This window comes from Manis javanica, chromosome 2, assembly GCF_040802235.1.
Source record: "Manis javanica isolate MJ-LG chromosome 2, MJ_LKY, whole genome shotgun sequence".
Taxonomy (NCBI): domain Eukaryota; kingdom Metazoa; phylum Chordata; class Mammalia; order Pholidota; family Manidae; genus Manis; species Manis javanica.
The window spans coordinates 130,161,570-130,449,927 of NC_133157.1; the positions used below are offsets into that span (position 1 = coordinate 130,161,570).

The following is a 288,358-nucleotide window of genomic DNA, read 5'->3' on the forward strand; positions in this document are numbered from 1 at the left end:
AAATTAAAATAAAAATTATCTTTTATATCTACCTCTTACTATGTATGAAATTCTTCATTTTTTTCTAAAGCTCCAAGTTTCCATGTGGCATAACTCACTTTCAGTCTGAAGAAATTCCTAGAGCATTTTGCAGTGGAAGTTATCTGGGAATAAATTCTCTTTGTTTCTTTTATCAGAAAATGTCATTACTTCACCTTTGTTCTTCTTTTCTTAATAAGCTCTTTCGATATATACCATTTTATTTTATCCTTACAACATCCCCGTTTATCATCATCACCTCATGTTGTTGCTTTCCTTGGGCAAGATAGAAAAACATGTGATTTAAAATTGTCTTGACTGCAGATGCAAAAACTTGCCTTCTGATTCTAAGTTATTTTCTTTAAGCTATCCAATCCAGTAAGCTAAGATTGTGGGGGTTTTATTTTTCAAAAGTGGTTTTATTGATATATAGTTCAAATACCATATAATTCACCCATATAAATCAATGGCTTTTAATATATTCACAGAATAGTGCAACCACTGCCACAATCAATTTTAAGACATTTTCATCATTCCCCCAACAAACCTCATACCCATTAGCAGTCACTTCCCCTGCCTCCTCCACAATTCCCTTCCAGCCCTAGGCTACCACTAATCTTATTTTCTTTCTCTATTTGTCTAGTTGGACATTTCATACCAATGGAATAATATAATATCTGTCCTTAGTGATTGACTTCTTTCACTTAGCACAATGTTTTCAAGGCTCATCTGTGTTGTGGCATTATCAGTACTTCATTTCTTTTTATCACAACTATCCTTCCATTGTATAAATATACTACATCTTCTCTACCTATTCATCACTGATAAATATTGGACTGCTTTCCCTTTTTGGCTACAATGAATAATGCTGTTAGGAATATTTTCATACAGGCATGTGGACATGTTTTCATATTTTCTCTTGGGTTGTATATCTAGAAGTGAAATAGATGTCTTATAGTAACTCTATGTGTAACCTTTTGAGGAACTGCCAGACTGTCTTCCAAAGGAGCTGCACCATTTTGCATTCCCACCAGCTTCCAGTTTCTCCACAATCTTGTTGACATTTGTTTTATCTGTCTTTTTGATCACAGCTGTCCTAGTGAGTGGGAAGTGATATTTCACCATGGCTTTTATTTGAGTTCTCTTACTGGCTAATGATGTTGGGTATCTTTTCATTTGTATATCTTCTTTGAAGAAATGTCCATTGCCCATGTTTTTCACTATGTTGTCTTTTTATTATTGCATTGTAGACTTTCACTCTTAAATTATTTTTTCACTGGATATAAGATTCTGGGTCAAAAGGGCTTTTTAAAATAGCACTTAAAGGTACTATTCTAGAAAATCACCATTAGGAAAATATTACAATAAAAAGTGTCACAGACAAGATCCACAGACAAATATTAGTGAAAGTTTGAGGAGAAATAGGGCACTTGCATAATCTCAAAGCATTTCCCACAAGACATGTATAATTACAAAGGGGAATACAGTAATTTCCAGTGAAAAAAACAGGACCTACATCAGGTCAGCAAAGTTAACATCACCAGGAATGAGACATCATGAGATATCATGAATTCTCTGATATGATGCACTGAAAGGAATGTACCACCTTTGTATTATTTTTGCCAAAAATTCATAACCTCATCCTAGTCAGCAGAAAGCATCAGGCAAACCCAAACTAAGAGACATACCACAGAATAACTGGCCAGTACCCTGCAAAAGTATTAATGTAATGAAAGACGAGAAGAGACTAAGAGACTGACTGACACAGATGTTGGAAATGAAAATAACAACTAAATACAATGTGGGATCCTGAACTGGATCCTGCAACAGGAAAAGGGTATTAGTGGAAAAATTGGTGATATGCTAATAAGATCTGTAGCCTAATTAATAGTATTGCACCAATGCTAATTTCTTGGCTTAGCTAATTAACAATGCTTACATACACCATTAACATTAGGGAAGCTGGATGAAAGGTAAATAGAAACTCTGAACTATTTTTGTGACTGTGGAGAAAGGGAAGGCTACTGTGGCCAGGATTCTCACCTGGCCCTGGTCAGCTTGCTCCCTACCCATGTGTGGGCAATACATTGTTATTGACTCTGTATAAAGAGCTCTGCCCAGTGCTTTTTATATAGAGCAAGCACAGAGGACAGAGGCTGAGACAGCTGTCGGGGCAGAGAGGCCCAGAGGCAGAGAGTAGCTTGCTGCAGGCCGACTTGCTCTGAGTGGACGGGATTCTAGTGAACGACCTGCCACCATGGGAATAAATTGGGTATAAACCCTTTCACCCCAAGAACATTCCATTGTCATTTTTTTCAGTCTCATTGAATCCACAGTGAACTTGTCCAGAGCTGAAACCCATAGGCAAGACCGTGACTTTTCTATATGTCTAAAATATTTCAAAATAAGTTTTCTTTTTTTAAACATATTCTACTAGCTACTGGCCTCTTATCATTTCTGATGAAAGGTGAATATATTCCCAATTATTTTCTGATGTACTGTCATTTTTCTCTGGCTGTTTTCGATATTTTCTCTTTACCTTTGCTGTTAGCAATTTGCCTTTGATGGACCTAGGAATATATTTTTGTATTTATTCTGCATGTGTTTTGCTGAGATTCTTGAATCCCTAAATTTGTATCTTTCAATAAATTTGGGGAATTTTCAGGCATTCTATCTTTAAATATTTTTTCTGTCACAGTTTCAACCTTCTCTGTCTTGGATTCCATTTATATCGATGTTACAGTTTTGTTGTTGTTCTTTAGGTGTCTGAGACTATGTTTATTTTTTTAAAATCTTTTCTCTCTCTCTCTTTCACATTTTCACATTAATTGACTCTTTTCTCTATCATTTCCATTTTTTCAGGTAAGCTCATCCAGTGAATTTTAAATTTCAAATAAAACCTTTTTAATTCTAGAAATCGCATGTTTTTTAAATCAATTTCTCTGGGAAAGTTTTTTTTTTTATCATATTTCTCTCTTTAATTTATTGCCATCACATTTTCTGTCCATTTAAAAATCTTTGTGTGCTAATTCTAAGGCTTGATCCTAATTTTTCTCAGGGTTGATCTCAATTTACCATCCTTTCTCTTAAGACTGGGGAACATTTTATTAGCTCTTCATATGTCAAGTAATTTTGAATGAATTGGTCTTGTCAATTCTATGTTGTAGAGACACAGGATTCATTTATATTCATTCAAAGAATGTTGTTTTTAATAGTTAATTTGATTTGACTCTGTCTCTTGGGCAACAGCTCAAATCTCCTGTCTGATCTTGGCTTTCTCTGCGGTACTGAAGTGTGCCCCAGGCATGCATGGTTCAGCAGTCGGCCAGAAACTTGGACAGAGTTTATATACAGACATTGGGGTTCTAATGCTTTAGGATTCTAATCTCACTTTCTAGTTACTCTGGTGTTCCTGATGTCTGTTCTCTGATTCTTTGGGACAGAAACAGAGAAGGACAGGTCCTCTATCTGAGTTTTAGTTACCTCTTCAGGTATTCACTTTGGTCTGCCATCATAAAAATGGGTACCTCCTCCTTATTGTTTTTTTTCCTGCAGGTTTAATCTCCACATCAGATTTTGCCCCTTCCCCTAAGAGACTGTAGTTCTTATCTGTGGGATGATAGGCTACAGTACTAGCCTATTCAGTCATACCCTTAGCTGATGTTCTCAGATCTGCCTCTCTCTGGGCCAGTGCCACTTACTACTTGGCAAATGCATCAAAGAGACGCACCTCAGACTGTTAGGCTGATTTCTCTGCACTTCCTTCTACAACATCTTCAAATCCCAACTTACTGAGTAGCCTCGAACTCCAATTGTCATCTTCCAAGCAGTATTAATACTGCCAAAAACTGTTTAGCTTCTCCCCTTCCTAGAAGGTGTCTTTTTCAAGATGTCGTATGAATTGGCAAATGTCTTAGTTGGAAACTGCACAGGTTGTCAGGCTTACCTCCATGAATTTCCCTTCTCTCCAGAATTTTGGCTCTCCTGTCCTGGCTGCTTTAGTAGATCCCCATAATTTTGTTTTACTTTCATCCATGTTTTCTAGTTATTCACAACAGATGATTTTTAGTCTGTTGCAAGTTAGTTTGCCATTACTGGAAGTGAAACACTATCATCCAAGTTTTTTAAATTAATGTCCATGGTTCACATAAGCATTTAGCAGCAAGAAGGCAATTTTGATAAAAATATTTATATGATAAAAAATAAGTTATAAAAATCAGAGTGTTTGAGGTTTAATTCAAGTCAGTGCACTCCATGTGTCATAATGGATAATAGCATTTGTTTTGGAGTAGCCAGGGCAAAACTCAAAATCTATCTGCTGCCTCTGAGACAAATAACTTTAGGCAAATTTCTTAAGTTCAGTGTTCTCACCTATAGAAGGAAGATAATTATACCCACCTCCTAAAATTATTATGAGTGAACTAAATGAATTTTTTGTAAAGTCCTTAGTATAGATGTCCCTAAGGTAATAAGGGGTATATGAGAAGAAGGGATATCCTTAAGGTAATAAGGGGTATATGAGAAGAAGGGAAACGAGAAGGGAAGGGAAGGGAATACATATATACAGCAGAACCTAAAAATTGTTATGGAGAAAGCAGAAGAGAATGCAAATTCCACAGTGTGTTATATATGTATTTGTTTCCTATTGCTGCTATAAAAAGTTACCATAAACTCAGTGGCTTAAAAGAACACAAATCTATTATCTTACAGTTCAGCAAGTCAGAAGTCCAAAGTGGGTCAACGGGTCTGTGTTCCTCCCGGAGCCTCAAAGAGAAGGTCGCTTTCCTTGCCTTCTCCAGCTTCTAGAGGCTGCCTGAATTCCTTGGCCCAGGGCTACCACATCACTCTGGCCTCTGCTTCTATTGTTGCATCTCCTTCTCTGGATTCTGACATGCTTGTCTCCCTCTTACAAGGACCCTTGTGATTACACTGGGCTCACCTGGATAATCCAGGATAATTTTCTCAAGATCCTTAATTAAATGACATCTGCAAAATCCCTGCTGTCATGTAAGGAAATATGTTCACATGTTTCTGGTATTAGCCATTGGGCACTTTGGGGGAGCCATTATTCTAACACAATATAATATCACTTTGAATTTACTGCTGTCTTCTTTACAACTGAGCTAAAAGTAGCCAAATACGTTGGTTTTTAGATGAATTTGAGCATCTACTCAGATTTTATCCTTATCATTGTTAACATCATCCAAACTCCCAAAAAGTGGCTTTTTAAAACACATCATTTTGTGACACATCAGATTCTGAATTGCAAGACAGCAGGTGATTGTGTCTTAGAGCCTTCATTTCAGATAACATTCTTACCAGTTACCTAGGCTTCACTGACTGTTTTTCAAAATAATTTCTGCTCCCCTAGAAGTGTTAGAAAGATGATGAAATAAGGATCATTCGCCCATTACCTCCCTACTTTTTCTGAAAGTGCTGGATAGCCCATTTTTTTTCAGTAATTTTTTTTTTTAGACAGGCAATCAACTACTCTGATAATTATGCTATTGTCTGTTCCATGCTGGCCTATCCCTGACTTTCTGTACTACCTTCTTCCTTTTATACATGTATTCCCCTCTCTGTGGGCCCCCTTTAGCCCACTGCCCACTTGAAGCACCATTATAATGACTATCTGCCTTCACCACCATTATCTTAAGGCTTCTTCCTTTATAAAACAAATATATTGAGCAGGGTAACCTAACTACAGTAACCACCTATCTCAAAATTAGAGTGGATTAACCCAGCAAATGCTAGTTCTTCCTCATATCACAGTCCAATGCCACTGGCAGGATGCATGGGGGAGCCCTGTGTTTCACAGTCGTTCAGGGCCTAGGCTCCTTCCATCCTGAGGCTCCATACTCCTCTGGTTCTCTGGAGTTCTCTCTATTCAGACAATAGCTGCAGAGAGAGGTTCACACATGGGAGAGTTTCATGGACCAGTTCTAGAAGTGGCATATGTCAATTTTGCCCACATCTAATTAGCCAGTCTCCAGTCACTTGGTCACATCTAATTAATTACATGGGGGTCCGGGAAAAGAGTCCCCAGAAAGAAAAGAAAAATATTTGGTGAACAAGCAGTAGTTTACATAGCAACAAATATTATAATAAATAAGAGAGGGTTACGTATGATACTGATGATATAAAAATTGTACATCATTCATACTCTTGGCTAGATTTGGAGATCTTTTAGGACAACGATTTAATATCACTTTTTCTAGAGCAGTGTCTAACACAGTGGATACCCAATAAATGTTTGATGAATGAATCATAGTATACTGAACCTAAGAGAGTCCTTGGAGATTTTCTAATAAAAGTCCTTCATTTTAAAAGTGAAGAATCCAAAATCTAAAGATGCTAAGCACTTTGCCCATGTTTACTGGCAGGGTTGGTACCTATTTATCTCATGTCCCAGATCAAATGAGACAATCTTTTAAAGCAACTTATCTTGTTTGCTAGACCAAAGAAGACCCTCTTTTTAACCAACTTATCAGAACTCGTACATCTAAACAAGTATTATTTGCCCCAAAGAAGTCTTGAGAGTTTCTATACTATTCAAATACTACTTCCATTTAAAAAATGCATGGAACTTCATTTTAGGAATTGCTTCATAGCCTATGGCATTTTCTTTAGAATTTCATTATAGTGGCTGATAAATATTCATCCATTGAGGATGGATTTTATTTTGAGAAACAGAACTTTTTTGGAGCCCATTTTGATAGATAAAGGTGAGTGGAGGGGATATAGCCATACAATATTGGAAAAATAAAATACCGGTTTTGATTAAAAAAAAAAGGTGAGACTGTGCATCACTTTGTGACAGGCGCTCCCATTGGATTTGCCAGCCAGCATGGGGGACAACTCCAGAAGGGGAGAAGTGTGGGCATTTTGAGCAATGGCAACACTGTTGGAATAAATTCATGGGTTGCAAGGTGACAGGTTTGATGAGAACCAGCAGTGGTCTGAAATGGAGACGGTCCAGTTTGCATAGCCCCCGCGTCAGAAAAGCCTTGCTGCCAAATACCCATGTTAATTTCTAGTGCCTTAAGATTCTACAAAGAAACTTAGATGATTTTCAGGCCCATACTGAGTCCTTATTCAGAGACTTGCCACAAGATGGGAGAAGGAAATGTTATTAGAAAAATGGGAGAAAGATTTCTGGATAAAATAGCAGGAAGTTGTTAATTGGATCCACCTTTTTCTTGGTAAATACTTAGGAAAACACAAGAACAAAAGAATACAGAATGCTAAGAAGTTGACTGTACACCTCAATGCACCCTCCAGTCCAGGAGCTGAGCAGATTCTAAAAGCAACCCCATGCCCAGTGAGGATCAGAGAAGAAAACTTCTGCTCTTTCCTTCAACAAGCCTCAGATCAAGACAGACCTTTCCTCCTTGGAGATGACAAACAGATAAACAAGAAGCAACAGGGATGCTTAATGAGAGTTTGCAACACCAAAGAGAGAGAGCGCTGTTCTAGGAAAATGCGCCCAGAGTTCTGCTTTACATGTCCTGAGTTAAGCTGGGGAGAGGGAAGTCAGAGTTCAGAATCATTGCTTTTGTTTTGTACACTATATAAAAATTTAAACATCAGTCTCATTACTTTATACCCACACCTGGGCTGTTTTGAGATGCTCCAAGGCATTTCCCTGACAATCCAATTTAAAGATTTTTCAATTGCATAATTACACGCTTGGTAAATTAGCATCTTGAGCAAGGACCCATGTGGACAGAAAAGGACTACTGGTGATGTGCTTCCTGGGAAAGGGCTGTTAGACTGTCGTAGGGATCTTTGTGAGGTAGACGTTAATTCTGGGAAGCAGAAACATGTGACCATGTGGTCACAAAATAATTATCCAAGGATTCTACAAAAACCTCAGCATAGAAAGCATTTAGCTGGCCTCCTCTGTCTATGCCATCACATGTAACAAGAAACCACCATGGTTCCGCCTCAGCAAAGCTACCTCTTTCTCAGGCTGACTCTTGAAAGTGCCACTTCCAAAAAGTGGAGGATACGTAAATCCAATGGTTGTCTTGCCAATGGGTTTCAGCTCCGGCAAGTTCACAATGGATTCGGTGTGACTAAAGAAATGACAGTAGAATGTTCTTGGGGTGGAAGGGTTATACCCAACTTTATTTCCACGGTGGCAGGTCAATCACTAAAATTCTGTTCACTCAGAGTGAGTCTGCAGGCAGCAAGCCGGTATCTGCCTCTGGGCCTTTCTGACCGCACAGTCATCCTCTGGGCCTCTATCCTTGGTGCTGCCACCACTCCAGCCTCTGCTCTGCTCTACTGCAGCCTTGCAGCCATGGCACCGTGTCACCCAGAGCACTGGGCGGAGCTCTTTAGGTAGAGTCAATAGCAAGAGCAATGTATTGCCCACACGTGTGTAGTGAGTTGGCCCACCAGGGCCAGGTGAGAATCCTGGCCACAGGAACTCTCATTTTATCCACACTCCACCCCTCCAGGATTCTTTGCTCTCAATCTATATGCCCTCAATCCTCTGCAATGGTCCCTGTGCAAGAAAGCTGGAGCACTGTAACCAAATTCTGTAATAACATAATACAACATACAAATAAGAAAAATTATGACAAATTATAATAACCCTCAAGCCTGAGGACATCCACTGCCACCAAGTGGTCATCCTGGCTGTATTCAAAGCAGTTCTACTCAAACGAGTTAACCAAAAGGACCAAGGGTGGGCATTATAATACCCACCTTCTCCAGCCTCTCCAGCAAAAAGCCTTGCAGACACACAGGCCAGTCTTGTTGCTCTGTCTCCGACCTTTGCCTCATTGTTCTTAATGGACGGAACTCCTGCTTCCATCTCAGTTGTTGCCACAGCTCCACTCATCCAATTTTTTTCTGTCTGCTCCTGTCTTTTCAAACCAACCCATGTCTGGGTCCTCGGGACCTTCACAGGGCCCTTTAAATTCTTCCGTCAAGAAGCAGACCGTATTTCCTTCTGTACTGAGCCTGAGGGCAGAAGCAGAGCATGGAGTGCTCCGCAACCTGAGGAGGGGCTGCACGTCTCTGGAAAGAGCCCGCGGTTGCCAAGTCCTTCTGGCTTTCCACCAGCTTTCCACCAGGCAGGGTCTCAACAGGGGAGGGGCCGATGCCTCCAGCATCTGTTCTTCAAACCTCCGCTCCTCCAGTTCTGGGGCTGACAGCTCCACTACATTTTTCTCTTGCCGCACGGCACCTGGCAGCCTGGCGCTGCTGCTTCTCATGCCGCTCCTTCTTGGGCCACTGCTCCTTCTCATGCTGCTTCCTCTCAGACCACAGCACTTCGTCGTGACACCATTTCAGTCAGCTTTCTCTTGGGGTGGGCCCCAATCCTCCACCCCTTCACAGCACCACATGTCCCCAGGGGACACTCAAGCATCTCCCTGTCCATAGGGGCAGCCTGCTGAACACTCCTTCCATGAGGGCAGCCTGTTCTTAACTTTGGTCACCAATGAACCCTGCTGACTGTCACCAATTGTCTTGCCAATTGATTTCAGCCCTGGGCAAGTTCACTATGGATTCAGTGTGACCAAAGAAATGACAGTAGAATGTTCTTGGGGTGAAAGGGTTAAAGCTAACTTTATTTCCACAGTGGCAGGTCAATCACTAAAATCCCATTCACTCAGAGCAAGTCTGCATGCAGCAAGTTGGCCTCTGCCTCTGGGCCTCTGTCCTCTGCTCTCCTGTAGCCTTGCAGCCCGTGCCACCATGTCACCTGAGCACTGGGTGGAGCTCTTTATATAGAGGCAATAGCAATGCACTGCCCACACATGTGTAGTGAGCTAGTCAACCAGGGCCAGGTGAGAATCCTGGCTACAGGAACTTTCATTTTATCCACAGTGCAATTTCCAAAATGTAGAGGGGATGTAAATCCATTGTTGAATGAAATGACCTGTCCTATCTGCCTCATCCCAACAGCTGAGCTTCTTAAAACTTTTTTCCCCTTAGCTTTTCAGACCACACTTAACTGGGGAAGTGCTGAACCCTGATGTGTACTTCTGAAAGGGCAGTTATTCACAGACACAAAATCAAGGCATTTCAAATTTAATCTCCCTGCAGCCACCAGATTAAATTGTCCTCAGCTAACAGTCAAAAACTAACTCCTCTGTCTGTTGGTACTTCAAACCCCACCTGGCATGAGGGACCCAGCTGTGCTCTTTTCTGCCTCTTACATCTTCAAAAGTAGTAAAGCCTCAACAGTTGGAATTTAGCTGTCAATTTTGCTGATGAGGTAGCAGGAAAATTAGAAACCATTTCCCAGCCTATAGCTGTGTTGGACCCCACAAACGCTAACTGGAGCAAAAAGTTGTAGCTGCACATGTAAGTCAGCAGCCAGGACCAAGGCCTGAGGAACCTTCATATTGACTGAGAAAGGGACATTTTAAAATAGGCATTTTGCTGCCCATAACTCTTACTTTAAGGGAGGTTTCTCTGACCATTGAGGGTTGTTTAAAATCTGATCTCCTCCGCTAAAAGCAAAACAAACAACTTAGAAATGCATCAAGCAGATTCCTTAGAGAACAATATAACCCAGGAAATGTAATAATGCACAGCCGTGGCAACTGAGTTTTTATTTGTGCCTAGCTTCAGATAGCCAAACCCTGAAGGGGTCTGAACCCAAGGTTTATTTATTCTTAATAAGCTCAGTTCCAGAGACATTGTCAGCCCCAGCTGATGACACCACCACCAGCAGCTGGGGCAGCTGGATTCCAAAGAACAGGGAGGATCTAATTGAGATAAGAAATATAAGGGTTGGCTCATGTCCTTGCTAATGTCCAGAGCCCACATCTTATGGTTTTAACAGCTCATTCAGCAAGGATTCTCCAGCTCCCTAAGAGAAAGCATGTCTTAGGTGCTAATCAAGGTGGCACTGGAGACAGAGGCAGTAACAGGCCCCTTCCCTCCCCCATCCACAGACTTAGTACCATAGCTACTCAGATAAGCTGGTCCTGGCTCACAAAATACAGAGGGGTCCTGCCAATGTCACACCCCAAATGGGCTGTCTCCTGGTCATGAGAGTCTTTCAACCCAGATACTAAGTCATGAATTCACATTTCACTCCCTTCCCCAGGGATCTGAGTGTTTCCTCCCTGAGGAATCTATGCCTGCTAGAATCCGTGAGACGTCAAGGACCTGGGACAGCAATTTAACTGCAGCTCTGGTCTCCTTGGTCTTGTAAAGTAGCCATCCTAACACAGGCCTCACTCAAATCACCTTCCCTGGGCTTGAGAGTAATTCCAGTGATTTTCCCTCTACTCTTGGTCAGCCTCCTCTGTAACAAAAGCAAAGTACTTCCAAAATAGTGTTAGCAAAGGAGTAGAATCAAATTAACTGGCCCACAAGGGCTTGGTTCTTGCTCTAGATAGGCCTGGGTTGTGTTTCCCTAACAGAACACAAAGAGGGGTTTCCTAGCTGAGGATACATCAAAGGCAGAAAGATAGACATTTAGAGGAGAAATAGCAGGGTAGAAACACTAAGTCTAGGAGGCCTGTCTGATCTCTGGTTCCCACTCGCCTTCAGTCTAGCCCAAGGACAGGGCCTTATGCTCTAGGAAGACCTGGGGTTTTGCTTTCACAGAACTCAGGATTCTGTAGGCTGACTCACAGAATCAAATCTCCACCTCAGACTTCTCCTTGGGTCTGGCTCTGCAGAACCACTCTTTTCTCAACATCTCTACTTAAAACATTTCAAATGATTATTGAATTCAACCCAGCCAAAATTAAATTTCTGATATTCTTTCCAAACCTGGTTCTCTTTCTTGAAATCATGGATATCCCCACCTCCATCCCAGTCACCTTCGCCAGAACCTAGGACTCAACTTTGAAATATTCCTCTTGTTCACCCTCCATATCCAGTGGGTCATGGAGTCCTTCACATTCTCTCTCCCAAGTGTCTTTCAAATATACCTCTGTCTCTGTCTCTCCAGCCACTCTCTTTCTAGTCCAACTACCATTTCTCTCTCAGCCCACTACCACTGACTCCTCTTTGGGGTCCCTCCTTTCATCCTTGCTCTCCTTGGCATTCAACTCTCCACACAGTGTCCAGAGTGACCTCTTTGTAATACAGATCTGGTATGTCACTCCAGATGGATTACACTGTCCAATCGCTTCCCATGACTCTCAGGACGAAAGCCAAATGCTTAGCTTGCCTTATAAGACTCTCCATAGACTGGCTCCCACCTGCTGCGACAGCTCCCCTTGCTGCTCTCCAGACACGCCAACTTTACCTCATTTCCTCAGAGGTGCCACACTGACCTCCTACCACAGGAGTTGAACAAATTGTACACTTACAGCTCATGTTCCCTGAAGTGCTCTTTTCCTGCTTCACAGTCACTTCTTCAGAAAGTCCTCTCTGACCCCCTGACCACACCAGTTCTCCCGTTACCTAGTCTAAGAAGCATTACGTTCTGTCCTGTCAAAGCCCTTGCCACAGTTGTTTGGTTGTTGTTTGTATGATTTGTTGATTAGTGTCTCTCTCTTCCGATTTGCTGTAAGCTCCATGAATTCTTTTTTGCTCATTAAGTAGTACACCCTGTACAACGATGCATAGTTGACACTCAAAAATTGCTGAAGAAATGTATTGAATTAAGTGCCAGAAGACATAAAATAACATGTACAGAATGTTGAAGAAAAATGTTATGACCCAGGAGATTGTGTTAGGTTTTAATTTTACTTGGAATGCTCCACACCCTCCTTGCTTTAAGAAATTAAAATCCTGTAGTTAACATTAACAGAGTCTTTACCCACTCCAAAACCACACACACACACACACACACACACTCAAAATACCTATTTCTTACTTATCAGAAATAATGACTGCTGAAAATTTCACATGTATCCTTTCAGAATTTTCTCTGTATCTCTATGCTTCTATACATACATACACAAATACCCAGAAAAATACTTTATACTACTGTGTGAGAATGAGGGCATATGGCCTTCAAGAAATTTCAACTTGGATAAGCTGTGTTTTTCTTGGGAATATAACAAAAAGACCGTCCCAGATACACAGGCACTGAAAAGATACACCCCTATATATCCCTGAAAAAAAGCTTTTGAAAAATCATTTCATCCAAGGAAAGAAAACATTGTGATAACAAAGGACTCATGTGTCATCTTACACAGATTAGATTCCAGAGATGTGTGGTATGTTTTCAGATGAGGTCTGTAGTCAGAGGAAAGCTTTTTTTTATGTTTTACATATTTTTCCCTTTTTTGTCACGTCTTCCCATGTGCTGCAAAACTGGGCCTGGAGCCATATTCTCATCTCATTTTCCTCCCCCATGAATGCTCATTTTTTAAATAACATCAAAAAAAATAATAATAATGCTATTCTAGTTCTTGTTAATAATGATCACACTCCATGTGTAAGATGCTGTCTTGGAAGAATTGCTAGAAAAACCTCTTTTCTTTTCTCCACAAAAGCATACCTACAGGAAAAACATATTGTTCATTTTATTGCCAAGGAAATTGAGGTAAGATGAGCTGCTTTAAAACTAGTTTTTTTTTTTAAATGGTAAAGAATAACAAGCCAGATGCTGTCTGTTACTTCATTTTTTATTTTTTTATCTAGTATCTATGAAGACATCTGTGTTATTGGTGCATAAAAAAATCAATATACCAATGAACTATGTTTTAAAAATAAACACACCAAAATGTTAACAATTGCTATATATGAATTTAATTATTAATTTCAACAAATATTTATTAAGACCCTGCTATATGACTGGTATAAGGAATGAAGCAATAGACAAGATAGACAAGAAAGGATAGAATTTGGCTTATCTCTACTGTATACTTTATGAAAATTAATACTTTCTACAAATATGAACATTTCTCACAATTTTGGATTCATTGCCATTAAGCAACCATAATATTCCTTCATAATGTTCTTACACTTGTCTGCATCAGTTTTGTCCTGTTTCATTTGTAATAGTATTTCTTTGTGGCTTCTGCCTTTTCTCTTAAGGAATTCTGCCAGAGATTTGTCAATTTCTTTAAGTTTTTTGAAGAAATGCTTTTAGTTTTGTTGATTCCTCAACTGTATCTTTTTTTCCTAGATCATTCAATTCTGTCCTCTGTTGATTAGTTTCTTTTTTGTGTGTTTTCTATGTTCTATGTTGTTCTATTCTTTTTAACTTCATAATTTGGATGCTAAGCTTATTTATTTCCAGCCTTCTTTTCTAATACAAGTGTGATAGGCTATAAATTTACCTCCAAGTACCACATACATTAAAGACTATAAATTTCTCTCTGAGTACCACTAACTACCATGCAATTTAATATGTAGTAATTCTGTGTTGTTCAGTTCTAAATGCAAAACAATCCTGTAAGTAATACGTACAATCTGTATATTACAAGCAGTTTACAATAACTGCAATCTGTCACAGTCTATATCTGATGTAAATTTTCCAATAATTTCCAAATAAGAAGCCATGGAGTGCTAATTAGCATTAATAGTATTGTGAATAAGTACTAATCTGAGCATGAACTCTGTTTTTAAGATCTGAATACAAACAGGGGCCAAGTAGGCTAAGAGCACATAACATTCATCCCCTGTGAAGTTGCCAATCCATTCACGTGGTAAACAACCTAATCTTACTGTCATCTTGAATAAAACTTCTTTTGCAAATATCCTTGCAATGTCATTTTACTGTATCTCATGTGTACATCTATACATCTGTTTATGTATACAAGTCCTTAATAATAGTTTGGCTAGTGTTCAATGAGGTTACTGCTTTTGGCTTTAACAATGTATTTTTTGATACCCATTATTTCTGACAGATGGATTACTTAGAAGTAGTAAGTGTTAAAGTTTACAAATGTGAGTTTTCTTAACTTTTTCATTTTTAATTTCTAATTTGTTAGCATTGCAGTCATTGAATATGATCTGAATAATACCAAATCTTTAAAATGTGTAAAGACTTGCTTAATTATTTAGAATCAATTTTTGTAAATGTTCCTTGAAAAGTCACAAATATATATTCTCCATTTGTTGGGTGAAGTACTCTACATGACCATTACAACAGGATTGCTGTTTGTATTCTCACTGATTTATTTTTTATCTGCTTGATCTGTCAATTATGAGAGATTTATTTATGTATTAAAAATCTCCCACTTTAATTGTAACTTTGTCTATTTCTCTCTCGAGTTTTATCAATTAAAAATTGTGCAATAAGGTGCATCCAAGATTAAAATTGTTAGATCTTCCTGATGAATTAAAAAATTAATATTTAGACTCCTCTTCATCTCTAGTAAAGCCTTTTGCTTTCATGCCTATTTTATCTGACAAAAAGACACAGAGCTATGCCAGGGTTCTTTTGGTGACTAATTGCCTGCATATTTGTTTTTCATGCCACAGGCAAACTCTGGAGCATGAATTATGCCTGAGTTTGTCCTAACCCAAACGAGGGAGCTGGTCTTTCATACTCCACACCTGTTAGTCACTGGCTAAGAGCTGTCCCAGGGAACTAAACTCCCGGGCCCTGGCAAGGCTGCATGTGGGTGGAGAGGAACTCCCGTGGCTGGGAGCAGTCTTCAGAGAAGAGTTGCAGGGATAGGCTGATGGAGGAAAATGTGCCCCAAAGCTGGGAGAGAAGTGATAGTTACAACAAAAAAGAGTCAAGAGTAGACCTGAGCCTGGGAAGTAGTAGGACCTGGATCTGAATCTGCCAGTGAGAAAAAGTATGTAGTCTGTTTTAAGATGGAAGTTTCCATGCAGCTAAATGTCCAGAAGCCTGAAGTATTTTCTAAACTACTGGCCTTGCCCAAATGCTGTGTGTTCAATACCCTAGAGAGAGTCTCGAGCAGCTTCTTAGGATATGATCAATATTTTCTTCCTCATTGCTAGTCAGGTTGCACATGAGAAATCAAGACAATGTTGACATTAAAATAATGAACAGGAAGCAATTCAGGGAAACTGAACTCAATTTTTCTTGACCCTTTGGAGATTTCTGGAAGAAGTTGGAAAGGGGTCAGGAGATGGTTCCCCGCTTGCTAATAGCCAAATCCCCAGAGTTGGTTCTTGGGACAAATCTCACCAATCCCCAGTAAGGGTATCTCTGATCACTCACCCTGAGCCCTAGCCACTTCAATCACCACCTACAAGGGGCCGCTGGGCAGCACCCCCTCCACCAGACATCTCACTCATTATATTGTCAGTGGCTTTGTGTAGGACATTTAACCTTTAAGGGACAGGAGGGTCAAATTCCAGAACTGAGAGAATGTTAGATGTAACTTCTGATTTCATCAGTCTCTGAAATCAGGATGCCCCTATACCCCCAAATCCTGGCACTTTATCTCCCATGAGGAACAAATCTGGGGACTTCCTGATGAAAATTTGGCTCCCACTGTGTGAACAGAGATTCTCCAAGCACATTGGTTGTTCCTTTTTCCAGGTGGAAAGATGGCAATGCCAAAAATATTCAGTCTTCCCAGGGCAGAACAAAGACTGAGACAGAACTCTGAGCTCCACTTACAGCCCCACGCTTTCATCCCAATTAACAGGTATTTCCTGAGCTGCCATGGAGGCTGGACTCCCTGCCCCGTGCCTGGGGGGAGACCAAGATGAGTGAGGTGGCCCTGCATTCACGCACTCTTCTACCTCTGCTCTGCCCCGGGAGAGAGCGCTGGAAGCAAAGATGAGCATTTTAAGGAGAAGGGTGGCTGTAAGGGACGAGTCCCAGGGCTGAGGAGGAGAGGGGCAAATGGAGAAAGTCAGGGGGATTCTGCCTAGGGGTAGAAGCCAGCAGGCGAGATTGAGTGGATCATAGTGAAGAAGCAGAAGCCGCAGCAAAGATTGCTTATGGCAACATGATTTCTCTCAGCATCCTTACCTCGAGCCTCTTCCTCAGCATGCTTAGCAGAAAAATATCTGCTTCGGGAGCATTGGAGGCAACAGCTTCTGCCCTTCATTCCCTCCTCTCACACACTCCTTCCTGAGGCAGGTGAAAAGTCTTACCTATGGGGAAAACTGCACCCCAAACTCCTAAAGATTATCACACAGATGGCTCACAATAAATGTGGATGATGGATAGGATCTCTAAGCAGATGAAAAAGGAGAGATCAAAGAAGCAACTGAAACAAGAGCTATTTCATATCAAGAATCAAGGTTTAAAGTTGGAGGGGGCCAGCTAAAATGGTGATGACTGTGTGTCCAATATTTCTCAGGACAGTCCTGGTTTTGCCTCATGTACTGGCTGCATTATTAATAATACCCCCTTTTCCTCTCAATCATGTCTCAGTTTGGACAATAAATTAAATGGTCACTGAAGGGTCCCCACCAGTAAGATGGCAAACTTCCGGCTTCTTTTCGGGGTCCTCGGTTCCCGCCGGCGCCACCTGAAGCCCCAATCACCTCTCGCCCCCCTCCCAATCCCAGCACCTAGCCAACAGCCACCAGCCCCGTAGAAGTGACACCCTCAATCAATTCATGCCCCTTCCTAGTGAATTGCTGCTGTGTGTCGCTCCTTTCCTTTCATTGGTGCCGAAACCCGGGAGACGGGACACCCCAACTGGGCCCCGTCTTCCCCCCGACACCAGCAGCAGCTTGCCCTCGTCCTCTTTTTCCAGCGCTGGCTCATCACACTCACCACTCCTCTCTGGCCTGTAGGTAAGTTTTCCCCCCGGGGTGGGCCACTCTTCCCTGAGCTATCGCAGTGCCATTGACCGTGATCATCCGGCAAGGCCCTGACGCTTGGGAACGAGGAGGGAATGCTCCCCGCCTCAGGCCTTCACGGCTGCGGTGGACCTTCAGGCCCCTCCTCCAAAAGCCATAAACCCCCGCCTCAGCTGAAACTTTTTAAGCAAAATTTCCCCGGGGTGGGCCACTCTTCTCCGAGCTATCGCAGTGCCATTGACCGTGATCGTCTGGTAAGGCCCTGACGCTCGGGGGACGAGGAGGGAACGCTCCCCGCCTCAGGCCTTCACGGCTGCGGCAGACCCTCAGGCCCCTCCCCCGACAGCCATAAATCCCCGCCTCAGGCCTTCACGGGCTGCAGCGGACCATCAGGCCCCTCCTCCAAAAAACCATAAACCCCTGCCTCAGGCCTTCACAGCTGCAGCCGACTCTCAGGCCACCCCCCCTCCAACAGCCATAAACGAGGTGACTCCTTTGCGGATGAGAACCCTCCCTTTCCCGCCCCCTCCTCCATCTGTTCCGTCCGCCGAAACCTGTTCGGTCTGGCGAAAATGCCTAGCGCTAGGTACCCTCGTGACTCCAGCACTCTGCCTTCTTAGGGAAGTCTGGGTGACGACCCACACTTCCCAAGAAATTCTGACTCATATACGAGTTTCCGCAGACCACCAAGGATCATCAGGGACGCCCTTTGTCTCCTTGTGGTCTGCCTCCAGTCCGAGGATCTCCGTTTGTCTTCCCCTGTTTGTCTCCTTCTCTGTCCTTTAGCCATGGGAGCCTCCTCATCCCTCCCTGAAAGTTCACCTCTTGAATGCCTGCTTAAGCATCTGGCTACCCCTCTCCCTGATGCCTGATATAAAACCAAAACTTCTCCATAAATATTGCTCCCAAGATTGGCCGACATACCCCCTAGACAAAAACAACCAATGGCCTGCAGGGGGAACTCTTGATCCTAACATCACTCACAATCTCTTTAACTACTGCCAGTGCCTGAAAAAATGGAAGGAGATTCCCTATATCGAAGCTTTTCATCTCCTAGCTCAAAATCCCAGCCTCTGCACCACTGCTCCCCGCCATAAGTTCTCCTAGCCTGCAAGCCATCTCCCTCCCCTCCACACACTCCCAGTCCCTCTTCAATTACCATTGACCCTGCCGACGAGCCTCTGCCATACAGACTTCCCCCTTCAGCCCCTCCCCCTCCTACACAACCCCTCCACCCTCCGCCGCCACCGCTGCCCTCTTTCCCCGCAGCAGAAGCCTCCTGTCCTCTCCCTTCCCCTTCTTCTCCTACAACAGCCCCTACCCCTTCCTCTACCGCCACCACCGCTGCCTCTTTTCCCCGCGGCAGAAGCTTCCCATCCTCTCCCCCTTCTTCTCCTACAACAGCCTCCCACTTCCTCTACCGCCACCACCACTGCCTCTTTCCCCCGCGGCAGAAGCCTACCATCCTCTCCCTTCCCCTTCTTCTCCTACAACAGCCCCTCCCCCTTCCTCTATCGCCGCCGCCGCCGCCTCCACCCCCGCAGAAGCCTCCCATCCTCTCCCTTCCCCCTCCTCCACCATCTCTTCCGGCACCTCACCCCCTCCTCCTCCGTCCCCCTCACCTTCCCCCCTCCCGCAAATTGAGCCTGAGCCTTTCAGCCCCCCTCTAACTAAGTTCCAAGAGCCTCGTCCGTCTTTGCCCCCTCAGATTCGGTCCCGAGGGCCTCCCAAAATTATTGCGGCTTTGCCCCCATCACCTGTTTCCCCTGCACAGACTGAGCCAGAACCCTTCAGTCCCCCTCAGACTCAGTCCCGAGGGCTTCCCAAAATTATCACTCCGCTCCGGGAAGTAGCAGGATCCGAAGGCATCGTGCGTGTTCACGTCCCTTTCTCCTTAGGAGACTTAGCCCAACTAGAGAAACGCCTAGGTTCCTTTTCCACTGATCCCACAACATACATCAGGGAGTTTCAATGGACCCTCCAGTCTTACAGCCTCACGCATCATGACATTTTCACGCTCCTGGCCAATACTCTCCTCCCTGAAGAGCATAGACGAGTTTGGGACTTTGCCCAAACGCACGCTACCAAAACCCACAGGACTGACCCCACCTATCCCCCTAGCCCCACTGCGGTCCCCGAACAAGACCCACACTGGGATTATAACACCGCCATGGGTCTCCACTCTCGAGATATTTTTGCCTCCTGCTTAATAGCAGGTCTAAAAAAGGCAGCTCGTAAAGTAGTCAATTTTCAAAAGCTCCAAGACATAATTCAAAAGAGAGACAAAACCCCCTCCGAGTTCTTAGACAGACTCACTCAAGCACTATTACAGTATACCAGCCTAGACCCAGAAACACCTGAAGGAAGACAGGTCCTTATGACATACTTCCTAGCTCAAAGCTACCCCGACATTAAAGCTAAACTCAAAAAGTTAGAACAGGGCCCCGCTACCCCACAGACTGAGATCCTAACAGTGGCCTTTAAAGTCTTCCATAACCGGGAGGAGGAGAAAGAACACCATAAACAAAAAGCTGATCAGGCCAATTTCCAGATGTTGGCCCAGCTGATAAAACCACAACCTGGGCGCCCCTCTACAGACAAGCCCCCCCCAGGAACTTGTTTCAAGTGTGGAAAAGAGGGACATTGGTCAAGGGCGTGCCCCTCCCCCAGATCTCCTACCACCCCATAACCCCCAGATGCCACAAAAAGGGCCACTGGGGGTCTGATTGCCCAACCACCCGAAGGGGAGGCTGGATGAACAACCCCCATCCCTAAGCCCGCCGTAGTGGGGACTAGCAGAAGAAGATTGATGGGGCCCGGGGGCTTCTCGCTCGAACCATTTCCATCACCAAACAGGAGCCCAGGGTTACTTTAACAGTAGACGGTCGCCCCATCTCCTTCCTCCTAGATACAGGAGCCACCTTCTCAGTCTTGTGAGAATACTGGGGGCCCTACCACGCCAGCCATTACTCCTATAGTTGGGGAAGGAGGTAAACAGATTTTCCCATTAAACCCCCCCCCTTTTATGCACAATCCTAGACAGTCCCATACCTTTCTCCCACTCCTTCCTAGTTATGCCCCAGTGTCCCATCCCTTTATTAGGATGGGACATCCTTTCCCTCCTCCACGTTTCCAAAACTATATCCAATCCCACAGCCCCCAGTACTCCCTTTCTGATGGCCCTCATAGACGACAACCCCCCTCTACCCAATGAAAGCTCCGGTTCCGCCCTTATACACCCTGTAAATCCCAAAGTTTGGGACATTACAAGACCCTCCATGGCCCTATGTCCCCCTGCCTCTATCAAATTATGTGACCCCTCTCAGTATATCTGTCAGGCCCAATACCCCCTAACAACTTCAGCCCTCATAGGCCTCCAACCCATCATTCAAGATCTCTTAAACAAAAACTACCTCAGACCCACTCACTCCCCATTTAATACACCCATTTTAGCTGTTAAAAATAACAACGGATCTTTCCGCCTTGTCCAAGACCTTCGCCTCATCAACATAGCCGTTGTCCATATCCATCCCTTAGTTCCAAATCCATACACCCTTTTATTGCAGATCCCTGCTTCCGCATCCCACTTCTCAGTCCTAGATCTCAAGGACGCATTTTTTTCTATCCCTCTAGACCCCTCCTCCCAAGATTTTTTTGCCTTCACCTGGACGGACCCATACACCAGACATTCTGTACAACTTACTTGGACAGTTTTACCACAAGGCTTCCGAGATAGTCCCCATATTTTGGGACAAGTCCTAGCTCAAGACCTCAAACAGTTACACCATGATCACCCCGAGTTCACTTTATTACAATATGTAGATGATCTTCTGCTCTGCAGTCCCTCGTAGGAACAGTCTCAACTTGACACTGCGTCTCTACTTAACCTTCTAGCTTCCAGAGGTTACCGAGTATCCCCCGTCAAAGCTCAAATCTCTTCCCCTTCTGTCACTTACCTTGGATTCCTTCTGTCTCAACAAAGAAAGTCCATTACCTTAGACAGAAAACGACTCCTCTCTGACCTGCCCGTTCCCAAAACCAAGACAGAAATCCTTTCCTTTCTAGGCCTGGCTGGGTATTTTAGAGCGTGGATCCCTAACTTCTCCCTGTTGGCAAGACCCCTATACGACCTCAGCAAGGGCCCCCCTGAAGAACCATTATCATCCTCACCCCGACACTCCTTCATTAAGCTCCGCCAAGCCCTTGTAGAAGCTCCAGCTCTCCATCTCCCTGATTTGTCAAAACCCTTCTCATTATACATTCATGAGAGGTCCAGTCAAGCTCTAGGAGTCCTAGGCCAATATTATGGCCCATCCTTTGCCCCAGTAGCTTATCTCTCCAAGCAATTAGACCCCACAGTTCGGGGATGGGCCCCCTGCCTACGGGCATTAGCCGCTGGACAGCTCTTGCAGAAAGAAGCTCATAAACTAACATTTGGAGCGCCCCTTACCATTCTGTCCCCACATCACCTAAAAGATCTCTTAACCTACAAAAGTTTACAGACTCTCCCTCCCTCCAGACTCCTGACCTTACTGTCCTCTTTCCTCCAAAATCCAAACATTTCTTTCCTCCCCTGCCCGCCCCTGAATCTGGCCACTCTTCTTCCTCTGCCCTACTCTCCTCATACTCCCTCACATGATTGCCTGGAAGCCCTTCACAACTTCCTTCCGTGCCACTCCACCATCTCTGAAGGAGCCCTCTCACACTCCGACCTCATCTGGTTTACTGATGGGTACTACTTTAGACATGAGGGCACCCACTACTCAGGATATGCAGTAGTCTCCCTCGAAGATGTCATTGAGGCACGAGCCCTACCCCCTGGTACAACCAATCAGCAGGCTGAACTCATTGCAGCCACCAGAGCTTGCACTCTGGCCTGGGACACGTCTCTCACATTGTACACTGACTCCAAGTACATATTCCACATTCTCTTGTCCCACGCGGCAGTATGGAAAGAACGAGGCCTCCTCACCACAAAAGGGAATTCCATAACTAATTCAGCCTTAATTACTAAACTTCTAGAGGCTTCACAACTCCCACACCGACTAGGCATAGTCCACTGCAAATCACATCAAAAAGATGACTCCCCCATTGCAAGAGGTAACAACAAAGCCGACAGAGTAGCCCGGTCAGTTGCCCTATCAGAAAACGCACCAGACAACAATTCGTCTGCCCTTGCGGTTTTAGCCTTATCAGAAGACGCCCTCTGCTCTCAGGACAAAGAGTCTCTCTTCCGCCTCTTACATGACCTGTTCCATCCCAGCCCCCAATCCTTGATCCATTTTTTACAATCTTTTTTTCCTCTCTCTCCTGAAGACAAAACCGTACTTAACCAAATCACCTGCAAGTGCACCATCTGCCAACGCACTAACCCTAATACCCCCCTCAAAGCCCGACCCTTCCCGGCTCATCAAGCAAGGGGTAATGTCCCTGCTGCAGATTGGCAAATAGACTTCACTAACATGCCCCCTGTATGACATACCAGATACCTACTCGTGCTAGTAGATACATTTTCAGGATGGGTTGAAGCTTTCCCCACCACTAACAAACGAGCGTCTGTAGTTGCCTCTATCCTCCTCACCCAGATCTTTCCTAGGTTCGGGATGCCCACTTCCCTCCAATCAGATAACGGCCCTGAGTTCACTGCCCAAATTATCCAGAACCTCTCCAAGTCGCTCTCGCTCCCCTGGCATTTACATTGTCCTTATCGACCACAAGCTTCAGGAAAAGTAGAAAGAGCCAATAGGACTCTAAAAGACATCCTGACCAAACTATCTCTAGAACTACACCTTAACTGGGTTCGCTTACTTCCCTTAGCTCTACTCTGCATTCGAGCCCTCCCAAAGAAACCTTCCTTCTTGTCGCCCTTTGAGATCATGTGTGGCCGCCCGATTCTACCCCCGGGGCTCCCTTCCCACAAAGGACCAATTCCTCCCAATATAGCCCTTCCACTACTCTCTCTCCTCCGCACTGAATTGTGGAAATATCAGGATTGGCTCCTTCCTGATCCATCCGCCTCCCAAAATCCTCCTGTCTTACAGCCCGGCCAACTAGTGTTTTATAAGCCACCAGAGGATCAGCCCTCTCTCACCCCGAAATGGGAAGGTCCACACCCAGTTATTCTCTGCACCCCCTCGGCCGCCAAGCTCTCACTGCCTGATAACTCTGTCACCCCTTGGATTCATATCTCCAGGTTGAAACCAAATACCCAAGACCCACCTTCTCTGGACACCCAAGACCCATCAGTCACAATCCAGAGTCCTTCGGATACAGCCCAAGACGCTGTCTACTCTACCACGCCTCATCCCTCTGATCCCTTGAAGCTCCGCATCTCCCGTGCACCCCCTTTGCCATCCATACCCGAATCATGACCTTTTCCTCCTTTACTGCTCTCTCGCTTTTTTCCCTCATTCCTATTGTCTTCCCCGCCGCCCCACCCTCCTTTGTATGGTGATTCAAAGTCAAGCAGACTTACACACAGCATCAAACAAAAGTTACTGCCCTCATTGCCACATCAGAATGCCCTCTGAAAGGCTGCTCTGAGCCTTTGTACCTCCACTTTCCTCCCTCCACCGAAGTATTCATTTACAGCTACCTTTATTCTCCCTACCTCTGCTTCCTCTATGACCAAAGACAAGCCTATTGCAGGCGATGCCAAGACACCTACGGGGGATGCCCCTACTAGTCTTGCACCATTCACTACATGGGTGACTTCCAGTACGCACAGTATTACTCCTCCAACCGTTTCATGAAATATCCCAACGGCTCATTCTCCTTATCAATCCCAGATCCCTGGGACTCTCGATGGGCTGCTGGAGTAACAGCCTCAGTTTACTACAAGGGATCCTCGACCCCCCATGGTACCCTTCATATCTCTCGAGAGTATGTTCCCTCTTGCTCCCAGATCTCTCAAGTTGCATCAGATATCAGACATTCCGAGAAAGTCATTATCCAAACTCTTGATGGCACCTCTTCATCTTCTTATTCCTCCTACTCTTGGTTACAGCTCATTCAAGACACCACCATCTTTCTCAACCACACCCTCAACACCACCAATTGTTTCTTGTGCGCATCACTACAGCGCCCACTGCTGGCTGCCGTGCCCCTTAATATTTCCAACTACTCTTTCCATGCACAAGGACAACCCCTCCGTCCCCTGGCAGACATACCCCTATGGGAATCAGAATACGCAGATAATCTCACCATCCACCACTGTGTAGGCCCAACTCCACCCCCCTCCAGTGCACTTCACTGCCTCTCTATCTACACCCCTACCTCCGGCTCTAAGACTTTTACACAACCGGGACACTTCTTTTGGTGTAATGGCAGTCTTTTCAACTCACTGCCTCTCAACTCCGATACACCCTGCATTCTCGTCACCCTAATCCCACAGCTTACACTTTACAGCATGGCAGAATTCCTTGAGCTCCAACCTCCCTTGCACTCACGCACAAAAAGGGCTGCTTTCCTTCCCATCATGGTCGGTATCTCTTTAATCACCTCAGCCATTGGGGTGGGGTTTTCGGGAGGAGCCTTGGGTCACTCTCTATGGGCAGTTAGAGATCTCGACGCCAAACTTGAGGGAGCCCTGACATCCACTGCCGATTCCCTAGACTCTCTCCAAAGACAGGTCACTTCGCTAGCTAAAGTCACCCTTCATAACCGGCGGGCCCTAGATCTGCTTACAGCTGAGAAGGGCGGCACCTGCGTCTTCCTCCAGGGAGAGTGCTGCTATTACATCAACGAATCCGGCACTGTAGAAACTGACATCACCAAACTCACCGACCTTGCCTCCAGCCTCCACTCTACCTCCAATTCCAACCCATTCTCTTCAATACTAACAAACCCCCTCCTCACCTGGCTTTGGCCCATTGCAGGCCCCATAATAGTCATTCTTCTCGTCTGTCTCTTCTTACCCTGTATAATAAAGTTCATCAAATCCCAAGTCGGAAAAATCTCTAATCAAGCTTTCAACCAGCTTTTACTCAGGAACTACCAGCTTCTGGCCACAGAAGATCCCTCACCCTCACGTGACCTCCTCACCACATGCTGAGATGGACCCCTCTCTCCGCTGGAAACTGCTCCTGGAAACAATGGCCACAGACGCCTGGCTCCTGACACCCATATCCTCTTGGCACCATTGGAATCAACAGGTCCTCAACCTATGGTTACAGGGAACCTTCATTGATTTCAAACCTGAAGAAGTCCACATCTACTCATCCTTACTGTGGAGAGTCTTATCAACCCTTTTCTCCCAATCCTCAAACCCTCACTCCCTTCTCCACCCCTGTTCAGCAAGAAGCAGTCAGAGAGAAAGCAACGTCCACAAACCCGTAGAGGAGAAAGGGGGGAATGAAGGGTCCCCACCAGTAAGATGGCAAACTTCCGGCTTCTTTTCGGGGTCCTCAGTTCCCGCCGGTGCCACCTGAAGCCCAATCACCTCTCGCCCCCCTCCCAATCCCAGCACCTAACCAACAGCCAACAGCCCCGTAGAAGTAACACCACAATCACCCTATGCCCCTTCCTATATAACCCAGCACCTTTCCCTAATAAAGCGGAACTCTCCGGTGAATTGCTGCTGTGTGTCGCTCCTTTCCTTTCAGTCACAATAAAGGAAATGGGATCTAGTATGTGGGAGGGAGAGTAATTAGCCTTCCCAGGAGAACATCTACTCAGGCAAGCAAAGAGGAAAAGATGGAGATTTATGAGCAGTCAATACAAGTGATCAAAAGAGCAAATTGTTACCTACCAACCAAAGAAACTGAGGTTATTTCTAAGGCCTCCTCTAGCTCTCAGAATCCTGATTCTGTGGGTTTTCCCAATAATAAGGGAAGAGGGGAGTGCTGGGAAATGTAATGGGTTGGTTGCTTGGCAAAGAGTTACCAAGAGATGATAATCTGACTTTCTCTAACTAGTAACTCAACTGCAGGCCTCTCACTCCTGCTCACCCTCTAAGAAACCCTAACTGGAGGCATTTTAATCTCTAAGAAATGACTTAGAACCTAATTAATTGTACAGAAAGTTGTGTGAAAATAGAAAGAGAGGAAGTGGACAAGTCAAAAAATAGTAATTTGCTGGTATAGTCTTAGCACTGCCCAAGGATAATGTGTCCTTTTTATGGGCTTATACTTAACAAACAAATTTTTAAATTATAACTTGTGCATCTGCCTAAAGAGAGAGAAGGGATCAACCAGCCAATTCAATATTTGCACATACACAAATATACACATACCTCTGCTCTACCCCAATAATTATGTATTCTCATTATAAATAAGTAACAGGGATTGTCCACTTACATATCAAGCTCACATGACTTTAGTGAGTGTGAGTCAGTTCCCTTAGCCCGGCCTTCTCAGAACAAATGCACAAACTCATGTTTCTGAAACCATAAAGCTAAAAAGCTGACGCCCAGCTGGGTAAGGTCCCAGGAGGTCCTGACTGAGCTGTCAGACCACTTCTTTTATTGGTAACTCTATATTTTTCTTCAACATTAATACCTAGGATCTCTGAACAGCTCTGGAGCCTCTGCGCCTCCTCTGCTGTGGGTAAAGCTGAGCAACTCAGGGATTATCTGTGGTGGGACTGGAGTGCTGATTCTTCCTCTCTGCATCCTCTGAGGACCCCTGGGCCCATCATCCTGGACTGCCCATCTGGGCAATCTAATTCTCCTCTTAATTCCCTTCTGTCTGGGGCCAGCTTCCCAGAGTGTATGGCCTGATAACTCTTGCCCTTCCAGATACTTTCTGTTTTTGAGGAGCCCCCTCAGGCAAATAGAAAATGTCATTAAAACATTATGAATTTCTTTCTTAATTTTCTGTCTTTGCCAACCCACCTGATTTAGCAAATGTTGTTTCCTGCTACTCTCCAGCCCCAGCCATGTAGATAAAGCCAACCCCACGTTCTCACCAGTGCTCAGGCCCCTCTCCTACAGTATTCTCTTCTTGTCTCCCTCCCTTCCTTCCTGAGCTTCCAGGCCCAGCCTAAGCATCCCTGACTCTACCCAGGCAGCCCTCTTTGTGGACTGGCTCACTTTCCTAACCTCCAAGAGTTCTCACTGTCTGTCAAGCCAACGTCTTGCACTTGCTCACACCCCAGCAGCAAGAGAGAAGCTAGAATCAGGAAGGTAAGCAGGGCCAGGGAAGCCTGGAGTCCAGGGTGTAATCTAATGGGAGCTGTGCCTCTTCAGGTCACCTGCCAGGCAATGGCCATTTTAGATTTTTAGGCATGCTAAAGGTAATTTTTTATGAAATAATACACTGGCATAAGAAGCTGTTAGTGCAAAGTGAGCAGGAAATACCTAGTCGTTAGAATGCCTCTGCATGGCTGCATCTTTCAAGCTTGATTAATACTTAATGTGATTGTCTTTAAAATCTGTCACTACTTGGCAGTGATCAGAGAGTGCTGGTGATAGAAGCACAAATATTTGTCCTAGAGCTATGCTGTCTGCTAGGGTTATATGATTAATAAATTTTGCCTGGTCACCCACAGAGATTTTGTCTTCTAATTTATCCAGTGGTAATGTTCATCAAAAATGCTGGAACCAGTATGAAAAAGAGAGGAAGGGCAGGTTGTTAGTAGCTCTGGGGGTTTTCCTTTAATTATTGAAAGAGTAGCCCATTGCTTAAAGGGACTGACTGACGAATTTAAAAGTCCTCGAAATCCTGCTGGAACTAGAGCAGATACTCTTGAAACCTGAATTTCATAAAGGCAGACACAGTCTGAAGAGAGGAGAATGTGCCAAAGAAATGTTTTAAAATTAAAAAGAAGAGAGGATGGGTACAGAGAGTGACAGTTTTTGCTTCAGGGAGAACCGTAAAACCTTTTCTTTTTTTCCCTCTGTTTCAGAGAAAATGCACACAAAATACCAGATACTGTACCTTCAACAATTCAAATAGTGCAACACTAAATATATCCAAGCAAGAAAGAGCATTCTGGAAGGAGACAAAAGAGAGAGTGTCCAGGCTGCCCTTACCCTGTGACCAGCTGTGAAGTGAATAGAGGCTTTGCCTGCTCCAGCCAAATCCTAAGGTCTGCCCCTAACTCCTCAATGGTCACAAGGTGGTCCATGCAGCACCATCTTCTAGTTTTTCTGGTTTAAGGTGGGAAGAAAGGCCTACAGGTCTCTCAGAGCTTCCTGACTATATGATCAAGCTAACTGTTCAGAATTGCTGTGTCCTGAGGGGTGAGATTGAGGGCTTAAAGCATCGGCTTTAGTCCTTCAGACCTGAGTCTGTCCTAGCTCTGCCACTTGCTAAGTGTGTGATCTTGAACAAGTTACTTTACCTTTCTGGGATCTAGTTTTCTCATCTATACAAGGAGGTCAATACTTTACTTGTGGGGGTGGAAGTTGAAGTTTAAATGACCTGTAAAGTATACAACAGTAGTCATTATTCCAGGAAATTCTTACCTTCAAAATCTCTCATTCCTACCTTCATCCCCTTTCTCTCTCTCTCTTCCTCCCTCCTATCTTCTCAGGAAGCATTAAGTTCCAGCCGTTCTACCAATATCAGCCCCTCAGGTCTGCTGGCTTACCTGGATATTCATTTTCATGACACACACAGGCATCTCTCAAGTCCTAGAACAAAGACATGGATCCAAAGGAAGACAGCAGTCCCCATGGGATGTGCTTCTATCAGAAGGTGTCTAGTTCAATCGTCACTATATTATTACCATCATCATCATTATTAATTAGGTGTCTGCTGTGTGCTAGTTTTATAAAAGATGACTAGACACCTGTATACTGTAAGACTAAATTGCCAGCCAGGCCAAATTAGTTTGTGCCAAAGGCAAATACTGTGCAGGGTAGTGTGGGTGTGCAAAGGAGAAACTGACAGAGAAGAGGGATTTGGGCTCAATGTCCAACTCTGAACGCTGACAACTGCATGAAAGGAGGCTGACGGGAATATGGGGCTAAGTCTACAGGCTGCCCTTCCCCCCAGCTTTATGGAGATATAATTGACCTATAACAGTGTGTAAGTTTAAGGTGTGCTACGTGGTGCATTTGATACATGTATATTTTATGAAATGATCACCACAATAAGACTGTTAATGCATCCTTCTCACATTTTTATCTTTTTCCTTTTTTGGTGTGGTTTGAATTAAGATCTCCTCTCAGCAAATTTCAGGTATACAATACAGTACTATTAAACATAATCACCATGCTGTACCTTAGATCCCCAGAGCTTATCCACCTTATAACTGGAAGTTTGTACCCTTGAGCCACCTCCATTCCTCACCACCCCAACTCCTGGCAACCCCAACCTTCTCTCTGTGTTTATGAGTTTGCTTCTTTTGAGATCCATATATGTGAGATCACCCAGTATGCTGCTGTCTGACATTTTGCTTAGCATAATGCTCTCAAGGTTCATCCACATTGTCACAAATGGCAGGATTTCCTTCCTTTTTCATGGAAAAAGATAGAAATATACCACATTTTATTTATCCACTCATCCATCAACAGACAGGTTGTTGCCATGTCTTAAGTATTATAACTAATGCTATACTGAACATGAAGGGGCAGCTGAATCTTAGAGATGGTGACTTCATTTCCTATGGATCTATGCCCAAAAGTGGGATCACTGGATCGTCCTGCAGCTGTGAAATAGCCAATGACATACCCACAAAGGAACCACACTCACAACCTACTATGCTCAAAATACAAATTTTGAACATGAAGCTCCAACATATATAAATGCAAATATAATTACTCATATACATAAATACATATATATACATATAACCATACCAATAAATGCATCTATTATAAAACATACTCAAAAGTAGTAATTTAAATGAAGGGATAAATAGTAGCTATGTCCTTAAACTGAAGTTGAATATTTCTCTTCTCCCTCATGTATCATCCTGTGCAGCTTCTGAGACATGTGTGACTTACGTTGGAGATGGTTGTTCTAACTAACCATCTGAGCCTTCAGCCCCTTCAATAAGGAGTATCTGTTTTCAGTTAGTTCTGCTATGTTGAGCAAATCCTGAGTATGAGCACTTTCTATGAGCACTGCTCATTGTACTAGAAATTCAAAGATGAACAAGTCAGACCCAGTCCTGGCCCTCAAGGTGCTCATAGCCTAGTGAGACAGAACCACAGGAAACATGTCACTAGAATGTTGGGAATTTGCCCATAGGTACTTAGCTCAGCCTGGGAGGAGAAGTGAGCAATGCTTCCAGGAACATACCTGAACTTAGTCATGGAGCATGAGTAGGAGTCAGGAGTTGAAGATTGGTGGTCAGTTGATGGACTAAAAATGTGTGTTTCCATGTAGGTTTCCAAAATATGCATCTGTGAAAAGGAGAGCACCAGCTAGTTGAATCACAGAAATTGAGGATTAAAGCCCAAAAAGAATGTAAGAAGGTATTGTAACATGTCCTGGCCTCTGAATAACTAACTTGTCTATACTAGACTTACACTAAGTCTAAAAGCCAAAACCTGGGCATCCCATTCCTAGCCTGGCAGCCAAATCCCTGAGAAACTTGGAGCAAAGCATTTAGAACTGCTTGAATTCTATGACCTTATCTATAAAGTGAGGTATCAACAGATCTCTGTAGGAAATACATTAACCACTAAACATGCAGAAATCCCTTGTAAATATAAAAACACACTATCTTGAAGCTCCCAAATTGAAACTAAGCCCTTGTCTAAGAGCTTCACTATTGCGATGAAATAGGACCAATTTTCAAGAGAAGAAACTGAGTCACAAGGGTGGCAATAGCCTATCTCCACTGGCACTGCAGAAACTCAGGCTCATTATCAAGTCCTCTACCCATCCATACACCCAGTGTCCCTGTAAGTTCTGCCTTAAGCCTTCTTCTCCCCTCTGCCTTCCTCCATACCCATAAAAGCACTGAGAGCTCCCACATCTCTACCTGTAGCCTTGACCTCTTTTATGAGCTCCCTGCCCATTCACCTATCTCTTGACCATTACTCCATTGGATATCTCAACTGAAATGTCCAAACTGAAGTAATTATTTTCCCCTAATAAACCTAACCCTCTTCCTGGGTTTCTTAGTTTGGGGGACTGGTAGCCCCATCTACCAGATTCCCCAAGCCAGAATTACAGAGTTATTCAGCCCCCAGGTCTCAACCATAAATCACCCAGGACAATGGACTTTATGTCTTAACTCTCAAACCTCACATCTCCCATACCTCTCCACCCCTACAGCCACTTCCCCACTGAACTCTGCTGAAATGGTCTTCTTCCCTTCCAATCCATTTTAAAATGTAAATCTTACCATGCCATTCTCTTGCTTAAAACTCTTCATGGTTTTCCACTGCCCTCAGTAAAAATGCCTTAACATGGCTTATAGGCCCTTCACGACCTGGCCCTGTCTACATCTCCAGCTTCATTTTTCACCTCTTTCCTTCTCAAATTATATGTCCTAGCCATATTTGTCCTGTTCCACTAATTCACTGTACTCTCTTCTACTACTGGCTTTCTTGTATATAGTTCTTCTGCTTGGATTACTCCTCCCTCCTCATTTGGTTAATTCCTACTTATTTTTCAAACCATCTTCCTCTACAAACTTTCCCCTCATCCACTAAATTAACTTGTTAGGCCTGCAATGTATTCTCAGTTCCATCTATACTAGTCAAGAAAGTGTGGGCTATGCTGTGGCAATAATAAATCCCAACACTTAGTGACTTAATAACATTTTCTTTTTTAACATTTAATTTGGAAATAATTTCAAACTTACAAAAAGTTGCAAAACTGAAAATTGTACAAGGAATATCCATATACCCTTTTTCTAGATTTGCCTGTTCATTTACCCCCACTTGTGTCAGTATATGAGGGTAAATTACACAAATTATGGCCCTTTACCCCAAATACTTCAGTGTGTATTTCATAAAAATAGAGAAGCTGCTTACATAACCATAGCACAATTGTCATTTTGACAGGTTTACATGAACATAATACTTCTAAAAATCTAATCTAATATTTGTATTCTAATTTTGTCATCTGATATGATTGTGTCCTTTGTAACATTTTTCTCCTTCCAGTACATAATCCGTTCTAGGGACAGATATTGCATTTAGTTACCTCCTTTAATCTGGAATATTGTCATAGTCCATCTTTGTCTTTTATGACATTGACATTACAAGTCTATTTCTCATTCACATCATAGTCTGAAGCAGACTAGGCTGCCCTCTTCCATCTTGTAGCTACGCTCTCTGGAATGTATGGTCTCCAAAGTCATCAAGGCAAGGTAAGAGCATGGAGGAGGTATGCCCTGATGGAAATGACACATCACTTCCACTCACATGCCTTTGGTGAAAATTAATCACACCACCTTACCAAATGCAAGGGGCTGAGAAGTGTACAAAAGCAGATAAATAAGTGAGTGCTAACAGTTTCTGCCATGCTTCCTACACTTCTATCATGAAACTTATCCTGACCTGTTATAAATGCACAGGGAACTAGTTATCACACAGGTAGACTTTTGACTGTCATGGTGGATTTACCTTGGTCACTGCCACCACCACCACTCCCAGCTCAGCATCTAGTATAGTGCCTGGAACATAGTCATGACTCATTAAATATTTGTTGAACAAATAAATGACCAACTTAGCTCAGTTTACCTATCATATCAAATACCATGCACCCTCAAGAACCCTAACAAACTTCACTCAACCTCAAGAACCATAACAACATTAAAAATCTCAGAATAGAGTTTACACATTGAGTTTGGGCAAAGAATTTTCCCTAAACTCCCAGTCGGATGATCAATTCTAGAAAGAAGATGCAAGCTTCACTAATGTCTGTAAATAAACCCAGGAAATAGTTAATAATCACCTAATTGTAGTTTACAAATTGTCTGTGGAATAGCCACAGATTTCAAGATCCTCACCAACTGCTTGGTAGGATATGCAAATTAAGGGATGCAAAAGCTCAGTTTAAGTCATATAAATATTGGTCCCATCTCTAAAGAGTCTCTCTGGAGCCTTTAATAATTTGTTAGAGAAGATTCTCCATCTCTTTCTTCAAGCTTTTGGATGAAACTTAGCACATTTGTGGAGGTTACTGAGAATAATATGCATGACCTTGAAAACCTACCGCCCAGAGATGTGGAGACTTGCCCAATACCACAAAACTGGCAAATGACAATGCTAACATCACAAATGGGATTTCTGATTCTGTCTCTCATGGTAATCTTCCCTTTTACCTGGAAACCTGGGCAAGTCCCAGCTCAGGTGAGCTGATACCACCTCTGTTTAGCTATTTCTATCTCACCATCCAAATTCATCAGTCAATAGTGTGTCCCCATAGTGCTCTAAATGTATTTGGGATTGGCCACTGCCCTGTCTGTTTCTCACCTATAGCTCTGGGAGATGGGTTTCTGTTTTCTTCACTTATATTTTCCCCTAGTTGGCATGTTAACTGCCCAGAGTTGTTACAGATCTGATAACATAATCTCCAAGCCCCTTCCTAGGCAGAAACCTCAGCTTTGAACTCCCCCTGAAACTGAAGCTGGGACATCTAAGCTGGGACATCATATGGCAGGCAAAGGCTATGGAAACATAGGCATCATCCTGGCTCCTGTGATAGTGGCTTTCATCCTGTTTCTTCCCTGTAACAGAGCCCAGTTAGCTCGTCTGTAAAGGCTCTACCTTGAACATCTCTTACTAATTAAGCCCATTCCTTCTTGGCAGTCTCTTTGTACTGCAAATGGGACTCAGCACTGGCTGCTGTGTGATCTGCAGCCACATGAGTTACAAAGGTGCAGGGTGGCCAGGGAGCACTTTGAGAGGAGTGTGAGAGGAGGAGAGGGCACAAAGGAGTGATGAATGGTGTGTTTGTTCTAAGAAGAAATGACATCTCCCCTCCTGGACTTTTAACTAAGCACTGAATTGTTTTATTACCAAGCCCTAAGAAAAGAAAAGCCATAAAATGAGTATTAGACATGTCCAAAAACCTACTTTAGAGGATTCGCTCATTTGGCCAATAATGTGAAACTGCTTTTTTGCAGCTTCGCGTTTTCACAGTAGCCAACATACACACAGTGATTGCGCCAGGCACTTTTTAAGTACTTAATGTATACTAATTCTTTAAATCTTGGTATCAGCTTATGAAATAGATGCCATTATTATGTTATGGATGGGGAAACTGAGGTACAGGGAGCTTGAGGATAGCTCAGTCTTGTAATACTGCATGGCCAGCTATGGCTGGAAATTGGCAGTTTGACTTAAGAGTTGAGGTCTCAACCACTATACCAAACCTCCACAGAAAAAAGAAAATGGCACTGAATTTCCTCACCTAGTAAGTGTTTTACCTGTGCAAATTGTTAATCTCATCCTCTGTCTCCTCACTGGGACAAGGCTAGTAGTGTCCACCCTGTTGGTTGAATAGAAGGATTGGTGGCAATGTCTGTAAAGTGCCTCCTTTGGGAACCCACAGCACGTACACCATACATTTTTATTATTATTATCTTTGTCCTTCTTTACATATCAAGGGGGACTCCACAGCAGGTTGTCATGTTAACAGAATCACCATGCAAGATGTAATCATTTAAATCTAAGACCAGAGGCACTGAATAAGTATTAATATTGACAGTTTCAGTATTGAAATTTACCCTCAAGTTGACAAATGTCATGGATCCAAACACCAAGGAGAAATTTCCTGAAATCTTCCCCTCTCTCTCCCTGTGGTCCATCAGGGTTTGGCCAGTTCCCAGGGCCAGGCTCACCCTGGTGGGTCCTTGGGCAGCCAGGTGGAGGGAGGCCCTTTGGGCCCCTTGAGATGGGCTTGAGCGTGGTTCAGGGTCTCCCCAGGGTATACCTTATTCCAGAGTTCAGACCTAGAAGACTCCTGCCTCCCAAGAGCTCTCCAGATTGGGTGAGGCCTGGGTTAACCGCTGGAGCAGGTCCAGACTGAAAGGGCTCCCCTGGGAAGGAGAAGGACCAGAAGGGTGAGGAAGGGAAACATTCCATGGCTCAGAGATTCCTGGGCCCAAGTTAAGCCTTACACCCAGCAGAAGACTGGTTGAGCTCAAAAGTGCCATTCAGTCCTTGTGCAAACTTCTTTCATGGAAGAAAAAAGCCATAAAACACACAGCTTCCAGTCAGGGCCTGGTGACCACAGCAGGCTTCTAGCCTGAAAATGCAAGCCCAGAGAAACCCAGGCAGGGAAGGGAGATCAACCGCAGTGGATCCCTCTTGGAGACTCGACTGCGTGGAGGTTATCCCGGAACAGCAGAGGAGGGTCAGGCAAGGGGGTCAGTCCTGCCTCAGGTGCCCTGAGACAGAGGGAGCCTCAGGGGTTTAGGAGGACCTCATCCTCTCAACACGGAGGATCCATGAGGGGCACTGAGGCTGGTGCTCTGAGAATGAAGTTGAAAAGGGTAATCCTGATGTGTGGTTTTGTCAGCATAAGATAAAAACTGTCACTAGAAAAAGAAAATTGCTCATGAAAGGCAAAAGCCTTTCTTGTCTACTCAGAAGAGTCCAAGAAAATGCATCTGCTCAGCTGCTGAACTTTGCTTGAAAAGCAAAGGAAAATCTATGAACCAGGAGAACTAACAATACCTCTGCTCAGGGCGAGGATTCCTGGTCAAATTAAAACTTCCATTTGAAGAAATCGCTGTTAAAATCCTTAGGCATGAAGTTAATATAATTAGGTAATAGCTCTGAACTTAGATCTCTCAGCAAGCTGACAGGGTAGGAATGGTGGCTAGACTGGGCCTCCTTAAAACTAAACGAATAAACACCAAGCTTCTGAAAGAATGCCGAGGGTGTTGGGGTGTGGGGGATCCAATGAGTGTGAGATCAGGAAGGGGCAGAAGCAGAGCAATGGAGCAGGAAAAGCTCTAAATTGGATGTCAGGAAACTTGAGTTTGTGTCTGGCTGGCAGCTGCATGGCCTCAGACAAATTGTTCAAGCTAGTGCTTCTTAAGCCAAAGCATGAATCAGAATCCTCTGGAGGACTGCTTAAAATGCAGATTGCTGGGCACTACCCCTCGAGTTTCAGATTCCCTATGTGCAGGGTGGGGCCTGAGAATTCATACTGCCAAACACTAACCAGGAGAGGCTGATGCTGCTGGTCCCAGGATCAAACTTTGGAACCCACCAGGCCTGCCTGGGCCTGTTTCCAAATCAATGAAGTGAAAAAGGAAAGCAGGTAATCTCAGCTCTCCTCCTGTTCTAAAATTCTCTGAGATGAGCAAGCCAGGAAAAAAACAAGCCATCCCTACAGTAGCAAGAGAATTACCCCATGACAGTGGGCGCAGCAATTTCAGGAAGCCACAGCTGAACCTGCTGTCAGGGACGAGCACACTAGTGGTTCAGCGGCCCCTCCAAAGCCCGACATCTAGACAGACAGTGAGCCTGAACTCTAGGCAGTTACAGCGCAGGCCAGAAATGAGTGGTTCCAACCACCTGCTAAAAAACGAAAATGAGAAAAGCGCAAGAAATACAAGAGTATTATCAGTCAAAATGATGTCAATTTAGTAAGAGTCGCAGGCAGTTTGTGAGGAAGGCACATGCATAAGGGACTGAGGTGTGAAACTATTTGAAACAATAGAACTGTTTGAAATGATATGTTATTCTATTTTAAATGCAAAGCTGATTGTTCATTTTTGTCACCCTTGACAATTTGATATGCTTCTCCATGAACATATTGGCTATGCTTGGGATTTGGGTAGGAAAGATTTATTTATTTATTTATTTATTTATTTATTTATTTAGGCATCATTAATCTACAATTACATAAAAACGTTATGTTTACTAGGCACCCCCCTTCACCAAGTCCCTCCCACATACCTCTTCACAGTCACTGTCCATCTGTGTAGTAAGATGCTGTAAAATCACTACTTGTCTTCTCTGTGTTGCACAGCCCTCCCTGTGCCCCCCATGCACTATACATGCTAATCGTAATGCCCTCTTTCTTTTTCCCCCCCTTATCCCTCCCTTTCCACCCATTCTCCCCAGTCCCTTTCCATTTGGTAACTATTAGTCCATTCTTGGGTTCTGTGATTCTGCTGCTGTTTTGTTCCTTCAGTTTTCCTTTGTTCTTGTGCTCCACAGATGAGTGAAATCATTTGGTACTTATCTTTCTCCACCTGGTTTATTTCACTGAGCACAATACCCTCTAGCTCCATCCATGTCGTTGCGAATGCTAGGATCTGTTTTTTTCTTATGGCTGAGTAATATTCCATTGTGTATATGTACCACATCTTCTTTATCCATTAATCTACTGATGGACACTTAGGTTGCTTCCATATCTTGGCTATTGTAAATAGTGCAGTGATAAACATAGGGGTGCATCTGTCTTTTTCAAACTGGAGTGCTGCATTCTTAGGGTAAATTCCTAAAAGTGGAATTCCTGGTTCAAATGGTATTTCTATTTTGAGCATTCTGAGGAACCTCCATACTGCTTTCCACAATGGTTGAACTAATTTACATCCCCACCAGCAGTGTAGGAGGGTTCCCCTTTCTCCACAGCCTCGCCAACATTTGTTGTTGTTTGTCTTTTCGATGATGGCGATCCTTACTGGTGTGAGGTGATATCTCATTGTGGTTTTAATTTGCATTTCTCTGATGATTAGCAATGTGGAGCATCTTTTCATGTGCCTGTTGGCCATCTGGATTTCTTCTTTAGAGAACTGTCTATTCAGGTCCTCTGCCCATTTCTTGATTGGATTATTTGTTTTTTCTTTGTTGAGCATGTGAGCTCTTTATATATTTTGGATGTCAAGCCTTTATTGGATCTGTCATTTATGAATATGTTCTCCCATACTGTAGGATACCTTCTTGTTCTATTGATGGTGTCCTTTGCTGTACAGAAGCTTTTTAGCTTGATATAGTCCCATTTGTTCATTTTTGCCTTTGTTTCCCTTGCCCTTGGAGATATGTTCATGAAGAAGTCACTCATGTTTATGTCCATGAGATTTTTGCCTATGTTTTTTTCTAAGAGTTTTATGGTTTCATGACTTAGATTCAGGTCTTTGATCCATTTGGAGTTTACTTTTGTGTATGGGGTTAGACAGTGATCCAGTTTCATTCTCTTACATGTACCTGTCCAGTTTTGTGAGCACCATCTGCTGAAGAGACTGTCATTTCCCCATTGTATGTCCATGGCTCCCTTATTGTATATTAATTGGCCATATATGTTTGGGTTAATGTCTGGAGACTCTAATCTGTTCCACTGGTCTGTGGCTCTGTTCTTGTGCCAGTACCAAATTGTCTTGCTTACTGTGGCTTTGTAGTAGAGCTTGAAGTTGGGGAACAAGATCCCCCCCACTTTATTCTTATTTCTCCAGATTGCTTTGGCTATTTGGGGTCTTTGGCGGTTCCATATGAATTTTTGAACTATTTCTTCTAGTTCATTGAAGAATGCTGTTGGTAATTTGATAGGGATTGCATCAAATCTGTATATTGCTTTGGGCAGGATGGCCATTTTGACAATATTAATTCTTCCTAGCCAGGAGCATGGGATGAGTTTCCATTTGTTAGTGATCTCTTTGATTTCTCTTAAGAGTGTCTTGTAGTTTTCAGGGTATAGGTCTTTCACTTCCTTGGTTAGGTTTATTCCTAGGTATTTTATTCTTTTTGATGCAATTGTGAATGGAACTGTTTTCCTGATTTCTCTTTCTATTAGTTCATTGTTAGTGTATAGGAAAGCTACAGGTTTCTGTGTGTTAATTTTGTATTCTGCAACTTTGCTGAATTCCGATATTAGTTCTAGTAGTTTTGCAGTGGAGTTTTTAGGGTTTTTTATGTACAATATCATGTCATTTGCAAATAGTGACAGTTTAACTTCTTCTTCACCAATCTGGATTCCTTGTATTTCTTTGTTTTGTCTAATTGCCGTGGCTAGGACCTCCAGTACTATGTTAAATAACAGTGGGGATAGTGGGCATCCCTGTCCTGTTTCCGATCGCAGAGGAAAAGCTTTCAGCTTCTCGCTGTTCAGTATGATGTTGGCTGTGGGTTTATCATATATGGGCTTTATTATGTTGAGGTACCTGCCCTCTATACCCATTTTGTTGAGAGTTTTTATCATGAATGGATGATGAATTTTATCGAATGCTTTTTCAGCATCTATGGAGATGATCATGTGGTTTTTGTCCTTCTTTTTGTTGATGTGGTGGATGATGTTGATGGATTTTCGAATGTTGTACCATTCTTGCATCCCTGGGATGAATCCCACTTGGTCATGCTGTATGATCCTCTTGATGTAGTTTTGAATTCGGTTTGCTAATATTTCGTTGAGTATTTTTGCATCTATGTTCATCAGGGATATTGGTCTGTAGTTTTCTTTTTTGGTGGGATCTTTGCCTGGTTTTGGTATTAGGATGATGCTGGCTTCATAGAATGAGTTTGGGAGTATTCTCTCCTCTTCTATTTTTTGGAAAACTTTAAGGAGAATGGTTGTTATGTCTTCACTGTATGTCTGATAAAATTCCGAGGTAAATCCATCTGGCCTGGGGGTTTTGTTCTTGGGTAGATTTTTGATTAGTGATTCAATTTTGTTGCTGGTGATTGGTCTGTTTAGATTTTCTGTTTCTTTCTGGGTCAACCTTGTAAGGTTGTATTTTTCTAGGAAGTTGTCCATTTCTCCTAGGTTTTCCAGCTTGTTAGCATATAGGTTTTCATAGTAGTCTCTAATAATTCTTTGTATTTCTGTGGGATCCGTCATGATTTTTCCTTTCTCGTTTCTGATTCTGTTGATGTGTGTTGACTCTCTTTTTCTCTTAATAAGTCTTGATAGAGGCTTATCTATTTTGTTTATTTCCTCAAAGAACCAGCTCTTGGTTTTATTGATTTTTGTTATTGTTTTATTCTTCTCAATTTTATTTATTTTATCTCTGATCTTTATTACGTCTCTCCATCTGCTGACCTTAGGCCTCATTTGTTCTTCTTTTTCCAATTTCGATAATTGTGACATTAGACTATTCATTTGGGATTGTTCTTCCTTCTTTAAATATGCCTGGATTGCTATATACTTGCCTCTTAAGACTGCTTTTGCTGCATCCCACAGAAGTTGGGGCTCGGTGTTGTTGTTGTCATTTGTTTCCATACATTGCTGGATCTTCATTTTAATTTGGTTGCTGATCCATTAATTATTTAGGAGCATGTTGTTAAGCCTCCATGTGTTTGTGAGCCTTTTGCTTTCTTTGTACAATTTATTTCTAGTTTTATACCTTTGTGGTCTGAAAAGTTGGTTGGTAGGATTTCAATCTTTTGGAATTTACTGAGGCTCTTTTTGTGGCCTAGTATGTGGTCTATTCTGGAGAATGTTCCATGTGCACTTGAGAAGAATGTATATCCTGTTGCTTTTGGATGTAGAGTTCTATAGATGTCTATTAGGTCCATCTGTTCTAGTGTATTGTTCAGTGCGTCTGTATCCTTACTTATTTTCTGTCTGGTGGATCTGTCCTTTGGAGTGAGTGGTGTGTTAAAGTTTCCCAAAATGAATGCATTGCATTCTATTTCCTCCTTTAATTCTGTTAGGATTTGTTTCTCACATATTGGTGCTCCTGTATTGGGTGCATATATGTTTATAATGGTTATATCCTCTTGTTGGACTGAGTCCTTTATCATTCTGTAATGTCCTTCTTTATCTCTTACTTTCTTTGTTTTGAATTCTATTTTGTCTGATACTAGTATTGCAACACCTGCTTTTTTCTCCCTGTTGTTTGCATGAAATATCTTTTTCTATCCCTTGACTTTTAATCTGTGCATGTCTTTGGGTTTGAGGTGAGTCTCTTGTAAGCAGTGTATAGATGGGTCTTGCTTTTTTTATCCATTCTATTACTTTGGGTCTTTTGATTGGTGCATTCAGTCCATTTACGTTTAGGGTGATTATTGAAAGATATGTACTTATTGCCATTGCAGGCTTTAGATTAGTGGTTACCAAAGGTTCAAGGTTAGCTTGTTTACTACCTTACTGTCTGACTTAACTCGCTTGTTGTGCTGTTATAAACACAGCCTGATGATTATGTCTTTCCCTCTTTTTCCTCCTCCTCCATTCTTTACATGTTGGGTGTTTTGTTCTGTGGTCTTTTTAGGAGTGCTCCCATCTAGAGAAGTCCCTCTAAGATACCCTGTAGAGGTGGTTTGTGGGAGGCAAATTCCCTCAACTTTTGCTTGTCTGGGAATGGTTTAATCCCTCCTTCATATTTAAATGATAATCGTGCTGGATACAGTATCCTTGGTTCAAGGCCCTTCTGTTTCATTGCATTAAACATATCATGCCATTCTCTTCTGGCCTGTAGGGTTTCTGTTGAGAAGTCTGATGATAGCTTGATGGGTTTTCCTTTGTAGGTGACCTTTTTTCTCTCTCTGGTTGCCTTTAATACTCTGTCCCTGTCCTTGATCTTTGCCATTTTAATTATTATGTGTCTTGGTGTTGTCCTCTTTGGGTTTCATCTCTCGGGAGTTCTGTGTGCCTCCATAGTCTGAGAACTATTTCCTCCCCCAGTTTGGGGAAGTTCTCAGCAATTATTTCTTTAAAGACACTTTCTATCCCTGTTTCTCTCTCTTCTTCTTCTGGTACCCCTATAATGCGGATATTGTTCCTTTTGGATTGGTCACACAGTTCTCTTAATATTGTTTCATTCCTGGAGATCCTTTTATCTCTCTGCGTCAGCTTCTATGTGTTCCTGTTCTCTGGTTTCTATTCCATCAATTGCCTCTTGCATCTTATCTATTCTGCTTATAAATCCTTCCAGAGTTTGTTTCACTTCTGTAATCTCCCTAAAGCCTTCATCCCTCAGCTCTTGCATATTTCTCTGCAGCTCTGTCAGCATGTTTATGATTTTTATTTTGAGTTCTTTTTCAGGGCGACTGGTTAGGTCTGTCTCTGCAGCTCCTCTCTAAGGTGTTGTCTGCACTATCTTGGTCTGGAGTAAATTTTTTTGCCTTTTCATGGTGATAGCGGTGGCTGTAGGCAGGTTGCGGGTGTGTCAGCTGGGAGAAGAATGTCCTTTCCTGCTTGCTTGATGCCTTGCCCTTCTCTGCTGCCTGTGTCCGTTACCTGCACTCCTGGAGCAGCCACCAGGTTAGTCCCCTAAGCTGCTGTGGGCGGGGTCTCTGTCAGAGCAGTGCGGAGCCTTGCAGGGAGTGGCAGGCACGCCAGGGGGGCTCCTCCATGATAGCGGCGCCCCTGCCGGGCAGCTGTGTGCCAGCAGCAGCCTTTGGATCTGCCCTGGGCGGCTGTGTGTATGGCTGGTATTCTGGTCGGCTGCTGGGAGCATGCCTGCTCCCTCTGGCTCTGCTGCAGGTGTACGTGGGGCTCTCCTGCACGGGCCTCTACTGGGCTCCTCTGGCTCCACTGCTGCCAGTGTGCGTGAGCCATACCCAGGCTGTTCAGTTGCCACCACTGTGGGCTCGCATAAGTCTCTCTTGGTCTCCTCTGGCGCTGTTGATGCACACGATCTGATCCTGGTCCCTTCCGGCACAGCCGTCCCCGGCATGCGCTACCACTCTCCCGCTACTGGGCCGGTGTGTCAGGGTCTGCGCCAGTTGGAGGAATGACTGGCAGGCTCCTTAGTGCCATGAGGGCCTTTAGAGCTGTGCTGCCTCCCTGGGGTTTAGGACACCTAAGGTTCCCTGGGATTCCCAGCTGCTGGCTATGTGTGCAGGGATGACTTCATCCAGTTATGGGGTCCCTGTCTCTTTAAGACTTGCAGAAAGCACTCACTTTTCTTTTGTGTCCGGGGTGCCAGTTGTGGGGACCTGCCATGGGTTTTGCTTTTTCATTTCCCAAATATCCAGCACCCCGTGCAAGTTGAATCTGCGCTCCGGGTGCGGATTTCTAGAGCTGGTTGTTTAGCAGTCCTGGGCTTTCACTCCCTCCCCATTCTGACTCCTTTCTTCCCACCAGGTTCTGGGGTGGGGGAGTGTTTGGGTCCCGCCTGGCCGCAGCTTGTGTCTTATCCCCTTCATGTGATGTTGAGTTCTCACAGATGTAGATGTATCCTGGCTGTTGTACTGCATCCACTGGTGTCTCTTTTAGGAATAGTTGTATTTATTGTATTTTCATAAATGTATATGTTTTGAGGAGATTTCCTCTGAACTACTCATGCTGCCATCTTCCCGTGATCCCTATTTGGTATGAATTTTATATTTGGTATCAATTATGGTTACTAGACTCCCCCCATTATCAAGTCCCCCCCACATACCCCATTACAGTCACTGTTCATTAGCGTAGTAAGACGTTATAGAATCACTACTTGTCTTCTCTGTGGTATACTGCCTTCCCCGTGCCCCCCAACCTCCACTTTATATGTGCTAATCATCATGCCCCTTTTTACCCCTTACCTCCCTTCCCACCCATTCTCCCCAGTCCCTTTCCCATTGGTAACTATTAGTCCATTCTTGGGTTCTGTGAGTCTGCTGCTGTTTAGTTCCTTAAGTTTGTCTTTGTTCTTATACTCCACAGATGAGTGAAATCATTTGATACTCGTCTTTCTCCACCTGGCTTATTTCACTGAGCATAATACCCTCTAGTGGAGCCCAACTCTTAAGCACTGTGCCATTCAAGGGCAAACAGCATAGCTTGGTCACATGGGCGAAAGTCTCATATAATCAGAACTGCCCTTAGGATATTTTAGGTGATATGTTGGAGAGGCTTGCATGTGGCCTCTCTAAGCAAGTTCAACTAAGCTACTTCTCCTTTTACTTCTATTGAGCCTCTGATGAAACAGTTACTAAGACCACATAAAGGAAGAGCAGGTTCATATCATGTCTCAGGTTCACCCATTGACACATGCTCACTGAGTGGAATGATTGGTGGAATTACCCGGGAAAAGAGGGTTCTCTTTTCTTCTTTGCCCAGCTGTGTATGCAGTTTAATTGATAAGTTGTGTTTTAATGAGATGGCTTCTTTGTACTGTCCTTCAAATTCAGGCTTATTGTGTGTGGCTCTCAAAACTTAGGAACTTGACAAGCTACATAAAGTTATCCCACAAATTCCAGAAGAAATGAGTCTTATCTGTGAGTCATGAGCCAAAAAGAGTAAATGATCCAAAATGTTTTGTAACTGCTCCTTTCCTGGTACCCATGAGTTGATCACTGAAGCCCTTTTAGAAAACTATCCCTCATGCCATGTTAATATTTGCAGAAAGGATTGAAAATGGTTAGGATTTCCCTGTCATACCTGTATTTCATCCACATATCAGGAGCCTCTCAAGTGACATAGTCAAAATGCCAGCACTGGGTGATGGAAGCAGGACACTTTGACGCCTAAAAATAGAATGTAGTTCTGGAAATCCTCTTGTTCTTCCTGTTTACTTCCATATTTAAGCCTCCCTAGCTCCTGAGTCTCTTTTAACTTCCTCCCAAGCATCACTTCAGTAAAATATGTGCTGGTTCCTAGAATTGGGCACTATCATGTGTGGAGATTATTAAAATTGCAGAGGCTAGGCCTCTACTCTAGACCTACCCAAACTCTGTGGCATCTGATTTTTAACACACTTTATGGTGATTCAAGGTTCCTAGGCCAACATTTTAGAACCATTAAAATGGTGGTTAAGGATATGGTGTTGGAATCAGGCCTACATGCACCTCAGTTATCTCATCTGTAAAATGAGAGTCAAATGCCTTGTAGATCAAAGAGCAATTATAAGGGTGAAAGAGAGCACACAGAAAGGTCGTAGCCCTGAACCTGACACAGAAGAAGTGCTCGTTAATTTTATTGGTTGTTATCCTTGCCGCCCACACTCCTGAGTCCAGAGGAATCACAGGCTGCTGACAAGACCTGGGAGGAAGGAGGAAACAGCTTTGTCATCACAATCTCAAACGTTAGGTAGAGCTCGAGGATTCAGAGCTCCTTTCTTATCAAAATGGAAATGACACAAGGCTCTGGTTATTTAAAGAAATCTAAAGGAAGGCCCCTCGGAGAGACAGCTGGGCTCCAACATCCTCTGGCCTGACAGTCGAATGTAGCTGCTGCATCATGGATTATAGGGTGAGACCCTGGGCCCTGTTTGCCTTTTCACTATCTAGGAAAAGTGAAGTTCTGAAATCTCTGCAATCCCCTGAGTTTTGGGGGAAGGATTATGAGCCTGTGTAGCAGCTGATGTTACTCTGAGGGCTTACTACATGCCAAGCACTGTGCTAGCCTTGACCGTGGGTGATTCCACCTGAGCTCACAGCAGCTGCGTCAGATGTGCCACTGTCGGGTTGGCCTGGAGGCTGGTGACTCCCCCGGGCTCCACACTAGCAAGCCTTGGAGCCCGGCCATCACCCTGGACCCGGACCGGTGTCCACACCGGAATGCCCCCCCCCTGCCTCCCAGGGAATTGGGGCTGGCTGGGTAGACCCTGACTGCCGTGGGAACCAGGCAGGAAGCTGCTCTGTGACGTTGCCCAGGGGACAGCAAACAGCGCCCGAGACGTCACCCGCTTTTCATGATGAACTCCTGCTCACTACTCTGTGGACCGCTGCTCCTCCTTTCTGCCTCTGACCTCCCCCCACTTTGCCTTGACTGTGGCATTTGGCTTTCCCCCCCTTGCTCATCACCCTTTGTCCCCATCCCATTGTTACTGACATTAAGAGGATTCAGAGGGAAAGTAACTGCTAATCTCTAAGCAAGGTTGTTCCCTTCCCAGAAGCGTTCATTATTTTATAGGTATTTATGTTTGGGAGGTCAGTGATGTTATACAAAACTCAGAAGTCAGTAAGTTAATGGAACCATTCTAGTCTTAGGTAGTCTGAAGAGTAAACTGAAATAAAATGGAAGCTTTCCATTTGAAAATGTGTTCTGCGGTATTGTGCAATAACTTTTCTTACCTTTCTCTTTCTAGATATACATAACAACAAAGCGCTTACCCTATTTCCCAGTTGTCAACTTTCTGTTTTTGATCTCCCAGTTGCCAAAACTTCAGTACAACAAAAACCTAGGTACTTTTATTCTTTTGTTCTTTGCTTTTATTCTTTGCTGTATTGAATTTATTCTATCCAGTAAGTAATAATAGGTTGATATCTAACCAAACAACTCTTTGTATAGAGTGCTATTCACATGAGATCTTTGTATAGAATGCTATTCACATATGCATTTAGTTAAATGCATGTTTATAAAATCCATGTCTTTGGGCCACTGAAACATGTATCCCTTCATGAAATGTAGATAGTGGATTTAATAGCAACGAAGTATAATCCACCTTTAATTTCCAACAGATTAATTATCCAAGTTGTAAAATGTGTGGGAACTTTGCTTCTCTCCTTCCTTTAATAAAATCTCCTTAACGGCTGATTTTATAAAAAAGAAACTTCTTTTGGTTAATATCTTATTCACTTAACAAGTGTCATGTGCCTACAGTGAATATGGAACTGTGGTGTGAAAAGTAACAATACGGTAACAATACAGGAGTGAACACTAAGCCAGGAATATCTAGGACTTTAAGATATGTCTGATTACATGTGAAAATATTACAAACAGCAGATAACAAGACTTACAGTATATTCTGTCCAGGAATATAACCCTAATTGTTTTGTCATTAATCAGTTTATCTTGAACTCTTTTATAATCACTTTTCTAATAGATTCCCAAGTACTTGCCCATCTCCAAACTTTGTATCTGAGTTTAAAAACCCACTGTAGAGTTTAATTTACCTTAAAAGCATTATGAGCTTTCCTGTAAATGTAACCATGTTAATTTTTTTTGAAGTATAGTTGACATAATAGTTTCAGATGTCCAACACAGTAATCCCAAATTTATTACATTACAAAATGTTCGCCACTGTCAGGGTAGTTACCTAACACCCATCTGTCACCATACCAAGTCATTACAGTATTACTGATTCCCCGTGCTGTGCCTTCATCCCCGTGATTTACTTATTCTATAACTGGAAGTTATAAAAGGTACACTTTTGATCCCTTCATCTTCACCCTCCTGGCAACCACCAGTTTGTCCTCTGCATTTATCTGGGTTTTTGTTTGTTTGTTTTGTTGTATCCATGTTATTTTTTTTATCAGGAATTTCAAAGTGTATTTCTTCCTTGAAGTATTTCCCTTCTGTTTCATAAACATTTTTAGGATAAAGATGTAGACTCTCTGTAAGGTTCTTACTCTCTCATATGAAAATGTTTCTTGAAAAAAATAGCTCTCATAGCAACCCCTGTTGGTGCTACAGAATGCAAAGCCCAGGACTTGCTGTAGGAGGGAGGGAACAAATGTATGTTTGGATTCTGGATTCACCACTTAATCACCTATGTGACTTTGGCCAAGTTCTCAGGCTGGTCAGATTTTTTAAATGCCTGATACAGTACCTGGTACAGAGCAAGTGCTCAATTAATGCTAAGTCCTTTTCTGTATATTGGTCAAAATCAATGTAAAGAACCATCCCAAGGTGAATTTAAGGGTTCATCTCAAGATTCAGAGACCCATGCTTCCCCTCTGCGGTTCCTGTGTTATTACTACATAAGAATATATGATCCTTTATAATGATGGCTTGTCAGTGCATAAACATACCTTGTTTTTCATTAAAGGCTAGTCATTCACTGGTGTCATTCTTAGGTAATATATCTTTCATTGTACATATGGTTAAGCTCAGGCATGTCACAGGAAGTATGTCACTATTCCATGGAATTTCCCGATCTTTAAATAAAACAAAGCTTTTAAATGTCCTAGAAATGTATCTGTACCTGACTATAGTTCTTTTCATGAATTAGTCTGCTGCGGTAAAGTGAGAATCAAATTAACAGTAGAACTGAGGAAGAAACATCAGCATGTTTGTATACCCTGAAAACATGTATTCAACCTTGCAAGCATTATTCTCAAGAATTGCATGCCTGTCTTGGTCTGTCTTAGAAAGAATCTGCGGTGCTTCCTTCATAGAAGTTTTTGTTGTAAACGTAACTATTGCTCTCCACCTGGGAAGGATTATTCCTCAGTGTTCTGAGTACTGGCAATGTCTTACACAGTGGGCATTAAATAATTCAGAATTTCCAAAACCTATGTTGGGTAAATCAGGATAACTTGTTTTGGCATCCTGATCTAAGTAGAGATCTCCCAGTCATCACAAGAACCCAAATTTGGGATATGGGGGATCTGTCTGACCAGTTTAACTTTAGAATAAGCTGCCAATCCCTTTTCCAAAGTCGTTGTACCATATTACACACCCATCGGCATTTGTCAATGTCCACCTTTTAATATTTAACCATTCTAATGGGTATACATGGCATCTCATAGTTAATTTGCCTTCCTTGATGTTGAGTACTTTTTCATGTGCTTTTTGGCGTTTATATCTTTCTGAGTTAAGTGTCTGTTCAAGTCTTCCACTTGTTTTAAAATTAGGTTGATTGTTTTTCTCTCACAGTGTCATAGGAATTATATATTATGGATATAAATCCTTTCTTAAATTTATGTATTGTGTATTTTTTCTCAAGAACTGTGACTTACCTCTTCATTTTCTTACTGATGACTTTAATGAGCAAAAGTTTTTAATGCTGATGATGTACAATGTATCCATTTTTTCCTTCACAATTAGTCCTTTTTCCTACTCCAAATGAGGCCAATTTAATAAACAAAAGTCAGACAAAATACATTTATTTAATAAACAAAATACATTGGTGAGGGGATACAGGTGTGTTTCCATAACAACTTGTTTTAGCATATGCTGCCTGCTGTGAGTGGCTCATAAGAACCTGGGGTATACAGAGAAAGGCTTTAGATCTTTTCACAAATTTCTTAGGACAGAGTTGTCCAAAAGTGATGACTCAAGCCACATGGCTGAATTGTTTTTGCAGTTTTCAGAAAATACCCATCTAGTTTCTTTTTACCACGTGCACTGTATGTGTGCGTGTGTGTGTATTTGATAAACACACATACACACCAATTCCTCTTCACATAAAATTTCCCCAAAAGTTAAAAACAAAACAAAACACAAAACCTGACAGCTAAATACTATGACATCCCAATTAGTAAACAGAAAACAGAACGCTTTACAAAAATGAATAAAATATACCATATGTACTCAGCTTCCACATGGTAGTACCCAAGTGAGGAGGCTGCTTGTGATGATGTCTATAGGGAGTTTCTTTTGGTGGACTGTTCCAGCAGAATTGCCATTCTCAATTATTTTGATTTGGTTGTTGATCCATTGATTATTTAGGAGCATGTTGTTAAGTCTCCATGTGTTTGTGAGCCTTTTTGCTTTCTTTGTGCAATTTATTCCTAGTTTCATGCCTTTATGTTTGAAAATTTCCATAATACAAAGTTTTCAAAAAATAGGAAATAAAGAGTATTTGTAAAGAAGTATTAAAATAGGTTTCAAGATATTTGAGGACTTAAGCCAATAGTCATTGTTCTCTACACAGAAATCTAGCTCAACAAATGTGCTTAATTTTTATGTATCTTTTTTTTTTTACTAAGTTATCATGATATATAATCTTATGAAGGTTTCACATGAGCAACATTGTGGTTACAGCATTCACCCATATTATCAAGTTCCCTCTTATGTATCGTTTCTTAAAGTGCCCTTTTAAAAACACACAATTTAGCATGGAAACACATGCAAATAAAAAACTGCCACATAATATGATAAGATGTAATAACAGATTTATAAGGTAAAGCAGAATTATAAAGGGATGGAGTACTTCACTCTATAGGGGAAGAGGAGTAGGGCAAAGAAGTCTTCTCAGAGAAGGTGACAGAAACTGGATTCGGAAGGAAAAGCACAAGTTTACCAGAAGACAAGGGAAGGGGAAGATATTTTCAGCAGAGGGAACATGGGCAAAGGCATGCAAAATGATAAAATGTGTGTGGGGAATTACAAATAGGCCAGCATGAACTTTGGTAGGGTGAGTTTGAAAATTATTAAACTCTAAGTACTGAAGTGTTACAAAGGTTTAGAGAGGGCACTTCCTAATGAAGGTTGAAAGAGAACCTAGATTAGACACAATGCTTCTAAGGGAAAGATAACAAATTGTTAACTGGTGATTTCTGAGTGGTGAGATTAAAGACATTTTAATTTCTATTTGTTTCTCTATAATTGTCAAGTTTTAAAAAAGATGTATTTCTAAAATAACTTTTCCACTCTTTTAATATCTACATATAAAATACCCAATTCATATAGAATTAAATTTATATATCTGTAAGGATTCAAATAACTTCAAATTTTTCTTTTAAATATTTTCTATTTTAAAATTTCAAAAATCCATTTATTAAGAACATTTAATTCAAAGGACCTAATAAAGGATAGGCTTGTACTGAGTATTTAACTAATTTGAATGCCCTGTATATTATTTGAAGGAAACTCATGATAAAAATATTAAACACATTAATGCTTATCCACTTTTATCCAGTAAGCACAGCTTCAATTTTGTTTGAATTAGTTTTGTCACTTAAGAAACTCAGAATATTTTTCAATAAAAATTAAAACTAAGATTTGTGATAGGTTATATTAACCACCATTTCTTTGAAAATATCTTATTTATTACTGTAAATAAGAAAGGTGGTTTCACTGTATATAAGACTTCTGAGACTTCTCTCCTAACCTATCTTCTCTGAAATCAAATGTGTGAATATTTTCAGTTTGGAAGGTCCTGTAAGATATTCCAACTGTCAATTCTTATTTAAAAACTACCAACCATCTTGTTGATATTAAGTGAAATATTCAGGGAAAATTCAAGGAAATGTTAAGACAAAGAAAAGCCCATTTATACTTCGGAAATATTGCCACTTTTTATGCATGTATGAAATGCACATAGTTATGTTGTCATTTTGCTGAAACTTTAATGTAATGAAGCACAAGGAAAGTTGCAGTAAGACCTCATGTGAGCTTCAACTGAGGCGTCCTCTGTTGGTGTCTTGACCTGGAGGACAATTCTTGGTTCATTTGGAGGCTGAAAGCAATCTTCAAACAGAATTATTATTCATCTAGAAACAACTAACATTCTCTCTGGTTCCACCTCTATTTTCAGATGACTGTTTCTTATCTGTACAACCAGTAGGCACAGAGTACAGAAAATACGGATGTTACGATGTTTTCAAATCATACCATGGGTATATCACTGCCTTGGTAGTTGCCAACTGACTGACCCCAAACTGCTTTATAGTCATGCACTTCACTTGAAATATAAACATGAGCCTTAAAAATCAAGTAGCAACTCAAAGGACTGTAGATTTATTCCACTATTTCTTTTATTATTTTTAATACTAAATTATCTTATGCATGTCTATTATCAAATACAAACCACCACAACCAATCTACCATATTATTATAGCCATTATAAGTATTAGTTCAACTCACTTTAAGTGTGATTTGTCTTTATTTTATTCAACACCTCATAAACATTTTTCCACATTAATACTATCTTTATAGCCATTATTTAAATGGTTGAGTAAGATTTTATTAGGTGGCTTGGTCATAAGCACTTAATTATTTTAGATGGTTAAGTGTTTTAAACCATTATAAACTCTGCCATAATTAACATATTTATGCGTATTGCTTTTCCTGTATTGAGGATTTCTTTTCTCTAAATTCTCTAAATTCTTTGCTTAACATTTTCAAAGATCAATATATACTTCCAAAATGTATTAACAATGTATGAGAGTGACACTGCACTTCTGGCAATGGTATCAGCCCTATGCCAACATTTTACCTGGTTTTGTAGAACATAAAGGCCTTAGTTCATATATTGAAATCAGATTACACCTAAGACACTAATTAGCACTCTTTAACTCAGAGCCACTAGGTGGAGCTAAAAATACAAATAGAACAGTACCAATATTTCTCTCATAACACTGTTACTGAAATACTATAGGTTTCTCTTTTAGTGATAATTTTGAAGCATTAAGAGATGGAACTTTAGATTACATTTTAAATATGCAAGTCAAAATCAGGCATATTTATGAATTCTGTACATGGGACAACTACATTTTTCTAAAAATTTATATCTGTTTCTGTCTTCCCATCTTGAATGAGACACAATTGAGATAATTTTTAGAGGCAAGTAACTCTTAAAGGAGCCAGTAATAAAGACAGCTGTGCCAGAGAAATAGCAACACCTTATTTAGGTGGAGTTTTTAAGAACATATTTTTTAATAGAAATGAGGTATTCTATTTTTATCACAAGAACTGTAGAAAGTAGAGGAAAATCTATGGGCCAATTAATGGTCCAGAAGCAATGACAATTTTTAACAGACAAAACCATTAGGCACGTGTTAATTTACAATGGACCTAAGACCATGCCAGCTGCTGGGAACTTATGGCTCAGGAATTCTGGAACATAGCATTCAATCCTGGATACAAGTGATATTCCACTACTACTCAGAACAAATGCCTTTCCTCTCTTTCTCAAAAGCTTCTACCCATTGTTCTTTTTCCAACACACACACACACACACACACACACACATACAGCCTCAGAACCTTAAAGGACACAAGTGAATTTAGGGATTCTAGTTATAATATATATGACAAAGAATAAGTAAAATAAATAAAGCTACATCTAGAAATAATATTTTCAGCCTGACTCTTCATCTGTGTAAAACTGGTTTTACCTTCTCTTTTCTAGTAATGCATCAATCTGTACAGTTTCAGACCAAGGATGAATGAATAAAGTATATTCCTGATCCCTTTTCCTTGTCTCTCTCAAGCAATTACTAAAGTTTCTTCCTTCACTATCCAAGTTTCTCTCCAATTTCTTTAGGTACAACTAGGTACACAAAAGAAGTGAGGAAGACGGAGCCAGAGCTATCCTTTTACAATTCAACTGTCTTCACATAACTCCACATCATTCCTCTAGCAATTACTACTTAGGTATATTCCTTTAATATATCACACTCGTTAATTTTAAGGTTCATTACTGAATCAGTAATTTTAAAGAAAAAGGAAACACTACTAAAACTAGAATTAAGGAAATATGGTATTGTGAAAACAATGTAATGCCACCTCTGTCATCACGAAAATATATTTATGAAATGATTTTGATGAAAGCAAATACTGGCACAATTACTTTTTTCTATTATGTATACCTGTTATTTTAAGAGTGCCTTGTGGAGGGAGACCCTCTGTTCAAGCTCCCGAAGCTCTTGAGCATGTTGTGCCTCAGCCTGCATTTTGATCTTGCTCTGAAATTCAGTCAACAGCTCCAGTTCCTGCTGCCGCTGCATTTTCAAAGCCTGGCACTCTGCCTCCTGTGCTTCATCCAAATGCGGCTGAAAGAGAGAAAGAAAACAGATATATCCTCCTGTGAGCTATCTTTTCATGACCTATGGAAAGGAGGAGGTGTAAGTTAAGACAGACTACTCTTCTATAGGGCACAACTGTTCTCTTTTACATCTTCGAATAAACATCTCTGGAAAAGGAAAACACAGCAACCAATGACGGCATTATAAGAATAAAGCTATCATAAGCTATTTGGATGATGCCTAAATAATCATTAGTTTTTAAAGAAAAACATAGAATTTGATTGATATAAGACTGTGAATCTCTTCTCTCCAATGGAAATAACTACAGAACAAGGACAAGCATGCTACAGCTTATGGGCCAAATCTGAACAGCTACCTGATGTTTTGTTTTTGTTTTTCAATACTCCACTAATTAGGAATGGTTTTTTACATTCTGAAATGGTCACATTTTAAATGGCTGTGCAAATACCCACGTAATAATCTCAATTTTTCCTCCTAAAATATTTACTATCTGGCCCATTAAGAAAAAGTCTGCAAACTTACATAGCAAATATTTTGTACCTGCACTCAAATGTGACCATCTGGATTCCCGATCAAGTACTACTTTTTGAACATTGCTTAACAAAGTTGCTTCTCCAATCTTGATACACTGTTGGTATATGTACTAAACCTCTACAAGGCACCAGCAGAGAGTCTATGTGGAACCTCATGTCCAAATGTATCAAAGAGAATTACATATGCATCATGCATATTTCCAAGCAATGCTGAGAACAAGAAGAATATGGACCACCATGACTATTTCCCAAGGTGCAGCAGAGTTTTCATTTCCAACTTAATATTTGTTGTTGGGATTTTATTCAGGCGGTGGAAGGAAACGGGCACTAAATTTGTTTTGCCTAAGTAAAATAAACTTACAGCTCGAGTGGAGAGCATTTCATTAACGTTGTGGTCATACTGCTCAGTTAAGATGGCTAAGTTTTGGGTCTGCTTCTCCTTAGGGTTTACTCTTTAGCACCACGAGCAAAAACCTGAAAGTCAGCTAACTAATCTTTCAAAGGTCAAAGAAAAGTTATGAGGCAAGGGAAGGGACAACCCTTCTTGTGGTAATGATAACAGACATGAACTACATAAACATTTTTGAGATAAAGTGATTTGAGTCCAGAAACAGAATAACTCTGGCTTTAAATCACAGGTTAATTATTCTATGAACTCAAGTTTCAACAAAACTTAGTAAGATGAGATATATTTTATAAGGTATACCCATCAAGCCTACAAGTAACAACACTCATTTGCTACACAAAGGCAGAACCTATAGTTGAAATTATTTACCTCAATATATACACTGCCAGATATTGAATGGTTGACTAAGTGTGCAAATGCATGTATGACCAAACACTCTTGTCAAGGAACTAGTTCACACTCTTTGCTCCCATACTACAAAATCAAATATATATCCTTTTCTGCATTTTACACACCAATTGAGGTACTAAGTCACAGTCATGTACCTTTATTCTGTGAAGGGTCAAGAAATGTCTAGCTAGAAAGACAAACTCTTGGTTTAGTTACGCTTAGCACTGCTCTTAAATACTGCCCTTGGTTAATAAAATTCCTCCAAGTTAGCCAGAAATGGAACAATGAAATTTAGAATTCTCTTCTGACTTTGTGTAACAGCCTCCATTCTTTAAAAAACTTTTAAATATTCAAATATATTGCCAAGAAAACTACAGTCACGCCATATCACTAGCTAATGACAAAAAGGAATGCCCTGAAAAATTTTTTCAACAAGATTTATACTTATACCAAGAACAAACTATATTCCTCAATGTTTCACTCAAGGAAAGCAGGATAAACATGTTCCAGTTGTTTCTTAATCACTTATACTGACAAAACGTCACCTAATGGCAGATGAAGAAATGGCAGATAAACAATAGGTGTTTACCCAAGTCATTCCTCAGAAATGGTGCCCCAATGTCTACAAATACTGTCAGCTTACCTAAGTGTGCAAACTGAAGTCCTCCTATCCCCCTTAAAGTCTTGGAGAAAGTTGGAATAGTTGCAACTATTGAAGTTGAACTACTACTTAGCAAGTACAAATTTACCTAAAAAAGTTGCAACTCTTACTTATGTAAGTGAAATGACATGATGTTAAAATAGAGTCTGTTTTCTCCAAGAAGGGACTAGGGTTACCAAAGGGAAGGGGTTGGGGAGTGTGGGTGGGGAGGGACGGAGAAGGGGATTAAGGGCACTATTATTAGCACTCACAATATAGTGGGGTCACGGGGAACGCAGCACAGCAAGGAGAAGACAGTAATGACTCTATAGTGTCTTACTACACTGATGGACAGTGACTGCAGTGGGTTGGGGGGGACTGGATAGTATGAATGAATGTTGAAACCACAATGTTGCTCATGTGAAACCTTCTTAAGATTGTTTATCATTGATACCTTAATTTTAAAAAAAGAGTCTGTTTTGTTCAAATTGTGAAAGTAGATAGATATATACAACTAAGAGGAACATGGTGATTTTCTTTCCCACTAAAGTAACAGAACAATTTCTTTTACAGAAAATCTTGAGCTTACGTATCGTGAGACACGTAACTTTCTATCTGAAGTCTAACTACGACTGTGAGACATTATTTTTCCCCCTTTTTTTTTAACAGTATCTGTGAAAATCAGACTAGTGTCTACAAGCATTCAAACTGAGAAGGCTGCCACAACGGAACAAAAAGGAAGGGCTAAACAGCAAACAACTAACCGCTCCGAAGCCCCAGGGAAATGAAGTCATATCAGAGTTATGGTCTGACCAAAGACACTAAACAAGCTTTCAGTTTGGTTTACTTCTGGGTGCTGCTCACTTTAAAACTGTAATTCATTTTATAGACATGCTTTAAATATCTTTTGGTGGGAAACCCTACTATGTAACCACTACAAAGACAAAATAAATCTGGAAAATCATTATGAATTCTGATTGTGATAAGCATTAACTAATGACGGTTCTGAGGGTAGTCAACGTACGAGCCACTCTGTAAACGATGTTCATTAGCTGTTTTGAAGATACAGCAAAGTATAAAATTTTACTTAGATTCACAAGGAAAGGGTGAATCTTAGCTTTGCTTCTGTGTTTTCTTCAGGACAACTTGTACGAATGGAGTTGAATAGGAATCAGAGATACCACTAGGTGTGGTTTAGCCTCTGGTTTGGACACAGATTACTTCTGTGAGTGAATTTCACTTCACTTCAGGAGAGTTATTCAGGTAAGTGTTGTTACCTGATGGTTTTATAGTTAAATTGCCAAAGAGTTTGAAAAAGGGGATAAAGAAGATAGTGTGGAACCGGGGCCTTATTGGATGTAAATACAAGTTTACAATGTGCAGACATGTACAGATTAACTGAGGTACTACTGTGGGTGACAACATATATAGTGGATCGTTTTGGGTTTTTTTTTAATTAAGATTCATGTGATTATACTTCACATATTCATTACAAGTTACAAAATTTGAAAATTCCTTGGAATTGTTAACTCTGGTTGATTTTGGTAGAGGGGGCTGGACCAGGTGGCCTAAAGAACAAGGAGAGGGAATCCTTTAACTTTATAATAAATACACTTTGGCATCTTTTGAATTTTGTATCATATAAATAAATTTCTCTATCAAAGCAAATACAAAATTTAAAGTCCTTTGATATTATATATCACCAACACTTGTCTTTCCTTATTTGTCTACAAGAGAGCACATAATACCTTGCTTCACTCTGATGTACTAATTTAAAAAATATACTCCAACTACACATGCCGTGGTCTTTCCTATGTTACCAAACACAGAAAGAATGGGAGTGTGATAATTCCACTAATCCTCTAAAGATGAGTATTGACAATGAAGGGAGAGGGGGTAAAAAGGCATTTTTCATTCACTGGTTTCTGTACTAATTAAGAACTTACTGCCTCTTTTGGATACAAATCACATTCAGAGGAAATAAGATTCCAAAACTATAAAACTTGGAACAACAGAGAGAAGCCAGCAGGTTAGTATGTGATATGTAGATTGTAGTATCAACACTGGACATTTGGGTACACTTAAAATGAGAATTTTGAATCTTATTGATGACACTTTCCACAGTTAAAAAGTTCTGGCCATTTTTTGGTACTCTGCTGAGAAATACACAAGCAGAAGTCTGTAGCCATAGACCCTCTACACCAACACTAACCAAACATGCTGAAAATGAAAAGAAAAAAAGCTTATTCAATTTCTTTATGACAGACATCTGGCTTAGACTTTCACTGTTTACATGATGCCTTTTATCTGTTCTCCTTTGTCAAGAAGCTTAGGCTAAAGGTACCTTCAGACTCTTAGGCTGCTGTCGAACCTGCATGACATGCTTCCGCCTTAGTTCTCGCTCTCTCCGTTTATTACGCTCCAGCTGGTCAGTGAGCTTGGCTTGATGCTGCAGTCTCATCAACTCACAGCGCATCTTCTGCACTGTGCTGAGGTGGCGGAACTCCAGTTCTTGCGTGGATTCATGCTGTCGCAGTAGCATTGCATGCTCTAAGTCCTTTTGAGCCTTTCTTTTATTTAATTCCTAATCCATAAAAAAAAGACAAAGGTATAATTTGCTGATGTACAATGCCAGGAGAAAAAAAATCCTAAGAAACTGAATAACCAGGATATATAGATGTAATCCTCTGATTTAATAATGGCTGCACAGTGAATATTAGACTTTTATTACTGGAACTGTAGAAAATGGGCAATTAGTAGTACAATTGCCTTATCTGTTCATTTACTATTTATACTACTTTTAGCAACAAGCTTAAGACATATCAAATCTGTCCCAAGAGATTTAATGTCCTTTCTACTCTGTTTCCGTCATTTATGTTTCCTAATTTTGTATTGAACAGGATTTCTAAGTCATCCTTTGAATTTCTTCAGAGTATACATTCAATTCTATTACATGCAGTATATATACCCAGTATAGTGCAGTGGTTAAGAACACAAGACTCTAGGGCTAGGCTGCCTGCTTTCTAAATCCTGGCTCTGCTACTGACAAGCAGTGAGTCCTTAGGTTAATTACTTAAACTCTCTGTGCTTCCATTTCATTACTTCTCAAATGGAGACCATAACATAGCTGTTTCATAAAATTAATGTGAGGGTGAAATGAGTTCATAAGTGGAAAGCTGTCAGAATACCTACCTCATGATCAATAATGTTACTACAATTTTTTTCAGTTTAAAAGATCAAATGTACAACACACACATATACACTCACACACTCTCCCTCTCTTTTTATGTAGAAGGAAATCAGACGTGCCCCCTTTGCCTCTGCTGCCCCTTCTCCAGGGGCCAACATTTGGTGCATATGTTTCCCACCCTTCCCCATGCTTATCGTGACACAACCATTACACAAAAACATACAGTTTTAAAATTGAATAACAATATATATTATAGGCATATAATATGCTTTCTTTACCTAAAAATATAATGGACAAATACAGAGTTTAAAAAATTTTTATAGGAAGCTTGTGCTTTCTGATGCCATAGTTTTTCTGTTTTTTGTTTTATGACAAATTTTCAATAAACATCTACACATGATACACCACATAATTATGTTACTATTTCTTTAGGATAGAATTCTAGAAGTGTATTCAATGGGTAGAAGATACACGCAAATTACATTGTTAAAGCTGATGAATTATGCTCCAAAATGGCAGTGTCAATTTATTTTCTTACCAACATTGACCACTTTCCCATGCCACTACTAGGACTTACCAATTTTTTAGACCGATCTTATCTAATTGATGCAATTGTTTTCATTTGAATTTCTTTAATTATTAGTGAATTTGAATAATTATGTTATACTTGAAGTTTATTTTAAGCCACTCTTGGAAATAAATTGATCTATGCTCATAGGTATACCTGATAATGAGAACCGTTGTTTTCATTGGCATAAGTTTCTACATATTCCCAATGAATAATTTCATGATTATAAAACTATGTTAAATGGTAGTATATACCTTCATGGCACCCATTTCAGATGAAAAGGCATAAGTTATCCAATTAATTTTCTCATATTTAAAAAGTAACAGTTCTTTCATTCATGGAATTAATATTTATTATATATTTACTTAATACATATTTATTGAATACCTATTATGGGCCAGCCACTAGCTACAAGGTCTGGATATACCTAGCCACTGGATATAAAAGCTCTGAACAGAACCTGGGACTTCATCTAATTTCCATTCTACTTGGGGAGAGAGAGATCCCCATAAAAAGTGTGTGCACGTACGTGTGTGTGTGTGTGTGTGTGTGTGAGAGAGAGAGAGAGAGAGAGAGAGAGAGAGAGAGGAGTGCAAGAATATTTAAAGAAGGGAGGATGATTTGGAGATCAGAATTCAGGAGACATGAAGTGAGGGAGAAGGTGAACTGTGTGGGTTGGGTTTCCAGGGAAGAAGGACTTAGGCAAAGGCAAGCAGAGGTGCTCTAAGGCCCTGAGGGTGGGATGTGACTGACATATTTTCAGGAAGATTCTGATTTCACACCATTTACACATACCTCCCTGACAAGGTCCTGTTCCAAGTTATGGCACCCAAGTAACAACTTTCTTTTCAAGCGACGGCATTGCAGCTCTAGGTACCGTCTCAGATGCTGAAGAAGATTGGTCTTTCCTCTTCTTGGAAATGCTGTATGTTCTCTTTCTGCTTTGAAAGCCATTCCTCTTTTTCTTTTCTTGGGGTGCTCTTGTTTTCATTCAGCTCCTGGCAAGATAAAAAACAACTGAGTTCAAAATACATAAAAATTAACTACATGAATATACTATTTGGTAGCTGGTAATCTTCAGTAAAAGTACTTAATTTGTGCCCTCTCTCATGGGCAGGCAGGGCAATGACCTTAAAGGAAGTAGGTATTATTTTTCTGTTTCTGGAGTTATCCATGAAGTAGGACAAGAAAAGAGAAAATATACACTAGAAAACATGCATACTTTTAAGCTTTGCACAGCTATATTTAGGATGCCTTGTAGCTTTGAAAGCACGCAATGATTGGTGAATGAAGTAAAACATCTTTCTTTAAAGTCCTCCCAAAAAGGGGAAGAAGACAGTGCTTTCATGTAAAAATTACACATGAATTAAAATTAAGGTTAAAATATAGTTATGTCTCACTTCTTGGTTTCAACAATAGAAATACTAAGTTTTTGGCAAAGTTAAGGATGGGTTCAGTATAAAAGACCGGAAATTAAATGGAAAATCAACAAAACCAAAGGAAAATAGAGACCTTTTAGAATAGATTTAATATTCAGCACTATAACCATTGAACAAGGCAAGACCAATGTTTTTCTACAGCATTTTAAATATCATCTCACAAACTACCTAAAAAAACGTATTTATACTGGACAAGATGAAAATATTGACAATACATTCAATGATGCAAACCCGAGGATGCTAATTAATACGAGTATATTTCAACCTAAAATGCATCAACTTTGCAGAGAATATAAATCAGCCATCTTTCCTAGGTCTAAGATGATTTTTTAGAGACTGTTAACCTATGGTTCTTCATCTGTTGTTCAAGAAAGAAACAATTATTCATTACTTTCATTGATAAGATATTCAAACACATAAAAATAAAAAACACTTAAGTTTGTAGTTCTCAACTTAAGGATGTCAATGAGAAGACAGGGATAATACAGGCATATACAGAATCACTTGGCTATGTTTTTCAAAATCTTTTGCCAAGGAAATTTCCCACCCACAAAGACTATAGTATGTCCCTTCCTCTATACTGATAATAATCATTCTAAATGAACACACACACACACACACAGACATATACAGACACAAAACTACCTTCTAAAAGAAAATGAACTTATTAGACTATGAATTATATGCTTAAAGGATTATCTAAAACAACATATTCATTTATAAAACTAAAACCTGATTTCACTAGGAAACAATAGAACGGCATTTTGTTGGATATTTATTTACAGTTGGGAATCCTATTTACCATCTTTTCAAATCCCATGTTCTAGTATTGAGTTTAGCTTTTAGATTACAGTAATGGGAATACATAGGTTATATTCTTTAAAGTTGGAAAAATCTTATCAATGAACCTCACTCGGCAGGGTATATATAGCAAGGCTTTGTGCCACCAATGTCCTTAATAAGACTTATATGTCTAATTATAGGTCAAATTCCTACACACAAAAAAGCAATATACCAAAGAGATTATGGTTATTTTATCAAGATTAATTTATCTGTGTGCTAATAATTAATTACATGGACTAAAAATTTCAGTCCATCAGTCTGTAAAAGAGGGTGTAAAGTGGGGAAGTCTTGGTGGGTGGGGAATTTCCTTGGCAAAAGATTTTGAAAAACATAGTCAAATGATTCTTTGTGTATATGCCTGTATTCTCTGTCTTCTCATTGACATCCTTCAGTTGAGAACTACAAGTTTATGTGCTTTTTATATTTATGTGTTTGAGTATCTTATCCACAAAAGTAATAAAGAATTGGTTTCTTTCTTGAATAACAGGTGAAGAATCATAAGGTCAATAGTCTCTGAAAAATCATCTTATACCAACAAAAGATGGCTGATTTATATTCTCTGCAATATAATAAATATGTTATAGTTGACACATACCATTTTCCTGTCCTGACCACTATCTTGAATAATAATCCCCTTTCAGAAATTCCTTAGGACAACATGGCTTTCCTCACAGTTAGACTAGATTTGCGATAAAAATAAGTTCAAGAAAGCAGCACATAAAGGGCAAACACACATGAAATCCTGTAGCCATAAAGACATAATTAGCATGCTTTCCTATGAAAGAAAATGGGATGAGAAGAAATGCCTCTTATCCTTCTTCTGTGTTAAAATCAGAATAAGAACAAATTATTGTAATCTGAGCCCAAAGTAAGAAGGTATGATTTACTTTTAAAGGAAGAGATGTATGGCTCTTCTTCACAGATAAAATATTTTTATTTCTAGTGACTCAATTACTTAAGAAGTGCTTAGGAAAGCTACTAAATAATAGCTTTATAAAATAATTCACATTTTCAAGAGATCACTCTTTTTAGATCCCACTCAACTGAGGATCTCAGCCATTGAAAAGTAATAGGTCATAATCAATGTCCTCACTTAAACTGATATATTGTTAGTGGCCACAAACAAAAGAAAAATTTATCTTAATGGTTCTGTGAGTAGATCAATATTGGATATAACCAGTTAGCAGGTAAGTGGCTTGAAAATTTTTATAAAGTAAATACCTCCTTAAGCTGTTCCTTTTGAAGTTTGTATTCTCTCTTCTGGGTCTTCAAAAGGCTATTCAGTTCTTTCTTCTGCTCAGCCTGACTACGTTGCTCAAATTTTTCCACCTCGTTGGACATCACTTTAGCCTATAGGAAAATTTTTAAATGGATCAAATCAGCTAAGTAGGTAAGCTTCAAAGCAGCAGTTTAATACACATTAGCAAGGATATTTCCTCCCACCTAAGAATATAAAATCAGTATAATCATTACCAAAACAAGAATATCCAATAAATTATTAACAAGTATTACTCAGCATCCTTATGATTTGAATTTCAGAGAACCAGTAAAATGGAACTCATCCTTAAAATGCTGATCTTTTACAGGGTCAGTGTTTCTACCTTTTTCCCCCCATTTAAGTGGAGTATGCTGCCCGACACCCCCCACTAATAAAACAAAACAAATGTAATTAAGTTATGACCTTTTATCTAGCTTGACTTGTGTATTAAACAATGTAATACATTCATCTTCAAATTAAACCCTGACTTTTAATTTGTATTTTAAATAATATGAAAATGTTAAATATTATTATTTTATTTCTGATGATACATGCAATAGTTGACCCTTAAACAACGTGGGATCAACAGAGTAAAAAAATCCTCCTAGAACTTTTCATTCCCCAAAAACTTAACTACTAAAAGCATACTGCTGACTGGCAGCCTTACTAACAACATGAACAGATATTCACACATATTCTGTATGTTGTATAAATTCTATACTGTATTCTTACAATAAAGCTAGAAAAAAGAAATTGATCTTTTAAACTGTCTCCCAAAACCTTTTCCAAGACCTTTATTGAAAAAAAAAGTGTATAAATGGGCCTGTGCAGTTCAAACCTATGTTATTTGAGGGTGAACTATACATATCCATTGTAGAACATTTAGGAAATACAGAAAAACACAAAGAAGAAAAATCTTGCATGATTTTACCACCCAGAGATAACCAATATAAACATTTTGGTGCATACCCTTCCTAATTTTTTCTAGGCATGTATAGATATTGATATAAATATATAAAACAAATCTAAAATCATATTGTACATCCTGTTTCATGAATTCCTTTCCTAAAAATGTTAGTATCTACCTGTTTACAAAGTATTCAAGAAAGTACAACACCAAACAGGATTCCAAATATTTCTACATTCTTTCACCAAATTATTTCAAAATCAAATATTCATTTACACCAGAAATTATTTTGCTAAATTCTCTGTTCCTGTGAGAGAGTGATTCTTCTTTTTATTGCAGGGAAGGGTGAACAGGGTAGCTATAAATGCCCCAGGGCAGACTAGCCAGACATATTTGAAGATATGGTGTAAATTTATTGAGAAGTTTACATTTTACTTGACAACTGTGATTATCAAAATAAATTGAAACTAATGGGACACCAAGGAAATTAGAAACCAGTTTCCACAAAAGACTCCTAAAAAATGCACCTTTATCATACAGAAGAATGATACTTATTTGTAGTAAACAAATGGGCTAAATCTGAATCTGAAACCCTCTTAATTCCTCTTAATTTAACATTCTCTGTATATTACAGTACTCTTCAATTCTTCTGATATAAAAATGCTACTATAAATTTAAGGTTTCCAAAAAGTACACAGAGAACGATGAATGTTTTTTTGACACCTAAATCACCTACTAACTGATTTATCAAACTTCTCAGATAACCAAAGTACCCAAGGCCTAGAACAGAATACTTAATGACTTTTTTTTCATTAAGGTATCATTGATATACACTCTTATGACTGTTTCACATGAAAAATAATGTGGTTACTACATTCACCCACATATATCGAGTTCCCCCCATATCCCATTGCAGTCACTGCCCATTGGTGTTGTAAGACGCCACACATCGCTCCATGTCTTTTCTGTGCTACACTGTCTTCCCCATGATCCACCCCACACCATGTCTACTGATCGTAATAGCCCTCAATGCCCTTCTCCCTCCCTCCTCAACCGCCCTCCTGCACCCCTCCCCTTTGGTAACCGCTAGTTCCTTCTTGGAGTTTGTGAGTGTGCTGCTTTGTTCCTTCAGTTTTGCTTCATTGTTATACTCCACAAATAATATTCGGTACTTGTCTTTCTCTCCCTAACTTATTTCACTGAGCAGAATACCGTCTAGCTACATCCATGTTGCTGCAAATGGTAGGATTTGTTTCTTTCTTATGGATGAATAGTATTCCATTGGGCATATGTACCACTTCTTCTTTATCCATCCATCTACTGATGGACACTTAGGTAGCTTCCATGTCTTGGCTGTAGTAAATAGTGCTGTGATAAACATAGGGGTGCATATGTCTTCTTGAATCTGACAACTTTTTTTCTCTGGGTAAATTCCTAGGAGTGGACTTCATGGGTCAAATGGAATTCCTATTTTTAGTTTTTTGAGGAACCTCCATATTGCTATCCACAATGGTTGAACTAGTTTACATTCCCACTGGCAGTGCAGGAGCGATCCCCTTCCTCTGCATTCTAGCCACCATTTGTTGTTCCTAGTCTTTTTGATGTTGGCCATTCTAAACGGTATAAGGTGATATCTCATTGTGCTTTTAATTTGCATTTCCCTGATAATTAGTGATATGGAACATCTTTTCAAGTGCCTCTTGGCCATCTGAATTTCTTCTTTGAAGAAGCGTCTGTTCATATCCTGTGACCATTTTTTAATTGGGTTATTTGCTTTTTGGGTGTTGAGGCATATGAATGTGCTTTACATATTTTGGATGTTAATCACTTGTTGGATATGTTGTTTACAAATATATTCTCCCATACTGTAGGATGCCTTTTTGTTCTGCCAATGGTGTCTTTTGCTGTACAGAAGCTTGATGTAGTCCCATTTGTTCATTTTTGCTTTTGTTTCCCTTGCCCAAGGAGATGAATCCAGGAAAAAGTTGCTCATGTTTATATTCAAGAGATTTTGCATATGTTGTCTTCTAAGAGTTTTATGGTTTCATGACTTACATTCAGGTCTTTGATCCATTTTGAATTGACTTTTGTGTATGGGGCTAGACAATAATCCAGTTTCATTCTCTTGCACGTAGCTGTCCAGTTTTGCCAACACCAGTTGTTGAAGATGCTGTCATTTCCCCATTGTATGTCCATGGCTCCATTATGGTATATTAATCAACCACATTTGCTTGGGTTTATATCTGGGATCCCTACCCTGTTCTATTGGTCTTTGGGTCTTTTCTTGTGCCAGTACCAAATTGCCTTTGTAGTAGAGGTTGAAGTTGGGGAGCATAATCCGCCCCCTGCTTTATTCTTCCTTCTCATGATTGCTTTGGCTATTTAGGGTCTTCTGTGGTTCCATATGAATTTTAGAACTATTTGATCTTGTTCACTGAAAAATGCTGTTGGCATTTTGATAGGGATTGCACTGAATCGGTAGACTGCTTCAGGCAGGATGGCCATTTTGACAATATTAATTCTTCCTATCCATGAGCAAGGGATGTTATTTCCATTTATTAGTATCTTCTTTTTCTTAAATGTCTTGTAGTATTCAGTGTATAGGTCTTTCACTTCCTTTGTTAGGTTTATCCCTAGGCATTTTATTCTTTTTCATGCAGTTGGGAATGGAATTGTTTTCCTGATTTCTCTTTCTGCTAGTTCATCATTAGTGTATAGGAATGCAAGAGATTTCTGTGTATTAATTTTGTATCCTGCCACTTGGCTGAATTCAGTTCTTAGTACTAGTAGTTTAGGGGTGGATTCTTTAAGATTTTTTATGTATAATATCATGTCATCTGCAAACAGTGACAGTTTAACTTCTTCTTTACCAATCTGGATGCCTTTTATTTCTTTGTGTTGTCTGATTGCTGTGGCCAGGACCACTAGCACTATGTTGAATAAAAGTGGAAAGAGTGGGCATCTTTCTCTTGTTTCCGACTTAGAGGAAAAGCTTTCAGATTCTCACTGTTAAGTATGATGTTGGCTGTGGGTTTGTCATATATAGCCTTTACTATGTTGAGGTACTTGCCCTCTATACTCATTTTGTTGATATTTTTTACCATGAATGGATGTTGAATTTTGTCAAGTGCTTTTTCTGCTTCTATGGAGATGATCATGTGCTTTTTGTCCTTATTTTAGTTAATGTGGTGGATGATGCTGATGGATTTTCAAATGTTGTACCATCCTTTCACGCCTCGAATAAATTGTACTTGATCATGATAGACGATCTGTTTGATATATTTTTTACTATGATTTTGTTGAGTGTTTTTGCATCTATGTTCACCAGAGATATTGGTCTATAATTTTCTTTTTTTGTGGTGTATTTGCCTAATTTTGGAATTAGAGTGATGCTGGCCTCATAGAATGAGGGTGGAAGTACTCCCTCCTTCTCTACTTTTTGGAAAGCTTGAAGGAGGATGGGTATTAGGTCTTCACTAAATGTCTGATAAAATTCAGCAGTGAAGCCATCTGGTCCAAGAGTTTTATTTTTAGGTAGATTTTTATTACCAATTCAGTTTTGCTGCAGGTAATTGATCTGTTCAGATTTTCTGTTCCTTTCTGGGTCTGCCAAGGAAGGTTGTACTTTTCTTGAAAGTTGTTCATTCCTTCTGGGTTACCAAGTTTCTCAGCATACAATTTTTCACCATATTCTCTAATAATTCTTTGTATTTCTGTAGTGCCCATACTTTGTATTTCTGTAGTGATTTTTCCTCTCATTTCTAGACACTCTTTTTCTTGATAAGCCTGGCTAGGGGTTTTTCAATTTTGCTTATTTCCTCAAAGAACCAGCTCCTGCTTTCATTGATTCTATTGTTTTATTTGTCTCGATTTTATTTCAGCCTGCTCTAATCTTTATTATGTCCCTCTTCTACTGACTTTGGGCCTCATTTGTTCTGCTTTTTCGAGTTTTGTTAATTGTGAGTTTAGACTGTTCATATCGGATTTTTCTTCTTTCCGGAGGCAGGCCTGTATTGCAATATACTTCCCTCTTAGCACAGCCCTAGCTGCATCCCACAGATTTTGCATTGCTTGATCTATTTTTATTTGGTCATTGATCCATTGATTATTTAGGAGCATGTTGTTAAGCCTCCATGGGTTTGTGGGTCTTTTCATTTTCTTTAAGTAATTTATTTCTAGCTTCATACCTTTGTGGTCTGAGAAGCTGGTTGGTTCAATTTCAATATTTTTCTATTTACTGACGTTCTTTTTTGTAGTCTAGTATATAATCTATTCTTGAAAATGTTCCATGTGCACCTGAGAAGAATGTGTATCCTGCAGCTTTTGGGTGGAGCACTCTGTAGATATCTGTTAGGTCCATCTGTTCTAATGTGTTGTTCAGTGCCTCTGTTTCCTTACTTATTTTCTGTCTGGTTGATGTGTACTTTGGAGTGAGTGGTGTGTTGAAGTCTCCTAAAATGAATGCATTGCATTCTATTTCCTCTTTTAATTCTGTTAGTATTTGTTTCACATATGTAGGTGCTCCTGTGTTAGGTGCATAGATACTTATAATAGTTATTTCCTCTTGTTGGACTGACCCCTTTATCATTATGTAATGTCCTCCTTTGCTCTTGTGGCTTTCTTTGTTTTGAAGTCTACTTTGTCTGATACAAGTACTGTAACTCCTGCTTTTTTCTCCCTATTTTTTTCATGAAATATCTTTTTCCATGCCTTCACTTTTAGTCTGTGTATGTCTTTGGGTTTGAGGTGAGTCTCTTTTAAGTAGCATATAGATGGGTCTTGCTGTTTTATCCATTCTATTGCCCTGTGTCTTTTGATTGGTGCATTCAGTCCATTTACATTTAGGGTGATTATCAATAGGTATGTACTTATTGCCATTGCAGGCTTTAGATTTGTGGTTACCAAAGGTTCAAGGGAAACTTCCTTACTATCTAAGAGTCTAAGCTCACTTAGTGTGCTATTACAAACACAATCTAAAGGTTCCTTTTTTTTCTCCTCCTTTTTCTTCCTCCTCCATTGTTTATATATTAAGTATCATATTCTGTACTCTTTGTCTATCCCTTAAGCTACTTTGGGATAGTTTATTTAATTTTGCATTTGCTTAGTAATTAATTCCTCTGCTTTCTTTAATGTGGTTTTATTACCTCTGGTGACAGCTATTTAGCCTTAGGAACACTTCCATCTATAGCAGTCCATCCAAGATACACTGCAGAGACAGTTTGTGGGAGGTAAATACTCTCAGCTTTTGCTTATCTGGAAATTGTTTGATCCCTCCTTCAATGTTAAATGATAATCTTGCCAGGTAGAGTATTCTTCTTTCTGCTTCATTGCATTAAATATATTCTGCCACTCCTTTCTGGCCTGTAAGTTTTCTGCTGAGAAGTCTGATGATAGCCTGATGGGTTTTCCTCTGTATGTGATATTTTCTCTCTCTCTGGCTTCTTTTAATATTTTGTCCTTATCCTTGATCTTTGCCATTTTAATTATTATATGTTTTGGTGTTGTCTTCCTTGGGTCCCTTGTGTTCAGAGATCTGTGTACCTCCATAGCCTGAGAAACTACCTCCTTCCCCAGATTGGGGAAGTTTTCAGCAATTACCTCCTCAAAGACACTTTCCCTTTTCCTCTCTCTTCTTCTTCTGATACCCCCATAATACAAATATTGTTCCGGTTGGATTGGTCACATAGTTCTCTCAATATTCTTTCATTCCTAGAGATCTTTTTTTCTGTGCCTCAGCTTCTTTGCATTCCTCTTCTTTAATTTTTTTTCATTTATCGTCTCCTCCACCATATCTAATCTGCTTTTAAATCCCCACACTGTATTCCATAATGAATGGATCTCTGTTCTGGATTTGTTCCTGCATTCTTGAGTAGTTTTCTGTACATACATGGATGTGTTTATGATTTTTTAAAAATCTCTTTTAGGAAGATTGATGAGTTCATTTTCACTTAACCTCTTTTCTGGTGTTTTGGGGATTTTGGTTTGAACCAGGTTCCTTTGGCACTTCATATTTGTATGTGGCACCCTCTAGGACCCTGAAGGCATACTCCCTGGAGTTACTTAGCCCATGGAGTGCTGTCAGGGTCTCAGCAGAGTGACACTGGTGACTGGGGGTTGGGAAGAGCTATTTACTGCTTCCCGGCTACTGTGAATCTCTCCACAGCCAGACTAGTCAGCCGAACACACAGGTGTAACCCTCTATGCCTTGCATTTGTAGCTGCTGTAGGCAGGACCTCCCTCTGGATGGACTGACGCCGGGGCAGGGGCAGCTGGTTTGTAAGCCAGTGCCAGCCTGCTGGAAGGTGCAGCAGGCTGCATATCATGGTGGAAGGCTTCAGAGCTGTGTACCCAGCCAGGGGGATGGAGCGCCTGAAGTTCCTGAAAATTTCCCAACCTGCTGGGCAGAGTGCATCTGGACAATTTTGTCTACCTGTCCTTTCTCCTGAGCAGCAAGCCCTGTGCAATCCTTGCCCATTTAGTAGCCCGCTCACTGTTAGGAAGTCTCTCATACTGCCTGCCTTTCTTTTGTCCCAGAGCAGCTGGATGTGAATCCCTGTTTTCCACAACAGCTGGAATCTCAGTTTGTCCAACTATTCCTCCTGTCTTAGCTTTCCAACACCACTAATCTTGAGCACCATGCAATATAGGTTCTTGTTCCCACAGCAGATCTCCAGGGCTGGGTGTTCAGCAGTCCTAGGCCTCCACCCCGTCTCCACTCCATTTCTCTTCCTTCTGCCAGTGAGCTGGGGTGGGAGAAGTGCATAGGTCCCCCCAGATCACAGCTTTGGTATGTTACCCTTTTTGAGGTCTGTTCTTTTCTCCAGGTGTAAGCAGTCTGGTGCTGCCTTCTTTCCTGTTGATCTTTTAGGGTTAGTTGTATTAACTATATTTTTGTATTATATGTGGTTTTGGGAGGAGGCCTCTGTCTCACCTCTCACATCGTCATGTTTAATCTGATCTACTTGACTTAACCACTGTTACATGATAAAAGTATCAAGTTATCAGGACGTAATTCCATATCTACTGGTTCCCGACTCAGCACCTGATATTTTACCTATTATATAAATATTTCTCCCTTTCCCCAATTGACTTGCTAGTTATGGGGAACAGATACCCTAACATCAAAATGCCATCTTGGTTAATTTTGAAATAGTCACAAGGGAGAATAAACACATTAGTAATACTGGTCAGCTACCTCTTTTTCCACTGCCGCCTAATGTTTCTTGAGAAGTTTCTTCATTTTTGCAGCAAAGGTGTTATGCTGAGTTTCAAGATCTTTCTCTAATCTGAGGCGATGCTCATCCATCTTAGCCTTTAACTTTTTTTCCAGATTCACCAGCTGTTTCTGATGTTGCTGTGTCATTCTCTTACAGCCAGACAGTTGTTCTCTGAGCTGAGATTCCTGCTCATGTTCTGGCATTTCCCTTGTAACCTACAACAATGGAGAGGAAAGAATGAAGTAAAGCAAAACTTTTTTCTTTCAAAACTGTCTTAGACCAGTCTACTATCAACTAAGTAGGTAATTCATGTAGGAGATCCCAGTCAATAGCTTCTAATAAAATTTCATCTGAAAAAGCAGACAAGCTAGCTGGTTCTAAAATTTAAGTAGGACTGTAAAGGACCTAGAATAGCCAAAGTTTTGAGGGGGTATGAAAAGTTGGTAGATGTAAACTTCAGTAATCAAAACGGTGTGGTATTGGTATAAGGACAGGCTGAATAGAGCAAAGGAACACAGTAAAATCTGGAGACAAACCCACATATATTCAGTCAATTGATTTGCTACCAAAATGTCAAGTTAATTCAAAGAGGAAAGGAAAGTGTTTTTAACAAATCCTGCCGTAACAGCTGGTTCTCTGTATTCAAAATAAATAAATGCTTAATCATGCTATGCACAGAAATTAATTTGAAAAGAGTCACTTGACCTAAACCTAAAATCCAGAATCATGGAGCAGAGGAAAACACAGAATATTGTCATGACCTTGGGGTCAGCAAACATTTCTTGGGTACAACACAAAAAACACTGATTATAATGAAAAAAATGTACAAACTGGATTCTCGAATAGAGGCAAAATTCAGATAATGTAAGATTAATCATTTAAAGTGAACAATTCAGTAGCATTTAGTATATTCATGACATTCTGAAACCACTGCCCCATTGTAAAGAAAAAAACGTACAAACTGGATTCTTAGAGACAAAATTCACATAATGTATGACTAATGATTTAAAGTAGACAATTCAGTAGTATTTAGTATATTTGTGATGTTCTGCAAGACTGCCCATATCTGGTTACAAAACATACATAATACTTCATAATAAAACCCTGTATCTTTTAAGCAGTTGCTCCCTAATCTCCCCTTCTGGTAACCACCAATCTATTTTCTGTCTATGGATTTACCTATTTTGGATGTTTCATATAACATGTGACCTGTTGTGTCTGGCTTCTTTCACCTAGCATGTTTCCAAGGTTCATCCCTATTGTATTGGATGTAACAGTACTTCGTTTCTTTTTATAACTGAATGATATTCCACTGTAAGCACATACCCTCATTTGTTTATCTATTTACTTGTCGCTGGACCTCTGTGTTGTTTCCACCTTTTGGCTATTGTGAATACTGCTTTTATGAACATTTGTGCATATGCGTTTGTTTAAGTACCTGCTTTCAATTGTTTTGGGTATATATATATAGGAGTAGAATTGCTGAGTCATGGGGAAACGCTATGTTTAACTTTTTGAGAAATCAACTGTTTACCACAGCAGCTGACATTTTACATTCTTACCAGCAATATACAGCAGGAGTTCCAATTTCTCCACATGCTCCCTAGTTGTTATTTTCCATCTTTGTTTTTGTTTTTCTCTTTTAATAGCTAGCCATCTAACAAAACAGCAGCAGATTCACAGAGTCCAAGAAGGGACTAGCAGTTACCAAAGGGAAAGGGGTGGGAAGGGTGGGTGGGAAGGGAGGGAGAAGAGGATTAAGGGGCATTATGATTAGTACACATAGTGTAGAGGGGGGAGATGGGAAAGGCAGTAATAGCACAGAGAAGACAAGCAGTGACTCTATAGCATCTTACTACACTGATGGACAGTGACTTCAATGGGGTGTTAGGTGAGAACTCAATAGAATGGGTAAATGTAGTAACCAGTGTTGCTCATGTGAAACCTTCATAAGATTGTATATCAATGATACCTTACCAACAACAACAAAAAAATAGCTGGCCATCCTAGTGGCTGTAAGGTGGTACTCACTGTAGTTTTGATTTGCGTTTCCCTAATGACTAATTATATTGAGTATTTTTTCATGTGCTGTTGGCCATTTGTATATATTCTCTGGATAAGTGTCTACTCAAGTCTTTAACACACTTTTTAAAATTGAGGTATAGTTTATAATTTGAATAGTTTTTTGGTGGAGTCTTTAGGGCTTTTTTTATGTAGTATCAAGTCATCTCCAAACAATGACAATTTCACTTCTTCCTTACCAGTGTGGGTGCCTTTATTTCTTTTTCTTGCCTGATAATGTAGCTAGGACTTCCAATACTCTGTTGAATAAAAGTGTTGTGAGTAGGCATCCTTGTCTTATTCCTGATTTTAGAGGAAAAGTTTTTAGCTTTTTCATGGCCTTTACTCATTTTTAGTGGGTTGTTTGAATTGGATTTTAAAACTAAAAATTTTAATTTATCACAGATGGAGAAAAAATATTTGCAGGACATATCTGAGATAAAATACCTGTATGTTTCTTATGAAAGTCAAACATACATATGCCCTATGACTCAGCCATTTTATCCTATGTATTTGTCACAGAAATTAAAACATCATGTTCAAAGACATATACATGTTTGTAGCATCTTAGTATGCTGATGGACAGTGACTGTACTGGGGACTTGGTAATAGGGGGAGTCTAGTAACCATAGTGTTGCTCATGTAATTGTACATTAATGACACCAAAATGATAAAATAATAAATAAAAGTATTTATTTCATCTTCCACTTGCCCCTTAGCAACCTCTAATCTACTTTCTATGAATTTGCCTATTTTAGATATTTCGTATAAGTGGAATTCTAATAATATTTTTCCTTTTGTGTCTGGCTTATATCATTTAGCATTTTTTCAAGGTTCACTCACATTGTAGCATATATTAGAACACTGTTCCTTTTCACAGCTGAATAATATACCATTGTGTGTGTATATATAGATCATATATATCATATATATTATATATATATGATATATATAATATACACTATGGTTTGTTTATCCATTCATGTGTTGATGAACACTTGGGTTGTTTCCATCTTTTAGCTATAGTGCCTAGTAACTTTTGGTAATACTGAAAGCAGTGAAGTTAAAAAGGAAGCATTCCTATCAATTGTGAAAAGGAGTTACCTGACCTTCCAATGTTTTCAAGAAAATTTAAAATCTTACACGTGAAAGTGTAACAAACATCCACATTTCCCAAACTGAGAAGTTGTAATTTTCTACAATTACACCCAGTTTTATTTTTAAAATGTAAACATTATGGAAAACGCAAAAATCACTTTTCATTATTACCCACCTTAAACCTTTCTCCACATCCCAAAGGCAACCATTATCATTAATATCATGTTGTATACTTACTATTTTTAAATACCTTTGTTTTCATCTAAGTAACTTCAAATAATACATTATATGGTATTTATTTATTTATTCTAAGATTTTAAAAATATTCTTTTTGCATTCTCAAAACATGTTTCCTAAATGCAGACATTAAACTGGGAATTAAAAAGCCTTTTGCCATTTTAAAATAAGTTGCCTAAATTATGTTCCAAACTTCTGATACATGAAAGGAAAAAAAACTCCAAACTCTTAAACTAACCAGACTAGGAAAATTAGTTACCAAAGTTGAAATTTTTTTCACTGAAATCCAAATACTCACAGGTCTTGAACGGATGGCAGAATTATTAGACATAATTGTTTCGATTCCCTCCATCACGTGTAGCTCATCCTTGTTATCCGAGGCATCCTGAAGAATGTTAACCCTACCGCTTTGACTCCTGGTCCTGTTGGACATACGGGGAACAGACTGATGACTTCCAATATTGTGCACTGCTCCTGTCTGTCCAAAACCGTGATCTTGGTCCTGAGGGAAAAGAGTATTAGATTCAAATATCTTTATCTCCTGAATTCTTGATTATTAGCACCTAGCACACTGCTTGGCACACACAGTCTTCAGAATGTTAGTGGTCTATTTTGAGAAATTCTTTGTATTTGCCAAGACCAGAAAGTTTATCAGTTGTTAGTTGACAGATTAAAAATGTGACCAATGAGTAAATACCAAAAAGTCAAACCAACTCTGTGAAAAAGTTAATCAGAGTTATTTCCAAAGCCTTTTCTCTAAAATTTTTGACATTACTTTGAAATCCATTTCTCCTACACGTTTCATGGGGTATACACAGAGATGCTGCTAATTTCTCAATGATTCCAATGGTGAAAACAAACCCCCTTTTTTTTAATCCTATAAACATCCCTTTTAGTTATTTTTTATTGAAGCCTTTTATATTTTTTTCTTCTGAGAATATAGTCTTTAGCCTAAACTACTTCCTCTAAGTAATTTAATATTAATTCCTATCTATTTTTATGTAAAATTAAAAACTGTATATATATTTAATCATAATTGGAAGACTGTTCTTCCCAATAAACGTGGCAAGCTTTGGTATCTGGGCACCAATATTATAGTCTTACCATATCAAACCTCTTTAAGATATGCAGAATAATACATACAGACCCATAGTATATGGAGGATCTTTTCTTACATCCACAGCCTTAAAAAGTTGCTGTTATTCTAATGTTTAATGACATTAGAATTTTATTAATTTCACTTTATTAAAGCATTTCACATACCTAAAATAGCCCCAATTTTCTAGTGACTACTGTTAGAACTAAATAACAATATCAAAAATACCAAAACTGTATGTAAGAAAGTCTTCTATTTTATAGTTCATTAATTATGTAGTGTTATTAAAAAGAAAAGTAACTACTACTCCTGTTTTCAGAATGCAGGGATCTTTCTCAATAGAAAGCAATAAAAAAGAATCAAAGCTTTGGCATTGGGACATGAGCAAAGAAGAAAACAGAAAATACTTAGACTAAAAAATATAGCTGCACAAATCATAAGCTTTATATTTTCCTTTGAGGAAGTTCTGAAACATTTCTACTGCAAATTTGGAAACATGGCAACATGGAAACAACTTGGTCTCAAGAGTAATATATGAATCCGAACCCATATGCTTCTACAGTAAGTTAGTTAACCACTCTGAGCATTACTTTCCTCACCTATAAAATGAGTATTTTAGAACCATGTAGAGGAATGAATCCCTATACACAACTGAAAAGAATGAAGTGTTCTTAGTAACAGAATAAGAATGCTTTGTAATTTTTTTCCCCAGGATAAATTTAGCTAAGTCATATGTTTATTTTATTTATTTATTTACTTATTTTTAAAAAAGCAAGAAATTTCCAATTTAATAAACATTTATCAAACATTACACAAAAGGCACTGGGGGAAAGGTTTATACAATAAACAAGATAAGGAGAATGGTTGGTAATTCTAATGACTTCTCTGTGAGCACCGTCAACTTTGGAAGCCTGTAATTTCAAATACTTCCAAAAGCGTGTCCCATGCCATCAGACAATCAGGCAAAAAAGTGTTCAGTAGACCAGAATTTTGAGAGGGACTAGATTAAATAAAAGTTGAACAGGTTTCTCTAATAAAAGACTTCACAGAGCTTTACTACGCTAATGTACACTACCAAGAGGTTGGTTTAAAGAATTCAAAACCTTTTTCTCCACGTGGGACCTTAGAGAATCACTGTGAAGACACAATCTGGAAACCACTGATATAAAAGATTCCTGGCAAGAAAAGTTCCATAAGGAAAGAAGCCAATAAAGAGACCGTAGTACTTGAGCCATTTCTAAGTTATTACCTTTTCTTCCGGTGCTTCTGCTACTGGCCCTTTATGTGCCTCCTGGGAAAGGACTTTCTTCGTCTTTTGATTGCGCAGCTTGTCCAGCACTCTTTTTTTTTTCTTCCTTTGCCCTTTGAAGGAGATCTGTTACCACTGTTGTAGGGCGCTCCCGAAGAAGAAACGGGTGCTGGTTAGAAGTAGCAGGCAAAAGTCAGGTTGAGACCTATATATTTTTTCATTCAGAACAAATGAATCCCTTCTTGGACACTAGAGTTACTATCCTAAATAATTATAGATAATGCATGTAATCTATAGTTATCTAATTCTGCTATGGTTTTTACTTCTTATATTTATAAAATTTAATTTACATGTACACACTCTGTGCCTACATAACTTCCCCTGTACTTTTTTGAAAACTTTGAACATGACACCTTTGTTGGCCAAATGAAAAGGCAGAGTTGAAATAATCAGTGTCTAAGTAAACATTAAGAATTAAGTCCAAATAGAGCCCTAAGTAAACGCTTACAAATTCTTAGAACTAGTTTCATAGAGGAGACACTATCAGTTCTGAATTACATTAGATTTCAACAGGAATGTATTTACTGATGGTGAATTACATAACATACTACGTGGGTATAATGGGTTCTTTATGTTGCTTAAATGAAACTTCATAAAACACTAGCAGTTGATTAAAAGACGTTATGTATTAGTGATTTTTACCATTAATATTTAATAAAGCTTAACATTATCCAATATAGAAAAGTAGAAAGAACAATTGAACTATAAGATTATCATTGTTACATTTGGTATTTTTTGGATATTTATTTCTTCTCAGAAATTTTCCATGTATAGATTTTGTTTTGTAGTTAGCACACAGATTGCAGAAAGATGACTTGTGCACTGGAGTTCATGAGATGATCATGAATTCTTTTAAGACTTTTACCTCCTTTATTAGCTCAAATTTATTTCTTCTCTGAAGAGCTGTAACTATATATTATTCTCTTTTTATTGCTGTAAGTATTATGTTATTTCAACTCATAATGCCTACAGATTATTTCATCAAATGTTCATGCCAAAATTACATAACCATTATTCTAATTCTGGATAATTATTTTCAATTTTTCATTCTGAGATAAATAGCTTCATACAGTAAGTCACTTTTTTCCATTTTATTTTTTTTCCTTATGACAGACTGCAACAGAAATGTGATTAGGCCAAAGGGAAGGATGCACTTGACAGATTCTTCCTATCACTTCCTATAATGTCAATATACAAAATGGACCAGGTACATGAATACATATGCAGGTTTGGGAATCACCCAAGGTCAAGTATCCATTCCTGGTGGGTTGGGTTATTACCAAAAGAGCTTCTTTGCTTTCATTAGGCAAATGTCAGAAGCCAGTCACATTCTTCCTTTTCCTGAGCCTTAGTTTGGTATGTACCACAATTTATAATATTCGGTCTTTTTTATCCGAAAATAATATATCTTGTAATTCTAAGTTATTTAATAGTTTTCTACAAATGGATCCTGCTTGTTTTTCACTTACATAATTCATAGCTATACTAAACCTTTTGTTGCTATTGTGAATACCTAGTTTTTGGGCTTTCATTTGAGACTGTAAGTGTGCTTAGGGCCTAGAATTCCCTAAGTGTTACTGAAACTTTATACTGCTCTTCTGCATACTGTAGTTGCAAATAATCCTACTGAATATGTACATGATCCTTTCAATATCCTTGCATATTGAACTGCGTGTTGGTGAGAATAAACTGAACTTCTTTGAAATTCTAAAACATTCATGCTGAAAGTCTAATTTTCTGGTGAAAAATCCACAAAATTCCTTAGGGTCACAAAAAGATAGTCAACTGCTACTCACTAATGCCTTATCTAGATGTTTTAAGAACTATATTAAATTGAACAATACTATTATTGCTATTAATAAGATGTCAACCTCTAAATGAAAACATTTTTGAGAACAGAAAGCATATACTAATAATTGATTTAAATTAGATAACCAAACCTATTGAAAAATGAATAGAATTCACATTACTTTTAAAATATTTTCATTGCTAAGTTAGAAAAACATATTTCTCAAAAGGAAATAAAAATGTGATATCCATTTTTAACAGTTCTTCTGAAATCTCTTTTCTCCCAAGGTATTTATGTAAATATATTACACATCATTTCTCTTCCTTTCATATTACTTTATATAGGACAGATTGATATATAAAGTATGGTAGATACAAAAATTAAATCCAAAGTTAAACTATGCTTTGTAACCTCTGAAATGACATTGTTTCACATGAGTTAAAATTTGTAGTTGTAACTCATGAATATATTCTTGCATGTATAAAAATTAAGTCATTTAGTACTACTATATTGAATATTTAACTATATATTCTATTCAGACATGGTAAAAGCAGTTAATTTTGAAAAACAAATGAAAAACTTAGCAACTAAGAAAATTTCCAAGAAAGAATGGTATTATGAAATTAGTATTTTAGCAAAACCCAGCACAGCGTACTTAACACTGATGCAGAATCAAAGAAGAATAAAACACTTTCTTTAAAATAGTTTCTTAGGTGTACATAACAGAGTATAACTGACCTTTAAAAGTGTCTTTGATGTAGGGCGATCTTTAGGGTTTTTCTGGAGGCAAGACTCTACAAAGTTGTGAAAAAAACTGGACCTATTGAAAAGGAAAGTATTAAGTGAACATATTGCTATTTCCTTTAAAAACACATCCACAAATCAAGGCATGTCCCTATGGGCAGGAGGGAGAATAGAAATAATAAAAAAAAAGCAGACACAATACACTATATATTTCATCATGTAAGTCTATAAAAAGCTATGCAAAGCAACTAATGAATCTTTACCATTTTTGAAAGATTTGCACACATTATTTTAAAATCCTGCTCTCACATACTTATGTATCACAACTCATTCTACGCTGTGGTAAATTAGGGAAGTCAATCATTTTCCTTTTTGCATTCAAATCTAAGATAATATTCTTCTTAGTATTTTTTTTTCTTTTCTCTAGCCACGTCTCTTTCTTGCTTGACCCTTGGATCATCTTCCATATAGCATGTCTCAGAACATCACGCTATTTGTTTTGGAAATAACAATTTTTATACCTAAGTATTTAGTGTCCTTGAGCAAATGGACAAAAGTTCCAGAAAACAGTAAAATTTTTTTAAAAAGTAGAATTCTGTAACATACTATTATATAGTGTTACTGATGAGAGTTCAGTAAGGCCGTAAGTAAAAAATATTCCATCAATGTTGGTCATCAATATTCAAATAAGATTTAATTCTTTTATACAAGAATTCTTTTTTGAATCCCCAAAGTATCAACCAGTGTAGACAGCCTGTGTTTCATGTATTTATTATTCAGATGTACAATAAACTGAGCCAAGATTTCTTCAAAACATCTCTACAGAAGCAGCAAAGACCTGTGAACTTGCCTTAATAATGTAATGATAAAAAATAAATTATTGCTAATTTATGCATCTTACTTGTGAATTTTAAAGTATTTGTTAAGTACGGTAGGTAGGCCCCTAGAATTTTTCAAATGCTAGATATACCTGAAGACTTTCCCATTAAAATTTTCTATCACTGATAAAAATCCTTCTTTCCTAAAATTGTCCATCTGTTCTCAATAAACTTCTTTACATGAATAACAGTATTATCAAAGAAGCACTAGGAGATGCAACATCAAAGCACATTCGGAATAATAAATAACAATTAGAATCATCCAAAAATTATGAATTATCTGGTAATTCTGATAAATTATCAAATCATTTTTACGTATGTTTTATATCATATCAATTATAAACCATTCCCCAATTAAATATCTGTACAGGTTGTGGCAATCTAAATACTGCAGTTTTAAAATACGAATGTTTAAATCATGCTATTTATTATATAATCAGGGTTGTATGTGTCACTAAGGTACAAAAAATATATTACTTTTTACACAAAAGCCATACTTTTTGCTCCCATGTAGCATCATCTATCTTTTATTTCTGAACTGAGTTACATACATGCTATGAAAAGTAGAGATAATAAAGGATAAACATGATGTAAGGATAAAATAAAGCTATTTTAATATTTCTTCAGGTTATATACACTTCACCTAATTGAAATGAAATCATTTTGATAACATTATGAAAAAGTATTTAAATTTTATCATGTTGAACAATATATCTCTCAGCCATACTCACCATTCATTAGACTGTAGTGCAGGGGGGTTATTTCTGGTAATGTGATATAAGGCACGCTTTGCATTCATAGCAAATAAAGGAGGCTCCCTTTCCGCTATAAAAGAAAGAAAACTTCCTGTTAAATATGTGCCTGTTATATAGGAGCATGGAAGCACTGTTAGTTTTTTTTTTAAATAAACCCCAACTTAGGAAAAAAGTTGCAAGTAGAGTTCAGAGAACTTAGTTAAATGAGTCAATAGAGAGGAAATTGCAGCCCTGATGCACAACATCTCTAAATAGTGTATTTTTCCAATAAACAAGAACATTCTAAGAGAACCTAATACAGTCATTAAATCAGACCACTAATATGAATACATGACTATTATCTAATCCTCAAGCTCCACTGTAGTTTCAATCAAATGTCCCAATAATGTCCTTTGTAGCAAAAATGACCTTCGATCATCTGCATCCTTAAAGGAAATTGTCCATTTTTTCTAAGTTTTAAACTTACATAAAATTGTTCATAAAATATCCCTATAATCCTTTCAATATGTGTAAAATCTGGAGTCATGTCTCCTGTCATTCCTGATATTGGTTGTGTCTTCTTTCTGTTTGATCTAGCCAGGTTTATTAATTTCATTAATTTTCCCAAAGAACTAATTTGTGATCTCACTGATTTTCTCTATTGTTTTCATTTTCTATTTAATTGCTTTCTGCTTTGATCTTTTCTGGGTCTCTTTGTTCTGTTTACTGTGGATTGAATTTGCCCTTCTTTTTCTAGTCTTAAGGTGACAGTTGAAGTCATGACCTTGACAATTGACAAGTATAAAATTTTGACTCTCAAATATCCCTCAGTTTGGCTTTGTGCTGTTATTAAATTTAGTTTCCACATCTCTGGCAGGAATATCACAGAAGCAAGTGTCACGTTTTTCTCAGTGTATTCTATGATGATCCTATAGAACAGGTCCATGGTTTCAGATCGTCTTGTCATTGATGGTGTTCACTTTGATCACTTACGGCCATTCCACAAGGTTTCATGGTGAAGTTTCACTTTTTTCCTTTGTAATTATTAAGTATTTGTGAAAAGGTACTTGAGTCTATATAAATATTCTGTTTTGCATAAAGATCATTTTATTCTCTTATTGTATAGATTTAGATTCTTCATTTAATAATTTATAACCTGCTACTATCATTTATTTTGATGTTGAAAGTGTTTCATTTTTGAGCAGTTGAGAATCTTTTGAAGCCGACTTCTGCCTTTCTGGCATGGCTCCATCATTCCCTGCTCAGTTCCTTGCTCTCTGGCCCACTAAGATGTTCCAGGATCATCTTATGCTTTCCCTACTGTAGACACATGCCAAGGAGCTGTGGCACGCAGTGTGCTCACTGCTACTGTCCGTGTCACTTCTCTTAGATCCTGTCAGTGGATAAAGGGAACACACACGTCCCTCACACATTTGTATTCATACTTGCACATTAAATATCTTTAGTTGTTTATTGAAAACAACTGAGTTCACTACAATATCTCAAATCCAATGCTGTAGTACTATTTATTCGAGCCTTCTCTTCCCACTATTTGCAGCACCCTTACCCTTCTCGGACAGTAAGAAACCTCACTCTCATTATCCTTAATATATTTGATGACTCGCCGCTGTACACAGGCAGTCTCCCATCTTGGCCACCACCCTTTCCCCTTTTCCCCATCAAGTTTTCAAACCCCATTCCAAGCCTGTCTACAGTGTGAATGTCCACTTCATCCACTCAGTTTCTGACACCCCATCTAAACTGGATCACTTTCTGCAGTGAGGCCCTCCTCATCATCCCTCAGGAGGGAAGCCCCCTTCCTTTCAATCAGCAAGAGAGCTTCCTCCATACCGGCCGGGCAAGATAGAGAGACTCAGTCTACACGCAATTACCCAACACAAGCCACTAGGGGTCGCAGTTGTCCCAGTAAAGAGGCCAGGAGCAAGTGGAAAGCCTCAGCTCTCCCACCTGACAGAAAGCCAATAGCTCACCACTGCACCTATCAACATGAAAAGGCAAAAAAATTTGATCCAGACAAGACTAACCCAGACAGTTTTGACATCTGCTACATCTTCCCCTGAAAAGGAACCCGGGGAGATAGATTTAACCAGTCTTCCTGAAAAAGAATTCAAAACAAAAGTCATAACCATGCTGATGGACTTGCAGAGAAATATGCAAGAACTGAGGAGGGAGAATACAGAAATAAAACAAGTTCTGGAAGGACTTCAAAACAGAATGGACAAGATGCAAGAGACCATTAATGGACTAGAAAACAGAGAACAGGAATGCAGAGAAGCTGAAGCAGAGAGAGATAAAAGGATCCCAGGAATTAAAGAATTTTAAGAGAACTGAGTGACCAACTGAAACAGAACAATATCCACATTATAGGGGTACCAGAAGAAGAAGAGAGAGAAAAAGGGATAGAAAGTGTCTTTGACAAAATAATTGCTGAAAACTTCCCCAAACTAGGGGAGAAAGTGGCCTCTCAGACCACAGAGGTACACAGAACTCCCATGACAAGGGATCCAAGAAGGGCAACACCAAGACACATAATAATTAAAATGGCAAAGATCAAAGACAAGGACAAAGTATTAAAGGCAGCCAGTGAGAAAAAAAAGGTCACCTACAAAGGAAAACCCATCAGGCTATCATCAGACTTCTCAACAGAAACCCTACAGGCCAGAAGAGAATGGCATGATATATTTAATGCAATGAAACAGAAGGGCCTCGAAACAAGATTACTGTACCCAGCACGATTACATTTAAATATGAAGGAGGGATTAAACAATTCCCAGAGAAGCAAAAGTTGAGGGAATTTGCCTCCCACAAACCACCTCTACAGGGCATCTTACAGGGACTGCTCTAGATGGGAGCACTCCTAAAAAGAGCACAGAACAAAACACCCAACATATGAAGAAGGGAGGAGGAGGAATAAGAAGGGAGAGATATAAAGAATCATCAGACTGTGTTTATAATAGCTCGATAAGTGAGTTAAGTTAGACAGTAAGATAGTAAAGAAGCTAACCTTGAACCTTTGGTAACCACAAACTTAAAGCCTGCAATGGCAATAAGTACATACCTTTCAATAATCACCCTAAATGTAAATGGTCTGAATGCACCAATCAAAAGACACAGAGTAATGGAATGGATAAAAAAGCAAGACCCATCCATATGCTGCTTACAAGAGACTCACCTCAAACCCAAAGACATGCACAGACTTAAAGTCAAGGGATGGAAAAAGATATTTCATGCAAACAACAGAGAGAAAAAAGCAGGTGTTGCAATACTAGTATCAGACAAAATAGACTTCAAAATAAAGAAAGTAACAAAAGATAAAGAAGGACATTACATAATGATAAAGGGCTCAGTCCCAACAAGAGGCTTTAACCATTATAAACATATATGCACCCAATACAGGAGCACCAACATATGTGAAACAAATACTAACAGAATTAAAGGAGGAAATAGAATGCAATGCATTCATTCTGGGAGACTTCAAAACACCATTCACTCCAAAGGACAGATCCACCAGACAGAAAATAAGTAAGGACACAGAGGCACTGAACAGCACACTAGAACAGATGAACCTAATAGACATCTACAGAACTCTACATCCAAAAGCAACAGGATACACATTCTTCTCAAGTACACATGGAACATTCTCCAGAAGAGACCACATACCAGGCCACAAAAAGAGCCTCAGTAAATTCCAAAATATTGAAATTCCACCAACCAATTTTTCAGACCACAAAGGTATGAAAGTAGAAATAAATTCTACAAAGAAAACAAAAAGGCTCACAAACACATGGAGGCTTAACAACATGCTACTAAATAATCAATGGATCAATGACCAAATCAAAATGGAGATCCAGCAATTTATGGAAACAAACGACAACAACACAAAGCCCCAGCTACTCTGGGATACAGCAAAAGCAGTCTTAGGAGGAAAGTATATAGCAATGCCGGCATATTTAAAGATGAAAGAACAATCACAAATGAATAGTCTAATGTCACAAATATCGAAATTGGAAAAAGAAGAACAAAAGAGGCCTAAGGTCAGCAGAAGGACGGACATAATGAAGATCAGAGAAGAAATAAATAAAATTGAGAAGAATAAAATAGCAAAAATCAATAAAACCAAGAGCTGGTTCTTTGAGGAAATAAACAAAGTAGATAAGCCTCTAGCCAGACTTATTAAAAGGAAAAGAGAGTCAACACAAATCAACAGAATCAGAAACGAGAAAGGAAAACTCATGACGGTCCCCACAGAAATACAAAGAATTATTAGAAAGTATTATGAAAACCTAAATGCTAACAAGTTGGGAAACCTAGGAGAAATGGACAACATCCTAGAAAACTACAACCTTCCAAGACTGACCCAGAAAGAAACAGAAAATCTAAACAGACCAATTACCAGCAATGAAATTGAAGTGGTAATCAAAAAACTACCAAAGAACAAAACCCCTGAGCCAGATGGATTTACCTCGGAATTTTTTCAGACATACACAGAAGCCATAATACCCATTCTCCTTAAAGTTTTCCAAAAAATAGAGGAGGGAATACTCCCAAACTCATTCTATGAAGTCAACATCACCCTAATACCAAAACCAGGCAAACCCCATCAAAAAAGAAAACTACAGACCAATATCCCTGATGAACATAGATGTAAAAATACTCAACAAAATATTACCAAACCAAAATCAAAAATACATCAAAAGGACTGTACACCATGACCAAGTGGGATTCATCCCAGGGATGCAAGGATGGTACAACATTCGAAAATCCATCAACATCATCCACCACAAAAACAAAAAGAAAGACAAAAACCACATGATCATCTCCATAGATGCTGAAAAAGCATTCGATAAAATCCATCGTCCATTCATAATAAAAACTCTCAACAAAATGGGTATAGAGGGCAGGTACCTCAACATAATAAAGCCCATATATGATAAACCCACAGCCAACATCATACTGAACAGCAAGAAGCTGAAAGCTTTTCCTCTGTGATCGGGAACAAGACAGGGATGCCCACTCTCCCCACTGTTATTCAACATAGTACTGGAGGACCTAGCCACGGCAATTAGACAAAACAAAGAAATAAAAGGAATCCAGATTGGAGAAGTTAAACTGTCACTATTTGTAGATGACATGATATTGTACGTAAAAAACCGTAAAGACTCCACTGCAAAACTACTAGCACTAATATCGGAATTCAGCAAAGTTGCAGAATACAAAATTAACACACAGAAATCTGTAGCTTTCCTATACACTAACAATAAACTAATAGAAAGAGAAATCAGGAAAACAGTTCCATTCACAATTGCATCAAAAAGAATAAAATACCTAGGAATAAACCTAACCAAGGAAGTGAAAGACCTATACCCTGAAAACTACAAGACACTCTTAAGAGAAATCAAAGAGATCACTAACAAATGGAAACTCATCCCATGCTCCTGGCTAGGAAGAATTAATATTGTCAAAATGGCCATCCTGCCCAAAGCAATATACAGATTTGATGCAATCCCTATCAAATTACCAACAGCATTCTTCAATGAACTAGAACAAATAGTTCAAAAATTCATATGGAACCACCAAAGACCCCAAATAGCTTAAACAATCCTGAGAAGGAAGAATAAAGTCAGGGGGATCTCACTCCCCAACTTCAAGCTCTACTACAAAGCCACAGTAATCAAGACAATTTGGTACTGGCACAAGAACAGAGCCACAGACCAACGGAACAGAACAGAGACTCCAAACATTAACCCAAACATATATGGTCAACTAATATTCAATAAAGGGGCCATGGACATACAATGGGGGAAATGACAGTCTTTTCAAAAGATGGTTCTGGCAAAACTGGACAGTTACATGTAAGAGAATGAAGCTGCATCACTGTCTAACCCCATACACAAAAGTAAATTTAAAATGGATCAAAGACTTGAATGTAAGTCATGAAACCATGAAACTCTTAGAAAAAAACATAGGCAAAAATCTCTTGGACATAAACACGAATGACCTCTTCTTGAACATATCTCCCCGGGCGAGGGAAACAAATGCAAAAATGAACAAATGGGACTATATCAAGCTGAAAAGCATCTGTACAGCAAAGGACACCATCAATAGAACAAAAAGGCACCCTACAGTATGGGAGAATATATTCAAAAATGACAGATCTGATAAAGGGTTGACATCAAAAAAATATATAAAGAGCTCACATACCTCAACAAACAAAAAGCAAATAATCCAATTAAAAAATGGGCAGAGGAGCTGAATAGACAGTTCTCTAAAGAAGAAATTCAGATGGCCCACAGACACATGAAAAGAAGCTCCACATCGCTTGTCATCAGAGAAATGTAAATGAGATATCACCTCCCACCAGTAAGGACCACCATCATCGAAAAGACAAACAACAACAAATGTTGGTGAGGTTGTGGGGAAAGGAGAACCCTCCTACACTGCTGGTGGGAATGTAAATTAGTTCAACCATTGTGGAAAGCAGTATGGAGGTTCCTCAAAATGCTCAAAAAATAGAAATACCATTTGACCCAGGAATTCCACTTCTAGGAATTTACCCTAAGAATGCAGCACTCCAGTTTGAAAAAGACAGCTGCACCCCTATGTTTATCGCTGCACTATTTACAATAGCCAAGATATGGAAGCAACCTAAATGTCCATCAGTAAATGAATGGATAAAGAAGATGTGGTACATATACACAATGGAATATTACTCAGCCGTAAGAAAAAAACAAATCCTACCATTTGCAACAATATGGATGGAGATAGAGGGAATTATGCTCAGTGAAATAAGCCAGGTGGAGAAAGACAAGTACCAAATGATTTCACTCATCCCCAGAGTATAAGAACAAAGGAAAACTGAAGGAGCAAAACAGCAGCAGAATCACAGAACCCGAGAATGGACTAATAGTTACCAAAGGGAAAGGGACTGGGGAGGATGGGAGGGAAGGGAGGGATAAGGGCAGGGGAAAGGAAAGGAGGCATTACGATTAGCATGTAGAGTGTGTGTGAGCATGGGGAGGGCTGTGCAACACAGAGCAGACAAGTAGTGATTTTACAGTGTCTTACTGTGGTGATGGACAGTGATTGTGAACGGGTATGTGGGGGGGACTTGGTGAAGGGGGGAGCCTAGTAAACATAATGTTCTTCATGTAATTGTAGATTAATGATGCCAAAATAAAAAAAAAATCAAACTCTACAATAAGGTATGCAAGCTGATAACCTAATCCTCATACCTAACATGAAATATTAAGTAACTTTAGTAGCGGTACTACTACTCTAAAGCATTCATGAATGCTTTAGAGACCCTTCATAGATGGTAAATCTATAACCATAGACATATTCTAGGTGTTTAACAAATACTCATTAAATTTTAGAAACAGATACCTCAAAATTAATACCACAGTAGAAACTATTTTAGACCTAATTTAATACAGCAAATATACCTAAACTAACATATATATATATATACATATACACACACACACAAATTGCCAAATAACCAAAGTGACAACCTTGATAGATTTATTGCTCCCCTTAAACACTGACATAAAAATGAAAAACTGTACTTTGGTACAGAAATTGAGGTGAAACATTGATCAAAACTTACTACACAGTAATAAAGAGCAATGCTTACCTATTTCAATACGTTATCCCCAGAGACCATACATCTACTTTGCTATCATATTGTTCTTCATTCCTGCCTAAAATTATTTCTGGGGCCATCCTAAAACATAAAATGTTACTTAAAGTTATAAAAGAAAAGAAAAGTATACTATTCTTTAAAAATGTAATGACCATACACATGGAGAATACCTGTGTGAATTCCAGATGATATGTCTGGACATAAGAATTCTTATAATGGGAAATAAATGTATTACAGGTTGTGAGGTAAATATTTACCATTGCATATACAGTGTTAGACTTATTCTCACCATTTGTCATGATCACATACCAGCATCTTGGAGGAAAGACTCCCCAGAGCAGGGTTGCATTCTGCATCAATTCAAGTTTGCAGATTGTAATACTGTATATCCTTAATGCCAGTGGTTCTCAAACATTTTGGTTTCAGCATCTTATTACAAAAGTCTAAATTTTTATCACTGGCACTTGTTTTCTTGAAGTAAACAAACTCACTACATTTAGCTGAGAAAATATCTGCCACAATAAGCAACAATGAATAAGCAGTTTGTCAGTCTTTTCTGCAAATAGGAGTAGTGTTCTGTGATAAAAGTGGCTAGGACAGCCACTCATAACTAAATAAATCATACAATTATTAACTTTGGAAGGGTCTTGGCTATAAAATGAAACTCTAATTCGCATCTTCAGCTAGACTCTAATGTTCTCACTGGTGCTCTACCTTATACTTCCTTTCTACTTGTTAAGCACAAACATTTAGAACAGTTTCTGACTGCTTAATAAGATTGTCACCAGGCGTATGTGAGTTCCTGTGTGTAAAAATATGTAAATATGTACATAGTGCTGTGTTCCTAATATACCATATACAAATTTCAATTGCCTATAATAGAGGGCTTCTAATGTGTTAAGATGTTGAAGTAAGCTTGGGGAGTCACTAAGTTCAACAAAGTTAAAAAGGTAGTTTTGTTTTTAATGCACAACTTTCTAGCTCCTTTCTAGTATCTAATATTGATCACTGACTTGTAAAGAGGGTGACCATTAAGAAGCATTATTTGTCCAAAGAACCCTTTTTTTTATATAGGGGAAGAGGATTCTGTCTAAACTAGGGTTCTACATAAGAAATTTTTGGTCATACAGAACAGTGGTCTTCAAACTTTTTATTTTCTTACTTCCAATGAATTTATTTAAAAAATGTATCCGCTTGTACATTTTTGAGTTGGTATCTAAATTTTATAAACTTAATAGTTGCAAAGGATATAATGCACACATATGTATATGTGCTTTACAGATATTTACAACTTGGAGCTGAGGACCTCGCTCATTCAATTCATTAAGAACACTGTTATATAATAACCTAATTAGCAAACCCAGTCTGCACGGTCATATGAACCATTCAAATCAGAATTATTTTCTGTCAGGAAATGCCAAACTTCATTTCTCATTGTAAAAAACATGTTAATGTGTCCTCACAACAATTGTCCCAGTTATGAGATAATTTGTGATTCACTAGAAAAGAAGCTGGGAGGAAAGATAATTGGGGAAAAGAAAGAGCAAGGAGTAAAAAGAACTGAAGAGAGATGACTGTGAAGGCAGAAGGCCCTTTGCCAAAACTTGGTGTCCTAAAACTTCAGTATTTCTGATGCTATATATTCTAGATGTTACGTGTTCTCAGATTGTCCCTCTGGTGATGGTTTGAGGCTTTTAATTCTCAGAACAATGCATCACTCTATTCTTCAGGATGGGTGAGAAGCCTTTCTTTAACAAACTGGGAGTTGGGAGATTTGAAAGGTAGGTGGAAAAGAAGATGAAGTAGACCTGAGACACTTCTCAACATATACAGAGAGAGGACATCTATGGAAGTTGAAGATGTGGAAAATGATTCCCTTCAGACTTGCTGACATTAATATGGAATTATTTATGAATAAAATTAGATGATGTCTAGAAGTTGCTTCAGATAACTGGAGGTGGGAGGGACGGCAAGAAGGTCAAGTACACAGGGCAGCCAGGCCCTGGGGTAGTGCTGTTAGGCTGAGCTGACTGCTGTGTGAGCCTTCGTTATATTTTTGTCTATTTCCCTGTATACTTGAAATTCTCCACAATAAAAAATGAAAACAAAAAGTTCCTAATCAGCTACCAGTCTTCAGGTACTCTTATTCAGAAGATACTGACACACAGTAAGTATAAATCTAAAGAAAATTTCCACTTAGCATTTCTATCTTCTCCCTTCTTAAAGGTTTAAATTTTTTCACTCCTACCCCCAATACATGATGTAGATGATAACAGGAAAGAAATGTAGGGGGGACAAATGATACAGTAGGAGATACAAGGGCAGCACTCCAAACCTGTATCTGAAACTACAGTGCTTAGAGTAATATCTAAAGCAGCACTGTACTTCCAAGAGAACCATAAAGCACCTGATAAAAGTACAACCACACACTGCCTATTCCAATTATGAGGATCAATACCAGATAGGACTATGCTTACCAATGCGGCGTTCCCACAAAAGACTTGGCAGAAGAGGCCATGGAAGCAAATCCAAAGTCAGCAAGTTTCACCTGGCCTCGTGGTGTCAGAAGGATATTTCCTGCTTTGATGTCTCTGCGTTTAAGGAACACAGAAAATTATTTTTCTTTCCTTTGTAAGATTATACTGAAAATGATAAAGATCATATAAAAATTTATAAAATACAGAAGGAGAAATCAGAATAATTAAGGCCTTGGATAATCTCTCAATTGGGATAATGAGAATTAAGATCCTCTCAATTGGGATAATGAGAATTAAGATCCAAACTAAGAAATGAGATACACAGAATTCCTATAAGTACATAGTAACAATTTTCTAAAAGAGAAGATAAAATAGCAGTAGAAACAGAAGAAAAAAATTAGGTAATTAATAGCACAGACTCAATATTTGAGTGCCTGTTTATTGGTACAAATAATGGTTTTAAAATTTTAGCTGAACATTCTTATATGACTGTAAGATTTCTGAGTATACCCTTAACAAGAAATGGAAAAAAAAGAACCTGATGCCCCAAATTTGTTTTTTTTTAATTACTCATATCATTCCAAATTTTTGCATAGTTCTCCTACCTAAACATGAAATGAAAACTGAAACACATGGGTAAGGTAATATCAATGATCCCAAATTTACTTTTAAGCTCTTTTCTAAATCAGCAATGTACATGTGAACTAAGAAAATTATAATGGGATTGTATGCCCAATGGGCACCATAATATTCAAAAAGAAATTTCTAAGCACTTGTCAATTCATACTATACAGTATTATAATGGGTGTAATATTAAGTCAATCTATTTTCTTCCATTTGTTTTTTTAAAAAATGGAAGGTTCTTTGAAGTTGAGAAGACCTTAGGTTCTGCTTCCAACTCTTTCATTCTCTTATTTACTATACATGTGGATTTCTCTTGGACCTTACTCTCCTCATCTAAAAAACTGATAACCCATTAATTTGCAATGATTCTACTATATAACTTTACTATGTATTGTCTGGTTCACATACATAATTTTAAAAATGCTAGCTTCCTTCTAAAAACAGGCAAAACCAATACCAATGCTAAAAATGTAGTTTATGGTGGTTTAATCTTTAAATTACTATCCATTATAAAGGATTATCAAGGATTATCTCAAAAGCATAGTGTTAAGTAGCTTTTACTTGTCTCTATCATGGAATCAATGGAACAAATCTGGCATTATGAGTCACCAGGAGGACAAAAGATCTAGGTTAGTTCTAGTCTAATCTATCTTGCTTCATCAGCTTTGAGAAGTGAGTCACAAATTGGGGCATCAGTTTCTTCATCTGTAAAATGAAACAAGAATACATAATCCCTATCGTCTTTTCCACTTCACAAATTAAACTTTTCTATAATTAAATTTCTATCACAAATCTATAAAGTGCATATACTTCGGAAAGCCCAGCAGCATGTGTAGAAAAAGATAAAAATTCTCAACAAAGAGATCAAATAAATTAGTATATTCATTTTAAGACATGGATAACCTAAAAAAATATGTTTGTAAAACTCCAGAATACTTTTATTTAGCTAAAACCAACAAAGCTTTCAGGATTAATAAATTCTAGGTCTGATAAATTTGCTTATTAATACATGGTAATTTTTAAGGTACTTACCTATGGATCATGGCCCAAGAATGTAAGTAGGCTAATCCCTGAAGAGCACCGTGTATAATTGCTGCTATTTCCATTTCTTGTAATGGCATTTTGTGAACTTAAAATAAGATTTTATTTGAAAATAATTACTCTATAGAACATTTTTATTTTAAAATATATATACACATATCTAATATATGGGCAAATTTTCAAAAAACTAACATTTAGCAAGAAGGAATTTTTTGCTTTCCAAGATAATAAACAAAGCAATTGAACTTAATAAGTGTGCAGTTGTGCCTAGTTATTATAGTTCACAGCCAATTTTCCTCTAAGTTAACATTTAACAATTATTTCATGATTATAAAAACAATGAAAGAGAAACTTTCCCTTTTTATATTCCTACATACCTTCATTCTGAACAGAAGGAACAAATCAAGTTTAATGATAAGGAAGGCAGAAAAGATGCCTGTTAAATCATAATGAAAGAAAACATCTGTTATGCTAAAACGTAGTATTTAGTGAGGACAGTGCATACCACGCTGAGACTCTAGAAAAGACAAAGGTTTTCACTTTTCCTGGAAAGTTTTAACATTATTAAAATAATCTCTTAGTGAACGAGTTCTCATTTTATTATACTAATACTTTTCTTTTCTTAATAAATAAAGGAAACTTACATTCCAGCAAATCTGAAACAGATCTTGAACAATATTCCATTACAAGCTAATGTCTATGATATGATGTCAAAGTGTGGGCAAAGGGTCTGTTTGTTTCTATGCAGAAGATCAAGGCCTAGCTTGGATACCCAGAAAATGAACTAAGATACGATATGAGGAGGAGCTTCCGGCATCAGCACTCTCTGGAGGACTTGTGCCAGGGGGATGATCAACAAAAAGCCTCCACAGGGATCTGGGCGATGCTGCGGTTGTGGCTGCATCCACCCCACCATTTCCTGGACTTGCCATTGGAATGAGGAGGGAGATGTCCAGGCTGGCATGTGCATACAGTGAGACAACGAATTTGACCGGATCTGTACTGCTGGAACTCAAACAAGAGTTTGAGTTCATCTACTCAAACTGGCATGACTAATTAAACAGACTCCAACACAAGTCTGCTATGAAAGCTGGTTTTAAAGTTATACTGTAGAATGGCAAATTAAATTAAACTTGTAAAAAATGGAGGTTTTTTTAGGGGTTTTAGAATTTAAGAGTTTTTTTAGGTATCGACATAATGGAACATTGATCAATCACAACAGTGTTATCATACCCATAAGTATGATTATCACAAAAAACAACATTTACCACAAAACAGAGATTACAGAAATGTAGAAAGCCAAAACCTTTAAAAATTAAAGACTGATGTAGCAATTCTACCTCTGGGCATATACCCTAAAGTTTAAAAGTGGGAACTCAAAAAAATACTTGTATACCTATGTGCATAGCAGCATTATTCACAATAACCAAGGGGTAGAAGCAACTAAGTGTCCATTTACAGATGGTAGATGAACAAAATGTGGTGTTTTTATATATACACACACACACACAGGAATATTATTCAGCTTTAAAAAGAAAGGTAATTCTGACACACTACAACACAGATGAACTTTGAGGACACTATATTAAGTGAAACAAGCCAGTCACAAAAGGACAAATAGTGCATAATTTCAATTACATGAGATACTTAAAGTAGTCAAATTGATAGAGACAGAAAGTGGAGAGGTGATTTCCAAGGGCTGCGGGGAGGAGGGAATGAGGTGTTATTGTTTGATGGGTGTAGAATATCACTTTTGCAAAATGAAAGAATTCTGGAGATGAATGGTGGTGATGGTTGCACAGCAATGTGAATGTGAGGAAGGAAGAATTAACACCACTAAACTTACACTTAGAGTGGTTAAGATGGTAGATTTGTTTTGTGTACTTTATCACAATTAAAAATAAATAAATTTTTAAAGAATTAAAGAAAGACAAAGAGAACAGACTTAGAAAGTAATTTTATAAACTTATGCAATTAAGGAAGAACTAATCACAACACTGATGAACTAAAGTACATGCAACACAGTATCAGTAATTTTATTTTTCAGATTATTACCCACTGCCTTATTTTTCCGACTAGATATATTGCTGCCGATGATTATTTGAAACAGCCGTTAAATAATTTCTCAACCATTAAAAATTTATATCCAGTATACTTACTGTCAAACGTACCTTATTCTAGTGTACTTTCTCAAACATGATAATCCCTCTATTATAGAATAATCTGCTGAACAATTTAAAAAATTAAACTCATGTCAGCAGCACATATCTAAAAAAATTAAAAGTAAGGGATGCAGTTGGGAGGTTTCTGGGATGTCAGGAATGTTGTTTATGGCTCTAGGTACAGGTTAAATGGGCACATTGAGTCTGTGGAAGAGAATTCACTGAGATAAACCTTAGTATTTGTGTATTTTTCAACATTTTTTGATAAAATTTCCACCTATCCCCAATTAAAAATGGTATGGCTTTCTTTAACATGCCAATACAAACATATATATTTCACCTACCTCCATAGCCCTCTTTCCACTATAAGGTTTCTCTTGATAGCCACCACGTCATAGGTGTGCACATCTCGTGCCTAAAAAAGACAGAAGACCACTGTAAAAATTAACATTTATAAACTACCATGTCCAAAAAGATACCAAAACTGATTTTAAAGAACATTAAAAACATAAGTAAATGGATAGCAAAAAGCGTATCAAATTGTCAAGGAGCTGGTACTTTAGAAATAAAAATAATGCATGTTTATCTTTGAATCAGCTAGTTGAGAGGAAAAATATAGAAATTTGAATAGAACTATAAACAAACAAAAAAATGACTAGTACAAGTCTATGCTAGGCCTGTAAATGTCAAAATTTCAATGAAATGGACAATTCTCTCGGAAAGAACTACTAAAATTGATCTAGAGAAGAAAATTTGAGTAAAACAGTGGTGGAAAATTGAAAAGAATACTAATTGTCTTTAAAATTGTTGTGAGTGGAGCAGTTTCACTAGGGGAACTTCCCAGGATAAAAGGGGAGAAAAAGGAAAGCTACCCCATTAACTGTATGGAGGCAGTCTAACCCAACAACTAAACCCTCACAAGCAGCACAAAATAGAAAGTTAGCTACCAATCTGACTTATAAATGTAGACAAGGGAACTCTAAATGAAATTTTAAAACCAAATATTACCGGGCATTAAAAGAATATTTCATTTGGATAAAATATATTACCACAGAAATGCAAAATTTTGATACAGGAAAACATTTCATAATTTGCCATATTTTTTTACAAATCAAAGGGGAAAAATATATACTTATAAATATCAATGCTTAATAAATGCTGAAAATGTAGAAAGAGCCCAACTCTAAATGTATTTAATGCAGGGAAGACCAAACTCTTAGAAAACCCACATGGGAAAGGTAATTTGATAAATCATGTCTATTGTAAACAACTATTAACTAGAATTAAGACAAGACAGCTAACATGTTATCACCATTACTATTTACCACTGCTGTGGAATTTTGATAAAAAAATAAAAGCGTAACAGAAACATAAAAGTTAACTCTTTAGAAAGTAAGAGCCAAATTCTCATCATGTGTTAACAAAAAAGATGATATATAAAGAAGGCACAAGAGGATAGCTGCAAAACATTTCAAATGAGTTCAGTAAGAAGTGTTAATCATCTCTAGTCATCTGTGGAAGTATTCATCTTCAATTCAGTCTTTAATGAATTTCCAAAGATAAAATGTTTTAAAATTAGATTATGGTGATGACTACAAAAATCTAACTTACTAAACATCTATGAAATGCACACTTAAAATTGGTGAACTGAGAGTATGTAACTTAAATCTCAAAAAAGCTGTTAAAAAATTAGACAAGCAGGTATGTAAATTATACCTAAATAGAGTTCCTTAAAATATATATATATATATATTCTTTTAAGTGGGTCCTTGGAACAACTAATGACCTTCCAATTTCAATTACTAGCAGACTGGTGAAGGAAAACGTGAACCACTTAACATAATGGGTGAAGTGGATCTATCTGCATAAGATCTTGAATATGAATTTATTTTTCCAAAATGTTCTCTACTCAATTTGTGAGCCCCTTGATTTCAGTCAATAGGTCTAACCAGCTATATTCTTGTCTAACAGTTTTAATGAGATATAATTTATATAGCACACATTTCACCCATTTGAATGTGTGTAATTCTATAGCTTTTAGTACACTGACAGATGCATGGCAATACTGATCGATATGATAGATATATGCAATTTACCGATAACTACAATTTTAGAACTTTCATCACCTTAAAGAGAAACTCTAAATTGTTTCATTTAAAAATGGTTAAAATGGTAAATTTTAGATTACGTGTACCATACCTCAAATTTTTTCCCCATTAAAAAAAAAGAAAAAAGAAACCCCACACCCTTTAGCTATCACTCTCCTATCCCTATTCCTCACCCCTTCAGCCCTAAGGAACAACTAATCTACTTTCTGTGTCTCTGGAGATGTGCCCATTCTGTACACTTTGGAATCATATAATATATGGTCTTTTGTGACTGGTTTCTTTCACTTAGTAAAATGTTTTCAAGATTTGAGACCAGTGAATGTTGAGCATCTTTTTATGTGTTTTTTGGCCATTTGTACATCTTTGGAGAAATGTCAATTCAGATTCTTTGCCCATTTAAAAATTGGGTTGCCTTTTTTTATTGAGTTGTAAGAGTTCTTTATATATTCTAGACACAAGTCCCTTAGCAGACATATGATTTACAAATAATTTCTCCTATTCTATTGTTGTCTTTTCAGTTTTGAAGCATAGAAGTTTTACATTTTGATCAAATCCAATATCTATGCTTTTCTTTTGTTCATGCTTTTGTTGTGATTTCTAAGAATCCTTTGACAAAACCAAGGTCATGCAGTTTTACCCTAAGAGTTTTATAATTTTAATGTTCATATATGGTATGAGGTAAGTGTCCAATTTCATTGTTCTGCTAAAGAGCTGCATTTCTAACTAGGACAAGATAAAGTTCAAAAGAGGGTATACTAAATGCAGTGTAGTCACTTGGAGCAGATTCCAGAACAGAAAAGAGCACAAAGACTGGGAAAATCTAAATAAAGTGTATTGTTTAGTTAATAGTATCAGTGTATCAATGCTGATTTCTTAGTTTTGATAAAGGTTCTGTGGTTATGAAACTTGTAAACTTTAAAGGATCTGGGAGAAGATTATAGGGTAAACTCTATTATTATTGCAAAATCTGCAGCTCTAGTATTACTTTAAAATAGTAATTTAAAGTGACTGTAATTTATTAAAATCCAAACTCATTAGTAATGATGATTCCATTAAAATTAAATCAGATTAAAATGAGATTATTTTTGCCTATCACACACACAAGAAAAAACCATCAGAAAAATATTTAATGTCCACAGTCATGTTTCTCTGTCCCTTCAGGATTACGAGTTGTGCTTACTTATCATGTCTTCTTCATCTCCTCTAATCTGGAACAATTTCCTCAACTCTTCCTTGTCTTTTATGACACTGGCATTTTTTGAGACTACACAGCAGTACTTGCCTTACTAAATTTGTGTTTGTCTGAAGCTTCTTCAAGATTAGATTCTGGTTACATATCTCTGGCTGAAATACTACATGAGTAATATTGTGTCCTTTTCAGGGTATCATATCTGGATGCATACAATGTCTGTTCATCACTGGTAACAAATTTTCATCACCCACTCAAGGTGTTTGACTGTTTCTTTCCAATGTATATAGTCATAACCACTGTTTCCTACTTTGTATCTAACAAGCAATCTGTGGAGAGATACTTTTAAACTATATGAATATTCTGCTCATCAAACTTTCCCCCTAGTTTTAGCAACCACTGAAGATTCTAGCCCCAATCTTTGCAATGATGATTTCAAAATGCTGGTTTTTCCCAACTCTACCATTCCTTTCACATTTATCAGTCAGCATTCTATTATAAAGAAAAGCCCTCCCTTTCTAACTATCTATCCATCCTATATCTGTCATGGAAATTAGGAATTCCTATTTTATTCAATGGGTTATAATCAGTAGATGTCTATATTGATGCTCAAATTGTTCCAGATGTGGCCAGTGGGAGCATCTTCAAGCTGGTTCTAGCATCCTCTTGAAAGGCCTATTTTTCATTTTAAAAGCATTTAAAAAATTTCTGGTTCAACTTATTCTAAAGCTTATCTTTTATGATCCTTGTCCCCACAGTAGAATGAACCATTACTGTAAGAGCTCTTGATCCATGTAGTGAGGAATCCAAGATCTGAGTGCTAAGTGTGCTGCTTGCTACTAAGATATCAACGCCACTAGAATCTTACAGAAGAGAGAGCTAGGAAATATATATGTCATGTAATTAGTTCATGTTAATGCCACAAATTCCTATCCAATACCTATCTAATCCCACGTGGTTCTTCCTTACATTTGCCAATTTCCTATTTCTATCATTCTTTTCAGTTAGGATCTGAGTCCAAAATGACATCAAAATTATTTACTGCTCAATCTTTTAACACACTGTTTCAGAATTGTCACACCCATACCAATATGAAACAAGTTTACGAAGAAGAGTTCAAGATTTGTTTGCAGTTTCCTCTTCCCAACCAGACAGAGGGTATACACTTAAAATACTGTGTATGAAAGTTACTTGTATTAGAGTTTTGGTTTTTACTCCAATGTGGTTATAGCCCAAATACAGCTGGATTCATTGTTCCTGCTTGCCTATTAGTGACTTCCCCCATACATAATGACAATTTTAACTTTCAAATAAACTAAATATTTATTATCAAAAGAGGTAAAACAAGTTATCATTCTATCCTCTTTCTACTTCTTTTTATTCCCCACAACTATCACCATTCTGTATCTTGAATTGTTGGTTGTATGGCATATAACTTGTCTAATTTCATCAAACTATACATTTAATATATCTGTATTTACTGTATATAAATTATACTTAATAAAATAAGTCATCTAAAAAATACTACTGACACACATTGAATGGCTACATGACAGGGATTTTTTCAACAGGGTTCTTTTATTGGGCCCATTTCTAAGAGGTTGTATATTTTTTTCCTTTTTTATTCTATATTTCTCTCCAGAGTAGTATTAATGAGAACAATGGGAGAAGCTTACATTCAGACAAAACTGTAACACAGAAAAAAGGTTGTTTATGAAATACCTGTTTTCTGAGTGCCTCTTCCCTTATTCTGTGTCCAATCCAGAAATCAAACAAACATAACCTACATCACACACACATAAAGCATGCGTAGACAAAAAGATTCTGCAAGGATGTTTATCTAAATGTTAAAAGCAGCTGTCTTTGGGTAGGAAAATTGCAGAAAGAGTTTCTACTACCTTATTTCTACCTCTAATTTACAAATGAGAAATAAGTGAAAAGTTCAAACTGTTAAGAATTTGGAACACATTTTCTCCTTTATTCTTAAGGTACCCATTAAAATGAAAAAACTAAATCTGTAAGACTACCAAAATATTAAATATCTATACAAAACTTGTTGCTGAGAAAAAAAAGCATTCTTAATAGGAAGAAATAATGAATGAATAATAATGAAATGTGTGTATGGGACTTTACGTAAGTCAGTGTTTTGCAATTTTTGATTCAATAACAATGTTAGTCATAAAACTGCTAAAAGTGTAAACATGGAAATTAAAGCCAAATATCTTTCCCATTTTTTCAATAATCTAAGAAGCTCAATAAATAAAATGATCTCTTTTTATATACACCTAATGCAAGTGACTATAAAATAGACTATTGCCTATGTCTTTTTGTATTACTGATTTTTACTCTGCCAGGACTGGATATTAAATAAATTCTGGTCACTGACATTAAGCCCTTAACACTTACAAAGAACACTGCTCCAAAGCCTCCCTGGCCAACTTTTATGAGATCTGTGAAGTGCTTCTCTGGATCTTCTTTGGAGAAGAGTTCTGCAATCTCAGGGTCCTTCAGGCTCTGTGCTTGGATAGTTGATGACATCCTGCCGGGCAATCAGCTGGCTGATTCTAATTTTATGCTGCTCTCCCAACCCTTGGGAAATCGGTATGAATGAAGCCACGTTGGCATAAACAATTGTAGAGAAATGAGAAAAGAAAAAAGGAAAAGCAAAAGTTGCTAAGAATAATTAGTGTATCATTTTCTGACAACATATATAAAATTATCTTAGATGTGGAATTTCACTGAAAAAGTGTTGCCTACTAGTGCAGGGGTCTTAAACCCAGCTCATCATCACAATCACCTGTGCTGCTTTTAAAAAAAAATTCCCACTATACATACACTTCTAAAGATTAGATAAATCTTTATGTACTGGAAGGCTTTCTGTATCAGTACTTAAAGATTTATCTAACTCTGATGCAATAAGCTCATCAACAAAAGAGATAATACAGTAGGAAGACCATTAAAAACATGCCCAACAACTCAAAATGTACCCATTATATGTTTCTAACAACAGGAAGATTCCCATCTATTAATGACCTTCAAATGCAAGAAAATAGATAATAGATTTAATTCAGTAAGATTTCTTTTCCTTTCAGATACCACATGGCAGTGTTTAATCAACTCTAACACAGACATTCCTAATAAAAATGCAATGGGAGAAAATAATGAATTTAACATAGATAGATAACTGTTTCCTCCATAACCTGATTCATATTAAAATATGGCCTTATCAAATCTGCTTCATTATGTAAGTAGATACACTACAGAATTCCCTGGTGGTTCTGGTATCAGTTCCTTTATATCAGATTACCAAATTTCAAAAATGGCTGCTATAAATGAGAGGCTTCAGAACCTGGTTCTAAATGACACTGCCTAGATAGGAATCCTGACAACAATTATTTACCAAACTATGAACTTGGGTAACCTCATTTTCCTAGTCTATAAAATGAAAGAAATAACCTACCTCCTAGAGTAGCTGTGAGGGTTAAATGAGTTAATAAATGTTAAGTGTAGACTAGTACTCAGGAACAGTAAGCAGTACATTAAATGTTAGTTAACATGTCCTCCTTAAATTTACCAATTAAAACTAAAACTCCAAAAATTGATTTCATTAAACTCATAAGGGAAAATAAAGCTCTAACCATTTTTTTCCATGCCCAAAGCATATTTTTTTAAATTTTTGAATGTTTTTAATTTTATTGATTTCAAAAATTTTTTAAACAACAGAGAATTTTTTAAGCCTGTCTCCCTTTCAGTGAAGTCAACTGAACCAATTATAATGCTTGTTATTAAATATCTAACTACATAAAACACATTTACATATCTTTTGCACTTCCCTAAATTAATACTACATTGCACTAAAAATTCAAATTACTAGTTTGTATTCCTTTTCTAACATTTTCAAGGCTGCACCATATTCTTCCCTTTTACCAATCACACTGCTCTGGAAGTTAGTTCCCTGGAACAATGCTTCAATTACAATTCTTCCAACAATATGTGACCACAGAAAAGTCATATAACTTATCATTCCTAAAGTGAACTAAATTCTATATAAAGTGTACCTATTCAACTTATACAACTGTGAAAAACAAAAAGCCTTCTATGTACCTAAGACCTTATTTAAGAACTTTGAATTATCAAATTATAGTACCTTTATTACAAGCAGGAATTTACATAAAATTTTGTAAAAATTTTGAAAAGAGAGAAAAAAACATTACAAAAAATGAATACATCCTTAGAAACTTGTGGGACAGTATCAAATTGTATAAATTTCACATTAAGGTGTTATATAAAGGAAAAGAAAATTTTACTTTTTTAAAAAAAGAATTCTTACTAAAAGCAGAAAAGATACCAGATTTGACAAAAACATAAATTGAGAGATTGAAGATGCTCAGCAAGCCCCAAAAGGAGCAAATTCAAAGAGTTTAGGCCTAATAAGGTCAAAACTAAAAATCAATAACAAACAGTTATGTCTGATAAGTCCTAAATATGTCATAATGCTAAAAAGCAAAGATAAGCTAAAATCTGAATGATCACAGAATTCTTATAAAATAAAATGGAGGCCACAGAATGTTCAATACTATCTTTAAAGTGAGGAAAGAAAAGAAATGCCAATCCAGAAGAGAATCCTTTATCTAAGCAAAATATTTGTGGAATGAATATAAAAATAATAGAGGGAGAGAGACAGAGAGAGAGACTTAAATGATGGAAAGCTAAGAGAATCTGACCTACATTAAAGGAAATGTAAAATATTAAACAAAAGAAAGCTAAAGGCTATATTAATACCAGACAAAATATACAGAGCTTCAGAGCTAGGAAAATTACAAGGAGTAAAGACGGACATTACATAATGTTATGAATTCCTTCATCAAATTCTAAATGTATACTCATGTGACAAAAGAGCTTCAAATTACACAAGGCAAAAATTGATACAACTGAAAACAGAAAAGTCTGTAACTGGAACACCATCACCACAGACCAACACTACCAACCAACAGGTTCTAGTGACATTCCAGTATGCAGCCTGGCCACAGAATGTACATTCTTCTCAAGTGTGCATTATGACATACACTGTGAGATCATATACCGGGTCATAAAACTAATCTTAACAAGTGAAAAAATTTCAAATCACACAAAATGTTTTCTGATAAGAGGGTAGTAAACTTAAAATCAGTAACAAAACAGTTAAAAAAAACAGGACCTCAATTGTGGAAAATACACCTCAAGGTAACCCATGGGTCAATAAAGACATTTCAAGGGCAAAGAGAAAATAATATGAATTGTGTGAAAATAGAAATAGAACATAAAATTTACAGGATTCTTACACAGAAATTAAGGCACCAAATCATAGTAGAAAGAAAACTTCAATGAATAATCTAAGCTCCCATCTTAAAACTCTAGAAAGAGAAAAGCAAATAAAACCAAAGCTAAATATAGAAGGAAATACTAAAGAACAGAATGGAAATCAATGAAACTAGACAACAAAATCAGTAAAATCAAAAGCTAGTTCCTTGCAGGGAAAAAAGTCAATAAAACTGAAAGAACCCTTCCAAGCTAACCAAAGAAAACAAGAGCAAATTACCCAAGAGGGCATATCACTATATTTCTAAGGACATTAAAAGGATAAGGAAATACAAGAAAGAGTTCTAAACTCATAAATTTGACAAAATAGCTGAAATAGGCAAATACTTCGTAGTGGTACTTATTAATTACCAAAACTCACTCAAGAAGGAATAGAGAACTGCCTCTTCCACCCAGATGACAAACTGTGGCGACTCAGGCTCAGACCACAAGGAGGCACTGGCCTCCACTGCCTCAGCCCCTGCAGCACGGCCCTCAGGGCAGTGCTGCCAAAAAGAACAAGGCACAGTGACAGTATGGGTGTTGGGGGTGGAGGTGCAGCAGGGTGATGGGACGCATGGTGGTGCAGGCTGGAGAGCTGCCTGAGCTGAGCAGGGAGGCGGTCACTGGGAGGTGCGGCATCCTCAGAGGGGACCGTGTCTAACGACGTTTACCCAATGCTCAACACTGCCCATGGAGCAGTGAGGCCGACGGTGTTCAGCACACCTCCAGTGGACTTCCTGATTGCAGCTGGAGGCTTCCACATCTCTATTCCCAGATGTAATGACTGGATACTGCCTGAACCATCCTGGCTTTGAGGCATTGAACACACATGGAATTCAGCTCATCTCTCTAGCTGCCCATAAATTCATCTCAGATATTGCCCACGATGCTCTGCGCACCACAAAATGAAGGGAGTACACTTAACCATGGAGGAGTTGACCCCTGCCCTCAGTGAGTATGACATCAGTGTAAAGAAGCCACACTACTGAGAGGATTGGTTTGAAGATGGCAGCGTGAGAGGTGAAACAGAGGCCTCGCCCCAAAACCACATATAGTATGAAAATATAATTAACACAACTAATCCTGAAAGAGCAACAGGAAAGAAGGATCTCTAGGAATGAAAGAGTATTGAGAGAACTGTGTGACCAATCCAAATGGAACAACATTCATATTAGAGGGGTACCGGAAGAAGAAGAGAGTGTAAAAGGCAAAGTGTCTTTGAGGAGGTTATTGCTGAAAACATCCCCTACCTGGGGAAGGAGATAGTCTCTCAGGCCATGGAGGTGCACAGATCTCTGAAAACAAGGGAACCAAGGAAGACCAAACCAAAAGGTGTACTAATTAAAATGGCAAAGATCAAGGATAAGGACAGACTATTAAAAGCAGCCAGAGAGAGTAAACAGATCACACACAAAGGAAAGCCCATCAGGCTATCATCAGCCTTACAGCCCAGCAGAAACCTTACAGGCCAGAAGGGAGTGGCATGATATATTTAATGCAATGAAGCAGAAGGGCCTCAAACCAAGAATACTCTACCTGGCAAGGTTATCATTTAAATTTGAAGGAGGGCTTAAACAATTTCCAGATAAGCAAAAGCTGAGAGAATTTACCTCCCACAAACGGTCTCTACAGTATATTCTGGAGGGACTCCGATAGATGGAAGTGTTCCTAAGGTTAAATAGCTGTCACCAGAGGTAATACAAATGTACAGAGAAAGAGTACAGAATGCAATACCCAATATATAAAGAATGGAGGAGGAAGAAAAGGAGAGAGAAAAAAAGAACCTTTAGCGTTTGTGTAATAGCATACTAAGTGAGTTAAATTAGACTCTTAGATAGTAAGGATGTTACCCTTGAATATTTGGTTGCCACAAATCTAAAGCTTGCAATAGGAATAAGTACATACCTATCCATAATCACCCTAAAGGTAAATGGTCTGAATGCACTTATACAAACATGATTCAGAAATGACATGATCATATTCAAAACGGCTAGAATAAAACCCAAAATTTACTGCACATGCTAAAACAAACAACACACACATACACACACCACTGGAGAACGCGACAAATTCTCAAGGAAAAGAAGGGACAGAAGCCTATTTTGAGATGCCTCATGTTGTAATTATCACATAAAGACTTTAAAGCAGCTATTATAACCATATTAAATGTGGAAATGCTTAATACCCTTAAAAATTAGAAACACTAAACTTCTAGCACAAAAATAAAAACTACAGAAAAAAATCCACGTCGAGAAATTTAGAACTGAAAAATAAAATTACCAAAAATTACGAGAGGGCGGAGCCAGGATGGCAGCGTGAGTAGAGCAGTGGAAATCTCCTCCCAAAAACACATAGAGCTATGAAAATATAACAAAGAAAAATCTTCCTAAAATAGAGACCACAGGACACAGGACAACATCCAGACCACATCCACACCTGCAAGAAACCAGCGCCTTGCCAAGGGGGTAAGATACAAGCCCTGGCCCGGCGGGACCCGAGCGCCCCTCCCCCCGGCTCCCGGTGGGTGGAAAGAAACTGGAGCGGTTTTTTTTTGGCGAGTGACGGGCCCCCGTTGCTAGGGAGGCAGGGTGGGGGGACCGGTGAGCAGGTGCCTGGAACCGGCACCTGAGGACAAAGAATATCCCGCGTTTCTCCCTGCGGGACTGGCGAGTGGGTGCCTGAGACCGGTGCCTGAGGACGGAGGAAATCGCGCGTTTCCCCCCCCTTTTTTTTTTCTTTTTGGTGAGCGCTTTTTGGAAGCCTTAAAGGGACAGGGACCCCGGTGCTAGGGAAGCAGGGCGGCGGGACTGGTGAGCGGGTGCCTGGGATCAGCGCCTGAGGACAAAAAATATCCCACATTTTTCCCTGCGGGACCGGTGGGCAGGTGCCTGAGACCGGCACTTCAGGACAGAGGAAATCACGCATTTTTCCCCTTTTTGTTTTCTCTTTATTGTGAGTGCTTTTTGGAAGCCTAAAAGGGACAGCGACCCCGGTGCTAGGGAGGCAGGGCGGCGGGACTGGTGAGCGGGTGCCTGGGACCGGCACCTGAGGACAAAGAATATCCCGCGTTTTTCCCTGTGGGACCGGTGGGTGGGTGCCTGAGACCGGCACTTGAGGACAGAGGAAATTGAACGTTTTTCCCGTTTTTTTTCTCTTTTTTGCGAGTGCTTTTTGGAAGCCTAAAAGGGACAGGGACCCCGGTGCTAGGGAGACATGGCAGCAGGACCAGTGAGCGGGTGCCTGGGACCAGCACCTGAGGACAAAAAAAAAAATCGTGTGTTTTTTCCTTTTTTTTTCTTTCTGTTCCCTCTCTCATTGTTGCTGTTGTTGTTTTGGTTTGGAGAGTGCTTTTTGGAAGTCTTAAAGGGGCAGGACAGGTCACTTAGACCAGAGGCAGGGAATCTGGGGATCTCTGGGCACTCTAACCCCCTGGACAGCAGGGAGCACAGAGGCCCCTTACGGAGATAAATAGCCTCCCAGCCGCTCCCCCTCCAACGGGGCTCCACCATTTCGGAGGAACAGCCCCAGCCAGGCCAAGCCCACAGCAACAGCGGAGATAAACCCCAAAGCAACTGGGCAGGAAGCAGAAGCCCTGTCTGCGCACAGCTGCCCAGCACAAGCCACTAGAGGTCGCTATTCTCCCAGGAAAAGGCTACAAACCAACAAGAAGGGAAGCTCTTCCAGCGGTCACTTGTACCAGCTCTGCAAACTATCTCTATCACCATGAAAAGGCAAAACTACAGGCAGACAAAGATCACAGAGACAACACCTGAGAAGGAGACAGACCTAACTAGTCTTCCTGAAAAAGAATTCAAAATAAAAATCATGAACATGCTGACAGAGATGCAGAAAAAAATGCAAGAGCAATGGGATGAGATGCAGAGAAAAATGCAAGAGCAGTGGGATGAAGTCCGGAAGGAGATCACAGATGTCAGGAAAGAGATCACAGAAGTGAAACAATCCCTGGAAGGATTTATAAGCAGAATGGATAAGATGCAAGAGGCCACTGAAGGAATAGAAGCCAGAGAACAGGAACGTATAGAAGCTGACATAGAGAGAGATAAAAGGATCTCCAGGAATGAAACAACACTAAGAGAAATATGTGACCAAGCCAAAAGGAATAATATTCGTATTATAGGGATACCAGAAGAAGAAGAAAGAGGAAAAGGGATAGAAAGTCTCTTTGAAGAAATAATTGCTGAAAACTTCCCCAAACTGGGGGAGGAAATAATCGAACAGACCATGGAATTACACAGAACTCCCAACAGAAAGGATCCAAGGAGGACAACACCAAGACACATAGTAATTAAAATGGCAAGGATCAAGGACAAGGAAAGAGTTTTAAAGGCAACTAGAGAGAAAAAGGTCACCTATAAAGGAAAACCCATCAGGCTAACATCAGACTTCTCAACAGAAACCCTACAGGCCAGAAGAGAATGGCATGATATACTTAATGCAATGAAACAGAAGGGCCTTGAACCAAGGATACTGTATCCAGCACGACTATCATTTAAATATGATGGCGGGATTAAACAATTCCCAGACAAGCAAAAGCTGAGGGAATTTGCTTCCCACAAACCACCTCTACAGGGCATCCTACAGGGACTGCTCTAGATGGGAGCACCCCTAAAAAGAGCACAGAACAAAACACACAACATATGAAGAATGGAGGAGGAGGAATAAGAAGGGAGAGAAGAAAAGAATCTCCAGACAGTGTATATAACAGCTCAATAAGCAAGCTAAGTTAGGCAGTAATATACTAAAGAAGCTAACCTTGAACCTTTGGTAACCACGAATCTAAAGCCTGCAATGGCAATAAGTACATATCTCTCAATAGTCACCCTAAATGTAAATGGACTTAATGCACCAATCAAAAGACATAGAGTAATAGAATGGATAAAAAAGCAAGACCCATCTATATGCTGCTTACAAGAAATTCACCTTAAACCCAAAGATAAGCATAGACTAAAAGTCAAGGGATGGAATAACATATTTCAGGCAAACAACAGCGAAAAGAAATCAGGGGTTGCAGTACTAATATCAGACAAAATAGACTTCAAAACAAAGAAAGTAAGAAGAGATAAAGAAGGATACTACATAATGATAAAGGGCTCAGTCCAACAAGAGGATATAACCATTCTAAATATATATGCACCCAATACAGGAGCACCAGCATATGTGAAGCAAATACTAACAGAACTAAAGAGGGAAATAGATTGCAATGCATTCATTGTAGGAGACTTCAACACACCACTCACCCCAAAGGATAGATCCACCGGGCAGAAAATAAGTAAAGACACACAGGCACTGAACAACACACTAGAACAGATGGACCTAATAGACATCTATAGAACTCTACATCCAAAAGCAACAGGATATACATTCTTCTCAAGTGCACATGGAACATTCTCCAGAATAGACCACATACTAGCTCACAAAAAGAGCCTCAGTAAATTCCAAAATATTGAAATTCCACCAACCAATTTTTCAGACCACAAAGGTATGAAAGTAGAAATAAATTCTACAAAGAAAACAAAAAGGCTCACAAACACATGGAGGCTTAACAACATGCTACTAAATAATCAATGGATCAATGAACAAATCAAAATAGAGATCAAGGAATATATAAAAACAAATGACAACAACAACACTAAGCCCCAACTTCTGTGGGATGCAGCGAAAGCAGTCTTAAGAGGAAAGTATATAGCAATCCAGGCACACTTGAAGAAGGAAGAACAATCCCAAATGAATAGTCTAACATCACAATTATCAAAACTGGAAAAAGAAGAACAAATGAGGCCTAAAGTCAGCAGAAGGAGGGACATAATAAAGATCAGAGAAGAAATAAACAAAATTGAGAAGAATAAAACAATAGCAAAAATCAATGAAAACAAGAGCTGGTTCTTCGAGAAAATAAACAAAATAGATAAGCCTCTAGCCCAACTTTTTAAGAGAAAAAGAAAGTCAACACAAATGAACATAATCAGAAATGAGAATGGAAAAATCACGACAGACTCCACAGAAATACAAAGAATTATTAAAGACTACTATGAAAACCTATATGCCAACAAGCTGGAAAACCTAGAAGAAATGGACAACTTCCTAGAAAAATACAACCTCCCAAGACTGACCAAGGAAGAAACACAAAAGTTAAACAAACCAATTACGAGCAAAGAAATTGAAACAGTAATCAAAAAACTACCCAAGAACAAAACCCCGGGGCCGGATGGATTTACCTCGGAATTTTATCAGACACACAGAGAAGACATAATACCCATTCTCCTTAAAGTGTTCCACAAAATAGAAGAAGAGGGAATACTCCCAAACTCGTTCTATGAGGCCAACATCACCCTAATACCAAAACCAGGCAAAGACCCCACCAAAAAAGAAAATTACAGACCAATATCCCTGATGAATGTAGATGCAAAAATACTCAATAAAATATTAGCAAACAGAATTCAACAGTATATCAAAAGGATCATACACCATGACCAAGTGGGGTTCATCCCAGGGATGCAAGGATGGTACAACATTCGAAAATCCATCAACATCATCCACCACATCAACAAAAAAAAAGACAAAAACCACATGATCATCTCCATAGATGCTGAAAAAGCATTTGACAAAAATTCAACATCCATTCATGATAAAAACTCTCAGCAAAATGGGAATAGAGGGCAAGTACCTCAACATAATAAAGGCCATATATGATAAACCCACAGCCAGCATTATACTGAACAGCGAGAAGCTGAAAGCATTTTCTCTGAGATCGGGAACCAGACAGGGATGCCCACTCTCCCCACTGCTATTTAACATAGTACTGGAGGTCCTAGCCATGGCAATCAGACAAAACAAAGAAATACAAGGAATCCAGATTGGTAAAGAAGAAGTTAAACTGTCACTATTTGCAGATGATATGATACTGTACATAAAAAACCCTAAAGACTCCACTCCAAAACTACTAGAACTGATATCAGAATACAGCAAAGTTGCAGGATACAAAATTAACACACAGAAATCTGTAGCTTTCCTATACACTAACAACAAATCAATAGAAAGAGAAATCAGGAAAACAATTCCATTCACCATTGCATCAAAAAGAATAAAATACCTAGGAATAAACTTAACCAAAGAAGTGAAAGACTTATACTCTGAAAACTACAAGTCACTCTTAAGAGCAATTAAAGGGGACACTAACAGATGGAAACTCATCCCATGCTCGTGGCTAGGAAGAATTAATATCGTCAAAATGGCCATCCTGCCCAAAGCAATATACAGATTTGATGCAATCCCTCTCAAATTACCAGCAACATTCTTCAATGAATTGGAACAAATAATTCAAAAATTCATATGGAAACACCAAAGACCCCGAATAGCCAAAGCAATCCTGAAAAAGAAGAATAAAGTAGGGGGGATCTCACTCCCCAACTTCAAGCTCTACTACAAAGCCATAGTAATCAAGACAATTTGGTACTGGCACAAGAACAGAGCCACAGACCAGTGGAACAGATTAGAGATCACAGAAATTAACCCAAACATATATGGTCAATTAATATTTGATAAAGGAGCCATGGACATACAATGGCAAAATGACAGTCTCTTCAACAGATGGTGCTGGCAAAACTGGACAGCTACATGTAGGAGAATGAAACTGGACCATTGTCTAACCCCATACACAAAGGTAAACTCAAAATGGATCAAAGACCTGAATGTAAGTCATGAAACCATTAAACTCTTGGAAAAAAACATAGGCAAAAACCTCTTAGACATAAACATGAGTGACCTCTTCTTGAACATATCTTCCCGGGCAAGGAAAACAACAGCAAAAATGAGCAAGTGGGACTACATTAAGCTGAAAAGCTTCTGTACAGTGAAAGACACCATCAATAGAACAAAAAGGAACCCTACAGTATGGGAGAATATATTTGAAAATGACAGATCCGATAAAGGCTTGACGTCCAGAATATATAAAGAGCTCACACGCCTCAACAAACAAAAAACAAATAACCCAATTAAAAAATGGGCAGAGGAAGTGAACAGACAGTTCTCTAAAAAAGAAATACAGATGGCCAAGAGACACATGAAAAGATGCTCCACATCGCTAATTATCAGAGAAATGCAAATTAAAACTACCCAATTAAAAAATGGGCAGAGGAACTGGACAGTTCTCTAAAAAAGAAATACAGATGGCCAAGAGACACATGAAAAGATGCTCCACATTGCTAATTATCAGAGAAATGCAAATTAAAACTACAATGAGGTATCACCTCACACCAGTAAGGATAGCTGCCATCCAAAAGACAAACAACAACAAATGTTGGCGAGGCTGTGGAGAAAGGGGAACCCTCCTACACTGCTGGTGGGAATGTAAATTAGTTCAACCATTGTGGAAAGCAGTATGGAGGTGCATCAAAATGCTCAAAACAGACCTACCATTTGACCCAGGAATTCCACTCCTAGGAATTTACCCTAAGAACGCAGCAATCAAGTTTGAGAAAGACAGATGCACCCTTATGTTTATCGCAGCAGTATTTACAATAGCCAAGAATTGGAAGCAACCTAAATGTCCATCGGTAGATGAATGGATAAAGAAGATGTGGTACATATACACAATGGAATACTACTCAGCCATAAGAAGTGGAAAAATCCAACCATTTGCAGCAACATGGATGGAGCTGGAGAGTATTATGCTCAGTCAAATAAGCCAAGCAGAGAAAGAGAAATACCAAATGATTTCACTCATCTGAGGAGTATAGGAACAAAGGAAAAACTGAAGGAACAAAACAGCAGCAGAATTACAGAACCCAAAAATGGACTAACTGGTACCAAAGGGAAAGGAACTGGGGAGGATGGGTGGGCAGGGAGGGATAGGGGCGGGGGAGAAGAAGAGGGGTATTAAGATTAGCATGCATGGGGGGGAGGGAGAAAGGGGAGGGTGGGCCGCACAACACAGAGAGGACAAGTAGTGTCTCTACAACATTTTGCTAAGCTGATGGACAGTAACCGTAATGTGGTTGTTAGGGGGGACCTGATATAGGGGAGAGCATAGTAAACATAGTATTCTTCATGTAAGTGTAGATTAAAAATTAAAAAAAAAAAGAAAGAAAGAAAAGGGGGATTACTCCTTAACAGGATAAAACTATTGGTAAATCAAAGATCAACGCATGCTTTAAATATCCTTAATGTTGATCACTTAAAGGGTGTCAGATGATCAGCTATGGAGGTACTCTTTTCTGATAATATTCCTTTCTCTTAATTAAAAAAAAAAAAAAAAAGCAGTTACTGTGTGCTGACCTCCAATGAGTTCTGCACAGTGGTATAGAGGGCATGTCAAAGTGTGGGCAAAGGGTCTGTTTGTTTCTATGCAGAAGATCAAGGCCTAGCTTGGATACCCAGAAAATGAACTAAGATACGATATGAGGAGGAGCTTCCGGCATCAGCACTCTCTGGAGGACTTGTGCCGGGGGATGATCATCAATAAGCCTCCACAGGTATCCGGATGATGCTGCGGTTGTGGCTGCGTCCACCCCACCGTCTCCTGGACTTGCCATAGGAATGAGGAGGGAGATGTCTAGGCTGGCATGTGCATACAGTGAGACAACGAATTTGACCGGATCTGTACTGTTGGAACTCAACCAGGAGTTGGGAGGGGTGCAAGTTGTAGCACTCCAAAATCTCATGACTATAGACTATCTATGGTTAAAAGAACATATGGGATGTGAACAGATCCCAGAAATGGGCTGCTTTAATTTGTCTGATGGTTCAAGTACAGTTGGACAATATCCATCATATCATACATAAATTTTCACAAATGCCTAGGGTGCCTAAATGGTTTTCTTGGCTTCACTGGAGATGGATGATAATTATAGATTTGCTTTGTTTATGTCACCGTATTCCTATTATGTTAATATGTGTGTGCAAATTAGTTAGTAGTTTAAAACCTATACATTCTTAAGGTACTATACAAGAAGATATGTCAAAGAAATAATCAATCCTCCCATGTTTCCTTCATATGCTACCTCTATAGCTTTTCTTCTTCCTTCCTAATTACAACCCTTAAATAGAATTTGTGCCTCATATTGAATTTACCGAGTATCATAATTCCTCCAGGTGATAAAGATAACTCGAGACAAGTGCTGGGCATAGAAGCCACAGGGCATAAATCTGCAAAGAAGTAAAAAGCTAACCTTTGCAAACAATATGGCTTCTCTCTCACTTACCAACTTTACATTTCCCTGTATGGCCCCGGAAGATGACTGGTTAGCCAGAGACGGGTAAGATTCCTCAAGGGAGAAACAACCTTAAGACAGGCACAGTCACAGGGGGCCATCAGGTGAGAATTTGGGGATCAACAGAGGTGAGGCTCAGAACCTCACCCCCCCTGCTTTGAGAGAAATCTTCTGCATCCGTGGATGTCTTGCTGCCCTTGTCTAGCCTGGATTAATACTTAGTCCATAGGCACACACCTGATCATCTATCTGATCATCTACAGTTGCCCTCTTACAGCACTAAACTATGTTTTCTACCTTTACCTTGCATCTACCTACCACTTCAGCATTTTATTAAAAATAAAAATAATAATAATAATAGGAGAAATGTGGGATCAACATATAAATCAAGTATAAAAATCAAACGAATATTCATATTTGACCTGATTGTTTATAGGTCATAATGCATGATCAAAACCGAAAGTTTCTGTGATGAATGCCCTTGTACTGTTCACCATGTAAGAATTTATTCACTATGTAAGAATTCGTTCACCATGTAAGAACTTGTTCGTTATGCTTCAGAAGATTGGAGACTGATGAGAATTAGGCTTGAGATGGATTAATGATTGTACATTGAGCGTTGACCCCCCTATACTGAATTTTATTGTTGTTAACAACCATTTGATCAATAAATATCAGAGATGCCCTCTCAAAAAAAAAAAAAAAAAACTGGTGAAGTCCAAATAAAGTCTAGTTTTAATAGTATTGTACTAATGTCAAATTCCTGGTTTTGCTAATTATACTATGGTTAGGTAAGATGTTATCATTGGGGGAAGCTTGTAAAAGGATACCCAGGAGCTCTGTCATTTTTGCAACTTCTATGTGAGTTTTAATTACTAAGAAATAAAAATTTTTTTCTAAAAAAAATAAATAAATAAATTATGAAAGACATTGCATGGGCTCAACCACTGAACAGAGATGATAGAAGGGTGTGTAAACTTGAAGAAAGCAGAGCAGCAGAAATTATCTACACTGAAGAAAAGACAGGAAAAAACATTGGAAAAAATGAATACATCCTTAGAAACTTGTGGGACAGTATCAAATTGTCTAAATTTCACATTATAGGTGTTCTATAAAAGAAAAGAAAACCTTATTTTTTAGATAAAACAATTCTTACTAAGAGCAGAAAAGATCTCAGCTTTGACAAAAACATAAATTTAGAGATTCAAGATGCTCAGCAAGCCCCAAACAGAGCAAATTCAAAGAGTTTAGGCCCAATAAGGCGTAAACTCAAAATCAGTAACAAACAGTTAGGCCTGATAAGCCTGAACATGTCATAATGCTAAAAAGCAAAGATAAACTAAAATTTGAATGATCAGAGAATTCTCATAAAGTACAATGGAGACCACAGAATGTTCAATAGTATCTTTAAAGTGAGGAAAGAAAAGAACTGCCAACCCAGAAGAGAATCCTTTAACTAAGCAAAAGTTTTGTGGAACGAATGCAAAAATAATAAGAGAGGGGGAGAAAGAGAGAGAGAGAGAGAGAGAGAGAGAGAGAGAGAGAGAGAGAGAGAGAGACACTTAGATGATGGTAAGCTAAGAGAATCTGACCTCCCTTACAAAAGGAAGCTAAAGGCTATATATTACTACCACACAAAATATTCAGAGCTTCAGAGCTAGGAAAATTACAAGGAGCAAAAAGGGACATTACATAATGTTACGATTTCATTCATCAAATTCTAAATGTATACTCACCTGACAAAAGAGCTTCAAATTACATGAAGCAAAAATTGATACAACTGAAAAGACAAAAGTCTGTAAATGGAACACCACCACCATAGACCAACACTACCAACCAACAGGTCCTAATGACATTCCAGTATGTGGCCTGGCCACAGAATGTACAGTCTCCTCAAGTGTGCACTATGACATACACTGTGAGATCATATACTGGATCATAAAACTAATCTTAACAAGTGAAAAAATTTCAATTCATACAAAACGTTTTCTGATAAGAGGGTAATAAACTTAAAATCAGTAACAAAACAGTTAAAAAAATAGGACCTCAAGTGTGGAAATTAAATACACCTCGAGGTAACCCATGGGTCAATAAAGACATTTCAAGGGCAAAGAGAAAATAATATGAATTGTGTGAAAACAGAAATATAACATGAAATTTATAGGATTCTTACACAGAAATTAAGGCACTAAATCATAGTAGAAAGAAAACTCCGAAGAATAATCCAAGCTCCCATCTTAAAAATCTAGAAAGAGAAAAGCAAATAAAACCAAAGCTAAATATAGAAGGAAATACTAAAGAACAGAATGGAAATCAATGAAACTAGACAACAAAATCAGTAAAATCAAAAGCTAGTTCTTAGCAGGGAAAAAAAAGTCAATAAAAACTGAAAGAACTCTGCCAAGCTAACCAAAGAAAACAAGAGCAAATTACCCAAAAGAGGGCAGATCACTATATTCCTAAAGACATTAAAAGGATAAGGAAATACAATAAACAAATAAGGAATTACAGATAAGGAATTACAGATAAGGAATTAAATAAAAATAAACTCATAAATTTGACAAAATAGCTGAAATAGACAAATTACTTGGTAGTGGTACTCATAAAATACCAAAACTCACTCAAGAAGAAATAGAGAGCTGCCTCTCCCACCCAGATGACAAACTATGGTGTCAGACCTCAAGAAGGCACCGGCTTCCACTGCCTCAGCCCCTACAGCAGGGCCCTCAGCGCACTGCTGCCAAAAAGAACAAGGCACAGTGACAGTACGGGTGTCTGGGGCTGGAGGCACACCAGGGGGCATGGGACGCAGGGTGGCGCAGGCTGGAGAGCTGGCTGAGCGCTGAGCTGAGCAGGGAAGCTGTCACTAGGCGGTGCCGCATCCCTAGAGGGGACCGTGTCTAACGGGGTTTACCCGCTGCTCAACACTGCCAATGGAGCAGTGAGGCCGACGGTGTTCAGCACACCTCCAGTGGACTTCCTGATTGCAGCGGGAGGATTCCACATCTCTATTCCCAGATGTAATGACTGGATACTGCCTGAACCATGCTGGCTTTGAGGCGTTGAACACACATGGAATTCAGCTCATCTCCCTAGCTGCCCATGAATTCCTCTCAGGTATTTCCCACAATGCTCTGCAGCACCACAAAATGAAGGGAGTACACTTAACCATGGAGGAGTTGACCCCTGCCCTAAGTGAGTACAACATCAGTGCAAAGAAGCCACACTACTGACAGGATTGGTTTGAAGATGGTGGCGTGAGAGGTGAGACAGAGGCCTCCTGCCAAAACCACATATAGCATTAAAATATAATTAACAGAACTAATCCTGTGTGACCAATCCAAACGGAACAATATTCGTATTAGAATTGGGGAAGTAATTAAAATGGCGAAGATCAAAGGTAAGGACAGAGTATTAAAAGAAGCCAGAGCGAGAAACCCCTTTGGGGATAAAGCTCAGTGAAGAGGAAAGACGTATTTACCAGGTGAAGGCAGGCCTTGAGTTCAATCAAATGCGTTACTCCTTAGGATTTACTCAGCATGGCGATTACAAAATGTCACAGAATCTTGATATTTATTAAATACGTTTTTTCCCTTTTTATGTGTGTTTGACAAAGAGTATCAAGATTTGTTTTGACACATTCAAAAGTACTTCTTTATGGTGGCATGATATCATCATGTTAATAAAAAAAACAATCTGCAAACTACATTCAGTATGGAAGGAGTTTTAAAAAGTCAGAGTCTGAGCGCCCACATCTAGTAAGGCTTGGTAATACTATCAGCAGCACAGTCAGCAAGGCCCCCCAAAGGCAGCTCAGCAGCCCCGCTGGCAAAGTGCTCAGAGCCAGTCAGGGCTGGGCTACCCGGACTTCAAGGATAATGAATCTATAGATGCTCTGGCCAGCCTTGCCATCTGTTTTCCATTTTCAGGGTTGTGTCTGAAGTTATCCTAACAGGAAACATACCCCAAAAGCCCCTTGCCGACTGGAAGGAGTAAGTAAAATGGGGTGTATGTACGTAGGAGAAGCATAGAGAGGGGAAGGGAGGAGGAGGAGGAGGAGGAGGGAAGAGGGAAGGAAGGGAAAACAAGTGGGAGGGACAGGGAGAAAGAAGGCAGAAAGTTAGGAAGGAGCTAAGGATGTTGGGAGCCCTCACCAGCACAGTGCCCAGGAGGAGCGCCAGGCTCGCACACCCCAGAGCCAAGTCTTCGTCTCTAAACTGCCACCTCCTCCACTTCCCACCCTGTTTGAAACCTTCCCCACATGCAAAGGAAGACACATGACTTCAAATTGGGAACAGCTTAGGACGGAGCTCTTGTGAATGTGTACAACAGATCTGAGTCATTTGTTCATTTTGTAAACATGAAGAAATCACACTTTTAAAACTTCCTCCTTCATGACACTCACAGTACTTGATAATATGCTTAGCATGGAACATTTACCCTTTTCCTTATCCATACCCAAAGATGTCAAGAGGTACAGATTTTTTTCACTCATTGAGACAGGTGACAATTAAGAGAGAGCTCAGTAGGGAGGCAGAAGCGGGAGGGACAGTGGCCGTCGTGTCTAAATCCTAGGCCGGGCCACACAGCACTGAGGAGCAGCCCAGGAGAGCATTTCACCAGGGCCGCTGCCTTCCTCTGGGAAACCATCCCACTCAGCTCCCCAACCCCCAAGTGCCCACTCAGTGAATCACTGGTGATGACCTGTTTATGCCACTGTCATCCCCCAACTGATCTGTAAACAACTGAAGAACAGGGACCATTTTTGTTCATCTCTGTGTCCCATGCATGGCACATGGTAGGGGCTCAGTTTCAGTACATGGAATCCAAACTTGTGGCATCCTTGGTGGCTTAAAAATTGCTCCCTAGCTTTTCTGCGGAAAAGAAGTTCTGCGTAAGACCTAGAGAAGAGTTCTGGGAGCCATGGATTCAGGAGGGTGGGTCACCTCTAGATCTAGGTACCACTTGGCTCTATCATAAATTGGGGGATACATGCTAAATTTCCTGTTTCTTCCCATTTATTTCATTAGGATAATTAAAATGAGATAAAATGAGGAAAAAACTTAATGTATATATCAAAGTAGTAACAAAAACATCATGAGTATGGAGAACCTGGCGGGTGGGGTGGGGTGACAGTTTCTGAAAAGGCAAAGCAGGATGACTGGTTGGTCTTGTTTTCATTTGCAAAGCCTACGGGTGTCCAAGTGTTAGCACTCGTGTTAAGTCCACATGCTTCATTCAAGGGCTCCAGATGATAGCCCGGAGGCAAGGGCAAGAAGAGTATGGAAGGCAGGGACAAAACAAAGTAAGTATAAGGAAGGAGTGGAGAAAAGAGGGTCTCAGAACTTATTTTACAGACTCGATAGGAACATAAAAAGGTCTCAAATCTCTGCCTTTATGAGCTTATGATGAGGATGATGTGGTTGGGTCACAGATACTTCCCTTTTCTTTATTTTGCTCCATTTCCCCTACTCTAGACCTGGTGGTAAACAGCGAGATGCCACGGGACAATCAACACATGACGCCCAATGCTGCAGGACATGGCCAGTCTCCGACTCCCCAATGTCTCTGACTACAGCTCTCCTCCTTGGCTAGAAATTCCCTTAAGACGCAAGAGAAGCATGGTGAGGGAACTGGATGGGGGAAGCCTCCCTCTCTGAGGCCCTCAACTGCGAGCCCTGTGAAGGAAAAGGTAGTATATTCATATCGAAATTTCACAACAGTCTAGAGAGCGAATAAAGGAGGCAGGCCAAAAATACATGAAGGGTGACTATCAAGGAGGTGGGGAAATTATGTAGGGGAGGTAATGAGCACACTAATTATAATGGTCCTAATTAGGGGAAATGGAGCAAAATAAAGAAAAGGGAAGTTTCAGTGTTCAGGAAAAACTCTGCTGGGCCCATTAAAGGAGTGATGAGCTCCTCAGCCTCTTCACACAGACCGAAGGCCATTCAACTTAACAAAGTTGGTTCAGAATGAGCTGAAATTGTTTAAAGAGAATTTTATTTTTGTTACCCAAAGTAGACTAGGTTACTTGATGACACACAGAAACCTCTTGTATCTAATTTTATCATTCTGTTCTCAATTCTAAGTTAAACAGTACAGTAGCTCATGATAAAAAGCCTATGACTATTTCATTCCAAAAATATGATTTGACATGTAGGGAGATCAAAACTGGCAAAGTGAGAACAAGTAAAAAGAATGAAATATAGTCAAATATGCTTCAATTTACAACAGATTTACAGATGAGAGCTAGCAAAAAGGAATACTAAAAGTAGGACTTGTTTCTATTATTTTTCAGAACTAATTCAATTTCCTTATTTTTCAGTTAATACATAGATGGCAATTAAACTTGATCCTTGTCAGTAAACAGTAAGGAACATTAGCTTTCAAGTTTTAACCTAATTTCATAATGACAGTCTAGAACAACTCTCACAGCAGTTGAATAACTGACTGTGGTTAACCTTCATGTACTAAGAGACTGTAGTATTACAGTTTATGGTTTCTTTCCTAGCATCAGGAGTAAAACTTTAAGAAAATGTATTTTTTCTTCCTCATTAGCCCAAGGTATGATTCGTGCAACTTTCATTTGGTGAATGTTTGCTGATCACCACTATTTCTGAGGCACAGAGGATATACAGGCTGGGGACTGACACATACAAATAAACCCGTGACTACAGCCTAGCATGCTGGGCACCAGGGTAGACAAGAGCTAAGGAGGCTGTGGGAGCTCACAGGAAGGCTCTAAACAGGAAGGCAGGAGGGATGCTGACACTGGGAGGAATCTTGAAGGAAAAGGAGGTAAGATGAACAAAGGCCAAGTGTGAGTGAGAGAAAGCAGGCTTGCACCCATCATCCTCAGCGGGTGTTCAAGAGCAGCAACTCCAACAGGTACAAATACAGTTACGTACACTGTAATAAGTTAAGCAATAAACACCTTTTAAAGTAGTTTTCTGATATTACTTGGTATTTTAATCCATGTAATTATTTAAATGTCTCCTGAAATGTAAGCTATATACAGGTGCTTGACTGCTTCCTCTTCCACCCACCCACCCACCCACCACCATTAACTGAGGGTTTATCATGCCTGGTGGGCCCTGCGTATACCAAGGTCAGAAAGACATAGCCCCTGATCTCAAGGACTTACTGTCTAGTGCTGGAACAGAAAGTACCATTAAAATACAGTGTGGTAAGTAATATGAGTTTCAGCAGTGGGCTCCAGAGGAGAAAGATGATTCTAAGCAGGGTAGGAGGGTTGCTGCTGGGCCCCTGGGTGGGAGTGATCAAGATGCCTTTAGAGACAATGACTAAGGCTACTTGCCATCTCTGTATTAGTTCTGAGTGTGTGGCTCAGGAATGCCAGGGGAGGATGGAACACAGGTAGACCTGAATGACACCAGAACTGCTAAGTAATGACCCTTCCATAGCAGCTAAAGTGACAAGGCACTTAAAGAAATTTATCCTCTCTGCATGTTAATTACAAACATACATTTCATTTTTTGACAAGATTTCTTAGGGTAAATCATATCTTGTGAGGAGGTACTCTGAGCTTTCCCCAGCTTGTCTGCTCATGCTTGGTCTTTAATTCAATGGTAAATTCAGGGCTAGAGCTATAAATAAGTTTTCAGAGAATGCTTTAAAAACCTTTGGTCTGATTTCAGATCCTAAGATGTCTTAAGCACCCCGATGGCCTGATTGAGTCTTTATCAAAAAACCTTTTCCATAAACATCCAATTTCATCATACATATTACTCCTGTAATAAATTTCATTTAAAATCCTACTTCTGACAACAGCACTATATTTTGAAAGGATAGACAGCCTGCAGGCAGATTTTAAAGCAGTTTATAAGACTCAGGATTTTATAATGCAGGTTTTCATCTTGTACAAGACTATATACTTGCTAACTTGATTTTTCTTTTCTTTTCTTTTCTGTATTGCTTCTGAGGTACTGATGAAATGTTTGCTGCCACTGCTAATGAAATTCAGAAAAGGACCATTGATTTTTTTACTTCGCTTGGGAATTTTGATGCAATAGATGTTTTCACACTGCTGTCAGAACAAATAAGATTTGTTATTTCTAAGTGTAGAAAGAACATAGCTTTTCAAAAGAAAAGTGAAAAGAGAATTCAAGCAAAAGGGACAGGGAAACCTGGCAGGAAGAAAGTTTTGTGTTCTGTTGATCTGAGTGCATGAGAAAAATGTTTTTAAGAGCTTTTATATCAAAGGCAATTTTTTTTCAACCACCATCTAGAAGAGAAAAACACAGTGCCTTGAAGTCAACTGTTTGTTAATTATAAGAAAATAGTACTTTGGTAGAAAGTGCACCAGAATGACTGAAAGTTCCCAGCTCTGCAAGCAATCAGCTGTGTGACCTGGGAGCGGTGCCACTTAACACTATTGTTCTTGACCTTGCCCTTCCTCCAATCTGAGAAAGGGCTGAGAATAGGAAGCAGGTAGACTCTGTAGTTTCAACAACCGTTCAGTTTTAAATCCTCTATCCTTACAGTCACTGTCAAAATTTTGCCCTGAGAGGAATCAGGGTACAAACAAACAAAGGTTTTCCTGAATATTTAGGTAGTTGCCTCCAATGACTTCATTTGATCGTAAGGGAAACCCGCTGCCTTCAAGAGTCAATCTATTTGCAAACCAAACTTGCACAACATCCTAATTTGTTACAGAAATAAGTGGCCATTAGTAACTTAGGCCACTCGGCTAGAATCTCTCATGCTCTGCAGTGAATTAGAACCTTAGCTCTACATCTGCAGGTCACTGTCTTAGCCACAGACTGGAACTTTCTAAACCAAGTCCAACAAAGGAGCTGTGAGTAAAGGGAATATTCTTTCTTTGGGGAGTTTTTTTTTTAACAAAGTGAGAGTACCGAAAAACAAATTTTTACTCTCTGAAGTTTTATTTTAGTCATTTTTAAGCCAATAATATTCCAATACTGTGTTGCGGTTCAATGCTGTGAGTGGAAACTGAGAGATAGGTAATTCAACCTTGGATTCCTCTATGGTCCACATGTTAATTATGCTGTGTCATGAGGGCCATGTTCCCTCCCTGAGCTGTTATGCTGACAGCCTTCCTTGACCATCAAACCATACTTTTCATCTGTGCATCTCTTTAGGTATTGTAATACATAATTACGTTTAATTGTCATGTTATCCTAATCTTATTGATATTCACAGAGGTTAAGTGCTTTTAAGGTGATCACAGTTACTACACAGGCAGAATGAGTGTAAACCCAGTTCTCTTTATTCTAAATTCAGTGCTTTCCTAATGAAATGCCAGAGGAGCAGTGGTTAATAATTACTGTGCATTTACTAGGTGTCAAACATGGGCTAAGAGAGTTACATGTCAGGTTATCTTATTCTATCATGATAATAATTCTATGCTGTAGATATTATTACTAACCCCACTTACAGATGTGGAAAGTGAGACCACAGAGAGGTTACATAATATGCCCAAGGTCAGAGAATTATCAAGAAGCATGATCAAGATTCAAGGGCAGGTGGTTTGCTTTACCAACTTGTCTTTCAACGGTTAGGCCAGAGTGCCTTCTTACAATAGCATAGCCACCCTCATCAGTTTCTGCCCATAATTTAAGTGAAAATATCTGCAAGAGCAAAGGCCTGCCCAAAATAGCTGGACACTAGAGCTCTGAGTCATGTGTGACACAGGTCGCTGTGTCAGTTCATCCTGTTTTTGCACAGCTGACAATTACTCACAGTGGCCAGGCACAGTGTGCTATATACAGATGATGGACAGTAACTGTGCTGAATGGAACCCAGTGAAAATTGCCAGGTCATCATCAACAACGACTGACCTCCTGACTTTTGCAGGCTTGTATCTGTTTTAAAACTAAGAGACAAACGCCTGAGATCACACGTAAGTTCTGACTTGCAAATCAAGGGAATAAGTAGAACAGAGGTTAAGTGCGTGACCACCAACTATATGTAGCCTGCAGACAGGTTTTGTTTAGCAACACATTGCTTTTAAATTTTCAATCAATAGCTAATATTTAAAATTTAAGCTATTTCATTAAAAAAAACAGATTTCCAGTTTCTATAGAAAAGTTGGAAGCTATAAGACACTAGACAAGGGCATCTGTTCTCTAGCGCATCAATTTCAATGGGAGGGGTTTTTATCCACTTACTTTCTTGCTTGTCCCCAATAGAATCTGAGTTTGCAAGCTATGAGCTATAGAGAATGTGCAAGAGGACTTCTAAGTCCATCTGAGTCTTCTATAATTCTTGAATCACTGTTTCAAAACACGCGATAAGCAGACTTTACTTACTCCAGTCTACCAGTTTGATTCTAATTATTACTCTTAACTAACAAAATGCTTGTTATCATAACATACTCCACTCTAGTTTGTGAGGGAAGTCTTAGCATGGTCATTACCATTCTTAAATAACAAGACCATTTCTCACATGGAAGTTATTCTTCTGACAGTAGCATAGAATATGTTAATGTTTGCACTGCCATAATCAACCACTCGCAATATATATGCAGAAGGGGGCAACCCCTGATATATCTCAGTGTTCCATCTGTGCTGCCTCAGGCTCAGCCATGTCTCAGCTCCCAGGTGCAGTGACCCACAGCTATCAAAATATTTACCCCTAAAATAGCTTTGTAATAAGAGTGGAATGTCCTTTTTAATGATTTCCTTTGAGAAATACATATGTATTTAACTGGCAATTCTAAACTTTTGGAGATGATAAATCACATGAATCTACTTATTAAAAAAAATTCCCTTCATGGTGGTTATGGGTGATATATTATAATACCTATACAAATACACAATATGTTCAACATGCTTTACATTTTCACCTTTGATGATGGCCCTATCCTCCAGCTATGCCTCAATTCCAGTCCCATCCTGGTTCTCACTGTGAGCTGAACCCTCCCTGATAGATGGTTAGTAAGCAGACAACATTAGGTATGAACCTTCCTCTTCGGTCATCAAAGGCATACCAACACTATACATAGCTAGTGAAAGGTGAAGGGTGACAGAGGATTTTGACCAGATAAAAGCAAACAGCAGTACTGGAACTGCAATTTACATTACAGAATGAAAAATGAAACAACATCCAAAATAAGAAAAGGGGAAACATCCCTCCTGATTGAAGCAAAAGCATACCCAAATCTACCCAGCTTACAAATAGCCAATCCTCACTGCTGAGGAAAATACCTCTACCATTTGTATACATGGTCACTGCATAATCAGTACCTAAAAACAATGGCTGGTCACTTTGGGTTACCCTGAATGTGAAGGGCAAGGGGAAAGGTCAGTTCCAGCAAGGCTCGCACACACACTGCAGTTGCCTTTGTTCCTGACTGTTCCCAGGGCCCAGCCAGGGTACCCCCTTTGCTTCACCTGGTCTAGCATTCTGCCTTCAGGGATTCTTTGCCATCCCCAACTTCCAATCCTTGGAAGAAACCAGACAGGGTGGCAAGGAAACCTGACAGTAGGCCAGGACAGGGCATTCAAGAGCCTCTAACTGGTACCACCCGAGGGCCCCAAAGATTTCTCAGTATCTGCACGGGAATGTGGCACTTGTTCTACATAAATGGGAAGAACTGTCTTAACTTTTTTCTTTTTAACAACAGAATAGAAGCAAAATTACAAAATATCCATGCTTACTTCTCTCCAAAACAACAGAGACCACCATCATATGACTACAATCAATGAAAATCCAGCAAATATTTCTTGGGCTATATGCATGCATTGCAAACCCAGACAATTTAAGAGGTCAAATATGTTTAATTTTTGGAGTCCCTCACCCTAACATCGTATCAAACATACTAAAAGCTGTACTCATAACCCACACGAAAAATAAGTTTATGGCCAAAACATTTTTGAAAGAATTATTCTATTTTTGTTTTTTAAACTATTTGGCTATGGGTTACTCATTTACGTTTCTATATTTTCGTAGTAATCACTCCCAAGTTTAACATTTAATGAAGATAACATAGTTAGTTTTATATTTGTTTGCTTAAACACTTATTTTTGATCCTATACTTTGTGTGTTTCAGCCAATCATTTTTCTTTCAAGATCTCCAACATTTTTGAGGTTTCTGAAAAGTACAATATCATTTGGTCATTGTGCCCCTAGTGCCTAATGAATACCCTGGTGGCCTTGACTGTGATACCAAGAGAGAGGCAACTTGAAGGGGAGATACCTTCCTCAGGAACTGGCAGGAAAGATATTGAGCATCAAGAGCAGGAAACCGAGGTGAGGCAGAGGATGGCTGACAGATCTCATGTGACAGAGGTACAGGTTCAGTCAAACAGCAAACAGGATATCCAACCATTCAACAATCACTCTGTGTATGCCCATCAAGAGACACAGATGAAAAAAGCACTTTCCTCCCCTCAAGGAATTCATAACCTAGTAGGGGCAACAGGACTTTAATGTAGAATGCAGGGGCACAGTGTGAAACCTGACCTACCAAAGACCTCAAGCACCACAGAAATACAGAGGAGGGAGCTTTCACCAGGGCCACCAAATTGCACAACTGCAGGGGTGTCATTCACACTGTCATCTATGTGAATGGTATTCCCCATAGTTGTGCAGCGTGGTGGTCATGGCTGAAGGGATAATAAAAGGTTTTCCAGAAGAGATGGAATTTGGGCAAGTCTGTGAAAGACCAGATGCTCCTCCAATTATAAGCAGTGTAACCTCCACGAGTGTCTATTTATTCATCTCTAATAGGGATAATAATACCGATTTCATTGAATTATTATGAGAGAACAAAAAGATGTATACAGTATACTATCCATACTAAATCCATCCTTCCTTCCATTTTCCCTCCTTTCTTTACTTGAGCTTCTACCACATCTGGCACTCTACCAGGCACTTTATTTTTTAAAATTCATTTTATTATCATTAATCTACAATTACATGAAGAACATTATGGTTACTAGACTCCCCCCTTTACCAAGTCCCCCCATACAAACCCCATTACAGTCACTGTCCATCAGCATAGTAAGATGCTGTAGATCACTATTTGTCTTCTCCGAGTTGCACATCCCTCCCTATGCCCCCCCCCCCACATTATACATGCTAATCGTAATGCTCCCTTTCGTTTTCCCTGCCCTTATCCCTCCCTTCCCACCCCTCCTGCCCAGTACCTTTCCCTTTGGTAACTGTTAGTCCCTTCCTGGGTTCTGTGAGTCTGCTGCTGTTTTGTTCCTTCAGTTTTTCTTTGTTCTTATACTCCACATATGAGTGTAATCATTTGGTACTTGTCTTTCTCCACCTGGCTTATTTCACTGAGCATAATACCCTCTAGCTCCAACCATGTTGTCTACCAGGCACTTTATATATGAGGGACGATACACACAGTTTGTCTTCATGAAATGTACAGTAAAATGATGCTACTCTATTACTAATTATTCTACAGAGAGTGGTAGGAGGAAGGTGGGTCAACTAAAAGCATAAGCAAACAATTAAGTCATCCACTTTTTCAGGAGAAAGAAAGAGGGTTTCAGGGTGTTAATAACTCTGCTGGTGGTAGGACTGAGAGAGAAGCAAGAGACAACTGCTCAGCAACAGCAAGTTAGGGGGTACAGCAAGTGGCAAATAAGTGTTATCTACTATCTTAATTCTCATCAACTGATTTCCTGGAAGGCTGTGAATGAACTCATGACTGTCAGTATTCACGATGGGCACTGCAGGGGCTTGGGGTGTGATGTGAGTGGTAAACCAGGCATTCTTTGTCTAAATGAAATTATGTTGCCTGTCTTTGTAAAAAGCCATGTCTGGAAGATCTGTGTCATTTCTTCAGCAGAGATCTAGAGCACTAGAGCAGGCAGGAGACCCAGGAGGGAGGGGGGTAGACTGCTGGCCAACTGCTGGCACCTAGCGGGACTGCTTTAGAAAACCAAGGCACCCACTAACTCTGGGTTTCTCATCAGGAGCAGCAGATTATCAAGGAATGACCACACTCCTAAAACTCTCACACTGACCATCCAGCGACCCCATTTCCCAGGTACAGAAACAAAGTCATGGGAAAGATACCAGCTGACCCAACCTGCCATCTGAGCCAGGAATGGGGTCAGAATTTAAAAACCAGTTTCCAACTTCACCATTCATTTCTTAGCTCACTCTACTAAACGTAAAGATACAGTTCAGAGGATCATCTGATAAATCATGATCATATTGTGGTATAAATAAAGAATTAAATAAAAACCAATTGTAACCTCAAATGTGCCCATAAATTGTAAGTTGGAAAGGTAGTTTTAAATAACACTTTCCAATTCTTTTGAATTAAAATAAAATTTAAGATGCTGTAGGAAGGCAGTTCAAACAAAAGCGAATTTTGTTTAATGAACTAACCAGGAAGGCATTGTGAAAGTTATTGTGCAACTAAATGCTTAGCTAATTACTGTGAGATCAAATAACTGTTACCATAGTTACTGGACACTGTTTTCCATAATAACTTTTATCACTTCAATAAATCTTTGTGACACAACAAATATAAAAAGTTTACTGTAACATGACTATAATGTTTTGGAAGGCACACACTGATGACTGACCTACTGAAATTACCTTCCCATATTTGTCAGTGAACAAGGGGTGATATTGTATCTAGTTGACTCAGTATCAGAATGTTTCACTGGCTTCTTTTATAGACTGTGATTCCTCAAAAGTTGAATCTATCTGGTCCTGTCATTCAACGGAAAAAATCAGAGTGCACCCTCAGCGTTATATCTTGTCTTTGAATGAGAATAAAAATAATGGCAACCATTTATGAAGCAATAATTGTCAGGTTCCACATTAGGAAGCTGACATACATCATCATCTAATCCCTCCCACACTGCTATAGCCCAATGTCATTTCAGTTCCATCTTGGGAGTGATTTCAAATCAGGTCTCTATAGCTCCAAAGTCAGTTCTCTTTCCATTATACCACAGAGCCTTGTAACACAAAAGAGACAATTTCACTAACTGCTTTCTTGCTGCTAGTTTACAGAGTTAAAAGTTATACCAAACTGCCACTGAAGTCTCCCTGACATAATGACTGACTGGTCTGCTGGCTGAAATGGTATCATTGCTCCACTGGAAAATGGGCATTCTTTCCCTGGATATACTGGAGTGGAGACTTGGTTATACTGCTAGGGTTATATTACTATTCCTGGCTCCACCTGCTCCCCATCCACATATGCAGGGCTTAGTCATTTGGGCACTTTCACTCGTATCCTGCTTGCCCTTTTCGAGACCTAAATGCAGAGATTTTTGAGTAAGTGAAATGGTGAAATGGTCTAATAAGTTAAGACTAACAATAAACTTGTAGTATGAGTGTGATAAGATAAAGGAAACTGCATATTCCAAATTCGGTTCTGTCAGTGTGAGGCTGGATGGCCTCGGGCAAGTCACTGATGATCTCTCTGGGTTTTCCCATCTGAATAATGGGGCAATAAACTCTACCTACTAACTCACAGGGATATTAGGTAGATAAGTTATTTAATGCTGTTGAGTTCTTTGAAGATACAAAGTACTAAGCATTATAATCATTATCAAGGCGAAATGAAAACCATACATATGATTACAGTTATTAAAAAGTATAACAGAAAACCACTATCAAAAGGGTGTCCTACTGCAGTGAAAGCAAGCATACATCCTCCAGAATCCTGAGGTAGGAACCTTAAGGCTCCCAGCAATGAAAACAGATACATATCTATTCAGCACTGTTCCAAAGGTCTCAGTTTTAAGAGGTCAAAAGCCATTTCATCATTGGTCTCAAAAATGAACTGGCAGGAGTCATGTCAAAGACTGAATCAGCCTTGGATGACTCAGCAGCTATAATTTTGCTCAGTTGAGAGATAACCAAAGGCTGACACCTCTGTCTTTTGTCCCGCCATTACCTGGGCATAGAAGCCGCAAACTTTTCCTTGACTCTCCTCTTACTTCCTCCTATTCCTTCCATTCAATCGGTGACTGCTGCCCCCCAAATAGCTCTGTATTCAGCCCCCACTCTCCCAGCCCATGTAGAAAAGACCTTCAATAAGACCTTCCTCACTTACCACAATTTCTGTAATAGTCATATAACTGTCTTCCTGCCTCCAACTTTCCCTCCCCCTTAAATCTGTTATCCTACCCAGAATGTAACCAAATGCTTACATGACTTGCTTCTGCTTAGAATAATTCAATGGACACCATTGCTTTCAGGATAAAATTCAGATTCTTTAGCAAGTAATGTAAGGATTTACATAAACTGTAAATACTGTCTCCAATTTCATTTGTCACCTCTCCCTTTATCATATTCTAGTCACACTCTCTCTTATAATTTCCTGTGCTCACTGCTACTACGTCTTCTACACTGTATTGAGACTGTCACTACTTGTGAAGATACTAGTCTTGAAGAATCCTATGGGCAGTGACTGGTCTTCTTCAGCCTGGAATAAGTATGTATGTACTCAATAAATGTTAAATGAATGCCTGAATGAATGAACAAAGGCTTCCAGAGGATATGTTGGCCAGTTATGCTCAATGCTCTCAGCTGGGTGAAGGGCTCTTGAGCAATTCACTAATTAATTTGATTGATGTTTTAACTAAGAGGAGGATGATAACTGATGCAGGATATCTTGTTACTAAGACTTGAGTGAACTATGTTATCCTTTGTAATACAGACCTAAATGATTCAACTGTGCCTCTAAGATTTTAGATTCAGTCAGATCCCATGAACTATTGCCAAGAAGCAAACACTCAAAGCATAAAACAAGAGTGTTAATGATTTTTAAAAAAGCTGTGATCTTGGAATGTTCACATCAGAATCCCTGCTGTAAAAACCTCTCTTTATCAAAGTCATGACAGCGACAGGAAATAAATCAATCAAGCAGTGAGTGGCATACAGAGGAGTATCATTCTAAAGTGGTAAAGTTTTCTTGGCTCCACAGATAAGAGAAAAAGTGAAGGAGAAACAGCATTTTACTCCCTTGCTCTGGAATGCTACTGGACACATAAAGCCAGTTCAGTCATATATGAATCAGCTTCTCCCACTTAAAGTCAAAGAGACAAATCTCATTTTGGGGAATGAGTGAAGACAGCCATATACAAGATTGTATTTTATGGAAATAAAAAAAAGAATTATGAAACTTAAAATACATTAAACATAAGACATGCTCTCTTCCCCAATTTCTGCGAATTGTAGAAGTCTTTGAAATTGATAAAACCTGAGAGATTTAAATATCTACCAGTCAATTAGTCATCCAGGAAAAATATCTATCAAGTTAACTTCATTTAAAGTTCACCCACTGGTCACCCAATAGAATTACCTCTTATTTTACTGTCCCTTTTTTTTTTATTAAGGTATCATTGATATACACTCTTATGAACGTTTCACTTGAGCAACATTGTGGTTACTATATCCACCCTTATTATCAAGTGCCCCCCATACATTGAAGTCATTGTCCATCAGCATAGTAAGATGCCACAGAGTCACTACTCGTCTTCTCTGTGCTATGCTGTCTTCCCTGTGACCCCACACACACCATGTGTACCAATCATAATACCCCCTCAATCCCCTTCTCCCTCCCTTCTCACCCACCTTCCCTCACCCCTCCCCTTCAGTAACCTTTAGTCCCTTCTTGGGTTCTGTGAGTCTGCTGCTGTTTTGTTCCTTCAGTTTTGCTTCATTGTTATGCTCCACAAATGAGGGAAATCATTTGGTGCTGTCTTTCTCCACCTGGCTTATTCACAGAGCATAATACCCTCTACCTCCATCCATGTTGTTGCAAATGGTAGGATTTGTTTTCCTCTTACGGCTGAAAAATATTCCATTGTGTATATGTGCCTCATCTTCTATATCCATTCATCTACTGATGGACACTTAGGTTGCTTCCATGTCTTGGTTATTGTAAACAGTGCTGTGATAAACATAGGGGTGCATCTGTCTTTTTGAATCTCAGATCTTGTTCTCTTTGGGTAAACTCCTAGGAGTGGAATTCCTGGGTCAAATGGTATTTCTATTTTTAGTTTTTTAAGGAACCTCCATATTGCTTTCCACAATGACTGAACTAGTTTACATTCTCACCAACAGTGTAGGAGGGTTCCCCTTTCTCTGTATCCTCGCCAGCATTTGTTGTTCCTTGTTTTTTGGCTGTTGGCCATCCTAACTGGTGTGAGGTGATATCTCATTGTGGTTTTGCATTTCTCTGATAATCAGCAATGTGGAGCATTGTAGGCCACCTGAATTTCTTTTTTGGAGCAGTGTCTGTTCGTGTCCTCAGCCCATTTTTTAATCAAGTTATTTGCTTTTTGGGTGTTGATGCATGTCGGGTATGTCATTTACAAATATATTCTCCCACACTAGCTTCCTACTTGTTGACACTCTTCCTCCTCCTGGATCTCAATTTTTACTTTCTAAGCTCAAGTCTACTTCTGTGACCATTCATTAGTTTGTATTTGCAGGCTCCGACACTGCTGGCCATATGGTTTTTTCCTGAAATTAGTTCCTCCTGTGGCTTTTATATTCCTATGGGATTTTACAACTCCTCCACCCAAGACTATTCTTCCCTTGATGGTTCTTCCTCTTTCTAGACAATGGACCTGTGTCCAACTCAGACATTTGTGTTATTCCTGCTCAGGCTTCAACATTACATCTGGATATGCAACTTTGAGATGATTCATTTTTAGCTTTGATCTTTCTCCCAAGTCCAAGTTTGCATCCCCCACCACCTAAGGGATATTTTAGTTGCTCATCACACAAGTTCTTCAAAGAAAACATGTTTGCAACTGAATATAATATCTTTTCCTTCACTCTCCAAACAGTTTCTTTAGTGTTTTTCTACAATCGATTGACTGTTCTCTAGGGCACTCATGATAAAACCCTTTTGCCTCTTCCTCCTTCTAACAACCAGTATAAGCCTCAGTGACTAATGCCAAATTCCTCTACCATATATCTTACAGCCGTCCTTTCCCTGTATTTCTAATTTAGCAAATCAAAAACACTGCTCAAAATACTTAATACTTTAAACACAAAAATCAGTACTCTCCCTTCTCTTTCCTTTAGAATGCCACCAGCTTAAATTTTTTTGTATATATACATTTTTGGTTTTTGTATGAACTTTTAAAAAATCTTAGTTTGATCAGGCCTTTCTCCAATCAAAAGTCTTTCAGAGTTTGATATCACCTATAAGACAACATATCATTTCGTAGCCTTTACATTTGACTCCCTCGGCAGTTTGGTTTTGACCTTCCAGTCTCATTTCACACCATCTCCCATAAAAATACTGTATAAATAAAAGCCCCTAATCATGTCTCACCAAACTAAGGCAATAAAGAGAATATATGCTCAGGAATGGGACCCTTCTCTGTTTTTCTGTCTGGTCCTCAAACCAAATGTTCAAATCCTTTATTTATAACCCAAGTTTTATCCTATGATATTCCCAGGGACACAGGAACTCCTGACATCTCTCCTCCTCCTTTTTTTTTTTTTTTGAGAGGGCATCTCATATTTATTGATCAAATGGTTGTTAACAACATAAAATTCTGTATAGGGGACTCAATGCACAATCATTAATCAACCCCAAGCCTAATTCTCAACAGTCTCCAATCTTCTGAAGCATAATGAACAAGTTCTTACATGGTGAACAAGTTCTCACATAGTGAATAAGTTCTTACATGGTGAACAGTGCAAGGGCAGTCATATCACAGAAACTTTTGGTTTTGATCACGCATCATGAACTATAAACAATCAAGTCAGATATGATTATTCATTTGATTTTTATACTTGATTTACATGTGAATCCCACATTTCTCCCTTATTATTTTTTTTTTAAATAAAATGCTGAAGTGGTAGGTAGATGCAAGATAAAGGTAGAAAACATAATTTAGTGCTGTAAGAGGGCAAATGTAGATGATCAGGTCTGTGCCTATAGACTAAGTATTAATCCAAGCTAGACAAGGGCAACAAAACATCCATGGATGCAGAAGATTTCTCTCAAAACAGGGGGGGTGAGGTTCTAAGCCTCACCTCTGTTGATCCCCAATTTCTCACCTGATGGCCCCCCTGCGACTGTGCCTGTCTTAGGTTGTTCCTCTCTTGAGGAATCTTACTCGTCTCTGGCTAACCAGTCATCTTCCGGGGCCATACAGGGAAATGTAAAGTTGGTAAGTGAGAGAGAAGCAATATTCTTTGAAAAGGTTAGCTTTTTACTTCTTTGCGGATTTATGCCCTGTGGCTTCTATGCCCAGCATTTGTCTTGAGGTATCTTTATCACTTGGAAGAATTATGATACTCGGTAATTTTCGATATGAGGCACGAATTCTACTAAAGGGTTGTAATTAGGAAGGAAGAAGAAAAGCTATACAAGTAGCAGACAGAAGAAAATATGGGAAGATTGATTATTTCTTTGACATATCTTCTTGTAGTGTAACATAAGCATGTGTAGGTTTTAAACTACTAATTAAATTGCATACACACATTAACATAATAGGAATACAGCTACATAACAAAAGCAGACCTACTCTCCTCCTCCTTAACAGACACTGCAGTGTAAATAATTCCAAGGTTTGTTTCCTTGGTGTCAACTCTCTTTACCTCTACTAAGACTTAACTTCAAAGAAAAAACAAAAGCCTACTACTGCTCCTTTACTGTACCTTCTATTTCTAATCTCAAACTCCCAGCACTTTCTTGTTTTGTGTATCCCCAACAGGTATAGTAGACATGAAATTCTAAAGGTTGCCTGTAAATTATTCAGAAGTAAGGCCAAGTATAAGGAAAATGATCAGTTGGGAGAGTTTTGTCCTTCTCAGCTACATAGCCAGACTAACTGATTAGAAAAACATCTGAGAAAGAAGACAGTTTACACTTTCATACAGTCTTACGCACCCTCGTCCCATAAAAGGTGAACATGGACAGGGATGTTTGTCCTTCTTACCATGCATTTTCATTACTCAAGAAACTTCACTGAAGGGTAAAGTCTGTAGGAATTTTAACTTTACAAGACATGCTACAGAATTCTGAGTTGCTATTCTAATCAGTATCTCATTCTACAACTTAATGGTGTTTAAAAAATAGACCTCCTTTCCCCCAGTTCATGCAGAGTTAGTGATAATCATATGTTCTTAATTTGAGTTGCAGAATTTAGTTCTAAGCAAGACAACAATTTCGTAGTGTGCCCGTGAGATAAGATTCATCCAGAAATACTTAGAAATCAAATAATTGAAACAATAGAGGTTGCATCATACGCATTTACAGAAAGAAAAATACATGAAAAAGTCACCAGGGAGTACTAAAGATACCCTCAAATAATGAGGCTTAAAAGCCTAAGAAAATTTAAAGAGTAACAACAGAAGACCAATAGATGTTCAGAGACAAAGATAATTAGGCATTTTAAGTGGCTGTGTGGTATAACAGAAAGAGAATGTGATGTGGAGTCAGAAAGCCTTGGTTCAAAGGTGGGCTCTGCCACTCACAAGCCATAGGCCCTGGGGCACTTCATCTCTAAGACAGGGAGACTTGGAGGGCTGAGACCAGCATGAGGCCAGTGAGGCACAGGTCTCAGGGGAACTTTGAAGAGGAGGCAAAGAAACTCACTAATCAAGATAAGTAATATTTTAATGCAGCTCTAAAAATTGAAATTAATGCCAAAAATATCCATTTAGAACAAAATAAAATTTTATATCATGACAGGATCTAATCCTGCACTTACTTGCACGACTTACACAGCTTGCCTCATCTTAATCCTGGCTCTGTGAGATCCTGCATGAATTTAAATTTTTTAAATATTGCATTAAATGTTATTTATTTTAATTGTTTTGTTTTTTTGGCACTCCCTTTAATTTTGTGCCTGGGGTGAGTGCCTCATGTGCCTCACCCTAGTCCCAGGGCTGCTCCTGATCTGAGATTTCTCATTTGTGCAAACAGTAACATTGGAAACCAAAAAACACCATTTTCATGGGGTTGCTGTGAAGATCAAATGAGATACTTGCATATGTTAAGGTACTGAACAGATAAGGACTTTTTTTTAATATTACTATTATTTTAGGAAGAGTTGGAATAGTCAATGAGGCTGAAAGATGGCATAACACAACTCCCAGAAAGCAACTCTGGCCAGTTGTCCTACTTCTCTCTCCTATTCTGTGCCAGCTCTCTCTGGGCCCTTTAGTCTCTTACATGGTTCCGAAATGCCTTCAAGAACAGCCTGCTCTGTCCTGGGCCCCAAGCTGCACAGACAAGTGTTGCTGAGTGCAATGGATAAGGATGGGACCCAGCAGAGGACATACACAAGGCATCTTCCTGGCACATTAATTCTATCCATCTTTTTGAGAGGAACATACATGGAATAGAAAACCTAAAATAAACAGAAAAGCTAAGATTCAAAAAGAAACTTCAATGACACTTCACATTTGTAGTAGGCCAAACTGGGCTATGCCTCAGACTTACTGGGAATGAGTTCCTCTCGTTTTTAGGGCTTACTCTAGGGAAAGACTGAGAAGTCCTGGTCTTGGGGCATCCATCCCAGCCCTGATTAGCTTGTCCATATGTTCATTTGACAAACATCCAGCCCACTGATTATGTGCCAGACACTGGAAATCTGGAGACAAAGTATAGCCCCTGTCTTCAAGAAGCTATCAAGAAGTATCTGAAGAACTATATATATGGTAGATGGAGGCTTTCATTCATTCAAAACATTCTCATTGGGTGACACTTGTTAGGCACTGTTCTAGGCACTGGGCAGAGAGCAGTGAATAAAACACAAACATTTCTCTGTACTGTAGAGCTCATATTTGAGAGGGATTCTTGGGTTAGTCCAAGACTGGGTTTGCTCTAGGAAAGCTCAGACTTCTTATCTCATTCCAGAGCATCAGCATGGTAGACCTAAGAAACCTAGCAGGAAATCAAACATGAAGCTACAAGTTTTCAATTTCTTCGTAAGATGATCTGTTCCATGATCCAGAAGGGATAAATAGGCCCTCCAATATCTGAGAGAGAGGGCTCCTAGAATCATGATAGGGCCAAACGGACATCTCTGTACAGATCCTTGGGGAACTGCAACTAAGGCAATCATTTATTTTGGGCTACTTTGAATTTTCAAATACAAGTCTATGCTTCTTGAAGACCAATATCATCTCATCACTTATGTCTCCCTCTGCCCTCTTAGCCTGGGCACTTAATCAATACTTGATTTAATGCAGGATATGAATTGAATAATATTTTCTAAATAAGTTGTGTCAGCTGTAGATATCCTTCCTCTAGCCACCACATAATGAAGTCTGTGCCCGTGGATCAGAAGTAGGGTAGTTGTACATATGGAAGAAATGGTAAAGGCTGATGATCATATACATACAGTTCTAGTTTAAGAGAACAATGAAAATGTACTCATCCTCAACCTTTTCACAGAGGCAATAAAATGGTCAAAACACTGACACAGTCATAAGATTACTAGTTGTCTTTATATAATGTTTAATACTTTTCAAAGCTCTTTAAAAATCACAATTTCATTTGATTCTTACGTCAAAGCTATGAAGTAAATAGGTTGAGCAATACCATTTCAGGGATGAGAAAACAGACACCAAACAGGTCTCACCTAAAGTCACATAGCTAACCAGTGAGTTTAGGAGAACAGCTGGACTCCCATCGTAATGCTCATTCCGTAACACCAGACTGTGGAGATAGAAGCATTGGGTTCCCAAGTTTCAAAATGCCTGGCACATGGGAAGTTCGGACTGTCTTATTTATCTCTGTTACCCCAGCATCTAGAACTACACTTGAATGAACAAATGAACAATGAATGGATGAATGGTAATGAATGGAGGCATGAAGTAGTGGCAACGCTGAAAGAAGGCTTGACTCACACTGTAGCTTTACAGGCAGCAGCTTTCATAAAATGACATGAAACTGATTTCACAAATGCTTTTCAAAGGCTTCTAAATTGCTCTTGTTACTTCCTTACCTGATTAGCTTTAAACCAAAGGAGATGTTTTTCGCTGACCTATTTTCAAAGCTAATCTTTAAATCCCTAGGTTACAAAATCCTAAGGATTAAATATTTGTTCTGTGAAATAATATAATGGTTCAGGCAAGAAAAACTTTAAGAGTGTAAGTATACTGATTAAATTCCAAGGATTCAAGATACTAAAAGTTATATTAAAATGCCTTAAGTGAGATGAGTCTTTATTGAAGATAGTTGAGCTGCCAGTATTTCAAAAGCTACTGAAATCATAAACCCAATTACATAAGAAGAGTAACAGCAGAGCGCAGAAGCCAAACTGAAAAAGTAAAAATCAGATGCTTCCTTAAACAATAAAGGCTTTATGATACTGGATCGTGATTGAATTTGAATACTTAAGTGCAGTTTTCTGATTGAAAGCAAGAAGTTTAGCATTTCCAATCTTCTGAACTTCACCACTTTTCCGTTCCCGCCATAAATGAATGAAGCTGGGGTTCAGCTTGCATAAACTTGCTCTGCACAATAGTTATTGTCAATAAATGTTAAACAACACATTTGGAAAATTCCACAGGTAATTCCACAAATTTGGATAATTCCATGTCCTGCAAGTAAGGACATGATTCTGTGATGACTACTGAGTATGTTGATTGACTCACCAAACAGTGATTTTTCTCCCCTTCTTCACTGAAGTGTAGACATCAGGTTTTCTCTGCTAGAGCTATCCAACTCTTTTCTCTGCAGGCTTCACTCAACACATTGTGCCTCTTTGTATACATGGAATAAGATCATTTCTCTACAGAGAACAGAGCCATGTTTGTCTTAAAATCTGTGCTATAGGATACTGGGGATTTAAAGAATTAACCCATGATAAATTGGAAGAAAAATAAAAATAAAAAGAATAAATAAGAATAGGAAGGGACTCACCTAGATCCAAATCCTCATTTTAGAGCAAACTCAAGCCCAGAGAGGAAGAATGAATGATCCGTGGTTCAACATCCAACTGGGGGAGTCAGCAAGACTACAATCCAGATGGGTGGGGATGCACAAAAGTGCAGTCACATATGCATATAAAATATATATTTAGCCCCAATAAATCAAAGTAACCTGTCCCAAACTGCAATCATCCTTTTGCTACGTGCTATTTTGGTGGAGTACTGCCACTCAGATGACTTCATCTCTAATTTTCTCCTTTTGGTTCTATTTTAAAAAACACATTTTCACATTGAACTAACACCAGTAACTTAGCCTAAGGAATCAGACTCTCCCGATAATCAGACATTATCAGACAGGGGGCCCACTACCTCCGCCACAGTCTGACTCATCATAGAGCTATCTCCTCCCACATTCCTTGATTTGAAAGATAAACCCAAGAGTAGTGTAGTTAGGATGCATTCCAGCTCTGGCTTTGATGCTCCTTTGGGCCCATAGAAAAGTCAAAGAATCTTCCTAGAACATTTTTAAAAGAAATACTGATTGAGCAACTTGCAGAGCAAATATTCTGTATCTGCTACTGAACTAGACACTTTACATATGGTACGACAATTCATTTTCTAAAAGTGACAGGTACTCTGGGAAGTTTATGATCTTACCAGATCCTATTAACAGCCAGAAGGATGGTATAATTATTCTTTCTATTTCACAAAGAAGGAAACCAAGGCTTGATTAGTTCTTACATTATCTTTCCTATTTTACAGTAGGATCCTGAGATTAAAGAAGCCTTACCGAACAAATATACAATGGAATACTATTCAGCCATAAGAAGAAAGAAATCCTACCATTTGTAACAACATGGATGGATCTAGAGGATATTATGCTCAGTGAAATAAGTCAGGCAGAGAAAGACAAGTACCAAATGATTTCCCTCATTTGTGGAGTAAAACAACGAAGCAAAACTGAAGGAAAGAAATAGAAGCAGACTCACAGACTCCAAGAAGGGGCTAGTGGTCACCAAAGGGGAGGAGTGAGGGAGGGCAGGTGGGGAGGGAGGGAGAATGGGATTGAGGGGTATCATGATTAGTGCAGATGGTGTGTTTGGGGTCACCTGGAGAACAGTGTAGCACAGAGAAGGCAGGTAGTGACTATGTGGCATCTTACTACACTGATGGACGGTGACTGTAATGGGGTATGGGGTGGGGACTCGATAATAAGGGTGAATGCAGTAACCACATTGTTTTTCCTGTGAAACCTTCATAAGATTGTATATCAATGATATCTTAATCAATCAATCAATTAATTAAATAAAGAAGCCTTAGGGAGGATCTGCCTAACATAACCAGCTGACTGGCTGGGAGTGGCAGGGCCAGGATTTAAACCAATGTCTAGATAACTCCAAAGTCTGCCACGGTGGACACTGTGAGGTGCCTTACAGATGTTCCTTAAGAATGGAACAGCTGGGAGTGCTGCAGGCACAAAGTCTGCTGCTCTCAGCCCCTCTGGGGTCTGCTTTAGTTAAAGAAAGCTGCTTTGTCCAAGATCATGTTCCTTCCGGGGGTGCCTGGAATCCAATGACTGGTCAATGAGGTATAAATGGCCCTCATGTCATTATATAAAGCAAAACAAGTAATTCCCCAATTTTACACAGAATGTCCTATCTCCTTACCTTAAACAAAACTTTGTTCTTCCTGGAGGCCCTGCTTCCTTCTCTCTGGAGGTTACCTGTTTTTCCCACTTTTAGGCCAACAGGGCCAGGAAAAAAGGGAGATGAGTGGGGTGAGTGGCGGTATTCCCTTGGACAAAATCATATAATCATGCTGATGGTGACTAGCACAAAACTAGTTTTCAACACCAACTGGGCTTTCAGGCTCACCTATTCGTCCTTTTGTCTATTACAAGCCAGCCCTTATTTCCATTTCTCAGATTTTTCTAAAACTCACCACTCTCTTCAGTACAGCTATTAATCCCTGCTTTGCTTTCTTCTTTCAGTGCACAAGTTTATCTCTTTTTTCACAAAAAAGAAAGTCGATCAACTATGATCTTCAACTTCCTGCCCTAGTCCTATAAAATTATGTACATCTACACCTACCCTTGTTGCATTCCTTCAGTCTCAAACGACTGCCCTTGACCCTACGCCCTGCTCTCTCTAACTGGCAGCTACTGCATGAATCTTACCTTCTTATTCTTCTCTCTTCAACCTCTTTCATTTTACTGGCTGCTCTGGTTAGTATAAAGCATTTACTTATTTTCTATCCCCCAAAACCAACAGCACCACCACCACCACCAAACCATCTCATACTTGTGTTCTTCTCCAGCTATTCTCCACTCCCTTGGCCTATCAACTCTGTCTACTTTCTTACTTTTCATTCACTTACTTATTGATACCTGGCTTTGCCCGGCCTGCCTAAAGTCATCATTGACTTCTCATCTAGCCCTATCTTACTTAACTGGTTGTTTGCATCTGATACCAAAGATTAGCCCCTACTTGAAACTACTATTTTGTTTGTGGGACAACGACTTGGTTCTCCTGGAACTTCTTGGATCATTCTTCTCCATTTCTTTTATGGGCTCACTATTCTTTGAGCACCTTTTAAATATCAGGGTACTCCCAGGGTTCATCCTCGGTCCTCTTATCTTTATTACTGAGCATTCTTGTCCTAGGAAGCTTACCCATTAGTAATTTCAACTATTCTCTTTGTGACAATGACTGCCAAATCTTTATTTGCAGCTTAAATCTCCCATAAGTTTGACTTGCATACCCTTCCTTATATTCTCCTTGGCTCGTTTCTACTGGTATTGGTGTCTAGCTACCTAACTTAGAAATCTAACAGTCTTCCTTCACTTTGCCCTTTCTCCCCACAATCACTAACTAAGTATTGCCCTTTTTAACTTCTAAATGCTTTTTAACCCCCTAAATATTTCTTGAATCTATTTTCTCTAGCCCCTCCCCATCATTAGAGTGCTAATTTAGGTCCTTACTGTCCTTACCTGAACTACTGCAATGGCCACCTAACTGGTCTTCCTGGTTCAAGCTTTAATACCTTCAAGTCCACTTTCCCCACAGTCAACTGAAGGATCTGTCTAAAACTCAAATACGATTGGATTGCTCCATCCAATGTTACCTATAATAACAAAACCACTAAATGACCTGTATGCAACATACCTTTACTTGGCATATAAGAACCTCCGTGATTTAAACTTTGCCAGTCTCTCTGGCTATATCAATCATTACTCCCTATCTCCAGCTTTATGCTCAGCAACACCTAAGGGCTCATAATTCCTCATGCACATCATGCTACTTCCTGACTTTACTTCAGGTCACACTGCTGTCCCTTCTGCCCAGAACATCCCCATTCTTTCTCCCCCTACCTGGCTAACCCTCTCTCATTCAAGATTCAGTTCACTTGTCATATTGAGGATGTCTTCCTTGATGCCAAAAGGATTAGGTTTCTCGCCTGTGTTCCTGTGATACCGGTACATATCGCTGCCATCATAATTCTACATTGCTTCAAAGTGGTTTGTTTATGTGTCTATCTCCTTGTTTTGGCAACAAAACTTGATAGCTTAAAACAAGAGTCACTTATTTTGCTCAGGAACCATCAATTTGGGCAGGGTTCAGTGAGAATGGCTTGTCTCTGCTCCATGCGGTATCAGCCAGGGAAGCTCTCCCAGAGCTGGAGGATCTGCTTCCAAGATGGCTCATCCGAAGGGCTAACAAGCGGGTGCTGGCTATTAGTTACTTTCCACCTGGGCCTTTCCACAGGGCAATTTAGGCTTCTTCACAGCATGGTGACTGGGTTTCAAGAGTGAGTGACCCAAGAAACAGGAAATGGATCCTGTTAGTTTCTTAAATTGGGTACAATTTCTGAATAGAAAATGAATAGATTTCTGCCACACTCTATTGTCAGACAGGCACAAAGCCCAGATTTAAGGGGAGAGGGCATAGCCCCATCTTTTGATGGGGGGACTGTCGAAGAATTTGGGGGGGCATGTTTTAAAACTACCACACTCCTTTACTGGACTATGGGCTCTTTTAGGACTCACAGACATGGCATGTGTCTGCTGAATGAATGGATTCATTCCTGGATCAATTTGCCTACATAGAACTTCACAGTCTTAATCAGTCAATTGCACCAAGGAGGTTCATTCTAAACAACTCAGCCACATCAATTAGTAAGAGGATTAAGGCTCAAAGGATATTAGGCTTAAAGTCTCATAGCATTTTAGAAATGGGAGGGATTTGTGAGCTAATCAAATTTTTTAGTCCATTTTACAAACAACAACAAAACAAAGCAAAAAAAAAACTGAGGTACACAGAAAAAAGAAACTATATCGGTCAGCTATATAAAATAGCAATGATCTAGATTTTGCTGAATATGGAAAACACATGCTATTCACTTGCTCAGTTTCTTCTAGCAAGTCAGAGCTAATTAAACTTAAGAATCTGACTGAGGAGAGCTGTTAATTTTCTCTTTTAAACGGGGACACTATTTACTTTTGCAAATTCGGTCCCATTACAGCTATTATTGTAATTCAATTATTTGATGACACCCTATATGTCTTGGTTAAAATGTTTTGTGGCACACCGATGACTCAAACACTATGCACCGACATGCATCTAGCCATTAAATAGAATATGAAGGAATTCATAAGACCTTAGTTATTAGACATCTTTAAACATGTCTGATTGAAACACATGTGAGCAATAGAAGTATCCGTGTTTGAATTATTAAATATGACTATTAAAGTCAAAAGAAATGAAATAATTTGACACCAGTAAGGATCAGGTTACAAGCCTAATTCTAAAAGGTGAAATTTTTACTAAAAATAAATAAATAAATAAATTAGTTTACTGGATTCAGAGAGATATCTAGGTATAGCTTTAGAAGTGCACACTTAGACAGACCTAAAAATATTTAATCTCTTCTAAGGCTTTCTGAGGAGCCTCTAAAACACTAGGTAATCTTACGTAAGTTATGACTGTGACTACCAAAAAAAGAAAAAAATCACTGGGAATTGCCAATTAACTGAACAAGCAGTAGCATTCTACCAAGAAAGTAAAATCATTCTTCCCAAAGGAACGAACCTTTTTCTCCGAATTCTTCTGTGTGGCAGAACATTCAGGAAATTGCATTTCCTAAATGTAATTATCTTGTAAATTAGACTGCTTACATGACTTCATTTCAAGCAATCTGGTTCTAAGGATACAATTCTAATTTAGCAATTCCATAATAAAGATAAGTTATATAGGATGTTGGCTTTTGAAGGGCCCCCACCAGTAAGATGGCGAACTTCCGGCTTCTCTTGGGGGGGGGGGGGTCCTCAGTTCCCGCTGGCGCCACCTGAAGCCCAATCACCTCACGCCCCCCTCCCAATCCCAGCACCTAGCCAACAGCCACCAGCCCCGTAGAAGTGACACCTCAATCAATTCATGCCCCTTCCTATATAACCCAGCACCTTTCCCTAATAAAGCAGAATTCTCGGGTGAATTGCTGCTGTGTGTCGCTCCTTTCCTTTCATTGGTGCCGAAACCCGGGAGACGGGACACCCCAACTGGGCCCCGTCTTCCCCCCAACACCAGCAGCAGCTTGCCCTCGTCCTCTTTTTCCGTCGCTGGCTCATCACACTCACCACTCCTCTCTGGCCTTTAGGTAAGTTTTCCCCCCAGAGTGGGCCACTCTTCCCCAAGCTATTGCAGTGCCATTGACCATGATCGTCTGGCAAGACCCTGACGCTCGGGGACGAGGAGGGAACGCTCCCCGCCTCAGGCCTTCACGGCTGCGGCGGACCCTCAGGCCCCTCCTCCAACAGCCATAAATCCCGGCCTCAAGCCTTTACGGCTGCGGCGGACACTCAGGCCCCTCCTCCGACAGTTATAAATCCCCGCCTCAGGCCTTCACGGCTGCGGCAGACCCTCAGGCCCCTCCTCCAACAGCCATAAATCCCCGCCTCAAGCCTTCACAGCTGCGGCAGGTCCTCAGGCCCCCCCTCCAGCAGCCATAAAGAGGTGACTCCTTTGCGGATGAGAATGCTCCCTTTTTCCTCCCCCTCCTCCTTCTGTTCCGTCCGCCGAAATCCGTTCTGTCTGCCAAAAACTCCTAGCGCTAGGTACCTCGGGACTCTGGCACTCTGCCTTCTGAGGGAAGTCTGGGTGACGACCCACACTTCCTAAGAAATTCTGACTCCTATACGAGTTTCCGCAGACCACCAAGGATCATCGGGGACGCCCTTTGTCTCCTTGCGGTCTGCCTCCAGTCCGAGGATCTCCGTTCGTCTTCCCCTGTTTGTCTCCTTCTCTGTCCTTTAGCCATGGGAGCCTCCTCATCCCTCCCTGAAAGTTCACCTCTTGAATGCCTGCTTAAGCATCTGGCTACCCTCTCCCTGACGCCTGATATAAAACCAAAACTTCTCCGTAAGTATTGCTCCCAAGATTGGCCGACATACCCCCTAGACAATAACAACAAATGGCCCGCAGGGGGAACGCTTGATCCTAACATCACTCGCGATCTTTTTAACTACTGCCAGCGCCTGAAAAAATGGAAGGGGATTCCCTATATCGAAGCTTTCCGCCTCCTCCTCCCACCCCCGCCCACTCCCAACTTCTCCTAGCCTGCAAGCTGCCGCCCCCACAGAGGCCTCCTGTTCACTCCCTTCCCCTTCTTCTCCTACAACAGCCCCTCCCCCTTCCACTACCGCCGACTCCGCTGCCTCCACCCGCGCAGAAGCCTCCCATCCTCTCCCTTCCCTCTCCTCCCCCACCTCACCCCCTCCTCCTCCGTTCTCCTCACCTCCCCCCCTCCAGCAGATGAGCCTGAGCCTTTCAACCCCCCTCTAACTAAGTTCCAGGAGCCTCCTCCGTCTTTGCCCCCTCAGACTCGGTCCGAGGGCCTCCCAAAATTATCACGGCTTTGCCCCCATCACCTGTTTCCCCCGCACAGACTGAGCCAGAACCCTTCAGTCCCCCTCAGACTCGGTCCCAAGGGCCTCCCAAAATTATCGCCCCCCTCCGAGAGGTAGCGGGATCTGAAGGCTCGTGCGCATTCACATCCCTTTCTCCTTAGGAGATTTAGCCCAACTAGAGAAACGCCTAAGTTCCTTTTCCACTGATCCCACGACATACATCAGGGAGTTTCAATGGACCCTCCAGTCTTACAGCCTCACACATCATGACATTTTCATGCTCCTGGCCAATACTCTCCTCCCTGAAGAGCGTAGACAAGTTTGGAACTTTGCCCAAACGCACGCTACCGAAACCCACAGGACTGACCCCACCTATCCCCGTAGCCCCACTGCTGTCCCCGAACAAGACCCACACTGAGATTATAACACCGCCATGAGTCTCCGCTCTCGAGATATTTTTGCCTCCTGCTTAATAGCAGGTCTGAAAAAGGCAGCTCGGAAAGTAGTCAATTTTCAAAAGCTCCAAGATGTAATTCAAAAGAGAGACGAAACCTCCTCTGAGTTCATAGACAGACTCACTCAAGCCCTATTACAGTATACCAGCCTAGACCCAGAAACACCTGAAGAAAAACATGTCCTTATGACATACTTCCTAGCTAAAAGCTACCCCGACATTAAAGCTAAACTCAAAAAGTTAGAACAGGGCCCCGCTACCCCACAGACTGAGATCCTAACAGTGGCCTTTAAAGTCTTCCATAACTGGGAGGAGGAGAAAGAACGCCATAAACAAAAGGCTGATCAGGCCAATTTCCAAATGTTGGCCCAGCTGATAAAACCACAACCTGGGTGCCCCTCTACAAACAAGCCCCCCCAAGGAGCTTGTTTCAAGTGTGGAAAAGAGGGACATTAGTCAAGGGCGTGCCCCTCCCCCAGATCTCCTACCACACCATGCCCCAGATGCCACATAAAGGGCCACTGGGGGTCTGATTGCCCAACCACCCGAAGGGGAGGCTGGACGAACAACCCCCATCCTAAGCCCGCCGTAGTGGGGCTGGCAGAAGAAGATTGATGTGGCCCGGGGGCTTCTCGCACAACCATTTCCATCACCAAACAGGAGCCCAGGGTTACTTTAACAGTAGACGGTCGCCCCATCTCCTTCCTCCTAGATACAGGAGCCTCCTTCTCATTCTTGCGAGAATACCGGGGCCCTACCACGCCAGCCATTACTCCTATAGTTGGGGTAAGAGGTAAACAGATTTTCCCATTACACCCCACCCCTTTTATGCACAATCCTAGACAATCCCATACCTTTTTCCCACTCCTTCCTGGTTATGCCCCAGTGTCCCATCCCTTTACTAGGACGAGACATCCTTTCCCTCCTCCACGTTTCCATAACTATATCCACTCCCACAGCCCCCAGTACTCCCTTTCTGATGGCCTTCATAGCCGACAACCCCCTCTACCCAAAGAAAGCTCCGGTTCCGCCCTCATACACCCTGTAAATCCCAAAGTTTGGGACATTACAAGCCCCTCCGTGGCCCTATGTCCCCCTGCCTCTATCGAATTACATGACCCCTCTCAGTATATCTGTCAGGCCCAATACCCCCTCACCACTTCAGCCCTCACAGGCCTCCAACCCATCATTCAAGATCTCTTAAACAAAAATTTCCTCAGACCCACTCACTCCCCATTTAATAACCCCATATCAGCTGTTAAAAAAACCAACGGATCTTTCCGCCTTGTCCAAGACCTTCGCCTCATCAACATAGCCATTGTCCCTATCCATCCCTTAGTTCCAAATCCATACAGCCTTTTATCGCAGATCCCTGCCTCGGCAACCCACTTCTCAGTCCTAGATCTCAAGGACTCATTTTTCTATCCCTCTAGACCCCTGCTCCCAAGATTTTTTCATCTTCACCTGGACGGACCCATACACAAGACATTCTGAACAACTCACTTGGACAGTTTGCCACAAAGCTTCTGAGATAGTCCCCATATTTTTAGACAGGTCCTAGCTCAGGGCCTCAAACAGTATCATCATGATCACTCCAAGTCCACCTTATTATAATACATGGACAATCTTCTACTCTGCAGTCCCTCGTGGGAACAGTCTCAACTTGACACTGCCTCCCTACTTAACCTTCTAGCTTCCAGAAGTTACCGAGTATCCCCCGTCAAAGCTCAAATCTCTTCCCCTCCTGTCACTTACCTCAGATTCCTTCTATCTCAACAAAGAAAGTCTATTACCTTAGACAGAAAATGGCTCCTCTCTGACCTGCCCGTTCCCAAAACCAAGACAGAAATCCTTTCCTTTCCACGCCTGGCTAGATATTTTAGAGCGTAGATCCCTAACTTCTCCCTGTTGGCAAGACCCCTATACGACCTCAGCAAGAGCCCCCCTAAAAAACCATTATCCTCCTCACCCCGACACTCCTTCATTAAGCTCCGTCAAGCCCTTGTGGAAGCCCCAGCTCTCCATCTTCCTGATTTGTCGAAGCCCTTCTCATTATACATTCATGAGAGGTCCAGTCAAGCTCTAGGAGTCCTAAGCCAATATTATGGCCCATCCTTTGCCCCAGTAGTTTATCTCTCCAAGCAATTAGACCCCACAGTTCAGGGATGAGCCCCCTGCCTACGAGCATTAGCCGCTAGACAGCTCTTGCAGAAGGAAGCTCATAAACTGACATTCAGGGCGCCCCTTACCATTCTGTCCCCACATCACCTAAAAGATCTCTTAACCTACAAAAGTTTACAGAATCTCCCTCCCTCCAGACTACTGACATTACTGTCCTCTTTCCTCCAAAATCCCATTCACCCCCTTTGCCATCCATACTCGAATCATGACTTTTTTCTCCTTTACTGTGCTCTTGCTTTTTTTTCCTCATTCCTATTGTCTTCCCCACCACCCCAGCCTCCTTTGTATGGTGATTCAAAGTCAGAGAGACTTACACACAGCATCAAACAAAAGTTACTGCCCTCATTGCCACACCAGACTGCTCTCTGAAAAGCTGCTCTGAGCCTTTATACCTCCACTTTCCTCCCTCCACTGAAGTGTTCACTAGCAGCTACCCTTATTCTCCCTACCTCTGCTTCCTCTATAACCAAAAACAAGCCTATTGCAGGCAATGGCCAGACACCTACAGGAGATGTCCCTACTAGTCTTGCGCCATTCACTACATGGGTAACTTCCAGTACCCACAGTATTACTCCTCCAACCGTTTCATGAAATATCCCAACGGCTCATTCTCCTTATCAATCCCAGATCCCTGGGACTCTCGATGGGCCGCCGGAATCACAGCCTCAGTTTACTACGGGGGGTCCTCGACTCCCCCACGGTACCCTTCATATCTCTTGAAAGTATGTTCCCTCTCATTCCCAGATCTCTCAAGTTGCATCAGATATCAGACATTCCGAAAAAGTCATTATCCAAACTCTTGACGGCGCCTCTTCATCTTCTTATCCCCGCCCCTCTTCCCATTTCTCCTACTCTTCGTTACAGCTCATTCAGGACACCACCATCTTTCTCAACCACACCCTTAACACCGCCAATTGTTTCTTGTGTGCATCACTACAGCGCCCACTGCTGGCCGCCGTGCCCCTTAATATTTCCAACTACTCCTTCCATGCAGAAAGACAACCCCTCTGCCCCCTGGCAGACATACCCCTATGGGAACCAGTATACGCAGATAATCTCACCATCCACCACTGTGTAAGCCCAACTCCACCCACCTCCAGCGCACTTCACTGCCTCTCTATCTACACCCCTACCTCCGGCTCTAAGACTTTTACGCAACCGGGATACTTCTTGTGGTGTAATGGCAGTCTTTTCAACTCACTGCCTCTCAGCTCCGATACACCCTGCATTCTCGTCACCCTAATCCCACAGCTTACACTTTACAGCATGGCAGAATTTCTTGAGCTCCAACCTCCCTTGCCCTCGTGCATAAAAAGAGCTGTTTTCCTTCCCATCATGGTCGGTATCTCTTTGATCACCTCAGCCATTGAGGCACGGTTTTCGGGAGAAGCCTTGGGTCACTCTCTATGGGCAGTCAGAGATCTCAATGCCAAACTTGAGGGAGCCCTGACATCCAATGCCGATTCCCTAGCCTCTCTCCAAAGACAGGTCACTTTGCTAGCTAAGGTCACCCTTCAAAACCGGCGGGCCCTAGATCTGCTTACAGCCAAGAAGGGCGGCACCTGCGTCTTCCTCCGGGAAGAGTGCTGCTATTACATCAACGAATCCGGCATTGTAGAAACTGACATCACCAAACTCACCGACCTTGCCTCCAGTCTCCACTCTGCTTCCAATTCCAACCCATTCTCTTCAATACTAACAAACCCCCTCCTCACCTGGCTCTGGCCCATTGCAGGCCCCATAATAATCATTCTTCTCGCCTGTCTCTTCTTACCCTGTATGATAAAGTTCATCAAATCCCAAGTTGGAAAAATCTCTCATCAAGCTTTCAACCAGCTTTTACTCAGGAACTACCAGCTTCTGGCCACAGAAGATCCCTTACCCGCACGTGACCTCCTCACCACACGCTGAGATGGACCCCTCTCTCCGCTGGAAACTGTTTCTGGAAACAATGGCCGCAGACCCCTGGCTCCTGACACCCATATCCTCTTGGCACCATTGGAATCAACAGGTCCTCAACCTATGGTTACAGGGAACCTTCATTGATTTCCAACCTAAAGAAGTCCACATCTACTCATCCTTACTGTGGGGAGTCCTATCAACCCTTTCCTCCCAATCCTCAAGCCCTCACTCCCTTCTCCGCCCCTGTTCAGCAGGAAGCAGCCAGAGAGAACGCAAGGTCCACAACCCCATAGAGGAGAAAGGGGGGAATGAAGGGCCCCCACCAGTAAGATGGCGAACTTTCGGCTTTTCTTCGGGGTCCTCAGTTCCCGCCCTCGCCACCTGAAGGCCAATCACCTCTCGCCCCCCTCCCAATCCCAGCACCTGGCCAACAGCCACCAGCCCCGTAGAAGTGACACCTCAATCAATTCATACCCCTTCCTATATAACCCAGCACCTTTCCCTAATAAAGCAGAATTCTCCGGTGAATTGCTGCTGTGTGTCGCTCCTTTCCTTTCAGCTTTACAAGACAAACTATGAGGTATATTAATATCATTATCTGCACTCCCTACCCACTGTTTATGCAGTTACTACTTTTTACCCAGTATAACATCTGAGAAGCTGCAAAGTCCCCTGGATCTTATCAGTGACAAAGGGAAAGTAAAAAAAACAAAACAAAAAAAAACCCCATTCCCAAAAACCCTTCATGTAACCTGAGACACCGGAAACACCCATCCACAAAGACAGCATCTTTTTTGTTTTAAAAGACTGTTAGACTGCATCTTCTATGTTAAACTATTAAAACAATGGCAGATTTGGAGAAAAAAATTTTGCTTAAAAACTTTGATCGACTTAGGCACTGAGTATTCGTGCTTTTGGAATTGGCATGGGAAAGGGAACTCAGCGTGAGCCATGCTTGATCACACTGCTTTGCTTTTAGTCACAAAGGGAGAAAAATCAGCCTTGCAAATGTATGTTGATGAAACGAGTGACATTCAAAGTCCACTCACTTGTTTTGGAGTAAACAGGGAAATATTTTATTCAAAATTTCTTCAAAGTGATTTTCTGGAAGTTATGTTGGCAACTGAGCGAAACTTGAGTTCCAAACACTCCACACAAAAATCTGGCAAAGACTGGATGTAGGTGAGAAAAGGATTCCTCACAAGCTACCAATGATTTTCAGTCCTGAGTTGGGAAGCTACTGTCCAAATTTATTCTTTAGACAGATTGAGTTACATTTCTCCCCTTGCTGAATTCACCTTCAGGAACCTGCTTTTTGAGAACTTTAGTAAGTCAGAAAATTTTAAGACATGTTTGGTACAGCATAATGGTTAGGAAAGCAGACTCTGGCAGCAGACTGGGTCTGAATCCTGGCTCTGCCAGTTATCAGCTGGGTGTTCCACAGCAAGCTCCTGAGACCTCTCTGCACCTCTGTATCCTTATGTGTAAAATATGTAAACACTATCTGTACCTATTTCTGATGACTTTGAGTACTACATGAGGTAATACACATAACAAAAAGCATCAGAAAAGTATATAACATGCAGGAAGCTCTTTAAAAGTGTGAGTCTCATTAGTACAACAGCTGGACTTCAGCTGCAAAAATATAGTCTATCAAGTAATGATGTTTGATTTTACCCCTTGAAATTTCAGTTTTTTGTACATAAACCTTCAAGGGCATCTTTCAGAAATGTTATGCTTTGCTGAATGTTTGCAAGTTTGAAGCAGTTGCCTTTGTCCTTATTGATTGTTTCAGTAACGATACAACATAATTCTTCAGTTCGGGAATCTTTCCAAGCACTTTTCCTTCTGACATGATTGAAAAGGTCCAACAGAATATAAAATAATATACACAGTCACTGTTTATTTCTTCCTGTAGTTTGGTTTCAATTTTTAACATTAAACTCTTCAATTCATTTGGAATGTATTTTAATGTGAAGTATAAATTTTGGATTTAAATAGTGTGATTAAAATGTTAGCCAATGGTTCCAGAAATTTTTCTTGAATGAGCCAACTTCTCCATTAACTTGAAAATCTATCACATGCCAAAATCTTATATGTGCTTATTACAATAGTTGTCTATTTACTTATTACTGTTCTCCCACTGAAACTTAAGTTTCACAAAAAAAGAGACTCAGTTACTTTGGTTCACCACTGGTCACCAGACAGAGTACTACTACTACTAGGCTTTTAGGAATGAATGGCTGAAAAAGGCTTTCCTCTCCCAATCTCTGAATGTGATTACTGTTATTACTGATTTTCTAAAGATAAACAGATGCTACATTATTGAAACAAATCTGAACTGATCATATTTATGATTCTTTCAATATGCTACTATATTTCCTTTGCTAATATTTGACTTAAGATTTTGTATAGGTAGCTTTAAGTGAAGGTGTTCTTAATTTTTATGAACAAAACAAAGTAGAATTTGGTCACAGCCATCCTAGGTCCATAAAATAACATGAGAAATTTTCCATATTTTACCATGCTTTCAAATAAATTAGATAGCAAAGGAAATACCTGTTCCTTTAGGCTTTGACAGAATATGATAAATATATCTAGAATTTGCACTTCTGAGGAGGAAGGAATCTTTGTTTCAATCTGACTTTTGTCAATATCATTCATAGTTTTTGCTGTATTGAGTCAATTTTGGTTATTTTAAATAATTTGTTTTTGCTTATTCATTTTGTAGATTGAATTTACTGTCATAGGGTTAAAATTCCTTTTTTATTTTTAAAAAAGTATTAAAAATTTTGAAATTTAAAATAAGTTCTCTGTGCATCTATGGTCATACGTTTCTTTTTTTAAAAAATATTTGCTTCTGGGTCATGTTATGATTGGATTTAAAAAATCAACTTAAATCCTTGTCTTCTAACAGAACCGGGGAGTCACTGTGGTAATGAATATGTTCAGTTTTAATGTTAAACTACATTCTATTTTTTTTTATGCTTCCAAAATGTTTTCGCCTTTCCCGTTCTCCCTGAGCCATACTGATTAAGAAGATCCCTCCCCCCAGCTTTTAGCCAATTTATTAGGAAGCTACTCATTTTATTTCTACTCTAGTTCTGCTTATTTTTAACCTTCCCTTACCCTGCCTTTCTTTCTTGAAGCCAATAATAAAACAGCATTTTTGAGTCTCCTTGTAACCTTCCCTCTTCCGTCTGCCAAATTACTGAAATACTTTAGAATCCCAGATCCCTGTTATTATTGGTCAATTATATTATTCTTTTTATGAAGAATGATTATCAATAGTATTAGGTTTACTCCTATACTGTTATTCACAATTAATTCCATACCACTTGAAAATACTCTAATTTCTTCTCCCTATTGAGTTCTCTATTCTAATTATTTGTTTGTCTCTACTATATCTTCACATAATTTTTTTCAGAGCAAGTACATGAGTGGGATATTCTGCAGGTTTTCAGTATCAAAGATGATCTTTTTGTTCTCCTTTCAAGAAAAGATGCCTAGGCTGGCTGTGCAATTTGAGTGACAACCCTTTTGAAGGCAATGCTTTCACCCTTTCATCCTTTCAACCTTTCAATCTTTCCAAGGCGATGCTCCTTTGCTTTTCCTATACAGTGTTACTAGGTAACTGGATACAAATGTATTGTCCTTCTTTTGTGGATAACATCTGCTCTCTTACTCCTGCACTACCTCCACATATCTGGATGTTAATAGTTGATTCATTTTTAAGTATAACAATTTTGTTAGAATACTTATAACAGTGAATTTTCATCCTCATTATTTTTATTTAATAAAAGCTTTATTGAGATATAATTCACACAACATAAAATTTCTTCATTATTTTTTTGCTGGCACCCAAGCCCTTTGATGTGATGATTCATGACTCCCTTTAGCTAAGGTGGTAGTGAACATGCGATGTTTAATATGTAAGCTCAGGTTATCATCTTGAACCTGAAACCTATCCAATGTATCACGAAGCTGGCTGTTGTTGCCCTACAGCTCCTCCTCCCTGCTGTTCTACTGGCTGCATCCTGGAACATACTTTACCTTTCTTTATACTCTCCTCGCTTTCTTACCAGGCTCCTTGACTTTCTCCATGGTTTTACCAGGACCAAGCCCCAGCCTTCCTCTCCTCTCATTCTCTATACTCTTCCTGGTAAGATTTCATACACTTCCTGGCTCCAAATGTCATCTATATGAGAGGGTCTCAAGCCCCTCCCCAAATATTGCTTATACATAAACATTCTCCCATTACTAACATCTCTCATTTAGACACAGTGATTCTCAATTACAGGGATATCCTGAAATCTCAGGAGGCGCATTTATAGCTTGAAGAAGCACTTCTTTCTGTCCAGGAACACGTGCCTGTCCCATCATCCAATGAGCTGTCCACTCCAGAAGCCTGGGAGTCATCACTGTTAGACCGGAGGATGGTATCTCTCCAGTTCACCACCATATCTAACAGAGCCTAACATATAGCAGCCCAACAAATACTTGTCATAGGGATGAATTCAATCACTAAATTCTGTGGTTTCTAGTTCACATCCTTTCAATTCATCCTCTTCTTTTCATCCACACTATCAGTACACTTCAGTTAAAATCACTATTACTGCCCACCTGGCTTACTACCAAAGTCTCCAAGCCTCCAGTCCTGCCTCTGCCAACCCATTCTACATGTTATAGTTAGCGTTATCTTTTTTCAGTCACAGACCAGTTCTTATCTCCCTCAATCTAAGGCCCTTTAAAATCAAATCCCAATTTCTCAATGTGACAAACAAGTCTCTAATTCTCTTGACTTTGTACACAACATCCCTTCTACTTGGGAGAACTCAGGTGCCGATGGAAGGAGAATTTTGTGATGCCCCAAAGTTGAGTCAAACCCTCATCTTACATGCTCCCCAAAGTATCCTGTACTTCCCCTTATTGCATCTATTCTGTATTATAATTGCCTGTTTGTCTCTCCTCACCCGTGGTGTAAATTTTGGTGGGTGGTCATTGTCCTTTGCCATGTATCTCAGTGCCTTGCACAGGTCTTGGCACAGAGCAGGCATCTGATGAGTATCTGATGAGTGAATACATTTTCAAATATCACCAGTGACCATGAAAGAAGGTAACCTTAGAATTCCATTATGGGACAGAGATTCTGGACCCAGCTGGGATCCATGAATAGTTACTAAGAGTGCATGAACACCATGAAATTGTACCCAACATTTTATGTGTATATAAAATTTTTTAGGGTAATTTGCAGATTTCCTAGGGAGTCAATAATCCTAACAGTTTAAGAAATATTACTGTAGGGGCTTATTTGGTTAGAAAGGAGTATTTTGAAGCATATTGCAAACTAACAAAAACAAATTGTAGATACATACACACAGCATGTACACACACACACAGATACAAACATGGACTGACTTTATGATATCAAGCCTATGGTAAACATTTTGTTGAAAACGGACAAGAATCAGAAGAGCTAGAGGGCTGCAGGAAGAATGAAGAAAACAGAGGATGCCAGAAAAAGAACTGAGAAAGGCAGAACAGAGAGAGAAAAGGAACTTCTGTCCACTCTGCTGTTTTATATACGGCCCTTAGGCAGCCGGTGTGCGAAAGGTTGGCTGCAGTATGGAGGACGTCAGTGTCTGAAGATACCTGTGTAATTCTGAAAATTGCAAACTTCAGCTTGCCACATGCTGCCCAACTTCAGGACAGTCTGGTCCACCAGTCCAGCTGTCTTTTCAATTCTGTCCAGTGAATTCCTTTCTAGACTCTGATCTTCAACAGAAGGAAAGAGAGAAAGAAAACAGAAGGCAGTGGCCTGGGCCCATGAGAAGAGGAAAGGGAAAGGAGGTCAAACACTCCCTACTTCTCAAGTGACCATCTTTCTCTAGCTCACTCTCCTCCTTTGTCTTTATTCATTGAACAGTTTATGTATGTGCCTGTGTGCAAAAATTGTTGACAATATAGGATGCACTTCAGTAAACAAAAACATCTTTGTAAGTTCTGAAAAATACACGTAGTTTTCAGAGTTCTACGTGTTTTTAATAAATGTTGGCTAGTTCATCCTCTCTCCATCAATTAAACACTTAATAAAGAAAGGGAATATGATCTTTTTGGGGGGTAACTTCTCATATCAGCACGTAACATATTATACTGCCCAGTTTGCTTTAGCAAATGCTAACTTTTATATCATAAGATGTTGTTACTAATCTACTAAAGTAGGAAAAATACTTCAGAAATGGTGATAGGCTGGATTATTTTTGTTTTAAAGCCACCCAGCCTAACTTCCATTATTGCACAGTCCAAGGATAGCTACTGATATTACGTCTAAGACGTCTCTGGCTGTGAAACAAACGTTAGTTAGGTGGGAATGAAAACTGGACGCGTTCGTCATTAGCATCATCTTTCATCCAAAATAAAATGAAAGCCTGAGGATGGTTTTCATTTGGTCAAAAGGCCTGAACAATTAACTGACTGGTTAATCTGCATCTAAATCCTCAGGAATAGTCCATAACTACCTGTTTAGCAATTCAGTTTCATATCATTTAACATCAACACACAAGAACAGCTCTGCTGTGATGTACAGGGATAGGAGCCGCATGAATTTATCAGACATACTAATAATCCAACAGTGTCTACTTTTGCTGCAAAACTCTAATTGTGTAGAGGGACAAAACTGTGATTGTTAAAACAATATTTTGTAAAAAAAAAGTCTTTTCAAGATTCTATATTTACCTATACTATCTGAAATTTTTGTGAAGTCCTAATCTACTAATAACAAATGCGGTATTTTAAATCATAGTGACAACTGAAGATTCCTCTGAGTAAATGCCTGATAAATTTATGGTGAAATTTAGTGACCAGTTATTCTGGCTGGAAGTTAGGGTGCAAGGGGAGGAATAGGAGAGAAAGGGGAAAAACTACTGCTCAGCAAGTCCCACCTAATAGTGTAATATTTGGGGCAATATCCACTTAAAACAAATTCCAGGATTCACTTAAGAGTTGTAATGGTTTTTGCCCTGTTTATTTAGTCTGATACCCTTTTGGCAAGAAATTGCTGTTGAAGATTTATTGAAATCTGGTTTAAGTTCCATTCTTTTCACAGATAAGCTGAACAGGTCACTGAGAACTTGGGCTTCACTTTTTTCCACAGCAGGGTGTGGAATCTGAAACCCCTTCAAATGTTACTGGGATCCTTTGGAGGAAAGAGAAGAAGATTGAGAATGGAAGAAAAATATTCTACAACCTAGTTCGTTGCTTGCTCTACTTGCATCCTTACCTTTAATCTTGGCGAACTCACTTGTGTCCTTCATCTTCTTTAGGTTTCACTGCTGCAAGAGATCCAGGTTAGGAAGTATGATGCCAGGATCAGTGGTGACAATGAGATGAGAGCCAGAAGTGAAGCCAAAAGAGGCTGTGAAGCCAGAACTAGAAATGAGCTGTTGGAGATCATATCATGTGGCATCTACAATATATAGTCCATTCATCCATACCGGTATGAAGTGTGCAAAACCAAACAAATACACATCCAGAAAAAAAGGGCCTGCTGTCACCAAGGTAATATTATTTGGCACTCTCTAGCTGAAATGTGCACATCGTTAAGATGTCCTTACTATAGTCCTTTGGGAAGAATTATTTTGGTGAAGTGTGGAATGAAAAGCAAACATGGAACATGACAATACAGATGGGCATCACCTGGGAAATCCAGCAGTCCACTCCAACAGATGCCCTCAAGGTGGTATTTACCTTGATGAGCCTTGCAGACTGATACCTGATTGCACTGACTGGACACAGGAATGCAGACTCATGCTAGCAAAACTCACAAGACACTAATGTATAAAAAAAGAAGGCGACTTTATTATTTACAGTAAACAACAGAAGAATCAGACATACTTAAGGTCTGTGTCAGCCTGATAGTGAATGATCTCTTTGGGAAGGCAAGTTATCAGAGGGAAGTGTGGTGTGTATGGAGGCAGAGTAAGTGGAATTAATTATGCAGGATTCTACGGCAAAAGGGCATGAAGCTCTGCAGCTCCTTATAACACAATGATTGACCTTCCAGGGAGGCTGGATGCTTGCCTCAACCTGGCAGGTGCTATTGGTCAGACATTGTTGTGTCAGGTATCATAACAATTACACTGATAGCTTTCATTTCCTCCATAGTGGAGACAGAGAAAATGGTCTTCTGATGAAGATTTTATATGTTTGTGTGTTATTAAGATGTTGATACCCTCAATAAGGTTACAGTCAGATTTTTACTGCCCAAGAAGTCTTTATGATTCTTAAGATCATATTATCTTCAATCTATTAGGTGTTCATTTCTTAGTTTAATTTTCAGAAAGTATTTTCATTGTCCTGCTTTCTGGGTCAAGAGGAGCGCCACATGGTGGACTCCACATTTGCCTACCGGTTCCACAAGGTGTCAATTAAATTCAAATCAACCTGTATTCACTGTGCTAACTTTATGCCAACTGCTGTACCAGGTACAAACTAATATGCAAAGTGTAGTAAGAGCCTCTAAGAAAATGTTATATTTCTCGGATGCCTACTGCCCTTTGCTCTTCACAAGGTACATTCATTCATTCATATTTTGCTATATGTACAGACCCTCTACTAACAACCAGGATTTATTAGATCCAAGAAATACAAAGAAAAACTTGACATTGCCATGTTGCTGCTGAGAGCTTACAGCCTGGCAAAGGAATAAGACATGTTTTTTAAAAAAAGGTACTATGCCAAGTGGTATAAAGCAGAACAGGGGGAGTGCTTTTATATCTTTGGGCAGAGACAGAGGCCGCATCTTTTTTAAAGTCTGATTTAAAAAAGAAACTGAATAATAATAATGATTATTATTTCATTTAATGACAACATACAAACGATAAGTTCCTTCCTTGTTACTTACTTCTGACCCCTGTTTCTACCTCTCAAGGTTGCCCTCAGTAATTTGGTGAATGCTCTTCTGGATATTTTTCTATGTATGTGGAACACACGTATATACAAAACATCATTTGCAACTCCAACATACACATACTCAGATGGGCATATAAACATAAATTATGTATTATTATCAAGGTGTAAAATGTATATATTACAAATCCCATTCATGTAATACACACATGTACACATCCATTTATGTAATACATATACATATGGATCACACTATATTTTCTTCTACATTTAATTATTTGTTATGAATTATAACATGAATATAGCAAAGTGCACAAAATAAATATGCTGAGTTGAGAAAATAAATTACCCTGGAGACTCTTACCAGGTCAATAAATAGAAAATTTGAGTACCCCAGAAACTCCCTGCATCCACCTGCCCAGCTCCCCAAAATATCATTATGTTGAATTTGATGTTAATCATTTCCTATCTTTGAGTCTGTAGAACCTGTCCACCTATGAGGCAGGTAAAGTTCAAATTTCAAATGTTCTTAGAGCAAAAACAGCTTTAAATCTCTAAGCTTCTCTGAACTCTCATTTTTCCTTAGAATTCCTTAGATTTTTTCAGCCCTTTGCTGCTCTGAGGAAGTTTTCTTATACATATTCAACATTCTCCATTATTTTCACCAAGAGGATTATTCAAATAACCTACCTGGCCAGATTTTCAGTAACAGAAATCTGTGTCACTTCTCAATTTCTTCCTTGTGTTATGGTATTTTGTGTAAATATAAATCCTTAACAACTAGATCCTAACTCCCTGGGGTTTATGAGAAGCAAACATCTCTAACTTCTTACAGCACAAATAGTGAAATATGCAACAAATTCACTAAAAGTAAAGAGTAAAGGAATGGAAATGAGAATGAATATGTAATTCCTCCGTCCCTTGAAGAGTTTCCATTTTCTTTTTTTGAAGGAAGATGTATATGCATAAAACAATTTGAAATGAAACAATTTTAAGGCAATAAAGATATATGTTTAAATGAAATCATTTATATTCACTGACATGGAGAGATTTCTAAGATATATTGTCAGGTGAAAAAAAGAAAGTTGTAGGATGGTGTGTCAAAAAATATACCTAGTCTATCTCCCAGGTGTGTCAGTGTGTGTGTGTGTGTGTGTGTGTGTGTGTGTACATGCCCATGCATACTCTTGTTTATGCACAGAAATGTGATTATAAAGACATAACAGTAGTTACTCCTATGGACTGAGAATGGGAAGCCAGGAACTATCTTTTCACTTTTAAATATCCTATATAATACTTTTACACAGAGCATATTGTTTTTATTGTTGAGGGAAATTTTAAAATTATATTCAAGGGCAAACATCTCTGACAAAGGAATCAAGAAGAATAAATAGACAGGAAGACAAAAACTACTGGGAAACGCTCCTTCAAAAAGGTAGGATCTGAAATGGGCCCAGTAGGACTGGGAGAGTTTGAATTGGAGAAGGGGGTGGGGGGAAAGTTGGTGAAGGGGACAAGAGCTGTGTTTTGAGCAAACATTAGGGAGAAATGAGAATGGTGCCCCAAGGGGACCATAAGCAAGTTGACCTGGCTGAAGCTAACTCCAGTTTACAGTGAAAGAAATGATTGCGTGGACATAACAAAGCCACAGCATAAAATGTGGATGTCATCAATATAAGGGTTTATAACCGGTTTGATGGGACACAGAAGTCATTAGAGGTTACTTTGCAAGGTGGTAGTGTGAGATAATCTTAACCTTATGAAGTAGTCTATGCAGAATGAGATCAAACTTGGAAAATTCCTGGTAATTTGTTAAGTGTTAGATCAGTAATCTTAGGTTTTATTTAGTAAGTTGTCATATTAAAAGTTACATGTTAGGGAGATTATCTTGGTATTCTTGTACAGAATGTACTCCAGGGGACAGAAAGACTTAGATCAAGGAGATTCCTTAGCAATATAATACACTTGCAAGAGCTTGCCCCATCTTCACAATCTGAAAAGTGCAAATCACTATCCCACCTCTCAGGATAGTTGTAAGGATTAAATGTACAGGAAATGGGATGGTTCAAATTTATTAGCTTATTTCTTCTCAACTGCTATTACAGCCCAGATGTATGTTGATACAGAACTGATGTGCTGGACATGGGAATGGGAAAGGTAAATTCAAGAGACTTTTCTAAAAAAATAATAAGGATCTATTTATTGGATGTAGGGAATGAAAGAGGAAAAGATGAAGATTTCTAGGTTTTCAGCAGAAGAGACTGACAGGCTGGTCCCTGACAGAAACCTTCCTGGATCTGAGATCCACAACATTTTTGGAGTCATGACACTCTTACCATGGGAGTATCACCTCCTCTATCTCTGGTAATCCTGACCTGTGACTCCCACAACTTGGGATCAGCAACCTCCTTGTATTAGTACAAACATGGCTTGAGATATTTTAAAATAAAAGTACACTTATACTGATCTTAAAAAAATTTTCAAGGATGCATTAAAAATCTTAAAACAGTTAAGACATACAAAGTTCCTCACTATTCAGTTATTGCAGTAGGCAAAAAAAATCCATATATTTGACTTTAAGGAAGAAAAAATCTACATAAAATCTGATGGAATTAAATGTCCTTAGGGTTTCAAATTAACTCCTAAATCACAAAATTATGAAAATCAAAAAGATCACTACAAATTAGTAACATAAGTGATTCTAATTTACTGTGCTTTTAAAACTCTTTTCTTCCAGGAGGGTTCTGACTTCTGGCTTACATGTTACAACACTGGGCTGTAGAACAGAATTTATCATAGCTTTACAGTATTCCCAAAGTCTGGGCTGGTGCTCTTTGTTGTCCACTTGAAGGTCAAAAGTTTGAGGACTATTTCATGATAGAAAACAAAAATTCAAAAAGCTCAAAGTGATTTATCATGCTTTAAACTCTTCAGTGTTCTGTAAGGTCCCATCTTTGTAGAAGATAACAGTTGGCAATTGTGTAACTAAGCCTCCAGAACTAGCTACAACTCTGGAATGGGATCGTTTTGCCATGCAGTTGGTCACCACCATACGAACATCTTGGGAAATAAAAGAGCTTGTTTACCTGCTAGTTCCTGTCAGAAAATAACTCATTCACACAACAGTACAACAGTACTTTGGCTTAACCTACCAATCTACATTTCTTGGTATTTATGATTATATTTTAAAAGAAAGTTAAGAACATTTCTGCATATTTGAAAAGGTAGAAAGGAGGGGAAAGGGAGGAGCAGGAGAAAGACATACATCTTTGTTTCATGGTAATATGGGAAGGGGAGGTAGGGGAAGATGTAAATGAAACAGAATTGGCTGTGAACTGCTGTTTGTGAAGGTGGGCATGAGACCACAGAAATCCATCTTCCACTGCACCTATGCAGGGTTCACAGTGAGCCACTTTGGCATGTGGATTATTCCAAGCTGAAGACAACCAAGGCCCAAAAGACTCAGAAAGAGCTTTTTACCTCCCCCTTACTTAGCTCTAAGAATTCAGAAAGAGGGCCTGGTCTAGGAAGAACTGCTATAATCAGAGATAACTACAAGGAGCAAGTGAGATGGATGCGGTAAGCTGTGGGAAGCTGGCTCGGCCTATTTCTCTTGGGACGGTGTCCCCTTGTCTCTCTACCTGGCACAACAAACGTGTGTTTATCAAACAATTGCTCTTCTCATCTACCTGTGAACTGTATTCCTTGCCTCTGAAGCCCTAGACTCCTACCGCCTTGTCCTTAGCTCAGGACGGCATATAAGCCTCGATTGCCTGCCTGTATTTGGGTCTCTCATGTCGTGTGGAGCTCCCGTACATACAAAATTAGATTTTGTTTTTCTCCTGCTAATCTGTCCTACGTCAATTTAACTAATAGACCAACCAAAAGAACCTAGAAGAAAGGAAAAAATTTCCCTTCCCTATATCTACTTTGTTATGTTGAAGTGTTACAAATAAAGTTTTAAAAAGGCATGTGCCTATTTTTTCTCAAGATTGTCTCCTAACTCTATACCTAAAAAGATATGTCACAGTACTATTAATAGAATTATAACAAATACGTGATCTTTAGAACACTGAGTTAAGATTTCAAGAGCTCCTGAGGCTGACTTGCCTAACAACAAAATTTATGCCAGAAAATTATCCTTATTTTGTACATAATGCTTACATACAGCACTTTCATATCCATTCTCGCAACTGATTTTCATAATAATACTATGAGATCTGGTGGGTAACATTCTAATTTATGAAAAATAAATATGAGACTCAAAGAAATAAGTGGTTTTCATTTCTTTCATCCATTCATTCCATAAAGATTTACTAAACACCTAGCATGTGTTAGTCAGATTTGCCCTGGGTATTAGGAATTAAGAGAGAAAGCAAATGTGATTCCTTCTTTTAAGAGATGTGTAGTCTAGTAGGGGGGACAGATGTATAAACTGATAACTGTGTGATGATGTGGTTCATGCTACAATGAAGTATTTTTCAAAGATACTTTCTGCCATACCTGCAGTAAGAAATATACATTACAACCCTGTACGTATAAATGTAAGTTTTATGAAACAATTTTTCCTGTGTATGACACATATGGTATTTTCTAATCTACCCTATTTGCTATCTTTTCTCTTTTAATAAAATGCTGGTCACAACATTTTACAATGGAGTGGGTTGTTACCTACAGTGTGCAAAAGTACTATGATGAGTATGATAAGAGTTCTGTGGCAACACAAATGGAAACAAAAACTCTGCTCCAGGAATGAGAAAAGGCTTTAAAGAGAGAGACTGGTCTCTCAGAACACTTATTAATATTAAAGTGGCATAGCTAGAACAAAGGTCTTGGGATGCTTTAATCACTTTGCTCTTGCAGTAACTGTACTGTTTTACACTAGCTAAACACAAAGCAGCAAGTCTGTGAACTTGCTGATAAGCTATGGAAACAAGTTGTTTTCTTGAAGGGATGACGGCAATCATTCATTCACATTTACTACATCCTCATTATTGGCCCAGCACTTCCTGTACATTGGCTCACCCTGCTACTACCTGTAAAACAACCATATAACCATCCTGCAACTACAAGGTTTATTCTATGACTAATAGTCTTAAATATTCTCTCAAAAATTCTCTAGAACTAAAAGCAAGAGACCAGGATAATATGTGTTAAATGTAAGATCAGACACTGTTACTTTTAACAATCACCAATCTCTATTGTGGTTTTTGTTCAATGCCTTAATCCTCAGAGTCTCAAAAATCTGCTGTCCAACCAGGGCAGGCGTGCCTGTGATATACAGCAGAGCTCAGTGAAGGGAAGAGCTAGCAAAAGCTCAAGGCTCCATGAGTACTTGTATCTCATGCTGCTGCCCTCTGCTGTCTAAAACAGAAAGGGGCAAGATCAAGGGAGACCCACAGACTTGATTTTGCTTTGCCATTTCTTCCAATAGGAAAGTTTCCATTTTCAGATACTTGTTTTGAGAATATATTTTGCCCAACTGCACCAAACACTCTTTTTTCGTGAACTTGACCTAGTCTGCTAAGCTCTTTGTGCTTTTTATCTGTTAAGCAAGAAAAAAGAAAGGTGCTTTTCCACAACAGCATGTGATGAGCTTACAATAGCACTATTATTCTTTGGGTATTCAAAAAATATTCATCAAGGATAGTGAGAGTGACACTGAATAGGAAACAGACAGAGGAAAGTTAAGTGGACTTCATGTGATTTGGAGGAACTACAGCTGTTTCTCATCCCTAACTTCCCCAAGGGAAGCATGCTTTGAGTATCAATGATAAAATATTTTATTGGCTGAAGGTCGAAAACAGTATTCATAATTAAAATTAAACCAATTTGAACCAGCCCCAAAACACCAACCAGCATTTGTGCCTGATTCATAAAATTGTAGGGTCTTCAATTGTAAATTGAAAGTATTCTGGGCTAATAAGCTTTATAGGTATTAACCCAGTAATGGAGGATTGGGCAGAACAAAATGAGACTTACACTTTTGAGAAAGTTACTGAAAAGCAAGGATTATTTATAAGGACATTCTGATCTGTACATGAATTCCTTTGTTTGGGAGACATGTTTAGGCTTGATACCTTTGAATATTCTAAAGAAGTCTCTCAACTACAATCTATAAGGTCTTTAAAAAGATTTTCATGTGTTAGACTACATAGAAGATCTATTTTAAAAGAAGTCACTTTTTTATTCAGACCACAATGATAACATTTTCAAAAATCTGCAAATATTTAGTTGAGAATCAAATGATAAAATGCTAAAACAACCAATGAACAATCTACAGGTCTTTAAAAAGATCTTGTTGTAGACTACATAGATCTATTTTAAAAGAAGTCACTTTTTAATTCAGACCACAATGATAACATTCTCAAAAATTTGTAAATATTTAGTTGAGAACCAAATGATAAAATGCTAAAACAACCAAGTGAAATATATAGCTAAAAATAATAAGACTTTAATTTTTTTTATTAAGGTTTCATTGATATACACTCTTACGAAGGTTTCACAAGAAAAACAATGTGGTTATTACATTCACCCTTATTACTGAGTCCCCCACACACACCCCATTACAGTCACTGTCCATCAGTGTAGTAAGATGCCACAGAGTTCCTACTTGTCTTCTCTGAGCTACACTGTCTTCCCAATCATGACACCCCACAATCCCCTTCTCCCTCCCTCCCCACCTCCCTTCCCCACCCCTTCCCTTTGGTAACCACTAGTTCCTTCTTGGAGTCTGTGAGTCTGCTGCTATTTTGTTCCTTCAGTTTTGCTTCATTGCTATACTCCACAAATGAGGGAAATCATCTGGTATTTGTCTTTCGCTGCCTGACTTTTTTCACTGGGCATAATACCCTCTAGCTCCATCCATGTTGTTGCAAATGGTAGGATTTGTTTCTTTCTTATGGCTGAATAGTATTCCCTTGTGTACATGTACCACCTCTTCTTTATCCATTCATCTACTGATGGACACTTAGGTTGCTTTCATATCTTGGTTATTGTAAACAGTGCTGCAATAAACATAGGGGTGCATATGTCTTTGACTCTTTACTTTTTAATCCATCATTATTCTTATACAGAAAGAAGGACTAAGAAAAAATACATATAGTGAACTCCCTTTTGAGGATAAAGCTGAATTTCACCTAGAACATACGCTTGACACCATTTTAATTCCTAAAATCTTTAATACTTACTTCCAACTTTGTATGAAGCACTGTCAAAAGACTGTACTGTTTTGGGTATCTTGAACACAGTAGGTCCAAAACCAAGACTCTCATTTGCTTCTTCCCTTTCCTCCTGCCAACCTCCCAAACACCCATTCTTCTTAATTAATTCCAGTGATCTCTAAAATGGCTATGCACAAGAAAACCCACTGGAAGGCGGGGGGGGGTGTTAAAATATTAAAACTTTATACTGGATACATGCTCAAAAATATTTAACTTTGAAGCTATTTAACTGTTAAGGCTCTGTGACTTTTTTAAAAAGTTGAGTTACTAATCTAGTCTCCTCTTTAGACCACTTAGAATCTAAGTGCTTAGATTCTCTCTCCAAGTCTCTTCCACTTCTGTTTTCATTTCCATTTCTCCTGCCACTGCAGTGGTCCAAGACGCTCCATGTCTCGCCTGGATTTCTGTGGTAGTTATCTGTCTTGTCTCATTACTTGCAGTATCTTTTTCCAACTCATCCTTTGCTCTGCCACTAGAAATACCTTCACTAGCCAGTAATATCACTCATAGAAATACAGCAATACCTACTAGCATCTTAACACAGTTTTCAGGGCTTTCTATACTCTTATTCCAACCTAGGAAGTAGTCAGGAAAAAGCATAAACTTCAGGCCTTGGATCGATTTTTGCTTCTGCCCTTTATAAGCTTTGTAACTTTGGGGGAAATCACTTTGGCTTTCTCAGCTTTTATTTCCATTTTCGAGGGGTGGTATTAACAGCTCACAACGCTGTCATGTAAATCAAATGAGATTATACATGAGAAGGAACTTAGCACAAAGCCAGGCACACACTAATTGATACTCAACTGACCCCTTCTTGCTCTAGGTTCATCCACTACTACTGCCTTCTGCCTCGCTTCCACTACTCCTGCTCCCATAATCCTGGCACATTACACACCCCTCTCTGGGACATTTGCTTTTCTCAAATATGACATGCACTCTCAGGCCCCTGTGGTTCTGATAATATTATACTGTCTGCCTCATATGCCCTTTATTGACTTCTCCGAGTGAAATTCTACCCATGCACCAAAGCCTGGCTCAAATGTCAACAACTCCCAGGAAGTCTTCCCTTTATTCCATGGATCAGAATTAACCACTTTTCCTTTGTGTTCTCCCTTTACACTGCTTGCAGCTTTACTTTAGTGTTTATTTCTTTGTGCCATAATATTATTATTTAAATTAAATATAAAATTACATTTATACACATGTTGCCTTTATCAATTACAAGCTTCTCAAAGGCAGAAATCAGACTTTTCTTCTTTTTATTCTCAGCAATTAACACCTTTTACTGGAAGGGATTTTTAAAATGTTGGCTGATTGAATAAATATATGTATGAAAAACATATTCAAAAGGACTTAACTTTTATCAGAACAAAATACCAATCACGTTCTAACTTTTGAAGTAGTTTTTAGAAAACTTCTCCCTGAAAAACACACCATTTTTAATCTTTATAATACATTTATTAAAAATAATGAAGACATGACCTAAAATGGCACATTTTTTGAAACTTCACACTCAGTGTATATAGCAAGGTATTACTTTCAAACTACCAAACTGATTTTCAAAATTGGTATCAATTGTTATCCACTGATGGGCTACCAGTGAGTGAATACTAATAGTGGGGTGATGATTCAAAGAGGAATAATCATGGTACACACATAAAATGAATATTAGGCATCATTTTAAAATCATGTTTTCAAATACTTCATCAGCTCACACTATATGAGTGAAATAATCAGGACATAAAGCTGATTCCAATTTTGCAAGTATATAACTTAGAGAAAAAAAGACTAAGGAAATACAGAAGATGTTAAAATGTGGTTACTTTGGAGTGGGGAGATTATAGGTGATTTTTATTTTTTGTCCCTTGTATTATCTGAATTGCTACATACACAATTATATAGTTAGCAGAGTAATTTCTGAAAGATTAAATATAAAGAAATTCTAAGTAAACTTTAGTCAGATTTGCAAATAAGTAAAATTAAGTTTTATTAGCCCAGTAAAGAGACTCTGATTTTTAATATTAATTGCAACATATTCATGCAGACATCATTAAAAACCAAGAGTTAATGCTGTAGTTTAGCAGGTATTGATAAAAGTTGCCCTTAATTTAAACAGAAAGCAGAGTAAGTACCCATTTGACTAGTTATTTGGTAGGCAGAGAAGTCCTAGCTCTGGAGGGGGAAAGACTCAGCTGACATCCAGCTCAGCTGCTGCTCGGCTGTGTGACTTGCTCTCTCTGAGCCACAGCAACCCTATCCACAGACCAGGAAAATCCTCATTTTCTCTTGTTACTTGCAGAACTGATGCAGACATGGTTTATGGAATCTCGACCACAACGTCTAGGACGTGGCAGGACCTGGGTCTTGGGTCTCATGGACCTGGAGGCTGTCCCCTCAGTTGGAAGACGGACAAGGATGAGTGCAGAGGTTCATTCTGCCTAAAAGGGAACACGGGAGGTCTGCCTAAGCTTGTTGGGTAGTAAAGGCTGATTGTAAAACTGACTCCGAGTCACCACAGGTATCGCAGACTGCACCAGCCACGGCCAGCCATGGCCGTGAATGTGGCACGCAGTGGTAGACCCCTCTGCAGAGCGGGAAGATGGGCCATTAAAGGAAGCTGATGGGGGGTGAGAAGTTGGGAAGAACAGAACCAATGGGAAAGAGGGAGGAGAGAACAAATTTCAAAGGGTAGTGCCACCAACAGGGCAGAGAAAAAATGAAGCCAAGGGAGAGAGCAGAAATAACCAGACTGTCAAACAGCGAGGAGTAAGGGGAGAGGCAAAGCGGCTCTTCCTTGCCTGTGACTTCCTCTCGAAATTTTCTCCCCCTCTTGTACTTATTCCGTATGTCTCCCTCTTTTTAATTCCCACCACTTCATTTCTAAAACTACATTTTTATTCTCAAGAGTCAGTCCCATGCGCTCTCCGACAAGTGGTATTCCTCCCACCAGGAGTCAGGAAGTGAAAACCCAGGGAAACACCAACCCAGAGTGGCTTCCCCAACCCCCAAGGCCCTCCAGCATCAAGGATGAGATCTAGAACTGATCCTGGTTCCAGACAGGAGGGGTCCAGTGCAGAGGGAGCAGCTGCTCACCTCTCCACTTTCTCTTCCTGGCCATTGATGTCCTCATTTGCACTCTCTTCAATTACAAAGGATGCACTTATCTTCAATTACAGGCGACCCACGCAAATGTCCCATGATTAGAATTTACCACCCAATAACTGGATGGTCACCTTCCCTTTCTGGCAATTTTATAAAATGTTATTTTAAAACATCAGTATTGGACATGTTTAAAAGAAAGTTCACACAAAAACAAGGCCATGAGAATATGTGGTCAAAAGCCACAGTGCCCCCAGGGTGGGAATGCATTTATTTCCATAGTGCACCAGTTTGTCTCCCAGTCTGTCAGTTTAACGTGCCAAGAAAATGATCAAGTAAAATGTTTCATTCTGGTTTTCCTCAAGAAAACTGTATACTTTAAAATAAATGAATAAATAAAGGTTATACTGAATCAAGAGTATAAATGACAGTTAAGTGTTACCCATGTGGGTGCTAAGGGAGGGTGACTTCAAAGACACAGTGATACAATTTGATAAAAGTGTAACAACCCATGAAAAAGTTCATCTTTCAGAAATCACTACTTGAAAAATAAGATAACACTAATATTGCACCTGGAAATGCATTCATTCTCTAGTAAAAGCGTGTCATCCACACCTCATCAAAGGGATGCTAATGTCTACAATTGCCAAAAGCTGGGCTGCCTGAAGTGAAAGCTGCAATGTTCTTGCAAACGACTTTGTTCAGTAAATAAGTACAATGTTAAGAGACATTTTCTTGTAAGATACACCAAGAAATAAAAAGGGAGTACCCTACCAAATGAAAACAAATGCACCCCAAAACACAATATGAAACAAGTGGTAAGGGACCTCCCTGGAGAAGCTGATTTCCTCATTGCACCTTTGGACCCACCCTGCTTCTCAGGGAAGGGGTCCTGACAAACCACAGGACGTGGGAACAGGCTGACTGATGCTTTGCATTTCTTCCACTTTGCTTGCGGTTCTCAGGAACTTGGACAAAGCCAAGAAAGAAACAAGAGCTGCCAGGCTCTGAATAACTCTTTAGTAGTGTGCACTCTAAAAAGGAATCACCGGGTTTGAGGTGAATGGGATTGAGAGGAAAGAAAGAAAAGGACAGAAGGGCTGTCAGAGAACTTCAGAGCCACAGACAGAAACAGCTCTGCCTTCCTCAGAGGGAAGCTTTACTTTTTGCTGAGCTGTCCCCAGGCACTGCCCCACGGGGACTCCCCATGTGGCAGAACCCGGCGCAGGTGTAAGAGCTGATTTTAGTCTCTGAGGCAACGTGGAAGGACATTACATTCTCAGGCTTGGCTCACTGTAGGGATTAGCACATATGGCCTAAGAAAGATATGCTGGAAATGTGGTAAATCATTCTCAGACGTAGCCCATTATGAAGCCCACTTTGTTTTAACAACACAGATTTTAGCTAAAGCACTACACAATCACTCATTAAAAGAAAAAAAAAAAAGAAAATCCCACTAAGGAGATCACATTTTCACCGACTTCCCATTTTCTCCTAAGAGTTTTTTCTTTTTCCTCAATAAAGCCAACCAACAAGAGGCAGTTTACATAATCATTAAGAGCATGAACTCTGCAGCCACATTTCCTCGGTTTTGAGCCATAAATATGAAATTGGGTAATTTGTTCAACCGGCATAAGCCTCAATATCCCCCTCTGTAAAATGGGCATGATACCACCACTGACCTCATAGCACCCTGAATAGAGCTGGCACACAGTAAGTGCTCAGAGAAGGTCAGTATTTGTTAATGGTTATAAAAAGAAAAAGTTACTACTGCAAAGTCATGACATCCTTGTGCCTAGACTGAAAAAATAAGGCATATGATTAATGTGTTTAATAATCTGTACATCTGCCTCTCAAAGTTAAGAATGTATTTCTTGAAGGCTGATTCATTTTTTGTCTCAAATGTCTCACTTTCTGGCATATAAGAGCTCAGTAAGTCAGTACAGAAGTGAAAGGAAAGGAACAAAACTTTGCAGACCAAATAATGTGAGCAATTGTTAATATTTGTCATATAAATTAATTCAGATTTAATGAGCTTTTACTGAGTGCCTACTTTATGCTAGGCCCCACATGAAGACTTCACGTTATCTTAATAGATTTCTACAGACAAGACACATCTGTGCAATTGCAAAAATAAGAGACTGGCTACTGAGCTAGACTGAGACTCAGACTATAACCAGTTTACAACCAGAAAAGGGTTGGTTAATTAAATCTGAGTTAATTTTCAAGCTATACAAATAACTCATTTATATGCTTCCAAAATGTAGAAGCAGAGGGTCCATGGACCACAACATAGGGGGATGCTATAGGACTACACTGTCTCCTCTAGATCTAGGGCAGGGTGATGGTACCCAGCTGGGATACAAAAAGCACCTTGGGGATAGTTCTATCACCCACAGAGCCCACATCAGAAAAAAAGCCCTGTTTTAAAGGATCTCTTTAACCACAGAATAAGGAACTACATATTACATTCAAGACTCGGCAGCAACTCAATTTTCAAATGTTAGTTTTTTCATGAAATCATCATATATCCCAGGAAAAAGTCATACTGATCTCAGCTCTTTTACTTTTTACTTTTTTGGGAAGAATGTTAAGCCAGTGTAAAATGAGTAAGAAGTGGATTTCAGTCTTCTGAAAGGGCTTTTGGGTGTGGTTGAGACAGCTAACTTTGAAAACTTAGCAACACAGGATACATTATGAGTAAGTTCCTTACTTTTTTTTTTAGTAATGATGCTAACTCACCAGATCCTTCTGGAAGAGTCCTTTTATTAATTTCAATGAAGTCAAGTCGAGAACAAGTTGTAATATGAAACACACTTTATGCAACTATGTTGAAATTCTCTGCCAGAGTTACATATTCCCATGTAAGAATTTTATGGTAAAACAATTTCAAAACAATATCAAGCATCAGGTTGGGTTCATTTTGGTTTTAGGTTGCCACAGGAAAACTCTTTCTATACAAATCATTGAAATCCTAAGGCAAAATGATAGTGCTTTTAGTAGGAAAAAAAATCATGTTCCCTACAGTTTATAATAAAAGAGCTGAAACTGAGCCCCAACTGAAATTATACTTTAGGCAACTCAAAAACTAAACATAAAAACATGTTAAAATGCAACACAGAAGGAAAACCATCTCATATCAGTTTTAGATGCTTAGCCATTCCTGACCCCAGCCCAGACGAGATCAACTGATCATAGGGTTTCCTCCCATCAGCCAACAAACTCACGCACTTCTCAGCCACACGGTTACTCAGGAAAACGCAAGCAATACATTTAAAGGGCCAAAGAAATCCCGTGGGTGGGTTTGGTCTGCTTTTCAAAACCAACGAACTTCTCATTAAATAACCTTTAATAACAAGAGAGAAGTTTACAAGACATACACCCAACTTAACTACAAGGCAGGCTCTGATGCACATCTCACCCTATTTTTTTTTTTTTAAAGAGAAGCTTTCTGAATGGCACAATCCATTTTGCCAGGTAATGTCAGAAAATTAATGAGTCCTACTTGGAAGTACTACCAGGCTCATTTTTAGAATGATTTTCAGGAAGTATGATGTTTCGATCACAAAAGCCCAAGCATCTAAAACCTCCATGACACTTTATTAATTCTTTATAAAATAAAGTCTTGCAACCACAGGAGAATTCTGAGAATCCAGCTTTTCCAGAAAGCTTAAGAAAAATAGTTGAGTTTCACCATTCTCAAATTTATTTGAGTTTGAAACAAAATAAACATATTATTCTATTTAATATCCTCGCACAAGCAAATTCACAAGAATGAAATGTGTTCAAAGTTCCTAGAAAAAATGTAGCAATACAGGCTGCCAACTTGTTCAATGTCAAGCTCTAGGCAGTATAGCCACACTAGCAGTAAATGACTGACTCAGAGTAGTCACGCTTAAACTATTTTTGCTTTTAAAGTACTGCCACGCACTGTTAGTATTCAACCCAGAATAAATTTAGCCCAACAAGAAAACAAGTGTTTTCATGGTTGCTTCTTCAGAGTGTTTATGATATATATGCAGCCATTAGGCACAGAAATCCAGCCAGATAAATTAAGTAGAAATGCTCATCTTTCATTTATATCCAGGCTTTCAGACACTGGGAATGCTAAATGCAACCCAGGCTATTCTTCCATCTCCTTTCATCTACCCACCCCTCCAGACCTCAAAAGTTTTGAAGTTTGTACCATTAAAGTGCCTTTGGCAGATTGCTGTTTGCAGATTTTATTTGGCCCTATGTTAAGAGTCACAACCACTTATATTCCTCTGTGCAGCTACAGGGCTGAAATGCTTAAAAAGTATCTAGCAAGAACAGTAGAAAATGTGGACTGCAGATACCAAATGAATTCATTATACAGTATCACGCATAGTGAATGGTCAGAGTCTGTTAATGTGGTAATGTGAACACTCAGAAAGTGTTCAAAAAATACTGGCTGTGAGAGATGAATGGCTAGCATCTGATTGATCCAAAAATATCTCAATTTCTTTCAAAATATGCTATTTCTATTCCAATGCACATGGAGCTCTAAGACTTGGATTGCACAGTGAATGAGAAACAGATGCTAGGATTCTTTCCTAATGAATTCACCTGCCTGTTTACAATGTGTAGGACCCCCCCCTCTCTGAGAAATAAGTTAGCCTAAGAGTAGCCATCTTGAAGCCCGAAAAAGCCATTCTGATATATGACTCAGAGGGAACAACTGAAACCAGGTAACTCCTCTGGAAAAACAAGTTAATCAATCATGACTGCTGGCAGCGCTAACCTTTCGGTTAGTCAAACATAAAAGCTGACCCTACCTTGCTACACCCCCAGGACGTGGCACCAACTCAGAAATCGTAGGTTTGAAAAATTACTGCCTTTGTAGTATTGTTATCTTGCTATGTAGTATTGTTATCTTGTTACTACAACATAATCTGTAACCATGGTAATTCTCTAGGGCTGAATGCCTCAGAAAATCCTATATAACCACTTAGTTGTAAGTACTCAGGGTCCTCGTTGAGACCCGTTGCGACGGGCTGACTTGGACCCCAACTAGTTGGCTTCTGAATAAATTCCTCTTGCTTGTTGCATCAAGAAACGTCTTTGGTGAGTGATTTGGGGCGGCGCCTTCCTCAGGGGAATCCAACATTTGGGGGCTCGTCCGGGATCGGGCGTCCACCCCGCTTCACTCCCGAAGTCGCTCTTGGAGGAAGAGGTAAGATTAGTGGCGCCTTGAGTTGTATGTGTTCTGTTTTCTGTTTCAGTGAGACCGGTCGGAGTTCTGAAGGGTACCCGCTGTCTGGCAGCCGTCTCAATCCCGTAAAGGGGCTGTGACTGCGGTCGGTAGACGTACTAGAGCACCGCAGGCTGCAACCCTGGGGGACGCCCCAGGGAGGTTGGGAGGCCAGGGACGCCTGGTAGCCTCCCGTCTGTTTTTCCGGCAAACTGAACCTGATGAGATAGGGTTGATTTTTGGGCGCCGAGAATATCAACCCTCTGATTCCTTTCGGTTTCTGTTCGAGGCTCTGAAAAGAACCAAAAGCGGCCGCTGTGTGTCTAATCTGTGTGTGTCTTTGTTTTTTGTGTCCTTTACGTGTCTAATTATTGTTATACTGACAATGGGACAGACAGTGACGACTCCCCTTAGCCTGACGCTAGATCATTGGACGGAAGTTAGAGCGAGGGCACATAACTTGTCAGTAGAAGTGAAAAAGGGACCATGGCAGACTTTCTGTACCTCCGAATGGCCCACCTACAATGTTGGGTGGCCCTCGGAGGGGACTTTTGATCTCCCCACCTTATTAGCAGTAAAAGCTGTTGTCTTTCAGGATTCGTCTCAAGGACACCCGGATCAGCAACCCTACATTGTAGTCTGGCAAGAGTTGGTGGAGAACCCACCACCCTGGGTAAAGCCCTGGGTGCAAAAGAAAATGGGCCCTCGAGTTTTAGCTGCCCAGACTCAACCTCAGAAAAAGGAAAAGGAAACTACCAAAGTTTACCCTGATACTCAGGATTCGCTTATAATTGATGATCCCCCTCCCCCTCCTTACCCTCCTGCCCCTACGGCACCCCCGGTGCCCCCACCCCCAGCACCCTCAGCACCCCCAGCTCCGGCACCCTCAGTCCCTGATGCTGAGGCAGTAGGGCAGGCTCCGGGACCTGCCCAGGGCACCCGGCGCCGCCGAGGGGCCATCTTGGACCCACCGGGTATCTTTCCTCTCCGGTCTTATGGAGTTCCCATCCTTGGAGAAGAAGGGGAACCACCTTTCCAACCCCTGCAATATTGGCCCTTCTCCTCTGCTGATTTGTATAATTGGAAAGCTAACCACCCGCCCTTTTCAGAGGAGCCACAGAAACTAACTGGTTTAGTAGAGTCTCTGATGTTTTCCCACCAGCCCACCTGGGATGACTGTCAGCAGCTTTTGCAGGTGCTCTTTACCACGGAAGAGAGAGAGAGGATTCTCCTGGAGGCACGGAGGAATGTGCCTGGAACCGACGGACGGCCTTCGCAACTCCCTCATGACATAGAGAGGGGGTTCCCGTTGACTAGACCCAACTGGGACTTTAATTCTCCAGAAGGTAGGGAGCGACTAACCATCTATCGTCAGGCTCTGGTGGCAGGTCTCCGTGGGGCCGCAAGACGCCCCACCAATTTGGCCAAGGTAAGAGAGGTCAGCCAGGGAGCCACTGAAGCACCTGCAGTATTCTTAGAGCGCCTGATAGAAGCCTTCAGGCGGTATACCCCCTTTGATCCCACTTCTGAGGGGCATAGTGCTTCAGTGGCCCTTGCCTTTATCGGGCAATCGGCACCCGACATTAAGAAAAAGCTTCAGAGATTGGAGGGCTTACAGGATTTGTCGCTGAGAGATTTAGTGAAAGAAGCAGAGAAAGTTTATCATAAGAGAGAGACTGAAGAAGAGAAGGAGTTAAGGAAAGAGAAGGAGAGAGAAAGTAAAGAAGAAAAGAGAGATAGGAAGCATGAGAGAAATTTAACAAAAATCTTGGCCGCAGTAGTAGAAAGTAAGGGACGGCCGCCCTCTAGTGGTAGAACTAGTAAGGCAGGGTCCCTGGGCAACCGACCTCCTTTGGATAAAGATCAGTGTGCGTACTGCAAGGAAAAGGGGCATTGGGTGAAAGATTGCCCTAAGAAACCACCACGGGGACCTCCGAAGAAAGTGTTGTCCCTGCTAGAAGATGAGGACTAGGAAAGACGGGGCTCGGAACCCCTCCCCGAGCCTAGGGTAACTCTGAAGGTGGAGGGGCAACCCGTTGAGTTTCTGGTAGATACCGGTGCTCAACATTCAGTACTGACCCAAGCTAGAGGCCCCCTTTCTAGTAAAAAGTCTTGGGTGTTTGGGGCCACGGGTCAGAAACAATATGCATGGACTACCCAAAGAACAGTAGACTTAGGAGTGGGACAAGTAAACCACTCATTCCTTGTTATACCGGAATGCCCTACACCCTTGTTGGGAAGAGACATCTTGACCAAAGTCGGGGCCCGAATATCCTTTCAGACTGAAGATACCCAAGTGTCTGATAGCAAAAAGAGACCCTTGGGCCTAAGCATTCTGTCTATAAAGTTAGAAGACGAGTACCGCCTTTTTAAGGAACCAGAACCCTCCCGAGTTAATCAGAGGTGGCTCAACCAGTTTCCAGGGGCCTGGGCAGAGACGGCAGGTATGGGACTCGCTGTAAACCAACCCCCGGTGGTCATAGAATTAAAAGCCTCAGCCTCACCAGTAACTGTGAGACAATATCCAATGAGTAAAGAAGCCAGAGATGGGATTAGGCTCCATATCCAGAGGCTCATAGAACAGGGGATATTAGTAAAATGTAAATCCCCATGGAACACTCCCTTGCTGCCTGTAAAGAAAGCGGGAACAGGAGATTATCGACCAGTGCAAGATTTGAGAGAAGTTAATAAGAGAACACAGGACATTCATCCCACTGTGCCGAATCCTTACAACCTGCTAAGCTCTCTGGCCCCAGAAAATACTTGGTATACAGTCTTAGATTTAAAAGATGCCTTCTTTTGTTTGCGCCTGCACCAGAGTAGCCAACCGCTGTTTGCTTTTGAGTGGAAAGACCCCTCCACAGGAACTACTGGACAATTGACCTGGACTCGCTTGCCACAAGGATTCAAGAACTCACCTACCCTCTTCGACGAGGCTTTACACCAGGACTTGGCCTTTTACCGAGCCTCCAACCCGCAGGTAACCTTGTTACAATATGTTGATGACTTACTGATAGCCGCTCCTACACAGGAAGTCTGCCAAGCGGCTACTGAAGCCCTTTTGACTGAACTTACTAGGCTGGGGTATAGAGCATCTGCCAAAAAGGCACAGATCTGCCAACCACAAGTGACTTATTTAGGGTATTCCCTGAGAGAAGGGAAGAGGTGGCTTACTGAAGCCCGGAAGCAGACTGTGACGCAGATCCCGGTCCCTACTACTCCGTGCCAAGTCCGCGAATTTCTGGGAACAGCAGGGTTCTGCAGATTGTGGATACCCGGATATGCCACCTTAGCCGCCCCCCCTGTACCCCCTAACCAAAGAGGCAGCCCCGTTTGTTTGGGGACCTGAACAGCAACAGGCCTTTGATGAAATCAAGAAAGCCCTCCTGTCGGCACCCGCTCTGGCCCTGCCAGACGTAACTAAGCCATTCGTCCTTTTTGTGGATGAGCGGAGTGGAGTGGCTCGGGGAGTGTTGACCCAGCAATGGGGACCTTGGAAGAGACCTGTCGCCTATTTGTCAAAAAAATTAGACCCAGTAAGTAGTGGATGGCCTGCCTGTTTGAGAGTAGTAGCGGCTGTGGCCCTCCTAGTTAAAGATTCTGACAAACTGACACTGGGACAGAAACTTACTGTAGTTGCTCCACATGCGTTGGAGAGTGTAATTCGGCAACCACCCGAGAGATGGATGTCGAATGCCAGAATGACTCACTACCAAACCTTACTCCTGAATCGTGATCGAGTAGAGTTTGCCCCCCCCTGCCATCCTAAACCCGGCCACTCTGCTCCCCGATTTGGAGAAAGAAGTGCTTCACACCTGCCAGGAAATCCTGGCTGAAGAGACAGGAACCCGCCAGGACTTGCAAGATCAGCCCTTAGGGGGAACGAGACTCCTGACTTGGTATACAGACGGGAGCAGTTACATCATGGATGGTAAGAGAATGGCCGGAGCTGCAGTAGTAGATGATGACCGAGTTGTATGGGCCAGTGGACTCCCAACGGGCACCTCTGCACAGTGAGCAGAACTCATCGCCCTGACTCAGGCCCTAAAGATGGCAGAAGGTAAGAGACTTAACGTCTACACTGACAGCAGATACGCCTTTGCCACTGCTCATATACACGGGGCTATTTATAGACAGAGAGGGCTGTTAACTTCTGCCGGGAAAGATGTTAAAAACAAACAAGAAATTTTAGATTTGCTGGAAGCCATCCATAGGCCTAAAGAAGTAGCAATAATGCATTGCCCTGGACACCAGAAAGATGACTCTCCAATAGCTCGAGGAAATCGGAGAGCAGACCAAGCCGCAAAGCAAGCGGCTCAGGGAATGAACATTTTGCCCCTTCAAGTGTGTCCGGAAGCCACTCACATCGAGAGCTTCCAGTACACACCTGAAGATCTCGTTTGTATAAACAAATTAGGGTTCAAAAATTCCTCACCCCAAGAGATATACAAGTCTGAAAAAGGGAAAGTTGTCCTGCCCCGGAAAGAGGCAGAAGAATACTTAAGGCAATTACATCAACTGACACATTTGGGAGCAAAAAACCTAAAGACTTTAGTTCGAGACTCCCCTTATCATATTATTGGATTAGGAAAATTAGCTGACGAGATTGTAAAAAATTGTGTTCCCTGTCAATTAGTAAACGTGAGCAAAAATCAAGCAATATCCGGGAAAAGACTTCGAGGAGATCGCCCAGGAACTTATTGGGAAGTTGACTTCACTGAAATTAAGCCTGCTAAGTATAGATACAAGTACCTTCTAGTTTTTCTAGACACATTTTCAGGATGGACAGAGGCGTTCCCCACCAAAACTGAAACAGCTCAGACGGTGTCTAAAAAAATCCTTGAAGAAATATTTCCCAGGTTTGGGATTCCAAAGGTAATCGGCTCCGACAACGGCCCTGCTTTTGTTGCCCAGGTAAGTCAGGGATTGGCCAAGATCCTGGGGACGGATTGGAAATTGCATTGTGCATACAGGCCCCAGAGCTCAGGACAGGTAGAAAGGATGAACAGAACTCTAAAAGAGACCTTGACTAAATTGTCCATAGAGACTGGCTTATGTGATTGGTTAGTCCTCCTTCCCTTTGCCCTGTTTAGAGTTAGGAACACTCCCAGCCGCTTTGGACTAACGCCTTTTGAAATAATGTTTGGGGCCCCGGCCCCGCTTCAGTCAGCACATCTTCATACATTCCCTGAGTGTGCAACTAATAAGTTTTTGCTTGAAAGGTTACGAGCCTTGGAGGCTGTGCAGAAAGAGGTGTGGGCCTCCATCAAGGAAGCCTATCAGCCAGAAGACCTCTCGGTGCCTCACCAGTTCCAGGTGGGAGACCCAGTCTACGTGAGAAGGCACCGGACAGGAAACCTCGAGCCACGGTGGAAGGGACCTTTCATCGTCCTCCTGACTACTCCCACAGCTGTAAAAGTGGACGGCGTCTCTTCCTGGATACACGCTTCACATCTAAAGAAGGCACCCCCGGACCCGGACTGGCGAGTAACTCGGACTGATAACCCCCTTAAGCTTCGCTTGTGTAAAAAGAATTATGCTGTTAGTAATTCTGATGCTCCTGCTACTTCCAACCCACCAGAACCCTAACCCCCATGAACCCAGGTTACTGACATGGCAAATCATTACCCCAGCTTCCCACCAAGTAGTAGTCCAGTTAACAGAACAGCATCCTAGGGGGACTTGGTGGCCTACCCTCACTGTAGACATATGTACTCTCTTCAAACAAGACCCTCGGCACGGAGGTAGAATAGGAAGGCCAGGATGTGGATCTCGGGCTTCTATGAAAAAACTCCAAGATACCTGCTTCTATGTGTGCCCAGCCCCCTCAACCGATCGTGCTAAGGCCTCACAGTGTGGTGGGCAGACAGACTTTTTCTGCAAAAATTGGGGCTGTGAACAAACAGGGACATGTCATTGGATAGGCAGAAATGCCGGGAGCTCCCCTCCAAGTCTTATAAGAGTTAAAAGAAACAGTACTCAGGCCCAATGTATGACCAGCTCTACCTGTAATCTTATTGATATTTCCTTTACTGAAACCGGAAAGGAGGCAAATTGGGAAAGAGGGCTCATGTGGGGATTAAGACTCTATCAGGAAGGATATGATAATGGAGTTGTATTCACTCTTAGACTCAAAGTAGAAACCCTCCCAGCTATTCCAGTAGGACCAAACGCTGTCTTACCAGATCAGCCTCGCCTCCCAACCCCAGCCCCGAAAAGAACCCTAACTATTTCAGCTGTCCCCGTCTTTGCTCCTAGCCCACTGACCTCCTTTTCTAGCAATGGACAGCGCCTCCTCAACCTTGTTGAGGGAGCTTTCAGAGTCCTAAATGCCACCGACCCTAAAACTACAGAGTCCTGTTGGTTATGTTTTTCTTCTAGACCACCTTATTATGAAGGGCTGGGATTGTCAGCTGATTTTAAGAATACAACCAGCCACGAAATTTGTAGTTGGGGCAGTCATAAAAAGCTAACACTAACCGAAGTGTCTGGAATAGGAAAGTGTCTAGGTACGGTTCCCGCCACGCATAAAAATTTATGTAATGAGACCATCCCCATGATCCCCACAAGAGAAAACAGGTATTTAGTCCCACCACCTGAAGGATGGTGGGCCTGTAATACTGGACTAACTCCATGTGTTTCCACCTCTGTCTTCAATTTCTCCCACGAATTCTGTATAATGGTCCAGTTAGTACCCAGACTAATGTATCATGATGACTTCTCATTCGTAGCAGAACTAGAACCTAGACTAAGGTATAAGAGAGAGCCAGTCTCACTCACTCTAGCTGTATTACTAGGAGTAGGAGTCGCAGCCGGAGTAGGAACAGGGGCGGCTGCAATTATACAAGAAAACCAACATTATGAAGGACTAAGAATAGCTATCGATGAAGATTTGAGAACTATAGAACAGTCTATTTCTAAACTTGAAGAGTCCCTAACCTCTCTCTCTGAAGTAGTGCTGCAAAACAGACGAGGATTAGATTTACTATTTCTAAAAGAAGGTGGATTATGTGCAGCTCTAAAGGAAGAGTGCTGCTTCTATGCAGACCATACTGGAGTAGTAAGAGACTCAATGTCTAAATTAAGAGAAAGATTAGATCAGCGAAAGCGAGAACGAGAAGCTAACCAGAGCCTGTTTGAATCCTGGTTCTCTAGATCCCCATGGCTTACAACTCTAATATCCACCTTGACAGGACCCCTGCTTATTTTTATATTGCTCCTCACCTTAGGTCCCTGCATTTTAAATCGAGTAATAACCTTTATTAGAGAAAGAGTAAGTGCTGTGCAGGTGCTAATGCTGAGACAACAGTATCATACCCTCACACATCAAGAAGACACCAACATTCCATGATTAGAATGTTCAGAAAAACAAGTGGGGAATGTAGGACCCCAACCTCCCTGAGAAATAAGTTAGCCTAAGAGTAGCCATCTTGAAGCCCGAAAAAGCCATTCTGATATATGACTCAGAGGGAACAACTGAAACCAGGTAACTCCTCTGGAAAAACAAGTTAATCAATCATGACTGCTGGCAGCGCTAACCTTTCGGTTAGTTAAACATAAAAGCTGACCCTACCTTGCTACACCCCCAGGACGTGGCACCAACTCAGAAATCGTAGGTTTGAAAAATTACTGCCTTTGTAGTATTGTTATCTTGCTATGTAGTATTGTTATCTTGTTACTACAACATAATCTGTAACCATGGTAATTCTCTAGGGCTGAATGCCTCAGAAAATCCTATATAACCACTTAGTTGTAAGTACTCAGGGTCCTCGTTGAGACCCGTTGCGACGGGCTGACTTGGACCCCAACTAGTTGGCTTCTGAATAAATTCCTCTTGCTTGTTGCATCAAGAAACGTCTTTGGTGAGTGATTTGGGGCGGCGCCTTCCTCAGGGGAATCCAACAGTATGCGGGCGCGCGCACACACACACACACACACACAGTGGAATATCATTCAGTCTTTAAAAAGGAATGAAATTCTGATATGTGCTATAACACAAATGCACTTTGAAGACATTACGCTAAATGACATAAGCCAGACACAAACGGATGATTTTGGACCTGTTCGGCTCCCTCCCTTCCCGGGCGGCCCCTCCGGCGGAGCGCGCCTACTCCAGGACCCCGGCCGGGCCCTGCGAGCCCACCACCCGCGTCGGCCGCTTCCCGGCCCCACGGGCCACGCGCTGACCGCCGAGCAACTCGCACGGCCGCCCGCCCCCTTGTCCGGTTTCCCCGTGCCCTCAGGCGGAGGCAGGGGTCCCGCCGCGCCCCGCGGCCACGTACCTTCCAGCCCGCAGAGCCGTCGCTGTCGTCTTCACCCCTGAAGTGGGACTCGTTCAGGAACCTCCACCGCAGATCCGCGGAAGCGGGAGCCGCTTCTCAGCCGAGGTCTCTGAAGTCCGGTCGGCCGGGCCAGCGGCTCCAAGTCCGGGCCGACCGCCGCCGTCCGCCCGTCGCGGGAGAGCCGAGAAGGGGCGAGTGCGGCGACGGGAGCCCAGCGGGTGCGAGACGGCGATTCAAGGCTGGGGGGCAAGGTCGGCAGGAAGGCGCAGCCAAGCACAGTGCGGGCCCCGAACTTCGCGGGCCCATCATCTGGTCTCCGTCGGCCCGCTGCGCAGACGTTACGGCGGCCCGAAGCACGGAAGGCGCTGCGGCGGCTGGTGTCCCTGCGGCGCTCATGTGCTACTGACCGTTGAATAAAGGCGGCGGCGGCGCCTGCAGCTACTACACCGCCCCAGGGTTACGCACTCTGCGCCCAACGGCTGTCCGTCCCCGACAGACGGCCCTCACGGCCAATGAGCGCGAGGCGCCACGGCGCAGGCCCGCCCCCAACCGATGGCAAACGTTAGAAGATAGAAAATAGGAGGAAAAAAATGAAATCACAGTGCAAGTAAATGAAATAAACACTAAAAAAAAAAGTGTAAAAGAAGAATGAAACTAAGAACTGATTCTTTGAAGACAAACAAAATGGGTAAACATTTACCTACACTTATCAAGAAATAAAAAGGACAGGACTCAAAATCAGAAATAGAAATTTAAAGAGAAGTGACACCACTGAAATACAAAGGATTGAAGAGATAAGTAGGAAAAATTATATGGCAATAAATTTGACACCCTAGAAGAAATGGATAAGTTCCTAGAATCATACCATGTTAAAAACCTGTTCTGGAGGAAATAGAAATCTGAACAGACTAACAACTAATAACCAATTGAATCAGTAATCAAAAACTCCACACAATCAAAAGTCCAATATGTTTTCATAGGAGAATTCCACCCAAACATTGAAATGAGTTAATACCTATCCTTCTCAAACTATTCCCAAAAATTGAAGAGGAAGGAACGTTTACAAATTCATTTCTATGAGGCCAAAATCACACTGTTACCAAAACAAGATTAGGACACTACCAAAAAAAACACAAAACGGACAACTAGCCACTGATATTCCTGTAAAGCATAGCTGTAAAAATCCTCCACAAAATATTAGCAAACTGCATTCAAAAATACATTAAAGGATCATTCACCAAACCAAATGGGATTTATTCTAGGGATGCACAGATGGCTCACTACCAGCAAATTAATACATGCAAACACCGTGTTAACCAAAGGAAGGATAAAAACTATACAACCATCTCAATACATGCTGAAAGAGGATCTGACAAAATTAGTATCCACTCATGATAAAACATTTCACCAAAGTTGGTATAGAAGGAACCTATATCAACATAAAAAAGGCCTTATATGACTTACCCACAGCTAATATCATAGTCCATGGTGAAAAGCTGACAGCTTTTTCTCTCAAATCAGGAACAATTCAAGGATGTCCAGTATCACCACTTTTATTCACCATAGTACTAGAAAGTCCTAGCCACAGAAAATGACAAGAAAAAGAAATAAAAGGCATCCAGATTGTTAAGAAGTAAAATTGTCAGCCTTTGCAGATGACATGACACTCTATTTAAAAAAAACTCTAAAACTCCAAAAAAATTAACAGAATTAATAAATGAGCTCAGTAACATTGCAAGATGTAAAGTCATTGTACAGAAAAACATTGCATTTCTATGTACAAAAAAAATAAACTACCCAAAACAGAAATTAACAAACCAATCCCATTTACAAACATATCCAAAAGAATGAAGTTCTTAGACATAAATCTAACCAAGGAAATGGAAAAAAAAAAGTATGATTTTGTATAATTCCACATTTATGAGGTACCTCAGTCAGATACACAGAGACTAAAAGTAGAACAGTGGTTTCCAGAGTCAAGGGGTAGGAGAGCAGTTATTGTTAATGGATATTGAGCTTCAGTATAGGATAAGGAAAAAGTGCTAGTGACGGACAGTGGTAATGGCTGCACAACAATGTGAATATACTTAATGCCACTGAACTGTATGCCAAAAAATAGCTGAAATGGTAAATTTCATGTTATATATATATATTTACCACAAAAGAGCCCCACAGAGCAAGACAGCACAAAGAGTGAACTCTAATATAAATGATGGATTCTAGTTAATAGTACAGTATTAATATTATTGGATTAACAACTGTAACAATGTACCACTAAAATGTAAGATGCTAAAATTGGGAATGGGTAGGGGGAAACTTATCAGAAATCTCTGTACTATCTGCTCAATTGTTCTTTAAACCTAAAATTCTTCTAAAAAATAGTCTACTCATTAAAAAGAAAAACCTAAGCAAAGGAGGTTGCTCTGTAAAGAAGTAGACATTTTTCTTTCATGTAATGCTGTGTACTCACTTCTTGGTGACCCATTTTCTTGTCTGGGACCCTGGAACCCCCATCAGAACCCTGAGCCCCACCACTCAGCCTGGCTCCAGCCTCTTTTCCTGCTGATTCCGACCTTGTTCTTTAATGTTCATGTATGTCCTAATGTTAGGGACCCAGATGCAGGTTCTCTTGCTCCCATGGGCCCTGGATGCTCTTACTATGCCCCAGTCTGTCTGCCTTGCTGTGACCTATGACTTGTCTTGAACTCATTATTTGTGTATTTTCTGGCTGGAAGTGACTGACCTACTACTGACTGTTGGTACTCTAAGCTTTGATACAGTTCCCTAACCTTCTATTTATTTTGCTGTAAGGCCCAAACCAGCCTGGTAGTAATTAACTATGAACAGTGCTTGTGGGAATGATATTGATACAAAATGGTTAGATTCAAGAACATTTCTTAACACTGAAAATAGGAGAGTTCTTTATTCAATGTAAAATGCCTCTTTATAAAGCTCTTAGGGGTAGAACTGTACTCTACCTTCTCATTTCCTGCCTTAATTCTATGTTCATAGGGTATCCTACATGTAAAGGGAGAACTGCAAACTTGAATGCCTACCAGGAAAAGCAGTGAAAGTGTACCAGATAGAAGACAAAGGGAATGGTCAGAATGGTGTCTGACTGAGAAGTACAGCTCTGATCTAAACACATTTAAAAACAACAAATCCCAACACTGTGTGAGCCAAACAAAACTCACATTTCAGGCTAATGTGTGATTTGGAACATTAGAAAAAGAGAGAGAGAAGGTGGGAAAGCATGAACACCTTAGGTAGACTCTGATATTCATGACACAAAATCTGGGCTAAATCACTCCATAAAAATGCGTATTTATTAAAATACCAGAGAGAAGCTCAGGCCTGTGAAGGAGATGGGCATTCAAATCAAATTTCAGGACACCTAACCCTTTGGCCAAGTGAGAATGTGATTAATAACATGACTTGCTTCATGTGTAATGTTGAGATGTTGGTAACCTATGAAGGCTGAAAAGACCTTCTTCTATGGCCTGATTCATTTTGCTTCTGGTGTCCTCAAAGGGAAAACTAGGTAGGGAGCAGAGAATAAAATCTTAAAATGAAAAAAAAAGCCCCACAAATGTTCAAAATTCTTTTCTCGTAAAGAGGCATACTCTTTTAACGCCAAATATTTAAGCTCTTTTCTTTCCCATTCTCATCTTATAAAAGGGAATTGAACTATGACCAGTTGTTATCATTTACTGCTAAATGTAACTTTTAGAACAGAAAGTATTATTATGCATTGATTCTAAGATTATTTTTTAACAGATTAGAGAATGTTCTTCACAGGAAGCCTATGCCACGAGGTACATGGAACAAAGCCTCTGCTTGCCTACCCTGAGCATTTGAATTAGCAGATGAATTAGAAAAAAGGCACATGCTCCTCCAGGCACACTAGGTACATACTTTGGGGATTAGAGCACAGGCCAGCACGTAGTCATCCACGCCTCCTGGACCAGGGTGCTCGGGTGTAGTGCATAAGAAACTGTACAGCTGTGTAGAGCAGAGACATCCTATCCCACAGTTCTGCTATCTTAATAAAGGGATTATTTAGATTCTGTGAGTCAGTACTTTCTAGCCCACCATCTCTTTATCTGACCAACCATCCCAAATTTATAACCCATGTAAAAATAATTCATGCCCTGGCAATGACTTTCAGTGGTTTCATAATGAACCACTTTCCTGGATCCTCCCTCCCTTCAAACTTCAGCCTGGCTAACAACATGGTTGCCCTCTCTGCATTTCTCATCTTGCTGTCTGTGGAGAGGTGACAAAATATCCTGGTTATGAACTAGGTGTCCCCTCACAGTGGCCTGGCTCTCATGGCCTCAGCTCTGTGTGTGATACCCCGTTAGCTCAACCAAGTCCCTGAACTTCATTCTCCAAGAAGAGCATCTTTTAAGAGGTTCTTCCCACCTAACTTGCCCAGCTCTGCAGTGTAGACCCAGAAAGGCTCTATCAAGGGCTAGTAGGCAACAAGTCATAAATCTAATTGGTATCTTCAAGAGTTAGCATCTCTGGCAAGGGAAAAGTCAGTAGTAAATGGGGTGGCTTTGAGCACTATCAATCTTTCCTATATATAGATACATATAACAGATACTGATAATGTAAAGTAAAATATTTAACACAAAGGCAGGACCAGTATAAAATGTTTAGAAAGCAAAATCCCTCTCTGCTTCAAAATTACATATATAAATTCTGCACATATAAGATAATCAATCCATAAACATTCACAGAGCACTATGACGTCTAAGTAATCATGGAGGGAAACAATGCAAAGATGCATAATGGAATGATGATATTTTCTTTTTTTTCCCCATGCTTTACACATCTTGAGAAGCCTTGCAGAGTCTAGCCTTTCTCTAGACTCCCCTCCTCTTTGCTCTTTTTTTTAATTGAAGTGCTGTTGATAAACAATCTTATGTTGGTTTCAAATGTATAACACAGTAGTTCAACAGGTAACCATATTATTAAATCCTCATCCCCTCTAGTACAGTTACTATCTATCAATGAAGAAAGATGTTACAGAATCGAGTATATACTTCATGCTGTACTACTGTCCTCATGACTAACTTATACTGTGATTGTGAATAACTGTGCCCCTTTATCTCCCTCACCCTCCTCGCCCACCCATCCCAACTCCTCCCCCTTAGTAACCACTAGTTATTTCTCAGTGTCTATGAGTCTACTGGAATGAGTTTATTTCCCACACCAAAACTCTGGATACATGGCCAGTGGGATAGAACATCAGAAACTAAAACTCTCCTAAAAGTTAAGGAATACAAAGTCAATGAAAATATCAGATTATCCTAAATTGCAAAGAGCTGATAATACAAGGGAGATAAATGGAAATATTCTGAAGGATAATGAACAATATGACACAGAGTAAGAGCACTTTATCTGGGACATGTAGGTGGCAAAGACCAAAATGTTCAATAACACCTGAGTTGGCCATTATGTAGGAAATGGTCTCTCTCATACATTGTTGATAGGAATTTCAATTAATGTAATGTTTATGAAAGGCAGTTTGCCCTTCATAGTATAATTTAAAATTTCACATATGTTTTGACTCAGCAATTTCACCAGCATTCACCTTACATTTACAGATACAGACTACTTACATGGAATGTAATAAGATGTAGATATAAGAATAGTTATATCTACTTACATGTAGATATAAGAATAGTTACTGCAGCAATGTTGGTATGAAACAATTATCCCCAACATCAGGAGACTGGTTAAAAATTATGAGTTACTATATGGCCATTAAAAAGAATGAAGAAACCCTATATGCACTGACATGGCAGAATACCCAAAATATATTAAGTGAAACAAGCAAATTAGAACAGTATGCCTAATATGCTACCATCCTCTCTCTCTCTCTCTCTCTCACACACACACACATACACACACACAGAATGATATTTCTACCAGAATACATAAGAAATTGGCAACAACTTCCTCCATGGAGGCAAGACCCTACTTTTCACTACATAGTCTTTTTACTTTGTGAATTTTATCAAAAAGATAAAAACTATAAAGAGGGGCAGGGAATATATATATATATATATATACAAGAAATGCTATAGAGAGGAAGGGGCTATCTTGAGCAGGACTGGTTAACAAAGATCTCCCACAGAAAGCACTCTGAATGAAATCTTCCTGGGAGAGACAGTATGGAAGGCTGGGGAGGTGTCCTAGAGGCCATCCAGGTGAGGAAGAAAGGAACAAGCCGTTTTTGTCTACAAAGAGTAAGTGGATCAGAAAGGGACTAATGTTATGCCAATACTGAACGCTACTCCCTTTTCCACATTCTCATACGGCACTTGTATGTTAGTAGGTCATATGCATGAATCTAGAATGCAATCTATTCACTTACTGAATCTCTATTATGAGCCAGGAACTATGCTAGATGTTGAGGACAGAAAACGGTGAGACAAGTCCTTGTCTCACCGTTTTCTGTCCTCAACATCTAGCATAGTTCTCTATCTGAGGAAAATGCAAAGCTAGGAGAGAGGAAGAATTCCATAGAGAAAAACTTGAGCATCATATAGCCTAGGGCAATTCTCTCTCTGTTCTGCATGGTGCAGGAATAATGAAGGTGCTGATAAAAACAACAGCCAACGCTTATATAACATTTAATATGTGCCAAGTCACTATTCTAAGTCACTTTCATATATTAATTCATTTAATCTTCACAGCAACCCTATGAAGTAGGTATACTATTATTAGGCCACCTTAAATGGAGTACCTAATATACTGCAAGGTTTTTAAGAGCATACCATTGCTACACAGCTATTAAGGGGCTGAACCCAGATTTGAACTCAAAAAGTGTGGCTCTAGAACTAAGCAGTGAACTACTACTAGGGATCCTGAGAGAACAAGTGCCAATCTCGGAATAATAATGCTACCTTACACTTATTTGTATAGGACTTTGCAGTTTATAAGATACTTTCACATGCTTTTTTCAATTTAGAAAAGCCCCATGATATATTCTCTTTGAAATGTACACACATTCCAGCTATTGAAATAGATAAAATTATAAAAACTATTATAAACTCTCAAAATGTCCATCACTAAAAATAACTGTAGTAGAAAAGTTTCCCAAGGAGTTCTACACAAATTCATCATCTGGTAACATTCAAGTTAAGACAGTATTAGTTGAACATCACTGCTTTCAAAGGAAAGGCAGTGATAAACTAGACGATGGATTCAGGTTCTTTAGATGCCACTTAAACAGTGAAATACTGCCTTTGACTTACTAAAATAAAAATTATAATTCTTACATTCTATTACTCATTATATAGTTATTTGAGCACTTTGGCAACTGGTATAGGTTTAAATATTGTACTATTCAATTAGCATTAAGTGAAATGCACTTTAATCAATTCCTCTCAAAATAGTTTAAATTGTTTAAATAGGACTAACTACAACAGAAAATCTGAAAGACAAATTTACCTGTCAAATTTAGGAAAGGAATTTCCCCAGTTTCTTTTACCAATTTAGTTCTTAAATAGATCCAGACATACTTGTAGAAAGTACCAGCTGACATTACTCAGTGGGGGTTTCCTTACTTTTGTTAATTTTGGATTGCATTGTCAACAGGGAGACATAATCTTTGCTTCTATTTTTTAATCAATACATGACTAAGCAGAGTACTACCCAGTGAAAATGAAATGGGCACTGCCCTTATAGAGTGAAATAAATATTCTCTACTCAATTTTCCAACCAAAGCGCACAAATATCTGCTGAAGGAAAATAAAGCCTTGGCACCGCTGGAGGGAAAAAAATTTGCCAGCTGTCTTCCCAGCATAATGCTTTCTACAGTCATGTACAGTATTATCTCATGCTCTTTAATATCTGCCACTTTAAATGACTCTCTTTAATTAAATAATTATCTTTTTGGGAAAACACAACTCAATCCTAAATTGAGTAGGATTCTACCTCTCCACTTATTCAAATTCTACCTGTTCTTCAAAGTCTTGTCCAAAACTCATTTTCTCTATGAAGCCATCACCCTCTGGTTTCCAAGATCTCTCCCTTCTCAGGTGTTAATTATATGAATCACATCCTGATTCATTTGCTCCCTTTTTCTAATTCAATAGCACTCTGCTGTATTTCTCTCATGGCACTTATCTTTCTTTGAACTGCAGTGATTTTAAATGTTTCTCTTGTCCACTAAGAGGACTAAGTCATACCCATCTGGGTATTATCTTTGATTAAAGCCCAGTGCTTGACACATTAACAATAAATATTTGTTGTCTGGAATAAATGTTGTCTATCCTATAAGAATACAAAAGAAAAAAAAGCCACATTTCTTTCTTCTATATTCCTAGATACCTAGCCCAGTGCCAGGCATCAATAAGCCACTTGAAGATATTCAACGAATACTATATAAGTAAACCAGCTGTAGTTTAGTTTTACGTAAATCTGAATAAACATGTCCCTGATCAAACAAATGACTCAAAAAATTGAGGTCATTTCAAATACCTCTTGCTTTTGTGGGTTAGTAACACACACACACACACACACACAGACACACACACACACAGAAAGCCAGTACTGTTTCAGTAGTTAAAAACTGATATTTGAGTATTCAAAATGAACAAACAAATAAGAGCTGGTTGGTATGCTGAAAACCTGGCCACAATACTTGCTATCACCTCTCAGCGAGAGGCAGAGTCTATTCTCCCACCCTTTGAAGTTGGGCTGCCTTGTGATTGCTTTGACCAATAGTCTGGCAAAAGTTACACTGTCCAGTTTCCAAGCCGAGGTCTCAGGAGATCTACCTTCACTCTTGAGGCTCTTATCTCCCTCCTGCCATAATGGGAACAAATCTGAACTAGTCTGCTGGGGAATGAGACCACCTGGGGTGCAGAGAAGCTGTCCCAACTGAGGGTGTCCTAGACGGAGAGGCTGCAAGCCGATCAGGGAGCCTAACTGGCCCAGCAGAGGGATCACCCAGCTAAATCCAGTTCCAATGGCCAATCCATGGGATCACAAACCCAATAACAGTTATTTTGAGTCACTAAGTTTTGGTGTGGTTTGTTACACAACAAAAGCTAAATCATCACCATTTAATTTGAAACTGAACACTTACATGGTGCCATGATACTAATTTCTATTCCACAGAAGTTTTAGACAGCCAATGTAGATCATTCCTATATGTTTAATATTTGTTTTTAAATAATCTTAAAATCTAATTATGATTAAATAAAAACTCTAATTACGATTAAAGCAAAATTTCTAAATAAAGAGTATTTGCAATCTTTTTGGTTGATTTTTTTAAAACCTATTATTTAATAAATTAGTACACCTCATCACTGTCCCCTTATGCACCATGAGACTTTTTTTCTTTACACCATGTGTATCTTGCTTACAAAATTGTATGGGGGAAGTCAGGTGTCACCTCTAGTCTTCATTGCTTTAAATACCTATAACTGGGAGGGGCAAAATAAGCAGTGAAAAACTCTAAATCAATACTACCAACAAGGAGTAGAAATGCAGAAAATTAAAAAACAAATAGCTATTTCCATTTCCCCATCTCATTAGATTATAGAATCAGTTAACAAATTTTGGACATGAAAAAAATGAATAGCTTTCAGAATCAGACTGAGAAATTTGTGCATCCCTGGTAATAGGAAATTCAACTAAAATAGGAAAATGACGCTAAGAAGAAAAACTCTTTCTCCCTTTAATGTTTTTGACCGTAAGCCCCTTTGCTCCTCCTTTCAGCCCCTGGCATTCCGTGCTGGCTCCTCCTTTTCTTCCTCTCCTTGACTCTCGGACTCTCCCCTTGCATGGGTCATCTATCCCCAAGACTCCAACCATCTTCTGGGAGCATGTGGAAAGCCTTTATCTCCCTCTCATTAGCCAGAGTTTTATACCAAAACCTTCCTCATTTCCAACCATCTGGTAAAGATCTATGCCAAAACCCAGCACCCTAAATATAATATACTTTAATTAAAGTTATCCCCCCACGTCACTTAAAGACCAGATTTTCCATGAGACATCTTGCCTCTTTTAATGGCATCACCTCTTTCTTATCTACTCAAACTAGAACTTGAGTGCCATCTTCAATTTCTTATTTGGCTACATCTATTGTTATTATTATTTTAAATAAGTTGACAAATCCTACAGTTTTACCTCCACAATACCTCTTGTATTAATTCTCTCTTTTCCTATTTCCCAACATGATTCAGGATATTATCAGTACTTGACTGGACCACTGTAACAAAACCTCTTCCCATCTCAATTTATCCTATAAATACCATATCTGGATCTGTCTTGTTAACGTTCAAGTCTAAACAGATGGTTCACCCAATGAAAACCTTAATGTACCCCATGACTTACTAATTAAACTCTCCTATTCAAAGCAACAAAAAACTCTGTAACTTAGCCCCAACTTACCCTTCTAATCTTATCTCCCATGTACTTATGATGTGACTGGATCACCTGCTGGTCCTTGGGTCCTACGCCTTTTCCTACTTCTGTTCATGGCTTACAGTATTTCCTTACCCAGTAATGGGGATCACAATACATATACAATATTTATATTACCTTAACATTTAACAATATATGATAAAGAATTTTCTAAACATTTTATTGTTTTGATAAATGATTTTCACAAATCTCTTGATTGTTTTCAAATTTTCCTACTGAATATCACTGAGAAATATCTTTGTAGGTAAAGCATTCGCAGTTTGGACTATTTTATTAGAATTGATTCCTAAAAGTACAATTACCAGGAAAACATTTTTAAAACATCTTGGCACACCTTCTGCACATGATTTTCAGTTGACTATAGCTATCTTAAATTATCACTGTATTATCAAAGCTTAAGGTTGATCCTCATATACAGCTGGTGTATTCTATTAACTACAATGTTGGTATCTATAACCTATAATTCTAACATGTGTCTCCCAACCCTCTGTTCCTTTGGGGCTTCCTCTTCTCCAACCATGACCTCCAATCTCCAGCCCATGCAATTACCAGAATTCAACTGCAGGCCAATGCCATCAGAGCAAAAACAAAGAACAGTTCACAGGTTCTCAAAGATTGGAATTCTGAAAACAAAATAACATACTTTCTATTTTTAGAGGTGGGGTCACGGGGGAACTTGTTATTCAAGTCAAAGGAGTCAGTCAAGATGAGAAAGTTAGTATTTCAGTATGTCTGTGCCAGCATGTACCACCACCAAAAGCAGCACATGCATACAGAATATTTTATTTTGAAGGGTGGTATTAATACATGTTCAAAATCACATGATAAATTGGATACTTCTGTATTGGCTTCCATTTTGTACACTATTTAAACAAATAATTAGCATATTTCAAAGCTACCATAAACTTTGCTTCAAATTCCTCTTCTTGCCAAACAATCTTACCTGCTAATCTTCCTAATCTGCAGTTAAATTAGGAAGACTTTAAACCACTTTCCACATTAAAACTTCCTTAAAGGTCCCACATTCTATATGTGTACTTACTCTACCTTGGGAAAGACTTCTTGAAATCAGTGGTATCTGTGATAAGGCAGAAAGATGAACTTGCCTTAACCAAGTAAAGAGAGAGGGAGTAAACAGAATATTCCACAAAGAGATCAGCTAGTGTAAAACCTGCAGGTGAAAGCGAACATAATACTCTCTGGGAATTCAAATGTGGGGATCAAAGAGCTAGAAAGGAGAGTAGTGAGAAAGTAAAAGAAGAAACCTGGTGCCAGGAGGGCCTTTATTCCAGGAGGGCCAGGGGACCATGTGGCAGACGACCATGACCAGATTAATACCTTAGAAGGATCAATCACTGTGGCAGAAACTGGCAGGCAGCAAGTCAGGAGCAGGGAACATGGAGGAGGCCGAAATGGAGCAGCCTCAGCAGTGGGAGCACATGGAAATTAAGAGGGGATTGGCAGAGGTTTTTTAGGATGGGCCCAGATAGCACATCTTGTTCAGTGGCTAATTCCTATTCATCTCTTTGTAGGAATAATTTTTTGCTTTGGATAAATTTAAGATAAAAATCACTGTGGTCTGAAGCAGAAAGAAAATATTACCTAAATAAGCTGGTACTATATTTTCTTGACTCCATGATGCCATCAAATCTAAGAAGCACTGTCAACCTAATACACTGTGTAGGGGGGGATATCTCATGCTACCACCTAACAGGAGAGACGGGGGTCACGAAGGCCGATGGTTGGGAGAAAGAATTCAAAGTTCTTGAGTATAACTTGTATGTTTCCTGCTTTACGCAACTGAAATGAAGTCAAAGAATAGTGTTCCCCTTGCTAAAGAGGAAGGAAGTACTTTCCAGTGGTAAGCACCCAATGGTCAAACTGGGAAAGGAGAGTAGTCAGTAAGTCTGGGAACACCTCTAGCCAACCGGCAGTCACACTTCATCCTGAGAGCAAGGCTGCTGCCCAGGTCTCCTAAAGGAGCCTTGGTGAAAAGGGATGCAATGCCTTATCTGACCTACTACCTCACTCCCAGGACTACTGGGTGTCAAAACAGCTGCCATGGAATATTTTTCCCAGGGGAAAAAAGGTTCCATGAACTAAGTTTTAATCCCATTTTGTAGTCTTTCATTCATTCCCCAAATACATGTGAAGCACTGGTCCCATGCTGTTCTAGGCACCACAGACAGTATCTATCAAGGCAGACAAGTGCCTGCTCTCACTGAACTGACTGACTTTCTAACCAGTTGCAAGTTGCAAAATGAAGACTAAGGAATCCCACAGTAAAGAAAATTGACTCATTTATCTAACTCTGAAACCTTTACTATTTTATCTTAAAAAATTAACTACCTTTATTTTACTCCATTAAAACTCTACTCAGCACCTTTTATCTATGCCTCCTCCCCCCATGCCAACCCCTACTCTCATTTCTTCTTCAAATTTTGCATGTCAAGTTCTAGGACCCTGCAATCTCAACAGACCAGTGTCCTTTTTCTCTCATTCCCAACACATTAATTATCTGCCTCTGTTTCTTGTGCCTAGCACAATGCTCTGCTTATAGGAGGTGTGTGTTCACTAACAATATATAATTTGAAATACGTTATTAGGTGATTAAAAGAAAAGCTAACTAAATAGGTAGGTGCAAACAGCAGAGCTGATTCCCCCCAGTTAAATATAATGCACATCTGTAAGAGAATCCCTAATATATTAAAGGCCATACAGCATACAGTGACAGCTGCAGCTCCATTGTATCTGCTCATTATAAGTGCATTTCACTAGACACAGGATGGCTCATTATGAGAATAGTGCTGTTCTTAACTCTGCTTCCCTATCAAGAAAAGGTTGCCAAAATCAATATTGTGTTGAAAAGTGATTCGTTCCTATCAACATTAATTTTTTCACACTCTTGTCAATGACAGAACATCCTTAACTACTTGACAGTTTAGCAATACTTTCTACTTCCTTCATTAAAATCTTGTGATCCTTTAGAAAAATGACTATAACACTCTGAGCTTGCTTCCTTGCACTTGAGAATTTATGCCAACCATTAGTAACTTTAAAAATACAACTGTTACTTGGCTGAGCTAGAATCTGAATTTATACTTTCTAATTCCAAACTCCACGCTCTTTCCCTGGGTTGGACAGTCTCTACCCCCTGCATACTGTTATCAATATATCTAAATAATTAAATAAGTAAACATAAAAAGTTAGCTAGAAAACAATTTCATGACTAATATATACTTTTTAACAAATACAAGGCAAATAACTCTGAAGGAAAGTACTTGAATGCAACAAATACACAAATATGATTATTAAGGCTATCATTTATGCTTATAGGTGGATACCTTTGTTTTAGACTTAGTAAGAGATGCACTCACTTCTATCCAAATAAGATAAAGCAGAAGCTAACTAGGTGCCATGAACACAGGAACTTGCCTATTCTGTTCACTGTTGTATTCCCAGCACAGTCAATAAACACTTGCTGAATGAATGAACGTTAAGTATAAGATGGAATATAAAAATGAAGCTCTCAGATATAGAATAATAAAGTTAGTTTATACTCAAACCCAGGAGATAAAATACAATCTAATTCATTAAATAATTACTGAGTAACTTACATATGCCCACAACTATGCTATGTACACACAGATCTTCACTTTTAGGTAATAAGCTGCAAAGGATCTGGAATTGGAAACCAGATTTGCATTCTCTAGAGTGCCTAGCTAAACAACCTTGAGCAGATTATTTTCAACCCTTGTACCTAAGCATTACCTGAAGAACTTTTTAAAAAAAGGCCCAGAGCCCCACCAGACCCAGTGAAACCTGAATCTCCGGGGATAGGGACCAAACTCTGATTTTATTTTTAAAGTTCATATCTGATACTGATACCCAGTGATGGGTGAATGACACTACTGTAAGCCAATGGTTCTCAGATTCTGGTGCACAGGAGAATCACTTGGAGGGGCTGATAAAACTCAACCCCACTCCCAGAGTTTCGGCTTCAGCAGGTCCTGGTGCCTAAGAAGCTTCCAGGTGCTGTGCTGCAGCTGGTGTGGGAACCGCTGCTGACCAGATACACTAATTGGAAAACATGAACACTATATGATAATTTTAAATATAAAAAAGGAACTTCATGCTCAATATCATTGGTCATTAGAAAAATGTAAATTAAATCCACAGTAAGATATCACTAAGTACTTACTAAAACGGCTAAGATTCAAAACAAAACCAAAATAACCCAAGTGCTGGCGAGCGTGCATGGCAAGCACAATGCTCATACATTGCTGATGGGGATGAAGAACGGTACACCACAATGGAGAACAGCCTGTCAGTTCTTCTAAATTCAAATATACTTAGCTTATTAGCCAGCAATCCCATACCTGGATACTTACCCAAGAGAAATTAAATGTTACATTCACATAAAAACGTGTACACGAATGTTCGTAACAGCTTTATCCCCAAGCTGGAAACAACTGGAATATCCTTCAAAAGGTGACTTATGATAAATAAACTATGGAACATCCATACAAGGGAATACTACTCAGAAATACAATGCAACAAATGGCTGGTAACAGCAATGCTATGGATGAATCTCAAATGCATTCTACTCAGTGAAAGAAGCCACTTAAAACGCTAGATACTGTATGATTCCATGTATGCCACATTGTGGAAAAGTTAAAGCTCCATGGAGAAAAAAACAAAACAGTGGTTGCTAGGTGCTGGAAATGGAGGAAGGTATCCACTACAAGGGGCACCCATTATATACATCTAACAATTATAAAACTTAGATCATTCCAACCTCAGGAATTAATGATTTGACAAGATAATTATTTTCTTAAGTATGATGTGCACTGTCCCCAGAATATTTAGGATTTGGTCGTCCTATTCTAGGTTCAGGCTGCTTTCTGAGCATGAATGACATCATACTCTCTCAAAATGAGCTACCATGAGAGAAACACCCATAGTTCAGTTTGTGTTTAAACTTGCTGCTGACTCATTTCTTCCTTGATAACTGAACCTTTCTTTCCTAATAACTTTAATTATAGCCATCTCTCATTCTAAAGCTTCCCTTTTCCTGGGGAACACATTTGTTATCCTTGTGACCTCCAGACTGTGAGACACTGGGTAGATATATGATAATTTTAAATATAAAATTGTCACCTCCAGGATCTAGTCTGCTAAAAGCAGAAGCTGCACTTTCCATGTATCCTTCTCCTGCACGTGGATGTTGCAAGGATTAAGAGAGATGAGGTATGCGTGTGGGATTATTGCTGTTATGCTTGAAATAAATTTCATGGAATGCATGCACTAAACTTTAGTGCAATAAATATTCTACTCTTCTTTGCCATAACACAGCAACAGTTCACACTGGAAATGGCATTCTTAGGTACTATTTACTGAATGCACTGCCAAGACCATGGTATCTGGTAAAGGAAGACCATTTTTGAATCTCACTCTCTAACTTTCTTTGTGACCTTGAGCAAACCACTTACCTTTTATGAGCCTCATTTCAACTAATGTCTCTCTAGGAACTACTTGGAAGCCAATAGGAAGCAAACCTAAATACACTATTATGTCTGATATGATTCCTACTCCCTGATCTCTAAATGGAAATGATTCAGATTCCAAAAAGCAAAGAAATTCTCTCTCAGCTAGATGAAGCAGATTCCCCAAATAATAGAGGACATCAATGCAGACATAGGATCTCGGAGACCCAAACAAATTATTTACTCTCAGGAGTCCTATGACAAACTAATTTTTCAAGAGATGAATAAAATGCTTGAACTGAGAGAAAAGAAAGCCGCATGGTAGTCCTTTCTAGAGTTGGTGCTTTACTATATAGAAGAAAGAATATGAGCTTTGGTGTCACCCAAACTGAAGTCTGAATTTCAGCACTTACGATTTTAGGGAAATTATATTACCTCTCTTTGCATATTTCCTAATCCATAAAATGGGTATAGTTATCCTGTAGGGTTGTATGTCCATAGTTTTAATTCAACAAACATTTATTAAGTATCATATATAGTAGGTACTATACAAAACCTGGCTATTACTTTTATTATTACTATTTTCAAAAGAACCAGGGCAAACTTTAGAGGAAGGCAGAAGAGATGGGGTCTCTACTGCTTAATATAAAAGGCATGCAGAAAAGCTAAGTTCTCACTCATAAACTCCTTGATCACTTCATGCCTTGAAACTCCACTATGATAAGATCAATCTAATTTGAATTAATCTTTGTTTTCTTTTCTTCTTCACTTATTAATTACTTACTTGGTACTCTAACTTTGCCTTAAAATGTGAGAATTCCTGGAGAGTAACAACTTTATGAAACAAGAAAGAAGATAGCTCTCCCTAATGCTCCTGCTCTATCCCTGGTATCTCCTATCCTTCAGTTCCACTGTTTATTAGCTTTGTAACCTTGGGAATGTCACCTAACCTCTCTGAACCTACTTCATCACTAAGAGGGGAATGGTACCATTTAGCTTCACTGATGAGTAAACATGTATGGGAAGAGAAACTTCACGGTGGGGAAAACAGAAAGAAAGCAGCTGGGTATTAAGAAACACCAAAAAAATTAAAAATCTGCATAAGGCAGAAATCTCACTCAGTGAGCATGAGACCCCAGGCCAGGGATGTAATCCAGCCTGAAAAAGTCAATCTCAATCTCTACTGTGCAATTTACGATTTTTAGCATTTACCAACAATTCACAGTCATCCAGCAAGTGAATGGTGATGGGTTTACCAACATCATCAGGAAAGAAATGAAGTTCAACTGAGGGTCACAGAGATGATAAAACTGTCCACAGGAGAGCCAGCAAACTTAAGTTTTTATAAAGTTGCTTAAATGTTCCTAGCAGTCACACTTAGAGTGAGGCACGTTCACCTAATTCCTGGGCATAATGATACTAGGGCATTAAAAACTGTATCTTACTATGTACACTACACATTTGCACCAAAAAGTAAAAGGTTATATACACAAAATCATGTATGTTGACTTTTTTGAGCAATGCAGGGATTTTTCAAAGATAACTGTTTTTCAAAGACAAATTGATTTTTCAAAGACAAATTGTTAACTTTTGCTGATTTTTAATAATTTTCTTTCCCCTTATTCTCTTCTTTACTGATAATATATTATTGAAGGGAAAGGAGTTCTATCATCAGACTGCCTTAACTAGGTTCTAACCCTCTTTTTCTAGTTGAGTAATTTTGTTCTATAAATATTAACTGAGTCCTGATTATGTGTAGAATAAAAGGAACACAGAGATGAAGAAGAAATTATTCCAGCGTTAAAGGGTCTTGGGCTTTCGTTAATTGCAGGCCAAGGAACACACTGTTTGGATAGACAGTTACCTTATGACAAAGAGATTTATGTGTTGAGGGGTATCAGGATTAAGTCAGTTTAGTCATCACTTTGCCCTGTTTAAATGCACTCAAAATATTTTTAGGCATAGCCAAGCATTTTCCCTCTTGGCATCACTTGTGTTTCTCATTTCTTTCCTTGTAGGTTTCAAAACTCACACATGCCTTTCTAGCCTTCAAAGGAGCTAATCTTCCCTATGGCCCCTGTTTACCTTCATGTGGGCCAGAAGCTCGCAGACCTGTCCTGTCTCCATAAAATCTCCATCTCTTTGCAACAGCACCCACTAAGCTTCTACTATATATTCTTAAATGACATTTCATGCACATTCTGGCCTTAGTTTGGAGTATCTTGAAAACAAAGCCACCATTTTCTCTGAAGAAATTGTAATTTTCTGTCAGTTGGCCAAATTAATGCTGATGTCCTTCTTCTGAGTGCCAACCAAGTCACCGAAAAATGGTATTATGAGATGGGGAAGCCATAGGTCACAAATTAATAGCTTTGTTCCTATAGTGTTTTAAAAAAGCCTAGTAATGGAAACATAATCACCTAGCTCTCTGGATTTTCCAAAAGAACCTGAAAGCCTGACAAAAGAACCACACCCACTTACAGCCACAACAGACAGGCAAGGGGGCAGGTGTCTCCCTACTTAGGGCAAAAGCTTGCAAGTGTATGGTGGTTTCCCTCAAGATTCTCCTTCCAATCAAGGGCCTGTGCTTTACATACTGTGCGTGTAGACTTCACGCTGGAGTTTAAGGAACACAGCAGTAAGCAAAACATAAAAGCCCTTAACTTCCTGGAACTACACGATGGTTTGAGCAGATGCTGAAGGAAAGGGAAAAGCAGCCCACTAGGAGTAGTGACATGAGGGCATTCTAATGTTCCTGAGGACCTCACTATTTAATGGCATCCCGAGTGAATCTTTTGTCATGTGAATGGCCACGCCCTATTTTACCAGTTTTGAGATCTAGATTGGGTATGCTTACAATGAAGGTACAAAGTTAATCTGTGAGTCCATATAATAATTATGATTACAATAGTAAATTCCTATGTCTGTCACCGAAAATAATTTTTAAGTTTCACTCATGGATTCCATTATCTCCATATCTTATATGCTGCATATCTCATATATGACCTAAATATACTGTCTAAATCTGTGGTGAACATCTTCAGATTAAGAAATCTGCATTAAAAATCAGAAATGCTCTCATTTATTTTTGCATTTAAATGTACCAACAAAACTATACTTCGCATCAGATTATTTTAATACTTAGATTCACACAGTCAATTCTGTTTTTGACCACAAAGCGAAGACCTTGTATTTTAAAGGCTTCTAAATATCAAATTATTGTCTAATGCCCCCAATTTTTGCCTTGCTGACCTACAGTAAAACTTCTAATGCCCACTAGATATGTCATAGGTACATGAATAAAGCACACCAGAAAACTGCTTGATGACTTGAGAAAGTATCTACACAGAAGTACCCCTACATTCTAATTAAGTTCTCCTGATGTTAAAATTGCAGGAAACCATGGGTTATAATAGTGGAGACAGTTTGAGTAAAAGAGGTAAGGAAGAGAGAAAATTACCTAAACATATTGTTTAAAGAAATTAAAATAATTTCATCTAAAGAAGTCTGGTTATATACAACTTAAACCAAATCATATAATTGGTTTCACAACTTGAGTTAGTAAGAACATGATTGCCAGAATTCTTTTCCCTGAAATTACTCCCTAACTCAGTTATCACTGCTACCAATTCTAAGAATTATCTTCATTCAATCTTGATTTGTATAACTCCAAGAATAAGAACTAAGAAAAACAGTGGCATGCATACAGAGACCAGACTACATATTAAGTGACTCAAACTCAGATGGTTAAGCTCACATACTGTCCACTATACTGCACAGGTTCTTTCTCAATAATAATTAAATCTAAAGTAAGCTTTTAGAGTTTACAAAGATTCACTATCCCACTTACTCTTGATTAATCCTAGAAAGTTGGGGCAGACAATATCTCTAATATACAGGATACTGAGTCCCCCAGGTATGGTATTTATAGAAAAACCTATAGTTAAAACAAAAACAAAAAATGGCTCTTGTTTTTTATTATGATTTAGACCAGATATTAGCAAATGGTCCAAAGAAGTTGGATAGAGTGCCTGGCAATATCCACAAGGCATATAAAACTACTAATGGAAATTAATGTGCACAACTAAATTATGTTACTTTTAGAGTAACCGTATCTTTAAAAAGAGTAGTAGAGTATCTATTATGTTTGTATTTTGGGGATGGTAGATACCAGATATCTGTACTACCCCTTCTCTTCCCTACTATAATGCTCCAAGCACACTCTTTTCTGCTAGGCCTGAACCGAGTCTCAGAATCTTTTTGAACATACAGCTCCACACAGTCTCAACTGATATATTAGCCACACATATAAGTCCTGCATTCCGATTTTGACTCTCTTCGTTTAGGTCCACATTGTGTAACATTCGTTTCTGGCATTTTTTTTTCTTTGCTTCTGATTGGATATTTGTCATCAATGTTTCTCATATTATTTCATGTTTGTATGTATCATCTTCTCCCAAGTACAGGGACTCTGCCTTTATTCATCTCAGAGCACCAACTGCAGTGATTAATACACAGTAGGCACTCAAAGTGTTCTGAATGTATCTGAGATTAATATGTGATATTTATGGAAAAATCTAAAGTTAAAAGAAAAAAACAACTCCCCTTGTTTCTGATTATGGCTTGGACCAAAGGTCAGTACACTTTTCCTGTAAAAAGCCAGAGAATAATTATTATAAGCTTTCAGGCCAGCTGGTCTCTGATGCACCAACTTGACTTTATAGTGAAAGCAACCATAGACAAAATATAAACAAATGAGCTGAGTCTATATTCTAAGAAAACTTTATTTATGGACACTGAAATCTGAACTGTACATAATTTTCACATCTCACAAAATATTTTTCTTCTCTTGACTTTTTCCTCAACAATTTAAAATTGTAAAAATCCCTTCATAGCTTGTGGGCCACAGAAAAGCATGAGGCAGGATGGACTTGGCCCACAGGCCCAGATCTGTGGCTCTCAAAGTGTGAACTTTGGGTGGCCTGCAATATCCTGTCAGCAAGTCCAGCTACCTATGTGTAGGCCAGATTTTCTTTGTATGCCTCAAACAAAACAATGGACCACACGGACTGAGTAGAGAAGCAAATATGAGGATCTGGCTGTCTTCTGTTAAGCCAGAAACTGAAGAGATTTGCAAAACTGTAAAATGATGTCACTCTCCTCACTGATTTTTCTTTGTTTGGAAAATACAGTTACATTTCTTTATGTTAACCTGTAATGGGTTTCTTATTGATTTTTAAAATGGATTAATATTTTTTAAATGCTTCAGTTTTGATTTTTAATTATAATAAATGTCAATAGCTTATAACCCACGCAAACAAAAGGTCTCTAAGAGACCCCAGTAGATTTTGAGAATATAAAGGGATCTTGAGACCAGTTTGAGAACCCGCTGCAGAGAGAACCCGCTGCAGATGAAGCTGCGCTGACTTACTCCTGCTGCACAGTGTTCTCAGGCCATATGCAGGGTACTTCCTCAGGCTGACCCACTAGGCAGACCGCCTGATTTCAATCTCTACCTTGACTTCAACTCACCTAAGAGCTTCCTGGCATTCTTTTATTAGATCCTGATTTGGTAAAACTTAATCCCATGCAATTTATGTTCTTGTATAATAAATTTGGTGAGAACATTATGATTATTTTCATCAAAGAACCTTTCAGATACATGCAGACCATAAAAATGCTTCAGCCTCTACTTTGCCAAAATAGGCAACTTGAAGCAAATATCTCTCCCTGGCTTGTATTTTCTAATCTTAAAAAAAAAAATACTATTATAATTCTTTGCCACGAGAACATATCTCAAAACAGATTCACTTTATAAATTAAAGTGCTTCTGACATGGCTCCACGAAAATTGTGGGAGCTAATCGGCATCCTAACATAAACACTGTATCCAAAGAATTAAAATCCACTAGACATGGTGCAAATTTAGTGCTAATAGTAATGCACTAAAAATTACATTTTGCAAGTAAATTATACATATCTTAGCATTTTAAGAGTATTAATATTTTGCTTGTTCTGTCATTTGAGATTTAAAACCTTTGCTAAAGAATACTTTAGGAGAAATAAAAGGGAAAGTTATCTTGATTCCAGTGTTTCTCATACAGGGAACCTTACATAAGGGAGCATTTCTTTCAATATAAATTGATTTTGTCATAAGGTTTAACTGTCTATCCAAATGATACTGCTGGCCTGGGGGAACTCCGCTCCATTTTAGGGAGAATTAAGGCAACAATAATCACGATTTCAACCTTTATCACCTTACTGAATAACATATTCTTACTTAGAAAGTATTTCTCATGAGTATACAATTGTAAAAATCTTCATAGTTTTCTTTTTTGGAATATTATCTTTGTACACAATAACAAAGAAGGAAAAGATTTATATTTTGGGGCATTTATCCTTTAATCTGTCTTATAAAATGCCTAAAAAACCAAGAACTATGATCAGATGCTAAATCTGCATAATAATTTGTGATTACTGGCTCCAAGTAGAAAAATAAAGTACATCTGACTCTTCTGACCAACACCAAAACTGAAATTCACTAGCATCATTAAGATCAGAAAGACACTAGCAAATCATTATTTCCTGTTGGGGAGGTGATTACCTGTTTGGGGGAACAGTGCCTATTATACTAGAACGATTTTGGTAGCTGTGATGTTCAGTGAAGAACAGAAAACAGACTTAAGATGTGGGGGGAAATGCTTACTGTTTAAATCTACAGTAAAAGCAAAAGTCTCACTATGATTGCAAAACATTCCAAATTGTGAAACTTAAGTTACTTGTAAAATAGACAAAAGTAAAGCTGCTTCCTCAGTCATTTTTGGAGATCTCAGCATCAATTTAAAGAAAATGCTTATATTTAAAAGAAAGCCTATTTCAAAATATGAATCCTTACATAACTACAAATAAGGACATGAAGTAAATTTATATACCATATTATACAACATTCTTATTCCATGTGTTTGCACATGAAGGAGATGTGAAACTAAAGTTTAAAAAAAGTTATTTCCTTTACTATTGAATTCTTTAAGGAATAAAACAGCACAAGAAATAACCACAATTGATGTTAATGCAAGAACAATCAAATTATATAAAACTGTTTTGTGGATTATATGAAAAAAAAGGATGGATGGATTTCCTTGTGTGGAAAAGATACATTTCTGTATCTACTGTAAAATACTGCCTATGAAAATGTTTTTACATAATAAATAATGTTTCCCACTCTCATTTTTAAATCAAAATTATGTGCATATAAAACCCTGGTTATAATAAAGTTTGTTGGGAAGGCAACAGATTTAAAAATCACATGGAATTTGTGCTGTCACCAAGACAGAAGGGATCAAGAGGGTTTAGGGCCATATTTGAGAAGGAAAAAATAGTCTGAGGAAACATGCTACTCCAAAGCAGCAAAACTATAATCAAAATGTGGTTGTTTGAAAGTATGGCACAGTAGTAGTTTAACATCTGGAAAATACTGCTGCTATTTCAATTAGGTAGTTCCCAACTCCCATCCCCAGTGGTGGGGCAATGCACTGTAACTTTCTCTAGCTACTGGGGTATTTTCTTAGCACTTTGTGGAAACTGTTGGCTTTCAGAAACACACAGGCTGATCTGAAACAAAAGTTAGACAAAATACAGAATTGCAACAACAATAAAAAGCAATTTAGAAAGAGGATCAAAGACAAGCAGATAAGCAAACATTTTTAAATCAGCTGAGATTTTTTTTCAGATCAGTTCCCTAATTTTAAAGAGCCAAACCAAAGCAAAGCATGCTGACTTACACTGATTCTTCAGTTCTTTCAGCTGTTGTTTAAATTGTACAAATTTTTCATTGTTTTGGAAGTCTGCATCTGAATTCTTATTCTGTAAAGCCAAAAATTTCTTCTCCACTAATAATTTTAGATCTGGTATTTTTTCTGGACGTTCTTCTTTTACCTGAGGAGGATAATAAAATTATCTTAGTTAAGTGTTAACAAATAGTTTTGTAACATTACTTTTATCTCAATTCATTCAAATGAAAATACCATGAGGTAGAAAACACAAACTCACCACAGTGAACCAGAGAGGTCGGGACTAGTTGCAGAACAAACTGTTGGGAAAGAGTGGAGGGAATCATTCACCCCATCTACTCAATTTCATAAGCCACTCTTCAAGGCCCTCCTAATTTGCTGTCTCCTGGCAACTACGGGGGGAAAATCTCACGCCAGCACAATTCCGTGTCCTCTAACCTGAGCATTGTGGCTTCTGCTCTTTACCCAGCAGTCCCTCTCCTGTCCCCATCTGTCTCTCAACATGCTCCTCTTCTCTGGCAGGTGAGAGTGGCTCTTATTTCACTAGAGGTTGACTTGAATCTTGAGCTTTACCATCTGCTGCCACAAGAAGGAACAAGTGCCCCCTTTACGTTCAAGATTAAACTCTCAGCTCATATTCCTTTTCTTACTATCAATATTTTATTATAAAATGAAACATGTGAAGAGTTGAAAGAATTGTGTTTTACCATTCATCTATCTCCTCGATGCCACAATAATGTTTTGCTCTTTTATCACATATCTATCCATCTTTCTGTTTTTCTGTCCACCCTCAACCAGGTTTTTAAGTTCATTCTTAATTTCATCTTCTTCATTTTCAGAACACTCTTTTCCTCTCTAGAGGCTCTTAGCCCTAAAATGTTTAATTTTGCCCTTTACTTCCATATTTAAAATCAGCCTCTTATAATCCCCTCAGTTATTTTCTCCTTACAGTCCAGCTCCTTTGAACAAAAAACATCTGTATCCACTACTGCTACTTCCTTATCCTCAAACTTTTGCCACTAGTGACGCTGCTGGCCTCACCACTTCACTGTAACTGCTCTTCTGCAGGACTTCATAACAGGCCCACTGAATCACTGGTCTTTTCCTGGTGCTCCTGCCATCAAAAAAAATTCACCAACCTCTCCCTCAGGCCCCAGCAGGCCTCAGCCACGCTCCTACCATAGCACCAGTAATATTAACTGGATTTATTTTTATATTGTATGTCTCTTTCCTCTAATAAATTCTAAAGACTTTCAAAGGTGTCTGATTTATCAGTGTTGCCAGCACCTGACACATTAGAAGTAGTACTTAATATATTTCAAATGAATCAATCTTAGTAGATTCCAAATATACTCACCACTAAAACTTGTAACTTACTGACTGTTGTTATCCTTAGTAGAGTACACAGCACAATTTCTGAGCTGGAAGATAACTTAGAGATCATGTAATCTTGAGCTCCGCACTCCTCATTTTCATAAATGAATAAAATGATACACAAAGAAGTTAAATGACTTGTCTACAGTAATCCAGTTAATTAGAGGCAATGCTAAGACTACAAGGTAGATAAAGAAAATTCTTGGTTTTGGTTCTAGTCAGCAGGATATATTTCTGATCTCTGAATCTGAGTAGCAATGCATGTGAAGTCAAAAGATTACATGCAAGTTATCTGTTTTGATTATCCTTTGTCATGGAGAAAAGAATTACATAATCTTCTTTTGCCTAGTTGTTAGGCATTTTAATTAGCTAAATGGGAAATAAAAATTAAGCATGAAACCAAAATAGTCAAATTTATATTTATGGTACAATGTGTAGGAACTATCTTCTCATTATATATTGATGGTAATCAACCAGTGCTGAATTCACCATCAAAGAAAGTTGTGAAAAATATGGAGAGGCTTTAATGATAAGTCTTATATGTAATTAAAAATTTTAAATAAGTCCTGTAAGGCTAAAGAAACAGTAAAGCTCAGTTTGGAAAAGAGAAGGTAGAAAGGCAATTTAATAATGCCTTTCCTCTAATAAAATGAGGAAATGAGCTCAAGAGTAAGAGCTATTATACATGGTGACTAGCTATCCTCCACCTCTACAATGGCCCGAACAAGACGAAACAAGTTCAAGATTGTAGCATGAATAGTTTAGAATAGATACAAAAAATAAATTATGAGTTTTTACAAGAGAATTTCAGTCTTTCTGAATTTATAAAATAAAATTAACTTGCAGCCACTTGAGATGTTAATGGTAATGTCACAGGCAGGCATACAGATAAACCTTCTCAAGGTCTTTAATGAGTCTGAAATTATTTAATATGGGGTGATCAGGAGAGGTCTCATCTGAGCACATGATCAGTAAATGCAAAAGCTCTTTTCCAACAAGGTCTCTAACCCACTCTACATACATAATTTTCCTGGTTCAACTACAACTAATGTTGGGAAGTTAAGGTGAGGGGTGGAGAGAACAGGTATTTTGAAGTTGACAACATGGCAACCTGAAGTATCACTAGGAAAACCTGAATAGACCAAATTTAGTGGTTCATAGTACTTTCTCCCCTGACAGCCAGACCTCAAAGGAACAGCTGTAAAGCACATAAACTCACTGTAGTAAGTAGCTCCTCTGGAAATCTGAAGCTGCAGTGAGCATAGCTATCCACTGCAAAGAGAACTTAATGTACTCTAGTTACCAAAACAAAAGTCTGGAAGACATTAAACCCACTATGTTTAACTCTATGCAATAAATGGGGATTAATTATATTTTAATGATTTTTTGCTTTGTATCTTCAACAGAAATAGATAATTTTAAAAGGGGAAGGAAAAAGTCATTCTTTAGGTAGTGGATCATAAGTGTTATCTAGCCTGAAAAAGTAAGGATGGCCCTCTTTTCCTAGGTCAAATTTAAAAATCCCTTAAAGAAATTCAAAGTGGGAAGAACCATCCCTTTCCTAAGGATAAAGTTCCTAGACACAGGACTTAAAATCTCAGTGAATTAAAATTTAAAGACACTGTATTAATTCATTATGCCTGTCGTAACAAAGTGCCACAGACTAGGTGGCTTTAATGACAGAAATTATTTCCTCACACATCTGGAGACTAGAAATCTGAAACCAAGGTGTCATCAGGGCTGGTTTCTTCTGAGGCCTCAAACTTTGGCCTGTAGATGGCTGGCACTCCCTGTGTCATCCATCACAGGGTCTTTCTTCTGAATGTGTCTATGTCCTAATTCCCTCTTCTTACAAGGACAACAATCATACTGGATTAGGGCCCATCCCAATGATTTCATTTTTACCTTAAACACCTCTTTAAAGGCCCTGTATCTCTAAATACAATCACACGGAGATACTGGGGATTAGGACTTCACATATGAATTTTGGGGAATCCAATTTGGCACATACACATAGATTTTTAAAACAAAATTTTAAAAACAGCTTATAGATTATTAGTCTTTACAGCATTTTAATTTTAAAATGATAGAAACTACTGAGAAGTAGATTTAGCAGATATCATACTTACATAATGGGAATTTAATACTGCTTTTAAGAGAGAAAAAGTCAGGCCCAGGGGAGAGGAAGCTGCGACACAGCTCCAGATGACTGTGGCCATGAGAAAGCGCCAGCCCAGGTTTTTAAAGAAAAGTAAGAAATCTAGATGTTTGTCAGATACTTTCTCAGAGTGTGTAGTCTAAACAATACATCATCCTAAAGGTCATGAGTTTGAAACCTCTATTTAATGTAAAGGAAATATTTTGGACATAAAAATAAAAGTACTCTTGTAATCCACAATATCTGGGGGGTATTGTGCATATCCCATACTTTTACTTTAGGGATGAAATACGGTCCTTTCAAGCAGAACAGGGAATAATGGGTGAGGATGGTTGTGTGTGTGTGTGTGTGTGTGTGTGTGTGTGTGAGAGAGAGAGAGAGAAAAAGTAAGGGATTTCATTTTAACATGTGCATTCAAATTGCTTGTTTAAAACTTTGGCTCCATACTTGAGATTAAAAATGAGGCTCTGCTACTAACTGAATGACCTTGGGAAAGGTACTAAATGCATCTCACCTCAGCTTCCTCATTTATAAATAGAAAATCATAACAGTATTTACCTCACAGTGTTGCTGAAAGGAATAGATGGAATGAAGCAATAAACTACTGAGCTGTCTGCCAGAGCATTCGGTAGTGAGTAGCTGCTGCTGTTGTGACTGTCCTTGTTATCGTGTATATATATATATATATATATATAATCTTCAGGATTGCTGGACACACAGGTCTGCAGCTCAGCAGCTGACATGGGGACACACAAGTGGAGGAGTCAGTGCATGGATTTTAAATGGAAACTGCAGAAGTCTACCAAGGAGACTGAATAGGAAAAAAAAAAAGGAACCAGGGACCGAACTCTGGAGAACACCCCATTTATGGGGCAGCAAGAAGAATCTAAAAAAAAGGTACAAGAGTTAAAGAAAATAAACAAAAGAAAGAGCCCCAAAATCTAGGAAGAAATTTCAAGGTCTATCAAATGCTGCTGAGAAGTCAAGCTAAAAGGCCTGCGATGTGCCCACTGAACTTGGTGATTGCGTCATAGGGACTTTAGCAAGAGGAGAGGTAAACACAAAGTATTGACTCCAAAATATCCAGACCTTTGTTTAATGAATTGTTCTAAAAAGATGGTGGGTGATAAGCAGAAACATACAAATCTTCAAGTTTCTATAGGTTCTCCAACCAACTGCTCAGTTTCAGCTCCAAAACACCTGTGAATGTTTAGCTACATTTAACTGGAACTCAACACTCTGACTGCAGTATTTCTCGTGTTAGCAAGGGGAAGGCAATCAGTGAGCTCAGTCAGGTCTCTGGTGGCTCTGTCCCTACGAACAGACGCTACTTGTTTGGGGAAAAAAGACAACAGTAGAAACAAAAGGCAGAACTTGGTTCTTATCCATACTGAAACTACATAATATTTTCAACATGCTTTAACATAAAATTTTAAATATTTATATGATGATAATATACCTCATTTCTTTCAGACAGTACTGTATACATATGCAATTACTCAAAGTGTGCCATTTTACCACCACAGGGCAAAGTCAAGATCTTCTACTCCAATTATCACTACTGCCTTGTAGCTATCATTTCACTGGGAGGGGAGATCACAGGAGCTAAACGTATTAATGGGCTGAGTCTCACAAACTTTTGAATCATGGGAGAATCTGGTAAAACATTAGTTATTCTTTTAACTTAACCAAGACTCAGATGGATGTATTCTCTCCAAACAGCCATGGTTGGATGTTTGGCTCCCAAAAAAACATATACCTGGTGATTTACATTTTGGAAATCACACTGCATTTTAAAGTTCATTACAAGTACATAGTAGTGATAAGCAATTTGCTCTGTGTTCTGCTCTACACACTAAGTATCCCAAGTTCTAATTCATAGTCAGCTTGAGCTAAGGCTATAAGACTTGCTTTCATGCTGGGAATCCACAGGGAATTGCTTCAATTGGTCCTAGAACATTCATTCAACAAATATTTACTGAGTCCCATTTGGGTACCTGGCATTATGATACTATTCCAAGAACTAAGACATTTATGGACGTTGGCCCACACTTATGACACATCACCAACACAACTGGTCATGCACAGAGTAAATTTATGAACACTAACACTGTCTCCAGCTTTATACAGCAAAAAAGCTTGGCAAAAGTTTTTATTGAAAGGCATGTCTAGGCTAAGAATCATTATGCTTTCACTGGGTATAACCTAATTGTATGTACATATGGTATATTTTCTACAGAGTTTATATTATACTGCCTTAGCCCTGTTTAAAAAAATAAATCCCACACGCTAATGATGACCGTGGGTTATACCCTTCATCTCATGCCAATTTCTGTTGTCAATTGCACAATCTGCACTGAACTCTGTTGGACCCAATTATTTGTACCTGAGTGAGTTTCTAGTGCCATTATTTAGTTTGACTTCTGACAAAACACTTAAGAGAGACACTTCCTTGTGGAGCACATCAATGGACCACATCAAATGGACTTCACAGTTTGCCAAGGTGTTGTAATGCACCATTACTGAGCACCAGCCAACCAGACATGGAAACATCTTTCCTCGTTCAAGGCTTTCAGAAGAATTTTGAAAATAAACTTAAAACATGTGAGACAGTGCTATTGGTCTAGTTCTAATGGACCAGTCCTATTAGAATAGACAGTTGTCTAACAGATGGCACTGGAATGAGGCAATCTGCCATCTACGTGCATCTGTTACTAAATATTTATGCTGTTGAAAATCACTCCAATAATTTCTCATGACATCGTTCCCACTACAGGATTATGACCAACAGGAATCACTTATTTATACAGGCTAGCACATTAGCATTCCCATACTGGAGGACAGAACCAAACTGCTAATTTTGCCTCTCTAGGGTTTTGTTTTATTGTTTTAGCCTTTTTTTTTTTTTGCTTTGTTTTGTTTTAGTAGAATTCATAGAGAAATGCACTATTTACTTTTTCATTAATTTGTCCACAAATCAGTAGACACTGAACTAAATTCTGGCTATAAAGAAAATCAAAAGTTACTTCTGAAGCTACATAAACCCTTTCCTTTATTAAGATCATGGTCTCAATTATGCCAAATTCATAGTTAAGAGCAAGGCCTCTAGAATCAGAATGCTCAGATCAAACGGAGGAGTTTGTAAGAATAAATAAAATGGGTTACTTCATGTAAAACGCTTATTTAGAATGGGCATATGGGGATGCCCAATGTATAACAGCTATGATAATTCCAGCTGTGGCTCTACCATTTTCTAGTCATGTGGCCTTGACAAGTAACTTACTCTGCTTCCGCAGTTATACAATGGAAATAACAACAACCTATTTCATAAGGTGTTGTTAGATTAAATTATGCAACACATGTAGTGATTCATTCAATACCTGCTGTTTAATACATTTTCACATATTATTACTACAACTCTTATGATCATGGCTTCAATCATTTACTTTATAGTTAATATTTCCTTTAAATTTTATTTAATTATATTTTAGTTTATATTTAAATTTACTTTATATTTAGTTGTCTCCACTTTCTTCTTATTCCATAAGTGATCCCTGCCCCCTAAACAAACATTAACTGTAAATACATGACTCAGGGCTCAGCATAAACCAAACAAAGAAATAAGAATTTGGAGCCAGGCCTTGCTGATGGAGGTTTCATAGACATTAGTTTTGCAGGATTTCATTGCATTTATTATTAAAACCTATGGGATTTAATCTCAGCAGGAATTATGCATCACATCAGACACTGGGAAACAAGGCAAATTCCTCTTTCTTTCTTTCTCTTCCCTGTTCTCACTGCATTGTTCAGGCTGATTTTATGGAACAGAGCTGAAGCTAAATTAGGTGCTGGAGGAATGCAGTGAAAAGGCACACAGCTGTCTAGCACCTCTTGGCTCCAGCACACTTTCCTCCTACCTCTTTCTGGTTCAGGGCAGAATGCTACTGTCTGCCGGGTTAGTTTAACTGAAGAAGCCCGCAGGCCACTGGAATTGCCTGTATCTCTTCCATATCTGTATTTCTCACCATCAGTTACTGTCAGGCAGGGTCATCCACAGTGGGCTGCTCTGGAAAGTGTGGTCAGCATTACTGTCACTTGGTTGAGCCTTAAACATTATGGAAGCAACAAGGCAAAAAAAAAAGACAACTTATAGCCATCATAACAATACAACTAGTGAATGACTCACGCTTCTACTCTTTCAACCAGCATGATTAATTTATATGTGAAATGTTGCTGCTCAGCTTTAAAGTTAGCTTAACATTTTATGCTACACAATTAACAATATAGAAGATCATAGGGCGTAAGGAGAGAAGAACAGTTAAATATATTACAGTGAGTTTTCTTGAATTTTAAGAACGGGGAAAGTGAGGTCAGCAAGTTTGTGATGTATCCAACCTTGTGGCAAAATTCAATGAACTAGGTGATTGATATGACATCTCCTTTTCTGTTCTGGTTTCTTAGACTTTCTCCCCACCCCAAACACACACACACACACACACACAAACACACACATACAAACTGTACATGTTTCAACACCCATTACTGCATTCATCCATTCAACAGATATTTACATTTTGGGAACATGTAATAGACTCCAGGCAGTTAGGATGAGCTGGGATGAAGCAAAGACAAGGTCCTTGCCCACATCCTGATGGAAGACTTAACAGTAAATGTCAACAACAAAAAAAATAAAGATAATTTCGCTAGGACTATGTGTGGACAGATTCATTTTTGGAGGAGAAAATGTTAAAATCAAGAATGTAGCACTGGATACTGCTTCAAATATTACTCAATTAGTTGACAAAGCCATATTTGCTCACATGGGTTTTGAAAATACCTAACTCCTATGCAGTTAATTCAGGCACGTAAAATTAAGTGCATAAAAGCTTTCTCTGTAAATTAAACCCTTTAAAAGCTATTAAAATCATAAGGAATGATTAAGAAAAACATGTATATTCTAATAACAAAAATTCCAAAAGAATCTGTAATTGTGAAAATATTTTACATCTTTCATGTCCCTTTTGGTCCTTGCTATATCCTGAGTACCTAAAACAGTAACTGGGATACAGTAGGTACTCAATGAATACATGTAGATGGAATAAAATGGACGAATAAATTATTATTTGTCAAGGGAATATATCCAGTACAATCTTCATCATTACCATAATATGATATCCACATTTGTCTGAAACAAAATGATCGTTTTTGAGTTTGTGCAAATAATAGCTTTGAATTTCTCTTAGTATCACATTGGATATTTCTTAAAATGAGGAAGTACACCCAAATTTTCATAAGAACATTTAAATGTTTCTATAATTTTATACATTAGTGAATATCTAATCAATCATGACTGTTTGTTGTTCTGGCCAACTTTCAGTTTTCCAGTATCAAATGATTTTTTTAAATATACATATATGATTTGTTCAATGTTGACTACATGCCAGGTACCAGACAGTAGAACTGTAAGGCAAAAAATACACATTTATAGAGAGTGACAGCTATAGGTTTTAGAAGGACATTTTCTTTACAATATCATATCATTTAAATGACTTTTTAAAAAATCTCTTTAAAATCTATCTTAAAATCTAAGTGTTCAATTCAATTCAACCAATATTGATTGAGACCCTGCTATATGCAACACGTCCTAAATTTTTAGGGGTTACTATAGGTGAAATGGGATCTAGATCCTGCATTCAATAAACTGTAGTCTTTGTCGCTAAGGAGGAGAGGATTCCAAAAGCTGAGAAAGAGTATTTGCATGTGGAGTGGGGACTGGTGGGTGGCCAACTCTGAAAGAACAGCATGCGTAAACTGACAATGGCCGGGACAGTGGTGGTGTGCTATGGCCAGAATATAGAAGGTATGAGGTCAGAGGAGGGCATGATTTTTGAGGCATACAGATGTCTTAAATGCACCCAAATTCCGAAAGCCCTGAAGGCATAGCATGATTTTCAACAAGGCCTGGAACTCCTCTGGTGTTTATCTCATCAGCTGACCCCACCACCCAATCATGAGCACACACCAGGAATCTCCATCTCTTTGACCTCCTATACACACTCCACCACCAAATTATGCTGTTTTCATCTCAAAATTTCTTAAGTCTCCATTTTCTTCCATCTGCATGGAGGAGATGATGGTTCACTGCCTGAGATGAAGTGATGAGGTCAGGAAGAGTGAGAAAGGAGGGAAAGAAAATCAGATGCCATAAACGCTACAGAACATATGTAAGAACATTTCAGATCATTCACCTGGGGCTGCTGACTTGATACATGGGTAAAAAAAAAAAAGGACTTTCTTACAACTGCACAGTATTCTCCTCCTCTTCTAACTCCTAAACAGAAAGTATTTAATAAAACCTCAAATGTCTATTTCTGAGGTAAAACCTCCTGTGCTACTACCCTGATCTTTAAGCCCTCATTATTTCGTACTTGGACCACTGCACATGGTGAGAATAGTCTTTTTGAAATGTAATTCAGATGTGTTACTGGTCAGTACCCTCCAATGGCCTCATGTCACTCAGAGAAAGGTCCTATGGAAGCTGACTGCAATGTTTCGGTTACCACACTATTCAGCTACCCAACTGCTTCCACTTTCACCTTCTAACTGGCCCCCTGCTCACTCCTGGCAGTGCCTATAGCACTGTGACACACCTGCCCCAGAGGCTCACGCTGACCCTTCCCTCCTGGAACTCCACCAGGTGAATGGACCTCTGTCCGTGTGAGGCCTCAGCTGGCCACCCTCTCTCTGACACTGCGAGTCCATGCCCTACCCCCACTGGGCTCTCAGTCCTCCTGACCCTGCTCTGTATTTTCTTTACATACACCACCATCTAATACGGCACATCATTCACTAGTGATCAGAGTTTTCTGTCTATGTCTTCCCATTGATATGTAAACTCCATGAGAATGGGTTTTTAAAAAAATATATCAGTTTTTGACTAATAAACCCCATGCTCTTAGACCAGGTCCTCACAAATGGAAGATTCTCAAAATATATTTCAAGCAAATATTTTGCTTTTAATAAATGTTCTTCTACTGTAAGACCAAAGAAAATTTAGTATTATTTTTCACTCTGGTGATAAGCAATTCAAATGCTCAAAGAAAACATACACACACACACACACACACACATACATGTACATATGTTTCAAGATAGTTTTACACTTTTCATGTTTTCCTTTTTCCTTCATTTTATAGCACTGGCTTCCATTTTTGTTACTTTATTAAATATTTAATTTCTGTATGACTTGGAAAAAGCAACACAGAATCCTTGCATAAGATTTTCATTCTCTTGTGAAAAATACAGCTTGTTGACCAGGTTATATTTTCCATTTACTCTGTAATATTGGAGAGACATAGTTTCAGACTATAAATATTTTCTTTCTGTGTTGTCAAAGGTCACAAATGCCCTTAGGGGTAGTTATTATGGCTTCACTTGTATTTCAGTTCTACACATGGAAAAAAGAAACAACTACTGCTGCCTGTTAAATTTTTATCCTTACTATTCAGTTGTATTATTCTAATGCAACAGCTTTATTTGCTTTTACTTTGGTTGAATATACTCTTGTAAATATCAAGCTCTATATTCTAAGGTGATTCAGGAGCCACTGACGGTCATATAAAAATCCTCTCTTAAACATACATCTAAGCAGTGTCTTTGTTTCAGTTTCCTTAACCATCCTTAAATTTCAGTAACTAGGTCACAACTGGTATTACCAGTGGGAGTACAGGCTCTCACTGGTGGGATCTGGAGGACTATTTTTCATTTATCTGCATTTGACCTCCCTGGCCAAGTGTGCAGTTCTGAAGTAGTGGTGGGGAAGGGAGCACACACCAGCCTGGCACCGACTGGGGCAACAGGTACCAGAGTCACTCCGGCCACACCACATTGTTATAGCCCTGTTCATTCCCAGAGCCCTTCCTCTTTCACATATAATCTGTTAAAGAAGTACTTCCATCTGGACTGTACAGATAAACACTTGTTCATAAAACTTGCAGCAAGGCTGGAAGGAAGGATGAAGTTGGAAAAGTGATATATGGAACCAGATGAAAATCTAGACCTATATTAGCATCTTCCTTAACTTCTTCCAAATCTCTGTACTTCTTTAATTATTCTAAATCTTTGTACTAAATCTCCCTATTATTTTCTCAAGTGCTCTCTGCCCATTCATTACCATGACCAGGATTTCACCCTCCAGGGCAATCGTTGGCAAATTTTCTCTGTAAAGGGTCAAATAAATAAATATTTTCAGCTTTGAGGAACATATGAACTATGACAGAGCTATTCAATTTTCTCATTTTGGTGTGGGAGTAGCCACAGATAATTTATACATAGAACAGGGGCGACTGTGTTCTAATAAAACTTCATTTACAAAAAAAAGGCAGCAGGCCAGATTTGACCTGTAAGTCATAGGCTGCTGACAAGCTGTTAGGCAAGAGATCCGGAGGAAAGAGCAGGGTCTGGAGGAGAGGGATAGCAGATACTGTCAATGATCAGCGGTTCACAAAGCAGACAATCCTTTTTAAAAAATATATGTATTAATGTATGCTCTATGATAGGGAGAGTTAAACTGTTTTTAAAAGTTAAACCATGAAATGCTTACTATTACTATTAAAGCTTATAAGTTAGTTGCAGAACAGGCTAAATATTTCATTTAATACAATGGGAAGTGTGAGTGGAAGAGGCATGGGCATCAGCTTTCAAAAACTGAGTCTTTTCCCTAGTCACACTCTTATTTCCAAAAAATATTAAATTCCCTCTGACTTTTAACTTTCAGTGGCTTCTAATGTTATAGGCTTCTCTGACCACCATCCTTGATGTTTTTCATAAAATGATGAAGAATATTAAATAATGTTGCAAAGCCTTGTTAAATTTTCCATCAATGCTCAGTTATTTGCTTGTCTATCAAAAAAGTACCTCTGGCAATACCCATAAGAAGCTGGATACACTGGTTGCCATTGGGGAGGGACAAACGTAACAAGGACACTATTTTTCACTGACTGTCTTTTGCATTATTTCAATATGTATGGGTAACCTATTCAAGAACAGAATAAAAGAAAATAGGTGTTATGATCTAGTTTAGATTTTGATTTATAACCAACAAGCAACCTGCATCAATCAAGAAGTATATGATCCTTTGTTAACGAGTTGGGCAATAGGCACAATCTCACCTATTAAAAAGGGCCATTTTATTAAGGCTATTAGCAAATTTTAAGCAACATATACCATCTCGTAATCCCTTTTAGGTGGTTCTGGACAAGGTGAAAGTATGCCTGTGTGCTCTTAAAAAGGAATCAGATATCTGGAGGCCAAAGAAAAGTATCTCCACTGGGAAATCTTGTCTGTTTCTGCTGTGGCTGTGACTTCTCTGTGCTGTCTGTTTTAGACAGAGTGACCTGTTTTTAGATGTTGAAATAAAACTGACATCTGTGTTTGCAAGAATATTTGATGGCTATTCTCCATTTGACAAGAGTTTCCAACATCTTTCTTCTTCTCACTATTAGCTTAGAGACAAGAGGGTAGAGAATATAGCGTTTCAGAAAGCATAATTTTGTTGCAAGGATAGTGCACAGTTTCTTCAGTCTGAAGAGCTGCCAGCACCACTCTAAGTGTCTGTAGGGCAAACGCCATTATGGAAAATTAATTTGCTGAAGAAAAAACATAGCTGGGGAATTTTATGTAGTTTGCCTTTTCAAAGAACAGTGACTTGAACGGTCACTCAGAACCATGCAATTCTCCTTGTCACATATATTTCCTATAATAAAAATAATATACATTCATTTTTTTTAAAAATTGAAAAATGCCAAAAGGTATAAAAAATCACCTATAACTCCACCACCAAGAGATAACCACCATTAACATGCTGATGTTTCCTTCTTATTTTTTCTATGCACATTAATTCCATCTCTGAGTCAACTTATTCTCTCAGCATCTGCTCTGGTCACAATGGGTAAACTCTCCTTAAGAGCAAAGGCCGACTCTTGTAGTGGACATGTGTTTTCTCCAGGATTTGCTGCTATAATACTGCCCTTGAATATGCATCATCAACCTCTCCCTCTATCAGCATACAAATGCACTCTAGCATATCCCATCTTTAAAAATCCCTTTCAGGCTCCACACCTTCCAGCTACTGCCCCATTCCCATTACAGCTGAGCTTCTGGAAAGACTAGTTCATGTTTTTCATATCTTCTTCATCTCATGTCTCTCCTTAATCTCACCCACTGGGGCTTCTTTCCAGCCCCCTCTGCTGAGATGGCTCTTGTTGAGCTCATTTGAAGAATATCCTGTGTCCAGACTCAGCATTACTCTACTGGCCTTGAGTTTTCGGCAATATTTGGCAGAGTCGAAGATTCCCTCATTCTGGAAATGCTTGATTTATGTGGCCTGCCCCAACCACATTCCCCTGCTCCTTCTCCCTAGAGGGCCATGCTCCTTGTTTCCTCTCCACTGCCAGGTTCCTAAATGTTGGTGTCACCCAGAGTCTGCTTTGGGCCCCCTTCCCTTCTCTTTCTAAACACTCATATTCAGTGACCCCACCCAGCGTCATGGCATCAAATACCTCCATATGCTAATTGCCTATAAAAACTACCCTTAACATGAATTTCTCTTTTGGAGTCCAGACTCCTATATCCAACTGCCTCCTTGGTAACTATTCCATGTTTAATTGGCCTATCAAATTTAACATCCCCCAAACAGAATTCATGACTACCCTCCACCCTATGTGAATAAACACAGGAGAATTACATCATCATCTATGGACAGGGAACAATACCCATATTCTAGGCTGGGCTTCCCAGTAATGTTTTATAGATATATAAACATAAATACAAATATATACTTTTTTGCCTTGAGGGGAATTTGTGATAGTGAAATCTATATAAAAATCAACTAAGAAATAATAGTATTTTACTTTAATTTCTATTCCCAAGACTGGAATTGCCATAGTTAGGTATTTATTTATTTCCCCTTCTTTCCTTCTTTTTGAAAAAAAAACACTGGGCATTTTGATTTCAGATTTTTCAATTAAAGAAAAAGCCCAGCTGTATTTATATAAATGTATAAAATTCTAGCTACAAAGTGAATCAAAATCTTCCACAAACTAACAATTTGTTAAATACAGTACGTACCCCACTCACCCCCCTTTTTTTTTTTTGCAGAGATTACAGAACTAAATAGGGAAGCAAACAAGATTAGGGTAGTTGAACAGCCAGAGATAAAGCTTTCCGTGCCTGGCAGTAAGGAGTGAGGGACATGTCATTTTGAATTGTACTCAGAAACTGAAATATTTTTCTCTAAACCTTGACTATTACCTTAACATTTTCTTTCCTCTTCCCCAGCAAAAATATGGTTAACTTTAGCTATTTAAAGCACAAAATTTTCCAGTAAATTACTCTCAATAGATTTATCACTGAGGCCTTTGACATGAGGGTAAAATGTATATAGAGGATTACAAATGTAAATGCCTTCAGGGAAACCAGCTGCTCTGCCTCCACTCAACTCGGGTGTTTCATGCATCTGTTTTGCTGCAAAACAAATTCGTTTCATTCACACTCAGTGTCCTACCTCCCATTGGCACTACAGAAATCAACAGTAAATGTACTTCTACGCAAATGGGTCTTTCCTTATGGTGACAATACAAAAAATGGATGCAGTCAAATCCTAGGCTATTGCTAATTTGAAAGAAAAGAAACAAATAGTCAATATTGTACTATTTCTTGCAACCTTTGTAAAGTAGGTTAAGGCTCTTGATAATTTCTTAGGTTATTTTTTCATTCCAGGACAAAAATTTTTTCAAGACTAATGCCTTTTAAGAGAAAGATCAAAAGATGTACATGCAGAATTTTTGAGGAATTTGTGTTATTTTTAGAAACACATGTTGTATTTTGCTCTGTATAAAGTAAGTATACTGTTGGGTAAATAGCATTTTAGCCACTGAAATCAAATGTGGTAATTTTCAGTTTTAAACAAGGAGTTCAGTCGGTTTAATATAGTCAAAAATAGGTAAATGCCATCATTAAAATAATGATTTCCAGAACATCACTAGAAACACTAACATTACAGGAATTTTGGAATCTGATATAAACTTTCAGAATTTGTAAAGTGGTCCTAATATCTGATAAAATTTAAATTTCCCTGTGAGTAATTAGCATGTTTTAATACTAAATGCTAATGAAAAACATCTTCCTTTGAATGATGCTGAAGATACCAAGAAAATTACATAAATTGGTCACATGAACTTCAGCGAAATGTCTTGAGATTTCATTCTTGTATAGATTTGCCGAAATCATTTTTATGGGAAAGTACTAAGGATAACGTTTTTCAGGCTAAATTAGGACCCAGATCATAAACAACGAGCCAGGGACAGCTTTTTACTGTACCCAATTCTCTACTTGTACATAGCTAACTTCACAGATGGTAATCTATTCTGGGTTGTTAAATAAATGTATTCAGATTTTTCCCAGAGTCCTGATCCACAGCCCACACTGCCCAGCTCCAGGAGCACCACTAATGTGGGGTCTCTGCTCCAGGGTGAAAGCACTCATATGGAATGTGAAATGAATGGTACTTCCTGGAGTCGTATAGCATGGACATCTCAGAACACTTCTGGGCACCAGAAGGATCATTACACTAGCAAATTTTGCTGGCTCACTGCCATCACATGCTACTGTAGGACTCCAGTCACCAGTTTTGTGAGTATTAACTTTTACTACTAGTGGGGAACACAGATATTAGCAAAAGTGCTGGTTTGAAAATCATAGTATCTGATTTATGGCCCAGGGCTGGTCATTAGTTGGCTGTGGAATTGGCTGGATTGGATTTCTCTGGGCTTTAATATTCTGACCTCTAAAATAAGGAACCTTTCCACAAATAATAATCATCTATGATTATATGTTATTCTCTGGAGGAAAAAGAGAAGGCAGCATGAAATAGACAGGAATTGAACTAGGTGTTGAAGACAAGTAGTTTCTGGCCCCAGCTCTTCTGATAACATGACAGGACCCTGTTGAACAAGCCTTTTTTTTCTTTTTTTCTTTCTTGACCTCAGTTTCCTCTAGTGACATGAGTCAACAGAGGTAGAAGATTCTTATGAGTGTGATGGTTCTATACTCTGTTTTGTTTTGTTTTGTTTTGAAGCTTCAATGTAACTTACTCCTAGGAATTTTTTACAGCTTCTCAGTTCAGTTTAGCAACTCTCTTTCTATTTGAATTCCTTTATTTGTTTGCTGCATAGGAGCAGAGATATTCACAATGGTTTTCTGCAAGGAGTGCTTATTCAACCACCTATCCATACAAAATTCCTGTAAGAGACCATGTTTGGAAGCTATGTAGCTCCTCTCTGGGAGCTTTTCCAGAAGAGGAAGGAGTAAAGACAGGTGTAAGGGAACATCTCAGGGGGAAGGGTAAGTTATCATTTCTTTCCAGATTTCCTGGTCCTAGAGGGGCCCTTACCACAGTCTGAGTTCTCTGAGTTCTCTATCTTGGAAAGGCACTGCCATCAGCTTGTGCCTTGATGGGACCTTTTCTCCAGATTTCACATAGACAATTACTTTACCACCTTGTTTTGGCCAAGATTGGAATTTTCCAAAATGCAATTTACTTAGAATATAAGCATGCATGCATGCACACACACACACACACAAATTACGACACTCCACAAAAACACAGAAATAACGTATCAATATAATATGTTGCATTATACGTTGTAATGAATATTGTAACCAGTGTTGCTCATGTGAAACTTTCATAAGATTGTTTATCAATGATACCTTAATAAAACTTAAAAAAAATATATATCAATAGATTCCTCATCTTAAAATACCCAGATATCCAAACACTAGCCACTAACTGCCTTGAAAATCAAACATGACAGCAACCAACCAGCCCCGCCTCCCACCCCCACCTGCATCCCCTGCTTTTAAATTTAAGAAGAAATATTGGGAACAAACAAAATGCATACAGAATCACTGCTGTGGTCTGCCTTGGTACAGCCATGGTTCACCTTTAAGAGTCAATGAAAAGACAGCAGAGTGGGACAGAGGTAGCTTCAGGGTACCTCCTAGTGTAGGCTGTCAAGAACACAGTCAAACCACTGAGGCTGACTTTCAATGCTGTCTGTAGTCTGGTCTCTGCATTTCTCTCCAATCCTGTTTATGAGTTCTCTGCTGGATTAAATGCCTGCCTTTCTGTGGGTGTATCTCCTGACTTTCATGGTTTGGCTCCGGCTATTCTTTCCAGCAATTATATTCATCTGGTGGTAACTCTATCTTCACATGACAAAATCCTGTTTATCCCTTGCAGTGCTGATTCAAAGGCCATCTCCTGGATAAGCTCCCCTTCCCTGCTAGTGGAAATATGCTCTGCTTCTTCTGAACTCCCCCAGGATGTTATTTGTATTCCTTTTACGGGACTGGAACTTCCTACTTTGTGTAGTGACTATCTACACACTTGTCTTATTTCTTTTCTGAAAAGGAAGCCTCTGGTGTGCAGACTCTAGGGCTGCCATTCTACCAGACACTGTGTGAGGCCTGATTCAGAGCTTTACACAATGGCCTCAATAAATATTGAGACAACACTGGTGTGTTCTCAACTCATGATTCCTATGGTAGCAAGGATTACATCATAATTGATACTGGATTGGGTAGGGGACATATGACATTTAGTCTTGCTATGGTCTGGAAACAGAAAGTAGGAGAGAGGAACATGTCAAGATAACCCCAAGACTTCTGGATTAATTGTTGTGCATGAATAAGAAAGGAAACAAATAATTGATTTTGGTTCTGCCAGCTTAAGTTCAATTTCAGACATGTTGAGTTTGAAGTCTTTGAAACAGTAATATGGAAATGGGAATCAAAAGGATGGTTATATAAGAGCAGCCAGGACAGCATTTGAGAAGCTGCATATGTTAAGGGAAAGGAGTAATGTTCCGAAGAATAATTCTCACCATGACACAGTCACAGCCATTAGAGAAAAATTGCCTTGCCCGGAATAGAGAAAACAAATGAGTCACAAGTTGTATTGCACTAAAAGAACCCTATTATCACTGCCTATGATAAATGATTTCTCTGCTTTCTCCATTCACTTTTTTTTTTTTGGTAAAATCAGAATCCCATTCAAGTAAATTTATATTATATAATATCCCACACCTAAATAAAGAATTGACAGCTTGAACTGAGCACTTTTAGCCCCTTATGGCTAGACAATATTTAGTTTGTCTTCCATTTGTTAATCCTTGGAGATGGTCTCAAAGTTGCCTCAGATCCTGGTCTGAAGACCATGTATGCTGAGACAACTGGAGTGATTACAACAGAACTACAGAAACAGCCAGTATTTTTGGCCTAAAAACTATGTCTGAATTACTAAATTCTTATAAATATTCCTTTTTGCTTCCATACAATTATTACATGTCAAAGTTAATCACCACTAGCATATCGAGGGTATCAAGTAAAATATTCAAGTGATTTCTCTTTCTATATAAAACAAATTTTAAATGATAATGTGTTAATAATGTAACTACCACAAAAAGCTATTTTAACTTGGAGTTTATCACTCAGATTCTAGGCTAAGTTTTTCCATTATTACGAGGAGTGTAAGTCATAGCTGTGAAAATACTTTTAGGTAAATGTTCAAGATATATGAAAGAAAGAATTTTAGGAACCAGTTTACATATTTTACCGAACAGGTATTCACTGCTTCAGCAGCTCAAAATGCCCTTCCTCTGTGGCAAGAAATTCCCAGATGCTTGTAAGGACTCTGCCTCACACAGGAACTGGAAGTGAGGGAAAACCAGTATTTCTCACTGCATTTTTTTCACCTGCACCATGGGCCTGTCATCTAAGTTTGGGGATTACATGGTCTTGTATGGAACCTAGAATCTCGAGGGAGGGACCCAAAGCTCAAGGTCAGTTTACAAATATTTGGTAGTGGCTGTGCATTCAAGAAACCAGTGCTGCTGTAGCAAGTGCAGGGAGGGTGGGCACCAAGGCAACCTCTTACCAGGCCGGTGCTCAGGAAGCATATCTAAGGCACCCTGCTTCCTCTGCTTCATGCCCAAGCCTGGCTCTATGCCTTCCTCTTGGTTCTCTGAGCCACCCAGTAATTTTCACTAAGTTGGTTTTCTTCTGAAGTTGGCTTGTATCTTTTTAGTTAAGAATGCTGAATACTACATTTCAATCACAAATGACTCTTATGTATTCCCATTAAATCAGATAACTGAAAACTGTAAGAGTGGATTCAGGAGTAAAACTTTAAAAAAATTTATAATTCAAATTTCTCACTGATTCAGTTTTACATTCTAACATTGTCAATTTCAACTCCTGGGGGGAAAAACATGTTCCCATGGTTTGAATATATTCTAGAAGCAACTGCAGCATGCATATGCATCTTGACTTTTCCAAACAGTTGGGTAAGTTATGAGGGACTTGTTCTATTCAGGCCTTGCCTTAAAATAGGAAGTTCTTGTATCCATTCCTTAAAATAGGAAGTTCTTGTTCTTCCAATGCCTACCCTCCCCATTACAGTTCCCTGGTATAGTTGACCCTTGCACAATGCAAGGGTTAGCAGGCCAACTCCCAATGCAGCCACAAATCCCTTTTACAACTGACTCCCCCAAAACGTAAGTACCAATAGGTTACTTTTGACTGGAAGCCTTACTGATAACATAACGAATCAATTCACACACATTTTGTATGTTATATGGATTATATACTGTATTCTCACAATAAAGTCAGCTAGAGAAAAGACATGTTTTTCAAATTGTCACAAATCTTCAAAATACTTTCCATTATATTTATTGAAAACAACACAACTATGAGTGGACCTGTGCAACTCAGAACTGTGCTGTTCCAGAGTCAGCTACAGGAAGGCAACAGATTAAAATGTTATGCATGATTGAGTTTGTTATACACTTCTCTATATCCTATATCTTCTCAATTTCTTAAAAATAAACATATATAGGAGCCAAAATTAAACAATTTGTAAGAATGGAACAGTAATGTGTTGAATTCAGAAATGAGACAAAATTAGAAACATGAATAAACAAGAAAAACATAGGAGAGGATGTGGAAATAACTATAAAATGGCCTAATGCAATCAGGTGCCCATAATAAAAGTCATTTCCTAATAGTACCTTAGCCATTGAAAAGTATTTCTTAGTTTACATTAGAGTGTGCCCAGTGGTGATTGTAATTCACACATTCAACATGACTATTAATTTAAAACTATGCAAACTACCAAAGGCATTCTTTATCAGCAGGGATAGCAAATCACCAATGAAATTATACACATTTGTCCCAAAAGAGATTGTGAATTAGACAATATAAAATATCAAGAATGGAACCTAACTTAAAAGTTTTTAAATAAAAAAGAGAGAGAGTTGAGCCCTGCTGAAGGAGGAGCCAAGATGGCGGCGTGAGTAGGGCGTTATGTTATCAGCGGAAATCTCCTCCCAAAACCACATATATTTTTGAAAATATAACAAATACAACTAATCCTAAGAGAGAGATCAGAAGATACAGTACACAGTGAGGCTACATCTACATCTGCGAGAACTCAGCACCTCACAAAGGGGGTAAGATACAAGCCACAGCCCGGCAGGATTCAAGCGCTCCCCCCACCCCAGCTCCCCAGCGGGAGGAAAGGAGTTGGAGCAGGGAGGGAGTGGGAGCCCAGGACTGCTGAACACCCAGCCCTACCCATCCGCATGGGAAGTGCAGACACACACTGCATGGTGTGCTGGATATTGGGGAAACGAACAGTAAAATCTGTGAGCAGGTCCCCACAGCCAACAACCCCTGGGACAAAAGAAAAGCAAGTACTTTTTGGAAGTCTTAAAGGGACAGGGGCCTCACAGGTGGATGGCAGCGTCCCAGCACACTCAGCTAAGCAGCTAGGAATCCTGCAGAATTCCAGGTGGCCTAACTGCCTGGGCAACAGCACAGCTCTGAAGCCCCTCATAGCGATAAACAGCCTCCCATAGATTCTCCCTCTGGTGCGGACCCGCCATAGGAGGGGAGCGGCCACGGGAGACACCGTGCCCACAGCAACCGCACAGAGCCTGTTCCACAGTTGCCCGGGCCAGACTAACAGGTCCCGCTGGTGCACAGCAGCCCAGCACAGACACAGGAAGCTGGGACAGGGAACGAAAGGTCACCGTTCTCGCAAGAGAGCACACCCAGCATGCCTGCCCCTCCCCGCGGGACGCTGGGCTGCCCAGATGGCTATTCCACCTGCAGCAGCTCAGGAAATAAAACCAGAAGCTGCTCACCATGTGTGGGATGTTTTTCTCCCAGCTGACACACATCTCAACTGCCTACAACTACCTCTATTGCCATGAAAAGGCAGAAGAATTGGATCCAGTCCAGGATTACCCAGACAACCCCTGAGAAGGAGCCTGGAGAGATAGATTTAACCAATCCTCCTGAAAAAGAATTCAAAATAAAGGTCATAACCATGCTGATGGACCTGCAGAGAAATACGCAAGAGCTAAAAGATCAAGTTAGGAGGGAGAATATAGAAATAAAACAATCTCTAGAAAGACTTAAGAGCAGATGGGATGAGGTGCAGGACACCATTAATGGAATAGAAATCAGAGAATAGGAGCACAGAGAAGCTGAGGCAGAGAGAGATAAAAGGATTTCCAGGAATGAAAGAATATTAAGAGAACTGTGTGACCAATCCAAATGGAACCATATTCGCATTATAGGGGTACCAGAAGAAGAAGAGAGACAGAAAGGGATAGAAAGTGTATTTGAAGAAATAATTGCTGAAAACTTCCCCGAACTGGGGGAGGAAGTAGTCTCTCAGACCATGGAGGCCCACAGAACACCCTACACAAGGGACCTAAGGAAGACAACATCAAGACACATAATAATTAAAATGGCAATGATCAAGGACAAGGACAGAGTATTAAAGGGAACCAGAGAGACAAAAAAGATCACCTACAAAGGAAAACCCATCAGGGTATCATCAGACTTACAGGCCAGAAGAGAATGACATGATATATTTAATGCAATGAAACAGAAGGGCCTTGAACCAAGAATACTTTCTCCAGCACGATTATCATTTAAATATGAAGGACGGATTCAACAATTACCAGACAAGGAAAAGTTGAGGGAATTTGCCTCCCACAAACCACCTCCACAGGATATTTTAAAGGGACTGCTCTAGATGGAAGCACTCCTAAGGCTAAAGATGTCACCAGAGAAAATAAAATCACAGCAAAGAAAGCAGACCAAACAAATACTAACTAAAGGCAAAAAATAAAATCAACTACTCACAAAAGCAGTCAAAGGAAACACAAAAGAGTACAGAATAAAACACCTAACATATAAAGAATGGAGGACAAAGAATAAGAAGGGAGAGAAATAAAGAATCATCAGACTGTGTTTATAATAGCTCAATAAGTGAGTTAAGTTAGACAGTTAGATAGTAAAGAAGCTACCTTTGAACCTTTGGTAACCATGAATCTAAAGCCTGAAATGGCAATAAGTACATAACTTTAAATAATCACCCTAAATGTAAATGGACTGAATGCACCAATCAAAAGACACAGAGTAATAGAATGGATAAAAAAGCAAGACCCATCTATATGCTGCTTACAAGAGACTCACCTCAAACCCAAAGACAGACATGGACTAAAAGTCAAGGGGTAGAAAAAGATATCTCATGCAAACAATAGGGAGAAAAAAGCAGGTGTTGCAGTAATAGTATCAGACAAAAGAGACTTCAAAACAAACAAAGTAACAAGAGATAAAGAAGGACATTACATAATGATAAAGGGCTCAGTCCAACAAGACGATATAACCATTATAAATATATATGCACCAAATACGGGAGCACCAATATATGTGAAACAAATACTAACAGAATTAAAGGAGGAAACAGAATGCAATGCATTCATTTTAGGAGACTTCAACATACCAGTCAGTCCAAAGGACAGATCCACCAGAGAGAAAATAAGTAAGTTCAGAGAGGCACTGAATAACACACTAGAACAGATGGACCTAATAGACATCTACAGAACTGTACACCCAAAAGCAGCAGGATACACATTCTTCTCAAGTGCACATGGAGCATTTTCCAGAATAGACCACATACTAGGTCACAAAAAGAGCCTCAGTATATTCAAAATGACTGAAATTCTACCAAACAACTTCTCAGACCACAAAGGTATAAAACTAGAAATAAATTGTACAAAGAAAACAAAAAGGCTCACAAACACATGGAGGCTTAACAACATGCTCCTAAATAATCAATGGATCAATGACCAAATTAAAATAAAGATCAAGCAATATATGGAAACAAATGACAACAACAGCACAAAGCCCCAACTTCTGTGGGATGGAGCGAAAGCAGTTCTAAGAGGCAAGTATATAGCAATCCAGGCATATTTAAAGAAGGAAGAACAATCCCAAATGAATAGTCTAATGTCACAATAATCGAAATTGGAAAAAGAAGAACAAATGAGGCCCAAAGTCAGCAGAAGGAGGGACATAATAAAGATCAGAGAAGAAATAAATAAAATGGAGAAGAATAAAACAATAGAAAAAAATCAATGAGACCAACAGCTGGTTCTTTGAGAAACTAAACAAGATAGATAAGCCCCTAGCCAGACTTATTAAGAGAAAAAGAGAATCCACACACATCAACAGAATCAGAAATGAGAAAGGAAAAATCACAATGGACCCCACAGAAATACAAAGAATTATTAGAGAATACTATGAGAATCTATATGCTAATACGCTGGAAAATCTAGAAGAAATGGACAACTTCATAGGAAATTACAACCTTCCAAGATGGACCAAGGAAGAAACAGAAAATCTAAGAAGACCGATCACCAGCAATGAAATTGAATCAGTAATAAAAAAACTACCCAAGAGCAAAACCCCCAGGCCAGATGGACTTACCATGGAATTTTATCAGACATACAGAGAAGACATAATAAGCATTCTCCTTAAAGGTTTCCAAAAAATAGAAGAGGAGGGAATACTTCCAAATGCATTCTATGAAGACAGCATCACTCTAATACCAAAAACCAGGCAAAGACCCCAACAAAAAAGAAAACTACAGACCAATATCCCTGATGAACATAGATGCAAAAATACTCAACAAAATATTAGGAAACCGAATTCAAAAATACATCAAGAGGATCATACACCATGACCAAGTGGGATTCATCTCAGGGAAGCAAGGATGGTACAACATTCAAAAACCTATCAACATCATCCACCACATCAACAAAAAGGACAAAAACAACATGATCATCTCCATAGATGCTGAAAAAGCATTCGACAAAATTCAACATTCATTAATGATAAAAACTCTCAACAAAATGGGTATAGAGGGCAAGTACCTCAATATAATAAAGGTCATATATGACAAACCCACAGCCAACATCATACAGAACAGCGAGAAGCTGAAAGCTTTTCCTCTAGGTTTGGGAAGAAGACAGGGATGCCCCCTCTCCCCACTGTTATTCAACATGTTACTGGAGGTCCTAGCCATGGCAATAAGACAAAACAAAGAAATATGAGGAATCCAGATTGGTAAAGAAGAAGTCAAACTGTCACTATTTGCAGATGACATGATACTGTACATAAAAAACCCTAAAGACTCCACTCCAAAACTACTAGAACTAATATCTGAATTCAGCAAAGTTGCAGGATACAAAATTAATACACAGAAATCTGTGGCTTTCCTATACACTAACAATGAACTAGCAGAAAGAGAAATCAGGAAAACAATTTCATTCACAATTGCATCAAAAATAATAAAATACCTAGGAATAAACCTAACCAAGGAAGTGAAAGACCTATACCATGAAAACTACAAGACACTCTTAAGAGAAATTAAAGAGGACACTAACAAATGGAAACTCATCCCATGCTCTTGGCTAGGAAGAATTAATATCGTCAAAACGGCCATCCTGCCTAAAGCAATCTACAGATTCAATGCAATCCCTATCAAAATACAACAGCATTCTTCAACAAACTGGAACAAATAGTTCAAAAATTCATATGGGACCACAAAAGATGCTGAATAGCCAAAGCAATCCTGCAAAGGAAAAATAAAATGGGGGTGATCTCGCTTCCCACCTTCAAGCTCTAGTACAAAGCCACTGTAATCAAGACAATTTGGTACTGGCACAAGAAGAGAGCCACAGACCAGTGGAACAGAATAGAGACTCCAGATATTAACCCAAATATATATGGTCAATTAATACACAATAAAGGAGCCATGGACATACAGTGGGGAAATGACAGTCTCTTCAACAACTGGTGTTGGTAAAACTGGACAGCTACATGTAAGAGAGTGAAACTGGATCATTGCCTAACACCATACACAAAAGTAAATTTGAAATGGATCAAAGACCTAAATATACATCATGAAACTATAAAACTCCTAGAAAAAAACATAGGCAAAAATCTCTTGGACATAAACATGAGTGACTTCTTCATGAACATATCTCCCCGTGCAAGGGAAACAAAAGCAAAAATGAACAAGTGGGACTATATCAAGCTGAAATCTTCTGTACAGCAAAGGACACCATCAATAGAACAAAAAGGCATCGTAGATTATGGGAGAATATATTCATAAATAACATATACAATAAAGGGTTGACATCCAAAATATATAAAGAGCTCAAACACCTCAACAAACAAAAAGCAAATAATCCAATTAAAAAATGGGCAGAGGAGCTGAATAGTTCTCCCAAGAGGAAATTAAGATGGCCAACAGACACATGAAAAGATGCTCCACATTGCTAGTCATCAGAGAAATGCAAATTAAAACCACAATGAGATTTCACCTCACACCAGTAAGGATCACCACCACCAAAAAGACAAAGAACAAATGTTGGCAATGTTGTGGAGAAAGGGGAACCCCTCCTACACTGCTGGTGGGAATGTAAATTAGTTCAACCATTGTGGAAAGCAGTATGGAGGTTCCTCAAAAAGCTCAAAATAGAAATACCGTTTGACCCAGGAATTCCACTCCTAGGAATTTACCCTAAGAATGCAGCATCCCAGTTTGAAAAAGACATATATACCTCTATGTTTATTGCAGCACTATTTAAAATAGCCAAGAAATGGAAGCAACCTAAGTGTCCATCAGTAGATGAATGGGTAAAGAAGATGTGGCACATATACACAGTGGAATACTATTTAGCCATAAGAAGAAAACAAATCCTACCATTTGCAACAATCTGGATGGAGCTAGAGGGTATTATGCTCAGTGAAATAAGCCAAGTGGAGAAAGACAAGTACCAAATGAGTTCATATGCGGAGTATAAGAACAAAGAAAAAATACTGAAGGAACAAAATAGCAGCAGAATCACAGAACCCAAGAATCAACTAACAGTTACCAAGGGGAAAGGGACTGGGGAGGATGGGTGGGAAGGGAGGACTAAGGTGGGGGAAAAAATAAAGGGGGAATTATGATTAGCAGGTATAATGGGGGGCACAGAGAGGGCTGTGAGGCACAGAGAGGACAAGTAGTGATTCTACAGCATCTTACTTCACTGATGGACAGTGACTGTAATGGTGTTTGTGGGGGGTACTTGGTGATGGGGAAAGTCTAGTAAACATAATGTTCCTCATGTAGTTGTAGATTAATGATACCAAAATAAAAAACAATAATAATAATAATAATATTAATAAACATATATATAAACTATAATAAGTAAAAAACATACTCCATATTATAAAAACTAAACATAGTAGTTTATTAAAAATCCAAACAGGAAGTATAAATAAAGATATTAAAAATGCTTTGAGGGTATATTTTAACTAGGGAAAAGGATACCAACATGTAATAGTACCAAAAAGTCTTTGAACTTTTGTGTTCTTTTTAAAGTCTCAAATCTAAGTTACCTAACTTTACAGAAGAGCAGAAAATACAAGAAGACCGATACCAATACTAATCATCTACTGAAGTTTACATTCTTTGTTCTGATGAAATTGCTTCAAAAATGCTGTCAGTGATTTTTACTCCTACTGGGATACAACCCAACATATGACATTCACTTTTCATACAAGTACCCCATTTTCTCTAAACCCCAGAGTTCTTTTCTTACCTTAACAATTATTGCATTATAAAACTACTCAGAGTCTTTAGATGTTCTTTAGATTTTTGGAGTCAAGATATAATTTGATTACCTGGCTTTTTCTGTGCCTCCCACACATTGATGAACATCGATGAATTCCATGAGTTGTTTTTGCAGCACTACATCTTTGCCATCAATTTGAGTAATGAATTTATGCTGTAAAAGACCTGACACTGTTGGGCGCTTTTCATAATCTTTAGTCAAGCACCTGCACTGGCAAAAAAAGAACATGCAATTATTTGATAAGTTAGAGTCTGAAATTGTTTTTCATATTCCTAAAAACTGCTCTAACACAAAAGAGCAGTGCTCCTCACAAAGCTCAACCCGAGGAGCATATCTCAAAAGATGTTAAACTGAAATACAATGAAAGAAATATTCGTGAAAGCACACACATCTGTGGGTGTGATTAGGCTGTATTGACACCAACTTCCAACTGAACGCTCCGTCCCCAGTCTCCCAGCAAGCATTCTTGCAGAGTGATAATTAAACTTGGTCTCTACCAGGGTCTCCTTCACAAGCCAGTAGCTAAATATTAGCAACAATCAAGTCATTACAGTTGTAATGCTTATCTAAAATTAAAACAAACTTTTCAGTTTCTCTTCCCAAATGCTTTTAAAGGCTTCTCAATTGATGTACTTTTCCTACATGATAAAACTGATAACACATTTGAGAAGACTGATGTGCTGTGGATGTTTAAATTCCATGTCAGTAGATGTTTTTGGAGGTCAGACAGTAGATGTTCTACAGCATATCACACTTCTTAATAGCTTCAACCAGAGCCATGGTCATGAGAAAAGATGGTGAGTGAAAGCATCTGAAACAGCATCACTGAACAATTTAAGGATGTTAAATTAGCTGTGACAGCTGTCTTCAAATATTTGGAAAAGGGTTTAGATTAGTTTTCAATGATCACAAGGGACAAAACCTAGGATCAGTTGGTGGAATTAAAAGAGAAACACATCAGGTCAGCATATGGAAGAACTTTTCAACTGTGAGGCTTATCAAAGATAGAATGGGCTGCATTGGGAAGTGTGGTCATTTTTATTAGGGATGATTAGGCACTGACTGGACGGCCACTCAGTGCACATGTTCTAGAAGGATTTACACTGTGGATAGGACTTGGGCCCAAATATATTTCCAATGCCTTTTTAACCCCGAGATTCAGAGGATTATGAGAAAGCTGGTCAGCTAGGCTGCCATTTGGGGATATAGAAAAAGAAAAAAAGAAGAAGCTCATGCCTTGACTTGAGCAGTGACATTTCTTATCTGTTTTGTTACTCCTCTTAGGAGGACAATTTGGCGATTAATTTTTGGAGCTAAATAAAAATGATACTTCCCAGGGATGCTAAAATATGCCAAGGAATTGGATGATAATGTCTAAAGATAATAAGTGCTCTTAGTTTTCATTCAGTTTAACAGAATGTGTCAGTTTCAGATATCTGTAGCACTTGTGTCAACGTATCAGCTGTCACATATTAAATCATTTTATTCAAGTAAAACTTTATCGAATGGCTGATGAGTATGGGCACTCTAGCACTGTAGTCACAGCAACAAGTAAGGCATGTTCAGGCCTCTGAGGTTGCTTATGGTCTATTTGGGGAGAAAGACACCTAAACAAGGAGTTAAGTAAAAGTGGCCATACTACCACTGGAAGAGAAACAAAATACAATGACAGCACACAGGACTGAAGACTGACTGCCTGGAGGAAATCAGGAACTGTTTCTCATAGGTGAAACTGTGAAACATGTCAAAGTCACCTCATGTCACCGAGGATCTGCATGGAAGGATCTGCAGACATGGCGCCTGATTGTGAATCATGGGGAGCCCTTCCATTACCAGTGATTCTCCCAAGGGATCTGTGAAATTCGACTGCAGTTTACTAAATATTCTGTATTGTGTGGTACATACAGTAGTTCCCCCTTATCTGAGCTTTCCACAGTTTCAGTTACCCATGTTAACCACAGTCCAGAAAGAGACCATCCTCTTTCTGACACATGTGGTCAGAAAGTCAACAGTAGCCTAAGGCTAGTCACAGTGCCATGTCATTCACCTCATTTCATCTCATCATGAAGGCATTTTATCACCTCACATCATCAAAAGAAGGGTGAGTATAATACAGTAAGATATTTTGAGGGAGAGACCACATTCATACTTCTTATTACAGTATATTGTTATAATAGTTCTATTTTATTGTTAGGTGTTGTTAATCTCTCACTGAAATTTCTATATTAAACTTTTTCACTGGTATGTATGTTTAGGAAAAAACAAGACTATAGAGGGTTTGGCACTCTCTGTAGTTTCAGGCTTCCACTAGGGGTCCTGGAACAGATCCCTGGCTGATAAGGGGGGACTACTATACTCAGTAATATATAGGTAAGTGAAATCTGAAAAAAAAATCCTAGCAGATTATCAACCTTCCTTGGGTTTGCACAACCCTAAATCTAAGCCTCTTGTCTTTATAGTAATACAAAGATATTTTTGGTAGAAAAAGCAATGATGACAGCATGGATGGGTATTGCCAGTACCTTTTATCTTTGCACTTTCTACAGTGTCTGAGTAGTGTTTGACACACCAAATCTTAATGTTTCCTCTCCCTCATTTACAGCCTGGGATAATCCCTTATCTTATTTTTTAAGGTGAAGACATAATAAAGATTATGAAAAAAAATTTGTGGGCAGATATTTAGAAATGGTTGTCTCATAGCTTCTAGCCAATTTTTTGTAAGCACTGCACTTGTGCTAAATATTTGTCATATTAAAATGTTCACTGAATCTCAAATGCACAAGCATCTTATCAATGTCATTATCTAATTCATTGATTGCAATGAAAATTCTCTGATTGTAATGAGAATTAGTAACAGATAAATGAGGGATTAAATCACTGAAAAAAATAGATGTAAGTGAGCAGGTGGGAGATGCTAAGGGCATAACTGCAAAAAGCAGGTGGACAGAAGATTGTGTTCATGGATGATGAAGCATCTGCAGAAGCATAGCCATCGTTAAGCAACTAAACATGACCCCAGGATCATTATTTGAGCAGCAATGAATTCACTGAACATTCAGAAGACTCTACAAATGCTTCTTTTGAAGAAAATAATGGAAAGCTCTGGGGCAATTTAAGAGGCAAGAAATAAGGAGGAGATTTAATAGACAAGAAATTTAGTAGATAAAAAATAAGGAAGAGATTCAGAAGCATGGAGGAATTGTATTTGGCACACTTCAAAGTTCCAATGGGACGGTATCTCTGTTTTTTTTAAAAGACTTTGTTGTTACTCACTTGCTGATGAAGTCATTGAATTCTGCTGACCATATCTCAGGCTGCCTTAGTTTTGGGGGTGGATTCCCAGAACAGTAAGAATCAGAGTTGGATTGTGCACATTGGTCAGTCTGAAAAGTCAGAGGCAGAGGCAGCCAGGTGCTGCCAGGTGTAATCAAGCAGCACCATCATTTCCCAGTTCAGACAGATAATTCATTATTAATCATTCTTTATATAAAATGACAGATTCCTTGTTTCTCCAAAAGCAATTAATGTATGACCCAATTGAGAACAGTGTAGCACAGAGAAGGCACATGGTGGATCTGTGGCATCTTACTACACTGATGGACAGTGACTACATTGGTATGGGTGGGGACTTGATAATATGGGTAAATGTAGTAACCACGTAACCACATTGTTTTTTCATGTGAAACCTTCATAAGAGTGTATATCAATCATAAAAAAAATGTATGACCCAATTTTTCTAACTGATAATTTTTTTCTTTTTTTTTTGTAAAGGTATTCCTTTATTTCACTTGTTTCTCAGACATTAGTGAAGTTCCTACTAGCTGCCAGGCATTTTACTGGGTTCTGAGGTCACAACAAAGAATGAGACAAACTTTTCTCTTAAGAAAGGTACAGGTTTCATAGGGCAGAAGACCTAATTATAACTGGATGTTATAAAACATCAAGCAGATGCTGTGAGGAGTACATAACAGGCATTGTGAGAGCACTCAGAAGGGGCACCTAACTCTGTAGTGGAGGAGAGGCGGTCAGGGTCTGGGGTGGGGGCTGGAGAGGCGATGCAGGCAGGAAAAAGGGAAGAGCCTTCCAGGCAGAAGCGATGGTGTGAACACAGGCGGAAAAGCACGGTCAGCATGGAGCTGCAAGCAGCTAATGAACTATTGGCGCTGCTGAAGCCTAAGCTGGAGAGAAGGTGAAGCGTGAGGCTGGAGAGGGAGGCAGGGATCTGCCTCGCAGAGAGATGATGGGTTTTGAGATGTAATAATATAGTTGGTTTAAAATTGTTAATATATCTCTTTTTTGGATTTGGAGAGGATAAAATGGGAAGAAAGGACACCAGTTAGGAGACTAGATCAGTTAGAAATTCAGAAAGATGATGAGACCCTGGACCAAGACAGCAAAGCTAGAAGGGCTGTGATGAATTTGAGAAATATTCAGGCATTAGAATTGACCTGGCCTGATGAAAATTGACATAGGATGAGAGATAATAAAGAAAAAAGAAATGCTGAGAACTTTAGGGACGGGTTGATATAACAAACTAAGAGAGACTAGACTAAAGGAGGAAAGATTAATTCTGTTTGTGCTATGCTGAGTTGACATCCAGGTGTGATGTTCAAGTGGGCATGTCAATCAGAAATTTCATTGTGCAAGCGCAAATTTGAAGGAAGAGGTCTGGATTAGGGGCACAGATTTGGGAGGTGTCTACATACCTGTGGGCGCAAAAAATGCAAGTAGACAGTCACCAGAGTCCATTAGAGTCGTAAGACACAGCGGAGTGATGGGCTTAGGAACCCCAGGAAGTGGGACAGGAGAAGTGGATGATGATGGGCCCCTGAAGAAGCATAAAGGACTGCTTAGAGAGGTGAGGAAGACCAGGAGAGCAGGCAGTCATGGAAGCAGAAGACTCTATCGGCTGTATGACAGGAGCAGAGAAGGCATAACAAGTATCCACAGCAGGTTCTTGCACAAAATATGGTCACTGTGAGCCTGCCACGGAAGCAGAAGACTCTGTCAGCTATATAATGGTGTAGACAAGGCAACACAAGTATCCACAGCAGGTTCTCATGGAAATACAGTAACTGCGAGGTTCTTGTACAAAATACAGTCACCGCAAGGTTCTTGGGCAAAATATAGTCACCGTAATGCTGTCACGGAAGCAGAAGACTATTTCACCTATAATAGTAGTAGACAAGGCAAAACAAGTATCCATAGCAGTTTCTTGTATAAAATATGGTCACCGCGAGCCAGCCATGGAAGCAGAAGACTCTTCAGCTATATAACGGTAGTAGACAAGGCAACACAAGTATCCACAGCAGGTTCTCGTGCAAAATATAGTCACTGCGAGGTTCTCGTGCCAAGTATAGTCACTGCAAGGTTCTTGTGCAAAATGTAGTCACTGCAAGCCTGCCAAGGAAACAGAAGTCTATGTCAGTTATATAATGGTATTAGACAAGGCGACACAAGTATCCACCGTAGGTTCTCATGCAAAATATAGTCACTGCGAGGTTTGGATTCTCCTGGTATCACTCTCAGGGATAAGTCAAGTCACACATCTGGGGATTTGAAAACTGAGGGTTGTTGATTTTTCAACAAAACTGAAAGTTTCATCTTTAGAATGTCAACTAGTTGAAAGAAATCAAGTTCTTCGATAACAGCTGTTATTTGGGTGGGCATGTGAATCCGCAGTGAAGCTGAAGTGCAGCCATCGAAGGGCTCGTCTGCAGCTGGCAGATCCACTTTCAAGCTTCTCCTGTGGCAGGTGGCAGGTGACAGGAGTCCTGAGTTCCACTCCACGTGGGCCTCTCCACAGGATTGCTCACGACATGGCAGCTGGCTTCCCTCAGAGTGAATGATCCCAGACGGGGAGACACCCACACACCCAAACTGTAAGGTCTTCTAGAACCTGATCTCAGAATTGACATACCAGAAGGAGCGGGGAACATGAGGAGAAGTCTAGATATCACAGTAGGCAAAATCCATAGCCTAGGTGTGAAGTGGTAACTTGAAAATTATAGTAGGTGATGTGAAATGATATGAGCTAACGTTTGAACACCTACTATGCCCAGGAACTGTTCTAAGCACTTGACTTGTATTATCTCATTCAACCCTCACAACAGAATGAGGCAGATGCTGCTGTTATCCAGAGAGGGAAACTGGAGTGCAGAGAGCTTAAGTGGACTCGTTGGGTGCGGAAAAAGATTACATGTAGGGGAAGACGACTGGCTGTGACCAGTGTCCTGTGGGATTTTTACTAGTGGATGAACCACCCCTTATGGTTCTTCAACTGTTCAGCCCATGCAGTCTGGGCTGGCCAGACCAGCTAACCAGGGGCAAGTGACGGTCCAGCCAAAAGCAATTCACAGGCCACTTCATAGGCAGTGGGAGCAAAACCAGACCAGAAATTCCCGGACAGGATCCCTAGAATGGTTCCTAAATAGCTAAGTCTGGAGGACTGATCTCGGCCCGAGGACTCTTTCTAACTTCGAGCATCTTTTGCAGTCCAAAGACACAAGGAAAGAGAGTTTCCTTTTTGAACAGAGTAGGTGAGGCTCCTGAATACATGAGGCTGGCTGTGGAGAGGACTCCTGGATGCCCTGTTTCAGGTGCCCCCAATACGTGCAATCTGGGCTACCCCAAAGCAGGCTGATTTCTCCACACATTCTGAGTGTTCCTCTAGGTTGGAAAATGCCCTCCAACGTTTCTACCTGCTTCTGCTGAACTTCCTCCAAGAATTCCAGCGGGCTCCTTCCTTCAATCTGTTCTTGCTGCAATTCACAAGATTCTTTGGCGTTCTTTCTTGTTCTCCAGATTTCTTTCATTTTCTCTCCCTGCTCGCTTGTTTTCAGTCTCCAGCTTTCCAGCCTTTCACCTCCTTGGTCCTGTCCTACAAAGCCACACCTGTTCTGACAAGGGGCTGAGAGTTTGATAAACTTACTTAATGTCAACAGAAGAGAGAAAGAAATAAAAGTAAGTTCAGAGTCGCAGGAGCAAAACCTGAGAGGTGAGCTGCCTGGGCCTGTGGGCCTGGTGTCACGGAGAAGGGCCTGGTGTCTCCGGGGTGAGAAAGGGCCGGGCGGCTGACATTAATAACGTCCGCAGGTCCCGGGATTGGGACACGCCACCACCGAGTGCAGGCGGCGCGGTGGGCGTGCAGCCCGCCGCCCGCAATGGCCTCCGGACGCCGCGCGGGGCGCGTCCAGGCGGCCGGGTGGGGCCCCGCGCCCCGTCAGTCACCCGGCATGTGCGCCGCGGGTGGGGCCGCTGTTGGCCGACGTCCCGGCCGGCCGGGTGTTCGTCCCGCCAGCCAGGGCCGCTCGCACCGCCTCTGCCTTCCGCTGCCCCCGACGGCTCCGGCGGCCCGGCTGGACGCGGCGGGCGCTCGGGCGGCTTGAGCAAGTGGGTGCCGGGGGCGGGAGGCCGAAAGGCGCGGCGGCGGAGGCGCCCGGCGGTTGGTGGGGGCCCCGCGGGGCGGCATGCGCCCTCCCCGGCCCGGCGGCCCAGGTGCGGGCGCGGCGCGCGGCGGTGTCGGGTGTCGGGGCGGTCGGTGGGCTGGAAACTGCTGGGCTTGGGCACGAGGGCCTCCGCCGCCCCGCACGCTCCGCGCCCCCGCCCCGCGGCCCGCGCGCTCTGGGGTGGGGCCGGGCCCGCGCTCGGACCGGGAGGGCCCCGCGTCCGGCTGCACCCCGCCGCCGACCCCCGCCGCGGGGCCCCCCGGACGGCGCTGTGGGGCGCGGGGTCCGGGCCGCCGCGCTGCAGGTAGCCCCGGCTCGTGCCTCTGCCGCCCCCGCGGGACCTTCCGCGGCCCGGGCGCCCCCGCGGGCTCCCGCCCCCGGGGTGCTCGCCGAGCCGGCGCGGCTGGGCCCGGGGCCGGGCGGGAATCAGGCCTAATTTTTTTTCTTTTAAGGAACTTCCTTGCTTCCACTTGAGAGCCCTGGGAGAAAACATCAGTACTCAGCAAAACAGAAACAGTGAATATGAGGAATAATATTTTGTACTCTGAGTCCTGCAGAAGTCTCTGAGGGAATGTGTAACACACACACACATATACTGGGATGATTCCTATTTCACTCAAGGTCACAAATATTTTTTGAGTAAATGAGTAGGAAAATAGAAAAATTAGCTATGGGAGACTCTGTTAAGAAGGCTGATGATAAAGACAAGTAAAAGAGAGCAATCTCGAAAGGCTTTTTTAGGCTAGTAGAAATCAGAGCAAGAGAAAGGACAATAGAAGAGGAGTAAGTGAAAATCATGTGCCAATCTAGCTTGGAAAAAAATACAGAATATATTAAACTCATACATCATGCCCTGCACAACCAGTTTTCCATAAATTTTCTCTCTCACAGTACCTTTAGAAAAGATATGACACCATTGCATTAGAATTTTTCTTTCTATGTCTCCTCAAAGGCAGAGACTATAATGTACTCATTTTGGTGTCATGGATGCCTTAGCACAGGGTGGGAGCTCTGTTTGGTGATTGAATGAATGAATGGTTGAAAAGACATGGAGAAGAGGAGGAAGCAATGGACAGAGTCTGAAGCGGGCAAACAGGACAGGCACCTGAACACAGAGGCACTGCTAGCCCTGGAAAGGTGATGTTCACCTTTGGGAATGTAAATCAAAGAAGACCTAGGGAGTAAGGACATAGAAAGATTCAGAATTGGAGAGATGAATGTAAAGCGAAAGTGAGCCAGTGCTGTTAAGCAGAGCAGGATTACATCCTGAGAGTGTATGTGTGCAACTGGGGCCGAGCCGGATGTCCTGGTGGAGAGATGGAATTTATATCACGAAGCTCCAGGGGAAGAGTAGTGGCATTGCTGGGTACCCATGAGGAAGTGTGGTGGGGAAATAGCTGAAATAAACTCAATCACTGGAGCAAAAATCTCTTCTCCTGCAATAGCTGGCAACTGAAGAAAGGGAACCGACAAGGTGAAAGGGGCAGATAGCTGCAGGAAGAAGCCACTGAGGGATGGTGACAGGCATACTGAGGACACCTGGCTGGGGAATCCAGTTTGGGGAGAGAAGGGAGGCAAGAAAATTAATGCAAGTGACCCCACCATTTCTGATTGGGTCATTTTTTCCCCCTGCTAAGCCAAGGCTAGAAAAGACTGGTACTAAATCAGCTTAGTGTCTGAAGCAGGAGACAATGTCTCCATCATGAGATGGAGATTTGGGTGCTCAAGTTCATTGGAAATGCTCTCTGAATCAACACCTGTGAAGTAAATGAAGCAGGTTTCGGCCGTGGGAGGAGCTGGACTCAATGTGCTCAGTGTGGTTGTAGCAAAGGCCTCAGCTGGTCCCAGAGCTCGGGAGCTGGGGTGGCCCCTCTGGGGCATGCCCCTGTTAGACCAGAGGCTGGAGATCCCCCCACCGACACACACACATCCAGGACCAATTTTCAGAGGAGGACCATCCCTGGGATGAGGCACGACCTCAGACTAGGCAGTTCTCTTTCCCTGCACTCCCAGAGCTGGAGACGAGGGTCCAGGTGACACACCACAGCATCTACCCCTGTCGATTTTACATATATTGACAAAATTATTCAGTAACAGCCAGGGGCCCCTGAGATGATAAGCACCCAAATGACAAATACCCACCTGAAGAAGAAACTAGTTTTTGATCATCCTTGATCAAAAATGGGTGAATCCTATGAAACAGGTGGTTGTACTGTTGGTTTCAAACCAAAGTATCCTCTAACATTGAACAGATTTTTTAAATGGAACTGGCCCTGAAATTGTCAACTAAGTAACTTCAATGAGCAAAATGCCTGAATTTACATTTTCCTTTTCAACATGACCTCTTTCTAGATAATGGAATTCTTAAATAATCACTCTGTGTAGAGTGAGCTATTTTTAACCGTTTCAGGATACATATAAACATATAAAAATGTATCATCTCACATTTTTTCATCTTTGACCTTGTAATAAAGAGTGTAAAGAAATTATTATATATCTAATGAATTTTAACTTTGGAAATGTACAAGATTGAATTATTCAATTCCCATGTTTTTCAACAAATATTTACTATTTAAATCTTTACATTACAAATATTTACATCTTCTCTATGCCCAGCACAATGCATAAACTAAGCATGAGGAGTGCTTTAAAGGAAAGATAAGATATGGCTCTAGACTTCAAGTTATCTACAGTCTTTGGGAGGCACAGAGAAATAAAAAGTAAAAAATGAAATAAAATAATTACAAATTGTCTTACATGGTGTTAAGAAGGTGGCATGACAATATGGAAAATAAATGAGGTGAAGAAGTCAGCTGCTTTAGTTGGAATGCTGGAAAGGCCCCTCTGAGGAGGTAACCTTGAAACTCTGGTTAGATTAAAAGCTCTGGTTTGACGGTCAGGAAGGTACCAGACATTTGTGCAAAAAAGGAAGTGTCCCAGGCAGAGTGAATGGCATGTGCAAAGGCTATGAAGTGGGAAGGTGCTTGGCTTGTCAAATGACTGACATATCCAGGGAAGGAATGAGTGATAGCAGGTGGCATTGGGGGATGTTCGGATGCAGATCATGCAAGGCCTCAGAGGTGTTAGATTTATTCCAAGTACAATGGGAAGTCATTGAAGGGTTTTCGGCTGGGAAGAGAACTATCTGATTTATATTTTAATAAGATGGTTCTAGGTTTGCATGGAGAATGGACTAGAGAATGGGCTTGGATCAAAAGCTAGGAGAAGAGTTAGGAAATTTACAAAAAGCTAGGGAGGGTTGGTGGTGGGATTAGCGTAATTGGAATTGCCTAGTGGGTGAGTGGGGCCAGCCAGGAAGAGAAAGGGGCATGTTGAGAGTGGCTCAGAGATACTGACTTGAGCAGCTGGGTAGATGGTGACTCCATTTGCTGAGCTAGAAAGGACTATGAACAGAAAAAAGGAAAAATTGAGTGTTAAGAGTTGGGGAGTGAAGTGGAATTTATTTTCTACTTCTTCTTCCTCCTTCCTGTCACCTCCATCAGCATGCCTGCACATACCTTCACAGCATGTAGACATAAATTATACATAACACAACAAATGCATTAATAATATAAAAACAACAATGATAATAAATTTTATTGTGTTATCCATACAGACCAGGGATTGTCCTGGGTGCTGTATATATGTTATTTCATTAATTGTCACTATAATCCCAAAGGCTATCCCAATTATCATCATATGAATAAACCAAAGTCTATAGTTTAAGTCACTTGCTCAAAGTATCTATCTGGCATTGAACCCAAGAAACTGGACTCCCCTGCTGACAGCTTTTCTACCTATTGAATTTAAGCCTTTTAAGATTTTTTTGACAGTTTTTATGACACATTCAAATAAACATTTCTGCAAAGAGACTTATTTCCTTCATATTGTCATATGGTGGTTTCATTTCATAGTTCTTCACCATCTGTCATATGATCAGTTTAGCATCAGTAGATCAAAGTCTGCAAATATTTTATATCAACAAATGCCTCCTAGTAAATTTCAAGTATGCTGAGACTGAGCCTAGAATAGAGAGCAAGAATTGTCAAATCCACAACGTCCATTGTTTATAAGGAGGATTTCTGCCCATAGTTTCTATTAATGTTAAAGGCAGTTAGGTGCATTAATTATCTGAAGTCAACAGAGCCTTTTGCTTTGAGAATAAGAATGATTATGTATCTACCAGGAAACTTAATATTTGGATTTTGTGGATTATTGTTAACATCTATTGCCCCTTCTTTATTGCAGGCTAAGCCCTGCCATACCCCTCTGGCCACCTGGTTTGGGTGGGAAAGAGGGTCTCTTGTGGGCATGAATGCAGGTGGTGGTGGCCAGCTTCCAGGAGAGCTGCTCTGTGTACCTGGGGCCACCCAGGTTTCTCTGCACCAACAGAGCATGAGTCAGAAAGGGCTGTAACTGGGTGCCAGCCACAGTGCTGGTGACATCACATACATTGTCTCTGAACTTCATACCCTATTAGAGGGGAAACCCAGGCCAACAGCCAGTCTGCCCTGGTGGCCCCCATCATTTTTTGGCACTCACCTTTAGGGCACTCACGGATTAAAGCTGTATTTTAGCAAAGCCACAGAGGTCAGTTGCAGAATCACAACTGGGAGTTTCTTTTCTGGGTAAAATGATTGGTCTCCAGTGTTAAACTAATGCTTTCTTTACCACCATGACCTCTGTAATACATCCAAATGTTTTTCACGTCCTCACAGACTTTCTCCTTTATCAACCACTTTTTCTTATACCTCCATATCACTTTATACTAATTACTGTTATACTTTCAATATTTATTATTAAAAAATGAATGGTCATTGTAGGAAATTGAGACAGTACGCCAAAATAAAAATAAAAATAAAAATGTCACCCACATTCACACTACCCAGATATAACCATGGTTGAAATGTAATTCCTTCAGGTCATAAATTTATATGTGGAGTCAGACTAATTTTATATGTACTACTTTAATCTTATTTTAAAAGAATATAACACAGTGAGGATTTCCCTTGTTGTGTAGGTACATTTCCCATGGAGCCACTTGTTGAAATAAAAACAATAAAAAATGTTTATAGTGTTGTAGAATATAGCTACATCCTAAGAATTCCTCCAAAATACATAAAGATGCATAATATTTAGATGTATCCAACTGGCAGAAGGCAAAAGAGAATTTGGGAGAAATACACCTGCATTTTTGTTAATGTAGTTATTTTGAAATAATTTCAAACTTACAGAAATGTTTCAAGAATTTTTTTTATTCATTGACCGTTTGAGATTAAGTGGCTTTCGTGATACCTCATCACCTGTGAATTCTTTAGTGTGCACTGCCTGAAAGCACAAATATTGTGCTACATAATCACAATACTACCATCAATTCAGGAAATTAACATTGCTACATAACTACTTTCTAATCTTCAGGTCCCATTCCAGTTTCAACCACTGTCCCCTAATGTCCTTCCTTGAATGGATCAAATCCAGAATCACATTGCTTTTAGCTGCCACATCACTTTAATCTCCTGAAATGTAGGACAGTGACTCTGCATTTCCTTGGTTTTCACAACCTTGGTCTTTTTGAAGATTACAGGTCAATTGTTCTGTAGAATGGCCTGGCAAGTTTGATGTCCGCCCCGTGAGTATATTTGGGTTATGCAGTTGGTCAGGAATATCACAGAGGGACGGTGTGTTCTAATTACATTCTATTGGGTGGAGCATACCTTGGATTTGTGCCATTACTGGTGATGTTCACCTTAAACACTCGATGAAGGTGGTGTCTGTCAGGACTCTTCCTCCTTTGTCATCAGCATTTTGAGAGAAAGGATTTTTCACTTCAAATTTTCAATTAATTCATTATTAATTAAAATAATAAGACTCATGCATTTCTATTATATTCAATGGAATGATCTGTTACTATCATTTATTTTGGTGCTCAGCTCACCCCAGATTTGGCCAGTGGAAGCTCCTATGTCCTATGGATTTATCTCCAATATTCTTTGAGCACTTTCCTACTTTTGGCACAATAAGATGTTCTAGGCCCATTTTATATTTTTCCACCCTAGCCCTGGAATCAGCTCTTTCTCCAAAGAGTCCTAGATCCTCTTAGGGGACCTGGTATTTAGAAGCCAGGTCTGGTACTAGGTGTGCTCATTGCTTTTGTGCTATCAGTGCTCCCAGGCCTGCTGAGCAAACAGAACTAGAGGGGGGAATTACATACACATGTATGTTCATGTCAATATTTATTTCTAGAACTATGTATCTTGAAAGCATCAGAATTGTTATATATTCAATCTATCATGTTTTAAAATTTATAGTTTCTTCCATTATTTTTATGTCATAAAGTCCTTGTCCATCAAGCTAATTATTCATTCACATAATTCTCATTTACTGGTGGGTTTTTTTTTTATTGTTTACCTCTTCATCTGAAATTTACCTGGAGTATGTTAAGAGATGAAATTCTTGTTTGTTTATTGTTTCAAGCAATTAGTCAAACTCTAATAAACTTTATGGAATAATATATCATTTCCTCATCTATAATATTCTGTTTTCAAATATGTTCTCATATATTACATATTAAGGCCCCAGGAATGTCCATTTTGTCTATTGGTTCTTTTGCCTAGCCACCCAGTTTTCATTATTGTAGCATTATATTAATTATATTATATTTTATTACATTATATTTTAATGTCTGTTGTGGCAATCTTCCTACACCAGAAATCTTGCATGCCAATGGACTGTTTTGCTGTTCCCAGAACATTTGGAAGCACTGTCAAATGACTAAGGACAATATTTGGGTGTGAGGACTTTGTGTCATTGCCCACATTGTGTTACATGTGTAGCCATTTCCTTTGCTTGCCCTAGACTCTTGAGAGGGGAGAATAGATGCCACCTAGAACATACTGGAAGAACACAGTTGGGGGCCCCTTTCTAACCAGACAGTTCACCAGAGCATCTGCAGGGATATGAATAGCTAACAGGGAAGGTGGATTGGGGTCCTTCCACACAAAAAGAACAATTAAGCTCCAGGACTAAGTTCATATTATTCAACACATTTCCAACCCTCTCTTTTGTTTCCTAATCATTACCTATCATTTGGGCAGGACAATTTGCACTTCAAAGCCAACCTAGGGGAACAAACCCCAGATAGCATAGACATTAAAATCTAAGGCTAAGAATTAAAACAAAAACATAGAAACAAAGCATTAAAAAAAGGTCTTTATTTTTGTATTATCAAATCCAGGACTTCTATTTCATCATATGCTAATCTCATTATTACTGTGCCTCATTTATTCCTCCTGGTGATTAAGATAATGATGCCAATTTGGAGGAGTAGTGTTTTAGTTAGATGTACAGTAGGCAGCAGGAAGGTAGCAAGGCGATCCTATTTGCTGTTCTTGGTATTCCACAGGCAAGGCTGCCAGTATGGTTTTAATTTCTTGTTCCACTGATTTGCACGTGGTAACTGTATAGCTGGGAATCCACACAGTGGTAGACTAAGACAAAAAAAAGGCCCCTAATCTCTTAAATGGCTAGGAGGCAAATGTCCAGAAAGCATTGTTATCTGAAACAGCAGAGTGACAATGGAAACATTGATGTCAGAAGATAACAAGTCACACAGCTAGACGAGAATACTACATCATTGGTGTTTAAATGTTTCATATTGTCTTCAAAAGTGCAACTTTTATTATTCAGTTCTGCAATATACCTTTGCACAGAAAATAAATGGTTTTTTGATAATATTATTTTAGGCATGAAAAATAAAAAGAGCCTTAAATTGAAACTTAAATATCAATACTTCAGTTTGAAATAGGTCTTCCTAGGTGCCTATGTATTCACAATGCACTGCTGAGTCGTTTTTTTCTGCATCTAAACAAATAATTGAGAGAGTACAGTATAGGGAATAGAGTCAATAAAATTGTAATTGTAATATCTTCATATGTTGACAGATGGTAAGTACACCTATCATGGTGGGCATTTAGTAATGTAAATAGTTGTCAAATCACTATGTTCTACACCTGAAAACAATATAATATTGTATATCAAGTATATTTCAATAAAAATCATTGCATTTATACCATTATTTGGGTTTATAAAATGCTTTTATAGATATTACCACATATTTTTTAAAAGGCAAACATTTATTAAGGCCTGGCTTAGCATCAGACACTGTGCAGAAAGCATATAAGGATTATCTAATTAAATCCTCACAAGGGCAATCTAGGGTGGCATTCAGCTTAGATCTGTTAAATAGATGAGGGAACAGAGGTTAAAGAGGTCAGGTAATTTCCCTGTGGTTATGCTCCATATCTACCAAGTGCTAAGAAATGAGACAGTTCTTTCTGTATTTGGTTATCCTGGCCCAGCTTCCCATAGACTTCAGAGGCTATTTTGGAAATTTCTTGATAAGCTGCTTTTTCTAGTATTAGATATCTGATGTCTCCTCTGGCATCCTAACCCCTTTTCTCCCCATCCTCAAAGTTTTTATGGAGCAACCACAAAAATGGTTTAGTCGGAACCTGTGGATAGAGCACCCATTATCCTGATCAGTTGGAAGGCTCACGTGTGAGGTGAGACCAAATACAGAACATCAGAGTCTGCCAAAATGTGTTTCAACTGCTTAGGACTCAGAGATGCTGACAATGTCAGTTCCCCTCTAGCATGGGGACATAAAGTTATACATTTTGTCTTTGCAAGATAAAATAGGGAGCTTCATTCCAGGACCGAAGGGAGAAAGTCCTGCTCCCTCAGCCCAAACTGAGTCTGAACCTGAATACAACGTCCAGATGATGGGACTTGGGAGTTACTTACCCTCCCTGGGCCTCCATTTCTTGGTGTTCAGAGGGGAGTTAATAGTAAGACTGATGTCCTCACGGCGGTATCGATGGTATCCAGGCACAGAATAAGCACAAAGCGTGTTAGCTATTATTATTTAACAAGAAGGACTGTGGCTTTTAAAAGGAATCCTTAAAACGTCTCAGATCCCTGTTGCTACCAGTTTTGTCTGTCTGCCCCTCAGGAGCACCACCTCCCCTCCACTACCTCAGGGCAGATGTGGACGTGGGTAGGGGTTGAAGATCCTGCCTGGCGAGCCCTGGGCTGCCTCCTACATCATGGCCAGCTTGGTTGAGCACAAAGTGTTCCTCCAGGGCTTAAGACAGGATCTCCTTCCTTTGCTTCTGGCACCTGCTCTTATCTCCAGTTGTTGAGTGGACAATTCTTGGGCATCTCCAACTGCCCCTAAACTCCGCATGTCCTAAACCCACCTCAGCACGTTCTCTCCCACACGACTGCTCTTCTTCCTGATTTTCCTATCTCCATTCTCTTCAGGTCCTTCCTTTTGCTTAAAATATGAGTTATCAAAACAGGAGGGTCTGTTCTGGGGATGGCAGCCACTAGCCAGTATCTCAACTTTCAACTCTTTTTAAAATTGATACTTAGAGTTATCTATTGCTGTCGGTTGAATGTCTTTTCCTTGCTAGGCTATTGGCCCCATTCCTCAGTACCTAGTGCAGCCCCTGAGAATGAGGGCCTTGGAACAAATAGCAGTTGACTGTTGATCTGCTCTCTGTGACATTTTTTTTGCCTCATTCCCATCTCACCATTCCCAGTGACACTTTCCCTCATGGAACCATCAAAGCCTCTCACTTTTACCTTTGAAAGCCCCTCCTGTAAAAATAGCTGTATCCTCAGACATAGGTGAATTTGAATCCCAGTTCTGCAACTACAAGCTGTGTGATCTTGGGGAATGGTTGAGCCTTGGTTTTCCTATTTCTAATATGGAAAGGATAAAACATACCCATAAAGTTAGAGAATTAAATGAAATAATATATTTAAAGGGCTTTGGAAGTGTCTGGTACATAGTCAATTCTCCATGCATTTTGCCTAGAGGGAAATGTTGAACGAGGGGAATAAAAGACAAATTCACCCCTAATTTTCAATATGGGTAAGATTACCTGCTCTGGAATTCTGTTTCCTTCAAGTATCCTTTAAATTTAACATCTGGATTTCATCCTCCCAGGACCTTACTCTGAAACTAACAGCTAATCGGATAAACTAATACATGCTAATGATCTCCCCTTAGGGGCTTAAAGTGATATCTCTCTAGTAATTGGTTTTATCTTAACAAATCCTCTAAAAGACCTCAAAAATGATTCTAAACATGAAACACTTAAGTCTGTAACAGGCAACCTGGTGGTTTCTGGCCCTGCCAGTGTTTTCACTCGGGGTGATTAGGAAAATATTCAACAGAGCCATTAAGGTCAGCAACCTGCCTTTTTCCTCCAGTTGGCAAAGCACCCCCAGCTCCTTCCTCCCCTCCTCCAGGCCCCTCTTTTGCCCTGCGCATGGCAAAATGCCACATATCAAAATAATACAAATTTTTCCCCTTGCTTGTGCTCAGGGATCAGACCTGGGGAGATTACTCCCCTCTGAGCCTACCCGTGTAAGAATAAAACCTCAACACTCCAAGACCTCTGAGTGCCGCTTGGTTCTTCCATCAGCAATCCAGTCCAGGTTTTCCAGTATTTTCCATAACAGGGGTCTTACTTTTTTTCTCCCCATAGCTCTACGTTATCTCCTCCATTGGGTTTAGCTTCATAAAAAACTGCCAAGATCAGCCTATACAGGTGACCAAAGGGATTAGAGAGTTCTTGCCTGACACTCTGAGAATCTGAATGGGTCTTTCAGCTGCCAGTTCAACTTGGACCCAGGCCTCTGCCTTGATGCTGTCCTAGTGCTATTGTGCTTCTACAATTAAGGCTTGCATTTCTTTCCAATCTTGCTCGAAGAGACTGACGCTGTTGCCCCAAACCCCTGGTCCTCTGCTGGGTTCCCGCAATGCTCTGTCCGGTAGATTTTCCTCAGTGCTAATTCTTGCTGCCTGATTCTTATGCCATCCACTTTGAAATTACCTTTTCTGCTTGCCTGTGTGGGATCCCCCTGCTCCGGCACCACGTCAACTGCCCAGAGTACCTCATGTCTGGTCTCAATAGGTTCTGAATGTCAGCTCTTTCTACCTGACCGACCTCCCCTCTGGAACCTGTTTTTAGATTCCCTGGGCAACCCAAGAAATCATGTCTAGAAATAGCACCTTCCAGTCCACCTTTATGCAATGGAGTTAACTGAATCTGTTGGAGACTCGGGGGTTCGGAGACGCAGGGAAGTCAGAGTACAAGGTGAGGAAGGAATTCATTAAAGCGAGGGTGCTAGGGAATGACAGATGTAATAATAAAGGAAGTTCAGTGAACAGCTACTCAGCATGGGGAGCATCCCCCGCCAACTCCTGAAGTGTCACCTGGTGTCCAGTGTCTGCTTGGATCTGCAGGGCGTGGGAACTGAGTCCCTACCACCCCAGAATTTGGGGCAGCCGCAGAGCACTTGGATGGAGTGAGATTATGTTCTGTGAATTTCCTATAGGTAAAGAAAGAAGACTTTCAGGTAGTCTACTAAAGAGCATGATTGCAGTCTGCAGTTCCAGATCACCCAGGCAATGGTAATTTGCAAGATCACATCTGAGCCCTCAGCGGCCCCTCCCTACTTGTCTGAGGTAAGACAGGAAGAGTGAAGGTTTGAGCTGAAATCTGGAGAATTAGAATGACAAAGCGAAGTAATAAGGACACTTACCACTGGAAAAGCCAAGAGACAAAACGTCTAAGTTGAATAGAGAAGTTTATTTAAGTAAAAAATGAGCACACTCGGAGAAAGGCGGGCTGCCCCGGAGAAGAGGCACCCCTAAAAGACTGGGGAGAAGTTAAAGCTGCGCACTTAGAAAGTACAGGCGATCTCGGAGAGAGGAATGCCCTGAAAGGTTCAAGTTTACTGAAATAGGAGGAAGTCTACGCATTAGGACGCGCGGGCGACCTGGGGAGGGAAATGCCCTCAAAGGTTGAGGGTTCCCTCTTCTAAGAATTTTTCAGGAATGGGCAAAGGGTTGCGGGTGCAGACTTGTTAAGACTTAACACAAGAGATTTACTGCTAGATTTGGTCTGGGAGCTTTCAAACAAGACTTCTTGCCCTGCCTGGGCTGAGTTATTGTTTGTTTGCTAACGAGAATGTTAAGAAAGTTACTTTTCAACTGATTAGGTTTTAAAAGGCCATCTTGTCTTTAAGATGGGATCCTTTTTGTTTTTACTAAGTTGTTTATGACTGGGCTTGCTTGCTGTATTAATTGCCCAGGTGGCAAACCACTTGATTAAAGCAACATCTGGGTAAAGGAAAAAATAAGGGGAGCCTTTTAGCAGCAGGCTAAAGTAAATCTTACAGTGGCATGATCTAATTGAGACAACAAAGCATAGGCTATGCTGAGCCTTATCCGGGGAGTATTTAAACTTTTAGGCCAAGTTACTCCTGGCCCTCGGAACTTTCTACTTTTAAGTCATTAACTTTAGGTCTTTTCTGGCTCTTTAATTTTAATTAGTTAACTTTTGAGTGTTTTTTATTCCTGGCCTTACTCTCTTTCCACCCTGCTCATACCTATTTTCCTGCCTAACAAATCTTTCTTAGCTGTGCTCCCAAGGTGAGTGAGATGGAAGAGAGAGGTACAGGCCAGCCTTTCTGCCACCTATCTAATAAGTCTGTGCAGTCATTTCTTCTACATGAGCGCTAACATCTTCAATTCCTTGAGTTAGACATAATTAGAGAGATGTTTAAAAGCATTTGAAATAGTAAACAAACAAAACACAAAAACAAAAACACAATAAAACTCCCTGATGACTTGTCATTAACCCTAAATTCCCATATTATATAGCTTATTTCCTATTTTATGTTTCATTTTTATTTTATATTTTATGTAATATACTTATAATATGTAAACATATAATTTATATTTTATTATATATTTAATAGAATTACAAAAATGACTACAATATACCTGGCATGAATGGATTTGTAAATCATAGTCACAGGGCATTCTATGTAAGGCCTACTGTAAAATTATGCATAAAACTCAAAAATGGTGACCTAAACTTCACTTCATATTGAAAACAAATATGCAATGGCACGTTTATCATGCGATGTGACAAATTTGTGTAATTGTAACTTCAAATCGATAGATAATAATCATTTCCAAAATATACAGAATGATCGGGGTCAGCTGTTGAAAGCATGGCCTCTGTTATAATTGAGGATTAGTGACACACAGGTCATCTGTCACATTTGGGAATTACTTGGAATTCTTGAGGCATTTTCCTACCAACTCAGTGTTATAAATTGTGATTAAAATCATAGGCCATGGAACCCACATCTTTGGACAACTTACAAATACCTGATTGATAAGGAAAATATTCAACACAGCTGTCAAGGCCAGCTAACTGCTTTTTTCCTCACTCCCATTGGCAAAATCAGCAGGACAATCCCAGCCCCCAACTCCCCTCTTTCTCCGGGCTCCTCTTTCACCCTGTGCACGCCAAAATGCAACATATCAAAATGATATCAATTGCTCCCCTTGCTTGTGTTCGGGACTCACACCTTTGGAGATTTACTCTCCTCTGAGCCTGCTGGTGTAAAATAAAACCTCAACCCTCCAAGGCCTCCTAGTGTCACTTGGTTCTTCTGTCAGTGATCCAGTCCAGGCTGTCCAGTTTTTCCATAACATGATAAGCTTTCAATGAGAAGTGTATTTCATTTTACAAGCAACTGATTGATAAGGGAAGATTGATGCACAACTCACATGAGGGAAGCTGCTGCTTTGTTAGTGTCATAGTGCCACTTTAACAATGAAAACAATGGTCAGGGAGGACCCCTGCTTCCTTAGAGGTGGAATAACTAATTGGCACTGGACTTGCCCTCCCTTGAAAACAACTGGAGAACTGGACAACCTGTTTTTAGACACTGGTTGACACACCGCACAGGGCTTTAATACCTGACACAAAAGCAACAAGCTATGTGAGCCCCAAATTACTTCAGATTCCTGTCAAGAACTGTATGATAACATAGGGGCACCCAAGCAGAGTATGACCACCTCCCTGAACTGTGTTATCAGAGTCTGTGAAGTTCATGGAGGCTGAGGCAGCTAAAATTTTCTGGAAAGAGTCAAGAGAGAGGGAGCCACCCAGAAAAAAAAATGTCTCCTTAGTGTGAAATTTCATGAAGTAGAGCAAAGAACTACCAGGGAGCTGTAAACTCAACATTTACACACAACTGAGTGCTGAGTAGTCAGAGTGACAAAGCTCATTGAACACCCAGGGTCTACTGAGGGAATCCTAAGACTTGGTATAAGGCTAAACCAGCCCTATAGTAAAGGCTATTCTAGACCTGCCCCAACATTGCTTCTTTACCATTAGAATACTGATTTTGATCCAGGTGGCAATGGGTCCACTCAAAAACCAATTTTAAAACAATTTTATCAGCCTTCCTTGCAGCTAGATTTGGTCATGTAATAGGGGTAGGTAATTGTAATATGAGTGAATATCACTGTGAATGGTTTCTGAGAAAGCTCTTTAAAAGGAGACAACTCATCTTGCTTATGCCTTTTTCTCTCTTACCACTGGAATCCAAAAGTGATGTAGGATGTGGAGCAGCCATCTTGCAGTCATGAGGAACAAGCTTGAGAATTAAGGCCTTCAGTGAGGATGGATAAAAGGAACCTTAGAGGGAGCCCATTTTCTCTTGATGGTGTCATGGAACCACTGTCCAGGTAATCAACTGCTTACATAGGTTTCTGGTTAAGAAAATTGTTGAGAAAAATAAAACCTATAATTTTAAACTAGTTTTCTGTTTTCAAAATATAAATATCTACTAAGTTATTCTTCTTTTTGGAGACTTTTAATAGCTACTCTCAGGTGCTTATTCCTAGGCATAAAAAATTCTGGAGAAATATTTATTTGGATTTCAATTGGAATGTCTTCAATTAAGAGAGCTGTAGGCAGTCTAATTTAGGCTGTGAACCAGACTGCCTGGCACTGAAGCCTGATTATGCCACTTAGTAGCTGTATGACTGTGGGCAAGGTATTAATCTCTAGGTAGCAGTTTCTCATTGGTAAAGTGAGGGATATTATAGCATCAACTTCTTAGGGGTGCTTCTTAGGGATTGAATGAGTTACTATATCTAAAGAATTTAGAACAGAATCAGGCACATAGGAAGTGCTTAGTGTTAGCCAGTATTATTTTAAATAGATTATATTTGTAAAGTATTGATTCTGTGATATTGAATCTTATCATCTAGAAACAACTATGCTCTTTATTATATCCAAATTTCCTTTTGCAAGACTCTAGAGTTTGACACATTTTATTAAAGACTTGAGCTTTTCTTGTTTAGACAATCTACAATTAGATGCAAAGGATTATATTTCAATGAAAACACGCTTGTTCTTTCCATCTGAAAATCAGATCCTTTCTGGATATAAAAAGGTAACGATGTATGCTGACAAACTAAGTAAGTCTGTTACCCCATTTCAACAAATATTGAAGATATAATTATATTTTGAGGAAAAAAAGAACATTATAAAATAATCAGTTCTCAATTTTTCAGGTTTGTTAGTTGAGGATATTTTTAGCAATCTTAGTGATTTGTATTTTACAATGATTTTCTTACATAGCACTCTTTTAAAGCACAAAGTATTATTTTCTGGAAAGAAACATAATGAAAAAAGAATTGTGAATCTCATTAAAATTGGTTACATTGGTTGCTTTCATTTCCAATAAACAAATATACATCCAAATTGAAACATGAATACCAAGGGAAAATACTATTAATAAAGAGTATCCAAATGTCAAAGCCATACAGAACTCTTAGTTTTGAAAATACACTACCAAACCCAAATGTCATAAACACTCAGGAGACCTTTATGTTCTAAACAGAGAACAAAGGGCCAAATCTGACTTGTGTTACTATGGAAGCAAACTTTGATGGAAGGACCTCTGATGAAGTTGAGCAGCATGAATGATTAGGGGCAGTGTTGTGATAAATAATAGTATGTGTCAGTGTGGCACCCCTGCAAGAGATTAAGGGTGTACAAGCTGGGCACATACACGGATAACAACACTGTTAAAGAAAATTCATCAGTTAAGGTCTTAAGTGATGAGCAAATCAAAATATTTTTAATATTCTCTTGGGGAATCTAAATATACAAACGTGAAACCTGAAAGAGACATCAATTCAATTTTAGGGATGAAAATGAATCACAAGTATAATTTATTTTATTATACTTCTTAACAAATATCATTTGATGTTCTAAGAAACATAGCATACTAAAGTAAAAAAAAAAACACTTACCATAGAACACTCAGCTCAAGCACAGTATACAATGAATTTTCTTTTGTTGGTGGGAACTGGCCATAAATTCAAATTATTTCAATTTCAGTTACAGATGTTTGTCCCTACTGTGTGCAAGGCAGGCACTGTTAGGCGCAATGAGATTACAAAGATAACAAAAACACCATACACAGTGTGAAGGAGTAATAAGTTCACAGATAATAAATTCTGCTTTACCTTATCACTTAGTTATAACAGAGATTCAATTGGACAGTAAGGATTCACTGGAGAAGAATATTAACATTCAGACTTAGGGATCAGGGAAGCCACTGAGGAATGGAAAATCCTCAGGATGGGTAAAGAAATGTGTAGCAAGACTCTTACCAGAACAGGCAAGGCTTGAAGAAAAGCAAAGCTCTGTTCCCATAAATGTTATTAGGTGCATGTGGTTGGTATACAGGGTATGAAAGGGGATACGGTCAGACAGAAATGATGTTGGGTCAAAATGGCAGACTGAGCACAAGTACCTTCCCTCATTCCTAATAATTATCCTATGAAAACATTATGCCAAACCGAAAAAAATTCCATAATTGCATGGGAAAACAAGAAAAGTCTAATTAATGCAGAAATTTTGAAGAATCTTTTATATAAATCAGTCAGGATCAGGTCTATGGAGAAATGTAAGTGGGAAAAATCTCAGCTCTTCGAATATGCTGTCCAGGTGGGAGAGTCCAGGGGAGCTCCAACCCTAGAGGCAAAAAGTGCAAGGGCAGGAGGGCCTTATGGTAGTAGTCAGGGTAATCACTGGAGAACTGAATCTTAAAGGTAAGACACATGGATCTTCCCTCCTCCTACAAACCATGGACAGCAGAGCCATTTGCCCACAACCAGAAGCAGCAGGTGGGCGCTGAACTTGAGGTATGGGCAGGACCTCAGAAAGATCCCGACACATGGGAGTGGCAGGGGACCTTCACTCTCTGCAAACAAGCTAAGCACGTTAGAGGGCAGTAAAAGTGGGCAAAATGTTCTTGCCTTGTAAATGCAGATGATGAGAATATTCTACATTTAGAAAATAAAATGTATGTTAGAAATGAAAGGATATAAGATGAATAGTCTCCCAACAAAAGGGGAAAAACTGGAACAAAGGAGCATGCGACAATCTAACAAAAGACAAAATTTCTGTTTTAATAAACTACCTTAATACTCCTGGCCAGAGGGGTGAAACAGACTGATCCTGCAGACAAAAAAGAATGTTCTGAGAAATTGCTAATTAGAATCTCAGCCCTGCACTTTCAATTGGGTGACCTTGAATTGACTTTGAGTAAGACACTGGCTCACCACATCCCTGCCTTCTTGTCTGTAATTTGAAGATGAGAATTCCTCTCTTACTGGTCTGTTATGAAGATTAAATGAGATAAGGCACATGAGACCCAGCTGTCCCAGACCTGTGACTACAGAATAACATCACATTCACTTTACTATTTCCGTGATGTGATTCTACATCTTCAGAGGTCTTCCCTAAACAGCAAGTCTCATTTCCCAGGACTTGGATTCTGGAATGTCCCGGAGTTACAGGTGCCTTCTTAGCCATAGAGATTAGCCTTGCAGCTCTCTCCTCTCCTGAGTCAGAGGAGGAAGTCTACAGGCAAGGCAGGGGCTTAGGGATATCTTTCCCATATCCTAGAAAGAAACAATATTTAATTCTCGTTTTTTGGTTTTACTGAAATATAGTTGATATACAATATTATATTGGTGTAGGTGTACAACAGAGTTACTCAACAATTACATAACTATGAAATGCTTACCACAGTTAGTGTAGTTACCATCTGTCAACATACAAAGGAATTAGAATGTTACTTCTTGTTAACAGGAGGACTAAGGTCCAGGCAGGTTGGGCTACTTGCTCAATATCATTTACATAGATTTTGGTGTTTCGGGGCCTAAATCTGTATGCTCAGGGTACTTTCCATCGTAATGAAATAAGGCAAAAATGGGTAACAGAAAAGGAAGAAAACGTTTTAAGGGTTTAGGGTAGAGTGATGGTGGTGAGTGTGTTTTCTTTCTCTGAATTGATTTGCACAGATAAATTTAAGGAATATGAAATGAGAATAGAATATGAATTGATTGAAACTGTACATTTAAACTCTCTCACTCAATGCTGCCAGTGCTTGTTGAAAATGAAAATAAAAAGCAACAAATGTGCATATTCTAGAAATGGGTATCTTTATCTCAATGGCAGGTTTCACTTCTTTCTGGTGTGATTTTGGTAAATGTTAATACAGTGTTTTACTTGTTTCTCCATGAATTAGATTACATAGTGTAGTATGTATTACACAGGAGTGAAACAATCAAAAAACAAAAAACTGCAACCATTTAATTTGGTCCTAATTCGTACCCCATTTGTTTTTCTCGAAACCCTGTGAGTGCTTTTTTTTTCATTATTTCTCTCTCTTCTAAACCTATCCTGTCAGTACAGTCCCTACAGTCACTCAGCCTAGTGAAGTTGCTGGATATAAAGACAACTTTTTTCTTCTGTCTCTATGCTAGTGATCCATAGGGCCAGTATAAACTGAAGGATTGATATTCAGTTGTTCATCAAAATACTTTTAGATTTTAGTTGATATACAATATTAATATTATGAACTATCATCAGTCTATTCAAACCCCTGAACCCTCTCCCTTATTCTCAGCAGGTGACATTGCTTTTTGCATTAATATATTTATTATAATTATACATTTACATTTAGTGTAATTATAATATATCTATTATATATGATTTTATATTATATAATAATTATGATATATTCATTATGAATTGAAAAGATTTGAGAGAGATGCCATCAGTGCATTTTCTCCGTCCATTGCCCTCTCTACAAATGTCTCTTCTTCACGTTGGCATTTTGACTTGTCTCTATCGACTAAGAGGCCCATCATTCCAGCCAATTCTTAGGTCATATCAATTACCTCCTGACAGTCCCCTCCCGCCTTCCTCTGACCTCTCCCATTTCCAGAGATGCCAGGAAGTAGAGCAGTAAATGCCTTGTTTAGGGAGCCCTTCCCCTCTCACCCCCCACCACTAAAATATACCCAAATGAGCTTCAGTATTGACAAGATTACAATGGGGTGGGCAAGCTATGCCCCTGCAAACCTTTCCATCCTGAGCGAGGGATTCCAAGTATTTCAGAATCCTTCTCGTTGGCATTACTGGGTTTATTCTTGTCTTTCATGGTCATAAAACCAAGTGACACCCCCCCCCCCCCCCCACCGGGAACACGGGCAACAGCTCCTTCCTTGGGTTCATCTCAAATCCTAACTGCTACACGGGTCCCTCTTCTCAGCTCAATGCCTGGCGACATGACCAGCCCGCTGGGCTCTCCCTCCCTGCAGCCCTGATTGACGTTTCATTTTCCTCTTCTATTCTCGCATGCTGTTATTCCATTTGACCTGCTTGCTCTTCTGGCCTCTTCCAGACTGAACCCGCTTCTGCCACACTTACCGCTGGATGGCTGCCTCCCGTCCCTCTTGTCCCTTCTATTGTACAGTTTATCTATTTCATTTGCTCAAAATGACTAAAGTTTTCATGCAATTTCTGCTGATCTTCCAGGGTTAAAAGGACAAAGGATCAAAACGTATGGGGGGCGATGAGGAAATGGAGAGGGCAAAGGGAGAGAAGTGAGAACTCAGAACAAGGTGTCAGAAGTTTATTCTTAGGTTAGGGGTGACTCGGTCCTCCAGTTCCTGGGTGAAATTAAGGATGGCAAACTAGAAAAATAGAATGGATCTCCCTCCGAAATGGCTTCTTATTTAATAATATAAATAAGATTCAAAATGATACAAGTTAGCAAAGAAAGAAAAAGCTCAGGAAATGTAGCTATAAAAACTTAACTAAATTTGAAATGCACGAAATTATATTTTACAGTGAAACCCAAGAGACTGCACAGTAATTGTATTTTAATCAGTTTTGACCACCATCCCTGGTTCAAACAAGGTGTCGTAATAGGATAGTCATGGAAATTAATACTTGGACCAGAGTTATTTGTCTCTCTAAAGAGATAGTGATGAAAATGATTCTCCTTCCCTCAGAATGACTTTGAGACCTAGGACAGAAACTACAGAGAGAATGTGTCACCCATACCTCAGAGCCAGTCAGTGCTGGCTCCAGGAAATGAATGGAAATATGAAAGATTTGTAGCAAAGGGTATCAAGGATCAAGGCACAACTCAATAAAAATTCAGAGCAGATAATCAGGGATTTCATGGAATTTTATATTTTTCTTAGTATTCACTCTGCAGATAGGAGGGGTCTAGAGTCTAACTAGAATTGCTGACATTTCATTTTCTGGAATAGTAACTTTTTCTAAAAGGCACATCCTGTAGCAGGAATTTAAAATGGAAACTGTTCTTCCTACTGTGTGTTTGTTTGTGTGTGTATTGCTTTCTGATTGGTTCTGGTTACTTTTTGTAACTGGTTAAAAAAATCACATGTTGAACTTAACGAATAATTTTGAAAATGACAGTTTATAAGAATTGCATTTAATCAGGTATATAGTTCCTTTGTCTGAAACAAAAATAATTTGTGACCTGGATAATGTTCCTACAACTGAACATTTCTTTAGTTTGTTATTCTGTTGGAAAGGCTAATTTTAAAAGAGGAAACTTAGACCATGTCCAAGCAACAGGGATATTTTAATTATATTGTCTATTCTTGTCTAAATTTTCATTTAGTTTTTATGTGGAATCCTTTGGTTAATAATATAAAATTGAGATAAGAATGAATGCTATTCCTTCATGAGAATGAAGGCTGGAGGCTGTCAGCTAATAAAGTGTTCTCTGCTAATCTGTTCCCATTGGGGAATCAGAATCCCAGACCTTATGTAGTAGACATATGTCACACATGTTGATGTTCACTGGGGTGCTAACACCAAACCCAAATCCAGTTTGCCAGTGTTGGGCACCTCACCATTAGTAGTCTTTATCAGAGGTTCACTTCACCAATATTAACTAGAGATGCCATTTCAATTCTATATATTAGAAAGGCAATTTAAATTAATTTGTGAATGAGTCTTACATCTGACAAAAGGTTTGGTAGAAAAGAGAAAGTCAACATTTTCTTGAGATATTCCAGGTACTGTTCATATGACATAAAGCTTCCCCCAATCCTTGAACTTTGTATTGGTATCCCCATTCTACAGCTGAGGAATATAAAACTCAGGATAATGTGGTGATCTGGGTCTAAATCAAGATTTATTTGACTCCAAAATCTTGGTTCTTTCATTTATCCTATATTTTTCCCAAACAGGAAAGATGGAAGCCCCTTACTGAAGGACTGTTTGGAGACCATCAAATGCACTCCAACCCTGTGTTGGATTCCTGTCACTGGTACAAAAGACTTAAAACAGTGACAAAACCAGTTGATAACATACCAAAACTCCAGATGCATTATCCTCACACTGGTCATTGGGTTCACAGAACTCTTCTATGAAATATGTAAACAGTGTTACATCATGTAGCACTTGCTACTTGAGTAATAATACTACTGAGAATAGAACTGTTGTCTTGGGTGATGGCTAAAATGCTGTGAATTTAGGCACATGGATACCCTCTGGGGAGTTGGTTATAGTACTCACACTTGGAAGCCTCTGAACACCCTCTTTTACCTCTATCATCCCCTTTTGATTTGGAAGCTACAGCCAGTTAAAAACATAATTCTATCTGCACAAATAGGTGTGGTTAGTAATAAGGCATTGTCAGCCATTAACACTTTAGCTCAAATTAGATTGCCAAATGAATAAGCTTGTCACTTAGCAGTCTCTCCCAGGGAGTAGGGACCACAACTTGGTTTTGAGGGAAGAGGTGGAAAAACTAAAGAACACTGGGCAAGTTTGGGTAGAATTCTGCACTGAAATAAAATTCCTGTGTGAAAAGACTGTAAAACTCCAAGTAAAATGCCCTTCAATTCTGAATTTTATAATAAAATAATGATACAGGGTTTATTTCTCAATTGTGTTTTGCTATTTTGCCTAAGACTGACCTTGTATGAAAAGAAGTCAATCAATACAGATTTCTTAAATTTCAAATAATGGAAAAATAGACAAAGAAATCCCTTCTTTCTGTACCTGTATTGGCCAACAGCGTCACTACTGTACTCTAAATGCCACACTCCCTCTAGTGCACCCCTCTGGAAGGACAGCTGCTGGTTCTATGCTTATACAAGTATTTTCTAGTAAAAGAAGAGAATTTCCAGAGCAGTCTGTGCTTAAAATCTGTTTATCCTGCATAGCCGATTCACAATGGTATCTTCCTCCAGGGTTCATACAAATCTGTTGCCTTATTTATTTATTCTCCACCTATTCTCAAAAACTTCTTACAAGGAAGGATGCATACAATATGACTCAATTGGATATCTTAAACTGTGTGGAATAATAAAAGAAAAACAAGAGTGAGGAAAATGATCAAGATCAAAATGAAGGACTGTTTGGAGACCATCAAATGCACTCCAACCCTGTGTCGGATTCCTATCACTGGTACAAAAGACTTAAACAGTGACAAAACCAGCTGATAACCCTTACCAAGATAGTAGATCCTCATTGATTCCTTAGAGGACATCATGAATGCCACTGCTGAGATTCTACATTCTCCATATTTACAGATGAAAACTACATAGAATAACAACCAGACATCCTTCCATCCATGGGCTGTATAGTTAGCTGGACATATTTATATTAATCAGGATAAACTAGATTTTGCGATGGTAAAAACAATTCCAAAATCTCAGGAGCTCCTAAAAACCATGCTTTAATTTCTCTTTCAGGTTACAGACCTACTGAAGGTGAGCTGGAGGCCTACTCCCACTTGCCTCTAATTTCTGTGCTAATGGAGCAGCCACTGTCATTCGTAGTGCTGGTCACTGTGGCAAAAGGGAAAAACAGCTCTGCTCCTTCCTTTGCAAAATCAGATTGTTTATTTTCTTATTATTTGAATTGTAAGAGTTCTTTGTGTATTATGGGAATCTGATTTTTTTTTCTGGATTCCTTTAAGATTTTCTCTTGTTCTTGGCTTGCAGTAACACTTCAGTTCCTCTGAGCTTCTTTAATTCTGTGGGTTGGCTTTGTGTTTTGTTTTTATCAATTTTGAAGAAGTTTGACCATTTCCTCTTTGGGCATTTCTTCTTTCCATTTTCTCCTCCCCATCTGGGATTCTGATCATGTATATGTAGAAATTTAAACATGTCCTTTATATCTGTTATTTGAAATGTTCTTCTCTGTGCTCCATATTGGTTGTTTTCCATTTGACTTATCTTCCTACTTGCAAATTCTATTTTCTGCTGTGTCCAAATTACCATGTTGATATAAACTGCTCTATATTTGATTCTTTTTAAAAAATGATTTGGATATTCTGGTAAAATTCTCCATTCCTTTATTTTTACATTTTTTAAACTTACTAAAACACATTGGAAGACTTAGCTTTTTAAACGTAAACTTTTTTTTTATTTTAGAGTAGTTTCAGATTTAAAAAGAAGTTGAAAAGGTACTAGAAAGTTCTTATATACTCCACATATACTCCACACTATTTCCACTTTGTTAACATTCTACATTATTCTGATACTTGGATCACCAGCTCCTAGTCCTTCTTTCTACATTCCGCATTATCACAATCTCCTGCTATCTGATTCCATCCACTCTACCCTTACCAAGATAGTAGATCCTAATTGATTCCTTAGAGGACATCATGAATGCCACTGCTGAGATTCTACATTCTCCATATTTACAGATGAAAATAGTCTTGCTTACAGATAAAGAGGTCATCAGAAGCAGCAAATGGACGATACCAAAAAAAAACTTGTTACCAACTCAAAACTCATTTTACAGAACAAAAAAATAAAGATTCCCAGTTCAACATAAACTGCCAAAACTGAAGTTTAACTGAGAAGAACACAAAGTTTCTGCTTAATTCCACCCACTGATTTTCTTACCTGACACATCTATTATCATGATTACTACTATTTAAGTCAAAGCCACATCTATATACTTATTGGATCCTGGAGGAGGAAGACTGATTTCAGAGCTTTCTACTAAAGATCTTCCCCAAAATAGCCATTGTTGAGAAAATGGAAAAAAAGAGCACAGGAGGAGCAAATGCCTCGCAGGGGGAAAAAATGCACATCTACAATTTCAACCACAATTTTCAAATCCTGTTACCACGATCCTTATAATTTATTTAGACTTCCAAAATTTTATAAGATATAAAACACAGCAAATGGGACAAGACAAAACAATACATGTAAAATACCACAACTGGCAAATATTGCCATCACTCCAAGTCAGAGGACTACAAAAAGCTTGTTTAAAAATGAATATTATTTGATCAACACAAGTTTGAACCTAGAATAAGGGCTGAGGAAAAAAGCAAAATCATTTTATTTAGAAAAGATGAAGATGAAGATAAAATTAGGTGAATTTATGTAGAAGCTTAATATGTCAACCATAACCTTTTGTTCGGTTTCTTGTACACTGCCTCAGGCCCTCCAAAGGAAGCGAGGTATAGAGCATTCCATCAGCACATCACATACTAAAGAGAAAACACGAGGCAAAATTTCCACTGTGTCCTGTGACATCTATACTGTTTCTGAAATTTTCTTTTCCATTCTTCTCTTCTCAATAGTGCTGGCAGTACTTCTAAATGCTTCTTGAAACTTTCTCCTTGGATTACCAAAACTAAATTCACCATCACCTTCCACCTGCCAATGCACCCACTTGCTCATTTCCCACTCTCTGTCAATAGCACCATCATTTTCTGCTTATTAAAGCTTCATTTTTTGAGTCCTCATTGACTCATTTTTCTTATCTTCTGATTCTAGTCACCATAGAATCCTACATATGTAATTGCTTTGCAAAATATTCCTGGATGCCATTCATTTTCTCCTATATTCATAACCTCATCACCTTGTCCTTGTGTAGCTCAAATACTCCTTGTGTGCTTGAGTCCCTATTGCTACATTAATTTAGATGAACAGCAGTCTGACTAAAAAATAAAATTGATGTCAGTTCCAGTCTTTACTTAGTCCCTCAAGAAATGCACAGTGTAGTAGTTCAGAGTGAGGGTTTGAAGCCAGACTGCCTGGGTTACCACCTGGCCCTGCCAATTCCTAGCAGTTACTTCATCCTCCTCAGTTACTTTATCTGCAAAGTGGGAATAATAATAATGATACCCGTGTTGTACAATGATTGTGAGACTACAATGACTAAAAACACATAAAGCACAGAAAGCATCTACAACAATGCCTGGTGCATAGTAAATTATTATCCTTTATTACTGATTTTATTGCTATTGAAAATCCTTATTAGTCTCTGTCACTATCAAAGAAGATAGGAGCATTTTCCCTAAGTTATCCCTTATCTCTGCTCTCAATTTTCCACCCAAATCCTCTCCCAGAAGCCAGCCCACCCTGATTTTAATTTCTGTGGCCATGTTTTCAGCTTGCATGACACTTTTCTTGCTGTTTCCCAAAATACAACTTCCTAGCTCATCTCTGACCTTTTGAGATTTTTCTAACTTTCTGCTAAGAGAAGGATGGTGAAAGCAATTTACCAGGTGCAGGTGCTAAGGGGGAACATCCACTGCAGAGAATTCAGCCAGCAACCAAACTGATGAAAAGTCAGCTGATGTTTATTTTTGCCATGTGCTGGCAATTCTTAAGTAACAGTGATAAATGACTCCCTGACCCCAATATGTTATCAATCTAGTTGCTGTGGTTACTGTTGAGTTTTAATAACATATACATGTATAAATATAAATATACACACATAATGCAATATCAATAGTGTTTCTTTGTGGGTGGCTATGCATTTCAGAACACACTGTGATGTCCATGGAAAAGTTACTAAAATGAATTGATGGGTTACAATGAAGGAAGATAGTGCAGCTCAGAAAAACACCTGATTAAAAAAAGAAAAGAGAAGATCTGGCAGGAAATCATTCCCTATAAGGTTCGATTTGTTGCCTCAACTGTGCATCTTTACATCCCAGAGTTAATTTACAACTATTTATATTCTTTAAGGCTTTCTGTCTTGTTCTGCCTCTGAAGGCAGAGGGCATGATGTGGAGGAATTCATTTCTCTCTTACACCCACCCCCAATTACATTTAGTGAGAATGTCTCCAAATCTGTTCTTACATTTTGTTTCAAGAGACATGACTGTTTTTTGTTGTTGTTGTTTGGTTGGTTGGTTGGGTATTTCTCTACCTATGTGATGCTTTTCATGAGAAACTGGAAGACGTCTCTGCTGGTATTCTGCACTGATAACCTGGAATTCTGTATTTGAATATTTCCCTGTTTTGGCTCCTCCATGATTTTAGGGACTTTGTATTCTTTCTGTAACACTGACTGTATCTCTTGGAGATAGCTGATTTTCTTTATATCAGATCATTGATCTATTCAGAGAAGAAGAAATTTTCCTGACTTCTGCTAATTTCTCCTCTAGAAGAGTTGTCATTTCATGGAATTGAATCAGAGAGATTCTAGGACAGGCATCTGATTGGCTGACTCGCAGGATGATGAACAGATTAGCTATCTCTCATGGGATTAGAGAGTTAAGTGTTTTGAATTTAGAGCAGCTACATTATTCGCACCATGACTCCCTCAGTAATCTCAGCCATTTTTCATTTGGATTTCTGACTTCATGTAAATACTAAAACTGCATATATCCCAGCTTTTTATTTTGAAAATTTAAAACCAACAGAGAAGTTGAAAGAATATTACAACAGACACTCAGATAGCCTTAGCCTAGATTAACCGATTATTTTGCTATATTTTTCTCCCCTCTTTGTGTATGTGGGCAATTGTTTGATTTTTGTTATGCCATTTGAAAGAAGGTAGATTTGTAGACTTCATGACACTTCACTTCTAAATACTTCAGCATGTACTTTCTGGGACACACTCATTCGCTAATATAATGACAATACCATTATATACCAAAAAATTTAGTTACATCAATATTATCTGATAATAATATACAATATACAGTGCTAGTCAATTTTATCCAGTTGTCCCAATGATACACTTTGTAGCTATTCAGTCTAGGATCTAATCAAGGATCAGGTTATTTTTCTTTAGTGTCCCTTAATCTTGATCAGTTAACCTGCTTTTATTTTTCAAATCCATTCATCAGTGCAGCTACTGATAGGGTTACATTTTAGATGTATCTGAAAGTTGAATTTCTCTGATTTGTAACAGTAATAAAATGATTTATGTCTGAATTGATTATGTTCCAACCAAAAAATTAATCATCCCTTTGTAAATCTGCAAAGTATCTCCTAATGGCTATCGCTATGTCTTCCTTTATTCTATACACATAAGTGGAACAAATTATACTCATTATAAACATTTATAGTTTACAAGTTGTTGTTCAAATTAGAAATAGTTTAACATAAGGCTCATTTCACCCATCACTAAGATGCATAAGTGTCTTATAATCACCAACCATTCCTTTATTCTGTCCATATTCAACATTCATTTTATTCCTTCTCAGTTCCCCTCTAATTCTATCACCTCTTCTTCATTATTTCAGTATGTTACTCCCCACCCTCCTTTTCTCTATTCCTTATCCCTCACTGCCTTCCCTCTACCCACTGTACTATTACCCATAGCAGCAATAAGTAACCTACCCCTGTTAGGAGCATTTTGATGGTATGCAGTAAACACCTAAACACTAAGTCAAAGAACTGGGATTAATTCTTGTTTCTATTAAATGTTGGATGACTTTTAAAAGTTAATCTCAATTAGCCTCAGTATAAAAAGGAATTAAATAAAGGGGTAAAAACAGCCTAAGAAAATGAACACCATCTGAAGCACAGAGAAGTCAAGTATATGGCCCAAGGCCACACAGCTGATCAACAGTAAAACTGGGATGTAGATGCAAGTGGCTGAAACCAGAGTCCCTGATGCTGCACACTCTATCTACTGCCTCCCCCAAACCAGATTCCAAAAGGCATTGGAGCTTGCAATCCCTGTTTTGTCTCTCAGGACAGTTGCCTGTGGCCATTCCTCTCCCATTTGGCAGAGAGCTCCCCAGTGGCCCCCTTTGGCCCCACTCTCTGAGGCTTTTCCTGTGCTTGCATTTGCGGGCCACCTCCAGGACCCACCTCTCCTTGCCCCCAGCAGTGTGGTCTATGACTGCTTAGTTCCACATGATGTGCCTTCTGTCAGGGCCAGGGCCAGGCAGGCTTGCCACCCCACAGACCCCAGTGGGAGAGAAAACAGCCCTTCATTGTGCAGGGCCATCCATCTGCCTTCTTCAGCGAACCCGTTTCTGTGCCTGGGATTCCGTTTCCAAATGGCCCCCTCTGTTTTCTTTGACTTAGTACTTGTCAGGCGCCAAAAAGGGGATGTGGGTAGGATAGAAAACATACAGTGCGCTGGAATTCACTGTGATGGGATGAGTTCCTTTGTTGCTGTGCGCCTGAGATTATCCATCCCTAAAATAAGGCTACGAATGCCCACTTTGCAGGACTTCTGTATCAGGTAAAATAAATCATGTCAAATACTGAGAAGAGGAAACTAGTAAAAACAAGCACTTAGAAAGAGGTAGCTATTCTCTTTTTTCCTCTGAATTGAAGCAATTTTCTCTGAAACTCGGATGATATTTCAGTATAGTGATTAGTGTTCCTGGGATCCTGCAATACGTCTATCTCACCAAGACCTGATATATGGCCAAGGTTATCAGAAGTAATTCTGAATATATGGATATTATCCTTATGCTGTGTTTTGCAAAATAGTCACACTAATTTACTCTCCCCTCCAGGAATGCATTAACATTAGCTGTTCTATAACCTCTTCCATATTTTTATTTTCTGTTTTTTATTCCTATCAATGGGTGTTTCATGGCAGTTTTAATTTGCATTGTTCTGACTTGATAAGGCTGGGAATCTTATTTGCTGATTGATCAGCCATATTTCTTCTTTTAGGAATTGTATTTTTTAAATTTCTCTCTTTATTTTTTCTTTTGTTGTTGTTATTGAGCCATAGGATTCTTTAATATTCTGAATACAAGTCCTTTATTAGACACATGTTTTTATATCTTCTCTCAGCTTGTGGATTATCTTTTTATATCCTTAAGGAGTCATTTGATGATCAGTTTTGCGTATGATCATATTTATCATTTTTAATGATGTATGCCTGTCGGTCTCATTTAAGAAGTCATTTCCTTCCCCAAATATATATATGAGTGTGTGCATGTGCATAAATTTTTTTGTTTAAAGTTTTTAATGTTTTATTTCATATTAAATCCTCACATGGAATTATAGTTAGTGTGTGGTGTGAAGGGTCCAGTTTAATTTTTTTCTCATGTAAACCAATTGTCCTTGCATGATTAAATAGTTTTCTTTCTCCATGAATCAATTCCACCCTTGTCATATATTAAGTGTTCATATATGCCTACCTGTAGTTGTGGGTTCTCTAATCAGCCCATTGGCTGATTTATCTATTCATGGAACAAGCCACACAGTGGTATTTGGTAGGACAAGTCACCCTAACTTTCTTTAGGAATGACTTGGCTATTCTTCATTTTTGTTTTTTGACATTAAACTTAGAGTTAGCTTCTCAGGTTTTGTAAAAGGACTGTTGGGGTTTGCATCAAAGCTATAGATTAATTGGGAAGAAAAGATATCCTTCTGATATTGATGACCATGGTTTGTCTTTCTATTTCTTCTGTTGTCCTTTAATTACATTTGGTAAAATTTTCTATCGTTTCCCACAAAAGTCTTAGACAGATAGCTTAGATCACCACCCTTGTCCCCTCTCCCCCATCTAGGATATAACTTTTGACAACCAACCTAACTTCTTATTGATTTTACCAATTTATATGTGGATTCCTTGTGGTTTTCTGTATAACAACATTGTCCTTAAGTAATCAAGTAATAATATTTTTGTTTCTTTCTTTTCAATTCTGACACCTTTTATTGCTTTTTCTTGTCTTTCTCTTTTGAATCACCAGGGTGTAGCCATATGGGTAGGCCATTGGCCACCGCGCATGAGTTGGTAATAACCCAAACATAGGGGAAAACCTGTAATTCAGCCCTTTGAGCTGACTTGTTTTTATCTTCATCGATCACAGTGGTAGCCTTCTAAACAGGATGCTCTCTGATCACCTTTGAACTGCCATCCATAAACTAAGCAGCTCTTTGCTGGTCAACCAAGAGGTGTTTATAAGGCACTGTCCAAGTGGTAACAAAATCCAGCTGCTCCTAAGGTGGTTCCACAGTCAGTCCTAGGGGAAAAGATTCGACCTGCTTGTACTGTCTAATAAGAAGAAAATAGTATGTTACTGCACAGATCACTTCTATTTTATTATAGAATTGTTCTGGGCACTGCCCTCACCAGTAAATTATTCTCTGACATCACTCAAGACAAGATTATTTCATGTTTCAAGATTAGTTTGTCCCTCAGTCAGAGAGGCAGTTTCAACGAAAGTTTGAGAACAAGCTAGTAGTTGCTATCTTCCTTCACATACACACTTCTGTTCCTCTTTGCTTTGCTTTATTTTTCTCTTCACAGCACTCTTCACTATCTAGTAGAATATATATTTTACTTATTCAACTTTTATTTATAATCTCCTCTCCACTCCATGCTAGAATGTAAACTCCATAAAGGGAGGAATTTTTGTGTGTGTTATTTACTGCTTTATCCCTGTTGCCTATAATGATGCCTAGCACATAGTAGACCCTCATAAACAGCTGTCTAATAAATGAGTTGACAAAGACACAGATCAGTGTAACATAATACTTAGCCCAGAAAGAAATCTCAGGATATAAATTGTGTGTGATGAAGGTAATATCACAAGTCAATGAGTAAAGAAAGGAATAGTCAAGAAATACTGTTGAGACCATTTGTAAGCTGTTTAGTCAATAAATTAGACTAGGTAATAAAAAATGTTCAGATGTATTCAACAGAAAAATTTAAATGAAATAGTATAAGACACAAACTCTGTTAGACACTGGTGTGAAACAACTTTCTAAGCATGGAAGTGGTTAGAGGAGTCACAGCAGACAAAGTTTTTAAAACTAGTAACATGCAATGTAGAATCATTTGCATCAATATTCTTAAAAACTAGGAGGCTGTAATGTCAAATAAGAATGACAAGTGGAGTGAGAGTTGGTGGGAGTGACAATTATTATACCTCTCAAAATGAATAAAGCAAGATTATACAACTCAGTGTCAAGTCTCAAAAATATTCTTTTCTTTATCCTATACCACTTATTATAATTTTTCTTAAGGAATGGATTAGAGACATGACTAAATATTTATGTATAATTGTGTTCATTAAAGCATTCATTTGCAATAATAAACAGATTTTTTTAATGTTAAAAACTGGGGAATGATTAAATTATGGTACAACCACATGTTGGAATATTATGTAATCATTAAGAACACATAGGATATTTAATAATGGGCCAATGTTCACACTATTAAATAAATGAGAAAAAGGGATATATAGTTACAGTTACTGTATATAGTTCATTGTATGTATATGCTTTCACATATATAGCTCACTGTATTTATGTACTTGGGTATATGTGTGAATGTGAGTGTATAACATTTTAAAGAAAATACACTGTATATTAACAGTAGTCATCACTGGATAATGTGGTTATATACACCTTTTAATATTCATTTAAATACTTTTCTATATTAATTAGATACTGTTTTTATAAGCAAATAAAAAAAATCAGTGAAAACAATCTCAAAGATATTGTGAAAATATCCCAAACAGAAGTGTGAATAATACCTCCCATCTTATATTTCTTTGGAAAAAGTTACCTATTTGCAGTGTTCCTGAGGTGTAAGTATTTGAAAGAATACATAACAGCTGACTTTGATCACAGAAAAATTTCTTAAATGTGTGTCATACAAGTGAACTTTTAACTTATTTATGTGCATACTATGTGTTTCCATCAAAAGTGTGAGAATCGGTGCAGACCTCAAAATGAGTGGATTGTATGTCCTCTATAAGAACTCTGAACACTTTCAAAGGGAGTCTCACTTGGAAGAGTCATGCACATTAGAGCTCAAAAGTTGGCCATTGTGAAAGGAAAGTCATTTCTGCGAAGACTCATGAGTTCTCAGCCTGTCTGATGAGCCAAGAAGAAGAATATTCCATTTCTTTAAACAAGTCAGGGATATGCACCATACTGCCAAATGTGAAAATAGCAGTACTGTAGGCTTAAGGATGTAATGCTAACTACTGAATCCAAGGGCAGCCTGTATTCTAACAGATTAATATACTCTCTTGAAATATTATATTTTCAATTATCTATATTTTATTTTCATTTTAAAACAAGAGAAATTAAGGAAAAAGTTATATTTGTGCTTAATCTACCTTGTCTTTTGAAACTTTGAGTCTATTATTTCTCATATATTTGATAGTGTGTGGTAAGGCTCTGAATTTCTTTTCACTTAGGCAAGGAACACAGCCCTTTTGTAGAGAGCTGTGTCTATCTGAAAATGAGCTTATATTCAAATAGGAATTAAATGCAATTGAATTAAACACATACTTTCAAATCAGAATAGTTAGGAGTGATGTGACTTGTTTATACGAGACCACAAAACTCTGGCCTTGACTGCTTCTTACAAGATTTAATAAGGAAATTGACTGAACTTCATGGTTCTGTGTTTCACAATTAGAAAAATTTTCTAAATCACTCAAGTCTCACAGTTTCTACAGCAAAGTTGCTCAAAACGTGAGCCTTGCCTTCCTTTATTGCAATCCCCACCACTCATCTCCTTTGACAATGAAGCCCAGCAGTCTTGAAATACTTCCACACAGACCTCCGTTTCCCATGACTTCTGCCTGTTGCCCGCTGTCTGCGGTGATGGGGATTGAAACGGGCTCTGCATGAAGGTAACCAAAGCTTACATCATGCTGGGTCTCATGCAAGCATCTACCCCAAAAGTTAAATGTACTAAATACAGCAGCAATCTAATAAGTGCAACATACTTGAATTTTACCTAATCAATTCTTGGGACTAGATAGGATAGTTGGTGCCATTTTTTGAACATTCAGCTTTCTGAATGTTCTCCTAAGTCTCTTTTGTGGCTTTACTCATTATGATTCTCTATTCCTCTGCTTCTCTGAATAGGATTCTTTTCTGTATTTTATTTGCATTTGACATTATGTGGAATAGTGCCTTTTTCTCTTAATAATATCCCGTAAACAAACTGCAAAACCCTGAAGCAGTAATGACCTGTAGCCAAAACAATAATAAGCCCTCATTACAGCTTCTCAGTGCCCAGACATCTTGCAGAAATAATAAAATAATCCAAAGATTCTGAGGTCAGGGACTATTTCTTCTTCACATCCCCTTGTGAGCACCCTAATAAAAATACATGTTAGGAAGATCATTGGAAGAGTAGCTTTTCTGATGCTTCTCCAAAGGCTAGCCTGTATTGAAAAGTGGTTTAAATTTTCTCTCAGCTTTCCTCTTCTGCTTTTCATTTAGAATAAGAACAGGTCTTTCTTTTGTAGCCAAAATAAATAAATAAATAAAATAACTGTCAGCAGTGACATTGTACAAGAAATTCCAGGCTTGTTCTTTTTCCTTGTGCTCTCTGAAGAGAAAATGATTACACTGTGGTTTGCCATTGATTAACTAAAATCATCCAACTATAGAGAGAGGAGAAAGTATAGCACAGAAACCATGGCAACGTCCATGAAAATGACTGCCATAATGACACGCTTTCAAAATGTCCAGGCTTCCAGGCAGCAATTGCTTATAATTTTTTGCCTGAGGTCCTGGATCATCCACAATGGAGTTTGTATGTGGTTCACTTGTGAGGACCATTCAGTTTAAGGAGGGAAAGCTCACACTGGCTGCTGAGACACAGCAACAGAGAAATTAGCATTTGATGTGTTAAATGAGCAAGAAGGGATCATCTCTCCTCACCTCACTGCATTGAGTCTATTTGTATCTTTTCCTAGTCTGTCCAGGCTGCTGTAACAAAATTCCATAGCCTGAGTGGCTTAAACAACAAACATTTATTTCTCACAGTTCTGGAGAGTGGTCAGTCCAAGGTCAAGGCACCAGCAGATTTTATATCTAGGGAAAGACATCTTCTCACTACATCCTCACAGGACAGAAGAAGTAAGAGAACTCTCTGAGGTCCTCTTATGAGGGCACTAATCTCATTCATGGGGCTCCACCCCAAAGACCTAACCTCATCCCAAAGGCTGCACCTCCAAATACTGTCACATTGGAGATTAGGTTTCACCAAATGCATTTTGGGACAAGCATTAAGCCTATGGCATATCTATAATCATTAATTGATCTTTTAATGTCACTTGATCAACTAGATACTGGTCTCATTTCAGACTCTGAGGAATCACTTCCATTTTGTGGACCACAGATAGTTCTTTCATCAGGGTCTACTCTAGTTACTTAACATGAGAATATGGAAACTTACCAGTGGTATTTCAAGAATATATTTTTATGAGGACATCTATTTCAGTGCCAACCATAAATTGAAAAGATTAGAGATTGCAACTCTTGAAAGGAAAACTCTAACAACAGTGATATCATGGGGAAGACCAGAAGTAATAACCTTTCTTTACTTAAATCAGCGTTTTTTGGGGGGAATAATCATTCTTGTACATTTGCAAAAAATTTTAATTCCCATATTCATACATACAAAGCCAAAGGAATACAGCAGTTTTTCAACATCATTGCTCTGGAATTAAGAATTTATTGATGTTTGGTACAGCCAACTTGTATTTTAACAGTCATAAAGAATGCTCTTATTTATTCGTTCTTTTTTTTATCAAGCAAGCGGAGAACTTTGAATGTCTAAGGTGTGCTAAATACTTTGGTGGGTACTGGGACCACCAAGATAAAAATTATCTTCCCTTAAGGGGTCTATAGACTAGACATCCTCAAGTTCCTGCTGGTTAAGAAATCAGTGAGTGAGTATCTAAAGATTTTAGGGTATTTGCAGAGGGAAGTTTGCTACCAGTTGAAGTGGCTCCAGACGCCTTACTCATTTTCTCTGGAGCTCTTCTGTTTTATAGACTGCTTAAGACTTATGTCCTAATTTTGTTTTAAAAGTACTCTCGAGAAATAAGGGTAACCTTCCATTTGATAAAGAAAACCTGCTTTAATCTAAGGTTTCTGTAGGCTGCGGTTAGATGGAAAAGAGCTAAGCTTTCAGCCATGAACACATGAACTTTGAGTCATTTCCATGTACTTTTTATTTATCTGTAACTGTTTCCACATGTCTGAGTCTTTCCTCCTCAGCAAGACTTCACTCCCTGGGTAGACAAATTGTATCTTATAGTCCATTCCTATGTCTATGGTAGATATGGGTGCTTAATGAAATTTATTGGCTTGACTCAATATCATTCCCATAGTTTAAATTATGATGTCAATTCATGAAACAATCAGAAACATATTAAGTGCAATCTATGACTTCAGAAAATTATGACAGTTTAAGAGATTTTATGTCAGCTTCAAACATGAAGTTGGGTTTTAGTCATCATCTGAACCCACTTTGGGGTTATGTGAGGCTATTGCTTGAAGCTAAATATAATGATGAATACATAAGTTTGCATTTCACATTCTCCCTTCAAAGGACAAATTTAGCTTATCTCTCAGAAACAAGTTTGATTAATTTAAAATATGCCCTTGTATATTGACTTTTCAGAACAAAAATCTGCAATAGGTTTGGTGCACACATAAGCTGTGTACTGATAGGGAAAATAAAAAATCCCTACCACTTTCCAAGAGCTTGACCTTCGGTGTCATGTAGCTAATATCTAACTCTTTCTCATCATTCATTATTGCTTTCAATGTGATTGATAAAATGTGCATTATGTTCATCAGGAGATGCATTTATAAGCTGTTATGTGAAATGTTTTTCTGCAAAACAAATACATCATGAGGAAAGAATTTACATAGCAAGTCTTGTGGCTAATCCTTTCCTTTGAGGGGAGCATTATTTGTTGGAGGGCAGAGTGATAAAGCATTTAGTTAATATTTACTGGCTGCCAGATTTTTACAGCTGAAGTCATAATAGAGATGATTTTGCTTATATAAGTAAAAATTGGATTATCTGTGCTATTAGAGGCAAAAAGGCATGGAAAATATGAAAATTATTGTCAACTTATGCTGAAAGGTAACTAGATATAGAGGATTTTGAAAGAAATGATGATGAGTCAGAAATTTCTTCAAATCCTGCATGCATCCATTTCATGATGATGAAAGAATAGTTTTTCCTCCCCTCCTGTAATGCAAATAGCTGACTTGGGAGTTGCTTTTCCCTAGACCTTGTGGTGTTACAGAAGTCTGAATAGCAATTCCAAACTCTTTCACTGTACCTAGCGTTTATGCTTACATAACCAGATATTTCATAAACAAGACATTACTCTCCAGAGAGCAAGTATTGGACTCTAAATCCAAGTTTAAGGGAGGCATCCTACTATACTGGCTTAAAGCATACATAAGAGTCAACTAAATTTGGTTTTTAATCAGACACCAAATTTTCATTTATTTGCAGATGTGATTATCTGGAATCTCAAGAAAATAAAATAAAGAAAGAAACACACTAGAATTAAGAAAAGAGAGAATCATATTTTAAAATACAGATACATAACATTGATTAACAGTTTCTCTGTTAGTAGACAATAACCAGAACACACAACAGGAAGGAAGTGCCCTTCACTGTAACAATGAAAGAAGCAATAAATCAATTTAATAATAGTGGTAGAATAGTCATTACATAAGAAAATTTAAAACATACTGAGATAATTGAAAGAATACTTTGAGCAGTTGGAAAGTACCCAAAAATACCCAATAGTGATTTGCTATTATTTTTTTCTATTAGTAAGTGAAATTGGTTTGTAGTGCTTTTTGTACTATTAGAAAGAGTAATAAGGGCAAATGACCAAACCAATTTAGAATAAGTAAGCTAGTAGTGAGGAATAATTATACAAATTATTAAATCCTATTTAAAAAATATAAACAATATGCTATTGGTTCAAGAATAGACTTGCAAATAAACATGACAGAATAGAAAGTCCAGGAACAGCCCCCAATATTTAGAATATTGCAAAGCCTGTTATTTCGAATCAGTAAGAAAATTAGCTATTATTTAATATATTTTGCTGAACCAAATGATCATTTTATTTGGGAAAAAAGTTTGACCCCTGACTCATACCTTGTATTTCTGGAAAAATTATAACAAAAATAAAAACTAACTTGCTATGTGCCAAGCCCTAGTGTACGCACTTCGTGTACAGTAACTAATTATATCCGTACAACAATAAATCAGGTAGGCACTGTAATTATCTCCATTTTACAGATAAGAAAATGGACACACAGAAAGGTTTAGTAACTTTTCCAAGGTCCTACATTTATTAAATGGCACAGCCAGCATTCACACACACATTCTGGCTCTAGAATTAGGGCTCAGTCTCTATGGTGAACTCTCTGTTTCTTATAGTGCTACTCTTTTAGTTTCCTGAAAAGTTCTATTAGAAGTTTGTTTTATTTAAACTTCTCCCATTGGTATTCATCATCAATGAGAATTGTTTCTGAAAGTTTTTCTTTTGCACTATCTTCATCTGATTTTGGTATTATTTTGGAAGCTTTCCATCTTTCTGTTCTCAAACATTTTAAATGGCAGCAAAAGGATCTTTTGTTGAATGTACGAAAAGACACACATAGTCTTCTTTCCTCATCTTAATATCCTAAGAGATGTTTCTATGAACGCAATTCATTTCCCAAAGGCATGGGCAGGTGCCTTGAAATGGTCACGTGGTATTTCCAGTAGCGGTGCTGTTGGAACAGGAAACTGAACGCATCATTTGACAAGAGGGCAGAGAACTGAAAATCAAAGAAGTGTGTTCACTGTGTTGTCTCCTGACCCTGGGATGCAGCCTGTGATCAGCCACGCAGCTCCCTGAGGTGCTGTCTGAGGAAGTGATTTGTCTGAAGGCGAGGGGAGAGGGTCCTGTCAGGGCACAGACATACCAGACCCATATTTAGAAGGAGGTGCAGCTGACTCAACTCTTGCTCATGACTCCTGGGTGCTAATCAGAGGTCTATTATGAGCTTCTGTGGCTGAGCCATCACTTCAGCAACTCTGGCTTATGTGCAAAATGATGCCCATCCTAGGAAGTTTCTTCCTGAGAAATGATCCATAGATTGTGCAAAAATGTTCTCAAAGTTGCAAGTGCTGCCCCAAAAACTGGTTTCTGGGCAGAGCTATTACATACTGTATGATGGCAAAGGCATAGAAGGGTACAATAAGTCATATAATTTTAACCCCAGAGAATTTACTACTAATCTGCCCATTTTACTGATGAGGAAATTGAGGTTCAGAAAGTTGAAATGATTTTCTTAAGGTTTCCCAGTTATTAGTGACTAAATGAACTGTCAAAACCAGATTTCCTGCTTTTAAGCCTTTCCTGTCCATCATTGTCTCCTACTCCAGCAGGGAGTTGAATTTAATATTCTAGACAAGGACGCTTGTATTTGGCTGCACAGGTTGTGCACTGTAAAACTCTGGGTGGTGGCATTCATATAGTCTAAGATGCAGAGAATGGATAGTGCTGCCTCCTACCCTTGACTAGGACCATGACAGTGATACCCTGGGTTAAGGTAGGGAGACAGCTTCCCTGATTTTTTCCTCCTTAGTAAATTCTTTTAAGACTATAGTTCCTTCCCTAGAACTCAGATATTAATCAACTAGGATTGAATTGAAAGTTGTTCATTCACTGACAGAAAAATCACCCTTTTCCTTAGAACATGACATTCTTACTAGTCCTATCATGGGCCTAGTTCACTCCTCCTTTGGATGAGTTATTTTGCAAAACTCTGGTTATTTCATGTAAAGAAATCCTTGGCTGGTTCATGCCACTAGGCCTCCAGACATGGTTACACATGTCTGTATCTCAGCAGTGAACATGGGTCAGGCTCAAGCTAAAAGAACCCTGGTGCCTGAGGGTAAATTTGATTCTCTAAAAGAATAGTGCATGTTCAAAGAGGGTTTTCATGATCCAGAGGAAAGAAAACAGAACAAGGGGTTCAGGGAATCTGTGCTTTTAATCTGACTCCAGTGTATACTACCTGGGTGGCTGGGAAACTTATTTCATCTCCCCAGACCTCATGTTCTCAACTCTGACTCAATGAAATCATAGTAGCTATTCATTTTTTCCTTCTTGTGACAAATATTATATGACATAAGTGCCTTTTTCTCGGGGGTTTCTCATTCTCCAGAGACATTTGATTCAGCCAGAGGTAAAAACCCCCCAGGCACTAAATTTTCCTTTCACTGTGAGTTAGCAACTCCTGCAGTGGGTTCATGTGATTGAATCAGATGCTGGGGTGGGAAATGGAAGCAGAAGTCACTGGCACAGCTTGAAAGGAAGGTGGGAAATCTTGAGTGTTGACAGATTCCCTTGAAGTTCTGCTTATGGCTTTGGGTGTAGGATGAAGGGGTGACTGCCTACCTGCAGGGACATGAGAGGCACTATAAAATCCTCTTACTGGTAATGTCCCTCACTCCACCCTGTAGTGGTGGCAGGAGAGACTGTGGCTCCAGAACAGACTTAGTCATCAAGAATGCCAGGAGGAAGCCCGGGTGACAGAGGTGCATGAAACCTTCAGGACCTCCAGTGCTAGGAGGGACCAGCTACAACACAATAAGGGGCCCATCCCGGCATGAGTAGAGCAGCCACTGAAAGAACTGGGGGGTCCTGAAAGGGGAAACTCCAAATACAGACTCCCCACATTTTGCAATTCTCCCAGAATTGGAAAGACTTTCAGTCACCATTGGCTGAACAGGAAGAGTGGGTCCCAATTCTTTCCTCCCACAGACAAAGCTCCCCTACCATCTGCACAGATTAATTTACACATTTCAGGTTCACTTGGCAATCTGGGTAGTTGGTTCCATCCTCCTCTCACACAGGGAGCAGAGCTGAAGGCACTGGTTGCTCACTTGTATGGCAGAGCCTGAGATGCACATGGTGTGACCTCTGTTTCTATATTATTCCTGCCCACTCAGCTCTTCTGAACTCATCAGGAACCAGAAAATTTGAGGGCCTATTGCACACATAATGCTAGCTTATCTTCATTTTTTGGTTTCAGTTTCATTGCCTTAATAATAAAAGGGTTTTCTTTTTGTCCATCCTTCCCCACCATGCCCTGAATGGCTACTTCCAATGAATTAGCCAAAGGATGAAAGACATTAAAGATATGGGCAAATACAGCTAGATGAAAGGGGGAAAAAAATCCATGGACTAAAAAGTCAATGCTTTGTAGCTACACAGTTTTCTTCTCTCACCAGCCATCCACAAAGAAAAGAGGGCAACATGGAAACTTTGCAAATCCACTAAAAGGTTACTCTATAATGTGTCAAATCTGGGGAAACCCAAAGAATAAGTGTACTCAAAGCCATTTATGTTGAACTGCAATTTTCCCCTCTATTACTCATATTGCTAAAGATGAGTTTACAGGACAGCTTTTTCCTCCTACAATCACACAGTAAAATTGGAAAACCCAAGTTATTCCAGTTAGAATTTTCAACATCATTGTATTCTCTTTAGTCCTCATGCTAAGATGGAAAGAGGAAAAGATAAACAAAAAACATTCAACTCAGACTTTGTCTTTGTTTTCCTGAGGGGGCAGATTTTGCTGCTTAGAACCAGGGCTTTCTATGGAGTAATTTCTTGAGATGGATGTGAGTCAGAAGCAAAAGGTAAGCCTAAACCCATCAATTTAAAGTGATAGTCAACTAGGATTCATGCTTAGATTTATCTATTTCTGTAACATTTTTCACTAGTGTTAAAATCAGCTAAGTAGGAAATCTTTTGATGGGAATTTTGCCACTGAATAATGCTGAACTAAGAGGTGTAAATGGGAAGCATAGGCAGCATCCAGTTACTAGTTCTACTCCCCCTACTAATGGTTAAAAGATTTCTGTTTGAGGAAATTTTCTCTCTCTTTCAAAAAGCAAGATCTAAGATATAAAACAGATTATAATCAAGCCATTGGGATATCATGGACTATCTCCAGAAATTGTAGAATTAATACTTTCCTTTTGTTGCAGGTGTTGGGTTAGTTTCTTTACCTCCCCATCGGCACTGGAATATCAGAAACAAAAGCAGAGTGGCTGTGCCTAGGATTTGTCCTTCATCCTTCCCTACCAGGGCTAGAAGTCAGAAGTCTGGATGCCTGATAGAATTCCAGGGCTGGCCGTGTGTCCTGCCTGGGGAATCCAGCAGGACTTGAGATCAGAAGCCTAGGGAAGCATTTCGATCATTCATTTAACAATGATGTTCTGATTGGCTGCTATGTGTCAGGTGCTTTTCTGCACAGTTGGGACACATCATGCAATAAAGATCCTTATCTTTGTGGTGTATACATTCTAATGGTAGGAAATTATTAATACACAACAAACATGATCATTGAGTTACATAGTTATAATGTTGTAGTGTGTTTCAAGGTGAGAAATGCTATGGGAAAAAATTAAGTAGGACAATAGGGGCCAGGAGCACCACAGACACATGTGGGGTATGGGTTTCATATTTTAAATAGGGTAGTTAAGGGTACTCCAATTAGAAAGTTGTCATGTGAATCAGATTGGAGGGACATAAAGACCTTAGGCTGGGCAGAGCATTCCAGGAGGAGGAAGTGATTAATACTAAGGCTCCAAGGTAGAGAGAGTAAGGAGGTAAGTTGGCTGGAACAGAGACATACAAGGCAGAAAGTAGGAAAGATGGTATCAGAGATGTAAAGCAAAGTGGGTGTGGTTTTCAGAGGCCACTGTAGGTACCTTGGCTCTTACGAGTGAGATGGGAGTCATTGAGGGTTGTGCAGCCCTTTATATATTGAAAAAAGACTTTCACACATTGGCTGAGAGAGGGACATTTTAATGATCATTGTGCAGGTCAACCGTGTTTCAGCAGTGCTGTTAATTTGTACAGAATGCTTTTGTAATTATTTATTTACATTTTGACTTCATTTTTTTTTCGTAAAACTTAAGTTCTGGCTCTAACACAGTTGAGACAAAGCTGGGAATCATATCTGTCATTCTCAACCCTGGTAGTGAATTAGAATGCCCTGGACCGCTTTTAGAGCCTACTAAAGCTGGCACCCACCCCCAGAGATTCCAATTTAAGTAACCTGGGAAAGAGCCTAAGAATGAGTATTTCTTAAAAATGCCAAAGAATCAGAAGAAAGAAACCAACTTTCTGGGTGAGTCTCAGGCATTATGAGGATTAAACAATTCTACATTACATGTTTGAAGGCAAAGATCTTTAGCCTATTGAACTTAAACCAACAGACCATGTGTTTACTTAGGATTAAAAAGAATCAAATTTCAACACTACATATGAAATCCTCAAAAGGTATCATATGTTATTATGCCTAAAAGGAATGATGCAATTAGGGATTTTATAATCTTTTCTATCTTTTGAAATGAACCTCCACTTACAATATGTATGGCTGTGGAAATTCCTGCAATTTGTTTTATGTATTGTTTCTAAGACTAGTTTTTAAGAATAGGGATTTGGGATCCCTGAAAATGGACGTCTTTTTGACAGTGATTGCTATGGACTGAATGGTGTCCCCCTTCAAATGCATATATTGAAGCCCTAAGTACCATTGTGATGGTATTTGGAAATAAACAGGGACTTTAGGAGGTAATTCAGGTTGAATGAGGTCATAGGGCTGGTCCTAAACCATAGGACTGGTAGCCCTATGAGAAGAGGAAGAGAGAGATCTCTCTGTGCCCATGTACCAAGGAAAGGGCATGTGAGGACGCAGTAAGAAGGCAGTGATCTGTATGCCAGGAAAAGAGGTATGACCAGAAATCAAATTAGCTGGAACCTTGATCCTGAACTTCTAATCTCCAGAACTGTGAGAAGATAATTTCTGTTGCATAAGCCACATTGAGGGTTGTGCAGCCCTTTATATATTGAAAAAAGACTTTCACACATTGGCTGAGAGATGGACATTTTAATGATCATTGTGCAGGTCAACCATGTTTCAGCAGTGCTGTTAATTTGTACAGAATGCTTCTGTAATTATTTTTTTACATTTTGACTTCATTTTTTTTCATAAAACGTAAGTTCTGGCCCTAACACAGTTGAGACAAAGCTCAAGTCTGGTACTGTGGTACGGCTGCCCGCACCGAGGAACTTAGTGACTGAGCCCACCTCGGTGGTGGACTGGACAGGCCTAAATGCACAGCTGGTCCCTAGTCCCCTCCCCTCACAGGAGGCTCCACTGCCCAGACTTCAGGATGAGGCAGCCATTCACCTTAGCTAGTACTTCCATTAATTAGCCTCATTGAAATAAATAAACCACCCATGTGCAAGGACTAAAGGTGCCTGCTGCCTGTGCAAGGGCAAAGTATGAAGCAAAATAGGTGATGAATAGGATAGGAGCTACTAACTGGAATCTCTGTGTCACTCTTTGCCTTCCTGTTTGTGGGGCAGGCAAGGAAGGGGAAGCCTGCCTGTCATCACCAAAGGCAGGGCACCGTAGGAAGTAAAACCACCTGCAGTTATTGCAGGGTGGGTCTGGCATTTCTTAAAACATTGTCATTATCATTATTATAATATTAGCTATATATTCATTATCTTATGTCATTTCTACAACAATCCTAAAAATGAGGTGTTATTTTCACCCCTTTTACGTATGAGGAAACCAAACTTGAGAAAACTCCCCATTCACACAGCTAGTGCATTGCAGTACCTGGTTTGGGGCGCCACATTCAGCTCCCTGCCTGGCCCTGCCCATCCCACTACAGATGAAGGCTGAATCCCACATCCACTGTGGCTCCTGGGAACAGTTAATAAATAGAATATACACTGTGGCCATTTTTGATGAGTACTTTCTTAAAATATTCTCAGCATTTATGCGTCTATTACTCGCTCTGAACATGGGCATGGCCACCCCTGTTCTCCTGTTGGCACTAAGTGACATGTCACCAGAGGGAGCACTAGGACATCCATGATACAATGAAATAGTTTCCAAACAACACTACTCAAATTGCATCCTCTCCCTTGCAAACTGCTGTCTGCCTACTCATTTTGAATTTATTTGATCAGTGCCCTCAAAATACAGCAGCCAAAATCCCACTAACGTGGGGTGGGGGAAAAGTCCATTCTCAAGTAGCCTGGTTATCCAGATGGAGCAGAGGAAGCTGTTACCGGCCTCTGAATATCAACAGTGCATAATTAGCAGCTGCTAAAATAATAGAAGTCAATGGAACAAAAATATGCTATGCTCTGCCTTCATTTATTACATACCTTATGTTTCCAAACACTGCTTTCCATAGTGGCTGAAAAGTCTTCGTGGAGCATTTCAGCATGTATCCCAGGACACCAAACACAGGAATTGACAGACATTTTTGACAAACTTCTAAAATGAGCTATTACCATATCCAACAAGAAGGCATAGACATGACTATTTTGCATTTTCCTGATGAAACAGTACATTGGTCAGAAGCAGCCTCTAAGTGGGCTGCCATCATCAAAGCCGTCAGCAGCCCATCTCCCCAGGAGACAGGGAAACCCCACATTTATCTAAATTATCTCAGTAATATGACAGAGTGATTGCTCACTAATGGTCAATAACAGTTTTCTTTGTCGTTTTCCTAGTCATTACCTCCTCAGAGTGAACTCCAGAATAAACTTCTGGCAATCTGTGACTGGAATGTTAATTTCCTCCTTATATTTGTGGCCACTTCTCTTAAACATAAGTACCTGGGTATCACATTTCTGACATTTTCATTTTGTGGAAAGGAACACCTGCCTTGGCGAGCCTGAGGAGCACAGAGAAACTTTGCATGCAAACAAAAAATGCTGCTTGTCTTTCTCCCAGCTGTGAATCTGTCTCATCTGATAAAGCATGTAGTGACTGTGTGTTCAGAGAGGGCTGGTGGAGATATCTGCCAGAGGGCTGGTGGAGATATCTGCAGGTACGTGGGCTCCATTTCTGTGGCTTTAATAGGTTGTGCCTCATATTTTCATATTTCAGACCATCCTCCGTTGAAGATACAAATGATACAGCAAAACTGCTTGCATTTGAAAGCAGATTCTGTGACTATTTTGCTGCACCAGTGTGAGTACCTGAACCTCTGGTCCTTTCTGAGGAAGAGGGGTGACCATTTGTTGTACACATTTTTCTATCCAATAAAAGCTGCATCAGACTTCAAAAAGTTAAAAGCCCTAGCCAAAAGGACAATGGTAGGTAAGAAAACAGAACCTTTTTTTCCCTTGCAATAGAGCTGAGGAGGATTTTTTTTAAACGAAGATTTAAGAATATGAAAGAACTGGCTGTACCAGGAAAAGGAGGTCATTGTGGTTCACACGGCCACTTCACTGGGACACCCAGTCACAGGGGCCAAAATGCTGATCCAGGACTCAGTAGGTAACTGCCGTGGCTCCTACAGGCAGGATGAACTGGGTCTGTTGTGCTCCCCTCCTATGCAAAACTGCCCCCTTAATAAAAGATGAAACGAAGTGAATGAAGACACTACAGAGAAAAATATCTAGGAATAGCACCACTGCGCATCTATGCACAAACGGAGTGGTAAGCAATTCAATAGTCTCTGTTGAAATGCTGTCTCAGCCACACTGTTTCTCTGGTTGTTTCGACCATTTGTTGTTCACTTAGAAAGTAACCATGACCCGTACTTTCTGGGACAGTCTTGACCTGAAGTGATTTGTCCTTTCTACTTGGAAATACATACATGCTTTTCAGAACAAGTATCACAATCTGGACTTGGAAAAGTATGGTCACTAAGCTCACACTAGACCCAGGCCACGGCCAGATACAGGCTCTCTCCCTGTCATTCCATTGTTATCTTTCCCAATCCTACCTGGTGCATGAAGGGTCCCCACCAGTAAGATGCCAAACTTCTGGCTTCTTTTCGGGGTCCTCGGTTCCCGCCGGCGCCACCTGAAGCCCAATCACCTCTCGCCCCCCTCCCAATCCCAGCACCTAGCCAACAGCCACCAGCCCCGTAGAAGTAACACCACAATCACCGTATGCCCCTTCCTATATAACCCAGCACCTTTCCCTAATAAAGCGGAACTCTCCAGTGAATTGCTGCTGTGTGTCGCTCCTTTCCTTTCATTGGTGCCGAAACCCGGGAGACGGGACACCCCAACTGGGCCCCATCTTCCCCCACCACCAGCAGCAGCTTGCCCTCGTCCTCTTTTTCCGGCGCTGGCTCATCACACTCACCACTCCTCTCTGGCCTTTAGGTAAGTTTTCCCCCCGGGGTGGGCCACTCTTCCCCGAGCTATCGCAGTGCCATTGACCGTGATCGTCTGGCAAGGCCCTGACGCTCGGGGATGAGGAGGGAACGCTCCCTGCCTCAGGCCTTCACGGCTGCGGCGGACCTTCAGGCCCCTCCTCCAAAAGCCATAAACCCCCGCCTCAGGCCTGAAACTTTTTAAGC

The 288,358-nt window shown here is 39.5% G+C and overlaps 1 protein-coding gene and 1 long non-coding RNA gene across 19 annotated transcripts; one reads left to right on the top strand and one right to left on the bottom strand.

The window, feature by feature from the left end:
- Window positions 1–30,871: 30,871 nt before the first annotated feature.
- On the bottom strand, window positions 30,872–241,634 carry LOC140847879 (serine/threonine-protein kinase TAO1-like). 18 transcript variants are annotated; one of them, XM_073229436.1, is made up of 20 exons: window positions 240,972–241,272; window positions 238,977–239,670; window positions 234,320–234,475; window positions 214,192–214,271; window positions 206,626–206,779; window positions 184,372–184,485; window positions 100,750–100,932; window positions 95,391–95,461; window positions 92,876–92,972; window positions 91,220–91,333; window positions 81,077–81,170; window positions 79,462–79,543; window positions 76,875–77,043; window positions 74,828–75,031; window positions 71,112–71,348; window positions 62,973–63,101; window positions 60,265–60,467; window positions 58,056–58,295; window positions 53,566–53,748; window positions 49,120–51,443 (listed from the first exon to the last, which is right to left on the bottom strand). In XM_073229436.1, exons 17-19 carry the CDS (start codon window positions 60,421–60,423, stop codon window positions 53,569–53,571), a joined length of 579 nt encoding a protein of 192 aa, XP_073085537.1. In that variant the 5' UTR covers window positions 60,424–60,467; window positions 62,973–63,101; window positions 71,112–71,348; window positions 74,828–75,031; window positions 76,875–77,043; window positions 79,462–79,543; window positions 81,077–81,170; window positions 91,220–91,333; window positions 92,876–92,972; window positions 95,391–95,461; window positions 100,750–100,932; window positions 184,372–184,485; window positions 206,626–206,779; window positions 214,192–214,271; window positions 234,320–234,475; window positions 238,977–239,670; window positions 240,972–241,272; the 3' UTR covers window positions 49,120–51,443; window positions 53,566–53,568. The 18 variants fall into 18 exon arrangements, 16 of the variants coding, with proteins under 16 accessions (XP_073085536.1, XP_073085537.1, XP_073085534.1 ...); XR_012128137.1 differs by lacking the exons at window positions 92,876–92,972; window positions 214,192–214,271 and adding an exon at window positions 88,734–88,823 and having other exon boundaries at window positions 240,972–241,634; XM_073229433.1 differs by lacking the exon at window positions 214,192–214,271.
- An 11,495-nt stretch (window positions 241,635–253,129) lies between these two features.
- On the top strand, window positions 253,130–263,882 carry LOC140845212 (uncharacterized). The gene is made up of 3 exons (XR_012123985.1): window positions 253,130–253,257; window positions 256,209–256,344; window positions 263,200–263,882. It is a non-coding gene; the product is annotated as an uncharacterized lncRNA (long non-coding RNA).
- The last annotated feature ends 24,476 nt before the right edge of the window (window positions 263,883–288,358 follow it).

Bases quoted from the DNA above. Each gene is read 5' to 3' on its own strand.
- LOC140847879 (XM_073229435.1), bottom strand. From the start codon at position 60,423: ATGGCTTTCAAAGCAGAAAGAGAACATACAGCATTTCCAAGAAGAGGA. The intron at 58,296-60,264 runs GTATGTGTAAAT...TTTATGGATTAG, and splicing joins AACAGGACCTTGTCAGGGAG to GAATTAAATAAAAGAAAGGC. The intron at 53,749-58,055 runs GTACCTTTAGCC...TCTCTCTTTCAG, and splicing joins AGCAGCCTAAGAGTCTGAAG to CCGCATTTGGATGAAGCACA.